This window comes from Typopeltis vanoorti, chromosome 6 (assembly GCF_054136105.1).
Source record: "Typopeltis vanoorti isolate ZY-2024b chromosome 6, IOZ_Tvanoo_1.0, whole genome shotgun sequence".
Classification (NCBI taxonomy): Eukaryota; Metazoa; Arthropoda; class Arachnida; order Uropygi; family Thelyphonidae; genus Typopeltis; species Typopeltis vanoorti.
The window spans coordinates 39,536,444-39,824,801 of record NC_143554.1 but is presented as its reverse complement, the minus strand read 5'-3'; the positions used below and the strand labels follow the sequence as shown (position 1 = coordinate 39,824,801).

The 288,358-nt window shown below is 36.4% G+C and overlaps 1 protein-coding gene across 1 annotated transcript; it reads left to right on the top strand.

Annotated features, from left to right (window-relative positions):
• Positions 1–102,617: 102,617 nt before the first annotated feature.
• Positions 102,618–279,816, top strand: LOC150105397 (integrin-linked kinase-associated serine/threonine phosphatase 2C-like). Its single transcript, XM_090394128.1, has 8 exons — positions 102,618–102,875; positions 115,187–115,375; positions 121,690–121,807; positions 177,600–177,706; positions 192,271–192,452; positions 212,949–213,070; positions 254,571–254,772; positions 278,190–279,816. The coding sequence occupies exons 1-8, from the start codon at positions 102,845–102,847 to the stop codon at positions 278,346–278,348; spliced, it is 1,110 nt and encodes a 369-aa protein (XP_090250254.1). The 5' UTR covers positions 102,618–102,844; the 3' UTR covers positions 278,349–279,816.
• Positions 279,817–288,358: the final 8,542 nt, after the last annotated feature.

Sequence of the window (288,358 nt, the reverse complement as noted above, 5' to 3'; positions counted from 1 at the left end):
TACGCTTCGCAACCATATGCTTGGCGAAGGAGTGTCCCAGATTTGATTCCCTCGACGACGTGAGGAGCTTAAGGATCTGCCATAGCCAAGTCAGGTGGTCTTGGGTGTGGACAGCAGGGTTTTTCTCCCAGTTTATTTGGAGTTTTTCATCCCACAAGCAGGTAAACCGGCCCCGTGAACACATACGGATACAGTCAGGAATACTTAAGACTGAATTAAGACCATAGGTCTGAATTGTCAGCTATGCCGGTCCCGAGCTAAAATAGGGGGGATTGAGGTGGTGCCGTACTTCCCTGTAAAAGGAGTTCACGGCCGTTGAATCACTGTATGAAATGAACGAAATGAATGAATGAACCAGAAAAAAATTATAAATATTTGCAAACAAATTTCTAATTAGAAAATTTTGAATATATCCTTGTCCTTCAATTCCTAAAAAATGACAATCGGGATTTCTTAACTCCTATAACATCTTTCAGTTCTGTGATGTCCAGTGCCGATATTCCTTCATTTCAAGCTTTGAAAACAGCTAGTTTTACTTAGGTGGACATTTTCACTAGTTCTCATCTTATACATAGTTTGAAATTGCGTCCAAAGCAAGGCAGAACATTCAGGATTCGTAAACTCTCAATGAGATATACTCGTTGAGAGTTCACGATTGTACTTTCTTGTCATTTACCAGTTAGAGCATGTCTTTTGAACTCTTGATCCTGTTACAATCCTACGTTTAAATGATATTCTAACTGTATATCAAACATTGTATGATCAAGTACGAAGATATTTTTATATCATATATTTGTATTTTATCATCATATCCCTGTCCTTCCACCCATAAAATAATGAAAACCAAGATCTCTTAACTATTTTGACCTTTTTTCCAGTACTGTGGTGCCCAAGACTCTCTGCTATACTTAGCTTCCAGCATTAGCAATGATTTTTGAGATACTTTATTAGTCTTTTATTCTACCATCGCCTGTTTGAAGACACTTAGGTCGTGAACGTTGTCTGTTATCACAAACAGTATCCAGAAGGTAATATACACTGCTTGAAAAGAAGTCAACGGACACCTCATTGGAAAGGTGCATTGCGACATGTAACGAATCACGTGTTTGTAGGCTGTATAAATCGAAGGAATATGATGCTTCCAAGTCAGCGTCACTGTGTAGAGGCGAAATGGTTGCGTGAAGAGAACTGACGGAATCTGAAACAGGTGTTGTGATGGGATGCCATGTTGCAGACCGCTATGTTCAGCAAATGGTTGATAAATTGGGTCATCCCAGGTCAACAGTCCGTGAAATCATACTGAGATGGAGGCACAGGGATTTAACTGCAAGTGCTACCCTCAGTGGACGACCCACCACAATTACCGAATTGGACTGTAGAGTGCTACGATGGATAATATGTAAAAACTGCCATTTGCAGGCCGATACGTTCTCAGGATTTCTGGGCATGGACTGAAACACTAATCTGCACAAATACCTTCTGAAAGAGTCACAACATCGGTTTTCATGGTAGGATCGCAATATGAAAGCCCCATATTATCCGAAACCATCCTGCAGCATCGGCTTCAGTGGTATGGTACAAAGAGCGGGACGTATAAGCTTGAAAGGCTAAGCAACGAATCACGCTACTACACCCCTACTCAGCAAATAGATGGGTATGGGTGCTGCGGATGCCGGGTGAGCGGTATGGATTAATACAAATTCACTTTGTATGCGATCTGTACAGAGAAAAGAAACAGCATAACTATAATTAGAAGCATAAAATCTCAGATCTCTGGGTAAAGTTCTATCCCAAGACAGCCAGTTTTAAGACACGTTCACCAGCATCTGCCACACTCTCGGATCTCTGTAGTGCCAGAAAAATAGAACTACGAGAAGTTATCTGAATATTCTGGACATTGCAATGCTTTCTACTTTGTGGCGTTTCTAGGGAACTGATCATTGTCAGTTCAGTATAACAATAAACGGTAGCTGCTGTTACTTCGTGGACATGAACATCACAACTTGACTGGCCTCCACTCAGCCCTGATCTCAATCATATTGAACATTTGTGGGATGAAGTGAAGCGTCGGGTGAGGTTAATGGGGATCCGCCCTACAACAGTTGAAGACATCATTACATGCCTTCAGAAAGAATTCAGAAATTCCCATTTATCGCTATCTACACTTGTGAAAAGTATGACCCGTATGATTGCAGCAGTCTCGCAGAGAGAGAATGTCCTACATCTTTCTAAGGTGGGAGCCATGGATATTTGTGCCTAACGCTACGGTGTCCGTTGACTTTTTCCCAAGCAGTGTATATATACATCGTGACTAATTCTCCCAAACAGAAAACAGGATACAAATTAACATGAAAACTAAAATTAAATACATAGTAGAAATCGTGCATCAGATTTAAACTATGTTGACAAAAGTATTTGTCAACATAGTGTAAGTGTCATGAACATTTCAGATCCCACCACATGCAAATATTCAGGGAGTGTCTGGATAGTTCTGGCAATAAAAGATGGCGGTGCTACACATTTTGAATTGTACTCAATATCAAGATAACACGTTCAGCTGAGTTGACAGACTTCTAACGTAAGAAGACAGTTCGCTGCATATCCGTTTATGACATTCCTACCTGTCTTAGTATGTACTGAAATCCGCCTTTGCTTATATCTTTTGTAGACGGAACGTTGATGGTGTAATCACAGCAGGAAAACGCCCTGGGAATCAACACATTCTCTGATCTAGATCGACAAGTTCTTTCACGGAATTTTTGAACATCTGGATCATCATCAGCCGCAGACCTCACAGTCAACATGGAAAATGCTATATAGATATTGTTAGCACTAGAACGAGCTGCAGAGAGATGCATGCCGCAGGTTATCATGGCAAGGCTGCTGCAAACAAGCCACACATCACCCTTTCAATGCCAAACGTATTTGAACTAGTGTCTTTCACACCGTTCCTGGACTGCAGATGATAGGTAACTGGTTCTGCACAGCGACAAATCACTCTTTCAAATGTTTCACTCTGATCAGTGCCGTAACGAGGGCGTGGCGAAAGAGGCGTCTGTCACGGGTGCAACTAGGTTTGGGGGAAAAACGTAAAAAATGTAAAAATTAAAAATAAATAAATAGATATAAAAGTCCGCTATTTTATATTGTATTTTTAAATTTCGGCAATACGCAGCTTTAGACACAAATTCTGCAACACACTGCAACTCATTTTGATGGGGGTTAATAGTAAGTATTTAACATATTGCATTTAGTAAAATTTAACTTGTTACATTTAACTTTTTCAAAATTTTTGTCATTTTTGGGTTGGGGCACAAGTTAGATACTTGCGTTGGGTTAGAGATTTTGGATCTGCAGTCTAGCTGAAACCGAGGGAACGGTTCCAGCTGGACTGCATCATTCCACTGTCAAGTTTGGTGGAGACTCGGTAATGGTATGGGGAAGTTTTAGTTGGATGGGGCATCCACCAAAGAACTTCGTTCATTGGTGGATGCTCAGAACCATGATGTCTGATGGCTACCTATAAAACTTCATTCTTGCTATTCTGTGGAAGTTCTTTGGCAGTGACCCTTGCATGTTTCACCACGACAATGTCCAGTAAAATTCTGCACTGCATGTTCAAGTTTGATTTCCATAAAACAATGTTGAAGTGTTGGACTGGCCAGCTCAGAGTTCACACTTCAACCCCCACTTAACATGTTTGGGATGAATTAGAACGCCGAATTTGCTCTAGATCACATCGGCCATTATCAGCATTAGCAATGGGTGAAGCTTTGCAGGAGGACCAGAAGAATATTCCTGTTGTGACATATCAAAAACTGATTGAAATCATGCCACGCTGGTGTTACTGTCATTCAGGCCAAAGGTTTTATTATTCGGTTTTAGAAATGTAATTAAAATGCCTTGTTTTTTTGACCACAACTAGGTGTCTAAATACTTTTGCCAACTATTTGATGAAGGTTATATTGTAAATGGTCGGTGTAAATTAGCACTCGTGTAAAATTGGTCATTTTTATCTGGTTTATGGTGTTTCCCTTTGAAAATTAGTATTTCATAGTATATTAAAGTACATTTTCTGGTTTTTAGAGTATTCAGTGTCTTTATATTATACGTTTATTGCGATATTTTAATATTAAATACAGCTGTAAAATGGCGCCAAAAACGCAGAATAAACGGTTGGTAACAAGAACAGCGAAGCAGCGAACAAGACGGTTTTGTCTACTAAAGATGATATTAAAGAGGATGTCGAGAATAATTTAACCTCTGAGATCGCTAGGTTAAAGAAGATTATTAGACAGACGAAGAGGGAACTACAGAAATTCGAGCGGCGTTTAGAGGAACATAGGAAGAATAAAAATGTTCATCAGCAAAATGAAAAACAAAGCACGGAATCAGGTAACTTAGTGCGAATTAACAAAAATCTTGTAAGTGAAGTTGATTATAAAAAGAAGAATGTTATTTGATATGGTGACTATCATAAAACATGCCATTGATGAGTTGGTTATAACGTCAATAACTTCAATTTTTCCGTACAAATATTAAAATATAACGCAAGCGATTGAAAAACAGAAAAGAAAAGCAAAAGAGGTCGTAATTCTGGTAGGTACCATGATTTACGAGAGATAAATTAACTAGCTCATAACTAGCGATAAATTCAGTTGAGAAAGGACATGTAAAGGTTGTCGGAGAAGCGAGAGTGAAGATTGAGAAAGTAAAAATCGTTAGTATAATATATTACCAATAGATAAGGGAAATGAATTACGAAGAATGGCTATGATGGCAAAAGACCTTATGCGTAGACTGCAGAAGGAATGGGTGGAAGTTTTCGGATGCGTGGAGTGAGTTTGAGGGATGATTTGATTTGTATACGAGGAAAGGCCTACAGGTGAATGCATTTGGCATCGGAGTCTTAAAAATTATAGATTGATATGCCCTAACATTAGGGTCATGGAAACTGAATTCTAATGGGAGGAATTGTGAAAATCTGTGTGTAAGGACAACATTGTTAGATCACTATATTCATGATGGGAAAGGTTATTATCGCAATGATTGTGAAGAGAGAGAGATTTCGTGTTCGTCCAGTTCGGACCAATCAAGCATGTGAAACAATGTCTGCATAACTAAATAAGAACTGCAAGATGTTCAACTGTGTCATGCAGAGCACAAACAAGTTTATATAAAAAAAAGAGCATGCAGGTAATTTATTATGACTGTACACGAATGCTAGGAGTATAAGAAACAAAGGAGTGCAGTTTGTTGCCTTGATTAATATATTGGGATGTCATACTGTAGGCCAGCGTTTCACAAGCCATGTTCCACGGAACCTTGACTAAGCCACTGGCTGACAGCCGCCCGCGGTAGTCGACACCTCCGAGCGCGAGTGAAGTACAGAGGTAACTATTCTATAAAACGTGCGGTCACAAGCAAGGTCAGTGCGATGCGATACAGCCTGCTGCAGAGATAGAGTGCGCTTAGCTTTACATTGAATACGAGACTGTGATATCGACTCAAACTAAGGTGTTGCGTTAAAATCCCAGGATTTATGAAGTTCCGTTGTAGAAAAAGTGTGAGAAACGCTGCTGTAGTCATTAGTGACAGCTGGCTATCAGAAGCAGACGTACTAACTGGTATCGAGTGCAAAGAGGTTAGTATTTTTAGGAAGGATAGACAGGATAGGAGATGAGGGGCCATGCTGCTAATGATATCAGATGACTTGAATCCAGTTAGAGTTCAGACTTATGACTGCACTACTAGTAACAGTTTTTCATGCCGCAGTGAGTTTGAAGCCATCTGGTGTGAGGTTGAGTCTAGTAAGATTAAATACATTGTGAGATGTTGTTACAGAACTGGTGGATCGGTTACTAGTGACGAAGAAATGCATCCCCAAATAAACACGATGGATGCGAAAAGAGTGTAACTGAAGGAACTCGTCGTCAAAGAATGTTAAATTTGATTATAGTGTCAGAGAAGGTTGCAATTAAAGACGTAATTATATGTAATGCATTCGGTTGATGACAATGAACATGAGAATTCACTTAGGAAGTGGCTAAAGTTAATGAATCTTCCAATCAGGAAAGGTTACATGCTAATCTACAAAGCAAGAAACTGTGACCACCTCATTGGGTATACTGGGTTCTGTAATATGGTATCAGTTATTGAATAATAAGGATATTGAAAGTGAGTGGGAAAAGATATTGCTCTGCTGCAATAAGACTTCTGCGCATCGCGATGCGCAGCAGACCGAAATTCGACTTCTGCGCCTCGCGATGTGCAGTAGGCCGGAACTCGAGTTCTGTTCATCGCGATGTGCAATAGGCAGAAACTCGACTTCTGCGCATTGTGATGTGCAGTAAAGACGTAATTACGTAAAAACCAAAACAAGATTTCTGCACATCACGATGTCCTGTAGGCAGAAACTCGCATTCTGCACATCACGATGCGCAGTAGGCCGAAACTCGCCTTCTGCGCATCGCGATGCACAGTAGGCCGAGACTCGCCTATTGGGCATTGCGTGGCGCAGTAGGCCGAAACTCGACTTCTGCGCATCACAATACACAGTAGGCCGAAATTCGAGTTCTGTGCATAACAATGCGCAGTAGGCCGAAACTCGAGTTCTGCGCATCACAATGCAGTAGGCCGAAACTCGAGTTCTGTTCATCGTGATGAGCAGTATGCCGAAACTCGACTTCTGCAAATTGCGATGTGCAGTAAACCAAAACAAGATTTCTGCACATCACGATGTGCTGTAGGCAGAACTCGCATTCTGCGCATCGCGATACGCAGTAGGCCGAACCTTGACTTCTGAGCATCGCGATGCCCAGTAGGCCGAACCTCGAATTCTGCGCATCGCGATGCGCAGTAGGCAGAAACACAACCTCTGTGCATCGCGATGCACAATAGGCCGAAACTCGAGTTCTACACATCGCGATGCGCAGTAGGCCGAAACTCGACTTCTGCGCATCGGGATGTGCAGTACGCCAAGCCTCGACTGCTGCACAACAAGATTCGCATTATGCCAAAACTCGACTTCTGCCCATCGCGATGCGAAGTAGGACAAAACTCGACCTATAGGGGAAAAATTAAAAACACTATGGCTCTTTTTGATGTAAAAATTTCATTTCAACATTCTACAATGTTATTTTTCATGCTTTTTTGTTAGCAAAGTCGTCGATGACAATCGCGAAGTCAATTTCATGGTAACGTAGAAAATTCATCAACTTTTATTTAGAAAAACTTTTCTCACAACTAGCAACACTTAGAGCAGTTGTGAGGAAAATTCGCAGTAGTATTACAATATTTGGAACTGAGTTCTCGAGACTATTTCATTATTAACTGCAAATGTTCAAAAACATGCAAAGATTCATCAATGGGAAAAATCGAACTTATGAGATATTGCTCTGCTGCAATAAGACTTCAGCACATCGCGATGCGCAATACCCGAAACTCGACTTCAATTTCAGACACAGTTGTCTGAAATTCGCCTTCTGGGCATCGCGATGCGAGTAGGCCGAAACTCGCCTTCTGCACATCGCAATACACATTAGGCCGAAACTCGCCTTCCTATAGAATTTTCGACGTAATGCGCATCGCGATGCGCATTACGTCGAAAATTCTATAGGAAGTCTATGGGAAAAATCATTCGTCTATGAGAAAAATCAAACACGAGATATTGCTCTGCTGCAATAAGACTTCTCCGCATCGCGATGCGCAGTAGGCCGAGACTCGACTTCTGCGCATCGCGATGCGCGGTAGGCCGAAACTCGACTTCTGCACATCGCGATGCGCGGTAGGCCGAAACTCGACTTCTGCACATTGCAATGTGCAGTAGGCCGAAACTCGACTTTTCAATACACTTCAAAAATACTACAAAGAGTTGAATCGAAGTATAGGGAAATAAATTAACACAATATGGCTCTTTTTAATGTAAAAATTTCATTTCAACATTCTATAATGTTATTTTTTGCTTTTCTGTTAGCAAAATCGTCGATGACTATGACAAAGTCTATTTCATAGTAATGTAGGGAATTCTTAAATAAAAACTTCTTTCACAACCAGCAACACTTAGAGCAGTTGTGCATTAGGCCGAAACACGACTTCTGCGCATCGCGATGTGCAGTAGGTGGAAACTCGACTTCTGCGGATCGCAGTACATCGAAACTCGACTTTCGCCCATCGTGTTACACCGAAACTCGACTTTCGCGCATCGTAGTAGATCGAAACTCGACTTTCGCGCATCGCGCTGCGTAGTCACCGAAACACGATTTCTGCACATCGCGATTAAATGAAGATTACTGTGGCCAGTTTGATGCCAAGGCGTGAGATGTGCAGTGAAAAACAGGCTCACCTGTCCCACAAATTACAATTTATTTATTCAAAATATGTATTTATTTTATACTTTTACATATTTTTTTTTTATTTGAAATTCGTGCTTCATTTATTTTTGTAACTTAACCAACCTAATCGCCCCAGTTGCACACTGCAACTGGGGAACACCGCAACTGTTACATAGCCCATATGTTCTGACTTTGGGTGCCGTGAACCAAAAAATTTGCAAACCACTACTGTATCTTATATTAACCTATATCAATATCATTTTTAAAGTAGCTTCCGAAACTGTGGGCCGTGAAATAATGTTGTTGAGGGGGGCCGTGAAATAATGAAAACAAATTTAAAATGTTTTAAGACTGAGTAGATTTTTTTTATTTTAAAAGAAACGTATTTAACTTTTATTATTTATTATTTCTTTTTTGTTATTTTTTATATTTTAATGGAAAAAATCACAGATCGGTTCACAAATTTTGCTTCCTGCGTATTTCAGCGCTTAATGAATATTAGTAAATATTGCTTATTCATATAAGTTTCATTTCAATGCAGTGGTTAATTGTATTAGAATGCTCTCCAGGAGAGCTCCAAATCTTCCTGTCCCTTTCATCACACGTTCGTAATCAGTGACTTTTGATATTGACTTTATATACATATCAAAACTCGTTTTATATTATCACTGTCATCCGAGCTAGTTTTCTGTTACCAATAAAAGTTTCACATATACTTCACACATGAAAAAAAGCTTAAACAAGTCCATGTGGTGAGATAGTAACTCGCTTGCAGTGGTAAACAACATGCCCTCCCTAACAGCCACTATATTGCAGAAGCAATAAAAACAAGTACTTTTATTATGCAAGTGAATAAGTATCTGGAGTCTGTGTAATATATTTCTCAACAAGTAGTGCAATTAGAGACAACTGGGATAAAAACACACTAATTATTGAATCACATGTCCCCTAATACAGAAACTATGCTGTATAGACTGCAACAAAACCACATGTTGCATGAACAAACACAGTATCTAACTAAAAACTATTGTTATTAATTAGATGTGTGTGCGTTCGATTTCCCAAGGCAGCAATAAAATTCAAACGAATATATATATATATATATATATATATATATTATTATTATTATTAACTGCAAATGTTCAAAAACATGCAAAGATTCATCAATGGGAAAAATCGAATATATATATATATATATATATATATATATATATATATATATATATATATATATATATATATATATATATATATATATATATATATATATATATATATATATATATATATATATATATATATATATATAATGAATGTTATGGCAGTTTCACATATGGAATTCGGTTGAAGAGAGTTAGCATTTCAACTCAATTGCCAGCTATGCCAGCTATATCTTTCGTTGCGCGATCTTTTATTAATACCGAACCAATCATATACACGTTTTAATAACCTGCTTTTGCTGTGTGTTTCGCGTTACCGTAAAGGGACAAAAGTCACAAAAGAGAAAAATGTTCCTGGTCTGGGGATTCCCTTATTCAGGTAATATTCACTAATTTCATGTTATCCGTCTGTGGTGTGCCAGTATCGGTAAGTGGTGATATTATTTGATCTATTCTACGTTAAAATGTTTAACCCTGAGATGGATAAGTGGCTGATAAAAAATAAAAAAAATCCCACGAACAATCAGAAGAAGCAGGAACACTCAAAAAAAAAAATGACAGTATTTCATATTTTACCAGAACAGCCCGCATCGTCTTCAGAACCAAACGGTAAGAAGCAAAAAATGTAATATATGTATTTGATTTTTGCCATATTCGCTGTGTATGTTTTGTATTTATATTGAATATAAATACAATAAATATAATAATAATATATCTCTCTCTTACGATTTTTTTTTCGAGGGGAGCCATGAAATATTTTAATTTTTGCAAAGGGTGCCCTGACATCCAGAAGTTTGGGAAGCACTGCACTAGATTACAAGAGCACTTCAGGGATTGCAATATTCCCATTCCGGAATATCTGAACACAAAAAAACATCGCAACATCAAAAAGAAAAATAAAACACAGAGTACAGGGAAGACTGAGATTGCAACTCACGCCCTTGAACTAAAACATACCCCCCAAATCGACAAGGCCATAATCATAGACAAACAATACAACGAAACAATGCTAAGAATATCCGAAAGTATTGCCATAAAATGCGAATATCCGAAAGTATTTCCATGAAAACTCTATCAACGTCCACCGCCCCTACCTAATTTCCGAATGTTGGACGATCCAGAACCTACAATTCTAGCCACGCCTCCAACCATGCAGCGACAACTAAAGCTCTTAATTGGCAGTTGCAACTTGGCCCTGACATAGCCCTACACTCATTTCCGACGATGGTCGGTCACACGACCGAAATGGTTCTACACCCTGTTAACCTTGCCCCAGTTGCCACAATAGTTTTACCCTTTCTCCCCTCCCCCCCCCACAAAAATGCGCCCTAATTCAAAATAATATATGTATACATTTATATATATATTATTAATATTAACTCGGGTTATCCAAACTTATTTTCCCGCATCTAAACACACCCCCAAGCTACCTCCCTCCTCCCCTGCTTGTAAACAACCTTCAGCGAGATCATGGAAGTGGAAGATATCGTAGAATCAATAAAGGTATGTACCAAATTTTTCCTTAATTGCCTTCTATACTCACCAATAATGCCATAAATGCATATGCCCCTCTTGAGTATTGATAGCCAATGTACTTAAATAAGGGACACTACTAAACAAAAACACTATGGCTCTTTTAGATGTAAAATTTCATTTCAACATTCTACAATGTAATTATTCATGCTTTTCTGTTAGCAAAATCGTCGGTGACAATGGCGAAGTCTATTTCATAGTAATGTAGGGAATTCTTAATCAACTTTTATTTAGAAAAACCCCTCTCACAACTAGCAACACTTAGAGCAGTTGTGAGGAAAATTTGCAGTAGTATTACAATATTTTGAACTGATTTCGAGACTGTATATTTTAAATTAACTGCAAAAGTTCAAAAAGATTCGTCTATGGGAAAAATCAAACTTACGAGAAATCGCAATGCGCAGTAGGCCGAAACACGACTTCTGCACATCGCGATGCGCAGTAGGCCGAAACTCGACTTCTGCGCATCAAGATGCACAGTGGGCCGAAACTCGACTTCTGCGCATCGAGATGCGCAGTAGGCTGAAACTCGACTTCTGCACAACAAGATTCGCATTATGCCAAAATTCGACTTCTGCCCATCGCGATGCGAAGTAGGCCAAAACTCGACTTATAGGGGAAAAATTGAAAACACTATGGCTCTTTTTGATGTAAAAATTTCATATTAACATTCTACAATGTTATTTTTCATGCTTTTTTGGTAGCAAAATCATCGATGACAATCGCGAAGTCAATTTCATGGTAACGTAGAAAATTCATCAACTTTTATTTAGAAAAACTTTTCTCACAACTAGCAACACTTAGAGCAGTTGTGAGGAAAATTCGCAGTAGTATTACAATATTTGGAATTGTGTTCTCGAGACTGTATTTCATTATTAACTGCAAATGTTCAAAAACATGAAAAGATTCATCAACGGGAAAAATCGAACTTACGAGATATTGCTCTGCTGCAATAAGACTTCTGTGCATCGCGATGCGCAATACCCGAAACTCGACTTCAATTTCAGACACAGTAGTCTGAAATTCGCCTTCTGGGCATCGCGATGTGATTAGGCCGAAACTCGCCTTCTGCACATCGCAATACACATTAGGCTGAAACTAGCCTTCTGCGCATCGCGATGCGCATTACATCGAAAATTCTATAGGAAGTCTATGGGAAAAATCAAACACGAGATATTGCTCTGCTGCAATAAGACTTCTCCGCATCGCGATGCGCAGTAGGCCGAAACTCCTCTTCTGCGCATCGCGATGTGCAGTAGGTCGTAACTCGACTTCTGCACATCGCAATGTGCACTAGGCCGAAACTCGACTTTTCAATACACTTCAAAAATACTACAAAGAGATAAATCGACGTATAGGGATATAAATTAACACAATATGGCTCTTTTTGATGTAAAAATTTCATTTCAACATTCTATAATGTTATTTTCATGCTTTTCTGTTAGCAAAATCGTCAATGACAATGGGAAAGTCTATTTCATAGAAATGTAGGGAATTCTTAAACAAAAACTTCTTTCACAACTAGCAACACTTAGAGCAGTTGTGAATTAGGCCGAAACACGACTTCTGCGCATCGCATTGTGCAGTAGGCCGAAACTCGACTTCTGCGCATCGCGATGTGCAGTAGGTGGAAACTCGACTTCTGCGAATCGCAGTACATCGAAACTCGACTTTCGTCCATCGTGTTACGCCAAAACTCGACTTTCACGCATCGTAGTAGATCGAAATTCGACTTTCACGGATCCGACTTTCGCGCATTGCTCTGCGTAGTGCACCGAAACACGATTTCTGCGCTTCGCGATTAAATGAAGATTACTGTGGCCAGTTTGATGCTAAGGCGTGAGATGTGCAGTGAAAAACAGGCTCACCTGTCCCACAAATTACAATTTATTTATTCAAAATATGTATTTATTTTATACTTTTACATATTTTTTTTTAATTTGAAATTCGTGTTTCATTTATTTTTGTAACTTAACCAACCTAATCACCCCAATTGCACACTGCAACTGTTACATGGGCCTGACTCTGTTCTGACTTTGGGTGCCGTGAACCAAAAAATTTGCAAACCACTACTGTATCCTATATCAACTTATATCATCATCATTTTTAAAGTAGAAAATAAAAAAGGATGGTTTTTTGGTTTATTTTATGTTGCCAATAAAAATTTTAGATTTTCAACATTAAATCTTAACATGTGAAAAATTGCAAGGCTGCCAGATCATCTTTATCATGTGTGGGCAAGTGGATATAGAAAAACATGAAACTTTTTGATATATCAGAAGTTGGGAATCACAGCTTTTGAGGAAGAAAACTAGATGTTTTGAACTTTATACCTAGATTAACTTCATGAATACACACACAAGTTACATCAAAAAACAACATAACTGCTCTGCTCAACTGTTAATCCTCGCCTGAACTCTGATGAGGAAAAGCAAGAGAGAGAGAAAGAGCAAAAATAAAACATGGAAGTAAAAATTAAAAAATAATTAAATAATTATTTTTATTCGTGAAATGTTGGTTTTAACAACCTATATTATCATTATTATATAATATCGTTCACCTATGTTGTCGTTTATTATTAACACCAGACCTTCATGGAGTCAAGCTTCTCCTCATTACATCATTCAATGTATCTGCATTCACCAGAATGTCAGGACATTGTGGGGAATGCAGTTTTTTCCCTTCCAGTTTCTGGGAGAAAAAAATAAGCTTGATCATGCTTGAACTGAACTAGTTGAAGAAACAGTTAGTAAACGTTCCTTTAGTCTGTGACTAAATTTTGAACTGAGAATGACCTTCTTCAAGCAGCCTAGCACTAAGGGTGCAAATCTTACTTCCACAGAGGTACACCGGCCTCGTTATTGATGGTTTTGTAAATATTACGGATATATGGAAATTTTGTAATGAACTAAGATTCGTATAAGATGTTTTTATGTGATTTCTTGGTTTAAAGCAATAATTAAATAAGCAATAATTAAATAATAAAGAAGAGTATTTGTAAGTGTTAATGAACTGTGCTAAAATAACTGAACCTTTACTATTGCAAGGTTACTGATAGCAGGAGAAATGTAAGACGTTTCCAAGGTTGGGAGATTTATATGATATATCTTAGTACTAATAAAATGTCAAAATCTGGTGAGAGCCAATTTAGAAAATTAATAGATTTATCTTCTTTGCATTTGATGAAGAATTTTATTCTAAGGTATTGAAAGGTGTTCATACAGGCATTAAACAATGCATTAAACACACTTTGTAAATACACAAGAAATGCTATACAAGACAAACACTGATATATATACTGTAACATGAAATCTGAGTGGGGGAAGCTTATAAGATAGTTTGATTCATTTGCATGAAGATATCAGTATTTTTCAATCAGGTTTTTTAGCAGTGTATTTATCTAATGTTTTTTAAGACAAGCTTTATAAACTCAAAGAGCTATGCAGGCTCATCTACAGCAGGTTTCTCAAACATCCAAGTCCAAGGCAGAATTTGAACCCACAACCTGTTGATTGGAGAGCAGTTATGCTACCTGCTCGGCAAATCAGGCCACCTAATTTTTCATCAACTTTAAACTGATGGGAAAAGTTTAGATTTTGTTTTATGATTATGTTAATAGGGTCTTCTGTAATTATTTTATAAGAATTGGTATAAATGGTTAATATCTTGAATTTTGTTAAGGCAATAAGTTGAAGGAAGGATGTATTTTTCATTTTAGGGGATTTTAATACAAAGATGGGAAAAGGTATGACATTTAGGCCCAAGTTTGGCATATTTGAATGTAGTACCCGTGGTGAAAGACTGGTAAAATTTGCACTTGATAACAGAGTAGTTACTACCAATACTATTTCGAGAACCACCCATGATGGACATATTTGGACACCTAACATTGATAGGTGAAGGCCCAAGACTCATCCCATCCTAGCTCTAAAATGGTGGAGCAGATTGTGGTACTGACTATCAATTAGCCAAAGTAAGACTGAAAGTTTGAAATCTTACCAGTCAGGCCCATCCAACTAGACTGGATGTCAGAGTTAATCCCTAGTGAGTTCACAGTAGACACATCAACATTGTTGAATGATGTTTTCGACACTAGTGGTTAGAACTCACCTGAACTGCTCTGGGAAAGATTCAAGGTTAAAACAGAGGATTCAGCCAAGAAACATCAAGACAAATTATCAAGCAAGACCGCCGGCCTGGTTGGCCGAGTGGTTAGTGTATCCGCTGTCCAGCAAATGGCTGTGAGTTCGAATCCTACCGTGGGCATGGATGTTTGTGATTGTCTATCGAGATACTAGTGGTGGAGGCGGGTGGTAGATGGAGTTGGTGTAGTTGGTGGATTGAGTGGAGGGATGTAGAATAGGTATCCTCCCTCGATGAATCTTTGGACTCCCTGGAGATGTCATGTAATCATAATAATTAGAAAGATAAGAGACCTATGGATATCTGATTCAATATGGGATCTGATCAAAATGAGATGCCTGGAGGAACATAAAGAGACACATGGACTGAAGAATAAGAGATTTCATAGAAAATTCAGATATGCCATCAGACAGGACAATGTTAAATGTCCTGTATATAGTGATGCATTCCCAAGTGAAAAATATTGAAAGTTTCATATAAATTTTTTAAACATTTATATTACTAATATGGTAAATTTTCTTTTAAGATTACAGCATTCATAGTGAAGAATTGATGGATGCGTGTTAACACTCTTGTCAAACGTCTTCGCTAAGGCTGCCTCCCCTTCAATCTAATGCAAACCTACACCCAATACGTGAATAAAAATTCATGCCACCCTCCAACACAGAGGGCCCTAACACTTTCCTTTTATGAACAAAATCTGAATCAAAAATTTTAAATTATTAACCAAACGAGTGTAAAAAAAAGGTAGCTACAATAAAAAAACATTTCACAGATAAAAATGCCATTAAAAGAAAAAAGGCTTACAAGAATGCCGTTGCTATTCCATACACTAGGGCAGCATTTCCGAAACTTTTCCTAGGATGGAACACTTCACAAATCCTAAAATTTGCACTGAATACCTTGGTTATTTTGTAATGTATTAATTAATAATTATTAATTAATTAAACATAAACACATTCAATTACTTTGTGCTGATTTTCATTGACATCCCATTCTGATCACTAAGAATTTATAATATTATTATAAGTGCATACAAGTGAATGCAGACTTTTGCTCCTGTGAGCTGGTGATCGCTTGTAGGCTTGTGGTGGATGACTCACTATCTGTTGCATCACAAACACCTTCAATAAGAGATTTCTTAATAACAGAAATAAACAAAGTCCCTTGTCTCTTATTCATATTAAAATTTAAATCTGCAGGCCTATTACTTTTAAAAAATCATGGCACTACGGTTTCGAAACTTTCACTTTACAATACGAACTTACGAAAAAAGTATTCTGTATTACTAAATTGGGAACCGGATATAGACTACTAAATTTTCACTGAAATTGAAGATCATGATCTTCAATTTCAGTGGAAAAATTTTCTTTATACTTCCTTGCTGATTGGTCACTGACATTTGCAACACAGATGTTATTTCTTTCAGTTTTGAAAACAGAGGATACGCTGCCCATTGTTGTAATCGCCTTGCATTCAATTTTTAAGATCGGTCTTAAACACCGATATTCCTTTTCCCAAATGGTGAAAGGTTTCAATGTGTGAATATTAATGATACACAGATGTCATTAGGCATTCTAGGTCTGAGCTTTTCGACATATTCACGAATATTATTCTCCTGAGAAGAATGACCTGGTTTGAAAGAATTTCAAACATGGTTTGGTGCAAAACTGCATCTAAACCTGGCTTGAATCCTATGAAAATGCTGAAACATCACACAAATCTGAACAAAAATGATCGATACCATCCAGAAGAGAAGGAAATCTTAATAAGAGAGGAATTTAGGAATTGATTAATGTAGTTTGGTGTTTTTGCCAGAGTCCAGATTAGAATAAATAAATAATATTTAGATTTCGGTCTACTTTTTTATATCTTGCATTTTTATATGTAGTGTCATGTAACTTATCCTCTACATATATTTTCTGGACAATTTCAATATCCAGATGGAAACGTCGAATGTTACTTTCTTAATGATAAAGTAATTATTCATGAAGACAACACATGTTGTCTTCATGAATTCTGCACAATGATCATCATCCTTTTTCAGTGGCGTAGCTAGAGCTGTGCTGCCTGAGGCAGTCCCTAAGTTTGTTGCCCCTCTCAATACACATCAAAAATACTACAAAGATTCAAAATGACGAAAAGGGAAATAAATTAAAACACTATGGTTCTTTTTGATGTAAAAATTTAATTTCAACATTCTGAAATGTTATTTTTCATGCTTTTCTGATAGCAAATTCGTCGATGACATTGGCGAAGTCGATTTCATAGTAATGTAGGTAATTTTAATCAACTTTTATTTAGAAAAAATCCTCTCACAACTAGTAACACTTAGAGCAATTGTGAGGTAAATTCGCAGTAGTGTTACAATATTTGAAACTGAGTTCTCGAGACTGTATTTTAGAATTAACTGCAAAAGTTTAAAAAGATTCAAAGTGCTGCCCGGGGTGGACTACCCCCTCCGCACTTCCCAGCTACGTTACTGTCCTTTTTGGTATGGTAAATTATTCATCCCATTGCCAGGAGTGATAGATTGTCTACTTTCAGTCTACTAAAAACTCATGCTCACGGAATCTGTGAACGTGTATGTTTTTGGGAAAAATCAAACTTATGAGATATTGCTCTGCTGCAATGAGACTTCTGGGCACCGTGATGTGTAGTAGGCCGAAACTCGACTTCTGCGCATCGAGATGCGCAGTACACCGAAATGTGACTTCTCAATACACATCAAAAACACTACAAAGAGTCAAATTGATGTATAGGGAAATAAATTAAAACACTATTAAGTATAGTCTCTGGGTTAGTCCCATGTTACTCCTCTTAAACACTATTATTATAATTACAGCTATTATAGCCTGAAACTACCTCCATTTCAATTCATACCACCCATATTCCATCAAAAAATCAGTCATCCTATCACAATTTTTCAATGCTTACAAATTCTCAACCAACAGCAATTATCTTAACACAGAATTAAAGTATTTAATACAGGCTTTCAAAAATCGCAACTATCCTACTCATCTAATAAATTACGCGAACAATATGGCAAAATCCCGTCATAACGATAATAAAACCAAAACAGACTTCCCGACACGTATGGTCATCAAATTGCCATACATCCAAAACACATTCAAATCCTACAAATACATTTTCAAAAACAAGGATTATGAGCTAGTATTCACCACGAACCAAAAATTAGCAACTCTCCTAAAACCTAAAAATATCTCTCACACACAAAGAAATATTCGAACTCCACAACGTTGTCTACAAATTTCCTTGTCAAGAGAACTGTGACGTCAACTACACCTGCTCCATAGATCCTTATGGACTAGATCAGTGCTTCCCAAACATGGCCCCCTTGGGGACCTTAGGTTTTGTTGAGGGGGCATGAAATAATGAAAACAAAGTTTAAATGTTTTAAGACTAAGTAGATTTTTTATTATAAAAGAAACGTATTTAACTTTTATTATTTATTATTTCTTTTTTGTTATTTTTTATATTTTAATGGAAAAAATCCGATTGTTTCACAAACTTTGCTTCCTGCATATTTCGGCGCTTAATGAATATTAGTAAATATTGCTTATTCATATAAGTTTCATTTCAAAGCAGTGGTTAATTGTATTTACTTCGAATACTCTCCAGGGAAGCTTTGAGAGAAGAGGATTTGTTTTCAAATCTTCCTTCCATCACACGTTCGTAATCAGTGACTGTTGATATTGATTTATATACATCTCAAAACTCGTTTTATATTATCACTGTGATCTGAGCTAGTTTTCTGTTACCAATAAAAGTTTCGCATTTATATATATATATATATATATATATAATGAATGTTATGGCAGTTTCACATATGGAATTCGGTTGAAGAGAGTTAGCATTTCACCTCAATTGCCAGCTATGCTTTTATCTTTCAGTTGCGTGATCTTTTATTAATATCGCACCAATCATATACACGTTTTAATAACCTGCCTTTGCTGTCTGTTTCGCGTTAGGCTTAATTACCTTAAAGGGAAATAAGTGACAAAAGAGAAAAATGTTCTTGGTCTGGAGATTCCCTGGAGATGCGCAGTAGGCTGAAAATTGACTTGTGCACATCGAGATGCGCAGTAGGCTGAAAATCGACTTCTGCGCATCGAGATGCGCAGTAGGCTGAAAGTCGACTTCTGCGCATCGAAATGCACAGTGGTCCGAAAATCAACTTCTTCGCATCGACATGCGCAGTAGGACGAAATTCGACTTATGCGCATCGATATGCGCAGTAGGCCGAAATTCGACTTATGCGCATCGACATGAGCAGTACGCCGAAATTCGACTTCTGCGCATCGAGATGCACAGTAGGCCGAAAATCAACTTCTGAACATCGAAATGCGCAGTTCGCCGAAAATCGACTTCTCCGCATCGAGATGCACAGTATGCCGAAAATCGACATCTGCGCATCGAAATGCGCAGTGGGCCGAAAATCAACTTCTGCGCATCGACATGCGCAGTAGCCCGAAATTCGACTTATGCGCAGTAGGCCAAAATTCGACTTCTGCGCATCGAGATGCGCAGTAGGCTGAAAATCGACTTCTGCGCATCGAGATGCGCAGTAGGCTGAAAGTCGACTTCTGCGCATCGAAATGCACAGTGGTCCGAAAATCAACTTCTTCGCATCGACATGCGCAGTAGGACGAAATTCGACTTATGCGCATCGATATGCGCAGTAGGCCGAAATTCGACTTATGCGCATCGAGATGCACAGTAGGCCGAAAATCAACTTCTGAACATCGAAATGCGCAGTTCGCCGAAAATCGACTTCTCCGCATCGAGATGCACAGTATGCCGAAAATCGACTTCTGCGCATCGAGATGCGCAGTAGGCTGAAAATCGACTTCTGTGCATCGAGATGCGCAGTAGGCTGAAAGTCGACTTCTGCGCATCGAAATGCACAGTGGTCCGAAAATCAACTTCTTCGCATCGACATGCGCAGTAGGACGAAATTCGACTTATGCGCATCGATATGCGCAGTAGGCCGAAATTCGACTTATGCGCATCGACATGAGCAGTACGCCGAAATTCGACTTCTGCGCATCGAGATGCACAGTAGGCCGAAAATCAACTTCTGAACATCGAAATGCGCAGTTCGCCGAAAATCGACTTCTCCGCATCGAGATGCACAGTATGCCGAAAATCGACTTCTGCGCATCGAGATCCGCAGTAGGCTGAAAATCGACTTCTGCGCATCGAAATGCGCAGTGGGCCGAAAATCAACTTCTGCGCATCGACATGCGCAGTAGCCCGAAATTCGACTTATGCGCATCGGTAAGCGCAGTATGCCAAAATTCGACTTCTGCGCATCGAGATGCGCAGTATGCCGAAAATCGACTTCTGCGCATCGAGATGGGCAGTAGGCTGAAAATCGAATTCTGCGAATCTAAATGCGCAGTGGGCCGAAAAGCAACTTCTGCGCATCGACATGCGCAGTAGGCCCAAATTCGACTTCTGCGCATCGATATGCGCAGTAGGCCGAAAATCGACTTCTGCGCATCGAAATGCGCAGTGGGCCGAAAATCAACTTCTGCGCATCGACATGCGCAGTAGGCCGAAATTCGACTTATGCGCATCGAGATGCGCAGTAGGCTGAAAATCGACTTCTGCGGATCCAAATATTCAGTGGGCCGAAAATCGACTTCTGCGCATCGACATGTGCAGTAAGGCCAAAATTCGACTTATGCGCATCGATATGCCCAGTAGGCCGAAATTCCACTTCTGCGCATCGAGATGCGCAGTATGCCGATAATCGACTTCTGCGCATCGAGATGCGCAGTAGGCTGAAAATCAACTTCTGTGCATCGAAATGCGCAGTGGGCCGAAAATCGACTTCTGCACATCGAAATATACAGTGGGCAGAAAATGAACTTCTGCGCATCGACATGCGCAGTAGGCCGAAATTCGACTTATGCGCATCGAGATGCGCAGTAGACCAAAAATCGACTTCTGCACATCGAAATGTGCAGTTGGCCAAAAATCGACTTCTGCGCAACTGGAGACGCAGTATGCCAAAAATCGACTTCTGCGCATCGAGATACGCAGTAGGCTGAAAATCGACTTCTGCGCATCGAAATGCGCAGTGCGACGAAAATCAACTTCTGCACATCGATATCCGCAGTAGGCCGAAATTCGACTTATGCGCATCGATATGCGCAGTAGGACAAAAGTCGACTTCTGCGCATCGAAATGCACAGTGGTCCGAAAATCAACTTCTTCGCATCGACATGCGCAGTAGGACGAAATTCGACTTATGCGCATCGATATGCGCAGTAGGCCGAAATTCGACTTATGCGCATCGACATGAGCAGTACGCCGAAATTCGACTTCTGCGCATCGAGATGCACAGTAGGCCGAAAATCAACTTCTGAACATCGAAATGCGCAGTTCGCCGAAAATCGACTTCTCCGCATCGAGATGCACAGTAGGCCGAAATTCGACTTCTGCGCATCGAGATGCGCAGTAGGCCGAAATTCGACTTCTGCACATCGAAATGCTCAGTTGGCCGAAAATCCCCTTCTGTGCAACTTGAGGCGCAGTATGCCAAATTCGACTTCTGCGCATCGAAATGCCCAGTGGGCCGAAAATCAACTTCTGCGCATCGACATACGCAGTAGGCTGAAATTCGACTTATGCGCATCGATATGCGCAGTAGGCCAAAATACGAATTCTGCGCATCGAGATGCGCAGTATGCCGAAAATCGACTTCTGCGCATCAAGATGTGCAGTAGGCCGAAATTCGACTTCTGCGCATCGAGATGCGCAGTATTCTGAAAATCAACATCTGTGCATCAAAATGCGCAGGAGACGAAAATCAACTTCTGTGCGTCGACATGCGCAGTAGGCCGAAATTCGACTTATGTGCATCGATATGCGCAGTAGCCGAAATTCGACTTCTGCTCATCGAGATGCGGAGTAGGCCGAAAATCGACTTCTGCGCATCGAGATGCGCAGTAGACCAAAAATCGACTTCTGCGCATCGACATGCGCAGTAGGCCGAAATTCGACTTCTGCGCATCGAGATGCGCAGTATGCCCAAAATCGACTTCTAGGTATCGAGAGGCGCCATAGGCCGAAAATCGACTTCTGTGCATCGAAATGCGAAGTGAGCTTAAAATCGAATTCTGTGCGTCAAGATGAGCAGTGGGCCGAAAATTGAATTCTGCACGTCGAGAATCGCAGTGGGCCGAAAATCGACCTCTGCGCAACTCGATGCGCAGTAGGCCGAAAATCGACTTCTGCGCATCATGATGCGCAGTAGGCCGAAAATCGATTTCTGCGCATCGAGATACACAGTAGGCCGAAATTCGACTATTGTGCATCGGGATGCGCAGTAGACCGAAAATCGAATTCTGCGCATCGAGATGCGCAGCGGGCAGAAAATCGACTTCTGCGCATCGAGATGCGCAGCGGGCAGAAAATCGACTTCTGCGCATCGAGATGGGCAATTGGCCGAAAACCGACTTCTACGCATCGAGATGCGCAATTTGCTGGAAATCGGCTTCTGCACATCGACATGCGCAGTAGGCTGAAAATCGACTTCTGCGCAGTAGGCCGAAATTCGACTTATGCGGATCCAAATGCGCAGTGGGCCGAAAATCGACTTCTGCGCATCGACATGCGTAGTAGGCCGAAATTCGAGTTCTGCGATCGAGATGCGCAGTATGCAGAAAATCGACTTCTGCGTATCGAGATGCACAGTAGGCTGAAAATCGACTTCTGCGCATCGAAATGCGCAGTGGGCCGAAAATCAACTTCTGCGCATCGACATGCGCGGTAGACCGAAATTCGACATATGCGGATCGATATGAGAAGTAGGCCGAAATTCGACTTCTAAGCATCGAGATGTGCAGTAGGCTGAAAATCTACTTCTGTGCATCGAAATGCGCAGTGGGCCGAAAATCAACGTCTGCGCATCGAGATGCGCAGTAGGCCGAAATTCGACTTATGCGCATCGAGATGTGCAGTAGGCCGAAATTCGACTTCTGCGAATCGAGATGCGCAGTAGGCCGAAAATCGACTTCTGCACATCGAAATGCGCAGTTGGCCGAAAATCGACTTATGCGCGTCGATATGCGCAGTAGGCCGAAATTCCACTTCTGCGCATCGAGATGCGCAGTAGGCCGAAATTCGACTTCTGCGCATCGAGATGCGCAGTGGGCCGAAAATCGATTTCTGCACATCGAAATGCGCAGTGGGCCGAAAATCGACTTCTGCGCATCGAGATGCGCAGTAGGCCGAAATTCGACTTATGCGCATCGAGATGTGCAGTAGGCCGAAATTCGACTTCTGCGAATCGAGATGCGCAGTAGGCCGAAAATCGACTTCTGCACATCGAAATGCGCAGTTGGCCGAAAATCGACTTATGCGCAATGATATGCGCAGTATGCCGAAAATCGACTTCTGTGCATCGAGAAGCGCAGTAGGCTGAAAATCGACATCTGCGCATCGAAATGCGCAGTGGGCCGAAAATCAACTTCTGCGCATCGACATGCGCAGTAGCCCGAAATTCGACTTATGCGCAGTAGGCCAAAATTCGACTTCTGCGCATCGAGATGCGCAGTAGGCTGAAAATCGACTTCTGCGCATCGAGATGCGCAGTAGGCTGAAAGTCGACTTCTGCGCATCGAAATGCGCAGTGCGCCGAAAATCAACTTCTGCGCACCGACATGCGCAGAAGGCCGAAATTCGACTTCTGCGCATCGAGATGCGCAGTAGGCCGAAAATCGACTTCTGCGTAACTCGATGCGCAGTATGCCAAAAATCGACTTCTGCGCATCGAGATGCGCAGTAGGCCGAAAATCGTCTTCTGCGCATCGTGTTGCGCAATGGGCTGAAAATCGACATCTGGTCATTGAGATGCGCAGTAGCCGAAAATCGACTTCTGCTCATCGAGATGCGCAGTAGGCTGAAAATTGACTTCTGCACATCGAGATGCGCAGTAGGCCGAAATTCGTCTTCTGCGCATCGATATGCGCAGTAGGACGAAAATCGAATTCTGCGCATCGAGATGCGCAGTAGACCAAAAACCGACTTCTGCGCATCGAGATGCGCAGTAGGCCGAAATTCGACTTCTGGGCATCGAGATGCGCAGTAGGCCGAAATTCGACTTCTGCGCATCGAGATGCACAGTTGGCCGAAAATCGACTTCTGCGCAACTCGAGGTGCAGTATGCCGAAAATCGACTTCTGCGCATCGAGATCCGCAGTAGGCTGAAAATCGACTTCTGCGCATCGAAATGCGCAGTGGGCCGAAAATCAACTTCTGCGCATCGACATGCGCAGTAGCCCGAAATTCGACTTATGCGCATCGGTAAGCGCAGTATGCCAAAATTCGACTTCTGCGCATCGAGATGCGCAGTATGCCGAAAATCGACTTCTGCGCATCGAGATGGGCAGTAGGCTGAAAATCGAATTCTGCGAATCTAAATGCGCAGTGGGCCGAAAAGCAACTTCTGCGCATCGACATGCGCAGTAGGCCCAAATTCGACTTCTGCGCATCGATATGCGCAGTAGGCCGAAAATCGACTTCTGCGCATCGAAATGCGCAGTGGGCCGAAAATCAACTTCTGCGCATCGACATGCGCAGTAGGCCGAAATTCGACTTATGCGCATCGAGATGCGCTGTAGGCCGAAAATAGACTTCTGCGCATCGAGATGCGCAGTAGGCTGAAAATCGACTTCTGCGGATCCAAATATTCAGTGGGCCGAAAATCGACTTCTGCGCATCGACATGTGCAGTAAGGCCAAAATTCGACTTATGCGCATCGATATGCCCAGTAGGCCGAAATTCCACTTCTGCGCATCGAGATGCGCAGTATGCCGATAATCGACTTCTGCGCATCGAGATGCGCAGTAGGCTGAAAATCAACTTCTGTGCATCGAAATGCGCAGTGGGCCGAAAATCGACTTCTGCACATCGAAATATACAGTGGGCAGAAAATGAACTTCTGCGCATCGACATGCGCAGTAGGCCGAAATTCGACTTATGAGCATCGAGATGCGCAGTAGACCAAAAATCGACTTCTGCACATCGAAATGCGCAGTTGGCCAAAAATCGACTTCTGCGCAACTGGAGACGCAGTATGCCAAAAATCGACTTCTGCGCATCGAGATACGCAGTAGGCTGAAAATCGACTTCTGCGCATCGAAATGCGCAGTGCGACGAAAATCAACTTCTGCACATCGATATCCGCAGTAGGCCGAAATTCGACTTATGCGCATCGATATGCGCAGTAGGACAAAAGTCGACTTCTGCGCATCGAAATGCACAGTGGTCCGAAAATCAACTTCTTCGCATCGACATGCGCAGTAGGACGAAATTCGACTTATGCGCATCGATATGCGCAGTAGGCCGAAATTCGACTTATGCGCATCGACATGAGCAGTACGCCGAAATTCGACTTCTGCGCATCGAGATGCACAGTAGGCCGAAAATCAACTTCTGAACATTGAAATGCGCAGTTCGCCGAAAATCGACTTCTCCGCATCGAGATGCACAGTAGGCCAAAATTCGACTTCTGCGCATCGAGATGCGCAGTAGGCCGAAATTCGACTTCTGCACATCGAAATGCTCAGTTGGCCGAAAATCCCCTTCTGTGCAACTTGAGGCGCAGTATGCCAAATTCGACTTCTGCGCATCGAAATGCCCAGTGGGCCGAAAATCAACTTCTGCGCATCGACATACACAGTAGGCTGAAATTCGACTTATGCGCATCGATATGCGCAGTAGGCCAAAATTCGAATTCTGCGCATCGAGATGCGCAGTATGCCGAAAATCGACTTCTGCGCATCAAGATGTGCAGTAGGCCGAAATTCGACTTCTGCGCATCGAGATGCGCAGTATTCTGAAAATCAACGTCTGTGCATCAAAATGCGCAGGAGACGAAAATCAACTTCTGTGCATCGACATGCGCAGTAGGCCGAAATTCGACTTATGCGCATCGATATGCGCAGTAGCCGAAATTCGACTTCTGCTCATCGAGATGCGGAGTAGGCCGAAAATCGACTTCTGCGCATCGAGATGCGCAGTAGACCAAAAATCGACTTCTGCGCATCGAGATACGCAGTAGGCCGAAATTCGACTTCTGCGCATCGATATGCGCACTAGGCCGAAATTCGACTTCTGCGCCTCGAAATGCGCACTAGGCTGAAAATCGATTTCTGCACATCGAAATGCGCAGTTGGCCGAAAATCGACTTCTGCGCAACTCGATGCGCAGTATGCCGAAATTCGACTGATGCGCATCGAGATGCACAGTATGCCGAAAATCAACTTCTGCACATCGAAATGCGCAGTTTGCCAAAAATCGACTACTGCGCAACTCGATGCGCAATATGCCGAAAATCGTCTTCTGCGCATCGAAATGCGCAGTGGGCCGAAAATCAACTTCTGCGCAACGACATGCCCAGTAGGCCGAAATTCGACTTATGTGCATCGATATGCGCAGTAGGCCGAAATTCGACTTTTGCGCATCGAGATGCGCAGTAGGCTGAAAATCGACTTCTGCGCAACGAAATGCGCAGTGGGCCGAAAATCAACTTCTGCGCATCGATATGCGCAGTAGGCCGAAATTCCACTTCTGCGCATCGAGATGCGCAGTATGCCGATAATCGACTTATGCGCATCGAGATGCGCAGTAAGCCGAAATTCGATTTCTGCGCATCGAGATGCGCAGTAGGCCGAAATTCGACTTATGCGCATCGAGATGCGCAGTAAGCCGAAATTCGACTTCTGCGCATCGAGATGCGCAGTAGGCCAAAAATCGACTTCTGCACATCGAAATGCGCAGTGTGCCGAAAATCGACTTCTGCGCATCGAGATGCGCAGTAGGCCGAAATTCGACTTATGCGGATCGATAGGCGCAGTAGGCTGAAATTCGAATTCTGCGCATCGAGATGCGCAATAGGCCGAAATTCGACTTGTGCGCATCGAGATGTACAGTGGGCAGAAAATCAACTTCTGCGCATCGATATGCGCAGTAGACCGAAATACGACTTATGCGCATCGACATGCGCATTAGGCCGAAATTCGACTTATGCGCATCGATATGCGCAGTAGGCCGAAAATCGACGTCTGCACATCGAAATGCGCAGTTTGCCGAAAATCGACTTCTGCGCATCGAGATATGCAGTAGGCCGAAAATCGACTTCTGCGCATCGAGATGCGCAGTAGACCAAAAATCGACTTCTGTGCATCGAGATGCGCAGTGGCCGAAATCGACTTCTGCGCATCGACATGCGCAGTAGGCTGAAAATCGACTTCTGCGCATCGGAATGCGCAGTGGGCCGAAAATCAACTTCTGAGCATCGTCATGCACAGTAGGCCGAAATTCGACTTATGAGCAACGATATGCATAATAGGCCAAAATTCGACTTCTGCGCATCAAGATGCGCAGTATGCCGAAAATCGACTTCTGCGCATCGAAATGCGCAGTAGGCCGAAAATCGACTTCTGCAATTCGAGATGCGCAGTATGCCGATAATGGACTTCTGCATATCGAGATGCGCAGTAGGCTGAAAATCGACTTCTGCGCATCGAAATGCACAGTGGGCCGAAAATCAACTTCTGCGCATCGACATTCGCAATAGGCAGAAATTCGACTTATGCGCATCGATATATGCAGTAGCCCGAAATTCGACTTCTGCGCATCGAGATGCGCAGTAGGCTGATAAGCGACTTCTGTGCATCGAGATGCGCAGTGGGCCGAAAATCAACTTCTGCGCATCGACATGCGCAGTAGGCCGAAATTCGACTTCTGCGCATCGATATGCGCAGTAGGCCGAAATTTGATTTCTGCGCATCGAGATGCGCAGTAGGCTGAAAATCGACTTCTGCACATCGAAATGGCAGTTGGCCGAAAATCGACTTCTGCGCAACTCAATGCGCAGTATGCCGAAAATCGACTTCTGCGCAACTCAATGCGCAGTATGCCGAAAATCGACTTCTGCGCATCGAGATGCACAGTAGGCTCAAAATCGTCTTCTGCGCATCGAGATGCGCAGTAGGCCGAAATTCGACTTCTGCGCATCGAGATGTGCAGTATGCCGAAAATCGACTTCTGCGCATCGAAATGCGCAGTGGGCCGAAAATCAACTTCTGCGAACGACATGCACAGTAGGCCGAAATTCGACTTCTGCGCATCGAGATGCACAGTAGGCTGAAAATCGACGTCTGCGCATCGAAATTCGCAGTGGGCCGAAAATCAACTTCTGCGCATCGACATGCGCAGTAGGCCGAAATTCGACTTATGCGCATCGATATGCGCAGTAGGCCGAAATTCGACTTCTGCGCATCGAGATGCGCAGTGGGCTGAAAATCGACTTCTGTGCATCGAAATGCGCAGTTGGCCGAAAATCGACTTCTGCGCAACTCGCTGAGCAGTATGCCGAAAATCGACTTCTGCGCATCGAGATGCGCAGTAGGCTGAAAATCGACTTCTGCGCATCGAAATGCGCAGTTGGCCGAAAATCGACTTCTGCGCATCGAGATGCGCAGTAGGCTGAAAATCGACTTCTGCGCATCGAGATGCTCAGTAGGCCGAAAATCGACTTCTGCGTATCGAGATGCCCAGTAGGCCGAAATTCGACTTCTGCGCATCGAGGTGTGCAGTAGGCCGAAAATCGACTTCTGCACATCGAAATTCGCAGTTGGCCGAAAATCGACTTCTGCGCAACTCGCTGAGCAGTATGCCGAAAATCGACTTCTGCGCATCGAGATGCGCAGTAGGCTGAAAATCGACTTCTGCGCATCGAAATGCGCAGTTGGCCGAAAATCGACTTCTGCGCATCGAGATGCGCAGTAGGCTGAAAATCGACTTCTGCGCATCGAGATGCTCAGTAGGCCGAAAATCGACTTCTGCGTATCGAGATGCCCAGTAGGCCGAAATTCGACTTCTGCGCATCGAGGTGTGCAGTAGGCCGAAAATCGACTTCTGCACATCGAAATTCGCAGTTGGCCGAAAATCGACTTCTGCGCAACTCGCTGAGCAGTATGCCGAAAATCGACTTCTGCGCATCGAGATGCGCAGTAGGCTGAAAATCGACTTCTGCGCATCGAAATGCGCAGTGGGCCGAAAATCAACTTCTGCGCATCGAAATGCGCAGTGGGCCGAAAATCAACTTCTGCGCATCGACATGCGCAGTAGGTCGAAATTCGACTTATGCGCATCGATATGCGCAGTAGGCCGAAATTCGACTTCTGCTCATCGAGATGCGCAGTAGGCCGAAAATCGACTTCTGCACATCGAAATGCGCAGTTGGCCGAAAATCGACTTCTGCGCATCGAAATGCGCAGTGGGCCGAAAATCAACTTCTTCGCATCGACATGCGCAGTAGGCCGAAATTCGACTTCTGCGCATAGAGATGCGCAGTAGGCCGAAAATCGACTTCTGCACATCGAAATGCGCAGTTGGCCGAAATTCGACTTCTGCGCAACTCGATGCGCAGTATGCCGAAAATCGACTTCTGCGCATCGAGAATATATATAAAGTTTATTCATTATATATATATATTTATAATGAATATTATGGCAGTTTCACATATGGAATTCGGTTGAAGAGAGTTAGCATTTCAACTCAATTGCCAGCTATGCTGTTATCTTTCGGTTGCGCGATCTTTTATTAATACCGCACCAATCATATACACGTTTTAATAACCTGCCTTTGCTGTCTGTTTCGCGTTAGGCTTAATTACTTTAAAGGGAGAAAAGTCACAAAAGAGAAAAATGTTCCTGGTCTGGGGATTCCCTTATTCAGGTAATATTCACTAATTTCATGTTATCAGTCTGTGTTGTGCCAGTATCGGTAAGTGGTGATATTATTTCTTCTATTCTACGTTAAAAAATTTAACCCTGAGATTGATAAGTGTAAGATAATAAATAAAAAAAATCCCACGAACAATCAGAAGAAGCAGAAACAGACTCAAAAAAAAAAAAACAGTATTTCATATTTTACCAGAACAGCCCACATCGTCTTCAGAACCAAACGGTAAGAGGCAAAAAAATGTAATATATGCGTTTGATTTTTGCAATATTCGCTGTGTATGTTTTGTATTTATATTGAATATAAATACAATAAATATTATAATAATATATCTCTCTATTACAATTTGTTTCGAGGGGGGCCGTGAGATATTTTCATTTTTGCAAAGGGGGCCCTGACATCCAGAAGTTTGGGAAGCACTGATTACAAGAGCACTTCAGGGATTGTAATATTCCCATTCCGGAATATCTGAACACAAAAAAACATCGCAACATCAAAAAGAAAAATTAAACACAGAGTACAAGGAAGACTGAGATTGTAGCTCATGCGCTTGAACTAAAACATACCCCCCAAATCGACAAGGCCATAATCATAGACAAACAAGACAACGAAACAATGCTAAGAATATCCGAAAGTATTGCCATAAAATGCGAATATCCGAAAGTATTGCCATGAAACTCTATCAACGTCCACCGCCCCTACCTAATTTCCGAATGTTGGACGATCCTGAACCTACAATTTAAGCCATGCCTCCAGCCATGCAGCGACAACTAATGCCCTTAATTGGCATTGGCCCTGACATAGCCCTACACTCAGTTCCGACAAATTTCCGAGGATGGTCACACGACCGAAATGGTTCCACACCCTGTTAACCCTGCCCCAGTTGCCACAATAATTTTACCCTTCCTCCCACACACAAAAATGCGGCCTAATTCAAAATAATATATGTATACATTTATATATATATATATATATTATTAATATTAACCCGGGTTATCCAAACTTATTTTCCCGCATCTAAACACACCCCCAAACTCCTTCCCTCTCTCCTACTCCGCTTGTAAACAACCTTCAGCGAGATCACGGAAGAAAAGACATCGTAGAATCAATAAAGGTATGTACCAAATTTTTCCTTAATTGCCTTCTATACTCACCAATAATGCCATAAATGCATATGCCCCTCTTGAGTATTGATAGCCAATGTACTTAAATAAGGGACACTGCTAAACAAAAACACTATGGCTCTTTTAGATGTAAAAATTTCATTTCAACATTCTACAATGTTATTTTTCATGCTTTTCTGTTAGCAAAATCGTCGGTGACAATGGCGAAGTCTATTTCATAGTAATGTAGGGAATTCTTAATCAACTTTTATTTAGAAAAACCCCTCTCACAACTAGCAACACTTAGAGCAGTTGTGAGGAAAATTTGCAGTAGTATTATAATATTTCGAACTGATTTCGAGACTGTATTTTTTAAATTAACTGCAAAAGATCAAAAAGATTCATCTATGGGAAAAATCAAACTTACGACAAATCGCGATGGGCAGTAGGCCGAAACTCGACTTCTGCGCATCGCGAGGCGCAGTAGGCCGAAACTCGACTTGTGCGCATTGTGATGCGCAGTACCGAAACTCGACTTTCCGCCTACTTCGGTGTAATACGCATCGCGGTACACCGAAACTCAAATTTCATGCATCGCAGTACACTAAAACACGATTTCTGAGCATCGCAATTAAATGACAATGGCTGTGGCCAGTTTGATGTTAAGGTGCAAGATGTGCAGTGAAAAACAGGCTCACATGTCCCACAAATTACGATTTATTTATTCAAATTATGTACTTATTTATTACTTTTACATAATTTTTTTAATTTGAAATTCGTGTTTCATTTATTTTTGTAACTTAACCAACCTAATCGCCCATATTGCACACTGCAACTGTTAAATAGGCCTATCTTGTGACTTTTGGTGCCGTGAACCAAAAATATTTGCAAACCACTTCTTTATCCTATATCAACCTATATCATGATCATTTTTAGAGTAGAAAATAAAAGAGGATGGTTCTTTGGTTTACTTTATGTGGCCAATAAAAACTTTAGATTTTCAACATTAAATCTTAACATGCGAAAAACTGCAAGGCTGACAGATCATCTTTGTCATGTGTGGGCAAGTGGATATAGAAAAATATGAAACTTTTTGATATATCAGAAGTTGGGAATCACAGCTTTTGAGGAAGAAAACTAGATATTTTGACCTTTATACCTAAGTTTTCATCATGAATACATACAAGTTACATTAATAAACAACATAACTGCTCTGGTCAACTGTTAATCCTAGCCTGAACTCTTATGAGGAAAAGCAAGAGAGAGAGAGAAAGAGCAAAAATAAAACATTGGAAGTAAAAATATAAAATAATTAAATAAGTATTTTATCCAGGAAAGGTGGGTTTGGACAACCTATATTATCATTATTATATAATATCGTTAGATAGTCGTTATTATTAACACCAGACCTTCATGGAGTCATGATTCTCCTCATTACATCATTCAATGTATCTGCATTTCCCACAATGTCAGGACATTGTGGGGAATGCAGTTTTTTCCCTTCCAGTTTCTGGGAGAAAAAAATAAGCTTGATCATGCTTGAACTGAACTAGTTGAAGAAACAGAAATCGTTCATCTAGTCTGACTAAATTTTGAACTGAGAATGACCTTCTTCAAGCAGCCTAGCACTATGGGTGCAAACCTCACTTCCACAGAGGTATACCGGCCTCGTTTTTGATGGTTTTGTAAATATTACGGATATATGGAAATTTTAGAATGAACTAAGATTCGTATAATATGTTTTTTATGTGATTTCTTGGTTTAAAGCAGTGGATAAAAAAGAGTATTTGTAAGTGTTAATGAACTGCGCTAAAATGACTGATCCTTTGTATTTGTAAGGGTGATAAGAGGAGAAATGTAAGACGTTTCCTAGGTTGGGAATTTTATATGATATATCTTAGTACTAATAAAATGTTTAAATCTGGTGGGAGTCAATTTTAAATGTTAATAGGTTTATCCTCTTTGCATTTTATGCAGAAATTTATTCTATGGTATTGAAAATTGTTCATACGGGCAATGCATTAAACACACTATCTCCTCTCCCCGCAAAGAACCTGTTCTGTATACCTCTGTCAGCTAAATATTTAAAGAAACAATTAGTTTTTGTATAGCCTTTTGTGAATACACAAGGCATCACTGATATATATACAGTAAGATGAAATGCTGAAGGGGTTATAAGATAGTTTGTTTTATTTGGATGAAGAGATCAGTATTTTTAATCATGAACTGAGAATTTTTAGTAATCATTTAATAAGTTGGCAAATAAATTTGGATAAGTAAGTTGTGGTGTGTTTGATGGTTTATGTACTTCAACTTGTCCAAAGATAGTAAGGAGGTTTCTTGTATGTGGACTAAGTTTTTTAGGAAAGTATTTATCTAATGTTTTTTTCAGACATGCTTCATAAACTCATAGAACTATGCATGCTCATCTAGAGCAGATTTCTGCAAACAACCATATCCAAGGCAGAATTTGAACCCACGACCTGTTGATTGGAGAGCAGTTATGCTACCTGCTCGGCAAATCAGGCCACCTAATTTTTCATCAACTTTAAACTGATAGAAAATGTTTAGATTTGTTTTATGATTATGTTAATAGGGTCTTCTGTAAATATTTTATAAGCATTGGTAAAAGTGATAATGTCTTGAAATTTGTTATGGCAATCAATTGAAGGAGGGGTGCATTTTTCATTTTAGGGGATTTTAATGCAAAAGTGGGAAAAAGTATGACAGTTAAGCCCAAGTTTCGCATGTTTGAATGTAATACCCTTGGTGAAAGACTTAAAATTTGCAGATGGTAACAGATTAGTTATTACCAATACCATTTCAAGAAGAACCACCCATGATGGACTTGTATTTGGACACCTAACATTGATAGGTGAAGGCGCCATACTGATTCCATCCTAGCTCTAATGGTGGATCAGATTGTGGTACTGACCATCAATTAGCCAAAGTAAGATCGTCACCTTACAACTCAGGCCCATTCGAATTCAAATTCAGAGTAATGCCTAGTGGGTTCACAGTAGACACATCAACATGGTTGAATGATCTTTTGGAGACTAGTGATTAGAACTCACCTGAAATGCTCTGGAAAAGAAAGGTTAAAGCAGAGGATACAGCCAAGAAGTATCAAGACCAATTATCAATGAAGACCACCGGCCTGGTTGGCGTATCCGCTGTGCAGCCAAAAGGCTGCCGGTTCAAATCCCGCCGTGGGCATGGATGCTTGCGATTGTCTGTGGAGATACTAGTGGTGGTGGCGAGAGGTATAGTTCGCCCACCGATTAGAGATCCTTCGACTTCTGCGCATCTCAGAAAAAGGAGAATCCATTCCGATAATAGGGTAATCAATCCGTATTGTGGGATGAGTTATTTATTATTACACGTAGGAAAATTAACTTCTATTTTATGATTATTGTAGATAACTATGTTGCTTGTATAAAAGTTGGAAAATTTTACCTATAAAGCACGTGATTTCGCGTGTTGGCGACCAATTCGGACGTCCTTCATCTCTTTCTCCCCTTCAGCATGAATCGACTATTCTTGGAAAGACGCGAAGCAGGGAACTACAAACGGTGGGCGAACTATAGATGGCGTTGATGTAGTTGGTGGATTGAGTGGTGGAGACGGAGAGATGTAAAGTAGGTGTCCTCCTTCGATGAGTCGTTGGACTCCCTGGAGGTGTAATGTAATAATAATAACTAGAAAGATAAGAGATCTATGGATATCTGATTCTATATGGGAGATCAAAAAGAGATCCCTGGAGAAACAAAGAGACACATGGACTGAAAAATATGAGATTACATAGAAAATTTAGAAATGCCATCAGACAGGACAAAGAAAAATTGTATGCTAATAAATGTGAAGAGATGGAGTATTACTAAGAGAAGAACTGGAAATCGAAACAGATGGATAGAGTAGTGTGAGGAACTGTACATCAGAGTGGATAAACAAATTGCAAGAGTCCTCTTACTGAAAAACTTTGATATAGAATCCCCTTCATTGCTGTTCTTTCTTGCCCTTATACACTTCGAAGAAGTCAGACATCATAGTGAGGAAAAAATAGTCAAAAGAGGTCCTACATATTATCCCTGCGATGGCTGCAGCATCCCTAAACAGGAAGAACAGTCATGGGAAGACTGTTCTTCCTGTAGGCTTGTAATGAGGGCCTGGATTATACCTACCGATTGTTGTGGGATGGACATCCCTTGATCTCGATCAATGATCCAGTTCATCCCACAGATGTTCAATAGGATTGAGATCAGGGCTCTGTGGAGGCCAGTCAAGTGTGGCGATGGTCATGTTAAAAGCCATGCAGTTACAGCAGTTGCTTTATAACAAAGTGCATTTTCTTGTTAAAGATAATGGTCACTTCCGTAGATATGCCACAAAGTAGGAAGTGTTGCATTGTCCAGTATGTTCAGATACCACTGGGAATTCACTGTTCATGGGACCACAAGCGGAGGTCCAATGCCAAATCAGAAAAATCATGACCATACCATCCCATCACCACCTCCGAATTTTATTATACGAAACTGTATAAAATTATAGTTTGGTATAATTCAGAAATGTTCGTTTACATAAAAAAGGTTCGACTGTAAAATGAAAGCTTCATTCATAGAGATACATTGTCAATATAATATGATGGCTCTCAATCATCATAGGAGACCCTGCTGTGAGATGTACTTCGAAGTTCAGGATAAAGAGGCGAGACTATTGAATTGAATTATAAATCAACTACAGGTGTGTGTATATATATATATATATATATATATACACACACACACACACACACACACACACACAGTAAGGTACTTCTCTCGGATGAGTATTGAAATAATCAGACCCACTCACGGAACTACACAACCCGGCCACTGAATTAAAAACCTTTATACGTAAACATCGCAGCATATATGCAAAATAGTTGGTCTGAGGCATCACCACGTATTCTGGGTAACTGCCTAAGGATGCTGCTGGTTACTGATTGTCCACAGTGTTAGTGCAAAGGGAAGAGAAGTAAAACGACGAATTTTGCGTTTAATTAAGTTGCTCTATTACTTTAGATGTTACTTTCATATAATGCTTGAAATAAAAATTGACCAATAATATTTAAAATTAATCGGAGTTACAGCAAGTTGAATTTTGACCCTAATGATTCGTATGATGAGTTTTGTCAGTAACGTAAATCGCTACAGTGATTTGGTCACTGATGATTTGCATCACTAACTACATAATTATCTTCACAGAGATAGCGGTATGACTTGTGTCGTCTTTTCTCTAAAATTACCTTTCGTAACTCTCAATAACCCTTGGCCGCATCTCTGACAAGAATGAAGCTGAGGTCTTGTGAGACAAAGAATTGCAAATGGCGGATGCCAATTTCTTTGTCTCAACTCTGGCTCTATCTCCCTTTTCAAACTCAAAGAAATTTATTTGTTTTAGCTGCGCCACTCTGAATCCTAGGATATACTGAAAAATATAACCAGGGAGTTAGAAACCAGTCAGCGTTCACTCTTCTCAGCAAAATTTTATAACTTGCAATCGTGACCTTAACTTAAACTGTTCCCCGCCTTTATGTGGTTCGTTTTACTTTATGAGCAAGTGCAGTAGTTCTAGACACAGGGAAGACAAATTTCATACTAATAACAAAGCAATTTAATTTCACTGAATATATCATACAAATGCATTTATATAAGCTTAGTTAATCATTCAAATAAAATACACATATATATATCATCACACTCTCGTGCACAAAGTTAGATAAAACACTCTTGAAAATTCATGTTTCAGAATACTAAATCTAAATTATATATCACAGAATACTAAATGTTAAAGCTTATATCACAGAATACTAAATCTTAAAGTTTAGTTACTTAGTTTCATCCCTCTATTAATTACACAAGAATTCATTCAAAACTTTCCTTAACATTCTTATCCAATTAACACAGTTATCTCATTCCTAAACCTTAACAAAACTCAAATTATTCTCTTTCAAACACATATTCCTAGTCTACTGACATATTTTCTCTCATTATAATCGGCCACAGTTCTAGGAATGTTTTTCATCACACAATTCAGATCTTCACATTTAATTCACTAAATAGTAGACATAAAGTTCACTTTACCGGTTTTACAGCATTTTCTCTCTGCGCCACTTCAGATCATATATCGGACTACTACCTTGAATTTCCCTCTCGTACTTCGATTGGAATTCCTCACTCTTGTTTTCCACCATTAAGTCTGCTGGGCTTTCTTTTGTCTCCGACTGGTAGTTCCTCTTTGTCACACGACCATACTTTCCACTAACAAAGGGAACCACGTGGAAGCTTACTACCCGCCGAACAATCCATGGCACGGGTGAAAGTAAAGGGGGAAACTCATCATTGGCCTACGAAAAAGGCGGTGTCAGAGTGCCCCAGTAGAAAAGAGAAAGAAGGGAAGGGAAGTGACACTGAGGTTGAGGTGGGAAATAAGGTGGGAAGGGGAAGGGGAAAAGGAGAGGAGAGGGAATAGGATGGGAAGGGAGGGTGGGGAGGTGAGAAGTAGGAAAAGGAAGTGTAGGCCTCAGCTCATATCTCACATCTTTCTAGCTCCATGCTATCAGATGATACTCTTTCACCCCACCTTGCCACCTGGCTCACAAGATCGTAAAGACCACGGAGGTAGCCGGTGCCCAGGTGACCCGCCCTTTCAGGGCAGCCCGCCTCGAGTAGGCCTGCGCTGCCTGGGTTTTTCCACCGAACCACCCCGGTGGGAGACCAGGGAACAAAACAGACCTTAGGGGTGAACGCAGAGACCAAGGAAATGACTAGAAGTGGAGCTGCTGCTGCAGATGGATATCTTAAAGCAGCAGCAGGCAGAACTTGATGGTGTTGTGTCTGACATTGCACAGGATTAGAGGTAAACACCACTTGATCTTAAATGTGGTGTCACCCAGTGCCACCTTTTCGAGATGTAGAAATCTCCTTAAGGAACCGTAGAACATGTAAAGAACGATCCGAGAGAGATCCAACAGATTGGGAGGATTAGTAGGATTAGAAAATTTCTTTCTTACCATCTAGATGTGGTATTTTAGCTCATTAATAATGAATACCACTAACTTCTGCTTGTTGTTAGCTGGGGGAGCGACTGCAGGAAGATGACTTGCTGCTGCAGTAGGAGGGGGATGCGGAGCTTTACGCTAACTTCCTCCAGATGTAGATGGAAATGGGACACCGGTAGAAGGCGTGCTCCACGGTGTCCAGGCTCCCACAGAAGTCACAAAAGGCAGTTCCGGGTGGTGTTGAACCACCAGATGGTGATGTTGACTGGAAGGTGTCTGTACGCAATCCTCCATGCCAGGTCTTTTCTCGACGGGTAGCCTCGATGTCTGGAGAGGTGGCAGAAGAGGATCTCGTTGTTGTTGATCCCCAGATCCGGAACATCGGTACAAAGGATGTTGAGGAAATGTTCGTGCCATGTATAACTGTTCCGGATCGCGGCGATGTTCACACCCGACGAGCGGAGTTGTTGCATTAGCTGGCACAGTCAGTTGTAGTCCTCTGGAACAATGTCCGCCTTGCGACCCTGGTGGACTGGGATCCCGAAAAGGGGAAGCTTGTGACCTAAGAAATACCGCACAGGATAGCTGCAGGGATGTGTAGTCTGCAGTACCCTGTTTAGATGGAAAGCGGTATTACTTAGGTATCTGATGTTAAAGGAGGGGAGGCCGAAGCCCCTCCGCTTCTTCGGAAGTTGAAGGATCTTTATATCAACTTCGTGACGTAGATTGCCCCAGAAGAACTTCAGGGGGCTTCCTGTAGAGCCGGATTTCCTGATCATCGCTGATGTTAGTAATATTCAGGACGTGCTGAAGCGCAAGGCATACAATGGTCTTGAGGACAGGAGCCCTGGAGGAGAGTGACAGTTGTCCATTTTTTCAGTCCTTGAGTTTCTCGACGGTGTTGTTGTTGTCTAGATATTCGATGTTGAGCACGGGCTGTTCTTCAAATGGGACCCCCAGGATGGTGAGGGGGTCAGCAGTAGGGACGAGGCCTGCAGGGAGGTTGTGCAGGTCCCAGACTCCGTACAACTTCATCTTAGTTTTGTCGGGGTTGGCTGTTAGCCGCGACACTTTAAACCTCTTTAAGATGTTGAAGAAGTTAAGTACGGAGTCGTTGTTCCTAAGAGTGCCCACCACGTCATCCGCGTAGGCGATTACTTTGGAATCAGAAGATCCACTAGTGAAATCTATGGATATAACATGGAAGAGAGAGGCTCAAGATCGAGATCATTGGAGGCATCTTTGTGACCTGCGCTCATGGAGAAATCCTCAGTGAAACATAGGTCCATCAAGAAGAAAACTCAAGAAATTCCTAGAATATTTGTTCAGTGTGCTGAGAGCAGTGATTAAAGTAAGTTGTGTTGAAGCTCGTACCATTTATTTAACTACCTAGTGACTCAGCCCCTCACTGAAATCTCTCACATTCGAAGGTGACAAATATGCACAAACAGTTCGGTGCATTATTTATTCCCTATTTTTTATGAACGTGTTCGATTATATCGCCCCTAAATTGTGCCTCCCGGGTTCTTTGCACCCCTGTATGGAAGAGACCTGTCTGCATCATATGACCATAATCTTAATTCTGCCTCTTTAATTTATTTTTCCGACTGGTATTTGAAACTGGATTTAAACAATGACATTATACATGGTATGCTTGTTTTAGATTCTACATTCTGCTAGTGTTTTAGAGTGTTTGTATTATGAATCAATAGATAAATCAATAGATATTTGCTACAATTAATGCTTATATCACAAAATTTACAATAAGCAGTGTGTCCTTTACTTTTACCTGAATAAATCCAGGATTTAAGAATGGGATCCTCCAACCATTCTTCTTTTAATTTTTGCTTATATGATTTTTTCATCTTTTTAGATGAGCCTTGCAAACCTGAATTTGAATCATAACTAGCATCACTTTCTCTTTTATCTGAATTACCTGTGTGAGAAGCGGTTCCTTGTGAGTGGGAAGGGCTGACATTGAGATCTTCACTTTCAATAGCTCGTTTATGTACTTTACTGACTCATGCACTACACATTTTCCCCTGAGATGTAGAATCAAATTTAAATTTACAAAGTTTTCCTTGTCACTTGTAAAAAATAAAAATCTAAATAGTAATATTTTCGATGAAGAAATAAGCAAATTTTTGTTATAATAAAATTAATAAAAACACTGAACTTCTTATAACGCTCGAGAAGTGTTTGAACAGCAAAGAATATATTTTCATTGGCTAATGCCAGTCGGATTGCGTGACGGGGGGGAGGACTAGCGAACAGTGAGAGGGGTAGGAAAAAAAGAGAAATCATATTCTTGTCACTGAATGTGACATATGAGGAGGTGGGAAAAGAGAAAAATGTTCAACTCATATGTCTAACTCTCATGTTGTTATTCGGAAGGAAAAAAAGTACTAGATCTGTTGGTGAGCGTACTAGAATACTAAAAATTGATAAAACGTACTAGATCTAGTACGTTTTATCAATCTAGAAAGTACTAGATGTGGTCACTCTGGTAGCTACGCCTTTTCCCCTTTGCCGCTCCGTATGCAGGCGTGTTGTTTGACTTTAACGAACACCACCCACAACTAGCACCTCGGTAGCGCAGTCGATAACAAAACTCCTTAGTTGGAAAGGCATACAATAGAATCATGTCTCAAAGAACGTTTCTAAAGCTTATAACAGAAAGTTTATTAGTTTGCCGGCTTCAATACATAATTGAAATTTTATCACCCGAAAATCTCAAATATTTTTCTTCTGCAGAATAGATAAACCGGCTGAATATGACATGCATTTAACATAACATTGCGACTTCATGGACTCGCTACACTGGTGTAATTGCAACTATTCCAACCTACTTTATAAGACTTGTTTGTTTTTAATATTTCGATATGCTATATTCGATTTAACTGATGAGCGATATGGATTATATATCTCATTAGTAATATGGAACTCTTCGATAACTTATGAGAAATATTTTTTTTTCTGCATAGAAACAAAGGAAATGCCTTAATCACTGTCTCATTCTAAGATAAACATATCGTCATTGTAACAGAAGAAGTCGAGACTTCCTATGTTACAGATATTTCCTAAGAATCAGCGCCGCTCACTCTATTGGTTAATTATTGCATATCATGCATACCATTGCTAACAGAATAAGAGGCGCAGGCTATATATCGACTTCGTGAAGAGATTTCCTTTGATTCATCATGATCCACCCATGAGTTTCATCACGAGATATATCAGTCCTGAAGATGACGGAAAACTAGCAAGCATAATTCGATTTCAAGAAAAGGTTAATGACAGAGACATTCGATGTTTACGCGAATTGCTCGAAAATAGACAAGATGCAGCAGAGGTCATGACCAAGCATTTCACCATAGGTTTTTAAGTATCTATTTCAACAAGAACAGCGCATTAAGTTGCCAACTATAAACATGTTATTAAAATATATGAACTTGTTTGGAAACATGGGGGAAACACTTCTCTCGCAACATTTTTAAAGGCCGTCATGAATAGACGGTTGTTCGAAGCATTATATTCTGATAAGCTTCAATGACCTTGAAACCGGCAAGTGTTACCTGTGCAGTTTAAACTAATGGCAACGCTATTTATGCTGATCGAAAAGCCATTTGTGCCAATCCGCTGAATGCGGCATTTCTTCTTTCATTACATGTCTTTCGTAGCACTCTGCGGTCAGTTCGGTGATTAGAAATACTTGGCCCACTGCGGTTACTACTTGCAGTTTACTCCGAGCGCTTTCATCTCAGTAAGATAGCACTGATTGTTTGCCCAATTTCTTTGACCTTTGAACTTAATTGGTTGATGGACTGAGTCCTTGACTCTTTATCCCTTCATCTGGATTTTAGATTGTGGATGATGAGATTATTGTGGGTAATTTACCCGCTCATTGTGAGCATTGAGGCTGTATCAGCTTTCTCTTGAGATGGAGGATTTCGGTTTTTTATGTTTGAAACGATCTGAGGGCCTGTAGTCCGCTGCCTGTCGAACTAGCTGATTTGGGTGATTATCCGTGGTTGTGAAGAATTTCTCCGCAATGCTTGTCATGTAGGTCTTAATATCTGGAAGATTGGCTTCTTAATGTAACTGGATGTTTCTGACGAACCATGGGGCATTAAATGCCATTCTTATGCATTTATTCTGTATTATCTGAAGTCTGTTGATGTTGCTTTTAGTCGTGTGACCCCAGGTTGGAAAGGCGTAAGTTAGTTGCGGTCTGATACCGATTTGAAATATAGCTGTGCTATGGTCTGACTTGCCTTAGTGGCGACACTATCCATATATGACTTGAAGTTTAGACGTCTATCAAGATGAACTCCCAGATATTTGATAGAATTGCGCCAAGGGATGATTTTACCAAACATTTGTATGCTTGTATTCGGTTCCTTTATGTCTGGTGAAAAGTACTGCAGAGCTTTTGTTTGGATTAATTGCGATACGCCACTTGGTGTACCAATCCTCCAATTCATTGACTGCTGTCTGCAGCTTGATTGTGGCCAGGTGTGGACAGAGGGATCTGGGCTATAATGATTGTGTGATCAGCATATAGAGCGTTGATAGCTGGGGACAGTTTGGGGAGATCTGCCATGTATATGGAGAAGAGTAGGGGAGATAGCAGAGAGTCTTGAGGGACTCCGGCTGTGATTCTCCTCTCTCTGTGGATCTGATACCGTTGAGTTTTTTTTTTAATTTTCTGTTATTTAGATATGATTTGATAAGTAAAACTAGTGGCAGTGGAATACCAACTTCGTGTAGTTTAAAAATTAGTCCGTGATGCCACACTCTATTAAATGCCTGAGTGATGTCCAGGAAAACTGCGCCAGCGTGTTGGTACCATTCATACCCTTGGGTTATATGTTCGATAACTCTATAAATTTGTAGCGTTGTGGAGTGATATTTCCTAAAGCCGAATTGTTCATCTTGAATGACATGGTTGATATCTGTTGCCTCTTGAATCCATGTGGGAATAGCACGTTCGGCTATTTTACCTATGCATGAAAGAAGGCTGATTGGTCTGTAATTTTCAGGAAACTGTGTATTTTTTCCAGGTTTGGTAATTAGGAAAACGTCGACAATTTTCCATCGCTCTGGGAAATAATTTAGCTGGAGGATGGCATTAATGATGGCCACTAGATGCATAACCCCTTTGCGGGGAAGTAACTTGGGTACCTTGTTTGTTATTCCATCTGGACCCGGAGCCTTTCTGTTATTTAGTTTTCTTAAAATCTCATATATTTCTGTTGGTGACACGGATTTGTTATTGTATTGGAGTGAGGCATTTTGAGTTATTTTATGCACTTGGGTGTGAATTTTGCTTATGAAATTTATATCTGTATTGATAGGCCCAATTTCTCAATAATTTGATGAAAGAAATAGGCCTGCAGCATAGCATCCTATCACAAAGCCTCTTTCAAACTCCGTTGGTTGCTTTCTCGCAGTGATTTCACCAATTACAGTTGCATTGACTTGGGAGCCCGCAAACACGTGACTCGTTACATGGCACGATGCACCTTGCCCATGGCAGGGGGGGTGTCCGTGACTTTTTTCCAACCAGTGTATGTTTTTTTTAGGCTGTTTATTATGATATAGCCTCATCAACTTTTGAACCAAAATATGCTAGTTTATAGAAATAAACATCAAAAATTTGGATAACTTCACTGTATATTCCAATAAGCAATGTGTTATGAAATTCTTGCTCAGCTTATTTCCTTTCCTGTTAGTTTTGGTTTAATTTCAAGAGGGACGAGTTCCATAGGAAATCTCGTCACGTAATCCGGTGCCGTATTGTAATTAAAATCTCTGCAAGACCGTCAGAATCTAGTTTTAATTCTAAAAATACTATCGTTAGAACTGTTACAAATGCAATATTAGAATAGGGCGATTTATCAGTTGCTTAGAAAAGGTCCGGTTCGGCAGGCCAAGCAAACCGTTTCATTGGTTTCCATTTAAAACACACCACTCACACGCCTGAAGTGATAATAACTGGTTTGTTATCTATTCTTGATAGCTTCAGTCATATGTAGTTTGTGCACCACGTTTGATTTGAAGCTTCTGATTCGGTTTAGACTGCAGTCAGCACTGATTGTTAATTATTGCTTAAGCACCAAGGTTTACATTTTCATCCTAACAGCACATACTGAAGAAAACCTTCATTATCATACGCAGCAATCAGCATCACCTTTGTTCATGCCAAGGTATGGAGTGCGCATCTTTATCATGAGGTGTTATAGTGAGGTAGATTATTATTATTATTATTATTATTATTATTATTATTATTATTATTATTATTATTAATATTATTATTATTATTATTATTATTATCATTATTATTATTATTATTATTACGGGCAACTCCAGGGAGTCATTAGAGTCATCGAGGAAGGCTCCAAATCATATTCATCACAGCTATTCTACATTCATACAGTATCTATCATACCTCGCCTTAAACTCATTCACTGTCACAGCATCCACCACAGACTCTGGGAGCGCATTCCACTCATTCACCACTCTACAAGTAAAGAACCCAGCTCTAACACCTTTACTAACCACACTTTTGCCCAGTTTCCATGGATGTCCCCTAGTCCTCCCACAACCAACCCTGTTCTCAAAAATATCTTCTGAATTAATTTTATAGAAACCCTTCAGTAATTTGAATGGCTCAATCATACTCCCCTCCTCTGCCTATCAACCAATTTTTGCAACCCACAAATCCTCAACCTGTTCTCATAAGGTTCATTCCACAGAACTGCTATCATCTTTGTCACTCGCCTCTGGATCCTCTCCACCTCCTCCCCATCAAGAAGGAACCTAGGTGACCAAATCTAGGCACAGTAGTCGAGATGAGGTCTTATCAAGGCTCGATACAGAGGAACAATAACCTGCTTGTCTCTGCTTGTCAACGTATTCTTCAGCAACCAAGTGATTTGATGAGTGGATTTGGCCACTTTTGCAATGTGCCCCCTAAACTTCAACTCCTTATCCACCAACACGCCTAAATCTCGTGCCTCATCAATTTCCTGGAGTACAGTTCCACCAGTGTAGTAATCTGATGCTAATCTTTTCATCCCAAAATGTATAACCTTACATTTTGCCACATTAAATTGACATCCATTCACCTTAGCCCAGACCTCCAATTTATCCAAATCATCTTGCAAAATTTTGACGTCATTTGCATTCACTATTGCCCTACCCAACTTTGCATCATCCGCAAACAAATGAACTGTTCCTCTCAAATCCTTTCCTATATCATTAATGAACAAATTAAACAGCAGTGGTCCAAGAACAGATCCTTGTGGCACACCACTAGTCACAGGCCGTCATGTGGATTCTACTCCTGAATAAACCACTCTCTGATATCTCTCTGTCAACCACCCTCCTATCCATCTAACCAACCCTATATCCATCCCCATATGCTGCAATTTACTGATTAGAATTCCATGTGGTATCCTGTCAAAGGCCTTAGCAAGGTCCAGTAGAATCACTGTAAACCCATTACCCTTATCCAGTTCAGCCGTCACTGTGTTATAATATATGAGCAAGTTACTGAGGCATGACCTACCCTTCACAAAACCATGCTGTCCACGATACAGTATCCCATTTTCTTCTATACAATCTTGTATTTGCCTCTTGACTATTTTCTCCAAGACCTTGATAATGATTCCTGTTATGCTGATTGGCCGGTAATTTTCAACAGCAGCCTTGGAACCACCTTTATGCAGCGGAACTATTTTCCCTCTTTCCACCCCCTTAGGACCGACCCCGACCAGAGGCTCAAATTAAACAAAATGGTCAAGGGCACTGACAATTCTTTAGCCGCTTCACGTACGACACGAGCTGGTATACCATCCAATCCCACAGATGTATTGACATTGAGGTTCTGTAATAGACTAGTTACCTCTACTTCATTCATCACAATTCCAGTATAAGCTGTTGGCTCTTCCATTCCTGCAATGTCACCACTTGGATGATATACTCTTGCAAAGTGCTCACTCAGTAATTCCACTATATCGACTGATTCTGTTACCTCTCTACCCTCATCATTTTTTAAGATCATTCTACCATGAACATTTTTCCTATTACTTGCAACATATTGAAAAAACTGTTTAGGATTCTCTTTAGCTTGCATGGCCAATTTTCTTTCGTAATCCGCTTTTGCTTTTCTTATCACCCTTGTTACCATCCTGGCCTGAGCTTTATACTGTTCCTGCGCCTGCTGGTCACCTTTCTCCTTAAATTCCCTCCACAATTGTTTCTTTTTTTGCAGCTCAAGCTTAATAGTGTTATTCATCCATTTAACCCCTACTTGATTTATTATTCGGACTCTTGGTATACAGTCAACCATTGCCTCCTGCAAACACTTCTTAACTACCTCCCATGCACTATCATCATCCAGCCCTTGCAGTTTTACATGCCATGGCACTGAACCAAGCACACATCTAAGCTTGTCATACTTACCAGCCTTGTAATTCCACATGTACCCTGTCTTAATTGTAAATTCCACTCCTTTAGCCACCTCCCAAGTCATGACCTTATGGTCACTCTCACCAATTGGTGGCAACATGGTCATGTTCGTTACAGCCACATTCTCAGTTGCAATTACTAGGTGAAGCACTCTCTGCCCCCTGGTATTTTCCACTACATGCTGCCGCAGATAGTTGTCCCTTAATAACTGCATAAAATCCAATTCCTTCCTCCCATGTGCCCTCTCCTCTTTCCAGTCAATGTTACCATAATTGAAATCACCCATAATAATTACCCTTCTTCTACTCATTTCTTCTATTTGCCTATGCATACTATCCCCACCATCGATTCCATCACCTGGTCTATAGCAGCACCCAATTGTATATTTTGTTCTGCTAGACTCTATCTCACATCAAATAGCCTCAAATGTGCTCTTTTCTCTATCCTACAGTTCAACTTCTATACTCCTTGGCTACAACTCATCAGCTATCATCAATAACACTCCTCCCCCCTTTTTATTCACCCTGTCACTCCTGAACACGCTATACCCATCACATTCAATCCCACTAGCTTTATCATCTTCTGTCAGCCATGTTTCACTAATACCAACAACCTGTGGTCTGGAAGTGCCAACCAAGGCCAAAAACTCTTCCTTCTTGTTCCTAATACTCCTGGCATTAGTGTACATGAATTGCAGAAGCCCATTTGTCCCAACCCTACTTTGATGCCTTATACTAACTATCCCATTCTGATTTGTTGTCCTTCGTACTTGCTCGGGCATAATATACTCATTCATACACTCAACTGCCTCCCTAAAGTCTGCATATCCACTCCCCCCTCTTAATAAATCTAGTTTCCCTGAGTCTGTACATTCACTTCCACATCATTCATCAACACTTTTTCAAGCCTCCGTACACCAACTCCATTCAAATGTAACCCATCCATCTTATATAAGTCCTTTCGCCCATCGAACTCATTCCACACTTCCACAAATTCCACACCACTCTCCATGCATAATCCATGCATAAAGTCATTGGCAATTATGGCCCTCCTTCTAAACACTTCACTGTCATACCGCGGTAAAATACTCACTATCCTACTCTCTCACTCTTCTCTTTTGCTACCTCAAGTAATTCCCTCACATCCTCTATCATTTCCATTTTGTCCTCTTTCAAATCATTTGTTCCTGCCACGATTATCATCTCTTTCACCCTCTGTTTTTGCACTCAAATACATTCGCTGACGTCCTTTATGTTCGCACCCGGCTGGTACGACTTCGTTAAACTCTCAACCATCACACCTCTTAATAGCGAATCCCCATACAGCACTCGCTTCTTCATTTTATTGACGTTTACGAACATTCTATTATTTGTCGTCACAGACTTACGCCGGTTATTAGTCGGTACGTTCAGCACACATTTTTCCATGTAATATAAAAATCCTGCATCACTAAATAAGAGAAGATTTAGTTCCTCGTACATTTTCCATGTACGATGAACCACTTGAGTCATGAATATCTCAGAACTTCCACTTTCGACGCTTTTTTTTTTTTTTTGCAATTATTTGCACTAGAAAATGCATGCAATTATCTCAAAGAGGGAATGTCATGGGAAGCAGTGTTCCTCCAAAAACCAGGTTAGATCACAAATAATTGAAAATCAGGTTAGATCACGAGTTCGATTTAATGCGAAATCGCATTAAATCGAACTCGTAGGTCGATTTAATGCGATTTCGATATTCTATAGTAATGAAGACACATTAATGCATTTTAATTTATGAACGACATTGGATGCATTGAAGACAATTTTATTTTGTAAGTTTTATATTCTAATACAAAATTTTGGCAATCATACGTGTAACCTAAGAGCAGCAACACGTCCAGGTTACGATATGCATAAAGTTACTAAAAGTTATGTAATGCAGTATCATTATATACACTGGCGTATATCTATATGTATATTATAAATATACATATTTTTAATATAATAACATAAAATCACAGGAAACATGCTAATATGTACATATCAGCATGTACATGTTAGCACATTATGTCGACCACATGATCTTCCTGATAAAGAAACTCATGTGATATTGCTCTGGACATAACTTGTCCTCCTTAAGCTCCCTTTATGGTCTTTATTACATTAAGCTTTAATATCATTTAGATATAATACCTGATCCTTGAAGTTCCTTAGGAAATACTCACGTCCTTAGGAACCTCCCCCCCACACACACACACAATGTAGACCTTAGGCGAAATCCGCGGTCGTCGCAGCACTTGAGGTCGGATGATTATATGGCGTCAGCTACGGCCTTTGTTATGCTGCTGCAGCTAAAGAACATGGATATAGAAATGTTTGAAACTGTCTGCGCGGTTAGTCTAGTAGCTTTGCGCTTCGCAATCTGGGGAAGGAGTGTCCCAGGTTCGATTCCCGTCGAAGACGTGAGGAATTTGAAGATCTGCCATAGCCAAGTTAGCCAGTCTTGGGCGCGGGCAGTAGAGTTTTTTCCGCCAGTTTATCTGGCGTTTTTCATCCCGTAAACATCTATGCAGCCAAAAATATCTCCCCCAGCAGCAGACTAGGCGACAGGTCGGTTGGGAGTGGTACTAACAAGTAGTCGCATCTAAGTAACACGCGGACCCTCCAGATGAAGCGGGAATAACGCGTAGTGAAAGAAGAAGATATAGAAATTTTTGAAACTCTAGTTTTTCAGGAACCAATGGATCGATACGTGTATCTTTTCTTTCTGATTGTAATCTGTTTGAAAAACTCACAATGATCCTTTTTTTCCCCATTTTGGGCAAAACTATTCACGATTAGACAAGCAGCATTCTGCCTGGAACACGTGGTGACGCATGTGATCAAGTGTTTTGCATATACGCTGCGCGAGGTTTACGTATATTTCCATAAAGATTCAGTGGCCGGTATGTGTACTATGTTGGTTAGTTTTAATTTCTTTTGCATTTGTGGTTTAATTCAAGAACTTCGCTTTATTCATATTTTAAGTCTCCAACTTGTTCCGTTTCGATTGGAGACGTTTTTTAAAGTTAAGGTAAAACGAGGTTCTAAATTCTATACTTTGTTCAGTGACATGTATTACAATAAAAATGTGGTATAGAATACTTCTATATGGTTTCAAATGAACGTCATATCTTTTCTGTTTCATTTGACTATCGGAAAGGAAATTTACTTGTGTCAGTTATATGCGTAACATGAAACGGAAGTGAATACTTAATTTTTTCAGACAAGCTTTTGGTATACGATATCTGATAAGGTGCACAGAAACGTTGTCCATATCCGAAACTGGTACATCCACGTTTTAAAACAACGTTTTTCCATACTGCAGCCTGAAGACAGTGAATCAGAAAAAACTGATTTAGCAATCAATAACTTTATTGTGGAAACCTGATTAAATGCACCTTCATTGCTAAGATTGTTTAAGCCTAATCTAAAACATCATTATTAATCCACAGGGTATATATACATAGTGATTTCCCAAGTTTTCACATGGGAATGCATCACTAATGGATAATATTGAACGGTTCGTATAAATTTTGTAAACATTTATATTACTAATATGGTAAATTTTCTTTTAAGGTTAAACGGTGGTCAGCATTCATAGTGAAGAATTTATGGAGACACGTGTTACAATAATTATTTTAGTTATCCTTAAGTAAAATTCGCCACTTCAACCTTTATATTCAGGTTATTAGAAAGACTAATGATGCAAGCTACATGACACTACACTATACAAAAGTAGAATGGATCTAAATGTTTCTTAATCCTAGCCTGGCCTCTGAAAAAAAAAAAAAAAAAAAACAGAGCTACATTAATCAATTTTCAGTTTTAGCATATTAAAATTTTTATGTTTGGAAGTGGTCTGGATGTTATACGAGTTGAAGGTGGGTGCTCCAAATTCTTTGAATAATTAATCTATCATTGTTGTTCAGATATGCATGATGTTTCAGCATTTCACAGGATTCTTTGGATTTCCTTTCAAACCAGGTTTTTTGGGGTGGTGTTGGGACTTGCTGCATTTCCGGTCAATTCTGTGGCATGATTGCAGTGAGTGATACAATAGGCCTCTTTTACCATGGTGGAATTTATTTAATGTGTCATTTGTCTTCATATTTTCTAATTGGGATGGTGCGTCCCGTTTCCCTTATATAAGGTAGGTTACATATACATTGAATTTTGAAAAACCCATGTGTGCAAGGCATTCCAGAGGATCTCTGGAAGATCTAAGTCATTTTTTTTAGCTTTGTAGGGAGTTTGAAGGTTGTGTTATTGTATTTAATTGGTGTTTTTTTTTTTTTTCGAAATGCCCCTAGTGTATGCTTTTAATGGCATTTTTATGTATGATCCTGTGAACCATTTTTTTTATTGGCGATTTTTTTTTTTTTGCAAACGTTTGTAATTTTGTTAATACCTTCAAATTCTTGGTTCAGAGCTGGTTCATTGAAGAAAATTATTAGGCCTCTGTTTGAGGGTGCTACTAATTCCTAGTTTTTATTGTATGGTGGTATGAATTTTTATTTGTGTATTGTGTTGTGCGTGTATTATGCGATAGAGTGTAAAGGAGAGGCAGCCTTTTCTAGACCCACGTGTGACAAGTGGGTCTAGAAAAGGAAGAGAGTTGTTTTCAATCTCGATAGTGAATTGAATACGCTTGTGTTGTTTGTTCAGGAGGCTTAGGAGTGAATTTAGTTTCGCGGCATTGGCGAAAATATCAACAATATTTTCTCCACGGCCAATGTTTCCCCAATAAACAATAAAATACCAAATGACGAAAATATCAACATAATTGAGCCGGACTGTAGGTAAAAATTTTGCCACGCGAAATATCCGAGCGGAATATGTGGGCAAAGAGGACAGTGATATCTGAAGTAATCGATAGACCTAATTAGGAGTTTGGGGGGGGGGGGGTGGGGGGGGGGGGGGGTGGGGGGGGGGGGGGGTGGGGGGGGGGGGGGGTGGGGGGGGGGGGGGGTGGGGGGGGGGGGGGGTGGGGGGGGGGGGGGGTGGGGGGGGGGGGGGGTGGGGGGGGGGGGGGGTGGGGGGGGGGGGGGGTGGGGGGGGGGGGGGGTGGGGGGGGGGGGGGGTGGGGGGGGGGGGGGGTGGGGGGGGGGGGGGGTGGGGGGGGGGGGGGGTGGGGGGGGGGGGGGGTGGGGGGGGGGGGGGGTGGGGGGGGGGGGGGGTGGGGGGGGGGGGGGGTGGGGGGGGGGGGGGGTGGGGGGGGGGGGGGGTGGGGGGGGGGGGGGGTGGGGGGGGGGGGGGGTGGGGGGGGGGGGGGGTGGGGGGGGGGGGGGGTGGGGGGGGGGGGGGGTGGGGGGGGGGGGGGGTGGGGGGGGGGGGGGGTGGGGGGGGGGGGGGGTGGGGGGGGGGGGGGGTGGGGGGGGGGGGGGGTGGGGGGTCTGCTGTAATAAGACTTCTGCGCATCGTGCGCAGTAGACCGAAACTCGACTTCAATTTATTTTATACCGCAAAATAAAAGTATTAAGTATATATTATAATCTTAACTAAGTAATAAAGAGGGCGCTGTGTAGTCATATGAACGGGCGCATGGTGATATCGCTGCTCCCGTTTGTTATAGTTTTAAATTTGTTCTAACTCGTGTTTTTAATTTTAAAGTGTGATCAGACATTCCTAGGATGAATGATGTCATTAATGTGGTACTGTAATGCTCAACTCTATGAAAGTACTGTTCAAGTAGTTTTAAAAATTGCTTATCCAATCTGCTGTTGTTCAACGGTCACCCAGTGGCGACCATTGAACAGCAGCAGATACTATACAAGGTACCTAGAACAAATAGAGTTTAATGCTTAACGTTAAGCCTAACATAATGGGAATTCACTGAAAAGTTTGTGAAGAGACATGTATTGATGTTACAAAATAGATGATTTTCTGCGTATCATTGCTGGCCTAACCCAAGAAGTTAATGAACTAAAAACAAAGAACTATGAACTAGAAAATGCAAATATGGAGCTGCGTAGAAGAGCCGAAAATAATTCATGAAACTGTGGATGACTTGAATCAACAGGCAATTAACTCAAACCTAGAAATTATTGGTGTTCCCCATGAGCCACGTGAAAATGTGCATGAAATAGCGAAGAAAATCGCATGTAAAATCAAAATCAGCTATAATGAAGATGATATTGTGGCTATACAATGTGTTCCTAATGGGCATAGAAACAGACCAATGCCTATCATTATATAATTTAAAAGTAAAACGATCAGAGACAAATAGCTGGACGGAAACAAAAGTATCAAATATAGACTAAGTACAACTGATATATGTGACAGTTTTAAGGATAGTAAAATATATTTAAACGAACTTTACTGGAAACCTAAAACACCTATTATTTATTGCCAAGAAATGTAAAGAAGTTTACTACAAATATCTCTGGGTCAAACAGGGCAAACTTTTCATGAGAAGAGACGATACATCTAAAACATGGCGAATCAGATGCGAAGAAGACTTATCAAAACTCCGAGAAAACAGCGAGAGTAATAACTAATTACGAACAACAATGACAGATGAGAAGAATAACTGTGGTGTCCCTTTTCATAAATGTGTGATTTGTCATGATTCAGTAGAAATAAGAAACTTTTTATCCTCAGACACTGAAGTGCCTTGAAAATTTTTCATATAAATATAAGTATTCGAAATAAATTAGAGCACATTGAATTACTACTACACAATTTAAATTATCGGCTAGATACTTAAATATATAAAGAACCAATAGGCTTCATTTCGGCGATATAAACATTATTTAAATTAAAGGGATATTAACTCCCGCGTTGTTTTAAAACCGAATAAGAAACTCAAAAATTGGAATCAGAGAGTTTCATGCCGAATATAGTAAACTATAAAAATATCGGCGATTACTAGCGTGAGCTAATGCAAGTAGTCCTAGTACGTAGTACAATATACCAGGCAACTCGCAGCAAAGGCGGTAAAGTTCTGATCGCTATTCTTGGTATTTTCCATAATGTCAAAACACATTTCCTAGGAAATGTATGCTGTTATTACATTATGGCGGAAGGTCACTACCCAGACCGGTTTCAGCATTTTTTAAGGCTTCATCAGTGAGTAGCTAGACCAAATTATTACCAAAGGGTATAGCGAAAAGAACTTATATACTCTGCTATACGAGTTGTCAAACAGGTGCACCCATTAAGTTACTTAAATATATAAAGAGCCAATAAGCTTCATTTCGGCGATATAAACATTATTTAAATTAAGGGGTTATTAAATCCCGGATTGATTTAAAACCGAATAAGAAACTCAAAGATTGGAATCGGAGAGTTTCATGCCAAATATAGTAAACTATAAAAATATCGGCAATTACTAGCGTGAGCTAATGCAAGTAGTCCTAGTACGTAGTACAAGACCGGTTTCAACCTTTTTTGAGGTCTCCTCAGTGAGTGGCTAGGTCTGGGTAGTGACCCCACCCATAATGTATTGCAGTATATATCTCTTAGTGAGATGTGCTTTACATTATGGAAAATACTAAGAATAGTGATCAGAGCTTTACCCACCTTTACAATGAGTTGCCCTGATATTGCACCACCTTTAGACTTGAACTACGTTCAGGCGCAAACTTAACTGTTTGCTTACTTGGGATTAGGAGTAAAAAAAAAAGTTCATGAAATTACTTGGTAACCCTAATAAAAAAAAAAAAAAAATCAGCTAACGCCTTTTTATTCCCGTATACGGGAGTAGGCGAGGCCATTTAGCCCTATCTAACTTTTGGAGACTGAGTGGGCAGTTCAATCTCCACTGGTACCCAATCAGAGACAGATGGCCCAAAGCTATCACTAATTAAGCGGTACGCAGTGAAGAGAGACGGCTCAAATGTGCCGCCATCTCGTGGTCCCTAACCCTAACACAATATATTTAATGTCTGAAATAATGTGGGTTCTACGGTCGATTTTCTTGAGTTTACAGGACGAAAAACCCGAGTTTCCGGGAGGAAAAACCTGCTTGCCCGTGCCAGAGATCGACTAACTCGGGAACCGGTCGAAAAAAGGCTTAGAAAAATTTCCTCTAGTCGCCGACTAGATATATATATATATATATATATATATATATATATATATATATATAAGGGGAGCCTGTGTAGCTCAGTGGATATGGCGTTTGCACATGAAAGAATGATTATTAACTCGGTTAACATACATATTTTTATTTTTATGAAGAATTGAATGATTAGAACCTTTTTCACTTAAATCTCGGTTCTAGTCATTCAATTCTTCATAAAATACACACACACACACACACATATATATATATATATGGCTGTTTATAGGGCGCATTGTTACACAGAGTCCAACTTTATTTATACAAGAACTCGAGTGTAGTCTAGATGAGATCAGAAGTGACAATGTTCTCATAATTGGGGATATAAATATTGACTTGCTGAGGAATAGCGGATCCTCTCAAGATTATCTAGATCTACTTGCCATGCATGGACTCGAACAATATATTAATGTCCCCACGAGAGAATTCAATAGCGAACGTGTCTAGATCATATATTCGGGAGAACATTAAGTGGAAACAAATTCCAAGCAGCAGTTCTGCGCCAACCTCTCGCGGATCACTTTCCAATCGGTATTAAAGTGCATTTGCAAGTACAACACAAAGAGAGTACAACCGAAAACATTCCCTACACAACAACTGACTCCAGAGTTTTGAAACTTAACTTAAGCACTATCTCCTGGGAAGATATTATTATTATTCCCGATACCTCCAAGGAGTCCGAAGACTCATCGCCGGAGGACACCTACAACTGTCTCAACCACTACACCGAACCTCTACTACGAATCATCTCCATCAACTCCATCTACCGCCCACCTCCACCGTGACACCTCCAAGGAGTCTTGGGACTCCTTGGAGGTGTCACGAATAATAATAATAATAATAATAATCATTAAAAACGACAACGAATACGTAAATATCAAACAAGATGCTTTCCTTAGTAGATATATGAGCCTAAAATATTTAGTTTCAAAAGCAAATAAAGAAGCAATACGCAAACATTTAGCGCCAAAAGTATTCAACAATAAGAAATGAAACCAACCCAAACAAATCAAAACTCAAATCAAAGAGTATTTATTTTCCCACAGAAATGAGGGAGCTCTGTTTAAAATAATTGTATAAATTATTGGTTTTTAGCATATTTGTATTCAAAGATCCAGTCTTACGTGTAAAACGTAAAATTTAAATGCTATTTAACTGCTTTGTTTTATTTTGTTCCTAATTAATTGTTATGCAACTTTCTCTGTATGATGAAATTTTATTTTATCTGCGATTTTATTATGTAATTATATTATAATAATATGTAATATGTATATTATATGAATGTACATCTGTATATAATGAAAATGCATTACATACATTTTTGTAACTTTATGCATATCGTAACCTGGATCAGCTGTTGCTCTTAGGTTACACATGATTGTTCAACATATTGTACTATTATAGGAAGCTTATAAATAAAATGGGTAATAATAATAATAATAATAATAATCTAAAAAAACTTACATTAATAGTTTCCTATCTGGATAGGAAAAGCTATCTGAACAGCAGGATAATGTTCTATGAAACCAGCACTTTGTTATAAATTCACATAGAGAAAATAGGATCCACAAGAACTTCAAAGTGGCACACAACCGCCTGAAAAAAAGTGTTAATGGATAAATTTCTATTTTCACACCACGACGCTTGATTGCATGAAGGAAGACTTCTTGGTTTCGAATCCAGTCGAAAACTAGAAGACATTTTTCTAAGCCTTTTTTCGACACCTGTTCCAGAATTAGTCGATCTCTGGCACTGGCAATAGGGTTTTTTTCTCCCAGAAACTCCGGTTTTTCGTCCCGTGAACTCAAGAAAATCGACCGTAGAACCCATATTATTTCAGACATTAAATACGAGTGTTAGGGACCACGAGATGGCGGCACTTGTTCAGCCGTCTCTCTTCACTGCATGGCGCTTAATTAGTGATTGCCTTGGGCCAGCTATCTCTGATTGGGTACCAGTGGATGAATTGCCCACTCAGTCTTCATAAGTTGGATTAGGGCTAAACGGCCTCGCCTACTCCCTATATACGGGAATAAAAAGGAGTTAGCTGGGGGTTTTTTTGGATTTAAAATTATTGGGATCTGTATCCACGAATGCAATTTTGGATTTTCATGCATTACAAACTGGAATAAACTGTAATAACCAGAATAATTACAAATCCCACCGGAGCTAATGTTTGATCGAAGATGAAGATCCACGTACTTAATCAAAAAGAACTCAAAGTTTATAATAAAATAATCTTAACGTCAAGTCAACTGCTATGCTATTAACAGTTATGATCTACTAGCTTTATGAAGATACCTAATTACGTGTACGACAATAAGCAATTATATTGAGAATGGCAGTGTATTTCGGCAACCCTGCTAGGGCAACATGCAACAGTTGCTTGGGTGTATCGAGAATATCGATAATTATTCGCACATTAGTATACAATTGAACGTTTAAATGTAATGAAATTCAAGAAAATATTTCGGATGAGTAGCACAAGTCTTATGAAGCTTTGGAAAGAATACTGCTATTCACTAAATTTTAAAATTGTAAATTTGGCTTTGAATTACTTTGCTAAAAAAAAAAAAAAAAAAAAAGATTAATTGTTCAAGTTTTTAAAAATTAAATTCGGAGTAAAACATGTAGGACAGAAGTTAACTTTATCCCAAATCCTATTTACTACGTTATATTCCTGTAGTTACATTTTCACAAAAATGAGTTTAACATCCCAATCCTGTTGCTTTCTTCCCTTTCATATTGGTCAATAAACTTAAATCATCGCTTGCATGGAGTGACTATGGTTGTCAACAGCTCCTTATATTAAGACCACCCATTAGTATTCCCCACACACTGAGTAAATGTTGCATAATATCCCCAGATTCTCTGCTGTGCAGAAGGCAAACTGAATTTATGATCACCTTAACTATGCTTTCTCAGACCCGCCGTGATATGAATTTAATTAAAGGCAAATTTTGTACTTTAATATCACAAGCATTTATTTATGATTACAACCAAAACGGCTTAGGCTTATGAGAATGTTTCCTGGTTAGCCAGACGAAAAACCATAGAAAAATCCCTCTCCCCCTCTTGAATAGTTAAAACGCTGCCTCAATTGTAAAAGACCTTATAAAAAAAGGTTTCTCACATCCTCGGAGGGACCAACTTTGGTCTATTCAAACAAAGGACCTTATGAAGGATAATTCCTTTATTTATTCGGTCTGGCAATGCTGTCCATGTACTTAATGAACCAGACTATTGAAAAAAATAGTTTGAGAAACTTATATACAGATAAATATCTCCAAATTTAACACACTTGAACTACAGCTGCTTATTTCTTGAAAAGTATATATTAAAAAAAAAGTGCCCCTATGGAATAGTTCTCGTTCCAGCATTTTAGTGTTCTTTATACACTCTACATCTCCGTTAGCCTTTATTTTTTTAGTCGGATGCAGCGACTACCATTTCTCTCTCCTGAACTTTAAGAAATGTTACACCCATTTTACTCTTTCTTACATTCAGGATGTTCATCGGCAATGAAACAACTTCTTTTCTTAAGTATATAGATCCTATATTTCAGGATTGTCGGGTTATGCACATAATGTACTTGTATATCCAATTTCACATTCATCGCTATGAGTTCTAGAAAAATTCCAAATCCAAATTTTTTAGTCTCAAAATAAGGGAAAGATTAAGAAATAAATTCGAACTCATTGACACTTCGTCGTTCTATCACCGGACTTCCACAATATATATTTACTTTTCCTGGTAGGAAGACCAAGGGCATTGATTCAATGGGCGTAGATAATCTGCTCACATTTGAAATCTAATTGGCAGTGCCAAGAAGTCAATTCACGTTGAAGGGAAGAATGTCCATTTTCGTAACCAACACGAAATCACGCGCTTCATACGTAAAATTTTCAGACCGTTATACAATAAAATGGTTACTACTACAAACTAGAATGTTCATGAGAGAAATGCTAATTTTCTGAAGTAATAATAAACACATATCCTACGAAACCGATTGATTATCCTATTATCGGAAGGATTCGCCTTCTGCCGTGCACAGAAGTGTTGAGGGGTTTTCTCTCATCTGTGGTCGAACTATAAATTCATTTATAGTTAAAACTGATCTAGTATTAATCAGGTAATAACATTCATATGGTTTGATATACGAAAGAATTTCAATACAAATAAGACAAATAAAAACAAAAAAGATTTAAAAGACGATCAATTTTAAGGATGGAAAATATTGAAATATAACTCGTTATGGAACAACAGCTGATGGTACAACGATTGCACAACACTCTAGGGACTAACGTCTCGATGACGTTTACTAATAAAAAATAAACTCATCATCATGCGCATCACCATGCGTATCAAGGATTTAGGCCTAGCATGGCCTGTTCCGGCCTTAGAAGTCATCGTTGAATCGTTTAAGAAGACGTCCTGATTTTATTTTCCCTAATTTCCCTTCAACACTTGTTTTGTTAATCTTTAAACTCACTTTCGGAATTTTCTTAGTGGCTCGTGTAGACAGTGCGAATTTTAGATCCTATACCAGAATGCATCATTATAATTAAACTAGACATGGGCACGTACATCCACGTATTTGCACGCAGTTAGAGAATAATTTAAAAAAAAGTATTGTTTTTATCGAAATTGAGAACAGTTCGTGACAAAGGGCTGCTCATTGCTGTTTGCTAGTGATTTGAATATCCTTAAACAAAAGTATTTTAGCCTAACCTTTCTAGCAACCATCCGTACTTATTTCCCTCTTCTCCATAACCATAATTTGTGATGTAGAAGCTAACCTCTTGTCTACATTTATCTCACCTACGTATAAACTCCATAATACCTTATGATCAAAATTCATTTCCTCCAACTACATTATTTTTGTCCTTCCAAGCCTCTAACAATTTCTTGTATTCTCCAACAACTTATCAAAATTTATATGTCGAAGCCATAACTGTACCTACCAATGAATAACTGTGACGAATAACAAAACAGTTAAGTACGTTCAACAATAAAAAAAATTAAATTAAAACACCCACAAAAAAACACGCCAACTTTTTTGAATGAAAATTTACAATGCCGTACTTAAAAAAAAAAAAAAAAAAACGCATTTCAGTGATTCAAGGAAGCAAACTTGTTTTGAAAAACAAAACAAAACAATATTCATAAATAAGTTAAATGAATATAGTCAAAAAAATTGAATCGATTTTTGTCCAACAAAATTTACTCTATAATATAAAACGATAAGCCTTTCTTTGTAACGTTTTTGTACCACGTTTTTTGTCAAGTTATTTGAAACTCAGGGCTACCCTGAGTGTCCAGTCTTCAAAATTCGAGTCATCAGAATTCAAAGAAAACAGGCCTATCAGTCCGGAACTCAGGGGGTTGGGCGCCGTATGCGCCAGGGGGCGGGTCCCCTTTCGAGTCATCTGAATTCAAAGAAAACTGGCCTACCAGTCCGGAACTCGGGGGGGGGGAGCCGTATGCGCCAGGGGGGGGCCTTTCGAGTCATCAGAATTCAAGGAGAACTGGCCTACCCGTCCGGAACTCGAGGTTGGGCGCCGTGGGCGTCAGGGGGAGGAGCCCCCCCTAGTTAATAATATAATCATCCTCTTTCTCCTCTCCTGCCTCTCATTTCTATCGAAGAATTATATGGATACTAACATGCTAAAATCTTCTGCTAAATTTGAAAAATATATGCAAAAGAAGTCGATTTCGAAGGCATCTGATAATGAATAAACATCATCCTATTGCGAATGATCGTATAACGCAGTGGTTCTTAATTGGGCGGTAGCGTACCTGGAGATGCTGAAAACGCAAAAGGGGAAGGTAAGCGTTAGTGGACGCTGAGGTGGGCAGCAAATGTTAATACCACAAATACAGTCATCCCTCGACTTACGTCTATGTTCCGTTCCATCCGGTAGGACGTAAGTCGATACGTTAAATCAGAGTTATAGGGGGGTTAGAGACTTAAGAGTAATAAACATACTGCCATTTTAATTTTTAAACCTTATTATAAAACTGTACTGTGCGTTACTGCCACTATAAAACAGAAGAATAATCACCCAAATCTTCCTCCACAATCACTTCTTCATTACCTTTCCTGTGTGAAGGGCCAGGCTGCGGCTCTTCTAGTGTAACCTTTGTTTTTTTGATGAAAATATCCAATGTGCTTTCCTCGTTCCGATTCTTTTCATCATTAATTTGTTCATAGCAAGCAAACGCATCATGTACTTTCATTTCTATTATTCAGTATTGTTCATCATTGGGATCCATGTCTTCAGCCATTTTGAGAACATCGCTGACTGCAGAGAATATTTCTGCAAGACCCTTCACTGTAAATTGTTTAATTACCTCTTCCAGTTTCTCAATTCCCTCTTCCTTTTCTCGTTTTTCCTCTTCTGCAACAGTTGTTCCTCCATTTCGATCAATTCCTCATTGGTCAACTCTTCATGGGAACTTTCTATGAGTTGAATTATGTCGTAATCATTCATTAAGAGATTCCGATTGTTTGCTAGGCCCACTATCACAAACTTCCAAAATCATTCACAAACCGTTTTAACAGAGACGCCGTGAGGAATTTTGGCGCCTATGGCCAGGAAAGAAAATTGCGCCGTTCTAAAAAAAAAAAAAAACTTTAAAAATCTCAACTATTGCGCCTATGTAAAATTAGCGCCTATGACCGGGGCCACATTGGCTATAGCCTTACTACGCCTCTGCGCTTTAATGTTTTTTTCCATATGCCACTCATACATTGAGAGGTCACTTCGTCCCAAGCCACAGTAATATTTTTAATAGCATGATAAATATTGAATGTTTTCCAGAATTCCATGAGAGTCTGGTCGTTTCCTTCACCAGAAGAAATGGCTTGTGGAAAAAAGTTCTCCATAGATAATAAGCTTTAAACACTGCAAGAACTCCCTGATCCATCAGTTGGATCAATGAAGCAGTGTTTGCAGGGCGAAAATGACCTTGAACTTGATGAAGATCACTGATATAAGACGGATGACCTGGAGTATTATCTAGAATTAATAAAATTTTAAATTCGGCATTTTCTATCACACAATAGCTTTTTATTTCACTCGCATAACAGTTGATTAAGGCATCCTCAAACACTTTTTGAGTCATTCACGATTTCTTATTGCTACGATAATGAACTGGAAGAGTATGCTTCCTAATGTATTTGTAGATTCGTGGATTTTCACTGTGCCATATCACAAATGCTTTCAGTTTATATCCAGCCACATTACCCGTAACAGAATCGTAACAGGGGAATTAAGAGCTTTGAAAGTAGGTATAGATTTTTGCTTTATGTGGATGATTGTCCACTGGGGCATTTGTTTCGGAAACAAGGACGTTTTATCCATGTTAAATATTTGCTATCATATAATTTTCCTCCGTAATAATTTGATCCAATTTTTCCACAAACTCCTTGGCAGCCTTCTCAGCACTTACAGATTCCCATACATTTTCACATTATGCAGTGCAAAACGCTGCTTGAATCTCATGAAACAACCGGAGGCAGCGCTGAATTCGTAGTCATAATCGGGTTCTGCTTTTTCCTTCAACATGTTGAAGAGACCCAATGCCTTAGCTGTCATGGTCACGGTGCCAAGGGGTATCCGCTTTTGGCTCTGGTCCGCTATCCATGATGCAAGTAGCTTTTCCATATCACCGATAGGACCTTGTCGATAACGATTTTTTCCTTATTTTTCAAAATGGTCGTCACTACAGAATTATACAATCCGAAGCCATGTGCAATCACAGACGGGCTTACCAGTTTCATGTTGCCTTACAACTTGCAACTTCGTTTCAAGATCAATTGCTCGCCTCTTTTTCTGCGATTCTTCGCTGTGTTTTTTGATTATAAGTGTAGGGGCCATGTTGCACAAAACATCGCGAAATATCTAATGATAAATACACAAATAATCCATTTCTCAAACACAAAATCAGAGGAACTGTTGAAGACACATGCCGAATGAAGTTGCCGCTGAAAGCGCTGTTGCCACTGTGCATGCTTTACCTTACTCTCGCTTGCATCTTGTTCGAAAGTATAGCCGACAAATATTATTTATTCCCTTATGGGATCACGGATGTATCTTCGAGAAGACGTAAGTCGAGGGATGACTGTATAATAAAAGCAAAAAATTCCGTATTTAATCATCCCTATTTATCCATAAGCATCTCTATTTATATGGCATTGTTAAATTTGTGATCTTTGTAAGTTCATAAGAGAATTTACTTGATTACAATTTAACAAGTAGAAACCTTAATAAGAAAATCGTGCCTGCGTCTAGGTATAAAATGAAATAAATATATTGAAAAGAATAATTGTTAACTCGTATGAGAACTTGTATAATATTAGAAAAATGAGATAATTACAATATTTAGTTATAAGAATTTTGCATGCAAAAGGCTTGCTTGTTTTGAAACAAGAGATTGTAAGTTGTGCTAATTCTTAGAAAAAATAGGTGAGCTCATAGAGTTTGATAAAGCTGACTCATAGGGTTACCTAGAACCGAAGTAAAGTCCAATGTTACGGTTCCCGATTTAGACACTGTCACGGGTCAGTCGCGTGCACACGGCCCACCAAAGATGGAAAGTTCAGCAGGGAGATGCCACCCTAACAGGTTACGAGGAACGTATCCTAATGTCGGGGGGGGGAGGAGAAAAAATTAATTGCAGGAGGTGCCGGTAGGGTCATAATATAAAAGGGTTAGGAACTCCCCCCCCCACGAGGTCTTTTGCCAGTTTTCGTTTGGAGGTTACCTTATGAAGTGTCCTCAGTGACGGTCAGGAGTCCCCTCTGTCCGCCACAACATGCAATATTAGTAAGTGAGATTTAGGTCCCGTTTTTCCTACCATCGAGAACGAAGGCCGACACCTGGTCGGGAAGAAATGTATTTACTGTATACTAAGTCAACCCTGATCTAAAAGAAGGAGACTATCAATAGAAATTGTGGATATCCTCATGGCGAATCTGATGGCTGCAGAACAGTAGACAGATCGTGTTTCTTTAGAAGCCTGATATGCTGCAACCGAGATGGCCCTTATGATCCGAAGTACCCCAAATATGTCCCCTACAGAAGGAGTTTTTCTTCAGCAATTGCAGACAAGTAACGTCTAGTAGAAGAGCTTCGTCAAACGGTATTGTGAAAGAATTTGTTAATGCTGTTAATTTAATATGGCTGTAATTGTAATTCGTATTATTAAGCAATTGAAGGACTTGAATGAGAGTTGAACTAGGACTTGAGCTCACTTAATAGTATAGAGAAAGTGGGAACTAGTTTATCTGCATTACTGAACGAGTGATAGTGTGTATAGATACTAGTATGTGTAATTTACCCTTAACTGAGAAAGGTCAAAAGAATTGAATGTGGCGTTCATTGTAGCAACGGAATTGCTAAGCCCATATAACTCTTGTAAATTAATGTGTGTAATCCAATTGTGTCTAATTGAATTGTTGTGTCATATTATTGGGATTAAGCGGGTGAAAGATTTAAGCCAACTTAATCATTGATGGGAAAGCCCCTTTATCTTGTGTGTGTAGAGTCCTTTGTGGAGGCATAACAGTTTATCCCACGTGTTAGTGTGAAATTTTCATCTTTTGCTTATCTTATTAACGTTGTATCATCTTAACTGAATTGTAGTTATTAGAATTTAATGTACTGTATTGTATTTATGAGTTTAATTAACTTTTGCTTAACAAATATTCAGTTGACTGAATATTTGTTAAGCCATTCAATGCACCGCTTGTTATAACGTACGAACCTAGGCGCGGGGATGGGGGGGGGGAAGAAGTTAAGTTATGAGATCAAGGTTACGACTGCATTATTATTATTACTTCTAGACTTATTTAGGAAATTGCTTCTTGTTTTAAATTTCTTTATAAACTAAATATCCTAAATGGCGCAGGTCTAAAATACAAATGTTTTAGGATACTAAGAGGAACAAGAGCTTAGATTTATAGTTCGGAGGTGACGATACGCGAAGAAAAGGGTAAGATATATAAAAGAAAGTAAAGTATAAGGGAAATATATAAATAAACAAGAATGGGACACAACAGTATGTTCTGCAACACTGTTCAGATTATTGTATATCTGGCAATACTGTTCTAACTTATTCCCTGCTTATTTTTTAGAATTTTTACAATGAAAGTTAATCGGGTTACTTTTTTGTTCTGAATTATCTACATTGGAAACAATTTGGGCTTTTTTTTTTTTTTTTTACAGAATCACTGCTTTTATAAGCTTTATCTGCTACTATTCCTACCTGTCTTGACAACACTGGTTTGCAGTTTGAATATAGCCCTTGGAATGGTGTGGCTTACTTCGTTGATATTGTGTAGCACTGTAATCCATTAAAATGAGTGAAAACAGAAAGTATCGTCAATATTTAAGTGAGTATTTAAAATATAGAGTTATCCCGTCTATAAACAATGAGCAGTTACCAATCTCAGCACCCCAATGTGTTTAATGTGCGAAAAAACTTTCGCAAACGAGGAATGAAGTCAAGAATGACTGAGCATTTAAGAACAAATTATTCAAATAAAGTAAAAAAAAGGATGTGGAGCAGTTTCGCGAATTAAAGAATAAATCTAAAAATCGTCCTGGACTTAAAAGAGTTGGTTGCAAAACAAACCAACTAACAAGAGAAGGAACTTGTATTTTACTAATCAATTCCTCTCGATTCCATTGGGCTACTTGTTGATCTGAATTTCATACATTGGAAATAATTTTGGCTATTTTTAGTAGAATCCAATACTTTTATAAGCTTTATCTGCTACTTTTCCTAATGCCTATCTTGACAACTCTGGTTATCAGTTTGCATATAGCCCGTGGTGTCGTTTGGCCTACTTCATTATATCAGTATCAACAAGATTGGCGAAATGCAGAGGACAATGAAAAACAAAAACTGATGATTTTAAAACCATACAATTTTCTTTGCAACTCGATGAGATAACTTTACGTGACAATGAAGCTTTGTTAATGGCCTATCTGCGTCATATAAATGCTAATGAGGAGTTTCTATTTCCTGATCAACTGAAAATTGGCATAAAATGTTCTGTAATTTCGTAGGTTGTTAAAGACTTTTTAATTCTAAAATCATTCCTCTCATTAGTATTACTGCATGTGCAACCGATGGATCACCAGGTATGATTGGTCGTGAAAGTGGATTTATAGCACATTTAAAAGAAGCAGTTCCAAACATCTTTACAATTCACTGCATTCTTCACTATCTATGAAGAATGCAGTGACGTTTAATCACGCTACCGGCCATGACACGTCTGACGTCAAGGTTATCATGGATGCGAAGTGCATATTAAAAATTTAATACCATTCGTATTACACTGAAATATATGATGGATTCGAAGCGTATGAGGATGCTTATTTGATCCATAATAGCCGGTAAGGTGGTTAAGATGTTTAGCACTTAACTGCTAAACATCTTAGCGGTAGACTACAAGACTTTGGATAATGTTATTAACCACGCTACCGGCCAAGACGTCTATAGACGTTCACTTTATCATGGATGCGAAGTGGTTATTAAAATTTTAATACCATTGTTGTAACAATGAAATATATGATGGATACGAAGCGTATGCGGATACGTATTTGATCCACAACGGCCGGTAAGGTGGTTAAAGCAGTGAATAAAATAAAAGCAGTCACTGAATACTCGTATCTTTCGGGAACTTTGCCATGAAAAATGAAGAATTTGAGCATATTTTGCTTCACACTGAAGTTAGATGGTTCTTAAATGGAAGCTATCTGCGACGCTTTAGTGATCTCTACGATACTGTTTCGGAATTTAATTCACGTGAGGAGAACATGTGTAATATTCTAAAAAAGGAAAAGGTTGACATCGCATACCCTTTCGATATTTTCAAATTAAATAAGGTTAACATCAAATTGTAGGGAAGCAACATGAATCGTATTAAAGCAAAGGGAATTATAAATGCTTTTATTAGCAAATTAACATTCTACAAGCAGAGCATTTCAAGACGAGATTTTCTGCTCTTCCAACTCTACAAATAACACAGGCCTGCGATGGAAAAGTTGTCTGAGAAGTAATAATTGATTCTTATAGATTTTTAGCTGCCGAGTTCAGAAAAAATAGTAAAAAAAAAAAAAAAAAAAATTTCCATCACCCACAAATTTTAACCAATTTCTAATTTTATCGTTTTTATTAATAGTATTTGGATTTAAATTCAGTGCATTTGTATTTAAATTCAGCGCATTTGTATTTATTTTCATTCTCCTTTATTTACAGCTAATTAGTTGTATAAGTGCTTTTTTGAAGTGCCTTTTTATGGTAAAAATTTCCATGAAACATCTCATTCTTAAGATAGGAAAGGGAGGGAGAAATGCAGATAAAAGTGCAGGTGGCTACTTTAAATCTGGTTCTCCGAGATAACGGATGACTTTTCATTTGTCACAGACATTTTCTTATGTGATTCTTTAGTTGAACTTTAGTCGTTGGCTACTAAGGTTATCATATTTCTGAAAGTTGGCATATATTCTAAGTTAGTGTGAAGATTTAATTTAATGTGTTTGCAGTTTTTTAATGATTTTACGTAGTGTCTTGTAAGTGTTGATGTCATTCGTTAAAATTCGTTTAACTGTGTTTTAAGTCGTGTTTGTAATGACTTCAAGTGGTTGCAAAAATTCACTTAACATTTTCTACTACATATGCGGGGAGTTAGTGGTAAAAAAAACAACGAAGAAACATTACAGATTTCGTGAAAAAAAAGTGTATTATGCGTAGTTTGGGGTGAAACTTGGTGACTTAGATAAGCCATGAGCGCTGCATATAGTATGTTCCATTTGTGTAGAAGAACTTAGGTGGTCGAAGAGAGAACAATAATCTTTCCGTTTCGAAATTCCATCGGTGTGTTTGCTTGGTTCCCGCAACCACACCGATGACTTCTATTCTTTGAATGTTCGAGGTTTTAATGTGAAAAATAATGACATTTCCTATCCTAGTTTACCATGTGCAATACGCCCAGTAAAACATGCTCCTGAAATACCCGTTCCAACACGCACACAAATTTTATATGAGCCACTCAGCAGCATTCACACGAAGCAGTTCAAGTTTTCAATGATGACGAATAAAAATAATCTTTCCGTTTCGAAATTCCATCGGTGTGTTTGCTTGGTTCCCGCAACCACACCGATGACTTCTATTCTTTGAATGTTCGAGGTTTTAATGTGAAAAATAATGACATTTCCTATCCTAGTTTACCATGTGCAATACGCCCAGTAAAACATGCTCCTGAAATACCCGTTCCAACACGCACACAAATTTTATATGAGCCACTCAGCAGCATTCACACGAAGCAGTTCAAGTTTTCAATGATGACGAATACAAAGATAGTGGCCCACTTGGACTCTTACCACAGACCGATTTAAGCGACTTGATCGGAGATTTGCGTGTCTTCCTAAGAAATCTGCAGAACTGCTGGGCTCGAGATTAAACGAAAGAATTTGTTACCCTCCCTGGCACTTTTCTCATGGTTTAAATATAGAGAAAGAGATTTTCTTCTTTACCTTTCAGAGGAAGGTGATTTAGTTTATTGTAGCGATATTCCCGGACTAATAAGCAAATTCAACGTAAAATATGAAGTCATCGATTGGATGCGGTTTATCGATTCCTCAAAAAGAAGCCTCAAACCTGTACTTCTCCATAATTACAATAAGTATGCTTCAGTACCAGTAGCACATTCCGTGCATTTGAAAGAACGATACGAAAATTTAGCCTTCATTGTCAGCAAACTTAAATACAATAATCATGGATGGATAGTTTTTGGTGATCTTCAAGTCATATCCATGATATTGGAAAAAAGAGAATACACCGAATACCCGTGCTTTTTGTGCGAGTGGCACAGCCGAGATCGAGAGCAACATTGGATCAAGAAGGAATTGGATCAAGAAAGAGTCATGTTAGAACCTGGAAGTAAAAATGTGTTAAACGAAACTTTGGTTGGTCACGGAAAAATCCTTGACAATCCCCCGCTTCACATAAAGCTGGGATTGTCAAGGCTTTGTCGAGAGAAGGTGCTTTAAAGTGGCAACCGTTGAAAAAGAAGCATAGAATATGCTACAGAAAGTCAAGGATTTGGAATGCTCCATAAGCTCAAAAGTGCACTTTTTCAACTCTCATTTAGACTACTTTCTTGAGAATCTGGGAACTGTCAGTGAAGAACAATTCCACGAAGACATCGAGTGATGGAAATATGGTACCAGGGCAGGCGGAATGTCAACACAATGGATGTTGCACAGAGACGAGCCGGGAAAAGAAATTCACAGAAAAAGTTTAAAAAGTAGCTTTGAAGGAAAAAAGACACCACAACGAAATATAAAGTATGTATTAAAGATTAATCTTCAATTACTTTAGCATTTTTTTCTAATACTTTCATTCCTAAAATGTTTACGGAAAATTATACTGGTAATTTACTTAATATAAGGAAAGTTATTTTACAGTAATGTTCAGATCTATTTTGTGAAAACTTACGTGATAGAGAAAATAGAGATTTGGATTGTTATTGTTCTGACACTGAAAGAAGACTTTATGATCGTATACAAAGACTGGGTTAAAATACCCGATTGGGTCATAAATCCATTGCTTTTTGATGTCACTTCTGTTCATGCAAATTTGTGTGAAGAATTTGACTTAAATGATTTTGAAGATCAAGTACAGTTTCAACAGCGTGGATACGAAAGATTCTGGAAAAACATGCAATGCAAGTATCCTCAGCTTTGGCAAGAAACAAAATAACTGCTCATTGCTTTTCTTTCTTCATACTTGGTCGAGAAAGGATTCAGCATCGTATTGCAATTGTTAAATAAACTGCGAAATAGACTACAAATAAGTGAAAGAGGAGACTTGAGAATTCGTTTGTTGAACACTGAACGTGATATTGAAAAATTAGCAAGATCTCATCAGGCTCTTGGTAGGTATTCATAATTATTGTCTTATTAAATGCAGTAAATTTACATATTTTTGAGTAAAAATTAATTTGAATCAGTCATTAATTTTTAATTAACTCAGTTAAAATATGTTGATGTTAATTTAGGTTTGCCTAATAATATTAGTTACTTCATTGGGTCACCAACCTAGTGTACTATTGAAAGGGGGCGCTAGGCAAAAACGGTTATGAACCACTGGTATAACGTAACAGGAAGTAGCAGTTGCGCTTTGGATATATTTTGAATACCTTCCCGTACGAAAGATTTGAAACGTTTTTTCAAGTTTTGACTGTCCATTTGCACGGCGCAAGACATTCAACACCAAATGATATTCATATGCCAACTATACATTCATAGATATTCATACCACAGTCGGTCGCGAACTCCAGAGGAAAAGATTTTGGACATACTTTTCTGATTCTTTCAAATGGTAATCCCACATAGAGGTTTGTTATGTATTTAGCTTGGCAGAATGTTGATTAGAAAGGAGAAAGTTGTTAACGTTCCATAGACTTCATTCTCAAAAGTCTCTTGTAGTTGTAAAATTTACATTTCTTCAAAAGGAGCGTCTATTGAATTAATTTTTTTTTTATCTTGTCAATTTTCTCTTAACATTGATGGTAAAATGTATCGAGGAAAGGTTTAAGAATATCTCGCAACGAACCTACCTACCTACTAAATACCCCATAAGTCTAAGAACGATCTTCATTAGCCATGTCTTTTGAAACTAATTCTGTTCTATAGCTCTCCCAACCAGCCATCTTTTAGTTTTAGACAATCACTTTCTCCAATGTTCCTCTTGGAATTTCGTTCCATTCTGAGTACACGTCAAGCCAGCTTCCACCTACCTCTTTATTATAATAGCGATACGTTTTTGTTCTTTTGATATAATTCATTTGTTAAATTTGTTTCCATGTAATCTGATTACATATGATAAATATAACATTGCTATTGAAGAAATTTTAGATATGTGTGGATAATTGGTTGATTTAGGTATATTATATGATCTAAAAGGCATTTGCTTTCAGAATATTTAATAATATTCCTTATCAGTCCCTCTTCCGTATCATATATAAACCACTATTAGCTCTCAAATGTGAAATTCTTATCATACCTTTCACATATAGACATGCCACTGCCAATACAGATCTTAGATTTGTTGCGCATAGTTCCGTGAGGTATACGCCCAGCACAACCCTGAGTAAATTCCTCGGTTTATTGCTGCACACATTCTTTTTATCTGTACAGACCTTCTCAGACAACGGCGATCTCGTTCCCGACAGTGTTTTAGATTCACAGTTATGACTCTTAGCCAAGCAATGTGAGCTATTTTTTCACTGATTAAACACCCTGGATATATCACATTATCTGAATTAATGGGTCCCGCAGAAATTTCTGCTTCGAATCAGACGGGCACCCACGAAAAACCCTTTATCGAACTCCGAATGATCTCATGTTTTCCCATCATGGGCAATAGTAGTGACAATTACTGACCAGCTCTTGAACATATGACCAAGTATATTTCATATACGCTGCGTAAGTGACGTTAAGTTATATTTGCATCAATATTTCTAATTTAGTGGCCAATGTGTATATTATTCGTTGGTGAATTTTAATTTCTTTCGCATTTGTGGTTCAGTTTAAGAACTTTTATTCATATTTAAGTAACTTTTTCGGTCGGAGACTGTCTTACGTTTACCTAAAAGGAGTTCTTAAGTTTATAACTTTGTTCAGTGACATGTATTACAATAAAAAAATATGGTATACAACACTTCCACTTGTTCTAAAATCTACTTGGTCATGCCTTAATATCGACTTCATTTGTCTCTTCGAAAGAAAAGGATTCCTCTTGGTTGGTTAACTTTCAGTGAAGTCCTACATTTACTCGAGTGTTATTTAATTTTGTGCATATACCATAAAACTGAAGTGAATTAGTTTCTCTTACCATAAAAAATCTTCGGATTACGTTTTGGGCCTCCTCCTTTCCAGTAGGCGTACGATATCTTATTAGGCCCACAGAAACGTTATCCATATCCGAAATTCATACATCCACGTTTCCAATCACTACGTTTTTCCATACTGCCAGCCTAAAGACGGGAAGAGAGAAAAAAACCGATTCAGCAAAGAATACCTTGATTGTGGAAACCTGATTAAATCTGATAATTAAATACATCTTCATTGAAAGAAAGTTGTTACATACTTTGATTCATTAACAAAATAAAAAATCTTAATGGCACTTCACAGATGCAAATTATAAAATTAAGTCAATTAACATCCTTCAATCCTCAGAACATTAATATATTACCTATTAGAAAGTAATATATTACCTATTATTGTTTAAGCCTAATCTAAAATATGAGGTTCATATACATAAAAATAAATTTTTAAACATTTATACTAGTTCGTCCCATTGTTACTTGCATGCTTCTGTATCACTCAAAGAAATAGTGATGTGTAAACATCCAACAACAACAACAACAACGTTACTGGCTTGCTGGGTGAAGCATAAAATGCTTTTTATTTTCCCCTTTATCTGTGTGGAGAAGCTTGATGGGGGAGGTTGTGAGACTTATGCTCGCACTTTATGAGCTATGGAGTTAGCTCTGTTCTGCTGAAAGCAGGATTGCCTTGGGTCTTTTGTGTTTTTGATAGTCATGTTCACTATAACTGGAAGCTTGTCTGATTAGTGGATTGGGATGAGAATGTGCCTTGCTGAGGAACTTTTCCGCATGGTCATGAAGGAGAGAACGGATGTCAGGGGTTCCGGTTTCTCTGTGGATCTGCGTGTTTCTGACGAACCATGGGGCGTCTAAGATCATCCGCAGGCATTTGTTTTGTATCCTCTGTAGTTTCTGGATGTTAGATTTGGATGTGTGACTCCATGCCGGGGATGCATATGTGATTACTGGTCGAATTACCATCTTATATAATAACAGCTTGTTGCGTTTATCCAATTTGCTGTTGCGATTGATCAGGGGATAGAGTTGGGCTATGGTTCTGGATGTCTTTGTGCCTATGAGCTTGATATGGCTGTTGAAATTTAGCTTTTTGTCTAGCTGCACTCCAAGGTATTTGGCTTCTGTCTGCCATGGTATCTTTTTTCCGAGAAGTTCAATATCATCTTGGATGAAGGCTTTGCGTCTAGTGAACAGTATAGCTGAGCTTTTGACGGGGTTTACTTGTATCCTCCAGTCGGAGAACCATTTCTCTAGTTTTGTGATAGTATCCTGGAGACGACTGATCGCCAGGTGTGGGCGGAGAGATCTTGTCATTATGGCTGTATCGTCAGCATATAGGGCTGTGATGGTAGTCCTCAGGTTCTGTGGAATGTCAGCCACGTAGATTGTGAAAAGTAAAGGAGCCAAAAGAGATCCCTGAGGTACTCCTGCCAGGATTTTGCGCCTAGTTGAGATGGTGCCATTTATTTTTATCTGCATGGATCTGTCAGTGAGGTATTTTATTAGACGGGTAAGGTTTGTTGGAATGTTGGCCTGAATGAGTTTATTGAGTAATCCTTGATGCCATACCTTATCAAAGGCCTTGGCAATATCCAGAAAAACTGCAGCTGTGTGAAGGTTCCAGTTGTATCCTTGACCAATTATTAATCAGACCAATTTGGAATTATTCCTAATTGGTCTGATTTTTCTTGTAGTCTTGAAAGGATAGTTTTTTCAGCAATCTTTCCCAGGTTGGAGAGCAGGCTTATTGAAGGATAGCTTTGCGGGAGTTGCGGATTGTTTCCTGGCTTTTTTATTGGTATGATGTCTGCTGTTTTCCATGTAGAGGGGAAGTGTTGTATCCTCAATATTGCATTGGTTATGTTAACCAGGTGCATAATAGCCTTTCTAGGAAGTAATTTGATGATTCTGTTAGTAATTCCATCTGGCCCTGGAGTTTTTTTGTTGTTTAGATGCTTTATGATGTTGGTTATTTCAACTGCAGTAGTGGGGGTGATGCTGGTTGGTTTGACTTAGGACTGATTTAAGGTACGCTTGACCTGCTGGTGGACTTTATATATGTGGGTGATGTTTATATTATCATATGACGGGCTGCATTGTTTTTCTAGGTTTTCTGCTATTGCTTCTGCTTTTTCTTTATCAGTGTGCGCCGTTCCATGAGCAGTTTGCATGGGCGGTAGGGGATTGTGTTTAGTGCGCAGAATCTTCAGAAATTTCCATATTGTGTGATCTTCTGGGTTGAGTGATGATAGTTTATTGTCCCAATCCTGATTCCTGTGGATTTGAAGTGCTTTTCTAACTTGGTTGTTCACATTGTTCAGAGTTTTCTTGTCCTGTGGGGCTCTTGTGTTGTGGTATCTTTTCCTGGCTTTGTTTTTTGTTCTGATGAGGTCCATTATGTTTTCTGGGAGCCGACCGGATGGGTGGTTGGTTGTGGTTTTGGTGACTGCTTCTAGTGCTTTTTTAATTTGGCTTGTTAAATTGCTTATTGCTTCATCTATGTCTTCTTTTTTGTGGATGATTGGCACAGGACCAATGTATTCTGGTAGGATTTTAGCTAGCCTATCCCACAATATGAAGGTGGGCCAGTTGATCTTGTGTGCCAAGTTTGATCAGGATTGGGTTGTGATCGGATGATAGTTCATTGAGCGTCTCTAGTTTGTATTGATAACTGATGTTTCTAAGGATAGCTATGTCAAGTACATCTGATCTGCCATGAGGGCTGTAATGAGTGTGCTCAGTGGGTCCTGCTACCACAACTGAGTTAAGTGTTGAATAGTTGTGTAGTATGCGACCACTTCTGTTGTTGGTGGTGCTGAACCATGCTGTGTGTTTGGCGTTCAAGTCACCTACTATGATGGTGGGGTCTGTGGTGCCGAGGACTGCATCCAGGTCTGTTGTCAGTAGAGGATTGCTTGGTGAGTTGTAGGCAGCATATATCTTGAGGCTTCCAGCATTGTTTGTGTGGACTTGTATTCCTGTGGTTTCCAGGTTTGTAGTCTGTGGGTTGGATATGACATTGTGGTGGAGGTATGGTTTGATGTAGATGGCAGTGCATCCCCCTCTGGAGCTGAGTCTATCCGTTCGGTATATTGTGTATCCTCTCACTTTTGGGTTGTTGGCAGGTCTTAGGTGGGTCTCGTTGAACAGGATTATGTCCGGGTTGTGTCTTTGTGCGAATTCCTGTAGTTCTAATGTTTTGTTGGTGAGGCCATTGGCATTCCAGGCTGCAATTAGAAGCGAGTTAGGTTTTACTTTTGTTTTATTCATAGTTGAGTGCTGTGAGTATGGAATGGGTTCCTTGCAGGAATCTCTTTGTGGAGGATGGAGTTGGGTTTGTTCTGCTGAATTCCTGGAGCATAGTGGCTAGCGAAGCAGTCAGTATTGCTGTGATGTTGGAGCCTATTTGATTGCTTTGTATTGTGTCCTTTGGGCGGGCTGCTTCAGCATAGGTCTTGGTGGAAGGTTGAGCCCTTTCCTGACTTTTATGGCTTGGGTTTTGATGGTTTGATGACTGTGCAGCAGAGATGCTTTGATTGGTGGTCCAGATTGGGGGGGGTTGGGCGGGTCTTGTAGTAACGTGATTTCTGGGATGGTGGCTGCATCCTTTGTAGTTTGCTGGGTGGGGACCTCCACAGTTGGCACATTGGGCTGGTGTGGTTCTTGCTTTTGTACATGTAATGGTTTGATGCTTCTCGCCACACTTCAGGCATCTGAACTCGGCTTTACAGAGTCTTTGGGCATGGCCAAACTTTTGGCAACGATGGCATTGCCCTGCTGATGTCCTTTTCCTGAGTGGCTCTGTTGATATTTTAAGTCCACAGACCGCAGTTATGTCATAAATTTGTCTTTGAGTGTTCTGTATCTCAACCAATACTAATGGCATTGGTTGTTTATCGGATCTGTACATCCGGCTGACTTTGATAGGTGTTAGGCCCTGCTGGGTAAGGTCAGCCGCGATCTCCTCGGAGGTAATGCCTTCGGTGACACCTCGCAGTACAACCTTTAGATTTCTTTCGCTGCTTAGTGCGAAGGTGTGGTACTGTAGTTTGTTGTTATCCATCATTTTTGTTATTCCTCTATAATCTGTCACTGTTGTTGGTTGAATTTTTACACCTTCGTCGGTGTTTTTGGCCCAGGAGTATCCAATTTGATGTTCTCTTAGGTTTCTTGCAACTGTGGTCCATTTTTCCTTTTCACGGAGAATTGCCGGGGGGACCTTTTCCCTTTTTTCCGGGACTGTTTGTGAGGGAGTTTCGTTTTCCACCTGATCATCCTCGATTCTACGTCTCTTGCCCGTCTGTTCTCCTGTGAAGACCGTCTGACTGAGGCTCTCGGGCCGGGAGATGGATGTGTCATTGATCTCTTCCACTTCGCCGTCCATATCATCGGATTCTTCCGGCTGTGTGTACAGATTTAAGAAACCTGGCCATTCAGTATCAAATTTTTTAAGCAGTAATTTAAACAATTTTAATGCTTGTTCTTTATTTAGATGCTCTAGCAGATCAGTAATATTATCCATGTCTGTTTTATTTGTTGTTATATCTAGTAGGTAGTGATTGGAAAATTGCTTATGATCGCAATTAGAAATCCCGCAGGTCTTGAGACCTGCCAGCAGAAATTTTGTAGAGGATATTGCAGATGAAAATGATTGCCAGCAATATCGAGCGATTAGCTAAATGCACAAATCAATATCATATGAAATTTCAGAAAATGAAGAACGCTTACCTCTATATATATCATTTATCATTCAAAACTATCGCACTGAACTCTTATTAAACATCCAACGGGGATTCACTTGCCAGGCTTCTTGGATTGCTGATAGAAAACATTTCACTCATTTTTCATAATTTACTTCAGAAGAGTAGTGTTAGCTTTTAATTATATGTTCAAGATAGTCTGTATGCCGTTCGAATTATGTTTGTGTAGTTTCTTAGACCTAAAACAGCCTTTAGTGTGTGTATATATGCATGAAAGATAAGTAAATCTTCTTCAAGCATGCATTAGATCAGTGTTCTCTGAACTGATGTGCAAAACATAAAGTTTTTGAAATAAAACTATGCACTTAACTGTAGTTCTGCTTATTGCTTATCTAATCTGTTCAGTTACTGACTGCAAATCAGGTGCAGGGGTGCTCGTTGTCGGTCAGTAATGAGAATCATAAATGACTACCGAATTCATTTAATTATAGAAATAAATTTTTTCATACGATCTATACTATACTAAGGTTTAATTGGGACCATTGACAGGAAATAAAGTCCCCCATACCAACGCAAGCACTGTATATAAATCAATTTATTTAAAGTTTGCGATAAGTAGAAAATACAGTAAATGTTTGATAACCAAACTAACGATGACCAAAAACAAATATTTCAACTACTAGCGTACGGTAAGTTAGAAAATTGAAGCAGAAATACTACACAGATTATCCACTTACCTGCTATTATAGGTTTGTTTCCCATAATTTTTGGTTTTTAAAATCATCAGTCGAAATGTTTGTTTCAACCAAGTAAATCATGTTTCTGGCGTATCGCAAACACGCGATTAAGTATTATTCGCTCACCATTTTTCTTATTCTTAAAAGGTGTTTTATGCTCTAGTCCATAAACTTATTTTATGCTAATAGCTCCCTTTCCAATTTCATTTGGTAATATGAAAATCAAAGATGTATAGTATTCAAGTGCATAATCAGATGTGGAAATGAATAACTAATTCGCTTGCATGCGTTAAAAATGTGATTCCATCATTTTCATGGTTATATTTGTCAAGAATGTTGGACAAGTATTTGCCTGTAATTATTGTAAGTATCGTATTTGAATACGTTGTGTACTCCATTAAATCGGGTGCATGTGATAGAGACCTCCAGCGAGTCACTCAAACCGCTTGTACAAACATACAATGGCAATCCATTCCAGTCTGAGAAAAATCTAATCCTCATCACCTTAATGGCATTCATTCTCAAATGATACCCTCTTGTTCTTCCCCTTCTATAAAATAAAAAATTCCATGAAACGAAATTGCGTATGATCCTTTCAGAAGTCAATCATATCACCCCCTCTTTCTCCTGTTTGCTAGTGTCTGCAGTCTACAGATTCTCAATCTCTCTTCATAATCAGTATTCCACAATCCTGATATCATTTTAAACACTCCTTTGAACTCTCCATTGTATCCGAATCACAACTGAAACCAGACCTGCATACAAGTCCAAGTGAAGTCTTATCAAGGCCTTGTAAACAGGCAAAATGACATCCTTAATTTTCTTTGGAATGTTCGTTTCAGCAATATCCCCCCTCCTTCATATACCCGAATTTCTTCCTAATAGGTAGCAGCGAATTCAATGTTGCATACCCCAGGTTGATAGCTTTTAACAAAATGGGCACTCATTAATCAAACAACCTCTTCTGCATCGGCCACCCTCACACCATCTAGACTCAAAAGTTATTCTTTCATATTGATTCTTTCTTTTACTTGCAGCATATCGATAGAATTCTCGTGGGTTGTCTTTATCTTGCACAGCCAGTTTTCCACTCGGCTTGCTGTACACCAGTTGACTATTCTGATCTGCTGGTTATAATTTTCATAACGGACATCATCCTTATATTCCTTCCACATCATCCGTTTCTTGCTAATCTCTTGCTTAAGAAGGTTATCCATCTATTTGATTCCTGCCCTATTTATTCCTCGAACTCAACAGATAAATTCTGATATTGCTGCATTTAAGTTTTTTTAAAATAATTTTGGCGCATTTATTATCTTCTCCATCCTTTATCCGCTTCTCGCATCTATCGCATTTCCGGGTTACGTCTGTATAATATGCTTATTACACTATTCTCGGTATACCTTATAAATGATTGCCGAAATACACTGTCATTCATTGTTTCTTCATATTTGCCATTCTCCCACACTCGATAACACAGAAGCAAGACCAAATATGACGCTGCTGCTGTGACGTAAAAACATATCTTTTACAAAATGCATTATCTCAAAATGGGGGCTAGTTTTTAAAAAAAAGTCAAATTTTTGAAATAGTGAATTATTAAAAAAGTTTGCTTAAACCATTAAACTATAATTGTTTAAAATTTAATAGTCGCTTCACTCCAACTAACATGATTTTTTTTAGAATTAGAACAAAAATTATCGGCAGTAGATTTCAAAATTTCTCCCACTATGTTTAAAGGAAAGATCTAGGATTTATTTGCACCGGGAATTTATAAGAGTGAATCAAAATCTCAGTAGATCATTAAATTCTTAATATTAATTACGATATTAATTGCCATATGAAAGGCATCATTTTATTTTTAAAAAAATAAATTATGATGATGTTATTTCAGAAATTTAATGTATGATTAGCTTTCAACGAGAACAGAAAACACAACTCGAATGTCACTCAATCTAGAGTTACTTTATACTGTTAAACATAACAGAATAAGCTTATTAGCTCTTTATACTTAAATAACAGAATAAGTTCAGTAATGTGCTCTACAAAAATTAACATTTTTAGATTTTCCTAGCTGGGAGAAAATAAGCAGGGTACTTATGCTATGAAACCAATACTTTAACCTGAAAATACACCGTGGATATGGTTATTGCTAATGCCTTTAGGTGGAAAAGGAATCTCGCCTGCATCTAATTTAACTTGCATCATCCAGTTAAGCTAACATTTACTTACTGGAGACTTGGAAGTATCTTGGAAAAAAAAAAAAAAATCCATGTTTGGTATCTAGCGCAGCGAGTTAAAAGCGAATTGTCCCACCTTAATTCACCTACGATATAATGTACGATAGGTTTAACCAATGTGGAGATGTACAAGAACTTGTAAGTTTGATTTATGTTGCTAGAAAAGCGAATATCATTTAAGTTTTTAAAAACTGAAATCCGGGTAAGACAAATAACAAGTTAACTTCTTCATCTATCCCAAGTTCAATTTATTATGTTATGTTAATTTATAATATAATTATAATATATTCCTGTAATAATGGACTCAAAATCAGTTTTCTGAAAATTATCTTGTTTCTTTCTTCCATTTCATATCAATGTTATTAAGATTAAATTATCGCTTACATGGAGTGCCTTTTCGGTTGTCAAGAGCGCCGACATTAAGACTTCCCATTAACCCCCCCCCCCCCCCCGCGCGCACTCACACACACTCACACTAAATTGCTAAGTAACGTTTCATATCAGATTCTCTGCTTCGAAAAGGCAAAATATGAATTGTATTATTTGCTTTCATTTATGAAACACCACGCTATCACCCTCCATATTATGAACTGAGTTAGAGGCAAGTTTTTTAGTTTAATGCGAAGAGCATTTATTTAGGATTACTGCCAAAACTACTCGGACGCATTTCCTGTTTTGTCAGATGAAAAACCTGCAATATCCCTTCCTCGCCAGACTGGCTAACTCATCCGTGGTTGTATAGGCCTTATAAAATGTTCCTCACGTGATAACTGGAACTAACTTGGGTCTATCGAATCAAAAGAATCTTATGCACGGTAATTCACTTGTCTGCCTGAAATACTTTTGCTCATGCACATAATGAACCGCACTATTAAGAAAAAATAAAAATCAGAAACAGCTGATATGGATTAATGTCATGAAGTTAAGCAAAAGTACCCCTTCAAGTTTCCTGATGTTCTATATACACTCGACATCTTCGTTAGACTTAATCTTTCTCTTACTCGGATACCGTGACCACATTTCTCGCCTGAACTTCTCTCCACTGAAGGTCGTCATGGTGTATTGATTTCAATACACCATGACGACTTCCACTAACTAAAAATGTTAGTCAACACTGAAACTACCTCTTTCTCCCCATACATTGACACCAGAGATTGCATGATACTTTGTCATGTGCGTAATATACTGAAAATCCAATTTACTTGGTATTCTTTAAAACATTCCTCGCTGTCAGTAATGACTAATCTTAATACAATTTTTTTACTAATTTTGCAACTTTAAATAAAGTGAGAAGGAAAAAACCAGAAATCGTTCATCCCGGTAATTCTATCAAAGGACTTCAGTATTTAATTTTTCTATTAGGAAGAGGCACTGCTTTGAATCAGTGGGACTAGAAAACTTGATGAGCATTTATTAAAACCAAATATTACTGATCAGGTAATTTTCAGTTTGATATAAGAGTATTTTAATACTAATACCAAACAATAAAAGATATTTAAATAATATAATCAATTTAAAGGATGAGAAAGCAGTAAAATGTAACGTGATAGTACAACAAGCAGTTAACTGATCGTACCGCACTTGTACAACACTGGGGACTAACGTCTCGATGATAAGGACCAATAAAAATGAACTGTTATTTCTGGAATTTTCTCAGTGGCTCTAACATCTACCTTAGGTAGATGTTAGTGCAAACTTCGATTCTTGTCCATGCTGCATCATTATGATTAGACAAAGTGTACGCACATTTGCACGTCGTTTTAAGAGTAAAATTTTATGTTGTTTTAAATGAAATCTTGAGTTAGCAGAAATGGCTGCTCTTCGCTGCTTGCTAGCATGGACATCTCGGAATTCTTTCCTTTTAAAAAGGAATATTTTTGACTAAACAAACCTTCTAGTAACGATCCATACTTAATATTCCCCGCTTCTCATCACTGAAGCTCGTTAGCTTTAACATCTAACCTCTTCAATACATTATTTATCCCACCTACTTATAAAATCCGAAATACCGTATTGTCACAATTGATTTCTTACAACTAATAAGATTTTTTTCCCTCCAAGCCGCACCCCCAAGATAGTTTTATATTGTGTCCATATATTTAATTTTCTTCTAATATCCAGCTTTGTCTACCTACGTTACCTTCCCCCTCACCGCTCATACCCAAGGTTTGCAATTCCGACACTACATCCCTCAAAACATCCTTATTATAACACATGCTGTTCATTTTAGTTGCACAATTCCGAAACATTACTTACAGTTTAACTGATTCTAACAACACTTTAATTGGATAACAAGACTAATAATCACCATTTAGCAACTATCACACATCGCTATTCTTTCCCGCCCGATCTGCACCTCTATAGAACTCTACCCTGTCCACGTTAACGCAGAACGCAGAACGATACTGACTTGATGGGTGAAGCTAAATGTTTTTCATATTCCCCTCCATCTGAAAAGGAAAGTTCTTTGGGTGGAGAATTGTTGACTTTAAGCTCTCCCTGAAAGGGCAGTGAGATTAACTGTGTTCAGCTGAGCATAGAATTGACTTGGATCTCTTGTATTTGCAGAAATCTGCTTCATTATAGTATCAAGCTTGCTTGATCAGTGGGTTCGGATGATTAATTGTCTTGATGAAGAACTTTTCAGCTAGGTCGTGAAGGAGAGATGTGATATAGGGAATGTTGACTTCTCTGTGAATTTGGGAGTTTCTGATAAACCACGGGGCATCCAAACTCATTCTCAGACATTTGTTCTATATTCTCTGCAGCTTTTGAATATTTGTGTTCGAAATATGACTCCATGCAGGAGATGCGTAAGCGATGACTGGGCGTATTACCATCTTGTATATGAGTAGTTTGTTCTGAATATCGAATTTACTTTTCTGTTGATCATTGGGTAGAGCTGCGCTATTACTTTGGATGTCTTTGAACTTATGTGTTCTATATGATTGGTGAACTGTAGTTTTTTTATCGAGAATTTCGCCGAGATATTTGACTGTAGTCTGCCATTGGATTTTAACACCTAGTAAATGTATATGTTCCTTGATTTGAGGCTTTTTTCTAGTGAACATTATGGCTTGGATTCTCCACTCCATCAACCATTTCTCTAGAGTATGAATACTGTTTTGGAGTCTTTTGATAGCTAGTTTGGGGCTGAGAGATCTTCCTAATAATGCAGTATCATCAGCATATAATGCAGCGATTGTTGAGCTTGGGTTTTGAAGGATAGCAGCAATATAGATAAAAAACAGCAAGGGGGCCAAGAGTGAGCCCTGCGGCACTACCGCCAGAACCTTGCGTCTGGTTGATACAGTTTCATTTATTTTGACTTGCATGTATCTGTCTCTGAGGTAAGAGTGAATTGTTTTAACTAGATTAGTAAGCATATTGAATGTGATGAGTTTGTAGAGAAGACCCTGATGCCACACCTTATCAAAAGCCTTTGCATCTAAAAAGACTGCACCTGTATGAAGGTTCTGGTTGAAGCCTTCGGAGATGTATTCGATCAGCCTGTGGATCTGCTGAACGGTGGAGTGGTTTTTTCTAAATCCAAATTGCTCATTTGGGATTATACCTAGTTTATCCGTTTGTGATTGAAGCCTAGTAAGGATTACTTTTTCTGCGATCTTTCCAAGGTTAGACAGAAGACTAATAGGTCTGTAGCTTTCAGAGAGTTGGGTATTTTTTCCAATTTTTTTGATTGGTGTGACATCTGCTTTAACATTCCATGTTAAATGGAAATACTTGAGCCTGGGGATGGCATTAATTATGTTGACTAGATGTACAATGGCTTTTCTGGGGAGTAGTTTGATTATTTTGTTTGTAATTACATCTGAACCTGGAGCTTTATTGTTGTTTAGGTGGGTTATAATATTTATAACTTCTGTTGGAGAAGTGGGTGTGAGAGGTTCTCGGTCATCTTTTTGTTGTCTTATGGCCTGCCTGACTCTGCGGTGAATCTTGTAGATGAGATTGATGTTCAAATTTTCATAAGAGGGCTTGGAAACTTGCACTGAGTTTCCAAGCTGTCAGCCAGAGCCGCTGCCTTTTCCTTGTCAGTATGGGCTATTCCTTTCGAGGTCTGAATTGGGGATAAAAGTTGTCTTTTAGTGCGGAAGGTCCTCGGAAACTTCCAAATGGAGTTGTCTTTTGGGTTTAATTTCGTTAGCTTAGATTCCCATTCTTGGTTTCGATGTTTTTGGAGGGCTTCTCGGACTTGTCTGCTTAATTTATTCAAATTTGTTTTATCTTGAGGGGCTCTTGTGTTATGATACCTCTTTCTGGTTTTGTTTTTCAGTCTGATTAAATCCATGATTTCCTCTAGGATCCGACCACTTGGGTGAAAGACTGTAGTTTGGGTAATTGACTTTATTGCATTTTTTATTTGACTGGTAAGGTTGTTTGCAGCCAATTCTATCTCCTCTTTAGTGTGAATAGCAGGGACTGGGCCAATGTGATCAGGTAGGATTCTCTAGAGTTTGTCCCAAGATATGAAAGAGTGGGGAGGGAGAATTGTTCTTGTGTACTGAGTTGAAGTAGAATAGGGTTGTGATCAGACGAAAGTTCATTTATTGTTTCCAGCTGATATTGGTATCTGGTGTTTTTGAGGACGACTATGTCAAGTACATCTGCACTTCCAGTTGAGCTGTGATGAGTGGGCTCTGTGGGTACAGTTACAACAATAGAATGTTGTGCTGAGTAACGGTTTAGAGTTCGACCTTTGTCGTTGATTGTGGAGTGCTGGTTGATTGTGCTGGTGAATTTAACGCCAAACATACAGCCAGGCTGTATGTTTGGCATTAAAGTCACCAGCCATGATGATGGAGTCTGTGAAGCCGAGATGGTGTCCAAGTCAGATACCAGTAATGGAATGCTGGGTGAAGTATATACAGCATAGATTTTGATACTGCCAGCATTGTTGGTATGAACTTCAATGCCTGTTATCTCTAGGTTCCTAGTTTGTGGATTGGTTAGAACATTGTGGCTTAGGTAGTTTTTAATGTATATAGCTGTTCCTCCTCTGCTGCTGGTGAGTCTATCTGTTTTGTACATAATATAGTTCCGTAATTTGGGGTTATTAGCTGGCCTGAGATGTGTTTCATTTACCAGTATTATGTCAGGATTGTGTCTGTGAGAGAACTCTTGTAGTTCTAGGATTTTATTACTAAGTCCATTGGCGTTCCAATGGTGACTCAAAACATCATGGGGTAGCTGTGATACAGAAGACAACTCAGGCAAGAAGCCTTCTTGGTTATAACCCCATTAATGATAGGATACTCTCCATTAGACTTAAGGCTCAGCCTACCAATGTATCAATTGTGGTAGTTTATGCACCCCACACGGATAGGCCCGAAGAAGAGAGTGAAGAATTCTATGAAAACTTACAAACTGTTTTGGACTTCCTACCAAGGAGAGACATACTGTGCATCTTAGGAGACTTAAATGCAAAAGTGGGAAAGAGTATGAGAGTCAGGCTGGAGTGTGGCATGTTTGGTCTGGCGAACGTAACACCCATGGTGAAAGACTGTTGGAATTTGCCCGTGCTAACAGATTAGTTATTACCAATATCTGCTTCCAGAAACATCCACGACGGACCTATACTTGGACATCCAACATTCATAGGCACCAGATTGATTACATCCTGGCTCTCCAGCGGTGGAAGACCTGCATCTCTGATATGCATAGTTGTCCTGGAGCAGATTGTGGTACAGACCATCAGCTGGTAAGGGCAAAAGTAAGACTAAGACTCCGAAAACTTCTAGGTTAGGCACATTCCACTAGATTGGATGTTAGAGTAATTCCCAGTAGATTCACAGAAGAAACATCATCTCGGCTGGATGATTTTTTGAGACCAATGAGGAAATTTCACTAGAAATGCTTTGGGAAGGAGTCAAGATGATAATACAGGATACAGCGAAGACGTATCTCAGCCCAATAAGAAAACGAAGAGACCCATGGATATCAGATTCAACATGGGAACTAATCAAAAGAAGGCGGTTGGAAAAACAAAGAGACACAGGGACCGAAGAATACAAGAGATTACATAGAGAAATCAGAAGAGCAGGATAAGGATAAGTTCTATACTAATCAATGTGAAGAAATAGAGTTCCAGATGAGAAGGCATAATTATAAAAGGATGTTTTATTTAGTTCGTTACTTAAAGCACAAGTTCAAGCCTAAATTGAATGTCATCAAAGACAGGAATGGATCATTACTAACAGAAGAGTTGGAAATCAAAAACAGATGGAAAGAATACTGTGAGGAACTGTACAGCAGAGTGGATAAAGAAAATGTGGAGTCCTCCCACCAAGAAAATTTTGATTTGGAACTTCCTCCACTTAGGCATGAAGTTGAAAGAGCAGTTAAGCAGCTCAACAGCAATAAGGCCCCAGGTGAAGATGAAATCCCAGCAGAGTTAATTAAGGCCACAGGGGATGGAGGGATAAGAGTGTTTCATAGATTGATTACAAGGATATGGGAGACAGGATCATGGCCTAGAGACTGGAAGAAGTCAGTTTTCGTACCACTACACAAGAAAGGTGATATGAAGGCATGCAAGAATTATAGAACTATTAGTTTGATATCTCATGCAAGCAAACTTTTATTTAAGATCATGCTAAATAGGATTGAGGCCAAAGTTGAGGCAGAGATTCCCGAGGAACAAGCAGGTTTTAGGAAAGGTAGGGGCACCAGAGATCAGATCCTTTGCCTTAGACAGATCATAGAAAAATATAAAGAATTCAGACTCCCTCTGGTAATGTGTTTCTTATACTACTCTAAAGCTTTTGACTGTGTTGAGCATGTGAAACTGTGGGAAGTAATGAAAAGAATGAGTTTTCCTCAACACACTATCAGGTTGATAGTCAACTTATATAAGGAGCAAGAAGCCACAGTAAGAACAGGTGTTGGATTGACTGACTGGCTTCAAGTTGGAAAAGGAGTTAGACAAGCATGTTTACTTTCTCCTCACTTGTTTAGTATATGCAGAGGACATCATGAGTGAAGCATTGGATGAGCTCAGAATAGGAATTACGATAGGAGGTAGATTGATCAGCAATCTGAAGTACGCTGATGATACAGTGCTCCTTTGTAATGACATGGAAGAACTAGGACTAATTCTTGACAAAGTTAACAAGATCAGTAATAACAGAGGACTTCAACTCAATTCTAGCAAGACAAAGATCATGGTTCTCAAAGGAAAAACAAACAGAGAAGCTCTTGAGAAACAAATGTATCTTAGTGGAGAAAGAATTAAGGAAGTCAGCAAGTTTGAGTACCTGGGATCCATTATTAATGTGAAGAATTGCTGTTCAGAAGATGACAGAAAAAGGTTAGGAATGGCTAAAACAACAGTCAGAGACCTGTCTAAAATCTGGAAGGATGGATCTATCTCCATGGGAACAAAGTTGAGGATTTTAGATGCAGTTGTTTTTCCAACAGCGACTTATGGATGCGAGACGTGGAACCTAAAGAAGTCAGATAAGAAACGGATATCTGCTTTTGTGATGTGGGTGCTGTTACAGAAGGCTGTTGAGGATATCATATACTGAAAGGCGTACAAATGAATGGGTGTTAGAAAAGATTAGTAGAACTTTAAGGCTCCTTAAGGATATTGACAGAAGAAAGTTAAAATATTTTGGACATATAGAAATTATGGAAGGATGACTTCTCAGAACAGTAATAGAAGGTAAAGTTCCTGGAAAAAGAGGCAGGGGTAGACCATCAATGAGAAGGATTGATGGCGTGTGTGGAGTGACTGATCTTCAGAGAGTTGAGGCTGCCAGAAAAGCAAACAACAGGACTACATGGCGAGGCCTGGTATGAAACATCACCGAGCATCGGAGTGACCATACGGCATCTGTAGATGCCCAGTGAACACAGACAGACGGCGTTCCATGCAGTGATCATGAGAGAGTTGGGATGGAATTATCTTTTATTCATTATTGAGGGCTGTCAGAATTGAGTGGATTCCTTGCAGGAATCTTTTCGTGGAGGACGGCGAAGGATTCCTCATACTGAATTCTTGTAACATGGTAGCTAGTGAGGCAGTTAGTACTGATGTTAGATTTGAGGTTATATGATCATGAGATAGAGCAGCCTTTGTTCGTGCTGCATCTGCATAAGTTTTAGGCATTTGTTTCCTTTCATGAGTTGTCAAGTTGGAGATAATTTGGACTGGGGTGTGACTTGCACGGCTGTCTTGAGCATCGCTGAAATGTGTTGGAAAGGCAGTTTTTGCTGACCCGCGGTTATTTGGGTGTGTAATACATCCCTTGTAGTTGGCGGAGTGAGGTCCTCCACAATTGGCGCATATAGCTGGAGTGGATCTTGGTTTTGTACACATGATGGTCTGGTGCCCCTTGCCACATTTTAAACACTGTAATTTGCTTTGCAAAGTTTTGGGGGCATGGCCAAACCTATGGCACTGCCCAGCTGTCGATTTTTCCTTAGTGATTCAGTTGAAATTCTGAGGCCACAGATCGTTGTCGGTTCATATATCTCTTTATGTGTCGTATCAATTTCTACGAGTACCAGTGGCATTGGCAGTTTATCTGCCCTGAGCATCCTGCTCACTTTCACTGGTGTTAGGCTCGGACTCATAAGGTCAGCAGTGATTTCTTCACAGGTGACACCTTCAGTCACTCTGCAAAGCACCACTTTGAGATTCTTCTCACTGGGTAAAGCAATAGTGTGATATGGAAGGCTTTTGTTATCCATTAATCTTGTCAGCTGTCTGTAGTCAGTGACTGAGGCTGGCTGGATTTTGACTCCTTCATCATGATTTTTAGCCCAGGAATATGAGATTTTGTGTTCCCTGAGGGCTGATGTGACAGTGGTCCATTTGTCCTTGTCCCTTATTATTACTGGTGGAACCTTTTCGGTGTTTCTCGGGACACCTGAAGTTGATATGTCTTCATCCATCTGGTCATCTATAGTTCTTCTTCTTTTGTTAGAGTGCTCTCCTTGAGAGATGTTTTGACAGGGGGATTTTGGTGACAGAGCAGCAATGAGTTCATCTTGTGAGATCTCATTCTCCTCCTCCTCTCCATTCTGATCAGTAGAGTGAATATATTGTTTTATAAATCCTGGCCAGTCAGATTCTAACTTGCCTATTATGAGTTTGATTACCTCTAGGGACTGCTCCTTGTTAAGGAACTGGATCTGTTCTTTGATGTTTTCTATGTCGAATTGGCGATTTCCTACCAGCAGAAATTGGTTAATAACAGTATAATTAATCCCGCAGGGCCAGTGGCCTTCCAGCAAAGTATCTTGTAGACCTAGATGGACTACTAGCAGTGTATAAGTGAAGCCTGCCAGCAAGTGTCCTGTTGACTGAGTTGGTCTACTAGCAAAGTCTTGTTGCAACGTACTAATTGGGGAAAAGGAATATCAATATTCACTTGGCCACAGTTTAGAAACATACCTCCCTATAAAACCTTAATTCCACCACTGGTCCTCATTGCGAGTGGGGCCTGCCGGCTATTTGACCTATTGCACATTTCGTGCAGAGGGGGAGACAGTAGGAATCACACTGGGTTAGCACCAGTGCAATGTGAGATTACTGAGAAACCTTGTGCCGTCCACGTTAAATGCTTCATATCAAAATTTATAGGTTGAAACCTTAACTGAGCTTACCAATAAATAACTGATGAAAAACAACTGAAACGTTAAGCACGTTCAATGCTAAAAAATAACTAAAAACCCGCCACCTGTTTTGATTGGAAATTTACGATACAGTACTTTTCTGTTTGGAAGGTAACTCAGTCATTCAAGGAAGAAAGACTGTTCTTGTTTTGAAATCAAACCTTATCAATGATAAATAAGTGAATGATATTTTTTATTCAATATGAAATTAACGAGATTGTTGCCCTCCTTTCTTTCCTATCGAAGAATGATATGGATACTAACATACAAAGATCTGGTGCTAAATAACTTTGAAAACTATATGCCGAAGAACTCTAATTCAATGGTATCTGATAATGAAAATATAACGATATTGATAATGTATGTATAACAGAAAGTAACATTTTGAGCGTTTTAAATGTATATTTATATAAATACCACCTCCTACGAAAGATTTCGAACCTATTACTGAGCTTAGAGTTAGATAATCTAGTAATTCTGATAGACGAAACATTAATTTTAAAGCTGCCACAACCTATTAGTACGGCGTGAGAATTGCACAAAACGATGATATTCATCTACCCTAAAGACATTCTCAATCTTTCATACAGTTGGTTTCAAACTCAAGAGGAAAAGATATTTTGAACATCACATTAATTAATTAATGACTGTTTCCTGCTTTTCTTTTAAATGGCAATCCTTCACATGAGAGTTTGTTCGTTATGTGGTTACGTAGGCAGAACGTTGAGGAGAAAGAAGAAACTTGTTAGCATAACGTTCCTTAGATTATTTCCTTCCCAAAAGCCAGTTTTAGTTGTAAAATTTAAATTTCTTCCAAAGGGACGTCTATATTGAATTAAGATTTTTTTTAACTTATAAATTTTCACTTACCATTAGATGGAAAAACGTATCATCTTCTCCTGTTAGCCCTCTCTTTTCAAAGCTATTCTGCAGTTCTACCAACCAACCAGCCAGCTTTCTTCTTTTTCTATCATTCTTTTTTCAGTTTTTTACATTCCCTTTTCCTTTCCAGGATTCATGTGAAAGCTCATCCTCTTGGAATTTCTCCTGTCCATTTTTCTTTCACGTTCCACTTACCTCTTTTTATTTCACTGGTGATATGTTTTTGTTCTGTCTGTTTATATAACTCAGCATTTCTTAAAAGTTGTATTAAAATATTTTAATATCTGATTCGAATACTTTGTTCGGAAACCAGTAAATTTGGTTTTTCTCTTTCTTTGTTGTTTTCATTTGATGCGATCCGTATAATAATGTGGGCCTTCACAATGCTATTGAAGACATTTATTTTAGATTTCTATGGGTATGTGGTTGATTTAATTATATTATATAATCTTCTAAAAGCAGTACTTTCTCTCAGAAGATTGAATGATATTCCTTATCAGTCCACCTTCATATATGTAAATAAATCACTATTACCTCCCATATATGTAAAATTCTTAATGTCTTCTACAAAAACCGGCCACTGAATTAGAAACGTTTGTTTAATACCGTGTTTCCGTATAGATATGCGCCTGCTAATATCGATCCTCTTCAGGTTTCTGCGCATAGTTCGATGGAGGGTAGGCTGGAACCATAACATAACCACAACATCACTGGCCAGAAGGGTGAAGCAAGATGCTTTTTTATTCCCCATTGTCTGATAGGGACGAAATGAAGAGGAAAGATGTATGAGCTGTGAGCTCGCCCTGGGGGGGGGGAGGGGGCACGGATATTAATCGTTGTTGCTAGTATTTAGGATTGGTTTTGGCCTATTGTATTTGAAGAGGTCAGTTTCGTCATAGTTTGCTTCCTATTTAACTAGCTCGTTGGGGTGTGTAGAGATCTTTGAGAAGAATTTTTCTGCTGTAGCTTGTAGGAAGGAGTAGATGTAAGGAATGTTTGTATCTCTATGCAGTTGGACGTTTCTTACAAACCACGGTGCATCCAGAATCATGCGCAACACTTATTTTGCACTCTCTATAGCCAGAGGATTTTGGTGTTGGATGTGTGGCTCCAGGCTGGGGATGCATATGTCACTATGGGGCGGATCGTCAGCAGGTAGAGGAGTACTTTGATTCTGGTATTTAGCTTGCTTTTTCTATTTATTAGAGGATAAAGTTGTGTGATGGTTTTTAGATGCTTTAGCGCATAAGGCTTTGATGTATGGTTGAACGTTAATCTTTTGTCTAGAATTACCCCAAGATATTTTGTTTCTGTTTGCCAGGGGATTTTGGTGTTGAATAGATAAAGGTCCCGCTTGGGAGTTGCCAATCTTCTGGTGAAAAGTATCGCTATACTATTTTGGGGATTCACTTGTAATCTCCATTTGGAGAACCATTGTTCTAGTTTCAGTAGATTTTTCTTGCAGTTTTTTAGTGACGATATGTGGTTGTAGAGATCTGGCAAGTACTGCTGTGTCATCCGCATAGAGTGCTAAGATGGGTGACATTGGGTTGTGTGGGATGTCTGCCATATATACCGAGAATAAGATCGGTGCCAGTAGGGAACCTTGGGGAACTCCCGCAGAGATCCTTCACTGACTTGGAACTGTTCCGTTTATTTTGACTTGTATGTGTCTGTCCTGGAGATAAGATTTAATTAGGTGGACGATTCTTGATGGTATGCCTGCTGAGATGAGTTTGTATAGTAATCCGAAGTGATCCTATCATTTCGGATTACTACACAAATTAGTAGTAATTTTTGATAAGATTAGTAGTAATCTTATCAAAAGCTTTTGCTATGTCGAGGAAAACTGCTCCAGTGTGCTGGTGGTGATGTACTCAATTATCCTATGAATTTGTTGAGTAGTACTGTGATGTTGTCGAAAGCCAGATTGTTCCTTTGGAAGGATATTTAACTCGTTTACTGAAGATTGAAGTTTGGAGAGGATGATTTTTTCAGCAATTTTGCCTAAGTTTGAGATTAGGCTGATCGGTCGATAGCTTTCAGGCAGGTGTGTGGATCGTTACCTAGTTTATGCACTGAGACCACATCTGCGACTTTCCAATAGGTGGGGAAATAGTTAAATTTGAACATGGCGTTGATTACGTGGTGAGATGTACGACAGCGCTTCGGGGCAGCACGTTTAATTATTCTATTTGTTATGCCATCTAGGCCAGGGGCTATTTTATTCTTTAGCTTCTTTAGAACTTCATAGATTTTTGCTGGTGAGGTGTTTGCAGGTTTGTTGTTGCAGGTGTCGGTGAGTTTTAGTGCATGTCTGACATGCAGGTGGATTTTATAGACATGCTTGATGTCCAAGTTGTCATATGCAGGGCTACACTGTTTTTCTAGGTTCTTTGCTATCTCTTCTGCTTTTTCTGCATCCGGGTGTACTAGTCCCCCTGTCTGACTTGAGTGGGGGAGAAGAGATTTGTTTTTGTTTCTGAGGCTTCTTAATAAGTTCCAGATGGAGTGTTCGCCCGGGTGATATAGAGGCTAGTTTGGCTTCCCATGTTTCGTTCCTGTGAGCTTTAAGTGCTTCTCTAACTGCATCGTTCAGTTTGTTGAGGATCTATTTGTCTTGAGGTGCATGGGTGTTATGGTACCTTTTCCTTGCTTTGTTTTTGTCCCTAATTAAATCCATGATGTCTTCGGGTAGTTAGTTAGTCTTAAGAGTGGTTTTGATAGAGGTGACAATCTTCATGGCTGTGTTGATTTGCTGGGTCAGGCTTTTGACAGCATTTTCAATTTCTGTTATGGATCTGATGTGAGGGACATGTACAATGTGTTCTGATAGTACTTCTGGTAATTTTTTCCATGAGATGGAGTGGGAGGGAGGCAGCAGTTGTTCTTGCATTCCCAGCTGGAGCAGGATTGGATTGTGATCGGATATCAGCTCGTTTAAAGAGTCTAGGTTATACTCTAGCTTAATATTTTGTAGGATAGCAATGTCAAGTATGTCGGCTGTGCCATACGTACTATGAAGTGTTGGTTCTGTGGGGCCTGCCACTACTGCATAGTTTGAACTGGAGTAGCTGAAGAGGGTGTAGACGTTTCTGTTGGTGGTTTTGTTGTTCCATGCGGGGTGTTTCACATTTAGGTCACCGACAATGATGACTTGCTCTTTATTGCCCAGGACGGCATCCAGATCTGAATGTAGTAGATTCTGATGGAGGATTGTAAGCTGCATAAAGTGTTAGTTTCCCAACTGAGATTGCAGGTACTACTATTCCTATGAGCTCCAGATTTCTGGTTGAGGGACTGGTTACAGTGTGGTGATGATCGATGTGGCCTTTTATGAAAATTGCGGTGCCATCTCCTCTGTAGTTTATTCTGTCATTTCTGTGGAGGAGGTATCCTCTAACTTTGGGGTTGTCTGCTGGTCTTAAGTGAGATTCATTTATTAGGATGATGTCAGGGTTGTATCTCACTGCGAATTCTTGGAGTTCCAGAATCTTGTTTCTAAGTCTGTTCGTGTTCCACGCGATGATCTGTAGGGAAACTGGGGTGCTTTTGTTTTTATGCATTTATGAGAGCTGCTAGGATGAATTGGTTTCTTGTAGAAGTCTTTTTCTGGAGTTCGACGTGGAGTTAGATTTGCTGAAGTCTTGTAGCATATTTGCGAGGGAGTTTGTAATGACGGCTGCTAAATTTGAGTGGTATTGTTCCTGAGTGGCCTTTGTTGAGCGGACTACATCTGCGTAGGTCTTCGTCTGCCGTTTGTGGTTTGCTTCGATCGGGGCTTCTCGTTGTGGCAGTTGGTTCTGTATCGTGTTTTGTCGACCTCTGGTGGGTTGAGGAGCTGGGGTTACTGCTGCTGGTTTTTGTAGATTAGTAGAGGGGGCAGATCGTCTGCTTTTTGGTGTTGTATACATCCTTTGTAGTTTGCTGGATGCGGACCTCCCTGCAGTTTGCACATTTAGCTAGGGTGGATTTTGGCTTGGTGCAGGAGTTTGTGGGGTGGCTCTCATCGCATTTTAAGCACTTGTATTCAGCTTTTCATAATCTCTGGGCATGACCATACTTTTGCAACCTGTGGCACTGTCCTGATGAGATCCTTTTTTTAAGTGGTTCTGGGCTGATTTTTAGCCCGCAAATTGATGTTAGGTCCTATATGTTTTTGTATGCCTAGTGGATCTCTTCTAAGACGAGTGGCATCGGACTTTTGTCTGCTCTGGTCATTCTGCTGACCTTGATGAGTGGTAGGTCTTGGTAGCAGAGATCGGTGGCTACGTCTTCTGTATGTATGTGCTCTGATACTCCACGGAGAACCACCTTCAGGCTCCTCTCAGAATCGAGGGTGAAGGTGTGGTATTGTACACCTTTATTGTCTAGCTCCTTTGTGAGTCTGCGGTAGTCCATGATAGTGGCAGGTTGAAGTTTGATGCCAATGTCTAAATGCTTTGCTGTTGTGTATGCTATCTGTAGACTAGTCATAGTGGCCCCTTAGTTCTGTCCACCTGTTCTTTTCTCTTAAGATAATTGGGGGGAATTTATCTTTAGTGGAGGCAGGGGGGTTGTGTTTGTCTTCTTCCATATCTTCATCCGTGGGTGGTTCTGTCGTCTCTGTTTTGCGTTTTTTCCGCGTGTGGGTCCCTCCTTGTTCCTGGGGGGGGGGGGGAATTGGAGACCACCAAATCCAGTTTTTCCTCTGTATTAGCAGTATCTTCGCTTTCCTCATCGTCCTTCGTTGTGGAGTACCGGTTCAAGTAGCCTGGCAATTCTACTTCAAATTTTTTTCGTAATTTTCTTAGTATGCTTAGCACCAGTCCTTTGTCTAGTGTTTCTATCAGGGCGTCTGTGTCTATTTCGGTCATAATGACGTCTAATAGGTTTTGATAGGGGGATCAATTGGTCCATGTATGCTATCTGTAGACTAGTCATAGTGGCCCCTTAGTTCTGTCCACCTGTTCTTTTCTCTTAAGATAATTGGGGGGAATTTATCTTTAGTGGAGGCAGGGGGGTTGTGTTTGTCTTCTTCCATATCTTCATCCGTGGGTGGTTCTGTCGTCTCTGTTTTGCGTTTTTTCCGCGTGTGGGTCCCTCCTTGTTCCTGGGGGGGGGGGGGGAATTGGAGACCACCAAATCCAGTTTTTCCTCTGTATTAGCAGTATCTTCGCTTTCCTCATCGTCCTTCGTTGTGGAGTACCGGTTCAAGTAGCCTGGCAATTCTACTTCAAATTTTTTTCGTAATTTTCTTAGTATGCTTAGCACCAGTCCTTTGTCTAGTGTTTCTATCAGGGCGTCTGTGTCTATTTCGGTCATAATGACGTCTAATAGGTTTTGATAGGGGGATCAATTGGTTACAGGAAAATTCATCGAAAAACAGTTAATCGAAAGCCAATTCATCGAAAAGGCAATTCGTGGAATAAACAATTCATCGAAAAACAGTTAATCGAAAGACAATTCGTCGAATGCAATTCATCGAACAGCAATTTAACGAATGGCAAATCATCGAACGACAATTCTTCGAAAATGCAATTCATCGAAAAAACAATTCACCGAAAATTTTTCGATGAATTCTTTCATAATTCATCGAAAAGTCATTTTTCTTGCAAAGTATTGTTTAAAAATGTTCAGTAACAATACGGAACGTTACTCATGATACAGACATCATATGGAAGTGGTCATTGAAACGTAAAAGTTATTTTATTTTATTTATTTATTTATTTGCATTTTAGAACATTTAATGTAAGCGTACATACTGCTTCATTGTGCAGATAGCGATTTATCTGTAGAGAAGAAATTTCGTTCTGCCAAAATTTGTCATAATAACTCTAGTCCGACCGAAATTAAATATTTCATTAAATTTCATCCAGCCAGAGCGGAATTGCAAATATAATTTCGGAACTTCTTTACGGAAATGTTATGATAAAAGTGATCCATTTGGAACTAAAACTGAACCGTGCAGAAAGCTTCTTTTAGTGAAAACTTCTGCGAATTCTGCGAAGTCAGCGAGTTATTGTAATACATAATTTCGACACTTTTCTTTGTAGCCTCGAATATATCTGAAAACTAGAACGGTTCGACAATTTTGCTTTTTTGGGAAATTTCCTTTTGAGGAATTGCTTTTTCGATTAACTGTTGTTCGGTGAACTGATTTTCGATGAATTGTTTATTCGGTGAATTGCTTTTTCGATAAATTGTCGTTCGATGAATTGCATTCGATGAATCATCTTTCGGTTAACTGTTTTTCGGTGAACTCTCCGGATACCCATCATCACGGCCGCAATAATTTTATAATAGCTCAGCTACACCAATTTGTTGGTGATGTTTAATTGCGTCTATATCACCGAGTTATTTTATTTTCATTCTTCCGATTAAAATGTTTTCTTATAATTGAACGCAGAGTTTTTTTTTTCTTTTTCTGAGATAAAGGTACCAATTCCTCCAGTAGTGAAAAGTCCAGGAATTGAAATTAAACTGTATGAATAAGCGAGACAAGTAGCTAAGGTTTAAAAAGTGATATTAGAAGCTAGTAGGATTTTATTCTTTCATGCCATAAGACGGAGAGAATTATTTACTTGCAGTCAAAGATATGGAAACAATGATAAGATATTGAAGGGTTTTACATTCCAAGGTAGAACAGATATTCCTTTGATGGAAGCCATGTTAGAAGAGTAAAAATGAAAGACTTCCAATGGAAAATATAGAAACTGCGATAAAATCCTTATCCAGACCTTCATAAATGGATTAAAATAAGACAGGGTAGCTCAAGAGAAGATTCTAACTACTTTCTGGTGAGGTAACCTTCAATATGGATATGAAGAAGCTCGTACTAATTTTGTCAACATGGATACAACTCGAGTTATTGTAAACTTTTCCGGGGTACAGAGACGGTGCCTACATCTGCAGTTCAAACGATCACTTGAGCATACTTAAATGTATAGCTCTAGAGATTAGACATACATCTGATCAGACTTCCAAACAGTTCTTAAACCCTGGGTAAATGCGAAAGTTCTAAACATCGCATTACTACTTCTTCCTTTAGAACTGTAGCCGAAACGCTGGCGTCTACAAGAAAAGCATATACAAACATATACCTCTTAGAACAGCATATACGTTAGAGAAGAATAAAGAAGAGTTGTCGGATATTCCAATTCAGTCTAGAAAAGAGGACACTTTCAAATAATCTATACTTAGTAAAGTCACAAAACTCGTATGTGCGCGAAAATATTGACCAGAAAGTGGCTGAAATATTCCATAACAGGAGCCAATTTCCTTATATAATGCATGTGGAACATCATTAGTTACAAATGCAAACATAATGCAAAACACACATACAAGGACAAATCTCAGAATAGGAAACAGAAAAGTAAGTTACCATCAGGAATAATTTAGTATGATTGCCAGGAAAGATCATCGAAAAGAAATATGAATTAATAAAATAAATTGGGGATGAACAATAGAAATTAAAAGACGATCTAGAAATAGGAAGAACATCTAAAAGGAGAAGAAATGAGGGGGGGAAATGCAAAGTTCGAAAAGGTTGTGGAACATCATATGAAAGCTCCTTGAGCTAAGAGGAATTAATCGGCTATGAGGAACTATCACATGCAAACAAAGGAAAAGACAGGAATATAATTAACGAGAAAAATAATAAATTCACTGATGCAAAACTCCTTTACTATGATTACCACCTACACGACAAGAAAATATGGCAGTTTCAGAATCAAGAACAGTAGATAAGAAATTGGCAACTAACTCAAAAAAGTCAGAAAAGAATTTACAATAAGCAGGCTACACAATTACTCCTTCACAGTTTGAAGTCTTCATCAGATTCACCCAGAATCGGGTTAACGATTTATCATTAATTATATATACTTCTGCTTTGTTTCATTAAATGTATGTAGATTCATCAGTCCAGTTAAATAAGAAACCACATGGAAACTTGTAGTCTGACATAGAATTACGTTGTGGTTTTGGAAGATCTAACAGGGCTGGAGTTGGGATTCTTATTCTTGTCGCCCCTCCTTAGTCAGTGATATCCAAGGAATGCAGAAAGGCAATTCTTGACAATAAACTACAAATACTATGAATGTATAATAAGGTTTACAAATATATATGATCTATCCAGGCAGGAGCGCGCCAAGGGTATTTGCCGCCCGAGTGCAAACTTTTATCGGCCGCCCGTCTGACATCTAAGTGTAATGGTTATTAATATTATATTAGTTAATGTCGTGTTAAAGTCAATGTTTCCGCTCGGGTTGGCGCGGCCCTGTATCCAGGTACAGTTAGATTTTTCCAGGAATTGCACCCATACTTATACTATACCCACTGCATCACAGCAGCTGGAGATCGTAACTGTACTGAAAACTCCACATTACACAAAATAGATGACCAAGAAGAAGGAGGAAACTTGGACATGCATAATTAAAAATATGCTTTACGAAAGCTCTACTAACAGACATATGGAGGATTTACCACCATAATCTATAGGCTTAAACGCATATCAATCCGAGGTATATTCTCATCTTGATCGAATTTATATACAGTTATACCTTGGTTGACGTTAACTGTGGTAACAAAGCCTCGATATAACGAAGTTCACTATTTTAAGCCCCATTTTAAGTAAAAATATTAAAATTTTAAGATCAACGCCCAGCAATCATCCGATTGCGAACAACGGCAACTTGTCACGTACTCCCAAGTTGTGGGTTTGTTTGTTTTAACAGTTTCGCGCGTCATCCGTGTTAATTTAGTCGTTGTTTACAATTCGTAGGGTGTGTTTCAGTGCGGTGCATTTCAATAAGTGACATATGTTCTCTGATAGCATTATTGTAGATTTTGTAAATATTAAATGGACATTTTGTTTTTTCTACCCATTCTGCTAAAATGTCAGAATCAAGGAAAAGAAAAGCAATTTTTTTTAGAAACTAAAATAAACATCGTACAACATGTTGAAAGGTGTGAAAGAAAATCCGATGTGGCACATTCTTTAGGATTAGCGCAGTCAATTTTAGCAACCAGAATTGTACAGATGTTACAGCAGCAAAGGAGTCCAATTTTATTTTTAAAAAAAATGGAGAAATGTTAAGTTTGTGGATAGATGATATGTGATAACGTCATATGCCTTTAACTCAAATGGTGATTCAAGAAAAGCATTATTTTTGTTTAATCACCTGAAATATAAACAAATTGAAGAAATTGCGGAAAATTTTGCGGCTTCTTGTGGTTGGTTTGAGATATTTAAAAAACGGGCCAGAATTCATAGTGTAAAATTATGAGAAGCTGCAAGTACAGATGTTAAAGATGCGAATAAGTTTCTAGAAAAACTAAAGGAAATAATTGAACGTGAAAAATTTTCACCAAATTCAGTGTTCAATGTTGACAAAAGCAGTTTGTTCTGCAAACGGCTACCATCAAAAATCTTCATTTCTATTGAGGAAAAATCAGCAGCTGGGTTCAAAGCAGCCAAAGACGATTTAGCATTATTCTTTGGGTCAAATGCCTCTGGCGATTTTAAATTAAAATTGTTATTAGTTTACCATTCGAAAAATCCGAGGACGTTAATAGGTAACATAAAAATGAATTTACCTGTAATATGGAAAGCTAATAGAAAAGCGTGGATTACCAAGGAGTTATTTACTGATTGGCTTGTTAACCATTTTTGTCCAGAAGTGAAACGGTATTCCCAAAGAAATAATTTTGAAGAAAAATCGGTTTTGTTGTGGGACAACGCTGCAGGACATCCCACTGATCTTAATACGTTAGACACATGCATTCCTGTCAAAGTTGTCTTTCTTCCAGCAAACACAATTTCCTTCCCTGGTTCAACCGATGGATCAGGGAGTAATAACAACATTTAAAGCTTTTTATCTGCGTAGTACATTAAGCAATTTAATTGAACTACAAGATAAAGAGCAAATGTCAATTATAACGTTTTGGAACTAAGAAATGCTTAAATGGAGTTTGAAGCAAATTATGGCCAGAAGTTGTACTAGAAGAAGAAAATAACATTCAAGAGATTAGAAATGAAGTTATCCAAATAGCTCAATCAATAGGTTTCGAAAATATCGACGAAGAGGATGTAAGAAATTTATTAAATGCAGAAGATGATGGTTTTTCAGTGGAAGATTTAGAAAAACTTGATAGCAACTATGCTAAAGAAAATGAAGATGAAATTAAAGAATTTCCTACCGAAAAGGTGTTAGCAACCAAAGATTTAAAAAGGTGCTAGAATAACATTGAAAACGTTTAAATCTTTTCTGTGAAAATCATCCTGATTTGGGAAGAAGTGTTATTGTTAAGCGATTAGTGTTAAATGCAATAAATCTGTATAGGCAATTGTTAAATGAAAGAGAAAAAAAATCATAAACAATCAACTTTAGATTCGTATTTTAAAATGTCGTGATTTTATCTTTGTTTGGTATGTAATATTGATTTTTTATTTAATAAAGCTTTCCTTTTTTCAAAAAAAGTCTTTCATTTTCTTTACGTACGAACGTATCCCTTTATGGCCATAGTATTTTTACCTCTGAGAACGAAGTTTCACTTAACAAAGTAATTTCGTGGAACGTATCCACTTCGTTTATCGAGATATACTCGTATTTTCTACTTCGTTAGAAACAGAATAATTCAGATAATACATCTTGATATCAACATATTCAATCATAATCTGGTCTTACTTTCGTTCCACTGCGTGGAACAAGCAAGATCAGTTCTAGACCATGCAGACATGCTGATTTTCGCATCGATCTTTTCAGTCTAACTCCAGAATCTCCGTTTACACTGGAATAATGTTACCGGAGCATAATACATCGCCGAAATTCAAAGAAGCAGTAAACCAGAATATGATTGAATGGTAAAAGGAACATGCTTTTCTCAAAAAGAAAAGATTAAAAGACCCATATATATATATATATATATATATATATATATATATATAGAGAGAGAGAGAGAGAGAGAGAGAGAGAGAGAGAGAGAGAGAAGCTGGTTCATAGCAAACCAGTAGAATGCAGTAGTATCATTAGAAACATCAACATAGAACTGGAAAGGCAGAAGGAAAAACTGGAAACAAGATAAGAATACAGGCAGCACATAATAGACAGCGCTTCTGCTGCAGTGTTCAAATAGACATCTCACTAAATTCTACAGAGAAAGGACTATCACTCAAATCTGTGGACGATGAAGCCATGTTCACACGTTGATTACTTTCAAAAATACATTGAGCATCTGTTTGAAGGCACTAGAACTATTACTCTTGAAACATTAATGCCTTTCCTGTTCATATCTATGATTTGTTCGACAGACCCATTACAGCAGATGAAGTTACTATAGACTATAGAGAATGGCAGACAAGAAAATCCATGAGAAATGACAGTCAGGATAGAATTTTACCCAGCGGCCTTGGAGTTTATGCTTCTAATTATAAGTATACTCTCCCTACTCTCCCTCCCTCCCTCTCTCTCTCTCTCTCTCTCTCTCTCTCTCTCTCTCTCTCTCTCTCTCTCTCTCTCTCTCTCTCAACAGGTCACACACAAAGTGAATTTGTATTAGGCCATACCGTTTATCCAGCATCCTCACACCCATACCCGTCCATTTGCTCAGTAGAGGGTGTCGTCGCTCCCTAGCACAGCTTTTGAAGCTTCCACGTCCCACTTGCACCACTGAAGAAGGGGCTGCATGTTGGTTTTCGGATAATGTGGGGCTTGCATATTGCGACCTTACCATGGAAGCTTATGTTGTGAGGATCGGTTCTGAGGTTCCAGTCGGTCTGGAATTCCGACGAATGGCAGTGTTTACATATTATCCTTCGGTCAGGTTCGGTGAGTATAGTGGGTCGTCCGCTGTTGGTAGTATTTGCAGTTGACTCCCTGCGCTTCCATCTCAGTATGGTATCACTGATCGTTGACCTGGGATGGCCCAATTTGTTAACAATTTGCCGAACGGATAGGCTCTCAACATTGCATCCTATCACAATGCCTCTTTCAAACTCCCCAAGTTTCCCTATTTATACCGAACTACAAACACATAACTCGTTAAGTGGCACGATGCTTCTTGTCTATGGAGGTGTCCATTTACTTCTTTTTTCCAAGAAGTGTGTGTGTTAAATTGCCCACTCAATCTCTAAAAGCGAGATAGAGTAAAGAGGCCTCGCCTACTCCCTATAAGGGAATAAAGAAGGAGTTAGCTGGTTTTTTTTCTTTTTATTTTATTTTATTTTTTGATACATGGTTTTTTTTTTTTTTTTTTTTTTTTTACTCTCTAATAATTATGGAAAGTTATTGTTGATTTACACTTACGCGTGTAGACATTCGAAACCGAAATCCTACGGAATAGGATGGTTAATCTGAACAGTAGATATTTGTGTTCAAGGAAATGGTTTGCTGTTCAGAAGGACGAGAAACTCGAGTTTCCTTGTGAAAAAACTCCACTCCCGTGTGAGACCAGCTACCTCACCTTTAGTTGGAAGAGACCAGATAAAAGTTCCTCAGGTTATGGAAGGGAATCGAGCCCAAGTCTTCCTGGAAATCAATCAAATAGCTTCGTCTATACCGACTGAACTGTGGAAGCTCATAATTATAGAATGTACTGCCTTGAAAATAACAAATCGCTGGAGCAAGCTAGTAGTTGTAGTTATTAAACGCAGTTATAATTACCATGAGGTTAGTTTGTTTTTGAGATAATTTTCTGTGAAAAAAAAAAAAAAAATGAACACTCCCTATACTGAATTTGTTAAAATTTGCACGTCTGCCATATGACCAAAGGCCGGAACAGCATTTTTTTTTTTTTTTTAAACCACCTATCTGTGGCTTTAGCCTAGCCATTGCTGGTTAATTGTAACGTGTCAGCAAGTGTTGTGGAACAAAATAATCATAACGTGTTAGCACACTATCAGTAGAATGAAATAAGCTTGTGAAACTAAAGTTAAGCTATTTATTTTTCTTTTTAATAAAAAAAAAAACACGCACATTTACACTGAAATAATTGGTGGCCATTTTATTTGCAGATTTCATGTTTTTAACAGTAAAGAGCTGTTAATTCAGACTGAATTTGTGTTATATCCATTCAAAGATATGGATTTGTTTGGGGATTTGCCGGCACCTAGTAAGTACTGTATTTTAATTTTTAAAAAAGCGGTATTGTAGTATGCTACATTATTTTAGAGAATGGTTTCCAAAACGGTTGCATTTCTGATGAAGAAAGTACCGTAGCTTGGATAACTAGAAAAGAATAATTTAGCTGGGTTGTGGTTGTTGGACGTATGGATAAAATTTTAAGATATCTGTGCATATATGGAGAATTTGATTCATACCATTAGTATGTTTCATTTATTTCAATGAATCTGTCGGACCCAGCCCCAACAGTTGATGTGACAGATTTTAATCCTATCACTAAAGGCATACAAAATGGTTTTAACGTGAAGTCAGCGTAGATTTTAAATAATGGAGATTATGGTTACTGGTATGAAAAACTGGAAAAAATAGTTTAATTGTTGTAATTCCGCCCCCCCCCCACACACACACTTTGCTGACATGAGCAACACATATTCATATTACAAACTAAAAATAGAGAAAATATATAAACTTGGGTTAGTCTTGTATTATCACAACTTGAATGATAAAAATCTTTAAAGGCAGTGCAGATGCTATATGTTATTCAGAACTTATTATTACACATGGTATGTGGTGTACTCTATGAAGTGATACTTTAATTCCAGTTAGGATGATGCCCACTATTGTTCTTAGAGTAGGCAAGTCAGGATGAAATTATTATTACAGATAATAGCCTATAAAGTCAGTGGGACATAACAGGAAGTAATTAATGGGTAGGAATACTTATCCATAGTGTAGGATATCCCAGACAGTCACTTTACACCACATTTATTCATGGGAGCCTGGTGGTGGTGTGGGAGGTAGTGCCCAGGTCATTCAATTTAAAAGTACTTCCAGTTAACTTGTCTGTCATTATTGACAGACAAGTTAACTGGAAGTTATCAGTATGGTTAACTCACCATACTGATAACTAAAAAATTTGGTTATCAGTATGGTGAGGAAGAAAAGCTGGAGAGATTAAACCTTCAGAAATGGGACTGCTCAAGATGTGTCTCAGCCAGATTACCATTTGATATGACTGACTGCAAACAGTACTGTATCTTCTATACTGTCTTTACATTTGTTATCTTCTCCACAGTGTTCTGCTAATTGCGTACCATTCTCTGGCATAAAAAAAAATCTACTTCTTGCTCTCTTGATGTACACCTTTTTGTAGTTTTCATGCCCTTATCCTTTTCTTTTCTTTCAATCCTTTGAAAAATATCCCAAATATCTAACAGTTAAGTTCTTAAAAATAATGTTATATATCATTCTTTCTATTTATGAGGCTCTGCAAATTACATTCTCATTATCTACTTTCATAGTTATCATTTCACAGCCACAGTGGCTGAGGAATTACTTTTGTTACTCACCTCTGAACTTTTCCTAAACTTCCTCATCTGCCAGATCTGTACACTGTAGTCCAGATATGAAATATTCAGTTTTACATTTGAAACAACTTCCTTGTTTTCACTTGTCAGTGTTCTTATCAATATTTTTGCACTGTTTTGCACAATATTATATTTTGCACAATATTAGCTACCTTTGCAATATGACCTTTCAACTTCAACTCTCTATCCACCATTATCCCAAGATTCTTTGCCACTTCCATCTCCTGAAGTACAGTACCACCAACACTGTGCCACCTGAAGTACAGTACCACCAACACCAACAAAACCTAACATTAACACCCTCACTTGTCGACTCTTATAGCTGTTGAAATTGTCCAGAAAAGTTACATTAGTATCTTTCCTAAAAGTATCTTCAGTTTTGCATCATTTGCTAAACTGAATAAACGATTGTCAGCAGAACATAACCAAAAACGGATCATTGATTCATAATCCATGCTATCACTTATTGACTTGCTCATTAAATTTTACTATTAAATAGAGTTCGTGGAATATTTTAAATTGGTCATAGCAGAATACTACATCATATGCATACAATGATATATATATGCTGGATTCCCTTGCCCTGGCTACTCTGTCCCAGAAAGTCAGATTTTCTTCTTCCCACAAAACTGGCACACAGAACACATGCAATGGATAGTTCTTGCTATCATAATAGAAATATCAATGATCAAAAATGAATCTAAACAAATTATTATTACAGGAGACTTTCATGGTTTTCAGAACTCATTGCAGGAGGCCACTCTGTGATATACATTGCTACCAGGCTCATTAAATTTTACTAATGGTTTATTAAATGGTCTAAATCCGCTATCTTCACTATACATAACTATGCAGTATTTTTTGTCTATTAATTGCATATGTTCTCTAATTTGTGTGCCAGTTTTGTTGGGAATAGGAAAATATGAGTTTCTGGGATAGAATAGTGGGGGTGCGAGGAAATCCAGCATATATTTCATTGTATGCATATGTTGTAGTATTGATTTTCAACCCTAGGTTCAAGATTGCAAGATTTTTCTTCCTCCTCTTGCTTTTTCTTTTATTTGGCTGTTTTCATTTGCAAAATTTGCCGAAATGAATCAGATTGATGTTAATAATTCCTCTCATTATTGATGCAGTTTAATGAAATTTGGTATTTAGAGTGCTGTTAAAATTTGGTGGATGGAGTAAAGCTAATAATGGCAAGTACCTGCAGGATTTCTGTTCAGGACATGATCTAGTCATTACTAATGCCATGGAGTTTTAGAACTTTGATTTTGGATGGTTTTATTCACATTTTTATGTTGGATAAAGATGTGAACAAATTTACATAGAGAGGAGACATTTAAAAATAAGAATTGAAACAAAAAATCCTCAATGTTATTGTTGATAGTGATATATATATAAGCTGTTTCAGGACACATGAACAATATACGGTAGATTTGAAATAATGATGTTTTGAACAGGATAAAATTAAATATGATATTGAAAAGTATGTAATAATGTTTCAAAAGAAATCAAAGTTTGCCAGCTTTCAGAAGTGAACTGTAGACTTAAATATACAAATATTATTTTTTTTTAAAAATGAGAGACAAGAATTGATCCTTGAGATTCATTTGCAAATTGAAACAAAAATATTGCTATTTTTTGCTTGTTTGTTTTTTCCCCACTAAGAGCAGTATGTAGTGAAGTTATCTTCAAGGATAGAAAAATCAGAACACCATGGGGAACTCAGGAAGTTAAAGAGGCAGTCATGGAAAAGAAGAGAGCTTATAAACAGTTCTTAGCAGTTACTTGCTAAGGATTGACTTATGTTAACATCTATTCTGAAAGAATAGTGTAAGACAAGAACGAAAAGTGTAAGAAAGAATAGCATTATTTAAAAGTAGTAATCTACTAGGTATCCGAACTTTAAAACCCTTCAATTAACTGATCCTTGCATATCAACCAACTTCTCTGTAAGAGCACGACTTAATAGTAGTTCAATTATTTGAACTTGCCGTTCTGATAATTGACTGGTCAAATAAACAGTAGATTACTGGATCTGAACAAAAGTCACTGAAAGACTTTGGTGAGAATACAGAAGATAAATATCAGAAAGGTGGCAGAAAGAATTGTAAAAGGAATCAGAGATGATAAAAGGTAAAATTAAAATGTAGAGGAATTCTGGAAATGATGCAGAGGAACTGACTTGTAGAAGTAAGGGGATTCTTGTTCCATTGTATGAGGCTTTGATTAGGCCACACATTGACTACTGTTCACAGATTTGGTCACCTGGTTTTCAAAAGGATGAAGAGATGTTGGAAAAGGTCAAGAGTGGACTGATTAAGGTAGTTTTGGATCTCTGGAATGTTGAATATAAGGAAAGGTTGAGAAGATGCAATTTGCTGAGTCTAATGGATGAGGGAAGAGGGGTGATACAATATAGACATACAAGTTGGTAAAGGATTGCTATAGGATAAATGTTAAAGAGGTTTTTCATAAAATGGTGGAGATCAGGAGAGAACAAGAGATCATCCCTGGAAGCTATATAAGGAGGGTATGAACAAGGGAGTGAGAAGCAGGGGTTTTTTGCATGCAGAGTTGTGAATGATTGGAATTATTGCTTTCACTTTGAAGACAAACAGTTGAGTAATCATGGGAATATAACAAGGATCTGTATTTAAATTTTGTTCATCTGGAAAAGGCATATGATAAGGTGCCAAGATAACAGTTGTTCAAAATGTTACAATGATATGGCATAAATGCGGCATTATACTAAACAATACATAGTTTATTTTTATTATTATTAAGAGAGACCTCTAGGGAGTCAGAGACTCATTTAGGGAGGCCACACACACCAGCTATCATACTCATTCTTGAATTCATTCATGTTGCTTGCACATACTACATCCAGTGGCAATCAATCACACATCATCCTATGAGAGAAATTCTAGCTCACCCCTTTTTTGTGGAATTCATTCTCAGCTTCCAAAGATGCACTCTTGTCCTTTCCCCCACCTTCCATAAAATGAAGCATTCCATCAACTGAAATCTTGTATGACCCTTTCAGAAGTTTGTATGTCTCAATCATATTATCCTTCTTTCTCCAGTTTGCTAGTGTCTGCAGTCTACAAATTCTCACTCTATCTTCATAATCAGTATTCCATAATCCTGATATAATTTTTAACACTCTCCTTTGCTCTCTCTCTCTCTCTCTCTCTCTCCCCCCATTTTATTGAATCACAATGGAAGCCAGTTGACCAGATCTGCTCAAATAGTCCAAGTTAGGTCTTATCAAGGCCTTATAAAGAGTCGAAATAGCATCATTATCTTAAATGTTAAACTTCGTTTCAGCACTGACTGTAATTATCTTTTGAGTTATATTTGCAATCTTTGCTACATGACCCGTGAACTTCAGCTTGCTATCTACTAACACTCCAAGATCCATAGCCTGATCAGTTTCTTCTAGCATAATCCTACCAATATAATATGACATTGAATATCTAATCATGCAAAGTTCATGACTTTACTGACACTGAATTGACATCCATTTTCCCATGCCCACAATTCCAGCCTATTCAAATCATTCTGCAAGTACTGTATATCAGCAGCATTCCTGATTACTCTATCTATCTTTGCATCATCAGCAAATACCTGTATGCTGCCTATCAAATCCTTCCCAATATCATTAGTGTACAGATTGAATAACAGTGGACCAAGGATCGACCCATAGTACACCACTAGTTACCTTAAAGCTTGCAGACATCTCCCATATGCCACTTTTTGATATCTGTCAGTTAGCCATCCTTTTTAAACTTGCTAATATTTTATAATGCAAACCCATATTCTCCAATTTATGCAAAAAGTCTTCCATGCTGTATTCTGTCAAAAGCATTAGCAAAATTCAAAAGTATCATGGTCTATCCAATATCCCTTGTCTGGTTCAAAGGTAAGATATAGAATTATCTTACCTTTGAACCAGACTTTGTCTGGTTCAAAGGTTAGTATTGAATGTGAGCAAGTTGCTAAAACATGACCTTCACTATCAACCCATTTCTGAATGCGAGCCCTAACCAACTTTTCCAAGGATGTGTTCTGACTTTCAAGTCAGAACACATCCTTTTCTAGATACACTTGTCACATGCCTTCCTTCTGGCAGTCTTTCCTTCACTGTTTACCAGAAGCCTACACATACTGGCCAATATATACACATAAACTCCTACCACCAACACAAAAATTAGGTGTCATTAACACACTGAAAAACAGACTTTGAAAATTTGTTCCAGTGAACAAGTAATTAAAGTTGAATTCAAAGTTATCATCAATATCTTCCTGAAAAAATGGCTACAGCAAAAATACTGTGAACAGAATTCTTCATAAGACATCACTTAAAAACAAAAATAAACTAGATTACAATGAAACTGTACAAATTCCATACAATAAACAGATATCAGACATAATGGCTGGTAAGGTGGTTAAATGCCAGGGGGAAAAAAAATCTATTAGAATTGATCTTGCATTCAGCTCTCTTAAGCAGCAGTTTCTTTCTTTGCAGAAATTCATGTTTTTACTCCCATTAACAGACCTATCAGTGTATACAACCATTTCCTGACAAACGACTAAAAAGTTTTTTTCAGCAAAAAACAACAGGTTGTTTAGCTAAAATCCAGTGCTGTCTCAACTTGGAACAGAGGAATGGAGGATTAATCATCATCATTCATAACATAAAAATAAACAAACTACTGCTTGATGTAGGTAAACATGTGATCCTGTTTAACAAAAGCATGAGTGAAATTACTCATCATAAAGGAGATTTGATTTCTTAAAATCAAGCAAGTGGCATGAAGAAATCAATTATTCACAAAAGTTTTCACATATAGTCAAATGTGAAAACATAAAAACAAAACAAAAATTATTTCATCAGAATGAAAATAATGTGTACGGGAAAGTTATCACTATGTGATGTTTAAAGAATTTTGTTCTAGTTTCATGGCTGATATTTTCACATGGAACTTGTATCCAGTCTGTCAAAATTCATTGTGGATTTGGAGATACAGTTAACAAAGTATGGTTACAGCTTTTAATGACTCTGTTAAGCTTTGCTCTGGTCATATGTCATTGTATATGTCAGTGGTGTTCAACCTTTTTTACTACGCGAGCTACTTTTATATAAAAAGTTATTCGCCGATCTACTCTCTTATATAGATCACATTCCCCCAACCTGATATCTGATTACGCACAAATAAACAACTAAAAAAAATACACAACTAAAAACTTTATTTGTGTATTTAAAAATTTATTTATCACTTTTAATTATTTTAATACAACAAATATTTTAATATAACAAAAAACAAACAAACAAATATATTGAAATAAAATATTTGTTTCTCTATTTTGGAAAACCAAAGTTAGAAAAAACAACAGATTGATTACAAACTCACAAGTTACAGGAAATGCTGATTGATTAAAAAAAAAAAAAAAAGTTAATGTGAAATTTGGCATTGTTTGGACTTCACAATATTTTCATAGTCAAGTTGATATGAAGAAGGCCAATCGCAGACAATCATCCAAATGATCATTTGTAATATGGTTTCTTAATTGATTTTTTATGACGTTCATATTTGAAAAAGCAGATTCTGACAAGTATATTGATCCGAAACACGACAGAATTTTTCGCACAATATCAGTTAATATTGGGAATTTTTCATGTGCATATTTCCAAATGACTTCATTGGGAGGGGGGATTTCCAGGGGGCTAAACCCCCCTTTTGAAGACTCGACACTCGGGTAGTCCCTGAGTGTCGAGTCTTTCAAATCTTCAAAAGGGGTTGGGGGCCATAGGTGCAAGCGGGGCATAGTCCCCCTAGTACAGTGATGGCGAACCTATGACACCCGTGTCAGCACTAACACACTTGAGGGTTTCAGGTGACACACCTTGGATGTTGAAAGATATTGGTATTCTGATGAAAAAACTGCAATAAATTGTGTAAAATTGCTCTCAGTTAAGATGAAGGTAGGTTTTGGTTCATTGAAGGAATTATTTTATAGTTAGCCTATTTCTATTTTATTTTGTAGTTAGCCTATTTCTATTTTATTTTGTAGTTAGCCTATTTCTATTTTATTTTATAGTTAGCTTATTTCTATTTTATTTTGTAACTAGCCTGTAAACAACGAGTGTTTTAAGTTTACGTTTTCTTTCTTAATCATTATAATTTCTGCATAGTCATATGATATTATAAAAATTATCAATATTATACGATTCAAACTTATAAATACATGCTTTATATATTATAAACTTAAAGTTTTCATTTGACTTCTGTGTGAAATTCGTTCATGCATGCATTCCAAGTCTCTCCACTGAGTATATTTAAAACCACTTTAACAGAAAATATATTTTGCAGCATTAAATATTGAATTTATCTGAGTAAATGATGAGAAGATTTTTATAGTTGCAATAAATTCAGTAAATTTTGTTAAATAATGCAAATAGTAACAACTTACAATGACGTTGCAACAAAACCTACTAAATAGCTGCTATTTAGTAGCATGATAGAGAGTAAAACATAACAAGGTTGCTATGAATGTGCCGGTAATAAATCTGGCAACCCTGCTGAAAGAATTAGTGGTAGTCCATGGTCTGCCACTTAAGTAATTTGAGTTGCTGGTGTATAATTCATTTCCAGTAATTGTTAGTTCTTATTAATTATTACTGCTTAATTACCACTGTATATAATTGTGCTCTTTTTTAATTTGTGAACCCTTTTACAATGGCAGCTAGCACTAATAAAAAACTAAAATTATCACAGAAAGGAAGTGGAAGAAATTTCCAAGATGCCTGGAATGGTGTTATTGATAGAGGTGATAAAGTTCTCTGTAAATTGTGTGGTGAGCTATCTGTGAGTAGAACTTGGAATGTAAGAAGACCTTTTGAAACTAAGCACAAATGGCTCCTAGAAAAAACTTTTGAAGAACGCAAAGAATACATATCACAACATCTAAAACTGGCAGAATTGCAATCAGGGACTTGAATTAAATTTGTTTCAGGACCTTCAAATTTAGTAGCTTCAAGTGTCAGTATTTCACATACTATTGTTGAACATGGGAACCCACTTAGTGATGGTGATTATATTGAAGAAGCTTTCGTAAAGTGCACATTTTTATTTGAGGACTTTCATAATAAGGAAGCTATTGTAAAGCGCATGAAAGAGTTACCATTAAGTAGGTAACTCTTTCAATGAATGCTAGTGTAGAAAATCAAATCCATCAAGACTTGAACTCATGCCGTAGTTGTTTTTCAATTTGTCTCGACGAAACGACAGATATTATGTCATCAGCTCGATTGCCTATTATTGCAAGATATGTCACGGTGATTCTATGCATGAGGAATTGATCAAGTTAGAAAATTTACCTCAAAACATGACAGGTAAAGACATATGTGTGTTGTTAAAGTGTTTCGTGAGAAACAGATAGATTTATCTGTTTCATCAGTTCGATTACAACTGATGGCACACCTAATATGGTTGGCCATAATGTCAATTTTATCAAACAATTTACAGAATATGTTGGTCATCCCCTTGTTTGTTTCCATTGTATTATACATCAGGAGACTGTGTGGGCGAAATCAGGCTTAAAGGATTTGGATGATGTGATGAGAATTGTAACAAAGGTAACTAAATTTATTGCTGCCAGGACTTTAAACAAACGAGAATTTAATTCACTTTTAAGCGAAGTTGATATTCGATGGTTGAGTCATGGCCAAGTACTTGAACGGTTTGTTGAATGTTTAAATGAAATTAAATTATATTTAAATACGAAGAGCATGGAGCACGAATTTTCTCAGTTGAACGATTCTGCTTGGCTCAGTAAGCTGATGTTTTTCACAGATTTTTCATAGCACCTGATTGAACTTAATATACAATTTCAAGGTTTCAGAAAATCTGTCGATGTTATGTTTGGCACGATCAAGAGCTTTGAGAATAAACTCAAAATATTTTCAGTGTGATTCAGAAAGTTACAATTTTAAGTATTTCCCAAGAATGAAAATTTTTTTTTTAACGAAACCAGCCCCAAAAATCGTGAACAACACATCAACCAATCTATCGAAGTTCTAAATTCAGTAACTGAGCAGTTTTCTTCTAGATTTGAACAATTTCGAATGTTGGAACAAACAATCCAATTCATAAAGTATCCTGATGAAACAGAATTCATGGATCTTAAATTAGATGGCTTTGAGTGGTTGGATTTAAAAGATCTAGAAATGCAACTAGCCGACTTCCAGTGTAATCCTATCTGGAAAAGAAAGTTTATTGCTCTTAGAAATGAATTAGAACTTGAGCTGGAACATCTGCATGATACCACATGTAAAAATTCATACTGTGAAATTCTAAGCGTGTGGAATAGCCTTCCCGAAAACTTTCATGCTCTTAAAATCTTTGCTAAAGCTCTTCTAACAATTTTCTCTTTTACATACACTTGTGAAACTCTATTTTCTGCCTTAAATAATATCAAATCGAAAGGGAGAAATAGATTGAACAATGATTTGAGTGCTGCCTGTGTAGCATTAAAATGTCCACACTATAGCCCTTCTATATCAAATTGAAAGGAAGAAATAGATTGGGCAATGATTTGAGCGCTGCCTGTGTAGCATTAAAATGTCCACACTATAGCCCTTCTATAAAGCAACTTTCTACCAGTACTCAGCAACAGAAAAGTCATTAAATGTAATGTTTGTAATTTCACTTTATTAAATTAATTGTATAATATGAATTCATAGATTTTATATCAATGTCCTATTAAATAAATAGCCTAATATGATATGTATAAGTCACCATCTATGATTATGTAGTTAAATTTATAATGCACGCATGCAAGTGGCACATCAACAATGTCAATATTTAAAAAAGATCTGGGTAAAAAGGTTCGCCATCACTGCCCTTGTGTGTGTGTGTGTGTGTGTGTAGAAAGTTTTTTAACTTGGTTATATTATGTATTCAAGATACCAAGTAATTTTATATAAACTTGGTTTTTAATCCTATTTCCCAAGTGAGTAAACAGACAAGTAAGTCAAGTTTGCACCTGCACGTAGTGCACGTCTGAAGCAACTCGTGGTAAAGGTGGATTAAGCTCTGATCTCTGCAAGGGGATGTGCTTTGCATTAAGGGAAAAATACTAAGGAAAGTGATCAGAGCTTAATCCACCTTTACCACGAGTTGCTTCAGACGTGCACTACGTGCAGGTGCAAACTTGACTTCAATGATGCTATGCATTGAAGGCAATGCTCACTACCCATACCAGTTTCGACCTTTATTGAGGTCTCGTCAGTGGGAGCCAGACCTGACAATGGTAAGGTTGAAGTAATGCAGAACTTCTTATGAATTTTACCTAAACAAGTTGCCACAAGTTGCTTTGACCTTATTAAATAAAATCTCAGGATGAGAGATAGAAAGTTTTTCAGCTTGAGTGGGAGCCTCAATGAGTTGCCTCAGACTTGCATTATGTGTAGGTGCAAACTTGACTTACTTGTCTGTTTTCTCACTTGGGAAATAGGATTAAAAACCAAGTTTATATAAAATTACTTGGTATCTCGAATATATATATTTATTTATATATATATATATATATATATATATATATATATATATATATATATATATATATATATGGGTCTGGCTCTTGCTGATGAAACCTCAATGAAGGTAAAAACCAGTTTGAGAACTGTTTTTCTAATGTATTGCGATATCATTCTCTGTGTGAAGCAGGTATCCTGTGCATTAAGAAATACAAAGGGTAACATGGTGTAAAGTAAGCTACTTGCTATGTGCAAGTATATTAGCCATAAAGATATTTCATGCACAAAGTTGTGTTTGGTAGAGTTGCATTGTTTGGAATTAAACTACTAATAGCCATATTTACATTGCAATCAATAGATTACACTAGCTTCAGAACTAAGGTTATGAGGCTAGAGTAATATGAGAAGTATATTGCATGTTTTTCAATGGTGGTTTACCTGTTTTGTAGAATTAAAAATCTAGGTTTATTGCAGAGAAAATGTGGTGCCTCTGTGAACTTCCACTGATGTATAGCATGAATTAAAAGAGGAATATATCTTGTCAAGTATAATATACTTTTCAAGCCACCAAAAAGAAAAAAAAAAAGAAAAGAAATCCTTTCAACAGGATAATTAACTAATTGCAGGGAACCTATATGGGAAATTTTTATTATGAATATACCCAGGATTACCTGGCTATTGAGCAGGAGTTGGCAAAGTGGTCGATATCAACTCCTGGGGGGGGGGGTCAATGTAGCTATTCAAGAGGTCGATAATATGTAGGAGTCAAAAGGGGGTTTAAATTTTAATGTTCTTTATAAATTTCTTTAATTATTTCTTATCGAGTAGCAGTAATAAAGTAAAAGAGTGTAGGAATTATTATTTTTAAATTGAGAAATTTATTATTGATAACATTTATTCATTTATTTAACATGATGAGGGTCGATGAGGGATCAAGGATTCCATGAAGGGGTCGATGGACTAAAAAGTTTGTCGACCCCTGCTACAGAGACTCAAGATAGTCTGCACTAGTTAAATATTTGAGATGCTCAATTCTCCTATGGATATATATGCATTGAGGAGAATGTGTGCCTGTAAAAATAACTATCTATATTGGCATTAGTTGTATCTGGTTAATCCATGCACTACTGAATTATCAGACTAATCCTTGCCTTCCGCTGATTAAATTAATCTCACACAATTTCTATGAATCAGCTAGTCTACAAGACATTACTTCAATTATGTATTAATAAGTAATATGTTTATATAATATGTAATATTTAAAGTAGTGTTTAATTTCAGTTTTAGCTGTGATGTTAACATGTGTTTGTAAAGGGATTTGGTTTTAACTGATGAGCAGTTCCTGTGTGCTTAGTAGTGATTTTTATTATTATATTAATATTTTAGCCCAGAGGAGAAGCACATCCCCTCCAAAAAGTAGTCATCCTAATTCAACATGGAATGAAAGGTCTCCTCATGATTTTTTTTCTGATTTACCTCCTCCAACTCATAAAAAAAATGAAAGTGGAAATAAAGGAATCAAAAGAAAGCTGCTAGATGATGCTTTGGAATTTAATCAGGAAAACTCAGTTGAAGGTAAACATCTAAAATAAATTTATATTAGCATTTTAAGAAATATGATAACAATTAAGTAGCTAGCTGCATTCATTTCTGAATTTGAAAGTTTATGCTTTTAATACAGTATGATCCATGTCAAGTGTGAATACCTTGCTAAAGAATAATGCTAAATATTCTGGTTTACGAAACTAATCCCTTTGATTTTCATAGGATTTTGGGAGCTAGACATCACTTGAAAAGGTTGCACTTTTTAGTCTTCATATGTTGTTTCCTTTCCTAAGTTTTTTTGTGGTAGTTCCATATACGAGAGATTGGGCAACAATAGTACCATGGATGGACAAGAAGGAACTTGTTCACATTTAGTTTGAAGAGCTGTGAATTACATTTCTTAGGAAACACATCAGATGGAAGACTGTTCAAGAGGCAGCAGTAGAAAGGATAAACGATTAGGAGAAATTTATTCTTTGGATTTGGAGTTGAACTGTGAAGGAGTGTTGAGGTTGGAAGAATTATTGATGCCTGTACAGATGAAAGTTGGCTATGGAAGTAATTGTAGAATATGCAAGCAGCATGTTATTAACTAATCCTGTTTTTGATCAAGCCATTTAATATAAATATCTTTCCTCCTCTCTAATTAAACAGGTTCTATACCCTCTATATAACTAAAACACTTGAAATTAAGTTTTTAGGCATCTGAATGAATTTCAAACAAATTTTTTTTTAATAATTTATTTGCAAGCGTCAATAAATTATTAAACTTCCCACATAACTCTTTCAAGTAGAGTTATGTGTGAAGTTTTCAAAATGAGGAATTAGACAGTGACAGCTTATTTGTGCCTGTGTTCCCAAGGAAGTGTCTCCTAAGGAGTACGTGGAAAGACCTATAGAACAAGAAAAATATTTTAGTTATCTAGGGGCAATTTTTAGTGAAGATTGCAAATTAAATATGGAAGTTTTCGTTTGGCATAAATATGGCATTTTGATCTTCATGAAAAGTTGCCATATTTTTCTGATAGAGAACATCAAAACACCCAACTATATTGTATAATTAAAGCATAAATTATACAAAACTGGTGATTCATGACCATAATTGACCATGATTTTAGCAACATGCTTCTCAAAATTGATATTTGAGTACTTCTCAAATAATAATCATTTGACGACTACCCAAAAGTACCCAAATGATTTTTGACAATTACTACCATTTGAGAGATGCTGAACACATAACTTCAAATTAACTCATTTTTGTACTAGTCCATTCATCAAGGTTGGGACTAAATCTCTGACTTTACTGCAGTTTTGCTGGAATGATAGTCAATTCTGCTTCCTTGTAAGAATTGTGAATCAACCTTGTCACATCTCATTCAGCCTTAGAAAGCTAATAACTTGACTTTCTTATGCCTTCTCAAATCTAACTTGATTTTGTGATTTTCTCTTATGGATATAATACACTGAGTTAGCTTAGCTTAGCATTAGGAACACCCACCTAATGACACATTGTCAACCTCTGTGTGCAGTCATGGCTTGCAGAGATGCCTAGGAAGAACAAATTCCACAAGGTGTTGAACATCATATCAGGAATTTGATGATTATGATGTATTCTGAAACATTTTATTTTGTATAATTTACAAGTCATTCCCATTCTTATATTAATCGGAGATATCATTAAGCAAAAAAATTTATTTAGCAAGAACTATTTTCATTTGTTCCACTTCCAAGTTTAATTCTCCTATCACCCTCTTAAGTAGGTATGCAGCTGTAATGTAGTATTGACATAGGCTTATTTCTACAATTCATAACTGAATTAACTTAGTGTAATTATATACATTAACATAAATAATGAAAAGGCTTTTTAATAATGTTATTTAAAAAACACAATTATCTTGCAAAGCCAAGTCAGAGACTGGATCACATTATTGACATTAAATTGTGAAAAGTTAGTCTGGTTCCATTTTGCAAGTGATGTTAATTTTATTTGTTCATAGGCATACTTGTCTTTCCTACTGAGATTTTGTCTGGATAATTTATATAAATTCAACTTTCATTATTGATACTAAATGAAAAGAGAGGCAATCTTGTAGTTTGTGAAGTACAAAACTGAAGGTAAAGGATCGGAATTTACTAAAAATACTGGAGAAAAGTGTTCTGTTGTGTCATGAACAATTAAGACATCCTTTACAAGACAAATGGCTCCAGGAATAAAATGTGATGTGCTATGAAGATGAAGGTGCATTCTGTAATTTATTAAAAATATCCTGTACAGCTAACAGAAATTCTAGATTACTACAAAGTTTTTGAAGCACTTTTTAAAGTGGATACTTCATCATCATCATCATCATCAAATTCTTGCCATGTACCCTCAAGGGGTGTACAGGATATGATAGTACTACATGAAAAAAATTACATCATTATTAATTTCCTATCTACAATTTTCCTCCAAATCAGTCTGATACTTGTCAACACTCCAACATTATCAGATCTTATATTTCTATCGTCTAAAGCACTTTGTACCGTATCAATCCACCTATATCTTGGTCTTCTTCTGGGTCGTTTTGCTGCCAACCTGGCAGAGAACACTTGTTTTGCTAATCTTTCCTCGCCCATTCTGTTTAAGTAACCATACCACCTGAGATTAGCTCTGCTAACGCATTCCTGGATGCTGACAATGTCAAGTTCTTTCCTAATATCCTCGTTTTTAATATGATACTGCCATTGACCATCTGTTCATGCCTATAATATTTCTCAGGACTCTCATATCTGTGGTCTCTAGTCTTTGGTCAAGTGTTTTACTTCTGACCCAGCTCTCATATCCATAAGTTAAAACTGGTTTGAACACTGTCTTGTATACAGCTAATTTAGTGTTCTGACTAATTTCTCTGTTATTCCATATGAATTTATTCAATTGAATTTCTACCATACCAGCTTTGCTGATTCTGTTGTCTATTTCTATATTTAATTTACCATCTTCAGTAAAAATCGTGCCTAAATAGCTGAAATGTTTTACTTGTTCCACAGGTTCTCCATTCACAACACAGTTGACATTTTCAATGATTCTGCCTATTTTCATTGTCTTTGTCTTTTTATTGCTGCCCTTCATACCATATCTATTACAATAGCTATTCAATTTAGTCAGAGAATCTTGCAGACTTGTAGCGGATTTATTTAGAAGTATAACATCATCCGCATAAAGCAAAGAGCTGACATTAACATCTCCAATATCATGTTTAATACCACTTTCCTTCATAATGTGATCCAGATAGATAATGAATAACAGAGGGAATAATGTACATCCTTGTCTCACACCAGATTTAACATTAAACCATCTTCCTGTACTTCCTTCAATTCTAACTGCTGATTTACAACTCAAATAAAGACTAAGTATTGCTTGATATAATGCCCCATTGACACCATATAACTGCAGCGTATTGAATAGCTTCTCTCTTGGCACCTTGTCATATGCCTTTTCCAGGTCGACAATACTTAAATACAGATCTTTGTTATATTCCCATGCTTTCTCGACTATTTGTCGTAAAATGAAGATCTCATCCTGACAGCCTCTATTTGGCCTGAATCCAGCTTGTTCTTCACCGAGCTTTTCTTCCACAATTCTTCTCAACCGTTTCTCAAGTATACTTGCATAGATCTTGCCAGGAACACTCAGTAGGGAAATACCTCTGTAATTCTCATATGCAGTTTTATTTCCCTTTTTATATATGGGTACTATGAGAGCTCTACTCCAATCATGGGGAATTCAACCCTCTGTCCAGGCTTTCTGAACTATGCAGTGCAGCCACTGTAAGACTCTTATACCACCATACTTCAGCATTTCTGGTTGAATACCATCTACTCCTGCTGCCTTTCCACATTTCAAGCCTTTGATGGCTTTTTCTACTTCAAGTATGGATATGTATTCCTGACTGCATGCTTGGTCAGTGTTTTTTACCACTGTGCTGTCATCACTGCTTGTTTCATTTAGCAGTTTTTCAAAGTAATTACTCCATATTTCAAGGATATCTTTTTCTCCCGTTTTCATGTCACCTTTATCATCTCTAATTCCTTTTATAGCACTCTTTCCTCCATTCTTAAGCTTCTTCAATAACCTCCAGAATATTTTGCCACCTTCTTGATATTTATTTTCTATATTCTTGCCAAAGTCCTCCCATGACTTTTGTATAGCTAGTTTTACACAGTGTTTAGCATTCTTGCATTTGTCTCTATATTCTCTAAGAGCACAAGCTGACTTATTTGACAGGAACTTTTGATATGCTTTCTTCTTTTCCTTCACTGACTCTTTAACTTCCTGTGTCCACCAGGGAGTTCTGAATTTTTTATCCTTACAGACAACCTCACCACATGCCTCTCTGGCGGAATCAATGTTTTCTTCAGAGTTTGCCACTGAATCTCCAAGGTTTGATTCCTGTTCTCAAACTCTTTCATTTTTTCTTCAATAATCTTTATGTATTTTAGTCTACAGCTCACATCTGAGAGCTGCTCAACTTTTATTCGCTTTAAAACTTTCTTACATGTTATTCTTTTCACTATGAAATTCAATTTTATCCTGCTCAAGACTAAATAGTGATCACTTCCAATTTCAAATCCTCTGTACACTCTGGTGTCCTGCACCAGGGAGAAAACATCACTATCAACAATAACATAGTCAATGAGACTTTTCTTATTCCTAGCCTCTTCTCTCCATGTGAATTTGTGCACATTTTTATGTTGGAACATGGTGTTAGTAATAACCAGTCCATATCCTGAGCAGAAATCCAACAGGTTTTTGCCATTATTATTAGCTTTGCTCTTTTCTCCAAATTTTCCCAAAATATTTTTGTATGTCTCACAATCATTTCCTACTCTGCTATTCAGATCCCCAACAAGGACCAACTTTTCATTTTTCATTGTGTCAGTTGCTTTTTCTAAAGCCTCAAAAAATTCCTCCACTTCTACCTTAGTAGAACCTTCTGTGGGACCATAGGCACAAATAAGTCTCATTGTCCAGTTCCCCATTCTCATATTTGCCCACATTACTCTACTTGAGACTGACTGCCATTCAAGAAGATTAGCCTCGTATTTTGTGTTGAATACTATGGCTACTCCTTCTTTTCCTTGATTGTCATTGCCTGAATATAACATTTTGTATTTATTGCTCAGAAAGATCTCCCCAGTTTTGGTCTTTTTTGTTTCAGTCACCCCTATTATGTCGATCTGGTACTTATCTAATTCCTCATGTTTCAAAAAACTTTGATTCTCTTTCACACACACACACACAAAAAAAGCTATGGCATAGCTTTCACCAGAAATTAGCTGGTGAAATATCCTCTAGCTGCTTTCCACAAAAAAAAAAAAAGTTTGTAACATGTTTGAACACATGAAGTGCCTTTTTAATACAGCCCATTATAAAGTTAAATTCAATAAACCATTTACTGACTTCTACCCACTACCAGAATAAAATCAAAATTACATGAAATGTAAAGAATTTGTATCGGTTACTAATGATGTCATTAAACAAAAATTAGTTAAGAAAATCAAAGATTCCATCAGTGAGTTTCTTGTAGATGCCTTTCTTCAGAAACTCAGCTGTGGTGTGCTTTGATAAATGAGAGAGAGTGAAATGAAGTAGTTCTTGTTGTCATGGAAGACTAGTACAGTTAGCAAGCAGTGGAAGAAAAGTAGTATGCAACATGCTGGCAAAAAAAAAAACAAAAAAAACAATGAACTAGTGGGAAAAATTAAAGAAAGAGACATGCCAAATCTTACAAATTATTTCACACTAATTTCAATTTTCTTGTTTTAAATTCTGTTATTAAACATGTTCTCGTTGCTGCTGAAAATGAAATGGTGATTTAAATATATATATATATATATAAATTTTTGATATTAATTATAAAAATCTAAATGTCTACACTCTGCACATATGTACAGTATTTCCATATGAAAATTTCAAGTAAGTGAAATTATGGCTGTTTAACGTATCATGCACTTAGTGTGAGCTCACTTGGCTTTGTACATGTCCCTTCTGCTTCAGGCAGGCAAACACATTCAGCAATATATATGTCACACCAATTTCAAGTTGTTTTGGTGAAATTTGATGTAATTCTCTATTGAGCATAACATTAAAAACTATATACACTAACTAACATAGTTTTATTGACCGAAGTGCAAACCAAAAACCATTGAGGAAGATTTGAAATGTAATAAATACTGGAACGGCAGCTTCTTTTGAAGGTACTTTTTAATTTTTAATATTTTTAAACTTCCCTTTATTACAGATTCCTGTTATTGGTATTGAGTTTTAAAGATTATAAAATACATTTTTGTCTGTTTTGTGAAAGAGCTGTGCAGCCTACAAGGATTTAGTGCTGAAAGAAAAGGGGAGCGGGAAGAAATGCAGGATGCTTATGTAATACTCAACAACTTTCATAAAGATATTTCCCACCTTCACTCATCTGTGTAAGTATGCAGTTTCTGGAAATGAGTCAGGTTTATTGTGATTTTTCTTGAACATACTAGAATAAATTACATAATACAGGAATACCTTGATTATCGCGATTGTCGATTTATCACGGTTTGTAATTTGATACCAAAATTTCAATTATTGCACTCCAAATTCGAATTATCGTGGCTGCGAGATGTAGCCCACTACATATACAACCAGTTCGAGTCGCCACTCTCCAGGTATCGCTCTCTTGTAGCGCTTCATTTTTATCCGACGCTGCCTGCTCACCAGAAACTGTCCGCCTTTGCCTGATGAACATGTGGATATTTATTTCTCTTCTTATTTACCCCTACAATGAATGTAAAACAAACAAGGATGATATCAAGTCTACAGCTATCAAGAAGAAACGTAGAGTGATCAGCTTAGAAGATAAGTTCATCATCATCATCATAAAATTCCTGCTATGTACCCTTAAGGTGTGTACAGGATATGATAGTACTACATGAAAAATTTACATCATTATTAATTTCCTATCTACAATTTTCCTCCAAATCATCTGTTACTTGTCAAGACTCCAACATTATCAGATCTTATATTTCTATCGTCTAAGGCACTTTGTACCATATCAATCCACCTCTATCTTGGGCTTCCTTTGGGTCGTTTTGCTGCCAACCTGGCAGAGAACACTTGTTTTGCTAATCTTTCCTCGCCCATTCTGTTTAAGTGACCATACCACCTGAGATTAGCTCTGCTAATGCATTCTTGGATGCTGACAATGTCAAGTTCTTCCCTAATATAATCGTTTTTAATATGATATTGCCATTGATGCCATCTGTTCATGCCTATAATATTCCTCAGGACTCTCATATCTGTGGTTTCTAGTCTTTGGTCAAGTGTTTTACTTCTGACCCAGCTCTCAGATCCATAAGTTAAAACTGGTTTGAACACTGTCTTGTATACAGCTAATTTAGTGTTCCGACTAATTTCTCTCTTATTCCATATGAATTTATTTGTAGACGTGAGAAATTTGAGGATCTTCCTCAGGCATAGCCAAGTTAGCCGGTCTTGGGCGCGGTCAGTAGGGTTTTTTCCGCCAGTTTATCTGGCGTTTTTCATCCCACAAACAAGCAAACCAGTCCCGTGAACATACACCTCTACAGTCAAAAATATATCCTCTCCCCCCCCCCAGCGGCAGACCAGGCGACGGGTCGGTTGGGCGTAGTACTAACAAGAAGTCGCATCTAAAAAAATTAACACGCGGACCCTGCATAGGAAGCGGGAATAACGCGTAGAAGAAGAAGAAGATTCCATATGAATTTATTCAATTGACTTCCCACCATACCAGCTTTGCTGTTTATTTCTATATTTAATTTACCATCTTCAGTAAAAATCGTGCCTAAATAGCTGTAATGTTTTACTTGTTCCACAGGTTCTCCATTCACAACACAGTTGACATTTTCAATGATTCTGCCTATTTTCATTGTCTTTGTCTTTTTATTGCTGACCTTCATACCATATCTATTACAACAGCTATTCAATTTAGTCAGAGAATCTTGCAGACTTGTAGCGGATTTATTTAGAAGTATAACATCATCCGCATAAAGCAAAGAGCTGACATTAACATCTCCAATTTTGATATCATGTTTAATACCACTTTCCTTCATAATGTGATCCATATAGATAATGAATAACAGAGGGGATAATGTACATCCTTGTCTCACACCAGATTTAACATTAAACCATCTTCCTGTACTTCCTTCAATTCTAACTGCTGACTTACAACTCAAATAAAGACTAAGTATTGCTTGATATAATGCCCCATTGACACCATATAACTGCAGTGTATTGAATAGCTTCTCTCTTGGCACCTTGTCATATGCCTTTTCCAAATCGACAAAACTTAAATACAGATCTTTGTTATATTCCCATGCTTTCTCGACTATTTGTCGTAAAGTGAAGATCTGATCCTGACAGCCTCTGTTTGGCCTGAATCCAGCTTGTTCTTCACCAAGCTTTGCTTCCACAATTCTTCTCAACCGTTTCTCAAGTATACTTGCATAGATCTTGCCAGGAACACTCAGTAGGGAAATACCTCTGTAATTCTCACATGCAGTTTTATTTCCCTTTTTATATATGGGTACTATGAGAGCTCTAATCCAATCATCGGGAATTCCTCCCTCTGTCCAGGCCTTCTGAATTATGCAGTGGAGCCACTGTAAGACTCTTATACCACCATACTTCAGCATTTCTGGTAGAATATCATCTACTCCTGCTGCCTTTCCACATTTCAAGCCTTTGATGGCTTTTTCTACTTCAAGTATGGATATGTATTCCTGACTGCATGCCTGGTCAGTGTTTTTTAGCACTGTGCTGTCATCACTGCTTGTTTCATTTAGAAGTTTTTCAAAGTAATTACTCCATACTTCAAGGATATCTTTTTCTCCCGTTTTCATGTCACCTTTATCATCTCTAACTCCTTTTACAGCACACTTTCCTCCATTCCTAAGGTTATTCAACAACCTCCAGAATATTTTGCCACCTTCTTGATATTTATTTTCTATATTCTTGCCAAAGTCCTCCCATGACTTTTGTTTAGCTAGTTTTACTGTGTTTAGCATTCTTGCATTTGTCTCTATATTCTCTAAGAGCACAAGCTGACTTATTTGACAGGAACTTTTGATATGCTTTCTTCTTTTCCTTCACTGCCTCTTTAACTTCCTGTGTCCACCAGGGAGTTCTGATTTTTTTATCCTTACAGACAACCTCACCACATGCCTCTCTGCCAGAATCAATCAATGTAGAAGATAAGTTGCATATGATAAATAAGTATGAAGCAGGCATAACCAAAGCCAAAATTGCAAGAGAGTACGGTCTAAATGAATCAACTGTTCGCCATAGTTTAGACCACGCTGCAAACTATAAGCAACTAGGACAAAGTGCATCGACCACCTCATCTGGGTCCCAAACTATGAGAAACAGATGCCACCATATGATTGAAATGCTATTGTCACTGTGGATAGAAGATTATAACCAGAAGAGAATTCCTCTTTGTCAAATGACTATAAAAAGAAAAGCATTGAAACTTTAAAAAGAAAACAATTAGAAAGTGAAAATTATTCGGTGTCAGTAGTGGAAGAAACTTTCTCTGCAAGTTCAGGGTGGTTTGATCAGTTCAAAAAGCAATCGAGCATTCATAGTGTTCGTGTGCAAGGTGAAATTGCAAGTGCCGATGAAAAAGAAGCAGCTAATTTTCCTGGTGAATTGCAACAGATCATTGAAGAAGGAAATTATACCAATGATCAGATATTTAATGCTGACGAAACAGGCTTATTATGGAAAAAATGCCCACTAAAACATTTTACCAAAAAATTAAAAATCGCAGCCTAGCTACAAGGTTTTGAAGGAGCGTGTAACACTTTTACTATGTGGCAATGCTTCTGGAGATTACAAGATGAAGCTTCTCTTTATTTATCATTCACAAAATCCTCGCCCGCTTAGAAGTTTAGATAAAAATTTTCTCCCTGTTCATTGGAGATTCAATAGAAAAGCTTGGATGGCAAAAACTATTTTTGAGGATTGGTTTAAAAACTGTTTTTGTCCTAAAGCTGAAAGGTACTGTAAGTCATTAAATCTTGATTTTAAAATCTTGTTGATATTAGATAATGTACTAGTCATCCAACAGCACTGAATAATTTGTGCAAAAATGTAAAAGTTATTTATTTACCACCTAATACCACTTCCATCATCAAGAAAAGACTAAAGGATATTAAGCTATGACTTTGACAGAATTCTGGAAGGCATTCAGTATCAAAAATTGCATTGAGAATGTCAAGGAAGCATGGAGTGAAATAACGTCTAGCAACCTGAGAGCGGCGTGGTCAAAGATTATTCCTCATTGTGCATATGATTTTAAAGGATTTGAAAATGAAGTAACCCGTATTATCAATGACATAACTAAGCTTGGATACCATCTAGGACTAAAAGAAATTGAAAAAGGTGATGTTCAGAACCTGCTTCAGTCACATGATAAGGAGCTGGATGATGAAGACCTAATTAACCTCGAGAGAGAACGTGTTTACGATGCTCAAATCGATGATAATGACGAACAAATTGACATGGCACCGAAAGAATTTACCCTCGAAGAAATGGACGAAATGTTTAGAATTGCTGAAATTTTTAAAGAAAAAATCTTGAACGGTGATCCTAATCTCAAGCGATCAATGAAAGTTCGTCAGGAAATTAAAAATTCCATCTGTTGCTACCAAGTTTTTATACGAAGAAAAAAGAAAGAAAAAATTCCACCAGACAACTCTACACCAATTTTTATCCAAGTAAGAATAATTGTATGTACTGTATGTACTTCTTATATATAAATAAAGATTAAAGAATAATTTTGTTTTTCTAAATGAACCTTCATTTTTTACTTAACATGTTTAACACATCTCTTTTTTACTTCATATATATATAAAATTTAATTAATAGATTTGAAAAATCCTTGGCAATGATCACCCATTTATTTTGCACACATTATTTATCCCAATTATCGCAGTATTTTTCGTGGCAACAATAGCCGCAATAATCGAGGTATTCCTGTATATAGTTCTCTAAAGACAGATTGGTCATATACAGCAAGAGGAGAGGGACAATGGAAAAGGCATGAGAGACAGAGACTAGCATTTGTTTTTCCTCTAGTAGAATCATAATGCAATTAAAAACCATAAGGTTTTTAATTGCATTATAATTAATTTCACATTACTGATAATAAACTAGTCATCAAATGTAACTGTTACTATAAAGTTATGTTAAAAAAAGGGAAAGGAAAATGTTTTTTGGGTGAATTCCACATCATGGACTTTACTGAATGTAATAGTTTACTACTATTATAGCAAAATCGTATAGATCAAGCGAATAGCTTGTTATGGTGGAAAATTTGCCATAAAGAATTTCTTTTTGAACACCATTGCTAAGGAGTTTGTGTCATGATTTTTGATAGTTATTAATGAATATTATAGTATTATAATAAGAATAGGATTATATTATAATCAGCATTGGCAAGTGATATAATAAGTACTGACAAGTGGTAGACTAATTAGGAGAAAAATTGTAGATAGGAGATAGCAATAATGTTAACTTAATTATGTATTACTCATAGTATCCTGAATTCCCCTTGGGGATGCATATCAGGAAATTGATGATGATTATAGTGAGTCAGTTTTTTTCTGTGGTCAGAGTTGATTGTATCATGATTTCTGTTTGTGAGTATCTGTTTACATAAGGATTTTTCAGTAATATTTTTGTTATGAAGAGATAATAAATTAAAGATATTATTACTTTAAGAATTTAAAATATTCACTAACTGTATATTAATTTCCATGATTATTTTGTTTTAATGTCTCACCTATGTACATAATTTTGGTATATCTAGAATATTATTCACAATGAACAGAATTAATTATTTAGTTATGGAATTGACCATATTGAAAAAAAACATATTGGAATCCCCCTCCTGGTATAGTGAAAAGTGAAGTGAACAAGTTTCACACCTGTTATAACACAATCTATACAGTTTAATATTTTTAGTACTAAGATTATCATGTGTTTCAAATAATGATCTTTCTCAAACAACAAAGAAGGAAAATTACAAGCATGTATTAAAAAGTTAATGGATATAATTAATAATTTTTTAAATAGCTATAATTATAAAACAAATGAATGTAGTGATCCATCTCTAGTTATTTGTCATGAACTGATTAAGGGACTGAATGGTAGTTGTGAAATATTCACTCTGTGACTTATGCAAAGTCAAATTTATTAATACCATGCATTTTTCATTAATAAAGTCTTAAAACTTTTGCAGAATATTACTGTGAAATTTGTTGTTTATTTTTTAAGCCATAAACATTAATTTTATGTAGTCCCACAAAATCTGGCATTTGTCATTCCTCATTGTATCATTTTCTTGCACTGATCATTTCAAACCTTTTGACAAACCAAGTGAACAGTGCAAGAAAATTATTATTATTATATTACCTCCAAGGAACCCTCAAAGGAGAGCACTCTACAACTCTCCATCTCCACCACGTAATCCACCAACCACAGAACTGCTACCACCACCATCATCATCTAAAACAATGCCATCTACTGCCCACAACCACCACTAATATTTTTTGTCTGTAAATTACATGTGCTCTCAAAGCCAATTCACCTGTATGTGGGATTAAAAATGATACACTTTCAACTATTTTTCTTCAACTGCTCATTATATAATGATGTTGAAGAAATCAATGCACCATTGCATAGCAGGACAGTGGGAACTGAGACATCTCAGCTTATCAATATTTTTTATAACTATGTAAGTACTGAATGCAGAGGTGTTTTCAGGTTATATGTAATACACATATAAACCTCATTTTGAGTCATAAATCGCCACAGTACACTAACAGAGTGCTGACATTGATATGTTGCAGGTTTGTTTTTTTGCTTATTCATTCAAATTTCAATGAATTCTTTGCATACTCTTTCAGCAATACAAGATGAAACTACAGGTATGTCATTTATTTATTCTATCATTATAACTATTTTGGTTGAATATCAGTTTAAAATAGCTTATTTAGTTTTAGGGAAACGAAACTAAATTGCATGTTTCTATGCTTTATGCAAAAGTGATTATAATGAACTTGCTCAAGGATGGTAGAATTAAAAATTATAATTTAAATTAATCTCATGTCACCAGTAGGTTGTGATCTCAAGAATGAATCACTCAGCTACTGCAAGGACCTCCTGGGAGTCAGGGCCTCATTGAGGGAGGCCACACTCATACCACCTGTTATACCTTCTCTTGAATTCAATCACACTATGCACTCATCACTTCCAAAGGAAGCCATTCCAGTCATACTTTCTAAAAATAGCTCTCACTCCTTTCTTGACTTCATTTTCTCAACTTCATGGATGTCCTCTCTGCACCCACTATAAATGGGTCATGCAGGATACTGTTGGTATCCTGTATGACCCTTTTAAAAGTTGATAGGCCTCTATCATATCTTCCTTCCTTCTCTTGTTTACTAGTGTCTTCAGTCCACAAATTCTCAATCTGTCCTCATCTGACTTCCACGGTCCGAGTATCATCTTTAACACTCTCCTTTTCACCCTCTCCACTGCATCTGCATTACCTGGAAGCTAGGAGACCAGATCTACACGCAGTAATCTAGATGAGGTCCTATCAAAGCTTCATAAAGAAGCAAAATGACTTTATTATCCTTGCATCTTAATGTTCGTTCCATCATTTTGATTATCCTCGAGTTGTATTTGCATTCTCTGCTATATGGCCCCTGAACTTCAACTTTCTATGTACTAAAATCCAAGATCCCTAACTTGGTCAGTTTATTCTATCATTATCCCTGTCAATATAGTACACCATTGGGTATCTCAACATACGAGAGTGCCTAACTTTACATTTACTAACATTGAACTATCCACATGTCCACCATTTCAGCCTGTTCAAATCATTCTTCAAGTATTGCATGTCAGTTGCATTTCTGATTACTTTGTTTATCTGTGTATCATCATCAAATAATGTCTCCTGTCAAATCCTTCCCACTGTTCACCTTAAGCCTTGCAGACTCGCATCCTCCCCCCACCCTCCACATACACCCCTTCTTGATATCTGTCAGTCAACCATTCTTTTATCCAGGTAAATAATCCAATCCCATATCCTCCAACTTATGTAACAGTCTTCCATACTGTATTTTGTCAAAAGCTTTAGCAAAGTTGAAATGTATTTGTGATGCATCTATTGCTCTTGTCTATCTTAACCTTAATATTGTTATAAAATGTGAGCAAATAACATAACGTGCAGTTAACTGGTCTCATAGCCTTAGTTGTTTCAGCTAATAATTCCAGCCATCTTGTTTTATTCATTCAGTTTTTGATTCATCACTGAATCATTCCCTCATGGATACATTAGGGTCAGAAGTTAAATAAAAAATTTTCTCTTATTTTGGTATCCTGAAATGTTGTAATACAAAGAGAATTCTTACTAGACATCAACAAAATCCTAGGGGGTAAAAAAGCCACTTCGCAAGCAAAAGCCTCTAGATGTACCAGCAGAAAAAATGTATACCCCTGTATTCAGTGAGGAATCCAAACTATCAGAATCTCTCATATCTGGGATGGAGTGCTGTTCAATAACATCTTGGATATTTTTCTGAGAAGTTATGGACACTGACCATTCACAATTCCCCAGAAAAAGGCAAAAGCAGAAATTCACAAAATCATATTCGAAGCTTGATAGATCCACCAAACATAAATAATGAATATATTCCTACAGTGGAATTGTTGTGGATTCTACCAAAACATTGATGACATCAGTTCCTCCTCTTGCAGATACATAAGCCAGTGTTTTTTTAACTACAGAAGACTTATTTGAAACCTTGTGAGGCTCTTACATTATATTATACTACTACTACTACCACCATCATTTGTATGGATAGGGGATGATGAGGACAGGATAGGGGATGATGTCTCCATACTTTTGGGCAACTGTATCCCATTCCAGCAAGTTAAGCATAATACCAGTATAGAGGCAGATGCCATCCACCTCTCAGTAAGATCACTTATCACAGTTTGCTGTATCTCTTTACTACCTTTGCACACATATAGCCCAGGATGACCTTTATTATTATTATTTATATGGGCACTCCATGGTGTCAAAAGACTCATTGTGGGAGATCCACTCTATCTGTTAACACAATACTTATCATACATCTCCTTAAACCTATTCGCTGTTGAGGCACTCACAACTACCTCTGGCAGTTCATTCCACTCATTTACCACTCTCCAAGAAAAGAACCTATTCCACATACCCTTACTAACCTCATTCTTAGACAACTCCCAAGTGTGACCCCTTGTTTTTCCCCTTACTTCTCATGTATTGAAAAATTTATTCTGTGTCAATCTTATAGTATTCCTTTAGTAAGTTATAGGTTTCTATCATATTCTCTGTCTTCTGCCTGTCAGCTAAACTCTGCAATCCACACACCCCTCAATCTATACTCATAGGGAATATTCCACAGACCTGTCACCAGCTTGGTCACTCGTCTCTAAATCTTCTCACCACCACCTAATCAGAGACGATTAGGAGGTGGTGAGAATGTTTGGTCATCCACATTGTAAACAGTAGTGCACAGCGTGGGTGACAAAAGCTCTGCACAGTAGTGCCAAATCATAGCCTTATAAAGAGGGATTATAACCTCCTCATCTTTACTAGTCACTGTGCTCTTCACCATCCAAGTAATCATCTGAGCTATTTTGCCAACTATTGCAGTATGTCATCTGAATTTCAAATCTTTATCCACCATCTCTATCCCCCCCCCCCCAGATCCCTAGCCCATCAGTTTCCTGTAAACTATCAGTGCGATACGAAGTGTAATCTTTTCATTCTGAAGTGCATTACCTTGCATTTTACAACATTGAATTGACAGCCATTATCCTTTGCCCACACTGCCAATTTCTTTAAATCATCTTGTGGGATATCTACACCACCTTTATCAGCTATCACTCTCTCTAGTTTTGCATCATCAGCAAACAACTGAACATCTCCCCCCTTCAAGTCTTCTGCTAGCATTAATTAATACAAATTAAAGAGTAGCGGTCCTAGTTCAGAGCCCTGGGGCACTCCACTAGTCACACTCATTTGCCTTGATTCCATACACCTCCATCTGATCTGTCAGCCACCCCCCTATCCATTTTTGGCCAAGTTGAGCCAACTAATGCTAAAAACTCCCTTATTTCCGATGCTTTGGGCTTACATATACATGCACTTAACATTCTCTTGTGTCCACAGTTACCCTTATATAATGTTATTACCCACCCATTCTGATTTGAAACCTGGAAAACTGCATTTAGCTCTTCATAATAATTCCTGCACTGATACTTATCTATCCCAGGAGGGTGGCTAGACACATACTTGATTGCTCCCCCCTCTAACATCTCTAGTTTCCCTGGTTTTGCACCTGCCTCCGAAATCATTTAAGTGTAGTCCATCAGTCATATACTGGTCCTTACATCCATCAAATTCACTCCACAACTGCACACCATTCCTCCTGCACAATCTTCTCATTGGCAGTTGTGGTCGTTCTTCTCAATTCCATCCTATCATACCGAGGCAAACTCACGGTCTTTACTTTCTTACTCTTTATATTTGCTTCTTCTAGCAACTCTTTCATATCTTCTTTCATTGCATATTTCTCACCTTTCAAATCATTTGTGTCTGCCAAAACAATTATTTCATTTACTTCTTTCTTCAGCAAACTTACATCTTCACTAACATCCTCTTTATCTTTGCACCTGGAAAACATGCTTTCATCACATTCTCATTAAGTATACCTCTTATCATTGAATCCCCATACGTTATTACTATCTCTTTTCTTCCCGTTTTTTGCACTTTATGCTTTACCATTCACTCTTTCTTTCATTATCTGTCCTTCTGTACTACATGCCAATCGTTTCTCCAGTCACTCAAGCTCATGTTTTGTCCTGTGAAGGAGTTTGCATAAGCATGCAATTTCTTTCTGCACTTGCATCTCATCATCCACATTATTACTTTCAACCACATTCTTCACAACACTTTATCAATCCTGCCCTATATCCATAATATTAGTCACTTCATTCTTTTGCTCCCAACATGACTCGCATTTCATATACTCGCTTACAAATATTTTCTCCATTCTTGTTCTCATACCACAAACTATTCCCTCTCAGCAATGCATATATTAAACATATGCTTCATCACGCTAAATCCTGCATATTGATATCAGTCAACATTGATGTCTTGGTGATTGACCTTGATAATCTCATCTTGCAGTTACCATTCCCCACATTCATAACGGAAGACAACTGGATTTAAATGACCAATATACTGTGCAGTGTAGCACACAAACTGATTAAGCTAACATCAGGAGGAAGGCTATGGGGAGCATGCTCACCAACAACATTCTCTCTGAAATACAGGAAGTAACACCTTCCACTTGCCTATTCAAACATTCTTCAGGATTGATTTAACCGCCATTACTTTCTTGTGTTCCAGTGGGAAGAATACATTCTCATCTTTAGCCATCTCCTCCTCTCATCAATGAAGCAGTAGATTACATTACAGAGCATGTGATATAAGCTTCAACAATTGAAATACTTAGATCATTGATTTGCTTTTTGCCTTTTCCTGAACCATGGTGAAATGTTGAATGATACTCTACCCCCCCCCCACACACAACTTAATTGCTTTCAAACAAGTTCATACCCTAATACAATATATTCACCATCAGGACCAAGAGAGCCCTTAGATCTTATTTACATCATATATAACCAGATTGCTGATACCAAAGCAGTCTGGGACAGAATCTGGAAAATGAAGGGCAGATATACTTAACCACTTTCAATCCTATAACATAATGCATGTATAGTTGCTGACCCAAAAACAGTTGCAAGTACTATTGAAGAGATTGTTGTTTTTATGGCTATTTTGCCTGCTTTGTTTAGGAGTGTCCCTTTTTTTAATGTCATTGGCTTTTTACTCAAGAATTTTTAGGGCATTGCAGGTGTATTTTAGAGACAAATATCTATAGCATAATAGAAGAAAATTCGCACATACGTTTTCTTGGATGTTGTTGCCTGTCTTCTTTCTGTAGTGTACATACTTCTGTTATGGTGTTGAAATGGGAGTGGGGGGGGGGTTAGGCAATGTAGGAGAATTAATTTGAAAAACTAGGGTTTTTTTTTATATAATATATACATATATTATTTCTAAGAGTGGGCAGAGCGCTTTTTTTTTGTAGGGTGGGAAGAGATGAAAAAGGGGGTTGAAAAAAGAAACTGTTTTTTAGAGGAAGGGTTTATGGGAAAAGGGGGCAAGGGAGAGGGTTGTCGGGTGCGAGCTGTTTCGACCGTGTGGGTCGTCGTCTGAACTCATGTCGTGTCAGCTTGGTTTCCTGCCTTTGAAGTGTTTGTGTTATCGCCTATTGGTCGGAGTTGTGACCTAATTTTTATGTTGTGGAGCTTCCAACACTCGGAGATTATGTAGGGTCGGTCGACATTGATTGAGTTCTCGTCACATTTTATGGCTATTTATAGCCATAAAATGTGACTAGCATTGTTTAAAATGTGACGATATTCTAAGCATTGTTTCATTGTCTTGTCTGTCTATTATGATGGCCTTGTCGATTTGCAGGGTATGTTTCTGTTCAAGGGTGTGTAAATGTTCTGGAATAGGGATGCTACAGTCATGGAAGTGTTCTTGTAGTCTTGCCCATAAAGACCTGATGGTAAAACCTGTGTAGGTGATATCACAGTCTTTTTGGCAGAAAAATTTGTAGACTATGTTGTGGTGTTCTAATATTTCTTTGTGTGTGTGTGTGGGATTTAGAAGATTTGCCAATTTTTGGTTTGTGGTGAATACCAGTTTGTAGTCAGTATGTTTGAAAATGTATTTGTAGGCTTTGTATGTGTTCTGGATGTATAGCATTTTGATAACTTTTTGTGTTGGGAAGTTTGTTTTGGTTGGTTTTCAAACTGCCATACATCCAGAACACATACAAAGCCTACAAATGCATTTTCAAACATACTGAGTACAAACTGGTATTCACCACAAACCAAAAATTGAGAAATCTTTTAAATCCCACTAAATCTCACACACACAAAGAAATATTAGAACACCACAACGTAGTCTACAAATTTCCCTGCCAAAAAGACTGTGATATCACCTACACAGGTTCTATCATCAGGTCTTTATGGGCAAGACTACACGAACACTTCCGTGACTGTAATCCCTATTCCAGAACATTTACGTGCCCTTGAACAGAAACATACCCTGCAAATCGATATGGCATCGTAATAGACAGACAAAACAACGAAACATTGCTTAGAATGTCGGAAACGATAGCCATAAAATGTGACAAGAACTCGATCAACGTCCACTGACCCTACATAATCTCTGAGTGTTAGAAGCTCCACAACATAAAAATTAGGTCACAACTCCGACCAATAGGCAATAACACAAACACTTCAAAGGCAGAAACACCAAGCCGACACGACATAGCATCCACTTCCTCCATGAGTTCAGACGACAACCCACAAGGTTGAAACAGCTCACACCCCGTCAACCCTCTCCCCAGACCCCTTTTCTCATAAACTCTCCCCTTCCTCTAAAGAACAGTTTCTTTTTTCATCCCCCTTTTTCGTCTTTTCCTGCCCTACAAAAAAAAAGTGCTCTGCCCACCCTTAGAAATAATATATGTATATATTATATAAAAAAACCTGGGTTTTTTCAAATTAATTCTCCCACATTTCCTAAGCCCCCCGACTCCCCTTTCAACACCATAACAGCAGAAGTATGCACACTGCAGAAAGAAGACAGGCAACAACATCCAAGAAAAGATATGTGAGAATTTTCTTCTATTTTGCTACATATATTTGTCTCTAAAATACATCTGCAATGCCCTAAGAATTTTTGAGTAAAAAGCCAGTGACATTAAAAAAAAAGGGCACTCTTAAACAAAAGCAGGCAAAATAAACATAAAAACAATAGTTTTTAAGAGGAGTAATTTGGGAGTTTTGTCAAACATTGGTAACATCTTCTTACCCCCTCAAATTCCTAACTTTATAACACATCTGGTTGTGTTGTCTTTAAATGGTCTGGAATTCTACAACATATCATTCAGTAAAAACTGAAAGCTGCTTTTCTTCAAAACTGAGGGAGTATTTTATGACCAGATGATATCCATTATGAATCAAACATCTGTCAACATCTTCCATGGATCAACTGCTCTACCTCTACAACAAAATTTTCTGTTAAGATGAATTTCAGATTCCTGGTAAAATTTGTGCAATTATTATTGCCTTTCCAAAGCTATGTGAGTATCCAAAAATTCTCAAATTATCATCTAGCAGTTCTCATCAGCTGTTTGGCCACAATTTTAGTGAAAATATTTCTCTCTTGTCTTTTATGTACATGTAGGACTTTGGTGTTGTTGATTAATCATGATAGGTGTTAAATCATTCATTCATTCTGAAGAGCAAAAACCTTTTTTTCCAAGACCAAAACTCTAGAATTTATGAAAATCATTCAGCATTACATCATTTATTTAAATATATTAGAGATGCTTTCCTGAAGCTTCTATGCTTAATATTGGTTTTTCTTTTATGTAGAAAAAATATACTACGCAGCCCACAGATTATGCCTCAAAGGCCTACTCAACTATGTCTTAAGTGTTTCTCAAACTTCAGATATCTATGTACCCCTTCTTAAATTTTCATTATTACCAAGTACCACCTTATCAAAATAATAATAATAAATAAAAAGTATATTTCATTGTAAATGTCTATTTTATTTGAATTTAGATGTACACGTAAACAAAAAATATGATTTATTTTTAATAGAACAAAATTTATTACGATACTATAAATTTTTACTTAATTTAAATAATTATCATCAATGAGAGGGATACAATATCAACTTTTCTTGTTGCTTACAGCTACTTGTATCTGCTATATTGCTCTCTTTTGTGCATTTTATAAATCCAGTCTTTAACCAACGATCCATACGTATGCATTTGAAAGCTAAAAAATTACCGTATTTACTCGAATATAACTCACATTTGCATTTATTTACCAAAATTAAAGCAAAAAAATCATGGGGCAAGATATATGTGGGGATTTTGGAAACTAAAGTTTTCAGAAAAAAACTGAAAATGGGTATGACTTACCAAGATGCTTCTATTCGCCATCACTACTTCCGGCCTCGAGAGCTGTTTCCTTGTGTGCATCATCAAAGTCATCTACCCAAATAGCGTCATCTTCATTCCCATTATTTCAAGCAAAAATTACCAGTAATTTACAAGACTTGAGATACGTAATGAACAATCCTTCACAAATGACTAATGAGAAGTGAAAGCAGAGTGTGAAACAGACAGCAATTGTAGGCCAATAGAGCAAACTATGAAGATGTGCATGTGAAAGCAGAGCGTGAAACAGACAGAAATTGTAGGCCAGTAGAGATAGAGCAGACTATGAAGACGTGCATGTGATTGGTGCAGTATTAACAAAAGATCGTCGATCCAAAGACAAAAGCAAACTGACAATTGAGTTGCCTCTCATTTCAACAATCGAGTTGAAATGCTAATTCTCTTCAACTGAATTCCATAATATCAGAAACACGTTCACTGTATATTTCTTAGTTTTAACACGTTCACGAATGGGGTGGTGTCAAACAAAACAAAAGTTTTGTTTGAGTGTATACAGCAGTTTCTGTGGAATGGGACATGTGATTCATTAATTAGTGCATTTTTATCCCAGTTGTCTCTGATTGCACTATTTGTTGAGAAATATATCACACAGCCTGCAAATGTCTCTTCTGTACCTTATTCAGGGACATAATAAAACTTATTGTTTTTCATGTGTCTGCAGTATAATAGTTGTTGTGGAGGGCGTTATTTACTAATCATTCCTAGGGAACTGATCAGTTATTATGTAACAATTATACTGCTAAGTCTGCATGCCTTCGAACTTATGTTAAATCATAACATCGAAACTTTACCTGAGGTGTATCATTTATGCTGATTTAATAAGTTTTATGTGGTAAGAAGTGAAGTTTTTATGTAACTTCTGCCCATGAATGGCTGTATGAGGTGTGACAATTTAATTCACAGAATGACTTCATTGGGATTTGGTTGGAGACATGTCAGTAATCAGCTTGGTACATGTTTTAACTAATGCATGCGTAAACCTCAAGCTGGTAGAGCCATTTGCTAGTTGGCTATCGCAAAAACAATAGAGATCTGTGCATAAACTTTGGTGTAAAAATGTGTGATCGAAATTTGGAGCAGCATGTCAACATCAAATTTTGTTTGAAAATCGGCAAAACTGCTTCTGAAATGTTGGAGCTGTTGAAAGTGGCATAAGAGATTCAAAGGTGGGGGAGAAGATGTGAATGATGACCCCAGAAGTGGGCAACCAAAAACAAAAATGATGGAAGCAAATGCAAACAGAGTGCAAGATTTGGTATGGTCTGACAGACAATTAAGTGCGCGATTAATGGCTGATGAATTGCAAATGAATCGAGAAACAATCAGAGTAATTTTAACATCAAGAATTGGGTATGCAAAAGATTTCTGTGAAGTTTGTGCCTTGGATCTTGACGGACAACAGAAGCAGTGGCAGCTCCAAGTTGCGACTGATCTTTCTGCAAATAAGCACATGTTTTGGAGAGTAATTACGGGTGACAAAACCTGGTGCTTCCAGTACGATCCCGAAACAAAATGCCAGAGCATGCAGTGGAAAATCCTGAGTTTGCCATGTCTGAAAAAAGCACGTCACATTCACAGTTTAAGACCATGCTGGTGTGTTTCTTTGATCACAAGGGGACAGTACACTACGAATTCATTGAATAGGGACAAACGGTCAACCACAATGCTATTTAGAGGTGCTGAAAAGATTACGAGATTCTGTTCAGAGAAAAAGACCTGAATTGTGGCCTGACAATGGATCGTCCATCACAACAATGATGTCAGTGTGCCAAGCCATAGTGCGCTCATCATGAGAGAGTTTCTGGCCAAAAAAATTGATTACCGAATTAGGTCATCCTGCTTATTCACCCAACTTAGTTCCTTGTGATTTCTGGCTGTTTCCAAAATTAAAGATTGCACTAAAAGGATGAAGATTTTGTGATATCACTGATATCCAGAATAATGTGATAAAGGAATGCAAGAGGATTTCGGAAAAAGAGTTTCAGGCCTGTTTCCAGGTGAAATGGGAACACATGTAAACCAGTGTATAAATGCACAAGGGGACTACTTTGAAGGCGACAGTAGCCACTAATGTATAGTTCTGAATGTAGGTTTTTTTTACAGAGGTGCATTCTGGGAATTAAATTGTTACACCTCGTAAATCTCTAGTATGTTAGTACTGTGGGTGGTCCAATGTTTTTCTGTTTTTATTAATTATATATATATATATATATATATATATATATATATATATATATATATTGTATCGTATTTTTATTTAACTTTTACATAATCCAGAAGCCCTGCTCTAGAGACCGAACATTGAACTTTTTTGAAGCACTTCACAGCATTAAAAAAGTTCCACATATAGAGAAGGGATATTGGTCTCACACACTACACAATGAAATTGATCTCCCATCAAAAGGCAAATAAAAGATATTCATTCGATCTCTAGGATTTTAACCCACATCTAATACTTTCTCTCAGAACTGGACATTTTCCTTTGTCATATCCTGAACCACACTGAGATCAAGGGAAAGAAGCTGTGTTTGGCTTGATCCGCTAGATCATAATTTAAATCAGAGCTAATATTCCATTGACAAACATCATAAGATAGACAAATAACAAACTATTCTTCCAAATAACACAAACTTAAATGACACAAAATTAAATGGCAATCTAATCTATGTAGGGATGAAGTTGTTCTTATAGCAAACTTGACATCAGCTTTTGTTTGCTTACTCATTAGTAAAGGATAAAAACAAGAATATAAATTTTTGTCAAGCATAATTTACTTAAAGCTGTTTTTGCTTGACTGATATCCATTTCATTAATAAATGCAGTCATTAATTTGCTGCTTTTACTTCTGCCTATGCTTTATAGACTAAGGCAGATTTTGTCTGATTCATCATTAACCTCACGTTTTTAAATTACCATAAAAATGTTAACATTTATACGTAAATATAAATTTATGTATGTGTTTTTAACTGGAGTTGTTTTATTGTTTATGCCATTTTTTTTTCATTTATATACTTATTTCTCATAACTGTAGCTTGTTACAGTATATAGCCTAAGTTACTAATGCATCAATAAAAATCAAATCAGCCAACCACTCTCCTTTTCCCATTCTCTCTCTCTCTCACACGCACACATACTTATTCAACGAAATAATTTTTTTTCTTAAATTTTTTAACACCTTTTTTCTCCCAATTCATATCTCTAGCAACATCATAACAACAGCCTATAATGTTATATCAGAGGTTATTGGGCGTATATAGCCTATGAATAACTTGGTTGTGTTTTTGATAGAAGCATATTATCCTTTTATTTTTGATTAAAAACTATTTCTTTAGTTAACAAATCATTTAAGTGAATGCAGTAATGTTTGTCATCATTACTGCATTCATTTAAATGATTTGTTAACTAAAGAAACAATCATCATTTACAACAGTACAACATTTTGAAAGGTGAATGTTGACTGTTTAAATAATGTGTTTTTTATTGATAAATAACGTGGAAAAAAAAAAAACTTCCAACATTATTTAATTTAAGGGGATATCAAATCCCACATTGTTTCAAAACCGAATAAGAAACTCAAAGATCGGAATCAAAGAGTTTCATGCCGAATATAGTAAACTATAAAAGTATCGACGACGACTAGCGTACGCTAAAGCATGTGGTGCAAACTAGGGCAACTCGTATCAAAGGTGGGTAAAGCTCTGATCACTATTCTTAGTACTTCCCATAATGTAAAACATCTCCTAGGAGATGTATGATGTTGTACATTATGGTGGGAGGTCACTACCCAGGCCGGTTTCGACCTTTATTGAGGTCTTATCAGTGAGTAGGCAGACCTAATTAATACTAAGGATATAGCAAAAAGAACTTATTTACTTTGCTATGCGAGTTGTCAAAAAAGGTGCACCCATTAAATTACTTAAATATAAAGAGCCAATAGGCTTCATTTCGGCGAATGTAACATTATTTAAATTAAGGGGATATCAAATCCCACGTTGTTTCAAAACCGAAGAAGAAACTCAAAGATCGGAATCAACTTCCAACATCTTTCTCTAAATCCAGAGTAATTTAATAATAAGCTGAGACACCTTTTTGCAACTCGTATAGGTAAATATAACTTCTCCATTGCTTCCACTTTAGTATCACCACCTCTAGGTCTGGCTCCCACTGATGAGACCTCAATAAAGGTCGAAACCAGTCTGGGTAGTGGATCTTCCCTTAATGCATAGCATTATACATGTCTGCAAGGAGATGTGCTTTGCATTATGGGAGATACTAGGACAAGGAGTGATAAGAGCTTGGTCCACCTTTACCACGAGTTGCCTCAGTCCTGAAGATACTTTGAGCGCAAATTTTTGCTTACACTTGGATAAAGGATTAAACTAAATTTATTATAGTCTAACCAAGTGGGAAAAAAACTTCCAACAGGAGAATATGACATGGATTTGTGTTTTTGTAGTATAGAAAAGGCATAGATGCCAAGAGAAGATACATGGTGTAAATGGACATTATACTGAAACTGAAATATACATCCTGTATATTTAATTTGAGTCAGCAGTTAGAACATTTGATTAAAATGAAGCATATGATGTGGGTGCAAACTGTTTCCACTGTTATTCATCATCTGTCTGTCCTTCACATTATACAGGAAAGTGACATTAAACCTGATATAAAAACTGCAGATAATCATCTGATTTGTTTACTTTTGCATACAATATACTTAGTAATACCTCCTAACCACTGAATCACTTGACGTACAAGCATTCTTTAGTTTTTTTGACAAAAAATTAGAGGGAACTACTAAAAATTTTGATTACTAAATAGTCTTCTGGTCCTGATGGCATCTTTCCTATTGTTCTCAAACATTGTGCTCCAGAATTAACACCCATCCTGCATTGTCTCTATAATCTGCTGTGTGTGTGTGTGTATCTGGTACTTATCCCAATGCATGGAATCAATCTCACATCCATCCTGTTCCAAAAAAATAAAAGGATGATAGAAGTCAACCATCAAACAACTGACCAGTTACCATCACTTCAGTCCTCTCAAAACTAATGGAGAAAATCAATAGCTAATTTCTCCACTACTTAGAGGCCCACCAATTCAGCAAATCAGCAACCACCAGTATGGATTTTGCCATTCAAAGATCCACAGCTGACCTTTGTAGCTTACATCACCCACCACTGGACATATGCCATGGAAAGGTTTCAGAGAAACTTGTGCTGTCACTCTTGATGTTTCCAGTGCCTTCGACCATATGTGACATCGTGGCCTGCTTAACAAATTACCATCTTGTGGTCTCCCTGCGACCCTCTGTAATAGGGTAGCCAGCTTTCTCTCTTGTTGCTCTCTGCAAGTCATAGTAGATGGCTCCCTATCTTCGAGCTTCACCTTCAATTCCGGAGTGCATCAAGGCTCTGTCCTATCACCAATTCTCTTTTTCTTATTCATAAACAACCTACTTGCAATCATCACTAATCCTATCCACAGCTTTGCTGATTATAGTACTCTGACATCCTAGGCTACAAGATCATCTGCAACCAGTAACCTAAACATTGATCTTCATACTATCCTTCAATGGATCAAGGACAACCTTGTCAAATTTGATGCCACCAAAACACAGTCTTGTCTTTTCTCTTGCAAAAGAGATCTCAGTTCACCTACCTTTAGTAACACACAAATCATCAGAAAAGATCAGATCTCTCTGCTTGGACTGATGTTTACCTTCAGTCTCTCCTGGCATAAACACATCACATGTGTTTATGCCAGGATATGTTTTACACCAAGCCAACTGCTAACTATATACAAATCCCAAATCCACCCATGCCTAGAATACTGCTACCATGTTTGTGGCAGTACACCTAAAACTTCCCTTAAAATCCTTGCTCTCCAAAAGTGAGCAATTAGGCTTGTTGATGGTACTCTCTCTTACAGATTCACTTCAGCCTCTACCTCACAGATGCAGTGTTTCAACATTAATATGAGAAATATTACATTAGTGGTTTTTAGTATGTTAAACCCTCAGTGTCACTTAAAATTAAAGCGAAAAATATCTGCAAATTTGTTTAAATTTGAGTGGCTGGACAAATGTAACATAATTTGTTTATAAACTGCACATATATGCAGTATTTAAGTAGCTGAAGAAGTAAGCATTTATGTTGCTCTTATGGAAATATATAGCATGCAGCATACAAAATCTTTTAAAGAAGATGTTGTGACCTGTTTTAGGCATATTAAATTAAGAGTTTGATGTGTGACTTGCTATTGTGAGCACAGACTATCCCATACCATAGCGTCTGAGAGCGGAAACTTGCAGACAAAAATGTTTTTCATGCATACATGGACCAATAAAAATTAGAGAGAATATTGGATATGAAAGTTCTGAGAAAAATTAGGGAGCCTGAACAGATGACATCAATTGCAAAATCATATTAAAAATGAAGCTATTAGGAAGACCTTTATGTTGTTAACATTCAAGAATTATTACTTTGAAAGATTGCTAGATAAAATTAGTAGTGACAGAAAAGTAGTGGAATTATTCAAGAGAAGTACATTCTAGAGTATATATATCAGTACTTGATGTATAAAAATCCATCAGAAACCTGAGATGAGGAAATGCAACTGGTATAGATATTTGTTAATAAATGTTTTATAGTTTCTATAGTGCATAATTCAGAAATTTGAATTTCAGATGATTGGAATAGAACTCTCATAGCACTTATCTATTAAAAAAAATAAAGGAAAATAAAATTTACTGTGATAATTAAAATGAATTTCAACATAAGTGTTCCAGGTAAGATTTGTGCAAGCATACTTGGGAAGAAGTTATGAAAAATTTGGAGAAGAACTTTCTATGTTCAAGTGAAATAATGATTGCCATGATCAATTGTTTGCTTTAAAACAAGTTGTTAGAAATCATGTGAGATGAGAAGGATCTCTATTTGAGTTTTGTAAACCTCTAAAAGTTATAATATATATGTATGATATTACAGGCTTTCTTACAAAAATTCCAATTTTCAGAACAGCTTTCATCCTTAATCACCCTTCAAAACTGTTGGTGCTTAAGGGTCAAAGCCGTATAACTGAGAGGAGACCTCCACATAGCCTTTAAAGGAATGCAGAGAACTGACCAGGGCTTCTGATGTTTTCCAGTTGAGTCATCCACATTTGACCTTTTGCATACATCCTTCATAATGCAGGCCACGAAGTTTTAGAAATTAAATAAAACCCGAGAGCTGTCTTCACCTTTAATCTTTTCTTCTGCACTTAACACAACAAAGGTGGCACACCTTTTGGCAACTCCTATAGGTAAAGATGACTCGCCATTGCTTCTGCCTGGTATCTCCACTTCTGGGCCTGCTCCCACTGAAGAGACCTCAATAAAGGTTGAAACTAGTCTGGGTAGTGGCCCTTCCCTTAATTCATAACATTATACATATCCGCAAGGAGATGTGTTTTGCATTATGGGAGATACTGAGATAGGAGTGATGTTAGCTTGGTCCACCTTTGCTACGAGTTGCCCGGTGTTGTACTACCTTACCCCAGTCCTGAAGATATTTTCAGGCACAAACTTTGTTTGCTTACACTTAGATAAAGGATTAAACTAAATTTATTATAGTCTAACCAAGTGAAAAATAAACTTCCAGCATCTTTCTCTAAATCCAGAGTAATTTAATAAAAAGGTGGCACACCTTTTGGCAACTCCTATAGGTAAAGATGACCTCGCCGTTGCTTCTGCCTGGTATCTCCACCTCTGGGCCGGGCTCCCACTGAAGAGACCTCAATAAAGGTTGAAACTAGTCTGGGTAGTGGCCCTTCCCTTAATGCATAACATTATACATATTCGCAAGGAGATGTGTTTTGCATTATGGAAGATACTGAGATAGGAGTAATGTTAGCTTGGTCCACCTTTGCTACGAGTTGCCTGGTGTTGTACTACCTTACCCCAGTCCAAAAAATATTTTCAGGTGCAAACTTTGTTTGCTCACACTTGGATAAAGGATTAAACTAAATTTATTATATCCAATCCTCATCTTCTCATGGTGTCCCCTGTTAGGTATCTACCTGGATACTGAACAAACGAGGATGGGCTGGTAATTTGGGATTTAGCCGACCAAGTTGTATTTTAATTGGCTTAAACCACAATACAAAATGATGATACAACATGAAAGAATTTCATGCCCTCTAGGGCATTGCCCAATTAAACAAAGGTTCCCGTTGTTTTTGTCAGGGAACTAGGGCGAACAGCAAAAAGTCACTACTGGAACAAATCCTAAAACACACCCCAACTCAATACCACCAGAGTTCAAGATCAGTACTATCAACATAAGAACACTGAATGGCAAAGAAATGGAGCTAGCTGAGGAATTAGATCAATACCAGATCGATATAATAGGGATGACTGAAACAAAAAAGACAAAAACTGGTGAAATCTTTCTAAGCAATAAATACAAAATGCTATATTCGGGCAATTCAAGGAAAAGGAGTGGCCATAGTATTTAACACTAAATACGAAGCTAATCTTCTTGAATGACAGGCAGTACCAAGTAGAGTGATGTGGACAAATATCAGAATTGGGAACTGCAGTGAGACTTATTTGTGCCTACAATCCCATAGAAGGTTCTACAAAGGTGGAAGTGAAGGAAATTTTTGAGGCTCTAGAGAAAGCAACTGACATAATGAAAAAGGAAAAGTTGGTCCTTGTTGGGGATCTAAATAGCAGAGTAGGAAATAATTGTCAGACATACAAAAATATATTGGGAAAATTTGGAGAAAATATGCAAAGCTAATAATAATAGCAAATACCTGTTGGATTTCTGCTCAGGACATGGAATGGTTATTACTAATACAATGTTCCAACATAAAAATATGCACAAATTCACATGGAGAGGTAAAGAATAAGAAAAGTCTCATTATTGAATATTGAAAAGAACTACATATCAGACAGTTTTAAAGTGAATAATGGTTGAACAGCCCTCAGATGTGAACTGTAGACTAAAATACACAAACATTATTGAAGAAAGAATGAAAGAGTTTGAGAACAGTAACCAAACCTTAAAAAATTCAGTGGCAAGCCCTGAAGAAAACACTGGTTGATTCAGCCAGAGGCATATGGTGAGTTGTCTCCAGAGGCATATGGTAAGTGGACACAGGAAGTTAAAAAGGCAGTGAAGGAAAAGAAGAAAGTATATCAAAAGTTCCTTGCAAATAACTCAGCTTATGCTCTTAGAGAATACAGAGACAAATGTAAGAAAGCTAAACACTGTGTAAAATTAGTTAAACAAAAGTCATGGGAATACATACATATTCATACTTGGAGTAGAAAAAGCCATCAAAGGCCTGCAATGTGGAAAGGCAGCAGGAGTAGATGATATTCGACCACAAATGCTCAAGTATGAAAGTCTAGCAGTGGTGCACTGCATAGTTCAGAAGGACAAATAGAAAATAAATATCAAGAAAGTGGCAAGATATTCTGGAAGTTGTTGAAGAAGCTCAAAAATGGAGGAAAAGGTGCTGTAGAAGGAATTAGAGATGACATGAAAACTGGAGAAAAAGATATCTTTGAAGTATGAAGTAATTACTTTGAAAAATTGCTAAATGAATCAAGCAGTGATAGCTTAGTGGATAAAAAAAAACACTTAACAGGCAACAATCAGGAATACATACATAGCCATACTTGAAGTAGAAAAAGCCATCAAAGGCCTTCAATATGGAAAGGCAGTAGGAGTAGATGATATGCAACCAGAAATGCTCAAGTATGAAAGTATTAAAGTCTTGCAGTGGTGCACTGCATAGTTCAGAAGACCTGTACAGAGGGATGAATTCCAGATGATTGGAGTGAAAGTCTCATAGCACCCATATATAAAAAGGGAATTAAAATAATGTAAGAATTACAGAGGTATTTCTCTACTGAGTGTTCCTGGTAAGATTTATTCGACCACAAATGCTCAAGTATGAAAGTCTAGCATATCAAGAAAGTGGCAAGATATTCTGGAAGTTGTTGAAGAAGCTCAAAAATGGAGGAAAAGGTGCTGTAGAAGGAATTAGAGATGACATGAAAACTGGAGAAAAAGATATCTTTGAAGTATGAAGTAATTACTTTGAAAAATTGCTAAATGAATCAAGCAGTGATAGCTTAGTGGATAAAAAAAAACACTTAACAGGCAACAATCAGGAATACATACATAGCCATACTTGAAGTAGAAAAAGCCATCAAAGGCCTTCAATATGGAAAGGCAGTAGGAGTAGATGATATGCAACCAGAAATGCTCAAGTATGAAAGTATTAAAGTCTTGCAGTGGTGCACTGCATAGTTCAGAAGACCTGTACAGAGGGATGAATTCCAGATGATTGGAGTGAAAGTCTCATAGCACCCATATATAAAAAGGGAATTAAAATAATGTAAGAATTACAGAGGTATTTCTCTACTGAGTGTTCCTGGTAAGATTTACGCAAGTATACTTGAGAAATGGTTGAGAAGAATTGTGGAAGAAAAGCTGGTGAAGAACAAGCTGGATTCAGGACCAAATAGATGATGTCTGGATCAGATCTTCACTTTACGACATATAGTTGAGAAATCATGGGAATATAACAAAGATCTGTATTTAAGTTTTATTTTATAGATCTGGAAAAGGCATATGACAAGGTGCCAAGAGAGAAGCTATTCGAAACGCTACAGTTATATGGTGTCAATGGGGCATTATATCAAACAATACTTAGTCTTTATTTGAGTTGTAAGTCAGCAGTTAGAACTGAAGGAAGTATAGGAAGATGGCTTAATGTTAAATCTGGCTTCAGACAAGGATGTACATCATCCCCTCTGTTATTCATTATCTATCTGGATCACATTATGAAGGAAAGTGGTATTAAACTGATATCAAAATTGGAGATGTTAATGTCAGCTCTTTGTTTTATGCAGAAGATGTTATACTTCTAAATAAATCTGCTACAAGTCTGCAAGATTCCTTGATTAAATTGAATTACTGTTGTAATAGATTTGATATGAAGTTCAGCAATAACAAGACCAAGACAATGAAAGTAGTCAGAAGCATTGAAAATATCAACTGCATTGTGAATGGAGAACCTATAGAACAGGTGAAACATTTCAGCTACTTAGGCACGATTTTTAGTGAAGATGGCAAATTAACCTTCAGCCGATGTCGTTGTTTTCGATCAACATAAACCATGTCGGTGTGACTTTTGTGTCCAGGGCTAATTAAATGATGTTTTTATTGAATAATTAAAGTGGCGTTCACAGAGCACATTGTTAATACCTTCCAAAACATGGTACAATCAATAACAATAGCAAAAAAAATTTAATAATTGTTTAAATAAATAAGCGTCAGAAAAGCGCAAAAATGACTGAAAATTTTTTTAAATTCATATCTCCGCTTGTAATAGATCAAAAAAAATTTTTTTTTTAATTTTGTAGATAAATGTATATACATTAACACAGAATTAATGACAAAATCATATCTTTAAATTAAAATAATTATTTTTGCAATTGAAACTTGCTAATTTTACAGCAGTAGTAAAAAGTTAAAAAAAAAATGTTATAAATGCATGATTTATTTAATAAAAATATTCATTCAAAATGTATCATTTATGTTACTCGCAACAGATCGAATGTTTTGATTAGAATGCAAAACCATAATGTTCAAAATATCGTCCATTATAAGCAAGCTCCATGCAGACGCATAGAGCTTGCTTATATGCTTAATGGATAGCGAATATTTAACTCATCTCCTGATGGAGATGAAAAATGCATTCGAATATCTGATGATCGATGACCACATGTTTCCGGAGCATTTGAAGACCACTTGTGACCGTTTCTACCTCAAATATAAAGTCTTCGTTCCACAGTTGGAGTAACTGGCTGCTTGAAGTTCTCTTCGTCTTCTTCATCAGTGGAAAAATTATCGCCACCTTCTTCCGTTTCTAAGTGTTCATCTTCTACTTTATCTTCTTCTTCGAATGCCTCGCTCTCGACATAATTAATGGGCTCACGCTTGCAGAGAGAATAAACAGTCTCTTATGAAGTGCAAAGAGCCATTTGTGGAGCTAAAAATTTTGAAAAATGAACATTTCTCAAAAACTTTTTTTTGGGATAAAATTATTGTAAAAAAATTTTTTAACACTTGCCTCACCCTTCTTGGTAATTTTTGCATAAAAATATCACCAGACACAGTAAAAAAAATGAAAATGAGCACAAACTCAATATTTCATTTGACACCCATTGCTCATGTCGGGAAATTTTTGTCCTTCAGCAACTTTAAGGCCTCTTTACACCTGAAAGGACAAACCGAAACTAACAGACTACCAGCCTACATTGTATTGCTCGGCCTAAAGTTTTTTTACCGTTATCACAGATGGCGCTGCCTGTCCCATCCTAAAAGATATTGCAACCAATAGTTTTTGGCTTTACAAAAAAGTCCCACCAACATGGGCTGAGGGTTAAATATGGAAATAGATATCAGAATCAACAAAGCTGGTATGGTAGAAAGTCAAATGAATAAATTTATATGGAATAAAAGAGAAATTAGTCAAAATACTAAATTAGCTGTATACAAGACAGTGTACAAACCAATTTTAACTTATGGATCTGAGAGCTGGGTCAGAAGTAAAACACTTGACCAAAGACTAGAGATTGCGGATATGAGAGTCATGAGAAGGATTAGGGGCATTAACAGATGGCATTATTGGCAATATCATATTAAAAACAAGATATTAGAAAATAACTTGATATTGTCAGCATCCAGGACTGTGTTAGCAGAGCTAATCCTAGATGGTATGGTCACTTAAACAGAATGGATGAATAAAATAGCAAAACAAGTGTTTTTCTGCCAGGTTGGCAGGAAAAAGACCCAGAGGAAGACCAAGATATAGGTGGATTGATACGGTCAAAAGTGCGTTAGAAGATAGAAATATAAGATCTGATAATGTTGGAGTCTTGGCAGATAATAGACTGATTTGGAGGAAAATTGTAGATAGGAAGTTAGTACTATCATATCCTCTACACACCTTGAGGGTACATGGCAGGAGTTTGATGATGAACAGTTCTGATATTTTTTATTTGAATGCTTGAAACACTTAGAAAAATGTCCCTCTCCTTATCTTAATACTGTTCTACTAATAAATAGGGCTTTTGTAAAATAATGGGTATTGATTCTTTGCTAGCAGATAAAATTAAAAGAATATGAAAAGAAAACTAAAAAAAAAATATTTACTGATAATTTTACTTAATAGTATGATAATGTTTTTGGGATAATAACAGCAAATTAACATGGTTTATTAAACATACATTTATGGTATAAGCATGTAAAGAAATAAGTAAAATGTTTAAGTTAAGGGATGTTACATTCCATATCGTTTCTTAGCCGAATAAGAAACTCAAAGAGTTTCATGCCGAATATGGTAGAAATTATATAAAGTTCGGTGATTCCAAGCGTAAGCAAATACCTGGATACTGCAGCAACTGACCCTAAAGGTAGTGCAAGCTGAGGCAACTCATGTCTATGATATTTACTCATAATGTGAACTTAGCTCCTAGGAGCTGTATTTCTGTTCTACATTATGAGAGAAGGTCACTACCCAGACTGGTTTCAACCTTTATTGTGGTCTCATCAGTGAGTAGGTAGACCTAGTTAATATCAAGTTTGTAGTGAACAGAACTTACAACCCTTCTATGAGTATTGCCGAGAGGTGTCCTAATAAATTATTAGATATATGAAGAGCCAAAGGCTTCAATTCGGCGACATATGACTTGTTTAAGTTAAGGGATATTACATCCCATATCGTTTCTTAGCCGAATAAGAAACTCAAAGAGTTTCATGCCGAATATAGTAGAAACTATATAAAGTTTGGCGATTCCGAGCGTAAGCAAATACCTGGATACTGCAGCAACTGACCCTAAAAGTAGTGCAAGCTGAGGCAATTCATGTCTAAGGTGTCTCTCATGTCTAGCAACTCATGTCTAGACATGAGTTACCTCAGCTTGCACTACCTTTAGGGTCAGTTGCTGCAGTATCCAGGTATTTGCTTACACTTGGAATCGCCGAACTTTATATAGTTTCTACTATATTCGGCATGAAACGATATGGGATGTAATATCCTTTAACTTAAACAAGTCATATGTCGCCAAATTGAAGCCTTTGGCTCTTCATATATATGTAATAAGTAAAATATATATGATAATTTTTAATGCAAATATCTTAATAACCAATGTGAGAAATGTAAATTTCAGTAAATAACCAAGCTTATTTGTCTACCAGGTAAATGTGTAACAGATTACTGAACATTTCAGATATTTAATATTCTGCATATGTATGTCACTGTTAACAAAGGTGCCAGTATGTTGTACCATTGTGTATAGTCCCAAAAAATGCACTGTTACTAAGTATTCTTTCAGTAAAGGAGTCAAAAAAATTGAAAAGCTTTATTTTTCTATCAGAAGGCAGCTTGGATATCTCATTAAAAGAAACTTACTTCTAAATTACTACATAATTTGAAAAACTTGAGTCTTATAAATTGGAGAATATTTAGTTAGGTTTCTGGTAGATGGTGTTGGTATGGTTGCTTATTTTGTGGATTGAGTGGTGAAGACAGAGCTGTAGAGCAGAGGTGCCCTCCCTCGATGAGTCTTTGGACTCCCTGGAGGTGTCTAATAATAATAATTTAATGATAAAATACCTGTTAAGTAACTGCATGAATGGCTGTGTTGAGATTAAGAAATCAGTTCTAAATATAATCTGAAACACATTACTTGATATTATCTCTAGAATTATTAATTCATGTTGTGAAGTTAGTTAAAAATTATGAAATGTGTTGCTGGTGACACCTTGATTCATATGACCTTCAGTTTTACTTCTCTTCCTAAAAGTTTTATATTATGTAGTAATTTATGCTTTACAAATAATTTGAAGTGTCATGTTATAACAAAAACATAGATTCCATTATTGAATGAATCACCAACAAAAGCATTTACCATATTAATGTGTTATTATTATGGACAATAGTAACCAAACACTGTGGATGAGCTGCTGTGAATTGTAAATTTCTGAATGGTATTTATTTAAATTTGTGAATAATAATGAATTGGTTGGAAACAATTTTTTTACTAGAACAATGACAAGAAATATGACTAACTTCTTCACACATCCAAGATTTCAATTTTCAGTTTGTAGCTTCAAAATCTGTTTGAAAAATTTTACAAAGTTAAAAAAAAAAAAAAAAAAAAAAAAAAAAAAAAAAAAAAACTCCTTGTACTAAAGTACAAGAAGGTTTTTTTTTTTTTCCTTGTCTTCATTGTCCAGTTCCCCATTCTGATATTTTTCTGCATCACTCTACTCGATATTCAAGACAACTGTTATTCCAGAAGATTATTCACATATTTAGTGTTGGATACTATAGCTATTGTCTCAATATAACATTTTGTATTTGTTGCTTAGAAAGATATCACCATTTACTTTTGAACAGAATAAAAATCAGTATCATGTTGAAAAATAAGGAAGGAAAATGAAAGGAGGCTGTTGAAAAAAGGTAAGTAATGTAAAAGGAAAAATAACAGAGGAGACATTAAAACTAGAGATAAAAATTAATTTTAAAAATTTTATGGAATTTACAACCGTGTTAAAAAAAATTTTATTATCCCGACGGTTCGATCTTCACATCAAGATCATCATCTGGAGCATACATAAATATACAGGACAAGTTGAGTTACATCATTAACTGTAAGCTAGAGAAAAAATGATTTGATCACATTATTCTACTGGTGTGACCTCTGGTGGAAAAAAAAAAATTATAAATTACATCAAGCTAAATTCTATTTTACGATGACCGGAATAAACATTCTTTCAGATGGTTTTCTTTCAGAAACAATTGGTGTCCTATTTTTAGTATTACAATTCTTATTTTTGATTTTCAATACTGGATTTTCTACAGACCTGTTTGTAGTTGTCCTTAGTGAGGAAGGTTCCATGGGTCGAATATATACCTTCCATATGTTTGGGATTTTTAGACCATCTGGTCTAAAAATATAAATAAACGCATGGTCTAAATCCCAAACATATGGAAGGTATATATTTGACCCACGGAACCTTCCTCACTAAGAATAACTATAAACAGGACTGTAGAAAATCCAGTATTGTAAATCAGCTTGTCCTGTATATTTATGTACGCTCCAGATGATGATCTTGATGTAAAGATCGAAACGTCGGGATAATAAAAAAGTTTTTTAACACGGTTGTAAATTCCATAAAATTTTTAAAATGAATGCTGATCACCGTGTAATCCTAAAAGAAAGAATAGATATAAAAATATCCTGAATGTTTGGAATAATTACTTTCAAAATAATTAAATGAGATAAGCTGTAGCAGAAAATATTCAAGAGGAATGTTGTTCAGTAAGGCATATAATCATAGCTTATGTATTCCTTGAAGACAGTGGGAAAATCTAAAGAAGACAATGAATTTCTGAGAAGCCATTTGATAAACTTGTCTGCAAAGGCAGGAAAATCAAAACTACATGATGGACTCAAGAAGTTTTTTTTTTAAAAAAAAAAAAAAAAAGGAAATCAATAGAAAGTTCTGGGCAAATATCTCAGCAGTTGCTCTGAAAGAATGCAAATAAAATGCAAGATATAAGCTATATGTAAAAAAAAATAGCTAAAGAAATCATGATAAGACAGGTAAGATAACTATCAAGAAACTACTGAATAAAAGTTTTGAAAGAGAAGAAAGAATACTGTAAAAGGAATCGGAGATTGGGGGGGAGGGATGACATAAAAATTGAAGATAAAAAATATTCTGAATGTCCTGAGTAACTACTATTAAATGAAATAAGCATTGACAGAACAGTGGTAGAAAACATTGAAGAAGAATGCAGTCAAGAGAACATTAAACTTGAGGTAGGAAAAAAGCCATCAGAAACAAGAAATGTGGACGGGCAACTGGGATAGTTGACATTTGACCCGAAAAGTTCAAATATGGTAATATAATAGTGGCACGAACAATATTGATAGCTGTATGACTCTAATACTACACAAACATAATAGTTGTATGGCTATATTACATAATTCATACATCCTGGTTAGAAAATCCCATTCAGAATGTTTGGAGCAGAGTTCTCAAAGTGCCCATTTCTGAAAGGGGAAATAAAATTGAATGCAAGAATTATAGAGAAATTTCTTGACTGAATTCTGGTCATGTTTATGCAAACATACTTGAGAAGAGTCTAAGAAAAGTTGTGGAAGGAAACTTCAAGCTAGAATCAGGACAAATATATACAAGACATTATATGCACAGCAATACATATGAGGGTGGTCTGAAAAGTTCTCAGCCTAACAATGAAAAAACGAATTAAGACATAGAAGTTAGAGGGAGTCAAATCTGGGAAATAGGGTGGATGTTCCAACAATTCATAGTGCAGATCCCTTAATTTTTCCATTGCCAAAACACCTTTCTGGGCAGGTGCATTGTCCTGATGAAAGATGATTTTTTTCTTCTGCAAACGGGGTCTTTTCTCACAAATTTTTTCGTCTAGTCTGGTTAAAAGATCGGAATAATATTCCCCAGTTATTGTTTTACCATTTTCAAGATAATAAACAAACTGCCTTTAGCATCCCAAAAAACCAATGCCATGTCCTTTCCTGCTGATGGAACTGAATTTGTCTTCTTTGGCACTGAACAACCGGCTTCTGTCCATTGTTTTGACTGCTGTTTGGATTCTGATGTGTAATGGTGAATCCAGGTCTCATCCATAGTAATAAATTGATGCACAAAATCAGTTTTATTCTTGTTAAAACACTCCAAGTACTGTTCAGAGACTTTCATGCAAGTGCGTTTTTGATCTGCTGTGAGCAAGCACGGCACCCATGTAGCACAAACTTTTTCATTTGCAATTCTTCATGCAAAATATATCCTACAAGTTCTTTTGAAATGCCTATAGTCTCAGCAAATTCACTTTGACTTGTCAGTCATCCAATACCATATCATGCACTTGATCAATGATTTCTGGTGTTACACTTTTTGGACGTCCTTCACATGGATCATCTTCAAGGCTGGTATGGCCACGTTGAAACACAGCAGCCCATAAACTTTTATGACCTTCGAATGTATATCTTTTGGCATTAAACCTTCTTTTACAAAGAATTTTATAACCACACGATGATCAATATTATCTATTTCAAGGGATACATACAGCACTTTTGCTTCAGACAGCTGTATAAAACAAATTACTTGATAGAATGACTTGCAATTTGACATGGATGCTTATGACAGATGTACCAACTTCGAAAAAAAATCTTGCTGATAGTATTGCCATCTATGGTCGAGGCCGAAACTTTTCAGACCATCCTCATAGTCTGTGTTCAGTTTGTAAGTTATCAGTTAGGATAGAAGGAAGAAGATGGGTTGATGTAAAATCAGATCTAAGACTGTGGTGTATGCTGTCTCCACCGTTATTCATCATCTGTATGTATCACATTATTTAAAAAATAAAAGAAAAAAAAGTGACATTAAACCTGGTATCAAAATTGGTGATATTCAACTCAGCGCTATACTCCTAAATAAATACAAGTCTTTAGGATTCTTTAACTAAATTGAGCAACTGTTGGCATTATAATTAGCAGTAAAATGTCAAAGTATTGAAAAATGAACATGGTAAATGCAAAATGTATTCTCAGTGTAGAATCTTTAGAACAAGTAAAATATTTCAGCTGTTTAAACACAATCTTTAATGAAGATGACAAATTAAAAAGGAAATAGTCTACAGAATAAAAAAAGCTAGTATTGTGGTGAGATAGTATTACTAAACTAGCAGCATACAAGGCAGCGTTCAAATCAATTTGAACTTTTGGATCTTGAATTGAGTTGAATTAGAAATAAGAGTCTATAGATGATAGAAATGGGAAAGTGAACAGATATTATCAGTGGCAAAATTATATTAGAAAAGAACCTTGATATCATGAACTTTCAAAATGAAAAATCAAAATGAGTAGATCTATCTGTGGGCAGGAAGATGCACTAAAGGAAGATCTAGGTGAATTGATGCAGTTAGTAGTGTGCTGTAGAAGACCGAAGTATAAAATCTGACAATATTGTAGTCCTGGAAAATAACATAATAAATAATTTGGTTAGGAGTAAACGTAATTATGGTATGATCATAGCATTCTGTACACCTCTTGAGGTTATTTATCAGTGAATCAATAATTGACTCATTACAGGTGAGGTAAGCAACTTATACCAATCAACACTATTTCTAATCTCCTTAGGCCTCCAAAACCTCCCCATCCACCACTTAAGACACGGGCAAGAGGGATACGCATGTCAGAACATTTTCAAGGATGTGGAGAAAAAAAGAAACCCAATTCCGGATTGGCAGTGCACAAAAAAAAAAAAAAAAAAAAAAAAAAAAAAAAAAAAAAAAAAAAAATCCACATAGATAACTGTTTCTACTTGAGCATTTAAAGACTTAGCTGAAAATAAAAAAATAACCAGGGTCTCTCTCATGAAACATCTAGCACATGCATGTATTCCATTGTTACTCTCATTTTTCAAATATTTACATTGGGATCATTTGTTCGTTGGTATTCTCAGATAATGTGAAACACAGTTAATTCATAAAACTTGTGGAGCATATAAATGAATTTTTTTTACTATTATTCTTTCCTTTAATGTTACATGTGATCAGCATTCTTTTGTTAAATTGTGGAGACTACAACCATGTTAAGAATAATTACTTCAATTTTCTGGCATTTTGACCTTTATATCAAGGTCATCATCATCATGTTTACAACACTTTGTAAACAAAATTATGAACATCACACTTCATAAAAGTGATTTATTAATCATTTTTCTCATCTCTGCCCTTTCACAAATGGCCTAATCAATGACACACTCTTCTTTTGTTTCCTGCCCAATATAACGCACCCCCTTTGAACATGTACTATGTTCTGGTTATTTTGTGTGGTAAAATTCTTTTTACTTTTTATTTGCAAAAAGAAGGCACAGCCATGGGCTCACCTTATTCCCCCTTTCCATATAAAAGTTAACAATTGGGAGGGGCCCCTCCCAATTGTTAACTTTTATATGGAAGCTTTTGAGCAATGTGCTCCAGATTCCTTTACTTTAAAACCCAAAGTCTGGCTTAATATGTTAACAGTATTTTTGTTAGCTGATTGCTAGACTTTAGCACCTATCTCAGCCACCTAAACAAACAACACAAACACATGCTCGATCCACAACTGAAAGTCAGAACATACTTCCATTTCTAGATACACTTATCGCACATCTTCCTGCTGGCAGTCTTTCCTTCACTGTTTACCATAAGCTACTCATACCGATCAGCATATAGACATGAACTCTTACTGCATAGAACTACGGTAGCTCAGTCAGTATAGACAAGGCCCTTTGGTTGGAAAGACCTGGGTTCGATTCCTGTCCATTATGTGAGAAATCTTTATCTGGTCTCTTTTGACTAAAGGTGAGTTAGCTGATCTCATAGGGAGTTAGAGGGTTTTTCATCCCTCATAACAGGCAAACTGGCCATGAACACACACTGATCTACAGTCATAAAATATATACTTAATCCCTCACTAGTAGGGCTGAACCAGTCCTAAGGGATGGTCGAGGAACCCTACATGAATAAATAAACTCTTACTGCCACCACCCAACACAAAAACTAGTGTCATTAACACACTAAATGAGCTAAGCAGAAGAGCGGTGATATTAAATGGCATAATAGTGAGAATGTGTCAGAAGAGAGGATTGAAATATGTGGATGCTTGGAGTGCGTTTTTGAGAGCAGAGAGGAATTGTATGCGAGAAACCACTTGCATTTGAATGAGGAAGGACGTAGGCATCTGGAGAGATTGCTGTTCTGAATGAGTCAGTGTGTCCCAGTGTGGATTGTAGCAGGGGTGGCCTCTTGTGGGAATGGGTACTTGGGAGAAGCGGGACGACATCAGGTAACGCTGAGCCCAGTGGGGTCTAGAGGGGATAATGCTGGGTATAGAAACAATGGCATTTTTATGCATTATACTAATGCTGGGAATATTTGAAATAAGGGAGAGGAATTGGTGGCACTGATAGCATCAGCCTGGCCAAAGATTATTGGGATCACCGAGACGTGGTTGAGAGAAGAGGATATAATAACAGGAATAGAAGTTGCTGGGTACAGCATTTTTCGGTAGGATAGGAAGGGAAAGCGTGGTGGTGGAGTACTGCTTGTGATAAGTGACGACCTATGTCCTCTAAGAGTGGAGGCTTTTGAAAGCTGTGACACTAATGATTTTGAAAGCATAAGGTGGAGGCGGGCAAGACAGGATATTTAGTGGGGTGTTGCTGCAGACCAAGGAGCACAGAGGGTGGGGACCAGGAGATGTTGAGCGTGGCAAGTGCAAGAAGAATGATTGTTATGGGAGATTTTAACTACAGCAATATAAATTGGGGAGAGGAAAATGCATTCAGCAATAAATGAATGGAATTTCTTGAGGGACAAATGTCTTAGGCAACATGCAACAGAGGGAACAAGAGGTTCAAGAGTTTTGGATTTGGTTATAGCATCAGAAGAGTTGATAATAACTGAGATGACATCTCTCCCACCAGTTGGAGAGAGTGACCATATGGTTTTGACTTGAAAAATGAATAGACATGCAGGAGTATCAAAGAGATGGGAACTTATGTGGAATTATAAAGCAGGTGATTATAATAGTCTTAGACGTCAACTTGGGGAAGTTTCATGGAAGGAGGAATTGGAAGGCCGAGATATCATTAGTACTTGGGAAATTGTGAAGGAATATTTGTTAGCAGCAATGGTAAGCTATATTCCATGAGTGAAGAAGAGGACACAATTTGGAGTAAAGTGGATGACAAACAATATTAAACAGGAACTGCATGCGAAAAAGAGGCTATGGAACAGATATAAGAAGACAGGTGAAGAGAAGATGCATGAAGAATATAAGACACAGGCCAGGAGAGTGGCTAGTAAGGTAAGGAAGGTGAAACTGGAATATGAGAAAAGATTGGCCCTTAGATCCAAGGAAAATCCTAGGGAATTATTTAGCTATGTGACCAGTAGGAGGAGAAATGACTGTGGAAGAATGACATTGTGGGATAAAAATGGGAATAGAGTGACTGATGTAGAGGACATAGTGGAATTGTTCAATGAACACTTTACTGGAGTATTTCATCCTGGAAGAGTCAATTTGAATACTAGAGGGATAGGGCAGGTTCGAAGTTTAGAGGTGCAGGAGGAGAGTGTGTTTCGCATGCTGAGTACTCTGGATGTTAGTAAAACTGTGGGACTGGATGGTATTTCACCACGAGTTTTGAGACAATGTGCTAAGGAACTGACAATGCCTTTGACCTGGCTTTTCAATGAAAGTCTGGCTGCGGAAAAGGTGCCCATGGAATGGAAGGAAGGTAAGATAGTGCCATTGCATAAGGGCGGTAGCAGACTGGAAGTGTCTAATTATAGGCCAGTTTGTGTGTCATCAGTAGTTAGTAAGATCTTGAAGAAAGTAGTGAGAGACCATATACAGCATTGGGCAGATGAAGGTAATGTTATCTGTGAGAGTCAACATGGATTTGTGAAGGGGTGCTCTTGTTTTAGCAATATGCTAGCCTTTTATGATAAAGTTACAAGAGCATTAGATGAGGGGAAAGGCATATACTGCCATTTTCCTAGACTTAGCAAAGGCATTTGACAGGGTGCGACATGATAAGCTGATATTCAAGTTGCAGCACATGGGTCTGGATGTCAGATGGGTCAACTAGATTCATGATTGTCTGTCCGATAGATATCAGAGAGTTGTGTATGGTGGAGCAATATCAAAGAGGCAGAAGGTTAAAAATGGGGTTCCACAGGGCTCAGTACTGGGACCTATATTGTTTAACCTTTATATCAATGACATTGCCCGTGGATTGCAAGGGGATATTCAGTTGTTTGTGGATGATGCGAAGCTGGTAAGGGTTGTTAGTAATGTGCAGATGTGGTAGCTCTGCAAGAGGATTTGAATAAGCTAGACAGATGGGAAAATGAATGGGGGTATCAGTTTAATGCAGCAAAATGTAAGGTCTTGAGGTTTGGGGGACACATTTAAACTGTTGAGAGGTGGTTACAGGGTTAATACTCGGGAGTTCTTTCGCTTGGTTGAACAGCGGGAAGGAATCATGACAAATGGCCATCCCTGGAAGTTACGAAAGGAAACTGTGAGAAAGAGGGTGAGGAGTGGTTTCTTTGCATGGAGGGTGGTTGAACCATGGAATGCATTGCCTGATAGAGTGGTGAGAGCGGGATCGGTCAATGCGTTTAAGGAGTGGTATGATAGACTTTTTCCTAGGAGGGACCTCCCTTGATGAGTCTAGATAGACTTGTTTTTCTTAGAAAGGACCTTCCACGATGAGTCTTTTGACTCCATGGAGGCCTGAATAATAATAATAATAATAAAAAACATCATTTAATTTGTGCTTGCTCTGGTGAGCAAGCACAAATTAAATGTTATCAACAATATCTTCCTAAAAATGGCTACAACAAAATTCTTCACAAGACTGCACCTAATAATAAAAATAAACTAGATTACAATAAAACTATAGCCATTCCAAACATTAGAAATATACCAGATGAAATAAACAGAATACTACAGAAATACAACCTTAATGCCACCTTTAAACGTCCTGCAAAATTAAAGAACTAATACAGGGTGGGCTAAGGGAGGAAGTGGATCCCTGGAGGTGCTGAATAAGTTCTTTAATTTTGCTCTGTATTAGAGGTGAAATTATAGCTGCACTGTATTCAGTGCACCTGTAATTTGTCTTATATAGCTGAAACTGGATGCACAATTCCTGTCTAAAAAAAAAAAAAAAAAGAACAAATAATGACACATTAGATTTAATAACAATGGTAAATCTGGCCTTTCTGATCTTGCCCTGAGTACTCTACATAGAATTGATTGGAAAGGCATTTGTTCATTACATCATACCAAAACATGAGTGTAAACTTTGTCTGCAAAATTTTGTAACTCAATACTAACATTATTATTTTAGAATGTGAGCAAGTTGCTAAAACATTACCATTTCTTAGTAACCTCATGCTATTCATTGCAAAGAAGAGGTTTTCTGTCAACCCATTTCTGGATCCAAGCCCTAACCAACTTTTTCAAAATCTTCACCACCACTCTTAAGATGCTGATTGGTCAATAAATCAGTCTTTCCACCACCCTTGTGCAATAGGATTACCATACATTCTTTCCATCATGTGGAATCTTCCCTGTTCTGAGACTCAAATTATATAGCCTGGTTCAGCTGAACACTCTTTTAGCATCTGTGCTGATATCCCATCAGTCCCTACTGCTGAATTCTTATTCAGTTTGTGCAACAGCTCTAATACCTTTTCCTCATGCACTTGAGTTTCTTCATCTATTGAAGAGGTAGCAGTGAGCTCAGTGAATGCATACACCAGGTTGATAGCTTTTAGCAAAATGGACACAGTTGAACAACCTCTGCATTCAGTAGAGTTATTCTTTCATATTCATTTTTTCTTTTACTTATAACATATCAATAGAATTCTTTGAGTTGTCTTTAGCTTGCAAAGCTGGTCTCTTTTCATACTCAGACTTAGCTTTGCATACAACAGTTGTGATTCTTCTGGCCTGCTGCTTGTAAATTTCATAACAGACGTCATCCTTATGCACAAGGTATTCCTTCCACATCATCCTTTTCTTGCAAACCTCTTGCTTGGTAAGATTACACACATGCATTTGATGCCTACTCTGTTTATTCTTCAAACTCTCAGGACACATTCTGATATCACTGCATTTAAACATTTTGTAAATGCTACCCATGCACTGTTGATATTCTTCTCATCCAGCAACCAATACCATTGCACTGAACTTAGTACACTCCTCTGTTAGTCATAGTTTCCTAATTTGTAGTTCAGCATGTAACCTTTTCTGAATGGAAAATTCATAAACCTAGCCACTTCCCAAGTGAGTACTGCATGATCATTGTCACCAACCAGAGGCAGAATAGTTACATCTTTAACTGAAACACCGTCTGACAGTATAATCAAATTTAACAATCTTTGACCTCAGTTCCTTCCATGAAATGCTGCTTGAGGAAGTTGTCTCACAACTGCTCGATAAATTCAGTTTCATTCTTCTCATGATATTATACTGCTACTCAATCAATGTTTAGATAATTAAAGTCCCCCCCATTATAATTACTCTTTTCACACCCATTTTCTTTATTTGGTGATGCATTTCTTTGTCACTATCGGCCAATCCACCAATCCATAACAACACCCTGCTATGTATTTAATCTTATTAGATTCCACCTTACATCATGTAGCTTCAAAGTCACTGCAACATGAAAATGTTACTAGTATTATAATCAGAGGTCTCAACAATAACTGGATTCAAGTCATCCAATATCATTAGCAGCATGCTCTCTCCTCTGTCCTTCCTAAAAATACTGTACCGTTTACACTCGATACCAGTTTGTATGTCTAATTCTGATAGCCAGGTCTTATTAATGCCTACAATTTTTGTGTCCGGACAATTCATCATGTGGAAAATGAATTGTGAGAAAATTCTTCGAAAAAAAATTTGAAATCATGTTTCATGTCATTCCAGTATATGAAAAAAAAATATATTTTATGTATGATTTATTATTTATATTATACTTAGTGTTGTGAAATTTTTCATTCTGTATAAAGTTATTAATATTCTTTCTTACTACAGGCTGTGTAGTGGAATATTAATTGCTACAAAACTGGAATAGAATGGTTAGGGAGAAAGAGCACTATATTTAGGGATAATAGTTATATCCAACTAATATTTATGGTTAACTATTTATATATTTTCCTATTATCCATTCTATTAATAGTTAGAATAGTTATTAGAGAGAACAAAATAGTTAAGAATAGTTAGGGAGAAAGGGCAACATATTTAAGAATATGGATTCTTCTAACCGTTCAGAAGGTGACGTGTTCCAGTTTTTTGAATACACGTGCATTTTGAAAATCACTGCACTTTTCCTGCATAGTAAAGACGTCTTGCATGGTGCTATTGTTTGCAGAGCTAGTTTAAGATCACAGGTGCAATTTTGAGTAAAGATATTAAAAAAATTATAATAAAATTACATAAATGCTATCATAATGATGTAAATCTGCTGCTTCAACACTGATCTTTACATTTTCCTCCAATACTAGTATTTTATGACACTAAGAAATTTTAAAATTTATATTTAGTCTTTTTTACAAAATTTTTTTTTACAAAAAAAAAAAAAAATATATATATATATATATATATATATATAATATAGATGGATGCTCCCAGAGTGAAATACGTAATTAATTACTTCTCTTGTGAAACCATTCAAAAGTAAACTGTAATCAGAAATATTGTGTTATTAACAACCGACGCAACCAGCTAACGACCTCAGCTATGCAGATGATATAGTATTAACAGACTAATTTTTAGCCAAGGCGCAACAACACTTTGACAAACTATGCCAAGCTGCAAAAATATTTGAATTGATAGTTAAATGAAATAAAACTAAAATACTCACAAATATACTACAAGGTTCTATCATTACAGAAGACAATCAACCTTTAGAAAAAAGTAGAAGACTTCTAATACTTAGGCTCAAATATAAATAATAGTTAAATGAAATATTATTAAGAAAATATAAACTCTCAATCAACACAGGAATCTAAGAAATATATCAAAATCGCCCCTTGCAATTTATTATCTTGGAAACAAAAATTAGACTTTACACAGCAACCTCTCAGGCTATCTTCTTGTATCATGGAGAAACATGGGATGGTTCCACCCAAAAAGCAGTAAAAACCATTAATAGCTTTAATACATCCTGCTTAAGACTGTTGCTCGGTTACTCTTGGAAGGATCATATTCGTAATTCCAGTATTTTAAAAGAGGCAAACCAAAATCCCTTGATTGAAACCCAATGCAGATTGGCTTGGACATCAACCAAGACATCCTCCTCCATAATTTGACATCTTATTTTATATGCCCCTCAAATGGACAAAGACTGAGAGGAAAACCAACTAAACAATTCTGGCAGTATATTAACCACCTTATCAGCACAGATACACTCTCTCCACGAGAAATAACTCAACTGGCTCAAAACAGATGCCTGAAAAACTATATATAATAATTAACTTTTTCTTATGCCTATTTATTTAGTTCGTTTCCCTATTACAAATTGTAAATAAACCATGATGATGAACAATCGACTAGATAGCATACCCTCTCCCACCGATGAGCTGTGGATTCGAAACTCACAATAGGCATGTATAATAAAATTAGTTTAATCCTTTTTTTTTTAGTTTAATTAGTTTAATCCCGAGTTGCCCTGGTGTGTATCACCTTACCCTAGTCCTGAAGATACTTCAGGCGCAAACTTTGTTTGCTCACACTTGGATAAAGGATTAAACTAATTTTATTATACTCTAACCAAGTGAAAAAATAAACTTTCAACATCTTTCTCTAAATCCAGAGTAATTTATTAAAAAAGGGTGGCACACCATTTGGCAACTCCTATAGGTAGAGATGACCTGCTAATGCTTCTGCCTGGTATTTCCACTAGGGCCTGGCTCCCACTGAAGAGACCTCAATAAAGGTCGAAACTAGTCAGGGTAGTGGCCCTTCCTTTAATGCATAACATTAGACATATCCGCAAGGAGATGTGTTTTGCATTATAGGAGATACTGAGATAGGAGTGTTGGTAGCTTTCTCCACCTTTACAACGAGTTGCCCTGGTGTGTATCACCTTACCCTAGTCCTGAAGATACTTCAGGCGCAAACTTTGTTTGCTCACACTTGGATAAAGGATTAAACTAATTTTATTATACTCTAACCAAGTGAAAAAATAAACTTTCAATAGGCATGTATGTTTGTAATTGTTATTAGGTGAGGGGTGAATTTCTTCATCTGAAAATACTAGCATTAGAGGAAAAGGTAAAAACTAGTATTGCAGCCGCAGGTGACAATTTAGCTAATGCTGATTTACATCAGCATTAGCTAAATTTACATGATAGCATTTACGTAATTTTATTATCATTTTCTTTAATATAATTACTCAAAAGTGCACCTATGATTTTAAATTAGCTCTGTTAATGATAACAGCATACAACAAATCTTTTCTATGTAGGAAAAGTGGAGTTATTTTCAAAATACACATGTATTTAGTAACTGAAACACCTCATCTTCTGAATTAGTTCAGATGAAATGTGCATATACTGTGTGTGTGTATTATATCACATCTGGATGGGTGTGTAAGTGCACAGAAAAACAGTGAACTGTTTGCATAATAAATATTCTTAAATATGGTGCCCTTTCTCCCTAAACCACCCTATTCCAGTTTTGTAAATGGAATATTAATATTCCATCAACAGACCTGTAGTATCAAAGTAAGAAAAAATATTTATACCTTTTTAAGACGAAACAGAAATTAGGAAACTCACCGATCAATAAAATATTACTTTCACTGTATAAGAATAAAAATATTATGAAAATCTAATCTAAATAAATAATACATAAATCATTTCCTCTTTTACCTTTACGGTATTTACCTTTATAACCACAACTGTTATACGAGGATAGGTGGTTGGCCCCATGCCTCCCAGTGTATCCTATGTCTGTAGAAGCATTATTAGTACCCTGGGATGAATTTCCTCCTGCAAGGCTGGTTTGCCTGCTTGCGGGAGGGAAAACTCTGCAGTCCTCACCCAAGACCAGCTAACTTGGCTATATCTGAGAAAGATTCTAAGCTTCCGTGTCAGCAATGGGAATCGAATCCAGGACACTCCTTTCCTAGGCATATGGTTGTGAAGCAACCAGCCACTCGGCTAACTGCACAGACTAATACATCGATACATAATAAAATATTTTGTGAAATTTATCTTGCACTGCATTTACTTTTCATATATCGGTATCAATGCAATATCATTTCACTTTTCAAGTGAATAACATTTTCAGTGAATTTATTCAACGATCAATAGTTTGCGATGAATTTTCCTGTGATGAATTGTCCGTGAACCCTACAATTTGAGGTCCCAGCATGTTAACCAAGGCAACAAACTCTATCCCTTTGTTTCTGATACTCCTAGCATTCATGTATAGACATAGTAAGCTCCCTCCTTGTTCTTTTGTATACTTTTGTCTATTGTTTGCATGACACAATTGGACAATTTGCAGATCACTGTTCTTCTCTAGTACCTTATACATGCAGACATCTTTGCATGCTTGATGGTTCTGAACCGGACAAATACAAAATCGGAATCATTCTTTCCTCGCAATCATTTGCATGATAATGCCCATTCATGTTATTAACACGGTTATATAACATTATCACTCTTACATACAGATTATAATTTGTGTTAAACATCATTATAATTTAGTTTCCCTGACTCTCAGTGTTTGGTCTCATACCTTATTAGTTTTTCTACACTAATGATACCAAATGCATTCTAGTGTAGGCTGTCCCTCTTATACAAACCCAATCTTCCCTCAAGCTCACCTCACACATCCATTCCTTCTAGACAGCCTATGCATCAAATCTTTTCCACCATAGCCCTTCTTCTTAATTTATTTTTATCATATCGAGGTAATATACTTTCAGTTTTCACTTTCTCACTCTTTACCCTCTCTTCTAACAACTCTTTCATATCCTCCCTCATACTGAACTTATTGCTGTTTAAGACATTGGTACCTACTGCAGTTATGATCTCATTTATTTTTCTTTTCTGTTTTTGTATTGCATGTGCTATGGTTTTATTTTTGCTCCAGGAAAACTTGAATTTACAACCCACTCACCAACAGCATGTCTTATGATAGTCACCATACGAAATAATATCCTTCCTTTTACAATCAACGTTACTTACTTGAATTTCATTACTTGCTAACTTATCTGATTCCATGCTTTATTGTTTCTTATTTTGCTGTTTAATTTTCTTTTCCTCAGTTAGCATATTATAAAAATGATATGCTTAAATACAAAATTAAGATCCTGTTTAAAATATATTTTTAAGTCATCTGAAAAACGAATATATTGTACATGTGTGTCATATATTAAGATATTAATTCATTTCATCTTTAGATTTGAATCTATGAATAATTCACCCAACATATATTCCACTTAAACTAATTAATTGGGTTCAAACAATGAATTATTCAGTTACTGTATCCTAACTTACAATGTAATCACATTCCCAGTTACCATATTGATAACAGTTTGAAATTGGATCTATTATGATATCTTTGTTCCTACAGATTAAAAGAATTCTGTTTGATTTATCATGAGATTCAATAAATACAATCAAAAAGAATTTCATTTAAAATGAAAATACAGTTATCTAATTATCAAAGAAAGAGCCACATAGCTTCACTTTATCATTGTAAATTAAATATAAATAAGAGATATTAAAGGTTCAACCTTATTTCAAAGACGAATGCTCACCCCTATTTCACACAGTAAGCTAAATTTATTAATCCATGTCTTGAACAAAAAAGAGAGAATTTTTTGATAGTTTTATAGTTTGTTTCTTTCTTATGTGTTAAAATCACCAGTCATTCTCAGAGAAATATAGAATATTTCTCATACCCTGATTTCTTGATATATTGAAACTGACGAAAGATTCTTACCAGATATCCACAAAATCTAGAATAAATCATCAATTATTTAGTGTATAAGGAGAATGATTTAATCAGTTTGCTTTTTAAATTGATCTGTACTTTCCAAATCTTGTTGAATACAGTAATCCCTCGATTAGTGCGTCATTTTTTTTCGATACCCAAATTCGATTAGTGCGTATATATACATCTTAAAAATAAATGTTACAGATTTTAAAATTTTTCTATCTATACATTTTTATGGCTAACTATTTTAAAAAATCACTCACCAGAATGAAATAATTTAGTTACCGATTTAAAACATTTTACAAAGTTATTTTTAATGGCATACTACACTACTTCCATGTACACTATGTTCCAAATTTTTACTGCCAAAATTTATGTCATCTGCTATAATACGCCCACAGATTCGAGACCCTTTGATACTTCTGCTCATGTCACAAAAAGGAGAATCCATTCCGATAATAGGGTAATCAATCCATCTTCTGGGATGAGTTTTTTTATTATTACACGTTGGAAAATTAACTTCTCCTTTATGATCATTGTCGTTTTTAAAGTGGTAACTATTTTGCTTGTATAACAGTTGGGAAATTTTATCTATAAAGTACGTGATTTTGCATATTAGCGACCAATTTGTATGTCCTTCACTTCTTTCTCCCCTTCAATGATAATGTCCAAGAGTTAATTAAATCTCATTCTGAAGAATCGAGTGATTCCAACCTGCTAAATTTTGATGCACAGTGGGAAGATCCCGAAGAATATGAAGAAAATTTAACCACTGATTGTCAGCCGAAAGAGATTTCACAGAAACAATTTGAAAATATTTTTCGTACAATCGAAGTTTTTAAGCAGCAATGCTTAGAGGCTGACCCTGATGAAGAGAGAAGTAATAAAATTTGCAGAAGAGTAGAAGAGGCAATAGGGCCATGCCGTCGGTTGTATGAAAAAAAGAAACAAAATGCCCACCAAACTACGTTAGCTCAATTCTTTGTTTAAAAGTAGAATAATAAAATTTATCTTCTGAATATGTTTTATTGTCTTTCTGCTTCATGGTTTTCCTCTAACTAGGCCCTGAGACATACCCTAATTCTTTTATAAAAAAATTATGGTTCAAAAAATAAATTTGAGGAATGAATTATACTTTTTCCCATAGGTTATTATATTCGATTAGTGCATTTTCGATTAATGTGCCTGTTTTAAAGAACGCATTAGGCACACTAATCGAGGGATTGCTGTACAAATAAAGTGGCTGTTTGTTGTAAACCAATACATATCAAAATAACTTTCAGTCTCTTTGCTTCTATCCCTGCCACTATCTATATTTGCTACTATTCCTGCTACAGAACATTCCACGCTTGCAGTTCTATTTTACCTGCCCTTACACACTCATTTGTACAGAAAACAGCTGTTTCTCCAAATGCCTACAACCATCTGCTGCATACAGCTCTCGTGATAGCTATCATGAGACAGGTGACATAAAGAAAAGACAAAATTAAATTTTTGTAGGAGACCTGAACAGTAGATTTTCATTGCTCAAAATGGATTTAAGAAGAAAGCTTATTTTTCTGCTAATAACAGTTTGCTTTCAAAAGATTTCTTTGTTTCATAGATCACTTTTAACTTCCTGTATATATACACATATTGCCATAAATACTGTTACAACTTCTGCACATCTTTATGTTGCCCACAGTAATGCATGAGCCCAGTTCTGTTAGTGGTCCTGTGCACAGCCAACATTCTTGTGTTTATCAGTAGAGAGAGAGAGTTGTCTAACTGTATGGGTTGATATGCAGCAGGGAGATTATGAGAACCGTGTAACTGTAACTGCATTTCACAAGATTGGAAATCAACCACTTGTAATTTTCAACACATTAAAAACACGGGATCAATAGGATGTTTGTGTATCAGACTATTAACCATTATGACAATACAGAAGACATATCCAACTGTCAAAGAACATGTTGACTGCTGCATCCTAATGCAGCAGTCGACCTTAATTACCTTCTCTAACCGAAATTACTAAAAAATTACTCTGCTGTCATTCTGTGAGAATACAGAAAGTGATGTCACGAGAGATAAACATTTCACAGAAAACAATGTCACATTTACTAACTGGTGACCTGAGGGATCAGAGCCTATTGTTGTACTGCACATTTTATCACCCTTTGCAGCACAACTTGTGCTGCAAAGGGTGATAAAATCAAAGGCACTTCTCCAGCAGTATGAAGAGGATATATCCTCCTCATAATTAAATGACTCACTATTGAGTCATTTAACTGCCAAAATGATCCGCTATATATGCCCCAGATGGTCACACAGCACTTGCCGTAGCACCCAGGATTCAGAGAGGTCATCACCCCCCCCCCCACACACACACACATCTGTGTTGGTTTGGTGGGAGAGTGACATAACAGGGAGTATCAAAGTTGCATTTCTGTGAGAAAAGGGTCAAAACCTCCACCAAAGTGGAGGTTTTGACAATGTACTAGCTGTGGTATGGCCTCTGAACAACTTGTTTCATGGTAGGCAGTGAACTTTTCAACAGGACTCAGTCCCTGCACACAACAATGGTTGGAGGCATATGTGCCCGATTATATATCACCATCTGATTGACCGTCTGGAAGTCCAATCTGAAAATCCGTTGGACTTCATTTTGTGGTCTGAGCCTGTAAGAAATAACACCCAAGCATCGCCATCCTGAAGGTGGATTTGGAGCAAGCAGTGGCAGCGTTTCCATTAGTGTTGTGTGTGTTGCAATTGATATGGGGTCCTCACAGACTTCGGGTGTGCATGAAGGCAAAGGTGGCGGGGACATTTTGAACATTGAGTGCTGCTATATGCATGGTATACATGTGGTTTCTATGTGCTGAAAGCTGTAAATATACTCATAGATTATGCACTGTTCAAGTTATAACGATATTTTAACTATTCTAAGTACACATCTATTCTCTCTTTGAAGCCTTCGCTACACACTTCCCTGAGTCTCGTTACCAAAATCTTTCACTTTTTTCTTATAATATTTTTATATTTGAATCTACAGTATGCATCTGATATGTACATTTTTTCAGTTTTATACATTTTTCTCCCCAATTGAATAAAAAAATTACTAATTTGCATGATTGGACTTATTTTCTGTTTGTTCCCTCCACATGAAATTATGCACATTTCTATGTGTGGAATTGATTTTCTAATCTACTGTTTAGGTCTCCTACAAAAAATTAATTTTTCTTTTTCAGCTTATGTCAGCTGTCTCATGGTACTTATCTTGAGATTTGTATACAAGAGATGGTTTACATCTGGTTACAGGAGGTTGTAGCCATTTGTAGAGATTGTTGTTTTTTGTACAAATGAGTGTGTTAGGGCAGGTAAAATAGAATTGCAGGTGTGGAATGTTCTGTAGCAGGGATGGGATAGTGGCTTGAGAAATGAAAGGGTGTACTCTATATTGCAGAGTTGAGTGGAGTACAGGAAAACCTCTCTTAATGCAAATTCAATATGCACAATAATCAGTTCGCACAATTGAGTAAAATGATACTCTTTCGTGCTTTAAACAAGTGATTAATCAGTTAACACGATTTTTTTACGTTATTTTTTGTGAAATTTTTAGTCGCCAATCTGCAGTGAGCGAAAAAGCTGCAGGTCATTAAGAGACATGAAAGTGATGCTAGTGATACAATGATTGTGCGAGACCTGGGATATAGTGAGTCTACAGTTTACCAAAAAATAATACCTCTTAGTACAGGGAATATTCAGGGAAAAGCTCTCAATATTTTTACCTCATTGAAAGAAATCAAATTTCAAGAGGAATACGAAAGCTTTGCTGCGATTTAGGATGGTTTGACCGTTTTAAAAATAGAGTTGGGCTGCATAACGTAAGAATAATTGGGGAATCCGCTACTCTTGATAAAAATATTCTGTAGCCAAGTTCCCTATAGAATTGCAAAGGTATAATTCAGGAGGATGAATATGACGATCAGCAAATATTCAACGTCAACGAAACTGGTCTCTTTTGGAAGCATAATGCCAACAAAAACTTTCCTAGCAAAAACTAAAGCATCTCAACCAGGATACAAAGTATTTAAAGATCGTTTTATACTTTTATTAGGAGGCAATGCAGAAGGCGACTTTAAACTCGAGTCTGTGTTAGTTAATCATGCGCAAAATCCAAGATTTAACATAGTTGAAGAAATCAGCACAATTGGAGAAGAACTTGGATTTAATGAAATGGATAATGAAGATTTAAGAAACTTGCTTGATTCCCATTCAGAACAGTTAAGCGAGGATGATATCCTTTAAATAGAAGAACAGTATGCATATGAAGAAGAAGAAGATAAGAAGCACGAACAAGAAGAGAATGTTACTGCAAAAGAACTTGAGCTACTTTTCAATCACTTGACACATGCTAAGGAAATTTTGTTTGATTCTGATATGGAACATAGCTTCGAAGTCCACCGAAATCCTGATTAAGCAATTGCCAGTTATCACAAATTGCATGGCAAGATGACAAAGTCGAGCATGATTCAGTCATCTTCACTTAATTTTTTTGTAAAAAAGTAGGTCAATCAAATGTTTAGACATTAAGTAAAAATGTAAGCAATTGATTTTTATTAACTTTGATGATTTTATCCTCTCATATATAGCTTATACTATAATTTTTTTTCCAAATTTATGCTAACTGATGGATGAATTGTAATTATTCCTTTTGTTTATTGTATTCAATTAATGCCATTTCACTTAGCGTGCATTATTTGATGGGTTAATTAATTATGTTATGCGAGGTTTTCCTGTATGTAGAGAGAGTAATGGCTATAAGAATGCTTGCAGTGCACTGGTTTTTCTGTATTACAAATGCTAAGCATTTGGATTAAATGGACTGAGTTTGTGGCATTTATTGACTCAGTCTCCAGATGTTGGTATCAGTGAAACTTGGTTGACTGAGGAGGAAAAGGAGGAGGTGGTTCTAACAAGGATAGAAATTAAAGGGTATAGCATGTTTTGGCAGGGATAGAGAAAGTAAACTTGGTGTAGTGTTACTCATAAGAGATTGTGAATGAATTGTGCTCTTTTTTGGGTGGAGAATCACAGTGGAAATAACACTTGACTTTGAGAATATACTGGTATGAAATGGACATTTATAAGACAAGATATTTACTGGGGTGTTGCTATAGATCAGGGAATATAGATGGGATGAGCAGGAAATGTTTAAACAAATTAGTTTGGCAAGTGCAAAGCAAATGATCATTATGGGGGACTTCAATAAACTGGACAGAGGAAGCAGCATGTGGTGGAGGGGACACGACAATCAAGAGTTTTGATTTGGTTATAGCATCAGAGGATCTGATTGTGACTGAGATGTCATATTGCCTCCAGTTGATGAGAGTGACCATGTAGTCCTGACTTATAGAATGAATAGGCATGTAAAAATATCAAGCAGGAGGAATTTATATGGAATTATAAGATAGGTAACTATCATGGACTTAGAAAGCAGCTTGCAATCATATAATGGATGAAAGAATTTGAAGGAAGAGAGGTCATAGTACATGGGAGATACTTAAGAAAAAATTGACAGCAATTGCAGATTGTATACCTAAAGTGAAGAAGATGGAAAAGCGGGTAAATGAATGGAGATTTCAGTTTAATGCAGCTAAATATAAGGTTTTGAAATTTGGTATTCACAAATTGAGATGCCTCATACTCACTTGGTGGAGTTATACTGAAAAAATAAGCAAGCAAGGGATCTTGAGATGATTGTAGATAGAAATTTGAAGTTCAGAGGACATGTTACAAGTTATGAAGACATTTTGGAGAATTGCTGCAATATTCAGGAATTTTTTTTTTTTTTTTTTTTTTTTTTTTAAGCTTGGGTTTATTATGTATTCAAGATACCAAGTAATTTTATATAAACTTGGTTTTTAATCCTATTTCCCAAGTGAAATAATAAGCTCTGCATTACTTCAACCTTAGCATTGTCAGGTCTGGCTCCCACTGACGAAACCTCAATAAAGGTCGAAACCAGTATGGGTAGTGGCCCTTGCCTTTAATGCATAGCATCATACAGTTCTGCAAGGGGGTGTGCTTTGCATTAGGGGAAAATACTAATGCAAAGTGATTGGAACTTAATCCACCTTTACCACAAGTTGCCTAGTATGGCACGACCGGTAGTGCAAACTTGATGTGCAACTCAGGTGCAAACTTGTCTTGCTTGTATGTTTGCTCACTTGGGAAATAGGATTAAAAACCAAGTTTATATAAAATTACTTGGTATCTTGAATACATAATAAACCCAATTTAAAAAAAAAAAAATTCTACATCTATCTTTTATCCGGAGATTTTATTTAATAAGGTCAAAGCACCTTGTGGCAACATATTTAGGTAAAATTCATATGCTCTGCATTACTTCAACCTTAGCATTGTCAGGTCTAGCTCCCACTGACAAGACCTCGATAAAGGTCGAAACCGGTATGGGTAGTGGCCCTTGCCTTTAATGCATAGCATCATACATTTCCGCAAGGGGATGTGCTTTGAATTAGGGGAAAATACTAATGCAAAGTGATTGGATCTTAATCCACCTTTACCACAAGTTGCCTAGTATGGCACTACCATGAGTTGCCTAGAGTGGCACTATGTGCAGGCGCAAACTTGACTTATCTGTTTGCTCACTTGGGAAATAGGATTAAAAACCAAGTTTATATAAAATTACTTGGTATCTTGAATATATATATATATATAAAGTATTTCCTATGACAAAAATAGTTCCCTTTATTTTATGCTATTGCTTGGTTTTTTGTTTGTTTCTTTTTTGTGCAATGTGCTACTCTGTTCTCCACATTTTGTTGTTGTTGTTGTTGTTTTATAAGTTAAATTTTGTTATGTATTCAAATTGTTGACCTCATGCTAAGCTTAATCAGTTTAATCCTTTATTAAAATTTGTCATTCTACTATTTCTTGTAATATTAAAACCAGTCACACTCCAGCAAAAAGGTCAATAATCATATAAAATTATGTATGTAGTGTAATTACCTGACAGGGGACTGAAATTAACTTGTTGAAAGCAGTTGATGATTGCTGCTTGTTAAAGTAAGTGATATCATTGAGGAAACTTTAAACCATAACCAAAATTCCTAATATTATTATTATTACTACATGATGTCGCGGGAGTCCAAGTCACCTACTCTGCAACTCTCAAACAATTGCAAGCTTCCATGCCCATGGCAGGTATATGTAACCTTAAAGATAAGCTTACTTTACTACTTCCAATTAAACAATTTTCCTCCAGATTGCCTGTTATCTGTAAGGACTCAAATATTGTTAAGATATGAATGCTCTGCTTCAGTCATCTGGAATTCAACTTCTACCTTCTGAATTATGCAGTGCTTAAAACTTAAAATTTTATACTTCTACTGTATGTTAAACATTATTAATTGCATATCATCTCTATCTGTCTTTCAACATTTGAGATTTCTAATATCTTCTTTCTACCTGAAGTATTGATATATACTCCTGATTTATATCAGTGGAGCATCCCTAGCTCTCTCAGTATTAATGATGCCATTTGGTTGGGAAAGATATGTTTGAGTTCTCTCTAAGATGCAAAGAACTTATAAGATTTTTTTCAACTGATAAGAGAGTTAATCTGTTTGATTTTTCATTCCAGGAAATGGTAAACTGGCCAAAAAAAACATCTCAGGCAGTACACAGGCTGCTTAACCTTAGTTGCTTCATCCATCATTGCAAAATATGACTTTTATTTAGGTACTTTTACACCTAGCTTTACTTTCTTATGTTTCGCTCTGTATTCTCTCAGGGCACATGCTGACTTAACTTTGTACAACTTTCAACGTAGTTTCCTTTTTTTCAGGACTGCCTCTTTAACTTTCAGAGTCTACCATAGGGTCTGATTTTTCTATTTTTGCTCAATATCTTCATCACCCTGGCTAAATTCATTAAGCTTCTAATTTTTTAGGAAATTACAACATAAACTAAATTATTAATTATAAAAACTTTAATTAATTACTACCTAGATTTCAGCAGTGTTATATTGCCATCTTAAGGGATCACAAAACAATGATATGTGCACACAGCCACTCACACTAAGCAAATGAGGCTGAAGAAAGGCAGCTAAAGTCAGTTCTAGAGTCCTAAAAGGTGCTCTCTAGTGGGCTAAATTGGATTGTCTTGGCTGTTGGGCTGACGATTTTAGAATATATGCTTCCAAAATTTGAGGCAGTCGCATGCACCCAAATTTGTTGAGGTTTGGGAAGTTTTTCAGAGCCGAGGCTGATTCAAGGAATAATCTTTCAACTTGTACTTGCTGCAGTGTAATAAAGTGGCCTTCTTCCAGCGTAATCTGTGGTAGGTATCCAATGCATGGTCAGCAAGTCCTGAGTGGCTGTATTAGTGGAATTGAATGTAGTCCTTGTTCGGATATCCTGATATTGGCTGTCCTGCCTGTTTGCCCGTAGGAAGACAGTTTCATTAATTCATTCATAAATTCATTAATGTTTTTTTCAGACTCGAAAACTGAGTTGCCAAGGCTTGTCTCCTGTGTAAAAACTGCTCCACTTTGATTCTTTTTAAAGCATAATTTTCTTTTCAGCATGATATTTATTTATTTGAATCCTACTCAAAACTAAATAGTAACCTTACTTCCTGTTTCAAATTCTCTGTATAACATATCATTGAGATTTATTTCTTGTTTTTTCTCTCCAGGTGAATTTGTGCACACCTTTATCTTGGAACATGGTATTACTAATATCTAATCCATATCTTGAACAGAATAGCAGATACTTACTGTTATTATTGTTAGCTTGTTTTCTCTAAATTTTCCCAAAGAAGCATTTCTGTATGTCTGGTATTTATTTTCTACTTTGTCTTTGGATCTCCAACCAACCAACCAAAGACTGGTGTTTTATTTTTCTTTGTGTCATTTACTTATCTAATAACTTAAAAAATTTAAAACACTATTTTCTGAAAATATTTATTTTAGAAACATTGCATATGCCTCTGAAATAAATTTTTCAGGATCTGACCTTTCCTATGCATGTTTCCTTAATTATTTGGAATAAATTAGTAATGCATAGAAATAAATTCAACAAAGTAATACAATCGTGATTCACATTTTAAACTGATATCTTTTAAGAAATCTGAATTTCAAGTTTTATACTAATTTTGATGCATTGCTAGAATGAAACAAAATTGCCAGAAAAATGGGAGACCTTAGAAAATTTCCTAAAATTTATATTATATTAACAGTATAAAGGACACAAAAAAGTCACTTGGATGAACTTTACTGTGAAATAACAATCCTGTTACTGAATATAAAGGCAAAGTAGCACAGTTTCTAGAAAGATTTGTTACAATTTTAACATTCTTGTTTGTGATGAGTAGGCATCAATTAAGTCATCTCATTCCCATATCTGTTGATATATTGTGTAATACCTTTTTTTCCCTCCCTTTGAAGCCAAGGAATATATTGTTTTAATTTTTATGGCTATTTTGCCTGTTTTTCTTTAGGAGTTCCCCTTTTATGATGTCATTGGCTTTTCACTCAATTTTTAGGGCATGGGAAAAGCTCGTGAGAAACATGGAATTTTTTTCAAACCACTTCAAAGTGGGCAGCATTCCACATTGTGCTATCCTGTACATTCCCTGTGTGTGTGTCAAGAATTGTTGGATGATAATGATAAATGTATTTTTAAAATCTATACTTCAATAAAATTTAGATTTTAAAAATCTAAATTTTATTGAAGCCATGATCACTTGAATTGTCGTTAGGAAGGCTTAGAATTCTGCAGCCTTATGCTGATTGGTGATGTTATCTATAATGTTTGTCTTTGAGTTTTACAGTATAGTTAACAGTTAATGGTGTCAACAGTAGCTTGAGAATCAAAAAGAAACTCCAACGTAACTTTTCTTGTGATTGTCATTGACTGAAACTTCCTGAATGGTGACTGGAATATGCACTTATTTCATGTTTGTTTATTTTGATGCAGTACTGAATGATGCATGCATGTCAAGTTGTTTTATTTCTTCTGTCACTAAGAAACAAATTACTGCATCTGATTCAACTTTGGATTCTTTCACAAAAGGTTCAGTACAAAACACCTGTCACGTGTTTATGTCAGTACTTGTGATTCATTTGATTACTGAGATATGTGAATTGTCCAGTTTTATGAGAATAACCTTTATGCAAACTCACTACCTTTCTGTGTACATTTTTTTTTTTTTTTTTGTTCTGTATAATGAATTCTAATTTTGAGTATCATTTTAATGTTATCAAAATTTATGTCGGTATTAATGTGACATTGTGGTTTTATTAGTTTGCTACTTACTTTTACAGAATTTTCTCATGTGCATTGTATTTTTTAGTGGCCGATTAGCATGTTATGCTGTATTTGATGGACATGGAGGATGCAGAGCTTCAAGATTTAGTGCAACACATCTACCCATCAACTTGGCAGAAAAATTTCCCAAGGGTATCAGCATGAGTTCCAGTCTGAAATTTTTTAACCATTTTGGCACTTTAGAAATAAGGTCAGTTATAAGGGTTGTTAGGGATTTTATGGGTAAAAGGCAGTCTAGCGTTCAGGTTGCATCTCTCTCAGCTTTTTTTTTTTTTATTAAACTTTTTGTTGTTAAGTATAGCAACATATTTAGGCAAGTACCTTTAAGAATACAAGAGTTCAGTATTTAAGCTATACAAATTAGTGCATTGTGGGTAAAAGGTATGTGCTAAATCCTGTAGATTTTGTTTTTAGAGTAATGAATACTAATACATAATAAAATTCATATAAAATGTTAGGCTTAAACATCCTTTAATGACTGAATATTAATAATGTTGTGCAGTTGTTCCAACAAACATCTTGTAATTGCATGCATGTGTGATATGCTTTTGATGTTTCTTAGTCATTTTATTCTTATGGTAATATCCAGATAGCAATTCCATATTGTGGTTTTTAGTCTGCATTACATATGAATATGGTTGATTGACACACTTCCTCCCTCCCTCTCTCTCTCTCTCTATGTGTGTGTGTGTGTGTGTGTGTGTGTGTTAAAGATACCAGGCAATTTTATAAACTTGGTTTTAATCCTTTTTCTCAAGTAAGCAAACAAGCAGGTAAGTCAAGTTTGCGCCTGAAATATTTTCAGGTCTGAGGCAACTCCTGGTAAAGGTGAAGTAAGCTCTGATCACTTTCCTTAGTATCTCCCATAATGCAAAGCACATCTCCTTGCGGACATGTATGATGCTATGCATTAAGGGAAGTGCCACTACCCAGACCAATTTTGACCTTTTTTGAGGTCTCATCAGTGGGAGCCAGACCCTGAGATGCCAAGGTTGAAGTAATGCAGAACTTATAAATTTTACCTATACAAGTTGCCACAAGGTGCATTTTGACCTTATTAAATAAAAATCTATCTATCTATCTATATATATATATATATATATAGCAATCTCATATTGACCACAGAAATCATTTGTTTAAATCAAACTGATCACTTGTATAAAATCAAACTATTAATCAAAAATGGTCTCCATGCTTACTTGTCAAGGTGCCAAATAGCTGGGGACTTTTGATAATAGTTAGGGCATCTGATTAAGACTTGATCCCAAATCTAAGGCTGTCCACAAAATCACCAGTTTCAAATTGAGGTTAGTTGAACTTTTTTTTGGTTTCTAGGAAGAACATTTAGCTTTAGGAACATTATAGAAATTATATTCAGATTGAAACAAGGCTGTTTAACTCAATGATAATCTAAATCAGACAAAAATTGAAACATATCTTGATGGTGACTCATTTTGAGGCCTAAAATAGCATTAAGAACACATCATAGGTAGAAGACACTATCCAAGAGAGGTGAGACTTTTATCATTTGTAGCCCCCCCCCCACCCCTTCTTAGTAAAATCCCAAGTCACATGAATTCTAACCACTGAATTGAAAATACCAAAAGACTGCCTTCTTGGATATTTGAATCTTCACACTGCCAGAGAAATCCATTACTTTCACTATTTATCAAAAACCTATTAAGATGAATTTGTCATTTATGACTTTTTATGCAGTAGAAACATTTCAGATTGTAATTGAAAAATATGCTTAAAATTTGAGCCAGACTAAGCTGTTAAATTGGAGGTTTTTGAGTCTCCCAAAATTTAGATAACCTTGATTCTGCTATACTTGTTGATATTAGAGAAGTGTTTTAAGTTTGATGGTATTGCAATGCAGCAATTTTAAAAGTATAATCACAAAAAAAGTTGAAATTATACTCAATGCAAGCTCTGTTCAATCAGTTGTTCTTTCTAAAAAAAATGAAATGTCACACTTTGAAATAGAACACTGTTGAATGATTTGGATTCAGAATCAGAATATAAAACCCAGTGCTTGGATTGTCTACCCTGCAAAGATATAAATAGAGTTGTCTTGCTACAAACAAATGTAGGAAGAAATTTTTTTAAAAAAGTAAAAAAATTAGTTGCAATGATACATTTCTACTCTCTTTGAATTTCCTTAATGTAATTTATTTCAGAAATGTATTAATAAATGTAATAGTATATCTTATGAAAAAAATTAAGTAATTTGTGAACATAGAGCTTACAACTACACATTTCCAAGAATGAAGTATATTCACAACTAGTCTATTTGTATATAAATATTGTTCACTTCACTTACACTTAGATATAGAACAAGAATATAATTTCTTGTCTAGTATAATATACTTGGTAACCAAACTGAAAAGCCTTCTACAGCTATATCTTGTTCAGAATATTTTAATAATACAGTTGTACACCATTTTACTATGTATATGAAAAATGTATGGCTTTTGCATTGATTTAACCTTAGCAGCTTCCTGGGTCTGACTCCCACCGATGGTGTTTTAATAATGTTTGTCTTTGGGTTTCCTGGGAACTGAGCAGTTATGCTCAGTGGCAAGGATGCAAATTTTTTTCACTGCTGAGTGTCCTGAAGTGTTTTGGACCAGGAGTGATCCAAAAGGGTCACTTAGTGAGGTTTAGAATGATCTTTTAGATCAGAGTTTTTGGAGATGTCCCCCCACTCCCCTCACTTTAATAGGAGGTAAAAATTTGTCTCGTGGTGACCTTCCATAATGTTTTTGAATTATGGGATACTAAGGTAATTGATATGAAATCAGCAGCCTCTATATACAAATAGACTAGTCATGAAGATACCTCATGTGCAATCTTTGTTTACTTGAGTAAAGAATATAATTAGACATATATGTTACAATAATTGCAACAAGTTTGGATCTTGCATCTTCAACATTCCACACAGGTTGAAATGAAAGAAAACAGTTCTTCATAGCAGCTGCATTAAATTACCCTAAATATGGTTTCATCAACTTTATTACTCAAAATGTTGTAAGCTTTAATTTAGGCTAGACTGCATCATATTCAAATCCTAGATGATGTTTATATGCAAACATCTGGGATAAAGTTTGTACTTGTTTTCAGGTATAGATTGAATGTGACTATTGCATACCAGGTCATAGTGCTTACGTATTAGCAAGTGCATTGTTGTACTGAACTCTTATGAATCTAGAAAAAAAAAATTACCTGACTTGATTAACTTGTATAGCTTATTTTATTAAGTCGTGATAGTAGTGTTATTAATTACCTTTAAATCAAAAATGAGCTATCATCATCCATCGTAATAGTATGGAATACTGAAAGTTCTGCATATGCAACTATTTTCCTAAATAAAACTTCATATTTCCCTAAAACAATACACTTTAGGGACTATCAGCAGACACTAAATTTTATTATCTTTTTCATAAATGCCATATCAGAAAATTTTAAAAAAAAATGGTATAACTTAAACTTCATCCAGGTGTGTGTTTGTAAATTAGTTTAATTTATCCAGTTTCTTTCATTTGAAGTAATATACACTATCTCCTTAGTTACTATTTAATTTGAAATAATGAAATAGTGTATAGGAGATTATGCACATGATAGTACTAGATGATGAGTTTGTATTATAACCAGCTTACTATTAACAATTTTCTTCCAAATTATTGTTATCAGATCCCCAGTACAGTCACATCTAACATTTTGGTTATCTTTAAGGCACTTTTAATTGCATCAATCCATCTGAATTGATGCGATTAAATCTGTATCATTCCCTGGTCTTTTCTTGCCATTCAGGCACTAAACACGATTAGATCAACTCTATCTCACACATTCTTGAATGCTAACAATGTGAAGTTCCTAATATTTTCATGTGATTCTATCTGTTTGCTAAGTTTTTGGAGAACTGTTATAACTGTGGTCTCTAGTCTTTGATCTTTTTTTTTTTTTTACTAAATAATTTAAAGAAATTACGTCAACTAGGATATACATTAAAATAAATTTTAATATACTTCAATATTTCAGCAATGTCACGCTGCCATTTTCAAGAACTTAAGAACAAGACACGTGCATGCAGGCTAGGGGGCACCATCAGGACTTTAGGAGAAATAATAGCTTCCTGCTTCTTCCTCACTTACTGTTTGTTGTGCCTGTGTGCACGTGTCTTGTTCTTAAGTTCTTGAAAATGGCAACGTGACATTGCCGAAATATTGAAGTATATTAAAATTACAATTACAATGTCAACTAGGAAATTACTATATCCTAGTTGACATTGTAATTTCCTTAAATTATTTAGTAAAAAATGCATAACCAACGTCCAAGCCTTTCCACGAGAAGTAGTCTTTGATCATTGTCTTATTTCTATCTATCTCCCAAATCCTTGAGTTAAAATTGGATGGGACACTGTCTTGTATACTTTTATTGTTTGGCTAATTTCTCTCTAATTACATAAAATTTTTCCATTGGCTCTTACCATACGGTTTGTTTATTCTATTATTATTTCTAAATTTGTTGAACTTTTTCAAGCTGCATCAGACCTCCAATAAGCAGGATGGTGGTCTCAATCTGGATGATAAAATTCAACTACCACCTAAAGATAATCAGAAATATCTATACCTGTGGCAGGATTCAAACCTGCAGCCTGGTTATTAGAGAGCAGATACACTTACCACTGCCAACCAGACCGGCATTTGTTTTGTAGGTTCTTTATCAATGAACAGTTGATGTTTTCCAGGTTCTTGCTTGTTTTCTTAGTTTTTGTCTTTTATTGCTGATAAAAGTAGTATAATATCATCTGCATTAAAAAAAAAAAAAGCAATCCGGATGAATATTTCCAATTTTGATATCAGATTTAACCACTTTCTTTCATAATGTGATCCACATAGATAATGAATATCAGTGAAAACAATGTGCATCCTTGCCTTCTACCTAATTTTACCTCAGAAAACATCTTCCTTCTAACAGTTCACTTACAGCTAAAAGTATGGGCTATATATTGCTCTGTATAATGTTCCATTAACATGATATAACTGTAGTGTTTGAAACAGCTTTTCTCTTGTCACCTTTTCATATGCAGATTTTGGTTATGTTTCCTTGATTTCTCTGACCTGAACCCAGCTTTCTTTTTCTCAACTTTCACAATTATTCTTAGCTTCTTCTGAAGTATGCTTGAATAAATTTTATCTTATATTTTATAAATTTTAAAAGGAAAATGGAAAATGTAAAAAAAGTAAAATGATCGTAAGATAGCTCTACTCCAGTAATTCAGAATTTGACCTTCTGATTAAATCCTCTGAATTATGTTGTGTCCATAAAGCCTTCATATTTGACTTTCTTGTCGAATATCAATCCACTCAATCTGCCTTTCCCCATTTCAGCTTCCTGATAGCTTTTCTACCTCAAGTATTGATATGCTCATCAGATTACATTCTTCTTGAATGTTTTATATCATTATTTTGTAACTACTTGTCTATTTACAATCTTTCAAAGTAATTACTCTAGGCATCCAAAATATCTTTATCCTTGGTTTTTATGTCATCTTTTTCATCTCTTATTCCTTTACAGTACTCTTTTCATCATTTCTGAACTTTTCCAGTAGCCTCCTATATCAGATTCTTCCCTTGACTTTTGTTGCTACCTTACATTTTGTTGTGTATTCTCCCAGGGCAGCTGCTGACTTATTTACCAAGAACTTTCAATATGAATTTTTCTTTTCCTGAATTGAATCCATCATGAAGTTCTATTTATGCAGACAGCTTCACTACACTTCCTGGCATAACCAATATTTTCTTCAGATTTTGCCATTGTATCTCTTGTTCTTGTTTTCAAATGCTTTCATTTTTGTTTCACTAATATTTGTATGTTTGAGTCTAAAGTTCTTTTCTGTTTAATACTTTCTTACATGTTTTTCTTTTTGATGTTATATTCATTTTTATCATGGTCAAAATTTCATTGTGATTACTGCCTATTAACAAATCTTTTATATATATATATATATATATATATAATATTGTGCCCTAAACAGTTGGGAAGATATCACCATCAGCAATAACATAGTCAGTTCAACTTTCTCTTATTTCTTGTGCATTCTCTCTCCATAGAAATTTGTGCACACCTTCTATGTTGAAACGTGGTGTTTTTAAGGCCTGGTCCACATCTAGAACAGAAATCCAGCAAATACTTATCTTTATTAATATCCTTATCTTTTTTTTTTTCAAAATTTCCCAAAACAATTCTATATGTTTGGTAGTCATTTCCTGCTCTGTGCTCATTTCACAAGTCATTTCCTACTTGTGCTGATGGTGGGACCACCATCAGCACAAGTAAGTCTCATCCTCTAATTTCTCATTTGAAATGACTTTCCATACAAGAAGTTTATCTTCGTGTTTAATGCCAGCCTGGTTGGCTGAGTGGTTAGTGTATCTGCTCTCTAGCCAGAAGGCTGCGGGTTCGAATCCTGCCATGGGCATGGATGTTTGTGGTGGTCTGTGAAAGTGCTAGTGGTGGTGGTGGACGGTAGATGGCGTTAGTGCGGTTGTGGTTCGTTGTAGTTGATGGATTGAGTGGTAGAGACAGAGCTGTATAGTACATGCCCTCCCTCAATAAGTCTTTGGACTCCCTGGAGGTGTCACATGATAATAATAATTCATGGTATCTTACCTCACTTTGTTATCCTCACTTTACCATTTTCCTAATTCAGATGAGTCTGCTGATTTTATCTTTGAAAATTGATTGCATATAGACTAATTACTAACAGCAAGATAATCCTTGGAGGCATCTACATGCATAATTTAAACTGGCTCCCATTCTCTAACTTCACAGCCCAAACTACAGACATAGCTGAACTATTGCTGTCATTAATGATCTGACACAAACTGGTTATCTACAAGGGTGGTCTGAAAAGTTCTCGGCCTCACAATGAAACAATAGATTTATAATTTCAAAATTATTTTTATTTTTCAATATAATCTCCCTTAAGATAAATACATTTATTCCAGCAATGCTCCACCGCCATTATCCCCTCCCTGTAATGGTTCTCAGTAAGATCTGCAAAATATCCCACTGTAGTTGGGTATTTTGCAGATCTTACTGATTCTTACTGATTACTGATTTGCAGATCTTCGAATCAAGAGCTGTAATCACCTCTTGATTCGAAGAAAAACACTGACCAGCGAGGAAGAGTTTTAGTTTTGGGAAGAGACAGAAATCCGAGGGAGCCAAATCTGGGGAATAGGGTGGATGTTTCAACAATTCATAGTGCAGATCCCTTAATTTTTCCATTTCCAAAACACCTTTGTGGGCAGGTGAATTGTCCTGATGAAAGATGATTTTTTTCTTCTGTGAACGGTCTTTTCTCACAAATTTTTTTGTCTAGTCTGGTTAAAAGATTAGAATAATATTCCCCGGTTATTGTTTTACCCTTTTCAAGATAATTAATAAACATCCCAAAACATCAATGCCATGACCTTTCCTGCTGATAGAACTGACTTTGTCTTCTTTGGTGCTGAACAACCAGCTTCTGTCTGCTGTTTTGACACCTGTTTGGATTCTGGTGTGTAACAGTGAATCCAAGTCTCATCCATAGTAATAAATCAGTGCACAAAATCAGTTTTATTCTTGTTAAAATGTTCCAAGCACTGTTCAGAGATTTTCATGTGAGTGCATTTTTAATCTGCTGTGAGCAAGCGTAGCATCCATCTTGTGCAAAGCTTTTTCATTTGCAATTCTTTATGCAAAATATATCCTACATTCTTTTGAAATGCCTATAGTCATAGCAATTTTATGCACTTTGACTCGCCGGTCATCCAGTACCATATTGTGCACTTGATCAATAATTTCTGGTGTTGTTACACTTTTTGGACATCTTTCACGTGGATTATCTTCAAGGCTGGTACGGCTACATTTAAACTCTGTAGCCCATTTCTTAATTGTCGAAACGAAGGAGAAGAGTACCATAATTTCGAATGAATTTCTTTTGGTGTTAAACCTTCTTTTACAAAGAATTTTATAACTGCACGATGCTCAATTTTATCCATTTCAAGGGATACAGACAACTTGCATTTTCACATGGATGCCTATGACCAACTTAGATGTACCAACTTAGAAAGAAAAAAAAAATCTTGCCGATAGTCTTCCCATCTATGGTTGAGCTGAGAACTTTTCAGACCACTCTCGTACCATAACTGTTCTGCCCATTTTCCATGTATTTTCTACATTGTCAAAGGTTATTTTAACTCTGTTTCTATTATGTTTCTGTGTTGTTTTGTATAGTTATATCTTTCAGTTTTGTTATGTTAATAATGTTGCTAAGGATCTTTGGTTTCCTATTTTAAATTTCAACTCAATTTTTGCAGCTACTAATTAATGATCAGAGTCAAAATCTGCTTTCTTTGGTGTTCTTACAGTTTGGATTGAGGATTTCCAGTTATTTTTGATCAGAATGTAATCAGTACAATTTTTAATCATACCATCTGGAGATGTTCACGTGTATTTGCACAATGCTCCATGGAAAAACGTGGTGTTTGAGATGAATAGATTGATATGTTTACAGAATTCCGGCAGTCTTTCACCTATTTCATCACTCTCTCTTCCACTCCAACAATTTGCCCATCACATCTTTCATGTCTGGTGTAAATCTCCCTACCTCAGTGATGAAGTCTCCCATTACTATATTTATTTATTACTTTGCATTAATAATTACATAATCTTGTGAATGAAACTAACAGACATAACATTTAAAACATGTTAATGCACTACCTCATACACATATTATAAACATAGCATTTAACAGGTGAAGGGATTAAATTTGACTTACTTAAAATTCGAGTTACGTAAAGTTTGTGGAAGGCGACCCTTACATAAGTCAGGGACTGTGTGTGTGTGTGTGTGTGTGTGTGTACATACACACACACACACACACACAGAGAGAGAGTCCAAACCGCATGTAATGCTTGCAGAAAAATAATGTTAGAATGGACTACTTACATATAGAAAATATGACTTCTGCATTGATCCTGGCTCCAGCTGATGAGGCCTAATGGTCCTTCCTGTGATATTTTTGCATTATGGAATGCTGAGGCAGTTGATATGAAGTCAGCAGCCTCGATATACAGCTAGACTAGCCTTGAAGATATTTCATGCACAAACACAGTATATCTAAGCAAAAATATTTTTGCTTAGATATACATTTAATTACATTCTGTTAATTACATTCTTTCTTATAAAGAAGAATATAATTTATTGTCAATTTAATATACACCCTCTGTTCAAAAAGAAACCGAACTCTTCAAAAATAGAAGAAACTAGTGGGGCCACCTGTTGTATCTTTTTGTTGTCAAAAGCGGCAACCTGCATTAGTGTTGTCTCAACTGTGTATGACATTTGTTTCATTAGAAGCCGAGTTATAGTGCCAAGAGTGACAGTGTGTTTTGACGAACAGTCGGAAAATGAGTTTCAAACAGAGCTGCTATTGACTTTTGTGTTAAACTTGGTAAAAGTTTTACTGAAATGCATCAAATGCTTGAAAAAGCATGTGGTGATGAATGCTTATCCTGCACTCAAGTTTACGAGTGGTTTAAGCGATTTCAAAGTGGTCGTGAAACGCTTGAGGATGAAGAAAAGGACATCCATCCAAAAACTGGACTGAGTGAATTTAACATCCAAAAAGTGCATGATTTCATCAAAGAAAACCCGAAATTGTCCTTGAGATTGATTGAAGATGAATTGGGGATTCCAAAATCAACTGTGCACAACATTTTGACCGAGAGTTTGGGCCTTCAGAAATTGAAATTGCGATTTGTTCCCCACAAGTTGACTGCCGACCAAAAAATGTATCGAATTGAACACTGCAAGGACCTCATTAAAACTGCTTGTAAGGACTCAAACATCCTTGAAACAAATCGTTACTGTTGATGAAACGTGTTTTGAGTATAAGCCCGAAACAACCGCCAGAGTGTTGAGTGGAGACCACCAGAAGAGGGGCATCCGAAAAAAAAAAGTCGCTTGGAGAAGTCAAAAGTAAAGACAATGCTGATTTGTTTCTACAATTCCAAGGGCATTATCCACAAAAGAATTTGTTCCACCTGGACAAACGGTCAATGGCGAGTTTTATCTCGAAGTTTTGAAACGATTGATAGAGAGAGAATTCGTCACATATGGCATGAATATCATGATGACTGACTGCTCGTCAAAACACACTGTCACTCTTGGCACTATAATTTGGCTTCTAATGAAACAAATGTCATAAACAGTTGACACAACACTAAAGAAGGTTGCTACTTTAGACAACAAAAAAGATACAACAGGTGGTGCCACTAGTTTTTTCTATTTTCAAAAAGTTCAGTTTCTTTTTGGACAGAGGGTGTACTTTATAACCCAACGGTAAAACCTTTCTACATAACTGCAATCATAATAAATTACGTTAACTAGGACAGTTTCAGAATAATACATTGCATTGTTTCATGTTGACTTTAATTGTACAGCAGTTGGTGTTGCATTTGTGCTAAGCAACTTAGTTGATAAAGCTGTATCCAGTCATATCAGAAACCAAATGGGAAAAATATCTAAGATTCTTTTGTTACAACAAAAAAAAAAAAAATCTACGATTTCGCAGTATTACTTTGTGCACTCATACTTTATATTAGGCTGTTCTTGTTACATTGTCTTACTTAATGTGTCAGTCTCAGCTTATTGGCATATCACAAAGCATGACTTCATGGTCTCTCGCTATCAAACATCAGTATAGTGACCTCACTTTTTATAGCAAACTGCTGAGAAGCTTCCTTACACCATTATTGTACTTAGCATTTTATTGCAGCATTGATGCTGTACAATTCACTAAAGCAAACCATTTGTTCTGCTTTTACAAGTTTTTTATAGTGAGAATTCATCATCATCATCATAATGCTAATTATGAATATAGGCCATATTGATCTGTTCCGGTCTCATTATCCATCTAATATCCTTTTTTGATGTCTATATGGCCTTCTCTTTCCAGTTGGTTTATATTTTATTATTTCTTTAGGATATTGGGTGTTGGCCATTTGGCTTACATGTTCTATCCATTTTTGTTTATAATTGTTTAGTTTTGCTTCTGTTGATTTTGTTTTTAGTTCTTTTAAAATATCTATGTTCCTTTTTTGGTCTAATAATGTGCATTTTGCAGTTCTTCTCATAAATCTCATATCACTTGTTTTTATTCTTTGTTTATCTTGTTTGTTTATTGCCCAAATTTCACTGCCATATAATAATGTGGGCACTGCTAAAGTATTGTATATTTTCAAGCATGTTTCTCTTTGTACTATATTTGGATTGAGTGTTATATTTATCAGGCCTATTATCTGTAAAAATTTTGAAGTTTTTAATTTTGTCTTTTTCTTCTTCATATGATATTTTACATCCTAGATAACTGAAAGTATTTATCTGTTCTATCATTTTATTATTTTTTATAGTGAGAATTTACAATACTAACTGGCCAGAAAACGTATGAAAATATAACTTGGTATCAGAGCTCCCTTGGTATTCTTCTTCTTCTCCCTTCTATATTAGGCCTACTGTTACAGAGCTCCCTTGGTATTGCACTACTTAAAGGACACAAATTCTTGTTCACAATTTATTAATCACAAAAAAGAAAACATCAATTCAGTTGAAAGTACTTGATGTCATATGCACTATCAGCCATAGGAGAATAACTCCATCTGTATTAATAGATTAAGTATTAAGTATTTGGACTTAATATATTAAGTCCAAAAATAAATGACAATTTATAGAACACATTAATGGTAAGTATTAGTCAGTATAACTTCCCAAAACTGAGAAAGTTTAAGGTATTTGTTTTTAGTTAATTTTTGGATTGTAAATGTGTGCTTCACAACTTTGTATACAATCTTTCCAGAAGAAAATAAATTGCATGTAATACTTTGGTCTTGTTCCAAAGAATCCTGTGTTTTGTAGATAATGCATTGCTTGCTAAACTGAATTTATTGGGTTCTCTAAGGGAAATATATTCTTGTAGTTCTTCTGGACGAAGTCTGGTAACAACCAGCCTGTCAATAATAACATAAGCTACAAGTGCAGGGGATTCTGTAAACTCTAGGATAAGAAAGAGGAGAATATTTGTCTTTAGGAGAGATATGCTGGTTGCTGGTTTTCCCTTTTCAGTTGTTTTCGACCATAGGTGAAGGAAGGTGTTAAGTCTATGAATTGGATGGAAAGACTTGTAAGTCAATCTGTTGAAGTATTGCTATTTTTTCTGTAAGTCCTTTAACATATGGAATACAAATTCTGGTAACTTCTTGAAGTAGGTTAAGGTGATAACTATAATTATTGATTATTTTATTGATAGTTTTTGTATTATAACCATTAGAAACAAAGGTAGCTCTGATAATAGATAGTTCTTTGTTTAGAAGAGAATCTGCAGAACATATTTTATGAGCTCTGTCTACTAGCGATTTGATTACACCATATTTCTGACAAGGGTGGTGATATGAGTTAGAATCAATGTATTTAGTAGCATGAGTTGGTTTTGTATATACTGAGAACTGTATATTCCCGTTTGATTGATGTAGAATAAGAACATTCAAAAAAGGAAGACAATTGTTATCTTATACTTCCAAGATATATTTGATTCCTGGGTTTATTGAATTAATTTTTTCAAGAAATCCATGAATCCAAACCTTAACAAAAACGATTGCCTTATTAATTTTATTTAACTTTTTCAGTTTTGAGAAATTATACTAATACTCACTATTCATGTGATCTGTAAATTGTAATTAATTTTATATTTAAAAAATTTTATTAACTAATTTATTTTATTGTAAAATATTTTTCGGTATCTATTAATACAGATACAGATGGTGTATTGCTATGATAATACACCGTAGCAAGTTCAAATTTGAAAGACTATTCATGGAATCAGCCTCAGCCCTAAGAAACATGCCAAACCCTCAACAAATTTGGTTGCATGAGACTGCCCCAAATTTGGAAGGCTTACATCAGGAGACCTTCAGCCCAATGGCCAAGAATACCTACATAGCCCGCTAGGGGGCACCATCAGGACTTTTAGGAAAACCATAGCTGCCTCGCTTTGTTTCTCATTTACTGTGTTTAGTGCCTGCGTGCACGTGTCTTTATTGTAAGTTCCTTTGAAGATGACAAGGTGATGTTGCCAAAATATTGAAAATATATTAAAGTTTAATTTAATGTATATTCTATTGTACGTTATAATTTCCTTAAGTTATTTAGTAAGCATCTATAACCAACGTTTAAGCCTTTCTCTGAGAAATAGTAGAGTATAGTGAGTATTAATTTTGGTGGAATGAAAATTCATTTCCTTATATAATAACATATTTTAAATGTTTATTCCTTTGTAGCATTTCTCACTCTACCAAAGGCAAAAATATCTAAAGGATATTATTAAGAGGTAAACTTATTCACTTAATCTCATGTATCCATAAATTATTTCTCTGGCCAATGTTCTAAAAATTCGGCTGAGATTAGGGAAGAGGGCACATCATAGGAGGTTGTAAAATTGTACATAATCTAAATTAGATGATCTTCATAATAATGTGTAGTTCTAGCTTTCTTGAGAAGATTGCTGTAAAATGGTTATTTTATTTTTTTATCTAATGTTCTTCAGAAATAACAGAAAACAAGATTGAAGAACAAGGTCCACTTATATGGAGGGCGTGTTAAATGAATGCCAACATCAGCTGCTTTAGAGTGAATGAAATTTAATGTTTTTCAAATATGTAATAAAAAAAAATGTATATGGAAGTTTATGGTAAGGAACTGTGGGCATGTGTTCCAAAAGCTGCAAACTGCATGATAAATCTCTTGTTTTTCAATGATTTTTGTCATCTAAGATCGCAGAATCACAAAATTCTGGTTTGTCATTTGTTTCAGAAGTTTGGATGACAATGTCTAGTTGCTTTTTCTTTGATGCTTGAATAAACAACTGAGAAAACATCCACTTCTAAGAATAACAAATTTCTACCATATTTTGGAAAGAAAGTGGCTGATTTTTACTGTGGTAGCCTATCATATTTATATTTTCCTTACAACATTTTGTTTTCTCTGGAAATATAGTCATAAGGATGTATGTGTGTAAGATCAAGAAAGCCAAAAACCAAAAATACAAACTTTGGTTTTAGTTGATGCAATTCTTTTTAAAATTTGTTTTGTCTTGAAACAAAGCAAATGTGATTTTTATCCATTTGTTTCTAATCATGCATAAAACAAACTTAATATCATACATGGAATTTTTTTAGAATCCTTTTTGATATTATCGTGTTCTATATGCCAGAATTTTTTTTTTTTACCAATTCATATATTTAGTTTTATTTCTTTGCATATGAAAAGTATTTTGCCCTCCATTTTTATTCTAATAAATTAAAGTTCATTTTTTTAAACTGTATTGTTCATTTGAGGCTTCATTGTATCTCTAGTTGCATATATTTTTTCAGTTTTTCATTCCCATAATCCCTTGCATGTTAGGGTCAATGACCTGTCACAGCCAGATAACTTGACCATGACAAAGCATTAAACCACTTTTTCATTCTAACAAAAATTGCATTTTGATGCCACAATATATTTACAAGTTGGAACAATTGCATAACAATTGTTAATGTCCGGTTGGCAATATCATTACTCTAGGATTCATTCATTTTTGTAATTTTTGCTAGGTGATGTGGCTCAGATGGAGAAAGAGATAAAAAAGACACTAATTGAAGCTTTCAAAAAGACTGATGAAGATTTTCTAAAACAAGCTACCAGAACTAAACCATCATGGAAAGATGGAACCACTGCTGTTTTAGTGTTAGCCATCAATAATACCCTGTATATTGCAAATTTAGGTGACAGTAAGGTAAGAAATGTATGATTATTTTTTGGTAAAGTTTCCTCATTTCATGGGAAACTAAGATATTTTTCTAAGCATAAAAAAACAAGTTTTTTATGCTTAACTTTCAAATGACCAAATATGTTTAATTTGAAGATATTTTTCTATGAGAATTTTGTTAAAAATGTTAATATTTAAACTTGTGGTTATTTTTTGTCATGTTGTACCATCATTTGAAATTTTGATTTAAGCCAATAAGAATACAATTTGGTCGGCTAAATCCCAAATTGCCAGCCCATCTTCGTCTGTTCAGTATCCAGGTAGATATCTAACAGAGTGCACCACGAGAAGGTGAGGATTGGACATTAGGTCAGAAGCCCTGGTCGGTTCTCTGCATTCCTCTGAAGGCTATGTAGAGATTTCCTCTCAGTTATATAACTTTGACCCTTAAGCACCCCTATATAATAATGGCAAATACCTGTTGAATTTCTGCTCAGGACATGGGCTGGTTATTACTAACATCATGTTCCAACATAAAAATGTGCACAAATTCACATGGAGAGAAGAGGCAAGGAATAAGAAAAGTCTCGTTGACTATGTTATTGTTGATAGTAACGTTTTCCCACTTCTGCAGGACACCAGAGTGTACAGAGGATTTGAAATTGGAAGTAATCACCATTTAGTCTTGATCAGAATAATTTTATGTTCCAACATAAAAATGTGCACAAATTCACATGGAGAGAAGAGGCAAGGAATAAGAAAAGTCTCGTTGACTATGTTATTGTTGATAGTAACGTTTTCCCACTTGTGCAGGACACCAGAGTGTACAGAGGATTTGAAATTGGAAGTAATCACCATTTAGTCTTGATCAGAATAAAATTGAATTTCATATTGAAAACAAGAACATGTAAGAAAGTTTTAAGAGAATAAAAGTTGAGCAGCTCTCAGATGTTAATTGTAGACTAAAATACACAAATATTATTCAAGAAAAAATGAAAGAGTTTGAGAGCAGGAGTTTGAATCTCCAAACCTTGGAGATTCAGTGGCACATCCTGAAGAAAACACTGTTTGACTCAGCCAGATAGGCATGGTGAGGCTGTGTGCAAGGATAGAAAAATCAGAACTCTATGGTGGACACAGGAAGTTAAAGAGGCAGTGAAGGAAAAGAAGAAAGCATATCAAAAGTTCCTGGCAAATAAGTTGGCTTGTGCTCTTAGAGAATACAGATAAAAATGTAAGATAACTAAACACTGTGTAAAACTGGCTAAACTCAAGTCATGGGAGGACTTTGGCAAGAACATAGAAAATAAATATCAAGAAGGTGGCAAGATATTCTGGAGGTTGTTGAAGAAGCTTAGAAATGGAGGAAAGAGTGCTGTAAAAGGAATTAGAGATGATAAAGGTGACATGAAAACAGGAGAAAAAAGATATCCTTGAAGTATGGAGTAATTACTTTGAAAAACTGCTAAATGAAACAAGCAGTGATGACAGCACAATGGTAAAAAACACTGACCAGGCATGCAGTCAGGAATATATATATATCCATACTTGAAGTAGAAAAAGCCATCAAAAGCCTGAAATGTGGAAAGGCAGCAGCAGTAGATGATATTCGACCAGAAATGCTCAAGTATGGAGGTATGAAAGTCATACAGGGGCTGCACTGCATAGTTCAGAAGGCCTGGACAGAGGGACAAATTCCAGATGATTGGAGTAGAGCTCTCATTACTGAGTGTTCCTGGTAAGATATATGCAAGCATACTTGAGAAACGGTTGAGAAGGATTGTGGAAGAGAAACTTGGTGAAGAACAAGCTGGATTCAGGCCAAATAGAGGCTGTCAGGATGAGATTTTCACTTTACGACAGATAGTTGAGAAATCATGGGAATAGTTCAGAAGGCCTGGACAGAGGGACAAATTCCAGATGATTGGAGTAGAGCTCTCATTACTGAGTGCTCCTGGTAAGATATATGCAAGTATACTTGAGAAATGTGGAAAGGCAGCAGCAGTAGATGATATTCGACCAGAAATGCTCAAGTATGGAGGTATAAAAGTCATACAGTGGCTGCACTGCATAGTTCAGAAGGCCTGGACAGAGGGACAAATTCCAGATGATTGGAGTAGAGCTCTCATTACTGAGTGTTCCTGGTAAGATATATGCAAGTATACTTGAGAAACGGTTGAGAAGGATTGTGGAAGATAAGCTTGGTGAAGAACAAGCTGGATTCAGGCCAAATACAGGCTGTCAGGATGAGATTTTCACTTTACGACAGATAGTTGAGAAATCATGGGAATATAACAAAGATCTGTATTTAAGTTTTGTAGATCTGGAAAAGGCATATGACAAGGTGCCAAGAGAGAAGCTATTCGAAACCCTACAGTTATATGGTGTTAATGGGGCATTATATCAACCAATACTTATTCTTTATTTGAGTTGTAAGTCAGCAGTTAGATTTGAAGGAAGTACAGGAAGATGATTTAGTGTTAAATCTGGTGTCAGACAAGGATGTACATTATCCCCTCTCTTATTTATTATCTATATGGATCACATTATGAAGGAAAGTGATATTAAACCTGATATCAAAATTGGAAGTGTTAATTTGAGCTCTTTGCTTTATGCAGATGATGTTACACTTCTAAATAAATCCGCTACAAGTTGCAAGATTCCCTGACTAAATTGAATAACTGCAGTAATAGATATGGTATGAAGGTCAGCATTAAAAAGTTAAAGACAATGAAAATAGGCAGAAACATTGAAAATATCAACTGCATTGTGAATGGAGAACTTATAGAACATTTCAGCTACTTAGGCACAATTTTTAGTGAAGATGGTAAGTTAAATATGGAAATAGACAACAGAATCAACAAAGCTGGTATGGTAGGCAGTGAACTGAATAAATTTATATTCCATATAAATTTATTCAGATAATATTGGAGAGAAATTAGCCAAAACACTAAATTAGCTGTGTACAAGACAGTGTTTAAACCAATTTTAACTAAGTTAAAATTGGTTTAAACCTTAAAGTTTAAAATTGGATCTGAGTGCTGGGTTTGAAGTAAAACACTTGACCAAAGACTAGAGACTGCAGATATGAGGGTCCTGAGAAAGATTAGGAACATGAACAGATGGCATCAATGGCAATATCATATTACAAACGAGGATAGAACTTGATTTTGTCAGCATCCAGGAATGCATTAGCAGAGTTAATCTCAGGTGGTATGGTCACTTAGCAGAATGGGAGAGGAAAGATTAGTGTTCTCTGCCAGGTTTGCAGGAAAAAGACTGAGAGAAAGACCAAGATATAGGTGGATTGATACAGTAAAAAGTGCCTCAGAAGACAAAAATATAAGACCTGATAATATTGGAGTCTTGACATTTAACAGACTGATTTGGAGGAAAATTGTAGATAGGAAGTTAGTAATAATGTAAATTTTTTCTGTAGTACTATCATACCCTGTATACTCCTTGAAGGTATATATATCAGGAATTTGATGATGATGATGATGATGATGGTTATTTTTTTTTTTTTTTAATAATGCTTTGATATGAACTTTTATACCACTTTAAAATTAAGGGGAGAAAAATATTTTCCATTGCATTCTGACTTGAGATTTGTCTTTCAAAATGCAGTCTTTAAAGACAGCATTTTAAATTTTAAAGACAGAGCGTGGGCTATTTGCCCCAAAGATATCATATTCTGTAAGGAATTACAGTACATCTTTCTTATGACAATGAGGGATACTCTCCTACAAAACTAAAAAAAAAAAAAAGTTATTGCTTCCCTCCTCTCCTGGTGACATACAGACTAACAGGGAATGTATGGACCACTCCAAAATTGTAGTAGTTCCTTACATCATGGAAGCCATCTGTAACATAACAAATACCAAGCGCAAACTATCTATAAACTAGCCTCCCTTGTTTGCTTTCCTAAAAGAATATGTACATCCATTTTCATTATATTGGCTATATTACCAATGTAAACTTGCCTATTATGGACTGTAAGAAATCTACAGCTAATGGAAGAGAATATCAACAAAACCATAAAGATAATGTGCATACTAGTCTCACATTTGATTTAACATCAAACCATTTTCCTGTATTTCCTTCAATTCTAACTGCTGACTTTCAACTATGTATTGCCTATAATGTCTTATTTACACCATATTATTGTAGCATTTCGAACAACTTTTCTCTTGGCACCTTGTCTTATGCCTTTTCCAGATCCATAAAACTTTGATAGTTCTTTGGTGTGTGACTTGAACTCAGCTTGTTCTTCTTCTCCAATCTTCTTGTCCACAATTTTTCTTAGCCTTTCCTCAAGTATGCTTGCAAAATCTTACCAGGAACACCAAATAGAGAGATTCATCTGTAATTCTCACATGCAGTGTTCTTTCCCCTTTTTATTGATGGATATTATGAGAACTACTCTAATTATCTAGAATTTGGCCCTCTGACCAAGTCTTGTGGATTAGGCAGTACAGCCACTGAAACTTTTATACATCCATATTTGAACATTTCTGTTCGAATAACATCTACACCAGCTTCCTTTCAAGTTTTGATCTCTTTTTCATCATCATCATCATCATCATCAATTTCCTGCCATGTACCCTCAAGGGGTGTACAGGATATGAAAAAACTACATCATTACTAACTTCCTATCTACAATTTTCCTCCAAATCAGTCTGTTACTTGTCAAGATTCCAACATTATCAGATCTTATATTTCTATCGTCTAAGGCACTTTGTACCATATCAATCCACCTATATCTTGGTCTTCCTCTGGGTCGTTTTCCTGCCAACCTGGCAGAAAACACTTGTTTTGCTAATCTTTTCTCTCCCATCTCTTTTTCTACGATATATATTTCTGATTGCATTCCTTTTGTATCAGTGACCACAGACCCATAATAACAACACTAAACTTCAAGATTGATCAAAAACAGCAAATCAAAAGGACATGGAACTTCAGAAAAGCCGACTGGACAAGGTTTACTCAAATCCTGGAGAGCCTCTGTCAAGATGATCCTGTCTCTGGAAACCCTGACAGAAAATTACAAATCCTTACTTCACATATCAATAAAGCTGCCAAAGCAACGATACCAAGAGGCAAACAGAAATATACCTGGATACCATACTGGAAAGATCACAATATTGATTCAGTGATTACAGAAAGAGACAATATCAATGAACAATTCAGAATTAATAAAACTGATGAATCCAGAAAGAATTTAATGGACATAACACACAAAATAGAGCAGGAAATTTTGAAGTGCGAACAAGAGAAATGGGCAGAGCTTTGCAGTAACCTGGGCCCAAGAAAAGACAGCCAACACTGGAACATTATTAGAATCCAAGACAACAATATCAAAGAAGAGAACCAGCAGAAAACAAACTTCATAAATGCTGGGAAACAAGCTATTACAGATCAAGAAATTGCAAACACTGGCAAAAACCTATTCAAATAACTCCAAACTTCATTATAACAGAGAGGACAAGACCCTCATTAAACTTGCAAGTAAAATACTAAAAAGCAAGAACATACCAAACTAATGACATTTTATCTGAAGAATTTACACTAAGTGAACTAAATTCATCAATCGAGAAAACTGCATCTAATAAATCTCCTGGTAATGATCTTATCTTTGGTCATATGGTCAAACACCTTGGCAAAACGCCAAAGAACAACTTCTGGACATTCTCAATACCTCTTGGTGAACGGGCAAACTTCTAAAAGAATGGAAAAAATCAGTTATTGTACCCATCCTGAAACCTGACAAAAATGCTGCAGAATGTCAAAGCATAGACCTATCCCATTAACTAGCATACTCTGTAAAATGACTGAAAGAATCATACACTCCAGGCTCATGCACTGGCTGACAAAAAATAAGAAAATTAACTACTACCAAACTGCCTATAGAGCCCATCATTCAACAACAGATTTAATTATTCCACTTCTGCCAAACAATAATAGACTCATTTCGGTAAAAAACAACAAAAAGACAACTGCCATATTCCTTGATATGACTGCTGCTTTTGATCGTGTTTGGATCAAAAAATTAATACAAACAGTACATGATATTGGAATTAGAGGAAATGCTTTAATCTGGATTGCTGATTTCATTAGAGGAAGAAAGATCAAGGTTAGAATCAATGCAGCAATATCAAGAGAGCGGAGAACCTGGGCTTGTGTTCCCCAGGGCTCAGTATTCAGTCCCTTACTATTCCTTTTATATGTCAATAACATTCATCCCTACCTTACAGAAGACACAAAAAGTAGCTTGCTACGCAGATAATATAGCCATCTGGTACACTAGTACTAAAATCAAAGAATCAGAGGAGATTCTAAACAAATCCATGAGAAGATTAGAAAAATGGTCAGATGAACTTAAACTCAAAATCAACCCAAACAAAACAAAACTAAGCACCTTTAGTACAAAAAGGGAAAATAGACATTCCTGCAAACCCAAAGTCATGATCAACAACAAGCTAATTGAAAAAGTTGCAAATCCAAAATACCTTGGTATTACACTTGACCAGGAATTACGTTTTGCACAACACTTTCAACAGAGCTCTAAAAAAATTAAATATACTGAAAAGGCTTTGTGGAACAAATTGGAGTGCAAAGCCAAAAAATCCTCAAAACTACTTACACTACACTAATAAGGCCAATAATGGAATATGCAGCACCTATCTGGTCACCTTCGGCCTCATCAGTAAAGGAAAAATTAGACAAAATAAAAGCAAAAGCATCCAAGATTATCATTGGTGCAGTCTCATCCACTAACAACATCAGAGCCCAACAGGAATGTGGGCTCGACCTGCTGGAGGACAGATGAAAATTTGCCATCATAAAATTTGTATATAATATCAGAAGCTACCAAAGCGATCATATCTTCCTAAAAACTTATGAACATTGGAATCAAAAATGCATACTTCACAGAACATCAACTTTACAAATATAATGACACTATCAGGAAGGAAATAGGTCTTGATCAGCTAAATGCCCACGTAAACAAAGAACCTCTATTTTCCAGTCCTTTACCTCCAAATACCTCCATAAATCTAAATCTTACCAAACTCTGTACAAAAAAAAGAATCAAAAGAAATGCTCTAAGAAAAAGACCTAAATATTATCAACCTTCTTTCATCCTCCAAACAGGTTATTTGTTATACCGATGGATCGTCAGACACCAATATGATTAATGGAGGTGCTGGTGTTCTCCTACTCCCGAAAGGTGAAAAACTTTCAATAAAAGTTGGATCTGGGAGAATTGTTTCCAATTTTACCAGCGAACTTTACGCAATAAATAAAGCACTCGAAACCTACTTAAAATTATCATCATCTCAACAATCCGAGGGAATTATAATTTACAGTTACTCAAGATCATCTATGGAGGCAATCAAAAATGGCAATACCAAGCTCACACAAGACATCCATAAACTCTTAAATCAGCTAAAGTGTTTAGGAAAAAGTTGCATTTTACAATGGATTCCTGCTCATGTAGGCATTGATTTCAATGAAGCAGCTGGTAAATTAGCAAAACAGGCCAGAGAATTCAACCAAGAAACTCACATGATAACTCTTGCCGATTGTAATGTGCCAGCAAAAGCTAAACTAATTCCACTGAAATCAGTGATACAACATCAAATTCCCGAAATCAATGCTGACAGAAAGACTTCCAACAGGACATTATAGAGGAATGAAGATCAATACAGATGATATGAGAACATATAGAAACTGCAACAACTGCCCCAATACTGAACTGACACCCACTCACATCTTTACCTGTCCAGCAATTACAGCAACCTTGCAAGAAATAGATCCTAATCCTGAACAACAGCTCTATACAAACAAACTCATCGACATAGCCAAAGCAGTTCAAGGAGCACATGAAAACATCTAAGACTTCAAAGGACAAGACAACAACAATACCTTTTGTATCTCGAATGTTTTCAACCACTGCATTGTACTTTCATTGCTTATTTCATTTAGCAGTCTTTCAAAGTAATTATTTTGGACATCTAAAATATCTTCACTTTTCATGTCACCTTTATCATCTCTAATTCCTTTTACAATATTCTTTCCTCCATTTTTTAGTCTTCCTATGGCTTTTGTTTAGCTAGTTTTACACAGTGCTTTGCTTTCTTTCTTTTCTTTCTTACTTGCCAGGAACTTTTGATACATTTTCTTCTTTTCCTTGATTGCCTCTTCCCATATCCATTATAGAATTCTGATTTTACTATCCTTACAGACAACCTCTCCACATGTTTTGCTGAATCAATCAGTGTTTTCATCAGGGTCTTCCACTTGAATCTCTAAGAGCCAATTCATGTTTTCAAACTAATTTTTTTTTCTTGATTAATATTTGTGTATTTAAATATGTGCTTCGCCTTTGAAAGATGCTCTGTTTTGATTCTTATTAAAACGTTCTTAAACACTTTTTTTTTTTTTTCAGTATGAAGTTCAATTTTATCTTGCTTATTACTATGGAGGGGGGGGGGGAATGTTCTGATAAACACCTAGAACAAAAATTAATTAATTTTGTCTTCTTATATATATCCTAAAAGAAAAAGAATAAATCATTACAATTTGATGAAACATTGGCGCTAAAGGGTTTTAAGATGTGTTCTTTTTTGTGGTTATATCAGTTGCTTTAATATCATTTTTGTTCTAGGTGTTTATCACAACATTCCGGAACCCCCCCCCCATCATAAATGGTGATCTCTTACAATTTCAAATCCTCTGTATACTCTTGTGTCCTGAATCAGTGTGAAAATATTGCCATCAACATTAAATAGTCAGTGAGACACAAGAAATAAGAAAAGTCTTACTGACTATTCACTTCTGTGAATTTGTGCACATATTATTGTTCCAACACAATAATATGTGCACATACACACTATCAAAACATTTTAATAGTGTGTATGTGTTGAATAAAAATCCAGTAAATACTTACATTACTCTTAGCCTTTCTCTTTTCTTCAGATTTTCCCAAAACATTTCTGTACGTCTGGTAATAGTTTCTTACTCTGCTGTTCAGATCTACAAGGACCAAATCTTCTTTTTTCTTTGTGTCAGCTGCCTTCTCTAACGTCCTGAGAAATTTCTCCACTATTTTTCTAGTAGAACTGTCTACGGGATTATATACAAATAAGTCTTATTGTCCAATTCTCCATCTGGTATTTATATCACTGTACTTATTATCATGCTAATGATGCATTCATCTTAAACAACAGTACTAATCAAATGTCATCAGTGCTTATGACATTAAATACATTTTTATTCCTTCCAGATTTATGACATGGTGATCTAGAAGCCTTATAAACCTTATAGCTTTATATAACATAAAATTCTTCAGTAGCAATTTTGAGTAGTTTTTTCTCTCCCTTATTCTTCTGTATTCACAGCTGTACCCATCCAGGGTAAAGTGAATGTATACTTTACATTTAGAAATTATTTAAAAAAATTTAGCAGAAATTAAAATTTCTTTCATTTATATGTTCTTCACAAAAAAAAAGATTGGTGATAACCCATCTTTAACATTAAGTGTAGTTGTGCATACTCATCAGTTCTGTGAGTAATACACTAAAACAACAATTGCAATTTCTTTTTTTAAAACATGTACTTAATAATTTTTGATATCTTATTCTTATCTTAATCTTATTCTGATTATCACTTTTTTGTATAATATAGCTTTTCATGATTAATTTGATGAGTGATGAAGTGATGTATGCAGTAAAAAGGTTTTCTGCACATCACTTTTCCATTCTAGGACTAAAGAAATTACTGCCTACCAATTCATATGAACTTAACTGAACTGCTGGATATGTATCTTCTTATGTTTATGGCCACTGCTCCATTGAACTAGCATTTCTCCACTTTTCAATTAGCCTGTTAAAAAATAAGCAGCAGCTATTTTTTTACAAGTATAGCACAGAGATATACAGTCTATGTTTAGTCCTTATTTAGCAACAATTAGTAATTAGATACAAGTGGAATGAAAATAATCCTATATAATGGATAAACACCTCCCTCAGGCACTATACTGCATACATGCAAGCAAAACAAAGTTATATTGTAACACCAAACACATTCTTTTAACATCCTCTTTCAAAAGTAAATAAAGGTATGTGTGTGTAAGATAATCATTCTCATCAATTTCCTGATGAGAATGATTATCTTACACACACATACCTTTATGTGTGTGTGTGTAAGAAAGTAAACAGTGCAAAGTTCCTTCCTAATGTCTTCATTTTTAACATGTTCGCTGCCACGCTCCTTGGGCATAGTTTGTTCCCGCACGCCAAGCGCTTTCGCGTCTTCAAGGTCACTACGAGTAATCTTGTAGCTGGCTTATCAGACAGCATTTTGTTTCATACGGTAACTACGAGTGATCTCGTATCACCCCCACCTATATATTACATGCGCTGATGACTGTGTTTATTGCGTCTAGTCTCCAAAAACCTTCAGTTTCACCATGACCAGTAAAAGAAAACTTACTGATAAAGAATTAGAAGCTTACACTAATATGAGCGATGAAGAATTTAATGAATTCATCATCGCAAATGGAAGGATAAGAGGGAAGTTCTTTCCATTTCAAATATTCACAAATTTGAAATTTTTGAAGCGAAAAATCGGAATGGTAAAATTCAATTAAAACCAAATATCGTTAGGGACTATAATTTGGGTATGTCAGGCATCGATCTTTCTGATCAAATGGTTTCTTACTAGTCCGCCTTACGAAAGACAATTAGATGGCCAAAGAAATTGGCAATACGCATTTTTCATATACACATTCAAGATGCACATAAATTTTATAATATAATTACTGGAAATGCAATGACTGCGTTAAAATTTAGAGATCAATTTATCTTAGTTTTCGTTGGAATGGATCACAGAATATCATTACTTGGAAATTTTACCACCTACAGAAAAAAAGAATCACCCAACGAAGCCATTCCGAGTATGTACATAAAACAAACAACGACACGAAACACATTATTATTGTCCTGTTTGCCAGGAAAAACCACCATTGTGCAGAGAAAATTGTTTTAAAGTGTATCATTCGTAATTTGAATAAATTGGTTTTTATTTTATTGATTTCATTTTATTATTTTTATTCATGTTATTAGTTTTAATTTGATTTACAAATTATGGGTTAACTCGTGCTTGGCATAGGAGGTCGGTAATCGACATACAAGTATATTCGTAGTTGGCTTTTGAGGCACATATATAATATACTATATTTTAGCTGAAATTATTTCCCTTCTACCAAGCCCCCCCCCATACATGCTCTCCGCTTTATTCACAAGCGAAGGGTCCAAATTAAGGTACTTATTCTAAGAGTTAACTCGTGCTTGGTATAGGAGGTCGGTAATGACATATGAGTATATTCGTAGTTGGCAGCGAATGTGTTAATATGATTCTGCCATTGATACCATCTATTCAGTTTCCTAATTTTTCTCAGAACTCTCATATCTGTGGTTCCTAATCTTTCATCAAGTGCTTAATTTCTAACCAAACTCTCAGAATCAGACCCATAACTTAAAACTTGTTTGAACACTGTCAGTTTGGTGGTTTAGCTAATTTCTCACTTATTCCATATAAATTGATTCAGTTGGCTGCCCATCATATAAGCTTTCCTTATTCTATTACCTATTTCCAAAATTAAATTGCCAGCATTCAGTTCATCATTTGCCACTAAAAACTATGCCTAAATAGCTGAAATATTTCACTTGTTCCATAAATTTTCCATTGAGAATGCAACTGGTTTTCTGTTCCACCAATTTTCATAGTTTTTGACATTTTATTTCTGATTTTCATATCAAATTATTTACAGCTGTAATTCAGTTTAGTTAGAGAATCCTGGACACTTAACACTAGATGATTTCGGAGTAAATTACTCCAAAATCATCTAGTGTTAAATCCTTTAAATTACATCATGTATGTAATTTAAAGAGCTAAATTTGACATCAGATAATAAAACCAGCTTTGATGCCACTTTCTTTCATAATATGATCCACATACATGATGAATAAGAGTGGAGATAACGTACATCTTTGTCTTTTCTCTGATTTTGCATCAAACAATTTTGGGGAATTTATTTCTTTCATTGTTCTAACTGCTGCTGACTTACAACTTAAATATAGACTTTGAAAGTTTATTTTTCACTTGTTAGACTATAATAAATTTAGTTTAATCCTTTATCCAAGTGTGAGCAAACAAAGTTTGCGCCTGAAAGTATCTTCAGGACTGGGGTAAGGTGATACAACACCAGGCAACTCATTGCAAAGGTGGAGCAAGCTAACATCACTCCTATCTCAGTATCTCCCATAATGCAAAACACATCTCCTTGCGGATATGTATAATGTTATGCATTTAGGGAAAGGGCCACTACCCAGACTAGTTTCGACCTTTAATGAGGTCTCTTCAGTGGGAGCCAGGCCCAAGTGGAGATACTAGGCAGAAGCATTAGCAAGATCATCTCTACCTATAGGAGTTGGCAAACGGTGTGCCACCTTTTTATTAAATTACTCTGGATTTAGAGAGTTGAATGCTGAAAATTTATTTTTCACTTGGTAAGACTAATAAATTTAGTCATCATCATCATCAAATTCCTGCCATGTACCCTCAAGGGGGTGTACAGGATATGATAGTACTACATGAAAAAAATTGCATCGTTACTAACTTCCTATCTACAATTTTCCTCCAAATTAGTCTGTTACTTGTCAAGACTCCAACATTATCAGATCTTATATTTCTATCATGTAAGGCACTTTGTACTGTATCAATCCACCTATATCTTGGTCTTCCTCTGGGTCGTTTTGCTGCCAATCTGGCAGAGAACACTTGTTTTGCTAATCTTTCTTCTCCCATTCTGCTTAAGTGACCATACCACCTGAGATTAGCTCTGCTAATGCATTCCTGGATGCTGACAATATCAAGTTCTTTCCTAATATCCTTGTTTTTAATATGATATTGCCATTGATGCTATCTGTTCACACCTATAATCTTTCTCAGGACTCTCATATCTGCAGTCTCTAGTTTTTGGTCAAGTGTTTTACTTCTGACTCAGCTCTCAGATCCATAAGTTAAAGTTGGTTTGAACACTGTCTTGTATACAGCTAATTTAGTGTTCCGACTAATTTCTCTCTTATTCCATCTGAATTTATTCAATTGACTTCCCACCATACCAGCTTTGCTGATTCTGTTGTCTATTTGTATATTGAATTTACCATCTTAACTAAAAATCGTGCCTAAGTAGCTGAAATGTTTTACTTGTTGCACAGGTTCTCCATTCACAACACAGTTGACATTTTCAATGATTTGCCTATTTTCATTGTCTTTGTCTTTTTATTGCTGCCCTTCATACCATATCTATTACAACAGTTATTCAATTTAGTCAGAGAATATTGCAGACTTGTAGCGGATATATTTAGAAGTATAACATCATCGGCATAAAGCGAAGAGCTGATATTAACATCTCCAATTTTGATATCGTGTTTAATACCACTTTCCTTTATAATGTGATCCATATAGATAATGAATAACAGAGGGGATAATGTACATCCTTGTCTGATGTCATATTTAACATTAAACCATCTTCCTGTACTTCCTTCAATTCTAACTGCTGACTTACAACTCAAATAAAGACTAAATATTGGTTCATATAATGGTTGATATAAAACATTTTTATTCCATATAAATGTAGCTTATTGAATAGCTTCTCTCTTGCCACCTTGTCATATGCCTTTTCCGAATCGACAAAACTTAAATACAGATCTTTGTTATATTCCCATGCTTAATCGACTATTTGTCGTAAAGTGAAGATCTGAACCTGACAACCTCTATTTGGCCTGAATCCAGCTTGTTATTTCACCCAGCTTTTCTTCCACAATTCTTCTTAATCGTTTCTCAAGTATACTTGCATAGATCTTGATAGGAACACTTAGTAAGGAAATACCTCTGTAATTCTCACATTCAGTTTTATTTTCCTTTTTATATATGGGTACTATGAAAGCTCTACTCCGATCATCAGGAATTCGTCCCACTATCCAGTCTTTCTGAACTATGCAGTGCAGCCACCTGTAAGACTTTTATACCACCATACTTGAGCATTTCTGGTCGAATATCATCTACTCCTGCTGCCTTTCCACATTTTAAGCCTTTGATGGCTTTTTCTACTTTAAGTATGGATATGTATTCCTGACTGCATGCCTGGTGAGTGTTTTTTACCACAGTGCTGTCATCACTGCTTGTTTCATTTAGCAGTTTTTCAAAGTAATTACTCCATACTTCAAGGATATCTTTTTCTCCTGTTTTCATTTCACCTTTATCATCTCTAATTCCTTTTACAGCACTCTTTCCTCCATTCCTAAGCTTCTTCAACAACCTCCAGAATATTTTGCCATCTTCTTGATATTTATTTTCTATATTCTTGCCAAAGTCCTCCCGTGACTTTTGTTTAGCTAGTTTTACACAGTGTTTAGCATTCTTGCATTTGTCTCTGTATTCTCTAAGAGCACAAGCTGACTTATTTGCCAGGAACTTTTGATATGCTTTCTTCTTTTCCTTCACTGCTTCTTTAACTTCCTGTGTTGGAGTTCTAATTTTTCCATCCTTGCAGACAACTTCACCACATGCCTCTCTAGCTGAATCAATCAGGGCTTTCTTCAAGGCTTGCCACTGAATCTCCAAGGTTTGATTCCTGTTCTCAAGCTGTTTCATTTTTTCTTCAATAATCTTCGTGTATTTTAGTCTACAGTTCACATCTGAGAGCTGCTCAACTTTTATTCGCTTTAAAACTTTCTTACATGTTATTCTTTCCAATAGTTTAATCCTTTATCCAAGTGGGAGCAAACAAAGTTTGCGCCTGAAAGTATCTTCAGGACTGCGTGGTACAACACCGGGCAACTCGTAACAAAGGTGGACCAAGCTAACATCACTCCTATCTCAGTATCTCCCATAATGCAATACACATCTCCTTGTGGATATGTGTAATGTTATGCATTAAGGGAAGGGCCACTACCCAAACTAGTTTCAACCTTTATTCAGGTCCCTTCAGTGGGAGCCAGGCCCAAGTAGAGATACCAGGCAGAAGCATTAGCAAGGTCATCTCTACCTATAGGAGTTGCCAAACGGTATGCCAGCTTTTATTAAATTACTCTGGATTTAGAGAAAGATGTTGAAATTTTATTTTTCACTTGGTTAGACTATAATAAATTTAGTTTAATCCTTTATCCAAGTGTGAGCAAACAAAGTTTGCACCTGAAAATATCTTCAGGACTGGGGTAAGGTGGTACAACTGGGCAACTCGTTGCAAAGGTGGAGCATGCTAACATCACTCCTATCTCAGTATCTCCGATAATGCAAAACACATCTGTACCACCTTACCCCAGTCCTGAAGATACTTTCAGGTGCAAAGTTTGTTTGCTCACACTTGGATAAAGGATTAAACTAAATTTATTATAGTCTAACCAAGTGAAAAATAAACTTTCAACATCTTTCTCTAAATCCAGAGTAATTTAATAAAAAGGTGGTACACCGTTTGGCAACTCCTATAGGTAGAGATGACCTTGCTAATGCTTCTGACTGGTATCTCCACTTGGTCCTGGCTCCCACTGAAGAGACCTCAATAAAGGTCGAAACTAGTCTGGGTAGTGCACTTCCCTCAATGCATAACATTATACATATCTGCAAGGAGATGTGTTTTGCATTATGGGAGATACTGAGATAGCAGTGATTTTGGCTTGCTCCACCTTACCTTGGTCCTGAAGATACTTTCAGGCACAAACTTTGTTTGCTCACACTTGGATAAAGGATTAAACTAAATTTATTAAATATAGACTATTAAATATATGCTATATGGGATGATGTTAGAATAAGTACAAATCCTCCATATATGCCCATGATTTCTTAACTATTGTCATAAAGTGAAAATCTAATCTTGACAATCTCTCTTTGGTCTGAATCCAGCTTCTTGTTCTCCAAGTTTCTATTCCACAATTTTTCTCAGCCTCTTCAAGTGTCGCATAAATCTTACCCAGAACACACAATAGAGAAATTCATCTTAATTTTCACATTCAGCTTTATTTCCTTTTTTATAGATGAGAAATATAAGAACAGTTCTCCAATCTTCTGACCTCTGAATTATGCAGTGTAGAGATGGTAAATTTTATCTCCATATTTGAGCATTTCTGGTTGAATATGATCTCGTGTTTGCATTTCTCTTGAAAATTTTCTACTGCTGTTTTGAAACTGCTTGGTCGTTTAACAATCTTTCAAAGTAATTACTCCAGATTACTCTACTACGTTTTTTTTCAATAGTTTCCAGAACATTTTGCTACGATTCTGATATTTACCATCTATATTCCTACGGAAGTCTTCCAATGATTTGTTTAGATGTTTTTACACATAGCTTAGCTCTCTTCCATTTTTTTTCTGTATTTGTTTTGTTTAGAGCATCTGCTATCTTATTTGTTAAGAACTTCAGTATGCTCTCTTCATTTCCAGGACTGCTTCTTTAACATTTTGTGTCAATCAATGTTTTCTTCAGTGTCACTGAGAATCTAAGATTTGGTTATTGTGTTTGAATTTGTTTTTTTTTATGTAATTCTTGTATAATTCAGTCTACAGTTTATCTGTAAAAGCTGCTCAAATTTAATTATTTTGAAAACTTTTTATGTATACTTTTCTTTTCAATGTAATGTTCATTTTTGATCTGCTGTGAGCAAGCGTGGCACCCATCTTGCACAAAGCTTTTTCATTTGCAATTCTTCATGCAAAATATATCCTACACGTTCTTTTTAAATGCCTATAGTCTCAGCAATTTCACTCACTTTGACTCACCAGTCATCCAAATCGTGCACTTGATCAGTGATTTCTGGTGTTGCTACACTTTTTGGACGTCCTTCATGTGGATCATCTTCACGGCTGGTATGGCCACATTTAAACTCGGCAGCCCATTTCTTAATTGTTGAAAATGAAAGAGAAGAGTGACCATAAACTTTTATGAGCTTCGAATGAATTTCTTTTGGCATTAAACTTTTTTTTTTACAAAGAATTTTATAACCGCACAATACTCAGTTTTGTCCATTTCAAGCTATACAGACAACACTTTTGCTTCAGGCAGCTATATAAAACAAACTATGTGATAGAATGACTTGTAAATTTACATGGATGCTTATGACAGATGTACAAACTTAGAAAAAAAAATCTTGCCAATAGTGTTGCCATCTATGGTCGAAGCCAAGAACTTTTCAGACCACCCTCGTAATGTAGCTTGTCGCTGTATATATATATATATGTGTATGCTTCAGGTGTTGACCTTAATATGAAGTTCAGAATGTCAGGAAATTAAAGTAATTGTTGTTAACACATTAGTAGTCTTCATAATTTATCAAAATGGGCATAGTCAATGAGGCTTTTCTTATTTCTTCTTTCCACGTAAACTTGTGGACATCTTTATGTCAGAACATGGTGTTAGTAATGACTAGCATATCCTGAGCAGGAATCCAACAGATACTTACCATTATTACTAGGCTTGCCCTTTTCTCCAAACTTCCCCAAACATTTCTATGTCTTGTTGGATTCATTTCCTGCTGTTTAGATCTCCAACAACGACTATTTTTTTACCCATTTTCTTTGTTAGATGCCTGCTCTAAGGCAAATGACAAGAAAACTGCTCCATTTCTTCCTTAGGAGTATCTTCTGTGGGATAATAGGCACAAATAAGTTTCATTGTCCATTTCCCCATTTTGAAGTCTGACTACACCAGATTGCCTTCCAGTCTAGAAGTTTATCTTTGTGTTGGTGCTGAATGCTATTGGTACTCCATCCTTTCTTTAATCATTATTGCCCAAATATATACATCGTATACTTATTTAGTAAGATCTCGCCTGTTTTTGTCTTCTTTGTCTCAATAATGCCAAGTATGTCCACGTGGTACTTTTCCAGTTCTTCTATAAGTTTGATACCTTTACATTGATGGTTCCTATCTTCATTTCTTCTGACATTGGGTTGGGTTTTTTTCTTCTTCTTCTAGATGTTGAGTTTGTGTTTGTTCCAGTAGCTGACTTTTCACTGTTCACCCCCAGTTCCCTCACGATAATGGGGGGGGGGGGGACTTTGTTGAACTGAGTAATATCCCAGGCCACATGAAATTTCATCATGTTGCACTATTATTTGTTGTTTAAGTCAATAGAGAGTACAGTTTTGTTTGGCTAAGTTCCAAATTGCCAGCCCATCCTTGTTTGTTCAGTAACCAGCAGATACCTACTAATAGGTATCCAATCCTCACCTTTACAAGACGTAAAGTGAGGATTGGACATTAAGTCAGAAACTCTAATCAGTTCTCTGCATTCTTTAAAGGTGATGTGGAGGTTTCCTCCCACTTATTTGGTTTTGACCCTCAAGTGATCCCATATATGCACTGACTTCTTGGAAAGAAGTCATTGTGCATCATGCCATGTGTTTGTAGTCGGTATAAATTAGAGGAATATGATGCACATCTGTGTCTGGGTGAAATGGCTGCGAGAAGGCAACTAATGAAGTTTGAAAGAGGTGTTGTGATAGGATGCCATGTGCAGTAAGATGGTGAAGCTTAGAAAGCTGCTGTGTTATGAAGCAGTGAATCATGCTACATCCTCTACTGAGCAGATGGACAGCTCTGGCTGGTGTCTGGTGAAATGTCTCTTACCAGAGTAAGAGACATTTCACATCAATAATCATCAATAATCCTAACCCCAACTATGAAATTTGGAGGTGGCAGTGTGATGATATGGTCCAGTTTTTCAGAATTTGGCCTCAGACCTGTTTGTGGTGCCACAAACACTGAACTCTGAGAGTTCAGTGATTTCACCACAAACAGAACTGACCATTATCTCTTTCAGCAAGACAGTGCACCATGTCATAAGGCTGCTCTAGTTACCGCATGGTTTGCGGACATGAACATCACCACACAAGACTGCCCTCCACAGTGCCCTGATCTCAATCCTATTAAAGAACTGGAGCATTGGGTGAGATCAAGAGATGTCTGCCCCACAATAGCCTTCACCTCATTACATGGCTACTACAAGCATTATCATATGCTTGTGTGCAATCATCACAAAAGGAGGTCTTACATCTTATTAACATGGGCAGTATGGCCGTTTTATTCCTCACAGTTGTGTCCATTGACTGCTTTTCAACCAGCATATATATACAGGGTGTTCGGGATAAATTTGACATATTTATAATTAATTATATTTTTCCGTAAGTTACATGTATTAACACACACTTCTCTTCATTTAAAAGTTTGGACCCTTCTTCATTCATATACAAGATGTCAGAAAGGATGGATAGCTGGAACCCACCTGAATCATGGAAGAGAATAACTTGTATCATGATGATTCGTGCCCGCCATCAAAATAAGGATATTACGACTGCTGCCCAATGCTCCCTGAATACAGTAAAAACAATCAGGCATGAACTAGAGAACTTGCAATGGTGACTACGAGGATGTAGCAAGAAGAAAGATCCCTAGCAGACGATCTGATTGCGTTCGTACAGCAGAATTCCTCGCAAATCTGCAGGAACAGGTGTTGAAGAACCCTGGCATTGGAATTCGGGCTTTGTTCGTGGAGTTGCTAACTGTAGTCAAGCCCTGGATAACAAGGGTAGCCAATGGTAGGCCGTATGTATGGCAGCAGGATTCGACTCCTTGCCACACCTCTGGGAAAAGTCAAAAATGGTTGTCTGAAAATTTCTACGACTTCACCAGTCCAAATGTTTGGCCTCCAAACTCCCCAGACCTTAACCCCATGGATTATTTTGTATGGGGCGCAGTTGAAAAAGACACCAATCGCACTTCCAGTAATACAAAAGCCCAGTTAATGGATAAAATTAAAACAGTTTTTGCGGCCCTTCCCAGGGAAACTGTAGCATCAGCTTGTTCGAGGTTCCGAAGCAGAATTGAAGCTGTGATCGATGCTAATGGTGGTTATTTTGAGTAAATCTTGTTGATAGTATTGTAATTAACTCTGCCTGTAATGTTTTTTTGTCAATTCATTAAATTTAATAGATACAAAGAAGATTTTCTTTTTCCTTACGAAACTGTCAAATTTATCCCGAACACCCTGTATATATATATATAAAAAACTTGAAAATCTCAAATACAATTTGAACAGATTTCTAATCAGTTCGAATTGTATTTCATATTTTCGATATTATTGAGACAGTTTTTGTAAATACTAATTTTGCAAATAAAATTTTTATTTTATTTATTATGCCATATGTATGGAAAACTAAAAATGCATCTGCCCAATACAGAAGGGGCATATGTGAGAACTTGATAAAACAAGTTCCCACATGAAGTAAAACATGCAGGAAACACCATCCAGTGAAGGTGAGTTAAGATATGGATATAAGAGTGTACAAAATTAAAATTTTTATTTCTGCCATATAATAATTTCATATTGATTTTGCTCTTATACATGTGCCTTTATTTATTTATTCATTCCTTTTTTGCTTTACTATATGTAATTTATATAGGCAATTCTTTGTCGATATCAACCAGAAACACAGAAGCATGTTGCAATACCTTTGAGCAAAGATCACTCCCCAACAGATTATCAGGAAAGGATGCGTATCCAAAAGTTAGGTGGTCATGTGAGGTAAAGGTTTTTCCCTTTCCTTTTCTTTTTCCCTTTATTTTTGTTGATCCATCTCTGAAAGTTCTGACTAATAGCACATTTACTACACATGGTACTGAATGTGCTAAAGCACATTTAGTAATATGTGTAAGCTGAAGGTTAAAGATTTTTCCTTTCCTTTTCTTTTTTCCTTTATTTTATGCCAATCCCACTGTGAAAGTTCTAACTTAGAGCACATTTAGTACTATGTGTAAGCTAAGAGTTAAATAACTCAAAAATTCAGCTCTAGGAATGAAACATAGTACTTTTTCAAGCCACTTCAGGCCTCCAATAAGCAGAGTGGTCACATTAGACCAGACAATATGTTATGCTAGCTGGTAATTAATGAAAATTGATTACCAGCTAGCATACAGTTATACAGTATGCTAGCTGGTAATCAATGAAAATTGATTACCAGCTATCATACCTTTATGTATATAAATATTACTCATAAAAGATAATCCTACACGTTATCTTTGCACTATCATTTCATCTATAGAAAGTACCATTGTTATGAGTGACTACAATAAAGAATTAGAGCAGGCTTGATTAGCCATTGAATTATGCCATAATGGACTTCACTTTGAAATATGCATCTACTGTAGTTTTTACCTAGGGATCATTGAAATCATCCAAAAGTTGTCCTTATATTGAATCTTAACAGTGGTACAAAAAATCACAACCCACTCTGGAAATGCAAATATACCTGCCATATCTCTCGATTTGTGTCTGTGGTCCCCACAGAAAGTTCTATTAAGGGAAATGTGAAATTTTTCAAGTCATTACAAACTTGACACTAACAAACAAGAAAAACTAGTCCTTGTTGGAAATCTAAACAAGAGAGTCAGAAATTAATAACTGATATATAGAAAAGTTTGGAGGAAAAGAGCAAAGCTAATAATAATGGTAAGTACCAACTGTATTTTATTTATTTTGTATGGGGTTTTCCTCTTTCCTCCCCCATTCCTTAAGATGGGCTGAGCCCTCCTAAGTATTAAGTATATTTTATGACTGTAGATCCGTGTGTGTGTGTTCACAGGGCTGGTTTGCCTGTTCTGAGGGATGGAAAAACTTGAGTTTCTGGGAGAAAAAATCCTCTCCCTCTGTATGAGACCAGCTAACTCACCTTTAGTCAAAAGAGACGATAAAGGTTCCTCACATCATGGTTGGGAATCGAACCCAGATCTTCCTGACCAAAGGTTTTCATCTATACCGACTGAGCTACTGAGGCTCTACCTACAGTATTATTTCTGCTCGTGGATTAGTTATTACTGATGCCATGTTCCAATGCAAGGTTGTACATAAATTTACATGGAAAGAAGCCAAAACTACTAGTCTTATTGACTATGTTATGGTTGATAATGCTAGCTTTAGGAATAGAGTGATCACCATGTAGTTTTAAATAGGATGAATATCATATCAAAAAGAAAATATGTCCAAAAGTTTTAAAAAGAATCAAAGTTAAGCAGTATTTGGAGGTGAACTGTAGACTCTTGCAAATATTATTGAAAAATAAAAATGAAAACGTTTTATGAAAACTAACTATCAGGTTTCAAAATCTGAAGAAAACATTGATCATTGTACTTGACAAAAAATTGTATTCTTGTTTTAATCCTTGACCCAAGCATAATCAAAGAGAAGTATCTACATAACTAGGCTACTTTTATATAGAAGCTATTAGAATACTTCAGTATCTTTACTGGTGTAGCTCTCACTATTATGATGATGATATCATAATTGTCTGAGGAGTGATCATTCTCATAATGCATGTCAATCTACATGTCCTGAAGGGGATGTATATTAGAATGCACCTTATTTTCAAAGATTAGTTTTTTCTGTGAGTCACCCTTTCATTTTGTTCTATATAATAAGTAAAAAAATTCAGTGAACATTTTAACAAATGTTTAAGGATCACGACATCATATCAAAGTTGCATATTGTTGTATTGTTGTTGCATATTGTTGCATATAGTGTCAAAGTTTGCATATTGAAATAGCATAATAAGCAAACTGCAATGAATTAAACACTGATCACTTTAAACTAAAATGACTAAAAATAAATGAAGTGAAAAATAACTGTCAACCGAGTTACAAATTTCTTCATTGTAAGATTCTCTTATTAATCAACAATTTCAGAAATGCACTGATTTAAAAACGAAATGAATACATAAATCAAATGACATAGAAGAGGAAAATCCGAAACAAATCCTGATAAAAGCAGCAACAGAAAACTTGTGAATAAAGAGTAAATGAATAGAAAAGAGGACTATGAAACTGGGACAAGGAAATAGAAAAGATAATTTTTTTTAAAAAAATTAAAAAAAAGAGTTAACAGAAATGGCTCAACTCCAAGACAATAGAAGTAAAAATAGAGTACATAAGAAACATTACAATTGCAAAATGAGAAGTAAGGGAAAAACAGAGAGAGGGAGAGAGATGGAACAGTTTTGTAACAGAACTAGAAAAGGATATAACTAAGCCACAACTTAAAAACCTATAAAATAATAAAATACCTGAACAAAGAAATAAAAGATAAAAATACAACCAATAGATTTAGAAAAATGGGTAACTTTTCAAAATCTCTGGACTGATGATCATAAAGAAATAAAGTTTTATACAACAATGAATGATCTAACATAAAATATGTCAGAATTAAAAAAAAAAAAAAAAATGCAAGAAAACTAGGAAGCCACCAGAAGAAGACAATATAAACATGGAACTGTACAAAAATGCAGGTGAAAATTTTATTGAAAGACTTCTGACATGATCTGGATTTCTGAGAAAACTCTAAACTCTGGCAAAAAGCACTGCTTATCCTAATGTATAAAAAAAATAAATAAATAAACATCACTGCAGGTAACTATAGAGGAATTATTCTGCTAAATGCAGGGTGCAAAACATATGCAGGAATATTAAAAGAGAAACTAAACAGTATTGTAGAGGACAAACTACTAGAAGAACTAAATGGATTCCAAAAAGACTGATGTTGAATAGACTCAATTTATACAAAGAATATTAATTTAAAGTTAAGAGAATTTTAAAAATAAGCACATGTGGCAGCCTTCATTGATTATTAAAAGGCTTTGAGAAAATCTAAATATACCAAACCAGATCTTACAGTTTATTCAAGAAATATATACAGGAAATAAAATAGCAGTCAAATTAGAACAAATATCAGAATGGAAAGACATATCAAGAGGAGTACGGTTTGGATGTATCCTATCGATTCTGTTTTTTAATATACGAGGGTGGTCTGAAATGTTCTGGGCCTAACAATGAAAAAACGAATTTACAATTTCAAAATTATTTTTATTTTTCAACATAATCTTCCTTAAAACTAATACATTTATTCAAGCGCAATTATCCCGTCCCTGTAGTGGTTCTCAGTAAGATCTGCAAAATACCCCTCTACAGCTGCAATCATCTCTTGATTCAAAGAAAAATGCTGACCAGTGAGGAAGAGTTTTAGTTTTGGGAAGAGATAGAAGTCAGAGGGAGCCAAATCTGGGGAATATGGTGGATGTTCCAACGTCTTATAGTGCAGATCCCTTAATTTTCCCATTTCCAAAAGCACCTTTGTGGGCAGGTGCATTGTCCTGATGAAAGATGATTTTTTTCTTCTACAAACTGGGTCTTTTCTCATGAATTTTTTGTCTAGTCTGGTTAAAAGATCAGAATAATATTCCCCGGTTATTGTTTTACCCTTTTCAAGATAATTAATAAACAAAATGCCTTTAGCATCCCAAAATACCAATGCCATGACCTTTCCTGCTGATAGAACAGACTTTGTCTTTGGTGCTGAACAACCGGCTTCTGTCCACTGTTTTGACTGCTGTTTGGATTCTAATGTGTATTGGTGAATCCAAGTCTCATCCATAGTAATAAATCAACGCACAAAATCAGTTTTATTCTTGTTAAAATGCTCCGAGCACTGTTCAGAGATTTTCATGCAGTGTGTTTTTGATCTCTTGTGAGCAAGCGCGGCTCCGATCATGTGCAAAGCTTTTTCATTTGCAATTCTTCATGCAAAATATATCCTACACATTCTTTTGAAATGCTTATAGCAATTTCACCCACTTTGACTCGCCGGTCATCCAATACCATATCATGCACTTGCTAAATGATTTCTGGTGTTGTTACACTTTTTGGACGTCCTTCACATGGATCATCTTCAAGGCTAGTACGGCCATGTTTAAACTCGGCAGTCCATTTCTTAATTGTCATAAACAAAGGAGAAGAGTGCCCATAAACTTTTATGAACTTTGAATGAATTTCTTTTGGCGTTAAACCTTCTTTTACAAAGAATTTTATAACCGCACTGTACTCATTTTTATCTGTTTCAAGGGATACAGACAGCACTTTTGCTTCAGACAGATGTACCAATTTAGAAAAAAAAAACTTGCCGATAGTGTTGCCATCTATGGTCGAGGCTGAGAACTTGCAGACTACCCTTTATATATATAACAATCTGGAAACCGCATAACCCCTTTGGTATACAAATAATCCCACAAATAAAAATACACTAATATTTGCAGATGATCAAATTATATTGGATAATCAGAAAATGATCTACAGAGATTAGTGAAATCATTAAATGCAATTTCAGAACAATATAATGTGAGAATAACAAACGTAAAGACAAAAATAATGCTTGTCAAAGGAGAAAATCCTATAAGAAGTAAAATAGTGATAGAGAATAAAATATTGAAACAAATAAGTACAAATACCTTAGATGCATAATAATAAATTTAGTTTAATCCTTTATCCAAGTGTGAGCAAACAAATCTTGCACCTGAAAATATCTTCAGGGCTGGGGTAAGGTAGTACAACACTGGGAAACTCGCAGCAAAGGTGGAGCAAGCTAACATCACTCCTATCTTAGTATCTTCCATAATGCAAAACACATCTCCTTGTGGATGTGTATAATGTTATGCATTAAGGGAAGGGCCACTACCCAGACTAGTTTCAACCTTTATTGAGGTCTCTTCAGTGGGAGCCCAGCCGAGAGGTGGAGATACCAGGCAGAAGCAATGGCAGATCATCTTTACCTATAGGAGTCCCACTAAAGAGACTTCAATAAAGGTCGAAACTAGTCTGGGTAGTGGCCCTTCCCTTAATGTATAACATTATACATATCTGCAAGGAGATGTTTTGCATTATGGAAGATACTGAGATAGGAGTGATGTTAGCTTGCTCCACCTTTGCTGCGAGTTTCCCAGTGTTGTACTACCTTACCCCAGTCCTGGAGATATTTTCAGACGCAAACTTTGTTTGCTCGCACTTGGATAAAGGATTAAATTAAATTTATTATAGTCTAACGAAGTGAAAAATAAACTTTCAATAACCTTAGATGCAACTTATCATATGAAGTTGAAAAAGATATAGACATTAAAATATCATTTGATAAAGTAAATAATAAATAGTATATTTAGGTCATCCCTGTTACAAAAACACTCCAGAATCAAACTATGTAATGTCCTATCTAAACCAGTTTTATTATATGGAAGTGAAACATGGACCAAAAGACAGATTCAAACAGCAGAAATGAAATTTCTCAGAAAAAACAGCTTGATATACCAAGTGGGACCATAAAACAAATGAAGAAATTTTACAATCTCTGAATATAAAACTAGTCAACCACTATATACTGTAAGTAAAGATAAACAAAAATGACTAGAACGTCTAAATTGAATATTAAACTGTCAAAAATGTCATATGGATGTAAAGTAAATGAAAAAAGAAGAATTGGATGATAAGAAAGCAATAGCATGAGACCAGAACACGCCACTTGGCCTAAAATCCATGATAGAAAGAAGAAACAAACCAATGTACATATTCACAACCCAAACATGTTTTTAACAAGGCCACTCTTGAATTTTCTTGCTGCTGATCTCTGCATATATTCATATAATCATAACTGAGCATCATCAGTTATGTCATAAAAATGGTAACCCCATTGATGGGCAGCATTGCTATCCGAAAGACAATGGAAATATGACTTATTGGATAGATGTTAACCATGTTGCCACTCTTAATACTCTCTTCACAAAAGAAGTTATGGCATTGTTTATTTATTACCAAAAGCAGTTAAACAAATGACAAGGAAGGCAGTCCATTCTACAGCCTAGAAAAAGACAAGAATACCAATGAAGTAGAAAAACCATGTTGTACTAAGTCAAAGACATATTTAGTGAATGAAAAATCTTTGAAAGAACAAGGCAAAAAATTTGGAGGTGTTAATGAAGATGGGAAATGAGTGGAAAGAAAGGCCCAAAGATTTCTTTGATATTGTCAATGCCTTGGGCATGATAAAAATTCCAGAAACCAAGGAATTCCTGTTGGCACAGAGAGAAAATGGGAAGTATAGGCAGGACACTTGAAAAGAAAGAGACTGCAGTAGGAAAGCATGAATAAAATTTTAGAATGAGAAAATGAAGAGAAAGTTAACCACTTTCAACAAGCCATTTTGACCCTTCATCGTCTGAAAATTAAGGAAAAGATTCTTATAATGAACAAATCAAGCCATTAACTTTGGGATCACACTCAAAATATGGGGGGGGGGATATTGTTGATGATAGCTTGGTAGTTAGCCTTGACATTGCCAAAAGTGATCAGAATGCAGCGAATAATATTAATTTAATAAGTTAAAAATCTAGGCCACAATCCTACAGAGTACAACATCAATCCCTCTTCCTCTGCATAAAAAGTGGAAAGAAATTGCTGAAGGCTTAAAATCAGAATTTAAAACAGATATCCTTTTTACCAAAGCTGGAGGATCAAGGAAATAAATTGTTGACTGCCTTCTAATTCTCATTTCTGGTGAAGGAGTTAATCAACTGCTTGGTGTTCCAGAACTCCCAGCTGAAACAGGCAAACAGAGTGAATAGCTTTTGATGCAGCACCTGAATGGGAAATATCCGTGACAGTTAAATGGATGTGCTTCAAATCTACCAATAATGGGTCGATAAATGGAACCTGCATCCCTTTCGAGTGTAATACAAAGACCTGTTGTGGTTGCCTCGCTGTCACCATATTTCAAGAATATGATGACAGCAATCCCATAAAGAAAAATAAAAAAGCCACAGCAGCTTTTTCCTTATTCACATTTTATTTGGAGAGATATTAAAAACTAATTGTTCTGACTCCTAAATATACTCTACATCATTTCAAATTTTCAGTTTTTTTTTTTTTTTTTCTTCTTATTGCAAAAACAATTAATAGGCACCTCACAAAATTCAAAAGATTTAAATTTGCTGTTTTTAAGAAGAGAATGCAATTTAATGTGAAGTCAGCAGCCCCTCTGTATACAGTTAGCCTAGTTGTTGAAGATACTTCATTTGCAAACATTTGTTTGATTCTGATGGAGTAAAGAATTAAAACAAGAATATTCATGTAAGTATAATGTACTTTCTAATAAATAAATAAATAAAAAATTCCTACAGAAAACATTGATCACTTCAATCAGGGAGATGTGGGGGAAGTTGTCCGAAGATGTAGAAAAATGAGAACTTCATGGTCGACTCAAGATGTTAGAGACACATTCCTGGAAAACAAGGAAGCAACAAAAATACTTAGAATTCCTACACAGTGCAACAAAAAAAAACCAAGGTTTGATATTACACCAAGTGTGGTCGGCATTCATAAAAAATCTAACTTCCTCAGATCTTGGACATAACACATGTGAAGCACAGAACATGACAACAAATAACAATGTTCCAACAAACATTCAGTAACGAATGTTTAAATTTTTTCAATGTTACAGTTAGAAACATCTAATGGACTATGAATTTAATGTTTTTTAGTTGTGTTTAAATTTTTTTATACACCAATGCCCCTGATGATGTAAGTCATACAACTTACGAAACTTGTCGGGTTTTCACGTATCCTGTTTGTATTTAATAAACATGTCCCAATACTGGAATCAATCTCTCGAACTAATGAACCACAGAAACCTTCGCACACAACAAGAAATTATGTCTTAAGTTTCACTGGTAAGTCAGCAGGTTGCCTCAGAGAATACAAAAAAATGTAGAAAGCTAAGTGTAGAAATAGCTAAACAAAATTCATGGAAAGACCTTGGGAAGAATGTGGAAGATAAAGATCTGGAGTAATTGCATTAACAGATTCATTTCATCTCTCTGATCACTTTGTCCACACTCGCTATTGGGAGACCTATAAACACAAGGTCCCCCAATTTCTCATGTGTGGAATTGATATTTAAAAGAAAAGTTACAGAAAAGTTAAAGAAAAGTTTAGGGGTGCTTAAGGGTCAAAGCTGTATAACTGAGAGGAGACTTTCACTTAGCCTTTAAAGGAATGCGGAAAACCAACCAGGGCTTCTGACCTAATGTCAAATCCTCACCTTCTCGTGATGCACCCTGTTGAGTATCTACTTGGATACTGAACGAACGAGCATGGGCTGGCAATTTGGGATTTAGCCGACCAAATTGTATTCTTATTGGTTAAACCAAAATAAATAATGATGGTACGAGCATGACAAAATTTCATGCCGGCTGGGGCGTCGCCTGGTTAAACAAGGCCCTCGTTGTGTTCGCCAGAGAACCAGGGCGAACAGCGATAAGTCAGCTACTGGAACAAATCTGAAAACAAACATAAGAAGCCTGAATGGCAAAGAAATGGAGCTAGCTGTGGAATTAGATGAGTACCAGATCGACATAATAGGGGTGACTGAAACAAAAAAGACCAAAACTGGTGAGATCTTTCTGAGCAATAAATACAAAATGTTATATTCAGGCAATGACAATCAAGGAAAAGAAGGAGTAGCCATAGTATTCAACACAAAATACGAGGCTAATCTTGAATGGCAGTCAGTCTCAAGTAGAGTAACATGGGCAAATATGAGAATGGGGAACTGGACAATGAGACTTATTAGTGCCTATGGTCCCACATAAGGTTCTACTAAGGTAGAAGTGGAGGAATTTTTTGAGGCTTTAGAAAAAGCAACTGACACAATGAAAAAGGAAAAGTTGGTCCTTGTTGGGGATCTAAATAGCAGAGTAGGAAATGATTGTGAGACATACAAAAATATTTTGGGAATATTTGGAGAAAAGAGCAAAGCTAATAATAATGGCAAATATCTGTTTGATTTCTGCTCAGGACATGGACTGGTTATTACTAACACCATGTTCCAACATAAAAATGTGCACAAATTCACACGGAGAGAAGAGGCAAGGAATAAGAGAAGTCTGATTGACTATGTTATTGTGGATAGTGATGTTTTCTCCCTGGAGCAGGACACCAGAGTGTACAGAGGATTTCAAATTGGAAGTGATCACTATTTAGTCTTCAGCAGGATAAACTAGAATTTGATATTGAAAAGAATAACATGTAAGAAAGTTTTAAAGCGAATGAAAGTTGAGCAGCTCTCAGATGTGAACTGTATACTAAAATACACAAAGATTATTGAAGAAAAAATGAAAGAGTTTGAGAACAGGAATCAAACCTTGCAGATTCAGTGGCAAAATCTGAAGAAAACATTGATTGATTCTGCCAGAGAGGCATGTGGTGAAGTTGTCTGCAAGGATAAAAAAATCAGAACTCCGTGGTGGACACAGGAAATTAAAGAGGCAGTGAAGGAAAAAGAAGAAAGCATATCAAAAGTTCCTATCAAATAAGTCAGCTTTTACTCTTACAGAATACAGAGACAAATGTGCAAGAATGCTAAACACTGTGTAAAACTAGCTAAACAAAAGTCATGGGAGGCCTTTGGCAAGAATATAGAAAATAAATATCAAGAAGGTGGCAAAATATTCTGGAGGTTGTTGAAGAAGCTTAGGAATGGAGGAAAGAGTGCTATAAAAGGAGTTAAAGATGATAAAGGTGACATGAAAACGGGAGAAAAAGATATCCTTGAAGCATGGTGTAATTACTTTGAAAAACTGCTAAATGAAACAGTGATGACAGCACAGTGGTAAAAAACACTGACCAGGCATGCACTCAGGAATACATATCCATACTTGAAGTAGAAAAAGCCATCAAAGGCTTGAAATGTGGAAAGGCAGCAGGAGTAGATGATATTCGACCAGAAATGCTGAAGTATGGTGGTATAAGAGTCTTACAGTGGCTGCACTACATAGTTCAGAAAGCCTGGACAGAGGGACGAAATCCCGATGATTGGAGTAGAGCTCTCCTAGTACCCATATATTAAAAGGGAAATAAAACTGAATGTGAGAATTACACAGGTATTTCCCTACTGATTGTTCCTGGCAAAGTCTATGCAGGTATACTTGAGAAACTGTTGAGAAGAATTGTGGAAGAAAAGCTTGGTGAAGAACAAGCTGGATTCAGGCCAAATAGAGGCTGTCAGGATCAGATCTTCACTTTACGACAAATAGTCGAGAAAGCAATGGAATATAACAGAGATCTGTATTTAAGTTTTGTCAATTTGGAAAAGGCATATGACAAGGTGGCAAGATAGAAGCTATTCAATTCTCTACATTTATATGGTGTCAATGGGGCATTATATCAAGCAATACTTAGTCTTTATTTGAGTTGTAAGTCAGCAGTTAGAATTGAAGGAAGTACAGGAAGATGGTTTAATGTTAAATCTTTTGTGAGACAAGGATGTACATTATCCCCTCTGTTATTCATTATCTATATGGATCACATTATGAAGGAAAGTGGTATTAAACATGATATCGAAATTGGAGATGTTAATGTCAGCTCTATGCTTTGTGCAGATGATGTTATACTTTTAAATAAATCCGCTACAAGTCTGCAAGATTCTCTGACTAAATTGAATAGTTGTTGTAATTGATATGGTATGAAGGTCAGCAATAAAAAGACAAAGACAATGAAAATAGGCAGAATCATTGAAAATGTCAACTGTGTTGTGAATGGAGAACCTGAGCAACAAGTGAAACATTTCAGCTACTTAGGCACAATTTTTACTGAAGATGGTAAATTAAATATAGAAATAGACAACAGAATCAGCATAGCTGGTATCATGGGAAGTCAATTGAATAAATTCATATGGAATAACAGAGAAATTAGTCAGAACACTAAATTAGCTGTATACAAGACAGTGTTCAAACCAGTTTTAACTTATGGATATGAGAGCTGGGTCAGAAGTAAAACACTTGACCAAAGACTAGAGACCACAGATATGAGAGTCCTGAGAAATATTATAGGCATGAACAGATGGTCAATGGCAGTATCATATTAAAAACGAGGATATTAGGAAAGAACTTGACATTGTCAGCATCCAGGAATGCGTTAGCAGAGCTAATCTCAGGTGGTATGGTCACTTAAACAGAATGGGCAAAGAAAGATTAGCAAAACGACCCAGAGGGAGACCAAGATGTAGGTGGATTGATACGGTACAAAGTGCCTTAGACGATAGAAATATAATATCTGATAATGTTGGAGTCTTGATAAGTAACAGACTGATTTAGAGGAAAATTGTAGATAGGAAGTTAGTAATGATGTCATTTTTTTTTTCATGTAGTACTATCATATCCTGTGTACAACCCTTGAGGGTATGTGGCAGGAATTTGATGATGATAATGAAGAAAAGTTACAAAATATTGGTAGAAACTGCTTAAAGGAATTCAATCTACAGTACATATCAAAAAAACTTAAGAGGAAAATTTACTATCATAAACCCAAAATGTGAAAAGTCAGATGGAATACATGATATTCAGTGAAATACTCACATATGGAGGGGTGTGGGGGAGTATAATGATTGAATTTAGAATTCAAATGGTGAAATTCTTCATGATTTGATTAGACTCATACTACTCATCTGTTTAAAAAAAAACAGGAAATAAAATGGAATATAAGAATTTAAACTGGGTTCAGGGCAAATAGGAGTTCTTTGGACTAGATTTTTATTTTTGTTTTATAGATCTAGAAAAAGCATATCAAATGATAAGATGTCAAGAGCAGAGCTGCTCAAAACACTATTTGTAAATGGGATAGAATTGAGGGATGTATTTGAAAGATGGTTTGATATAAAAATAAGTGTGATGAAACATGCACGTGTATATCATCTTTGCTATTATTAATCGCATATGAAGGAAACTATTGAATAATTGCTGTAACAAATTTAGTATAAGAGATCAGCAACAAAAAATTCAATAACTGTTGATAAGCAGACATGGAAAATATCAGCTATATTCTCAGTTGAAAATTATGAAATGAGTAAGATACTTCAGATATTTAGAAAAACTTCATAATGATATCAGACTGAATGTCAAAATAGACAACAGAATAGGTAAAATTGCTAAAGCAGTAGTACACAAGACAGTGTTCATACAAGTTTTAACTTGTGGATCTGAGAGTTGGGCTAGAAATACAACAGTTTTGATCAAAGATAGACAACATAGACATGCACCTTGTTTGAGAGCAAATAGAAGTCATCATTGGTAGAATAATATTAAAATTAAAGATTAAAAGAAATGTGACATTAATATTCAAGGATTTATTAGCAGAATTAATCTAATGTACCTTAAACAATGGCAGAGTGATGCCCAACAAAAGAGGTATTTGATGGCAGAATAAGATACAGACACACCTCAGTCATGTGATACATTAGGTTCCAGGCCACTGTCACATAGCAGATCACTGCCTTTTTTGTAGATGCATGCATATAGGTCAGTAACTGATAAATAAAGCATTTATTTAAATGAAAAGCTAGAAATGAAAAATCATTAATGGAAGAATGAAGAAAATGGCATAACTTCTGGATCTTCATCAAATGCTAAATGCTTTCTTGCTGAAGATGAACAGACTTCTTGTAGTGGCTGATGATTAAGTAGGACTCCGAGTGGATATTGAAGGTTGTGGCAGGATTTGGGAAGATGCTGTTCTTTTAAGGAAATATACATTTAAAGAATGTTGAGTGGTAGATCATCTTTTCTTTTCTTTGTAGATTTCACTGAAACAGGCATGATCTAAAATGCCAGAATTTTCTTTAGAGCTTTCAGAATTGGAATACACCTTTTCAAAAATGAACACAGCAATTTCTAAATGATAAAAAGCTTCTGAAAGTTCTTTTCAAGTTATTTACTTAAGCAGAGGATTCAATATATATTCAGAATGGGTCTAACCTCCTACACTCTTCAGAAAGATCTTCATTAGTTATGGTTAGAAATGAGATTCAAGCAGATCGTAACATCTTCAGGTTACACTTCTAGTTCTTACTGTCTTGATATATCTACAGTATTTGCATTAACTTCCTCAAGAGGATTTTCAAATCCTTCAAAATCAATAAATTGGGAACACATCTGTTTCCAGGCACCTTTAAGTACTTCATTCAATTCTTCAACCTCTTTTACTTCATTCATGCATCTCTAATAGTCTTGATGCCATCCAAGATTGTGAAGCCTTTCCAGAATTCTTTAATTTTATTTGGTCTACCTTCAGATTCACCGTCTATTGCTACTATATCCTTTGCAAATGCAGCATTGACTTGGTAGTATTAGCAGAGAGGACAACCAACTACATGAATATGAGGGTTAAGATCATCTGATGATCTAGGTTGGCCAGGTGCATTATCCGAAGTAAGTAAAATTTTGAAGAGAATTTTCTTTTTTTGTGCAGTAAACCTTAACTGCAGGCACAATGTAGTTGAAAGCCATTTTTCAAAAAAAAGGGATGCAGTTAGCCATGCTTTCGAATTTGATTTCCAATAAACTAGAATTGTAGACTTTGCATAATTCTTGAGGATTCTTGGATTTTCTGAATGATAAATTAGCATAGGCTTGAATGTAAAATCTCCAGAAGCATTAGAACCTAACAAAAGGGATAGCCTGTCTACAAGTACTGGAAAAAGGGACTGTGTCTGGTGAACAATATTACAATAAGTTCTTCTATATTCGATTGTTCTGTGGTGCTGTAGGCAAAAAATTCATTTTTATGGATGACAATGTCACACCACATTGTACACGAGCAGTAGAGATACTTCTAGAGACCAAGGAAACTAATCAAATTGAGTAGTCAACATGCTCCCCAGACCTCAACCCCCATAGAACACATTTGGGATGCAATAGGGAAATGCATTGCTGCTAAAAATTCCCCTCCAGAAAACAAAGCCTTATCCCTTGCTCTGAAGGAGGAATGAGCCAGTTTGCTTCAAGAACTCCTGAATCACTTGATGCAAAGCATGGTATGGTGTTGTGAGAGCTGTATCACAGTTCAGGTGGATATATTATATTCCATACTGAAATGTCTCTCCACTTAGTTTTCTGTAAGCACTGTATGTTAATTCTTTAACTACGTCCTTAGGAAATTTGTATGAAATTTATAACACATTTTTTGTGTAATATAATTTATTAGTATGCTGGCAATAAATTTATGTCCACATGTGGCTGTAGTCACGAAAATATTTTCATCTACAGGTAAAAATGTAGTTCGTCCTTAGCTTTTGGAAATTAGTGTAGCATAGTGAAAACATTCAGCATTATTATTATTATTATTATCTGAGAACTCCACAGAGTCCAAAGACTCATTGAGGAAGGGCACCTACTCTATAGCTCTCTTTCTCCACCACTCAATCCACCAACAAACTGCAACTGCACTGATGCCATCTACCACCCACCACTAGTATTTTCAGACAATTACAAACATCCATGTACACAGTGGGATTCAAACCCACAGCCACAGCCTTTTGGCTGGACAGTAGATATGCAAACCACTTGGCCAACCAGATTAGCAATTATAACAATTAAACCTAGAACACCAAGGTGATGGGGAGGGAGGGGGGTGCATCTATTGTTTTTGCCAAGAAACGTTATTACTTATTATCAAATGAAAATGGGTTTACAAAAAAAAAATCTTACTGCATATGCAATGCCTAACGATTTTGACTTCTGCACTATAGATATAATAATTTTGACATTTCGAATGGTCCTGAATATCAACCTGGTTGTCTGAGTGGCCAATATACTTGCTCTCCAACCCACAAGTTATCTGTTTGAATCCCACCATGAGTATGGATGTTTGTAGTTGCTTTAAATGAGATTTGAATTTCATTGTCCAAATTACAATGTGAGACCACCATTTGGATGCCTGCAGTGGCTTGATAAAGTTCCATGTTTGATTTCTAGAGCAAAGTTAGTAGATTATATAAACAAATAAATTAAAAATGCAAGAAAAACTAAAAACCACAAAAAAAATGAAAACAAAGAATACAAAAAAATTAAAAATTAAAAATCATCCCAGCTAGCATGGAATCAGTTTGAATCATTTCTCCAATAAAAATAATTATTTTGAAACCAACCTAAAACTCAACTTTTGTTAAATTTCATCCAGCCAGAGCCAAGTTATTGTAATATATAATTTTGATACACTTCAGTGTGTTGTGTTCATGCAGATTTTCTGAGTGAAATAAATTAGAAGGCTTGACAGATTTTTGTAAGAATTCCAAATCCCAAATTTCAATAAAAAAAAACATCCAGCTGGAGTCTATGCTCATGTATTTTGCCTGAAAGCAATATAAAAAGTTAGAAAGGAATTGGGAGGGGGGGGGGGGGAAATAAAGATAAAAATTAAAATGTTCAATGTTTAATACAAAATAAATTCATTTAAAATATAATCTATTAATATAATAATTCATTTCAAATCAAATCCACTCTGCAAAAAAAAAAGTACACTAAACACATTTAAAAAAAAACACTTTTCATTTGCTCTTAGAGACATCATTTGTAAGCATTAAATAAAGCTTGCAATTCATAGCCCATTTCATAATAAATCTTGTTACTCAAGTGTCTGGAACTATGTTGCATAGGAGATAACATCTGTATCCTCACACACACACACACACACACGCGCGTTACTCTCAAGCAAGAAAGAGGAAAAATGCTCACTAATATAAATGATTTCAATTCACATAATTAAAATGTAAATTGAAGTAGTTATCATCAAAAGATAACTCAAAAAGAAATAAAAATGAGAAAAACATATACATTATATTTAAAAATATGCATTAATTACTAGCATTCTTCCAACTGTTGATTGTTAAAAAATGCTATTACTAATAGGCATAATACAGCATAAGATGGTGTGGAGCAGCATAATGCAGTAAGGGTCACAGCTAGTTAACTTGGAGGAGGCCTCTATATTGCCTTAAATTTGAGGACTGCAGAGAACTGATCAGAGCTTCTGACCGAATTTCCAGTTCTTGCCATGGTGTGTCCCATTATTAGGTGTCAAATTATATACTGAAAGAATGAGGATGGGTTAATCAGGTTGTTCATAACTGATTAAACTGTATTGGCTTAAAACACAAGCATTGATAGTATCCATCCATCTATTCATTGGACATCATCAGATGCTGTATGGTCACTCCGATGCTCGGTGATATGCCAACTAGTCCTTGCAAAGTGGTCCAGTTTCATGCTTTTCTGGAGGCTTCAACTCTGAAGATCAGTCACTCCAGACTCGCATCCATCCATCAATGCACCTCATTTACACCGTCTTCTTTTTTCAGGAACTTTACTTTCTGTTACTGTTTTTAGAAGTCCTCTTTCCATCCTTTCAGTGTGTCCAATGAATTTCAACTTTCTTCTGTCAGTATCCTTAAGAAGCTTTAAAGTTCTTCTGATCCTTTCTAGCAACCATCCATTTGTCTGCCTTTCTTTATATGGTATCCCCAACAGCCTCCTGTAGCACCACATCCAAAAGCAGCTAACCCTTTTCCTATCAGACTTCTTTAGGTTCCATCTCATATCCATAAGTTGTTGTCGGAAAAACAGCTGCATCCAAAATGCTCAAGTTTGTTCCTGTGAGATAGATCCATTCTTCCAGATTTTAGACAGGTCTCTGAGTGTTTTTAGCAATTCCTAATCTGACGTCTTCTGAACAGCAATTCTTCACAATAATAATGGATCCCAGGTACTTGCTGACTTCCTCAATTATTTCTCCATTCTTATTTCTCAGGAGCCTCCATCTGTATTTCCTTTGAGAACCATAATCTTGTCTTGTTAGGATTGAGCTGAAATCCTCTATTCTTATGTGATTAACCTTGTCAAGAATTTGGCCTAGTTCTTCCTTTTCATTATCAGCATACCTCAGATCACTTGATCAACTTACCACCTATCCTAATTCCTGTCTTAAGCTCATCCATTGCTACATGCCTGATGTTCTCAGCATCCTTGCCTAACTCCTTTTCTAACCAGAACCCAATCAGTTAATCAAACACCTGTTTTTACTGTGACTTCTTGCTAATTGTACAAGCTGATTGCATGTTGAGGATAACCCATTATTTTCATTACTTTCCACAGTTTCTCTTGCTGAACATATGCAAAAGTTTTAGAGTAGTCTATGAAACAGATTACTATAGGGAGTCTAAATTCTTTATACTTTTCTATGATCTATCTGAAACAAAGGATCTGATCTCTGGCACTTTACCTTTCCTAAAACCTGCTTGTTACTCAGGCATCTCTGCCTGAACTTTAGCTTCAATCCTATTTAGAATGATCTTTAATAAAATCTTGTTTGTGTCAGAGATTAAGCTAATAGTTGTATAGTTCTTGCAATCCTTCATATCTTTCTTCTTATGTAGTGTATGAAAACCAACTTCAAGTCTGCTGTGCTCCTGTCTCCCATATCCTTGTAATCAATCTATGAAACACTCTTATCCCTCCATTCCCTGTGGCCTTAATTAACTATACTGGGATTCCATCTACACCCAGGGCCTTATTGTTGTTAAGCTATTTAACTACTCTCTTTTTCAACCTCATGCCTAAGTGGAGGAGGTTCCAAATCAGAATTTTCCCGGTGAAAGGGTTCTTTCAAATTTTCCTTATCCTCTCTGCTATATAGTTCTTCACAGTCTTCTTTCCATCTGTTTTTTTTTTTTTTATTTCCAGTTCTCCTGTTAGTACTGTTCCATTCCTTTCTTTGATGACATTCAATTTAGGCTTAAACTTGTGCTTTAGGTCATGAACTAAATGAAACATCCTTTCATTTAGTTTGTGACTTGAAGCAGACCATGGTCTGCTTCCAGACCAGTATGCACATCAGAGATGCTTGTCTTCCACCATTGGAAAGCCAAGATGTAATCAGTCTAGTGCCTTGACCTGTCAACATTAGATGTCCAAGTATAGGTCAGCTGTGGGTGTTTCTGGAAACAGGTATTGGTAATAATAGCATGGGCAAATATTCCAACAGTCTTTCACCACAGATGTTATGTTCACCCATAACCAAACATTCCACACTAAGGCCTAACTCTCATACTCTTTCCCACTTTTGCATGTAAAGTACATCATCTCTCCTTGGTAGGCAATCCAAAACAGTCTGATTTTCATAGAATTCCTCACTCTCTTCATTAGGCCTATCTATGTGGGGTGCATAAACTATCATGATTGACATTGGAATAGACCTAAGACCATTCTACCAAAGTATCCTGTCATTAACAAAATTATAACCAAGAAGGGCTCTTGCCTGAACTATCAGTATCACAGCTACCCCATGATGCTTTGAGTCACCTCCTGAATAAACATCTAACTTACCATCCTATCTTTTGAAGTGACCTTCTCCATCTCTTTACAAACAATATCAAGCGTACCCATCTGTAGGCCCTGTACATTCCATGTGCCTATGTAAAGTCCCCCCCCCCCCTCTAAGATTAATCCCAAACCTTCTGAATTCCTCATTCACAATATCACTAACTTTTGTTGGAGACTGTAATATACTTCTCGAACAGGACCCTCTGCCTCAGCCCTGAATACAGCTCTGATTATTCTGCATAACAACCAATACAGCATGAGCTGTATTATAAGGCACTACCATATTAGCATTTTTGGAGTGAAGTCACTGCAAGAAAAAAGAGTGATAGGGTTGTAAAGGCCCTTTCTTGCATATCTGGGAGGCTTTAGTCTCAACACATCCCACCTATTTAGAATGATCGATAGATTATCTAACATGGGATCTGTCTAACATTGGGGTTCGATAGATTATCTAACATGGAATCTGTCAACTTAGCACCGGAGATTGCAAATAACATCAGGCTTGATGTCGCCAACATCCTCGCCCAGTCTTCACCTCCAAAAAAAGTAATTTATCGTCCGGCCAACGCACTGCTCTCAGGAAATTAGAGAAAGAAAATAAAGTATCGTCACCACCAGAGTGAATAAGGGTAATGCCATGGAATACAATCGGAAAATGGAGATTATCCTCCAAAATTGCTCTGCCTACATCCCACTAGCACACGACCCCACAAGAACACAAGTTAAAAAAATTAAAACTTACTTAAAAAAAGTATCTTCCTGGCCTCTGGACATTACGAAAAAACTCAACCCCCCCCCCTGAACGTACGGTTTACCAAAAATCCACAAACCCAATTCCCCCACTAAGACCTATAGTAGATGCCACTAACGCACCTTGCTACAAACTGTCAAAACAGTTGGCCAACTCTCTGACCCCCCCCCCACACACACACACTGGACTTTTTACATCCTATATAAAAAACTACCCATTTTAAAACCCTAATAAGAAATCTAACCTTAAGTAATACAGACATATTCGTAAGCTTTGACATCTCCTCACTGTTTACCAATATTCCCTTAATTGATACCTTAATACTCTTAGAAAATGTTTTTCCTTCTGACATCTTAGATCTCTTTTCCTTTGCCATCAATTCTGGTTATTTTTCTTGGAAGAACAAAATCTACAAGCAGATAGAGGGAACCTCTATGAGTCTCCCCCTTGCCAATTTTTATATGGAAAGTTTTGAAAAATGAGCCATAGATTCAGCCCCTCTCAAACCTATTTGGCCTCATGGCCCAGACACATTAGACTCCTTCCTCAGTCACCTCAACAGCCTACATCCAAGAATCTAGTTTATGATGGAAAAGAACAATTGTTTACCCTTCCTAGATACCTTGACGGTACACTTTCCTTCACTGTATATAGAAAACCTACGCACACAGGCAGATACATTCACAAACTCTCCCACCACCACCCTCTCTCAACAATATGGCATTATTAAAACTCTAACCAAGAGAGCCCACAATCTTTGTTCCAGTGGAACCGTCCTTACAACTGAGCTCGACCACATACACAACACTTTCCTCTTCAATGGCTACAGCGATCACAGTATTAAAAAAAAATCAGTTCCTCCCCCCTTCCCCGGTCTTCTTTGCAGAAAGAGTTTAGAAATGCCATCACCATACCTTACATCTGTGGCACATTGGAAAAAATAGCCAATATTTTAAAAAAGTACAACCTACACACAGCATTCAAGCCCCACCGCAAACTTGCTACCCTTATCCGTTCCACAAAAGATCAGCTCTCTCAGTGCCTGGAGTTTATAAAGTACCCTGTTCCTGTAAGCTGGCGTACTTTGGACAGAACAGGCAGATCAGCAACCAACCACCTAGAGGAATACAAGTCATACATCTGCAACCACGACTATGGTCAGTCAGGCCTGGCTGACCATGTCTTGGATACAACCCACAGGATCTCATGGAAAAAAACCATGCTACACCACAGCAAATTCAAAAAAATAGAGACTATTTTTAGAATCAGCATCAGCTCTCAGAAATCGACCAAATCTTAATAAATATGGTTGCATTAAGCTTCCTAAGATTTGGGAAACACTTATCATCAGAGATCCCACCTAGAACTGCCCTTAGAGGGTGCTCCACCTAGATAGGACTTTAGAGTCATCCACGTGGTTGAGCTTAGTATTGTATGGTATTTGCGTATATGTTACATTATTTTTTTGTAATCCCTGAAGATGTCTCGGTGACTGAGACGAAATATAGGAAGTATTAAATTCTGTTTTAATCCTTTCTGAGTGCTGTATACAATTCATTAAACCTCTAACATGATGTCCTCACAGCACTTAAGCCTCTACACACAGACTAAATGCAAGGATGATCTTGAATTACAAGCAGTATCAAATAGAGTAGGGAAAATGAACAGCAAGACTTCTTTTTGAAATCATAAATCACATTTAATAAGAATAGTCTTATTCATTGTGATATTGTTGATAGTGTTTTCTTCTCATGATGGTTCGAGATACTGGATTATACAAAAGATATTGTATATGGTCAACATTTAGTTTTGAGCAGGATTAAAATGAATTTAATGTTGAAAAATATGCACAAAAGTTTTAAAAAGAAAAATAATCAGGCACCTTTCAGAAGTGGTTTGTATGCTTAAATATACAAATACTGTTCATGTAAAAAAAATAAGTGTTTGAAACCAAGAACGAAACCTTGGAGACTCTGTTCAACTGAAGAAAACATTGATGGACTCAAAAAGGTTCATGATGAAGTGGTTTGCATGGAGAGTAAAATCCAGACAAGAAATTAGAGACAACCTTGGAAAAAGAATAAAACAATAAAAGTTCTGAACAAGTAAGTAGACTTTCTAAGATAATAAAGAGAAAAATGTAAGAAATTGAAGTAGTGTTTGCATAAAAGTAGCTAAACAAAAGTCATGCTAAAAATAAAAAGAATGGCAAAATGTTCTAGTCACTTGAATCTTAGGAATGGACGAAAAATAACTGTAAACAGAATCAGAGATGATAAAGGTGGCATAAAAAATGAAGGCAATAAGTAACGGAAGGGGAAAAAAAACTACTTTGGAAGATTTTAAACAAAAGAAGTGAAAGAACAGTGGTTAAATAATTCATGTTAAAAGTTTAATGAAGTGAAACAGCACAAGGAAAGGATTAAAAATAGCATTTCATTTTTCTAATATTTCATCTGTTACACATGCTAGTATTCTGTAATTTTTGAGCATAATTAAGCCAAGGTTGTGTGATCACTTAAACAAATGGAAAGGGAATGGTTTGAAAAACAAGCATTTTATGGCAGGAAGAAGCACAGTCAAACACAAAGATGTAGGTGAATTAATACAGTTAGAATTGCCAGAGAACACCAAAATATGAGATCTGATGATAATGAAATCTCGACAGATAACAGAAGATTGTTTTGGAAGAAACTTTTTTGATGGGATAGATGAAGATGGAGCAGAGCTTTTCATACTACTCATATATAAAAAAGGGAGAAATAAGACAATATGAGTATTAGAGAGAATTTCCTTACTGAGTGTTCCAGGTAAAATTTATGCAGTCATACCTTGTTGGTTGAGGGGGTTAGTATGTTCACTCTCCAACCAACAGCTTGCTGGTTCAAATTCTGCCTTGATTATGGATTTTTATATTTGCAATTTAGGTGAGAGATGAATTTTATTGTCCTCTGCAAGATTTATTGGAGCCTGAAATAGCTTGAAAAAGTTCCATATTTGATCTCTAGAGCAAGATTTTCAAATTAATATAAAAAATAAAATAAAAATACAAAAAATTATAATAAAAAAAGAAATCAAGTAAAGGGGATAAAAATCCCTTATTGTTTTTCAGCCAGTATGCGAAACTCTAAGCCGACGAACTTGGATCCGCCAACAGTTCGTCGGCATGAAACGTTTAGATCATAGTTTTCGATCTTAGAGTTTCGCATACTGGCTGAAAAACAATAAGGGATTTTTATCCCCTTTACTTATCAACCTCGTCAGAAAAAATAGCCGTTTGGCTTTTCATCTTAAAAAAAGAAATCCTTAGCCCATCTGCAGTACTAATACCATGCACACACTGCTTGGAAAGAAGTTAATGGACACCATAATGTGAGAAATAAATTGCCATGGTACCCACCTTAATAAAATGTACAACTTCATTTCGCTGCAATGACAATGGTCAGTTCTGTAGAAATGCCACAAAGTAGGAAGCATTGCATTGTCCAGAATGTTCAAACTCTCTGAGTTCAGTGTTCGTGGCACCACAGAGGTCCAAGGCCAAACCAGGAAAAAAAAAACAGGACCATCATAGTTGGAGTTATGCACTTCGATTAACAGATTTTCACTGGATGTCTGCCCCACCCAAACCAGTCTCTGTTCGGTAGAGAATGTGTAGTCACTTCATAACATGTCTTTCCAAGTTTCCATGTCCCACTGTAAATGCTGTTTGCACTACTGAGACGACTCTGCATGTTGGTGCTGGTAATGTGAAGTTTTCATATTGCAGTCCTACCATGTAAACCCATGTTGTGAGCCTCACGTCTGAATATTTTTGTGCAGATTCGTGTTCTAGTCGATGCTCAAACCCCACATTCGATGTGCTGGCTGATGACTGGTGGCTTTTACATATTATCTTCCATAACACAGCACCCTATGGTCATGTTTGGTGTGAGTGGTGGTGGTTCGTCCAGTGTGGGTAGCACTTACAGTTGATTCCCTGCATTTCCATCTCAGTATGGTATCACTGACAATATGGGGTTGCCCAAACTGTCATTCATTTGCCGAACAGATATGCCTGCAACGTGGCATCTCTTTCAAACTCCATCAGTTTCTTTCTTGCAGCCATTTTACCCATATGCAATTGCACTGACTTAGGAGCATCATATTCCTCCAATTTATAACCTCTACAAACATGTGACTCATCACATGGCAAGATGCAATTTGCCCATGAGGATGTCCTTTGACTTCCTTCCAAATATATATAAGGTTTTTGCAACCCATCATTGTGGGATCATGTAAAAATAAAATAATTACTTGAGTAGAGATAAGAAACATTGTGTTAGAGAAAACTTAAAAAGAACAACAAGCCAAATTGGAGTTCACAGGATCATACTTTCACTTTATGACAAATAGTTGAGAAATCATGGAATTATAACAAGGTGTGGCAATTAAATTCCCAGAATGGCCTCACTGACAAGCTGTGGTAGAGGTTGCACATATGTGTTTGTTGCTTTCAGTGCATAAATGAGTGAACAGAATTTAAAGTAGCACATTAACATCAAGTTTCGTGCAAAGTTGGCCAAAGCGCAAGTGATATTCACAACCAATGTGCCCTCTAATTTTTGCTGGCCATTGTGTGATTTGTTTCCTTACACTTGGATAATGGATTAAACCAACAATATAATTTCTTGGCATCTTTAATTTATAGTATATCCAAGTGAAAAAAACTTTCAGCATCTATCTTTGTTTATTATATGTAGTTATTTAGTAGTTGCTGCAGTTTAGTTCAGTGTATTCATAATGTGTCATATCTTTCCTGTGAGAAGTGACCACATACTATCTACTGTTTTTCCTCAATAATACCTGGTATGTCATAAGTTATTTTGAGGTAATCTGTAGCTCAAGCAGTCTTAATAAATATGGAAAGGAGAATACTTAAAATTTTGCATTTAAAAATTTGCAGTGTCTTTTATTGCAGAAAAAAAAGGATTTTTTTTTATCTACATTAAGCAACATGAGTCACTGTATGTTTTCCAGAAGAAAATTGTTTTATAGTTTTTGTTTTAGCTATTACATAATTAAAATGTAAGTTCAGAGCTTCACAGTGGAATTATTTTGATAAGGAAGTTTTCATTTAAAACTATAATTGATTTTTTCTATTCTGTAGGGAAATATGCAAAAAGGAGATGTTTGATTTGAAAGTTGCTCTATGTGAAAATATATTTGAAGTGCGGGAGTTTGCAGTTGATAGAAAAGCTAAAGAAATGTTTTCACAGAAATGATTTCCTTTCTTTCTTATCAAAGAATTTCTTGAATTTCTTTCTGTAATTGAGTAAAAGGAAATTAAATAGTGTTTAAAACTTGCAGTGATTTTGCACTTTGGACTCGAACCTTAATAGAAAACATTTCAGCATTAAACATTCATTGCTACATGATGGAAAGGAGAGAAATATAGCATGTGAAACTGAAATGTGTGTTTACAGTTTGCAGTGCTTAACTGTTTGTCAAGTATCAGAAAACAGCAGTATTTTCAAGAAGTTTATTTATTACAAGTTTGTTCAATTTACCTGTGATCAAGCTAGTGTAAAAATCATTCATCTAGTATTACATGTTTGTTCACAGTTTGAGATGAAGTAACTCAAATGTGTTACATATTATTCTTAAGTAATGTCCAAGTCAGGATGTTTTCTCATAAAATTAAGAACTTTTCAGATAGAAACATGGCAACTAAATTTTTTAAAACTAATAAAGGTTGTTTAAAAAAAAAACAATTAAAACCTGTTAAACCCCAAAAGAGTATACTGAATTAACTGAAATAATTTAATTATAATTAATTATAAGTCATAACCCATTTTTATTTTTGTAAGTGTTAAAGGAAAAACATGAGGTATTTAATTTATGATGTGACACTTGAGGAAGGGGAGAGGTGATCCAAAAGTCTAACAAAAAATGGGGCACTTGAAGGATTATCGCTAGTTAATTCTAATTCATTCTGGAAATATCAAAGGATCCCAAAAGAATGGGAAACTGGAGCAATAATAAATATTCACAAAAAAGGTCCCATGGACAAATGTGGAAATTACAGAGGCATTACTCTCTTAATAACAGCATCTAACCTATATGCAAACATTTTAAAGAACAGAGTAATTAAATATACAGAAAATTAGAAGAATTTAATCTGGCCACTTTTCTTCTATTTATTGACTGCGAAAAGGTTTATGATAACTTGAACAGAAATCTACTCTGGAAAATATTACAAGATGAGAAAATACCTCCTCATTTCATTAACAAATTCCTGCCATGTACCCTCAAGGGGGGTGTACAGGATATGATAGTACTACATGAAAAATTTACATCGTTACTAACTTCCTATATACAATTTTCTTCCAAATCTGTCTGTTACTTGTCAAGACTCCAACGTTATCAGATCTTATATTTCTATCTTCTAAGGCACTTTTTACTGTATCAATCTACCTATATCTCGGTCTTCCTCTGAGTCATTTCCTGCCAACCTGGCAGAGAACACTTGTTTTGGTAATCTTTAATCACCCATTCTGTTTAAGTGACCATACCACCTGAGATTAGCTCTGCTAATGCATTCGTGGATGCTGACAAGGTCAAGTTCTTTCATAATATGCTTGTTTTTAATATGCTATTGCCATTGATGCCATCTGTTCGTGCCCCTAATCTTTCTCAGGACTCTCATATCTGCTGTCTCTAGTCTTTGGCGAAGTGTTTTACTTCTCACTAAGATCCATAAGTTAAAACTGGTTTGAACACTGTCTTGTATACAGCTAATTTAGTGTTCCGACTAATTTCTCTCTTATTCCATATGAATTTATTTAATTGACTTTCTACCATGCCAGCTTTGCTGATTCTGTTGTCTATTTCCATATTTACTTTACCATCTTCACTACAAATCGTGCCTAAGTAGCTGAAATGTTTTACTTGTTCCACAGGTTTTCCATTCACATTGCAGTTGACATTTTCAAAACTTCTGCCTATTTTCTTTGTCTTGTTGTTGCTGACCTTCATACCATATCTATTACAACAGTTATTTAATTTGGTCAGGGAATCTTGCAGACTTGTAGCAGATTTATTTAGAAGTATAACGTCCTCTGCATCAAGCAAAGAGATGACATTAACATCTCCAATTTTGATAACATGTTTAATACTACTTTCCTTCATAATGTGATCCATATAGATAATAAATAACAGAGGGGATAATGTACATCCTTGTTTGACACCAGATTTAAAAAATCTGGTGTCAAACCATCTTCTTGTACTTCCTACAATTCTGACTGCTGACTTACAACTCAAATAAAAATGCCCCATTAACACCAAATAACTGTAGCGTTTGGAATAGCTTCTCTCTTGGCACCTTATCATATGCCTTTCCCAGATCTACAAAACTTAAATACAGATCTTTGTTATATTCCCAGCCAATGACAATCAAGGAAAAGAAGGAGTAGCCATAGTATTCAACACTAAATACGAGGCTAATCTTCTTGAATGGCAAGATGTCTCAAGTAGAGTGATATGGGCAAATATCAGAATGGGGAACTGGACAATGAGACTGATGTGTGCTTATGGTCCCGCAGAAGGCTCTACTAAGATAGAAGTGGAAGAATTTTTTGTAGCTCTAGAGAAAGCTACTGACACAATGAAAAAGGAAAAGTTTTTGGTCCTTGTTGGGGATCTAAATAGCAGAGTAGAAAGTGATTGTGAGACATACAAAAATATTTTGGGAAAATTTGGAGAAAAGAGCAAAGCTAATAATAATGGCAAATACCTGGATTTCTGATCAGGACATGGACTGGTTATTACTAATGCCATTTTCCAACATAAAAAGGTGCACAAATTCACATGGAGAGAAGAGGCAAGGAATAAGAAAAGTCTCATTGACTATGTTATTGTTGATAGTGATGTTTTCTCCCTGGTGCAGGACACCAGAGTGTACAGAGGATTTGAAATTGGAAGTGATCACTATTTAGTCTTGAGCAGGATAAAATTGAATTTCATAGTGAAAAGAATAACATGTAAGAAAGTTTTAAAGCGAATAAAAGTTGAGCAGCTCTCAGATGTGAACTGTAGACTAAAATACACAAAGATTATTGAAGAAAAAATGAAAGAGTTTGAGAACAGGAACTAAACCTTGGAGATTCAGTGGCAAGCCTGGAAGAAAACCCTGATTGATTCAGCCAGAGAGGCATCTGGTGAGTTGTCTGCAAGGATAGAAAAATCAGAACTCTATGTTGGACACACAAAGTTAAAGAGGCAGTGAAGGAAAAGAAGAAAGCATATCAAAAGTTCCTGGCAAATAAGTCAGCTAGTGCTCTTAGAGAATACAGATACAAATGTATTCTCTAAGAGCATGAGAGCTAAACAAAAGTCATGGGAAGACTTTGGCAACAACATAGAAAATAAATATCAAAAAGTGGCAAAATATTCTGGAGGTTGTTGAAGAAGCTCAGAAATGGAGGAAAGTGTGCTGTAAAAGGAATTAGATATGCTAAAGGTGACATGAAAACAGGAGAAAAAGATATCCTTGAAGTATGGAGTAATTACTTCGAAAAATTGCAAAATAAAACAAGCAGTGATAGCACAGTGGTAAAAAATACTCAACAGACAAACAGTCAGGAATACATATCCATACTTGAAATAGAAAAAGCCATCAAAGGCTTGAAATGTGGAAAGGCAGCAGGAGTAGATGATATTCGACCAGAAATGCTGAAGTATGGCGGATAAAAGTCTTACAGTGGCTGCACTGCATAGTTCAGAATGTCCTGGACAGAAGGACGAATTCCTGATGACTGGAGTAGAGCTCTCATAGTACCCATATATAAAAAGGGAAATAAAATTTAATGTGAAAATTACAGAGGTATTTCTCTACTGAGCGTTCCTGGTAAGATATATGCAAGTATACTTGAGAAAAGGTTGAGAAGAATTCTGGAAGAAAAGCTTGGTGAAGAACAAGCTGGATTTAGCCCAAATAGAGGCTGTCAGGATCAGATCTTCACTTTACTACAAATAGACGAGAAATCATGGGAATATAACAAAGATCTGTATTTAAGTTTTGTCGATCTGGAAAAGGCATATGATAATGTGCCAAGAGAGAAGTTATTCAATATGCTACAGTTATATGGTCAATGGGGCATTATATCAAGCAATATTTAGTCTTTATTTGAGTTGTAAATCAGCAGTTAAGATTGAAGGAAGTACAGAAAGATGGTTTAATGTTAAATCTGGTGTGAGACAAGGATGTTCATTATCTTCTCTTTTATCCATTATCCATATAGATATGGATCTATATGGATAATGAATTTTTATTTCATTTATATAACGAAATCAAATTTTATCCATATAGATATGGATCATATTATGAAGGAAAGTGGTATGAAACTGGTATCAAAATTGCAGATGTTAATGTCAGCTCTTTGCTTTATGCAAACGATGTTATACTTCTAAATAAATCTGCTACAAGTCTGCAAGATTCTCTGACTAAATTGAATAACTGTTGTAATAGCTATGGTATGAAGGTCAGCATTAAAAAGACAAAGACAATGAAAATAGGCAGAATCATTGAAAATGTCAACTGTGTTGTGAATGGAGAACCTGTGGAACAAGTAAAAAATTTCAGTTACTTAGGCACGATTTTTAGTGAAGATGGTAAATTAAATATGGAAATAGACAACAGAATCAGCAAAGCTGGTATCATGGGAAGTCAATTGAATAAATTCATATGGAATAAGAGAGAAATTAGTCAGAACACTAAATTAGCTGTATACAAGACTGTGTTCAAACCAGTTTTAACTTATGGATCTGAGAGCTGAGTCAGAAGTAAAACACTTGACCAAAGACTAGAGACCGCAGATATGAGAGTCCTGAGAAAGATTAGAGGCATGAACAGATGGCATCAATGGCAATATCATAATGAAAACGAGGATATTAGGAAAGAACTTGACATTGTCAGCATCCAGGAATACCTTAACAGAGCTAATTTAAGATGGTATGGATACTTAAACAGAATGGGCGAGGAAAGATTAGTAAAACAAGTGTTCTTTGCCAGGTTGGCAGAAAAACGACCCAGAGGAAGACCATGATATAGATGGATTGATATGTTACAAAGTGCCTTAGACGATAGAAATATAAGATCTGATAATGTTGGAGTCTTGACAAGTAACAGACTGATTTGGAGGAAAATTGTAGATAGGAAGTTTCTACAATTTTCTAGATTTTTCATGTGGTACTATTATATCCTGTACACCCCTTGAGGGTACATGGCAGGAATTTGATGATGATGATGTTATATTCCCATGATTTCTCAACTATTTGTCGTAAAGTGAAGATCTGATCCTGACAGCTTCTATTTGGCCTGAATCCAGCTTGTTCTTCCCCAAGTTTTTTTCCACAATTCTTCTCATCCGTTTCTCAAGTATACTTGCATAAATCTTACCAGGAACACTCAATAGGGAAATATCTCTGTAATTTTCACATTCAGTTTTATTTCCATTTTATATATATATATATGGATACTATGAGTGCAATACTCCAATCACCTGGAATTTGTCCCTCTGTCCAGGCCTTTTGAACTATGCAGTGCAGCCACTGTAAGACTTTTATACTTCCATACTTCAGCATTTCTGGTCAAATATCATCTACTTGCTGCCTTTCCACATTTCAAGCCTTTGATATCTTTTTCTACTTCAAGTGCGTATTGAGTGTTTTTTAATCACTGTGCTAACACTGCTTGTTTCATTTAGCAATTTTTTGAAGTAATTACTGAATACTTCAAGGATATCTTTTTCTTCAGTTTTCACGTCACCTTTATCATCTCTAATTCCTTTTACAACACTGTTTCCTCCATTTCTGAGCTTCTTCAACAACCTCCAGAATATCTTGCCACTTCCTGATATTTATTTGCTATGTTCCTACCGAAGTCTTCTCACAACTTTTGTTTAGCTAATTTTACACAGTATTTAGCTTTCTTACATTTGTCTCCGTATTCTCCAAGAACACTAGCTGCTTTATTTGCCAGGAAGTTTTGATATGCTTTCTTCTTTTCCTTCACTGCCTTTTTAACTTTGTGTGTACACCGTAGAGTTCTGATTTTTCTATCCTTGCAGGCAACTCACCACATGCCTCTCTGGCTGATTCAATCAGGGTTTTCTTCAAGTCTTGCCACCGAATCTCCAAGGTTTAGTTTCTGTTCTGAAACTTTTATTTTTTCTTCAATAATGTTTCTGTATTTTAGTCTACAGTTCACATCTGAGAGCTGCTCAACTTTTATTCACTTTAAAACTTTCTTACATATTATTCTTTTCAATATGAAATTCTAGTTTATCCTGCTGAAGACCAAATAGCGATCACTTCCAATTTCAAATCCTCTGTACGCTCCGATATCCTGCACTAGGGAGAAAGCATTGCTATCGACAATACCATAGTCAGTGAGACTTTTCTTATTCCTTCCCTCTTCTCTCCATGTGAATTTGTGCACATTTTTATGTCGCAACATGTGTTAGTAATAACCAGTCCATTTCCTGAGCAGAAATCCAACAGGTATTTGCCATTATTATTAGCTTTGCTCTTTTCTCCAAATTTTCCCAAAATATTTTTGTATGTCTGACAATCATTTTCTACTCTGCTGTTTAGGTCCCCAACAAGGACCAACTTTTCCTTTTTCATTGTGTCAGTTGCTTTCTCTAAAGCCTCAAAAAATTCCTCAACTTCTACGTTAGTAGAATCTTCTGTGGGGAATTGGATGTGAGACTTATATGCACAAATAAGTCTCATTTCCAGTTCCCCATTCTCATATTTGCCCACGTTACTCTACTTGAGACTGCCTGCCATTCAAGAAGATTAGCCTCGTATTTAGTGTTGAATGCTATAGCTCCTCCTTCTTTTCCTTGATTGTCCTTGCCTGAATATAACATTTTGTATTTATTGCTGAGAAAGATCTCACCAGTTTTTGTCTTTTTTATTTCAATCACTAATTGTGTCGATCTGGTACTTTTCTAATTCCTCAGCTTGCTCCATTTCTTTGCCATTCAGGCTTCTTATGTTGATGGTACCGATCTTGAATTCTGGTAATGTTGAGTTGGGGTAAGTTTTAGGATTTGTTCCAATAGCTGACTTTTCGCTGTTTGCCCTGATTCCTTGTCAAAAACAACGGGGGTCTTGTTTAACCAAACAACGCCCCGGCTGGCATGAAATTCTCTCAATGTTGTACCATGATTTGAAATTTTGGTTTTAGCCTATAAGAATACAATTTGGTCGGCTAAATCCCAAATTGCCAGCCCATCCTCATTCGTTCAGTATCCAGGTAAATACCTAACAGAGTATACCACAAGAAGGTGAGGATTGGACATTAAGTCAGAATCCCTGGTCGGTTCTCCACATTCCTTTAAAGGCTTTGTGGAGGTCTCTCAGTTATACAGCTTTGACCCTTAAACACCCCACCTCCTCAATTAATTAGTGCAATAAAAAGTCTATACAGAGAAACAAAAATTTGCATCAAATTTGAATGGAACATTATTAGAACCTATAACTATAAATAAAAGAGTAAGAAAAGGTTGTGGCTTATCCCCAATCCTATTCAACATTTATATAAACAAAATCCTAAAAGAATAGTAAACAACTGTCAAAATGAGTTAAACTAACAAATAATATACAGCTAAATGCAATACTTTATGCAGATGATCAAGTGCTAATTTCAAATTCAGAAGATAAACTCCATTTTTCAACTAACCATCTAAATGAAAATCTCTGAAACAAAAACAAAAGCTATGGCAATGTGTGGAAACATCCATTCAAAAAGTCAAAACTGATTGTGTGCATCGATTTATTATTATGGATGAGACTTGGATTCACCATTACACACCAAAATCCAAACAGCAGTCAAAACAGTGGACAGAAGCCGGTTGTTCAGCGCCGAAGAAAACAAAATTATGCTTAACAATAAAATAATAGAACACGTTACAGAATTCAAATACTTGGGAAATATAATCTCACAAAACAGTACTGATTCACAGTTGGAAGCAAGACTACAAGTTTACGATAGAATGAATGGCATAATTAAAAGAAATTTTGGAAAACTAATGACTAAAGAAACTCAAGATTACATAATATGACCTCTAAACCATCTCTCATATTTGGAAGTGGAACTTGGATTCTAAAACAAAGAAACAAAGACTGGAAGCAGCACAGATGAAGTTTCTAAGACCTCTCCTGGGACTCACTAGGCTAGATAAAAAGAAAAAAACAGCAATAAGAGAACGATTAGATACAAAAAAACATCATGCAAGAAATAGAAGAATATCAGCAAAATTGGCTACACCACAGAAAGGATGAATAACAATAGGATTCCAAAATTAGCATATAAATATAAACCTACAGGAGGAAGAGACCATGGATGTCCAAGATTAAGATGGAAAGATCAACTTCATCTGCAGAGCATAAACAGGGCATAAAAGCTTATACCTGAATTGCTCAGACAACGACAAATTCTAATTCATTATAATCTGATTTGTTTATAAACCAATGTGCATATGTGTGTGTTATTTGTCACCTGAATGATCTTGATTTTGACAAATGATCAAAAAGTATTATTATCTGAGACCTCCACGGAATAGGGACTCCTCAAGGGAGGCTGTTATTCTTGAATTAAATGGATTATTTAAAATATTCTATATATAAATGTATTGCCCAAGTTTTATTTAAGTGGAAATTGTTTCATTTATATATATATATATGTACTGTATATTAGTAAATCTGTACTGCACCTTGACAGAGACTATCTTTAGAATTAAGGAATAACCCACACTATCTTTAAGTGTATCAATTCATATCGGTTATTGATACAATAGACAGTTTCTCCATCTAAAACAGAATGCTTACAGCCAGTCACTGATTATAATACCTACAAGCAAATTGGGGGAGATATTGGTAGTGGTGCCAGCCACTTATCACAGACCCATTTCAGTTACTGTCTGTTGCACAAGCAATATGTTTTTTGTTTTTTTTTATCTGCTAATGCCTTTTATTCTCCTATAGAGAGTAGGTGAGGCTGTTTTAGCCCTATCTCACTTTTGGAAACAGGGGCAGTTCAATCTCCACTGGTAGTCAGTCAGAGATAGCTGGCCCAAGACTATCACTAATTATATATGGCATCTGGTGAAGAGAAGTGGGTGACAAGTGCCACCATCTTGTGGTCCCTAATCCTAACACTATGTTTACTGTCTGAAATGGTGTGGGCTCTACAGTTGATTTTCTTGAGTTTACTGGATAAAAAACCAGAGTTTCCAGGAGAAAAAACTCACTTGCCTGTGCCAGAGATCAAATAACTCAGGAACTGGTCGAAAAAAGGCTTAGAAAAATTTCCTCTAGTCAGTGACTAGAATTGAATTTACAAGGGTGGTCTGAAAAATTCTCAGCCTCGACCATAGATGGCAACACTATCGGCAAGATTTTTTTTTTTAAGTTGGTACATCTGTCATAAATATCCATGCGAAATTGCAAATCATTCTATCAAGTAATTTGTTTTATACAGCTGTCTGAAGCAAAAGCATTGTCTGTATCCCTTGAAATGGATAAAATTGAGTATCGTGTGATTATAAAATTCTTTGTAAAAGAAGGTTTAACGGCAAAAGAAATTCATTCAAAGTTCATAAAAGTTTATGGGCACTCTTCTCCTTCATTTTCGACAATTAAAAAATGGGCTGGCAAGTTTAAACGTGGCCATACCAGCCTTGAGGATGATTCACGTGAAGGACATCCCAAAAAGTGTAACAACACCAGAAATCATTGATCAAGTGCACGATATGGTATTGGATGACCTGCGAGTCAAAGTGCATGAAATTGCTGAGACTATAGGCATTTCAAAAGAACGTGTTGGATATACGTGTTTTGCATGAAGAATTAAACAATTAAACATGAACAATTAAAAAATGGGCTGGCAAGTTTAAACGTGGCCATACCAGCCTTGAGGATGATTCACGTGAAGGACATCCCAAAAAGTGTAACAACACCAGAAATCATTGATCAAGTGCACGATATGGTATTGGATGACCTGCGAGTCAAAGTGCATGAAATTGCTGAGACTATAGGCATTTCAAAAGAACGTGTTGGATATACGTGTTTTGCATGAAGAATTGCAAATGAAAAAGCTTTGCGCAAGATGGGCCGCGTTTGCTCACAGCAGATCAAAATTGCACTTGCATGAAAATCTCTGAACAGTGCTCTTGGAGCATTTTAACAAGAATAAAACTGATTTTGTGCATCGATTTATTATTATGGATGAGACTTGGATTCACCATTACACACCAGAATCCAAACAGCAGTCAAAACAGTGGACTGAAGCCAGTTGTTCAGCGCCAAAGAAGACAAAGTCAGTTCCATCAGCAGGAAAGGTCATGGCATCGGTGTTTTGGGATGCTAAAGGTATTTTGTTTATTGATTATCTTGAAAAGGGTAAAACAAATAACCGGGGAATATTATTCTGATCTTTTAACCAGGCTAGACGAAAAAATTCGTGAGAAAAGACCCAGTTTGCAGAAGAAAAAAAAAATCATCTTTCATCAGGACAATGCACCTGCCCACAGAGATGTTTTGGCAATGGGAAAATTAAGGGATCTGCACTATGAATTGTTGGGACATCCACCCTATTTCCCAGTTTTGGCTCCCTCTGAATTCTGTCTCTTCCCAAAACTAAAACTCTTCCTCACTGGTCAGCATTTTTCTTCGAATCAAGAGGTAATTGCAGCTCTAAAAGAGTATTTTGCAGATCTTACTGAGATCCACTACAAGGACGGGATAATGGTGCTAGAGCATCGCTGGAATAATTGTATTAGTCTTAAAGGAGAAAGTAATTTTGAAATTATAAATTCGTTTTTTCATTGTTAGACCGAGAACTTTTCAGACCACGCTCGTATGATTCTCTTTCTTCATGCAGCCTAATGCCGTGGATGCACTTCCACTGAGCTTGGGAGAGTGTTAATCCTGACAAAGTGATCATTTAAGTAAGCACACTTTCAAGAAAAGATCACTGATCTGTGATCTTTTCATAAATTCTGTTTTATTTTATTTTTTAAATGGGGAGGTACCTTTTTCTTCAAAATTGAGAAGGAATGATGAAGTGAATAAGCTTTATAGAAGTATTCCTATTATTGAAATTTACTTAAATCAAGCTGATAATTTTCAGTCACTGAACTTCAAATTAAACTGAAGTTTATTCAGGAAAATTGGGCTGAGCCTTCATACTTTCTTTTGATGATACTTTTAGCTTCGACTCAGTTCATTCCAATTCAAAGCAAAACTGAAATGAAAGGTTCAGCAGTCATTGACTTCCTGAACTACTCATTTCAGATAGTATACAGGGCATAAGGAATAATTGGATGGGAATTTTGAGGCTTCGGTGGAGGAAAAGAATGAGTATATGAATCTAGATTTGAATTTTTTAACATATGTGACAGGGCTAGAACATCAACGACAAATGATGAATCATCCATGTTTCATCTCTTTTGTACAAGCTGCAAAAAATGGAGTAATGATGTGGAAAATATTCACATGGCACAAATTGGACCAATGCTTTTTCTAAAGGGACAATAAAATGCTACCACCCACACACACATATATAATATAGATGAGAGGTCTCAAGACTATGACAGGACCATGTATAGGGCAAGTGGTTAGAGAGAAGAAAGGAATTTCTTGATATGTTTCTTGAAGAGTGAGGATTGTAATCATTGGAGAAAACTATACATGAATGAAAAAAGTTGGTTTGATGAATTTAGAGTTGAACTGGTATATGGGTTGACCATCAGCTGCTCATGTTCATACATGATTAGAGATAAGTGTAAGAATGTTAGTGCCAGTTCATTGGAACATGGAACAACATCCATGAAAATACATATAGAAAAGATATATAGCAACAGAGTATGTATGAGAAAGTGACTGAAGGGAGTCAGTGTGAGAGGGATCATCTGTTAAGCACATAACTCTCTTTTGCATACAATCTGCTATTCTGAGGGATGTTTTATGGGCACCCCAAATGCAAGCACAATGTTCTAAGATTAGATGGATGTGAGATTTATGAAGTGTTAAGAGTTAAGCATAAGTATCATAACAAAAAACAAATAATAATACCAAACTGTTTGGATGCTGAAGGGATTATAGATATAATGTGTTTGTGCTGGAATAAGCTAGAGGTAAATATTTCTGTGTTCTGAAGAGGAGAATGTGAAACACGCATCTTTTCTGTCCACTCCATTTCCTATGTCATTATTCAAGTGGTATTCAGGATTGAAGTATCACTGCCTTGAAAGATCTAGAGATCATTTTATTGCAATAGATTTGACTTCAAATTATTTCCCTTTCTTTCACATTATAATGAATAAATAAAACTATTTGATCCATATCCACATTTTTTTTATGAAATGAGAGAAAACCTAAAATGTTAGTATATAATATAACATTCAAATCAATTTTAACATATGATTCTGAGAGTTGGCTGCGTGACAGAATCATATTAAAAACCAATAATTTTAATAAATCATATTATAACCAATGAGCAAGCTGCATGACAGAATCATATTAAAAATGATTGTTAAAAAGAAATGGATATTATTAGTATCCAGGAATGCGTGAGTAGATCTATTTTAAAATGGTATGATCTCTTGAATGAGTGAGAGATGAACGATTAGCACACAGGTTTCTGAAGCAAAAATAGCTTATCAGAAAAGGATCAAGGTTTAGATGGACATTAAAAGCATATGAGCTGCCCATGGAGATCTCACAAGTACTAGACCAGTTTAAAAGAAAATGGTCGACAGGCAAATTGTGAGGAAACCTGATTTTCGACCATCACGGTATCCATTTCTCTGTATAGTAAGGAATGCAGATAACTGGCTATGCTGTCAATCCTATATCCATTCTTCACCTTCTCATGATATGTTTCATTAATAAATATCCACTTGAATGCTGAAAATAGTAGGGATGGAATAGCTATTTAGGATTTAGCCAATCAAATTGTATTCTGTACTGACTGAAACCAAAACATGCACTATGAGTGGAATTTGTCTTGTCAAATACAATCCCTTACTAAGATACACACTCAGTTCTACACAGTACTGAATGCTTCTAATTCTGTGTCCAGATATTTTATTTGCACAAAACATGTAGATCTGCATGTTGGTTTTAAATATACACCATCCAGGGCTAGATAAATTATGCAAAATCCTACTTGCAGTGAAAATAAAATACTCGCCGATGACTCTTCCCCCAATTTTTTAGTGATATGTCCTAATAAGGAGTTCCATAAAGTGATTAATGAAGTTCTGTTGTTGTCTGAAGACCATTCCCTTTATGTGAAAAGCATTCCAAGAAGGAGGAGTCACTAAATAAGAATAGGAATAGCAGCAAAAACAACATTGAATGTTTAGAAAATATAATTTGCTACATTACTTTTTTTTGGAGTGGAATGGCCTTTTCCTATGCATTTACTTCTGTGTTTTATTATAGTTACAAAAGAAAAAAAAAAAGGATTTTGTTTAGTTATTTTTTATTAAATAAAAAATGCTCTATTTTGCTAGTGGCCTGAGATCACTATCAGGCATTCTCTGTTACTTCAAAAAAACAGATTTTCTGATAGTTGGATGAAATTTGGCATGGGGGGGGGACACTTATTAATTCATTAATAAAACGATGTAAGAGTCATAAGTCATGTCTATTTGTGTCCATGAGTCTGTTGATTACCCAAGCATGTTCTAAAACATTTGATGAATTTTTTATATGGTGTACTAAAATTCTTTATAGTATTAGAATGTTTGCATTATAGTTTGTTTCCAGTCTTTCCACTCATCAGTGACCTGTTTATCAAGGACTCAAAATGTACTAAAAATGTTATTATGATAATATGGGGTTATAATTGTATATTTGGGGCTGTTTGTCTGTTGCACCTAAACTAATAAGTTCAAAAATCAAAGACAAAATTTTGTGGAAACAGAAGGCATTATAGGTAATTTATTTAATTAAATAATTAATTAGCTATTAGTTAATTCTTATTATATCAAACTACCAACGAGTGCTATCCGGAATGCCCCGTTTTATTTTATTTTTCATTTGTTTCAGTGTTTAAAGAGAAACCAATAAGATAAAGCACCAAAGGAATTGGTCTCCACTTTCTTTCACAAAGCTGAGTTCAAACCCTATATATATATATTGGTTTGGTGGGCAGCAGGTGATTTATAGAAGAGAATTATAGTTTTCTTCATACAAAAGAAACAACCTGTAAAACTAAACTAACAGCACAGTCAGAAAATGATTTTTAATGACAAAAAAAAAAAAAAAAATGGCTTGTCACAGATTTAATGCATCATGTAGAACAGTGCTTCCCAAACTGTGGGCTGTTGCCCCCTTGGGAGCCATAGGTTTTGTTGAGGGGCGCTGTGAAATAATGAAAACAAATTTAAAATCTTTTAAGACTAAGTAGATTTTTTTTATCTTAAAAGAAACGTATTTAATTTTTATTATTTATTATTTCTTTTTTGTTATTTTTTATATTTTAATGGAAAAAAATCACACATTGGTGTGGGTTCACAAATTTTGCTTCCTGCGTGTTTCTGTGCTTAATGAATATTAGTAAATATATGCTTATTCATATAAGTTTCATTTCAAAGCAGAAATCTAAGAATTGCAGTTTCAAATATTTCATATGATATTGGTGTAGCAATATTGAAACACATCCATCACATTAAATTGTTATTAAACTTGTTTTATGTTTTTAATTCTTTCTTTATTACTAATCGTTTTACATTTCATGTGCTTGTACTGCAAATGTACAATAACAGTATATCTATCTGTATAAAAATATGAGATAATGTGCCATGTTAAATGTGTATGTAAGATGCTAAAAATGTAATATTTGCATTTGATATTTACAATATTTGCTGTGTATGTTTTGTATTGAATGTATATACAATAAATATTATAATAATATATGTCTGTATTACGAATTTTTTTCGAGGGAGGCCATGAAATATTTTAATTTTTCCAAAGGGGGGCCCTGACATCCAGAAGTTTGGGAAGTACTGATGTAGAAGCTTAATTACAGGAAGAGGTGGTCTAAAATCATATGTAATCTAATCCATAATTCTTTGTGTTTGTATTATCAGTGGTACAAAAATAGGCCCGGGGCTAAGCTTCCCACTATAAAATAATAATAAAAAATAATTCACTACATGTCGATTAAATGAGTGTTTATATATATATATAATTTAATTTTTTATAAATCAGCAACATTTTAATATGCTTCCTGAATCTGAATTCCATACTTACTGATATAGCAATTGTTGGTGTTGAACCTAAATGAAAATTAGCATCATGTAATTTTACACATTTTTGTCTGTGTAATAGTAATAAGTTTACTGAAATAAGAGCCAACAGGCTTCACTTCAGCGAAGTAAAATTATTCAAAATTAAGTGGTTATTGAATACCACATTATTTCTTAGCTGAATAAGAAACTCAAAGATAGGAAATCTAATCTAAGAGTTTCATGCCGAATATAGAAAACTAATATAAATAAAGATCGGCGAGTCCAAGCATAAGCTAACACCTGGTAGTGCAATGCTAGGGGGACTCATAGTAAAGGTGGAGTAAGCTCCGATCACTGTCCTTAGTATTTTCCCATAATGTAAAATACAGCTCCTAGGAGATGTATTACTCTTCTACATTATGAGAGAAGGTCACTACCCAGACTGGTTTTGACCTTTTTTCAGGTCTCATCAGTGAGTAGGTAGACCTAGATGTAATACTAAGGTTTCAATGGTCAGAACTTATATCTTTACTGTATGAGTTGCCAAAAAAAAGTGCACAAATACATTTACTGAAATAAGAGCCAACAGGCTTCACTTTGGCAAAGTAAAATTATTCAAAATTAAGTGGATATTGAATACCACATTATTTCTTAACTGAATAAGAAACTCAAAGATAGGAAATCTAATTAAGAATTTCATGCCGAATATAGAAAACTATATATAAAGATTGGCGAGTCCAAGCATAAGCCAACATCTGGTAGTGCAATTCTATGGTGACTCGTTTACTACGAGTAGTAAAAGAGTCATTTATTACTCATTTACTACGAGTAGTAAACGAGTCGTTTATTACTCATTTACTATGAGTAGTAAACGAGTCGCCCTAGAATTGCACTACCAGGTGTTGGCTTACGCTTGGACTCACCGATCTTTATATAGAGTTTTCTATAGTCGGCATGAAATTCGATTAGATTTCCTATCGTTGAGTTTCTTATTCGGCTAAGAAATAATGTCGTATTCAATATCCACTTAATTTTGAATAATTTTACTTTGCCGAAGTGAAGCCTGTTGGCTCTTATTTCAGTAAATGTATTTGTGCACCTTTTTTGGCAACTCCTACAGTAAAGATATAAGTTCTGACCATTGAAACCTTAGTATTACATCTAGGTCTACCTACTCACTGATGAGACCTGAAAAAAGGTCAAAACCAGTCTGTGTAGTGACCTTCTCTCATAATGTAGAACAGTAATACATCTCCTAGGAGCTGTGTTTTACATTATGGGAAAATACTAAGAACAGTGATCGGAGCTTACTCCACCTTTACTACAAGTCACTCTAGCATTGCACTACCAGATGTTGGCTTACGCTTGGACTCGCCGATCTTTATATTTATATATAGTTTTCTATATTAGGCATGAAACTCTTAGATTAGATTTCCTATCTTTGAGTTTCTTATTCAGCTAAGAAATAATGTGGTATTCAATATCCACTTAATTTTGAGTAATAAGTTTAGTTTTCTACAAACAGGCAGTTGTGATGCACTGTTTTCATAAATAAGTTTTGCTTCTAGTAGCTAAGTAGAAAGACAAATACCACCTTACAACATTCTGCATTTCAGGCTCACTTATACCACAAAATTTCTTGAGACTTGAGGGGGTGATTGATAATTTTGCATTCTCCATACACTAAGGGCTGATTACATTAAAAAAAAAAAACTTAAGCTAATTCATTCATCATATTTAGATTGCCTTTAGTAGGTAGATAGAATATTTCATATCTCTTTTTTTTCTCTCGTTAAGTTATTTGAATTATCATTGTCGACATATATCTTAAAGGAATGTATAATATACTATGATAGTATTACATAATTAAATCTGCATTATTATTTGGATTATTTCACAACAGGTTGAGCTAAAAATATAAATAGTGTTTATTTCTGCATCAGATAAGAATTAGGTATGCTTTCTATACAGAGATGGGAGAGTAATGGGAGTACTAGAAGTCTCGAGGTCAATTGGTGATGGTCAGTTCAAAGCATTTGGAGTTATATCTGTTCCTGATATTCGACGATGTCAGCTTGGAAGCAATGATCGATTTTTTTTAATTGCTTGTGATGGGCTTTGGAAAGTATTTACCTCAGATGAAGTAATCAGAATTGTACTTTCAATTGTGGAGGTAAGGTCATAAAATATTAATGTGATTATACTATCTTTTTTTAAAGTATATTGTAGAAAAAATGTATATATTTCAGTCTTTTTATATGTTCAGTATTCACTGAAAGAGAGTGTATTCAAAAATATACAGAGCATTAACTACATGTAAAAATCATAGTTTTTGATATAATAAAGTCTGCTTATTAATGCCTTTAATGTAAATGTTACTGTTTATCTTTCCCTTTGCGTGAAAAAAACAAACCCTATTTGTGTCCTTTTTAACATATATCTATTCAGATTTCTTCTGAGTGGCTTTTCTGGCCTACAGAATAAATTCTACAAGCTATATACATCTTGTAATTCCCTGGCTTCTTTAATGATGGAGATCAAATCCACATTTCTGGCCAGTCATTTATCTTCCAATTTCTCTCTGTTATACTGCTTATGTTACTTTGTTCTGACTCTGACTTCCAAAAATGGAAGAATTATGTTGTCTTCTATTTCAAGTGTGAAACAGATTCTAGAGATATAAACTGTTTAAATAGGAATAAATTCACCAAGTTCTTCCTTAGATCCTGGCTATATCAGTTAAATGTCATCAGCATATCTAATCCACTATTTTTTTTTGGTAACCATCCATACATATCTGTTGGTCAAAGAAACAATGTTAGCAAGTAGTAGTGAGATTTATGAACCTTTTATTGAACTTTTTTCTGTTCGTTTATTTTATCATTATCTAAGAAGAAAATGCTGTTGAAACATTGCTGGAAGAATCAAATGTTTGGTGAGAAAAGTTTATGTAATGATGATGTGGTTTCATATTTGTATGTGTTTATGAATTAATAGACCACATTCATATTAGCTAATAAGTCTAGGTTCAAGGATCATGTCTTTGATGTTTTAAATAAAATCTCCAGTGTTTTTTTATTATTTATTTATTTTTTTTTTTTTATAAGAAACGTTCTTTCCAATAATGTGGGAAAAACTAATAGAATGGATGAGTTGTATGCTGGGGAATGCCAACAGCTGTATTTCTGGTTTGTGACCTTTAGATGCCTGCAGATACTTAGTATGACTGGATGTTTTATAACTGATCTTTAATTTCTTGGGGCCACTTGCAGATATCTTTGATAACGTTGATGGTTTTGTTTCATTTGCCCATGATCAGTCAATATTCAAAATCTTGTAATAGAGTTTCCTGTTTGATCATGAAAGCATTTGTCTAAAATATTTTGTATCATTCTCACACACAGGCAAGGCAAAGAACCTATAACATTTTAGGGCCATGTGTGGGGTATCTATTCTTTAAGGAATATGACAAGCTTCTTATGTACACTCTCTGTCCAAAAAGAAACCAAACTTTTCGAAAATATAAGAAAATAGTGGCACCACTTGTATCTTTTTTGTTGTCGAAAGCGGCAACCTTTATTAGTGTTGTGTCAAATGTTTATAACATTTGTTTCATTAGAAGCTGAGTTATAGTACCAAGAGTGACAGTGTGTTTTGACGAACAGTCGGTGGTCACGATATTCATGCCGTACGCAACGAATTCTCGCTATCAATTGCTTCAAAACTTTGAGATAAAAGTTGTTCACTGCCTACAAATCAGCATTGTTTTTACTTTTGACTTCTCCAAGCGACTTTTTTTTTTTGGATGCCCCTCTTCTGGTGGTCTCCACTCAGCACTCTGGTGCTTTGTTTTGGGCTCATACTCAAAATACCACATTTCTTCACCAGTAACGATGGTTTCAAGGAAGCTTGAATCCTTACAAGCAGTTTTAATGAGGTCCTTGCAGTGTTCAATTCGATACATTTTTTGGTCGTTGGTCAACTTGTGGGGAACAAATCGGTAATTCAATTTACAAAGACCCCAAACTCTCAGTCAAAATGTTCTGCACAGTTGATTTTGGAATCTCCGATTCATCTTCAATCATTCTCACGGACGATTTCGGGTTTTCTTTGATGAAATCACACACTTTTTGGATGTTAAATTCACTCAGTCCAGTTTTTGGATGGATGTCCTTTTCTTCGTCCTCAAGCGTCTCATGACCACTTTGAAATCGCTTAAACCACTTGTAAACTTGGGTGCAGGATAAGCATTCATCACCATATGCTTTTTCAAGCATCTGATGCATTTTGGTAAAACTTTTACCAAGTTTAACACAAAAGTCAATCGCAGCTCTGTTTGAAACTCATTTTCTGACCGTTCGTCAAAACACAGTGTCACTCTTGGCACTATAATTCAGCTTCTAATGAAACAAATATAATAAACAGTCAACACAATACTAATGAAGGTTGCCGCTTTCGACTACAGAAAGATATTACAGGTGGCTCCGTTAGTTTCTTCTATTTCCAAAAAGTTCGGTTTCTTTTTGAACAGTGAGTGTATATTCTTTATTGATATCTCATCATCATCAAATTCCTGATATATACCCTCAAGGGTGTACAGGATATGATAGTACTGCATTAAAAATTTACATCGTTACTAACTTCCTATCTACAATTTTCCCCCAAATCAGTCTGTTAAATGTCAAGATTCCAATATTATCAGGTCTTATATTTCTGTCTTCTGAGGCACTTTTTACTGTATCAATCCACCTATATCTTGATCTTCCTCTCAGTCTTTTTCCTGCCAACCTGGCAGAGAACACTTGTTTTTCTAATCTTTCCTCTCCCATTCTACTTAAGTGACCATTCCACCTGAGATTAGCTCTGCTAATGCATTTCTGGATGCTGACAATATCAAGTTCATTACTAATATCCTTGTTTATAATATGATATTTCCATCTGTTCATGCCCTAATCTTTCTTAGGACTCTCATATCTGCGGTCTCTAGTCTTTGGTCAATTGTTTTACTTCTAACCTGGCTCTCAGATCCATATAAAATTGGTTTAAACACTGTCTTGTATGCAGCTAATTTAGTGTTTTGGCTAATTTCTCTCTTATTCCATATAAATTTATCCAGTTGACTGCCTACCATACCAGCTTAGTTGATTCTGTTGTCTATTTCCATATTTAACTTACCATCTTCACTAAAAATCGTGCCTAAGTAGCTGAAATGTTCTAAAAGTTCTCCATTCACAATGCAGTTGATATTTTCAATGTTTCTGCCTATTTTCGTTGTCTTTGTCTTTTTAATGCTGACCTTTATACCATATCTATTACAACAGTTATTCAGTTTAGTCAGGGAATCTTGCAGAATTATAGCAGATTTATTTACAAGTATAACATCATCTGCATAAAACAAAGAACTGAGATGAACATCACCAATTTTGATATCAGGTTTAATACCACTTTCCTTCGTAATGTGATCCATATAGATAATGAATAAGAGAAGGGATAATCATACATCCTTGTATGACACCAGATTTAACATTAAACCATCTTCCTGTACTTCCTTCAATTTTAACTGTTGACTTACAACTCAAATGAAGACTGAGTATTGCTTGATATAATGGCCCATTATCACCATATAACTGTAGCATTTGGAATACCTTCTCTCTTGGCACCGTGTCATATGCCTTTTCCAGTTCTACAAAACTTAAATACAGATCTTTTTTATATTCCCATAATTCCTTAACTATCTGTCGTCAAGTGAAAATCTGATCTTGACGGCCTCTATTTGACTTGAATCCAGCTTGTTTTTCACCAAGCTTCTCTTCCACAATTCTTCTCAATCGTTTCTCAATTATACTTGCATATATCTTACCAGGAACACTCAGTAATGAAATGCCTCTGTAATTCTCACATTCAGTTTTATTTCCCTTTTTATATATAGGTACATTGAGAGCTCTGCTCCAATCATCTGGAATTCATCCCTCTGTTTAGGCCTTCTGAACTATGCATTGCAGCCACTGTACAATGTTTATATCTCTATACTTGAACATTACTGGTCGAATATCATCAACTCCTGCTGCCTTTCCTCATTTTAGGCTTTTACTACTTCAAGTATGGATATGTATTCCTGACTGCATGCCTGGTCAGTGTTTTTTACCACTGTGCTGTCATCACTGCTTGTTTCATTTAGCAATTTTTCGATTTAATTAGTCCATACTTCAAGAATATCTTTTTTCTCCTGTTTTCATGTCACCTTTATCATCTCTAACTCCTTTTACAACACTCTTTCCTCCATTTCTAAGCTTCTTCAACAATCTCCAGAATATCTTACCACCTTCTTGATATTTATTTTCTATGTTCTTGCCAAAGTCCTCCCATGACTTTTGTTTAGTTTGTGTTACACAGTGTTTAGCTTTCTTACATTTGTCTCTGTATTCTCTAAGAGCACAAGCTGACTTATTTACCAGGAACTTTTGATATGCTTTCTTCTTTTCCTTCACTGCCTCTTTAACTTCCTGTGTCCACCATGGAGCTCTGATTTTTCTATCCTTGCAGACAACCTCACCACATGCCTCTCTGGCTGAATCAATCAGTGTTTTCTTGAAGACTTGCCACTGAATCTCCAAGGTTTGGTTGCTGTTCTCAAGCTCTTTCATTCCCCCCCCCCCCCCCAATAATTTTTGTGTAATTTATTCTACAGTTCACATCTGAGAACTGCTCAACTTTTATTAGCTTTAAAACTTTCTAACATGTTATTATTTTCAATATGAAATTCTATTTTATCTGCTCAAGACTAGATAATGATCACTTCCAATTTCAAATCTTCTATACACTCTGGTGTCCTGCACCATGGAGAAAACATCACTATCAACAATAACATAGTCAATCAGACTTTTCTTATTCCATGCCTCTTCTCTCCATGTGAATTTGTGCACATTTTTATGTTGGAACATGGTGTTAATAATAACCATTTGTGTCCTGAGCTGAAATCCAACAGGTTTTTGCCATTATTATTAGCTTTGCTCTTTTCTCCAAATTTTCCCAAAATATTTTTGTATGTCTGACAATCATTTTCTACTCTGCTGTTTAGGTCCCCAACAAGGACCAACTTTTCCTTTTTCATTGTGTCAGTTGCTTTCTCTAAAGCCTCAAAAAATTCCTCAACTTCTACGTTAGTAGAATCTTCTGTGGGGAATTGGATGTGAGACTTATATGCACAAATAAGTCTCATTTCCAGTTCCCCATTCTCATATTTGCCCATGTTACTCTACTTGAGACTGCCTGCCATTCAAGAAGATTAGCCTCGTATTTAGTGTTGAATGCTATAGCTCCTCCTTCTTTTCCTTGATTGTCCTTGCCTGAATATAACATTTTGTATTTATTGCTGAGAAAGATCTCACCAGTTTTTGTCTTTTTTATTTCAATCACTAATTGTGTCGATCTGGTACTTTTCTAATTCCTCAGCTTGCTCCATTTCTTTGCCATTCAGGCTTCTTATGTTGATGGTACCGATCTTGAATTCTGGTAATGTTGAGTTGGGGTAAGTTTTAGGATTTGTTCCAATAGCTGACTTTTCGCTGTTTGCCCTGATTCCTTGTCAAAAACAACGGGGGTCTTGTTTAACCAAACAACGCCCCGGCTGGCATGAAATTCTCTCAATTTTTGTATGTCTGAAAATCATTTCCTGCTCTGCTATTTAGATCTCCAACAAGGACCAACTTTTGGTTTTTCATTGTGTCAGTTGCTTTCTCTAAAGCATGAAAAAATTCCTCCACTTTTACCTTAGTAGAACTTTCTGTGGGACCATAGGTACAAATAAGTCTCATTGTCCAGTTCCCCATTCTCATATTTGCCCACATCACTCTACTTGAGACTGCCTGCCATTCAAGAAGATTAGCCTCGTATTTAGTGTTGAATACTATGGCTACTCCTTCTTTTCCTTGATTGTCCCTGAATATAACATTTTGTATTTATTTCTCAGAAAGACCTCACCAATTTTTATGTCGATCTGGTACTTATCTAATTCCTCAGCTAGCTCCATTTCTTTGCCATTCAGGCTTCTTATGTTGATAGTACTGAGCTTTAACTCTGGTGATGTTGAGTTGGGGTGTGTTTTCAGATTTTCCAAAATACAAAATGATGGTACAACATGACAAAATATTTTTGTATATCTGACAATCATTTCCTACTCTGCTATTTAGATCTGCAACAAGGACCAACTTTTCATTTTTTATTGTGTCAGTTGCTTTCTGTAAAGCCTCAAAAATTCCTCTACTTCTACCTTAGTGGAACCTTCTGTGGGACGATATGCACAAATAAGTCTCATTGTCCAGTTCCCCATTCTCATATTTGCCCACATCACTCTAGTTGAGACTGCCTGCCATTCAAGAAAATTAGCATCGTATTTAGTGTTGAATAGATTTTTTGCACAACGTTCCAGCCGGCATATAATTCTGTCAATGTTGTACCATCGTTTGAAATTTTGGTTTAAGCCAATAAGAATACAATTTGGTCGGCTAAATCCCAAATTGGCAGCTCATCCATGTCTCTTCAGTATCCAGGTAGATAACTAACAGGGTGCACCATGAGAAGGTGAGGATTGGACATTAGGTCAGAAGTTCTGGTCGGTTCTCTGCATTCCTTTGAAGGCTATGTGGAGCTCTCCTCTCAGTTATATAGCTTCGACCCTCAAGCACCCCTTATTGATATCTAAAAACTTATATTGTCTGATATTATAAAAAGAAATATAGTTAATATATTTATTGCAGTCATTAAATACATGTAATGTATTTAATGACTGCATAAAGATAGTAAACCTATATAAAATAAAAAATATAGAAATATAAAAAAAAAGAAAAAGAAAAACAATATATATATATATATATATGTGTGTGTGTGTGTGTGTGTGTGTGTGTGTGTGTGTGTTAAAAATACCAAGCAATTTATACCTGGTTTTACTCATATATATATATATAGAGAGAGAGAGAGAGAGAAAGAGAAAGAGAAAATATGCTGGATCAGGTGTAAATATAGTAGTCTCCAGTTAAATATGTTTTCATCAGTACTCTTCTAAAGCTAAATGCTCACATAAACAAAGAATCTCTATTTTCCAGTCCTTTACCTTCAAAATACCTCCATAAATCTAAATCTTACCAAAAAACGCTAAAAGAAAAAGTCCTAAATACTATCAACCTTCTTTCATCCTCCAAACAAGTTATTTGTTATACCGATGGATCTTCAGACACCAGTATGATTAATGGAGGCGCTGGTACTCTCCTTCTACTCCCGAAAGTTGAAAACTTTCAATATAAGTTGGATCTGGGAGAATTGCTTCTAATTTTACCAGCAAACTTTATGCAATAAATAAAGCACTCGAAGCTTGCTTAAAATTATCATCATCATCTCAACAATCCGAGGGAACTATAATTTACAGTGACTCAAGATCAGTTATGGAGGCAATCAAAAATGGCAACACCAAGCTCACAGGAGACATCCATAAACTCTTAAACCAACTAAAGTGTTTGGGAAAAAGTTGCATTTTACAATATGGATTCCTGCTCATGTAGACATTGATTACAATGAAGCAGTTGATAAATTAGCAAAAGAGGCCAGAGAATTCAACCAAGAAACTGACATAACTCTTGCTGATGCTAATGCACTAGCAAAATCTAAACTAATTCCACTAAAATCAGGGATACAACACCAAATTCCCCAAATCAATGTTGACAGAAAGACCACCACCATGATAGCAAGACTCTGAACAGGACATTTTAGAGGAATGAAGATCAATACGGATGATACAAGAACATATAGAAACTGCAATAACTGCCCTAATACTGAATTGACACCCACTCACATTTTTACCTGTCCAGCAATTTCAGGAGCCTTGCAAGCAATAGCTTCCAAGCAACCTAAACGAACAAAATCATCGACATAGCCAAAGCAGTTCAAGGAGCACATGGAAATATCTAAGACTCTTCAAAGGACAAGACAACAGCAACAACAATATCAGTACTCTTTTTAAATGACATAAATTAATTCATCAATACAAATGTTGATTTCTGCAATTGAAACTGTTTTCTAGTATAAATTGTCATGTGCTGTTATGAGAGTAGCAACATATCTACCTGGAGCATCCCAGACATGCCCAATAGGGTTAAGATCAGGAGACCTGACTAGTCATTCCATTCATACTATTGGCTCTTCTTGAAGTCCATGAGCTTTGCTTGATGAGGACAAAGCATTATCATCTTTAAAAAAAATTATATGTTGCAGCATCCATGGTTCCTCTAGGAAACACATACAGGTCAGTACATCTACCCAACTAGATGTCTCCTCAAACCATTACACTATCTCCACTTTAAGTATCCCTTTCACACATATTAGAGAGATGATAATGTGTGTCTCTGGTTCTCTCCAGATCAGAGAGAAACAGGGACAATATCACCTGGTATTGCTTTGTAAAAAAAAAATCAGTACTGTAAACAGTACCAACCACATTCATCTTGGGTCCATAGCATACCAAATATCCAATACCAATGTTCCTGTATTTGATGCAAGATCAGATCATAGCTGATTTGGGGTAGCACTCCTGTTTCAGCAGGCAGATAATCGGAGATATGTCACCCACTGCAGTTGTAACCTTCCTTCACTGTATTTCCAGGATGCTGTCTGCTTTTAGAATTTGTTTCACAGTCTGTGAACCACAGAAAGACTTGCATGCATTTCAGGCTACATCTGCCTGATTTTGCCTGGTCTCTTGTTTTACAATGGCTCACCACCTGAATTCATCAGTTAGATGCCTTGCAGCCATATCGAAGAATTTTGCTATCACGAAACGTCTCATTCAGACTCCAGACACAAAATGGAAAACAACTCCAAAACTCTGTGGCTCATTTACATATGCAGTTGACATTGCCACTCATTTGTATATGGTGAGGAAAAAAAAAAGAAACAGTACTGAGCTTCGACATTCCCTTCAGTACACGTGCTATGAGATATGCTGTTCAACTGAATGCATTTTAATAGAAGAATATGTATAGAGTCTACACCATTACATTTAGCTGTAGCAATGGTGTTGACATTGGAAGAAAAGACATTTATTGTTGAGCATTATTTTCATTCATACAGAGTTGATAGAGTAAATGGTCCAAGCCTAAAACATATTTGTGAGCAGTTTGGGATATGTTGAAGGATTGGGTCTATACCGGGTCCAACCCTTGTTCTCCAAGATAACAGAGAACATTCGCATGTGCTATAAAACCTGTCTTGAAAGGCAGTGCCCATTCCAGCATGTAATCTACCCTTGTTAATGCTTTATTTGACCAAGATTCCACCGATAGTTGTGGACATACATATCATCATGTAAACGTATATTTCTTTGGTAATAAACCCACTTACTCCATAACATGTATTGTTGTAGTTATTCAGTACTTTTTTGTTCCTTACTTTACGGCAACCAAATGGTTTCCATATTAATTGCAAAAATGCAAAACTGAAACGTTCAAACCTTGTATACAGTTTTTGATTTAGTTGTAAATTATTCATGGTTCATGAAACTCAACATCATCAAATTCCTGATATGTACCCTGTATGGGGTGTACAGGATATGATAGGACTACATGAAAAAACTTGCATCATTATTAACTTCCTATCTACAATTTTCCTTCAAATCAATCTGTTACCTGTCAAGACTTCAACATTATTAGATCTTATACTTCTATCTTCTAAGGCACTTTTTACCATATCAATCCACCCATAATCTTGGTCTTCTTCTGGATCTTTTTTCCTGCCAACCTGGCAGAGAACACTTGCTTTGCTAATCTTTCCTTTCAAATTCTGTTTAATATGAGTGAGATTAGCTCTACTAACACATTTCTGGATGCTAGCAATGTTAAGTTCTTTCCTAATATCCTTGTTTTTAATATGATATTGCTTCTGATGCCATCTGTTCATGCCTCTAATAATTCTCAGGATTCTCATATCTGTGGTCTCTAGTCTTTGGTCAAATGTTTTATTTCTAATCCAGCTCTCAGATCCATAAGTTAAAATTGGTTTGAACACTGGCTTGTATACAGCTAATGTAGTGTTCTGACTAAGTTTTCTCTTATTCCATATAAATTTATTCACTTGACCACCTACCATATCATCTTTATTGATTCTGTTGTCTATTTCCATATTTAATTTACCATTTTCACTAAAAATTGGACCTAAGTAGCTGAAATGTTTTACTTGTTCTGTAGGTTCTCCATTCACAATGCAGTTGATATTTTCAATGCTTCTGCCAATGAAAGTAGTTTCATTGTCTTTGTCTTGTTATTGCTGACCTTCATACCAAATATATTACAACAGTAATGCAATTTAGTCAGGGAATCTTGCAGACTTGTACTGGATTTATTTAGAAGTATAACATCATCCACATAAAGTAAAGAGCTGAGATTAACATCTCCAATTTTGATATCAGGTTTAAGACCACTTCATAATGTGATCCATATAGATAATGAATAACAAAGGGGATAATGTACATCCTTTTCTGACACCAGATTTAACACAAAACCATCTTTCTATACTTCATTCAATTCTAACTGCTGACTTACAACTCAAAGAACTACATATTGCTTGATATAATGCTCCACTGACACCATACAGCTGTAGCATTTTAACTCTGGTGGTGATTCCTTTTTTTTTCTTCTTTATAGCAGACTTATAATAATTATAAGAAGAGCTATAAAGTCATGACAATCATCACAGAAAATCACTTAACTGCAAAGTTTGTCGTACCAACCCTTCAAATCATTCACTTGTCTGCACTCTCACCACTCTCCATGCACAACCTATTTCTCACTTCTTTGTGCAGCTTCCAGAAGGGGAACAGCCTCTAGTTCTTTCCACTTGCTCTTCCCTTTAAAAAATCTCTCCAGTATCTCTCTGATAAATACCCTTTAACATTTTGTCTTGATTCACTCCTACCATCCACCAAACTCTCTACATGCATTTCCTCATTCTATCCTCTAGCTCAGGGTTTCCCAAACTTCTTGCTAAAGTGGAACCCTAAAGCAAGCAATTTTTTTTTTTGCTGAGCCTTTTGTGTGTATGCACTTTGTTTTTGGACCTTTAACAGGATGTTTAAAAATTGACTATTTAGACTTGCATGCTGGTTTGAACTCATAATTATCATTTAATGGAATAATTATAGCACATATAAATAATTAAACATAAGTTTAATCAATCTTGTATTTTGTGTCAGTCACTGAGACATTGGCAGGAAAACAATAGTAAAATTGCAAAAACACACACACAAAAATGCACAAAATAAGTAGAAAAAAAATTAAACTGAAAGCCTAAAATCGTATTGGGGGTGCCCTCTGTGGATGCCGTTGGTGAAGTAGGCCTAAGAATTGAGTTTTCCCCATTCTGTGACCATATATTTAAGATTAGGTTAGTTTTAAATCTGTTGCTGATTGTTAAAAAAAAAGTCTTCCACGTTTGTACTTGTTGTGCTGAAGCATAGTATTTTTTCATTTGATTCTGTGCAAGGTATCCATGGCATGGTCAGCTAGACCTGACTGATCATACTTATGGCAGCAGATGTATTTCTTATGTTCTTCTAGGCAGATGTTTGAAGATCTCTAAGTTTTAACATAATGTGATCAGTTGCAAGAACAAGGAACTTTGTAAACACCTACAACAGAGAAAGGAGGTAGAGGATTCTTGGGAGAGCAGATGAGGGGTATCCAGATGAGGTTTAAATGCAGTGCAGAGATTGTTACTTTTTTAGAGTTCTGGCTATTTTACCAAAGTGCTTCAGATATAAGAAACAATGATAGCATTACTATAGTCAGCATATTGAGAGGGATGTGAGGAACAATTCATTTGTTGATCATTTCAGCATTGTAACCACTGGACAAGAAGGTCGGAAGAATAAAGGAGAGTTCAGCTGTAAGTTCAGCCTGGTTAGAACAAGGTTGGAGGCTCTATTAACAAAGGTTTTGATAACACCATATTGTTGAGGGGACAGTGATGGGAAATTTTGTGTATGTATCTACCCGTGTGGGTGGGTTTTCTGTAAACTAAAAAAGAATGGGTGCTGTTGGGAAGACATGATTAGAATATCTAGAAAAGGCAGGCTATTATTGTTTTCTTTTTCTACAGTGAACTGTATTCTGAGTGCTGTCTGTTGAGATGGAAGAAGAAGGAGTCTAATGTGAATATTTTTACTGTTAGGTTGAGCCATGTGGCCAAATACTGAACACATGATCAATATAATGTATCCTGATAGAAGGCTAAGATACAGTATATTGATCATGTGCTCAGTATCTGGGAATTGAGAATAGTAATATCAAGAGTGTAACATGCTCTTGATACTGATACCAATATCCTTCTTTTCGACACTCTAAATTTACTAAAAACTGTTTTTCCCCTGATATAAGAAACTAATGATGTAAATTTTTCGTGTAGTACTATCATATCCCGTACACCCCTTGAGGGTGGGTACATGGCAGGAATTTGATGATGATGATGATAAATAATAAACAGTTAGCAAATTTAAAAATTACTGTCTCCCATAAGGGAGATAAAAGTAGACTATCAGATCTCTTTAAGTTTGGACAATGCAACTTTTCACAAGTTTCCTTATAAAGATGTTCCTTAAGGAATCTGCTCTTATGCAGGATTTTCATCAGGACTCTGTAGTAGAGATAGCATTTTCATCAAGACCAGATTGCTTTAGATATTAGATATATGTTCCTCAAGACAAACAAAGGCAAATCTTCCAAATTGTCCAAAATAAGATAGGCAACAAAAGTAAGTTTTTTTTTTAAATAACGAAACCTGTGGTGAGATCATAATTAAAAGAAACATACGTATTAACCACAGTGAAAATTATTTAATGTAAATATTTCATCCTAAGTATCTTAGGACATCATCAGTACAGTAGTTTAAACAATAATAGGAATAACATACAGTTAGGGCGCATGATTACAATAGAATCTCATTAAACGTGCATAACGTGTTACACAAGTAAAAAAAAAAAAAATTATTTTACACAATTTTGTATGACAATTTCCCATACTTTAGGAATAGTAAGAATGTCGTTGCGGTTTAAATTTGGTCTGTGTAGTAGGGCTTCAGAACTTTCTTTATATAAACGTTCATGATTATATATAGATCTGTGTAAAAGTTTAGACTTTTCCCAATGGATCCTATGGCTTGGATTTCCAATTACGTGTTGAGAGAGGCCAGATTTTTGCAGTTTAAAAAGACGAATGTGGTGTTGATGTTTCTAGATGTGTTTCTGAACAGACCTACCTGTCTGTCCAAAGTAAGACAATTTGCATGAGCATGGAATCTCATAAACACCAGGCAACATCAAAGGTGAGAGATAAAGATGTTCCTTAAGGAATCTGCTCTTATGCAGGATTTTCATCAGGACTCTATACTAGAGATAGCATTTTCATCAAGGCCAGATTGCTTTAGATATTAGATATATGTTCCTCAAGACAAACAAAGGCAGATCAAAACATTGTCTCCCTCTTCACGAACATTCCCCATAAAGAAACAATAGAATTATTAACTCAAAAATTTCCGTCTGATATAGTTGAATTATTCAAGTTTGTTATTGCATCAGGTTACTTCACCTGGAAAGGTCAAATTTACAAGCAAGAAGAAGGATCAGCAATGGGATCTCCTTTATCACCAAACCTAGCAAACTTGTTTCTAGAACACCCTGAGGAAAAAATATTCACTTTTAAACCCAAACCAAAAATTTGGTTAAGATATGTCGACGACGTATTTGCAGTCTGGGATCATCCCTAATATGAATTACAACTGTTTCTAGATAAAATTAACCTTCTTAATCATCGCATCAACTTTACATTAGAAAAAGAATCTCCACAGGGTATCTCCTTTTTGGATTTACACATTCAAAGAAAAGAAGGGGTGCTTAAGGGTCAAAGCTGTATAACTGAGAGGAGACCTCCACATAGCCTTTAAAGGAATGCGGAGAACCGATCAGGGCTTCTGACCTAATGTCCAATCCTCACCTTCTCGTGGTGCACCCTGTTGGGTATCTACTTTGATACTGAACAAACGAGGATGGGCTGGCAATTTGGGATTTAGCCGACCAAATTGTATTCTTATTGATTAAACCAAAATAAAAAATGATGGTACACCATGACAAAATTTCATGCCGGCTGGGGCGTCGCCCGGTTAAACAAGGCCCCCGTTGTTTTCGCCAGGGAACCAGGGCAAACAGCGAAAAGTCAGCTACTGGAACAAATCTGGAAACAAACCCCAACTCAACATCACCAGAGTTAAAGATCGGTACTATCAACGAAGAAGCCTGAATGGCAAAGAAATGGAGCTAGCTGAGGAATTAGATAAGTACCAGATCGACATAATAGGGGTGACTGAAACAAAAAAGACCAAAACTGGTGAGATCTTTCTGAGCAATAAATACAAAATGTTATATTCAGGCAATGACAATCAAGGAAAAGAAGGAGTAGCCATAGTATTCAACACAAATACGAGGCTAATCTTCTTGAATGGCAGTCTCAAGTAGAGTAATGTGGGCAAATATGAGAATGGGGAATTGGACAATGAGACTTATTTGTGCCTATGGTCCCACAGAAGGTTCTACTAAGGTAGAAGTGGAGGAATTTTTTGACGCTCTAGAAAAAGCAACTGACACAATGAAAAAGGAAAAGTTGGTCCTTGTTGGGGATCTAAATAGCAGAGTAGGAAATGATTGTGAGACATACAAAAATATTTTGGGAAAATTTGGAGAAAAGAGCAAAGCTAATAATAATGGCAAATATCTGTTGGATTTCTGCTCAGGACATGGACTGGTTATTACTAACACCATGTTTCAACATGAAAATGTGCACATATTCACATGGAGAGAAGAGGCTAGGAATAAGAAAAGTCTCATTGACTATGTTATTGTTTGATAGTGATGTTTTCTCCCTGGTGCAGGACACCAGAGTGTACAGAGGATTTGAAATTGGAAGTGATCACTATTCAGTCTTGAGCAGGATAAAATTGAATTTCATATTGAAAAGAATAACATGTAAGAAAGTTTTAAAGCGAATGAAAGTTGAGCAGCTCTCAGATGTTAACTGTAGACTAAAATACAGAAAGATTATTGAAAAGAAAATGAAAAAGTTTGAGAACAGGAATCAAACCTTGGAGATTCAGTGGCAAACTCTGAAGAAAACATTGATTGATTCTGCCAGAGAGGCATGTAGTGAGGTTGTGTGCAAGGATAAAAAAATCAGAACTCCCTGGTGGACACAGGAAGTTAAAGAGGCAGTGAAGGAAAAGAAGAAAGCATATCAAAAGTTCCTGGCAAATAAGTCAGCTTGTGCTCGCGGAGAATACAGAGACAGATGTAAGAAAGCTAAACAGTGTGTAAAACTAGCTAAACAAAAGTCACGGGAGGACTTTGGCAAGAATATAGAAAATAAATATCAAGAAGGTGGCAAAATATTCTGGAGGTTGTTGAAGAAGCTTAGGAATGGAGGAAAGAGTGCTGTAAAAGGAGGTAGAGATGAAAAATTGACATGAAAATGGAAGAAAAAAATATCCCAAATCTTCGGAAGTTTAATGCAATCATATGGTTGCATTAAGCTTCGGAAGATTTGGGAAACACTCATCACCAGAGGTCCCACCTTACATTCCAGGCCACCTACTACCGCCCTTAGAGGGCGCTCCACCTAGATAGGACTTTAGTGTCACCCACGTGGTTGGGCTTAGTGTTGTAAGTTTTTGTGTGCATGTTACATTAATTGTTTTTGTAATCCCCGTAGATGTCCTAGTGACTAGGACAAAATATAGGAATTATTAAATTCTATTTTAATTCTTTTTGAGTGTTGTAAAAAAATCCATTAAACCTCCAGCATAATGTCCTCACAGCACTTAAGCCTCTACACAAGAAAGGTAGGTAGATACATAAACTTTCCCATCATCCCCCCCCCCAACAATATGGTGTTATCAAAACCCTTGTTAATAGAGCCTCCAATGTTTTCTACCCAGACTGAACTTACATCTGAACTTTCCTTTATTCTCCAGACCTTGTCCAATGGTTACAGTGCTAAAAAGATCAACAAATTGTTACTTCCATTTATTAAAACTTCCTCAACATGCTGACTATAGTAATGCTGTCATTATTCCTTATATCTGGGGCACTTCAGAAAAAATAGCGAGAACTCTAAAGTACAATGTGCACTGCATTCAAAACTGGCTGCCCCTCATCCACTCTCCCAAGAATCCTCTACCTCCTCTCTCTGTTCCAGATGTTTACAAAAGTTCCTTGTTCTGGTAACTTATCATATTATGGTAAAACTTGGAGATCTTCAAACATCTGCCTAGAAGAACATAAGAAATACATCTGCTGCCATACGGTCAATCAAGTCTAGCTGACCATACCTTGCACAGAATCAAATGGAACAAAACTACTATGCTCACCACAACAAATAACAGATTTGAAAGACTTTTTTTTAGAATCAACAGCAGTAAATTAAAAAAAATAATAATAATAATAAAAAAAGAAAATCTAGTCTTAATAAATATGGTTACATTAAACTTCCCAATATTTGGATAACTGTAATTCATAACCCTCTTGCCCTCTAAGGCTAGCCAACAGCACCTACAGAGGGTACCCCTCATAGAACTTTAAGCTTTCAGCCTAATTTTTCCCAGTTATTGTTTTGTGTGTGTCTTTGCATTTTAACATTGCTTCCCTGATGATGTCTCCTTGACTGAGACGAAATATATCATTGATTAAACTTGTGTTAAATTATTTATATATGCTGTATTTATTCCATTAAATATTATAATGCATTCAAGCTAGCACATAAGTTTGAATAGTAAATTGTATTATATGGAGATTCAGTGACATAATGTATACTTAATGAGAAAGTTATTGATGTATGTTTACCAAGGTCAAAGATCAAGGAAATTTGTGAAGTTATTGTTTTGCAGATGAAAAAAGTGAATGAATTGATTGATTTGGTAGGTCGAGATGATTTGGAAGATGAGAAATATACAGAAGATATTAAAGAGTATCTGATGGAAGTGAAAAAGAAGAGTGAGCAAGTAAAGATTGTCTGCTGCTTCAGTTTAATAGGACTGAATTGAGAAATAGGAGAGTCATATTTGCTAATCAGTCAATGTGGAGTTTTGCATAAGGAATGGTATGCGGTTTATAGTTGCATGGACTTGACTTTTATATGCCTGATGGACTTCATTTGAATGGTTTTGGAATTAGATTTTTTTGGGGTAGTATTGTTCATTGAGAGGTTGGAAGTGCAAAATAAAGTTGTTGTTTTTTATATTGACCCTATTCATTAAGGTTAAAGGGGACCTATGAGCACACCAGTGTCATGTGTGGGTTCAGGTGAAGACTGAGATAAAAGTTTGACTTTTTGGAAGAGTTACAGGTTGTAGTTGTTTGGGAATGATGGATGCAGTTTCAGAAGACAGATAGATGGATTAAAAAAGTAAGAAATGAAGCAGGTTCAGGGTGTTTGCAGTTGCACAGTAAAGTTATGCTGAGCATTTGCTGCTCTTGTATTAATGGGTACAACAGAAAGTGGAGAAAATGGCAATTTAGTAGATCAGTGACCATTGAAGTACCTATAGAATGGACACAGTACTGAAATATCGCATAATGTCCACAGAAGAGCTATTCTGCTCATAGATGAATCTGTGAGAGAGGGATCATTTATGAGCAGAATTGCTCTTCTCTGGACAGTATCTAGAATTTTTAGAGAAGTTTTAGGTGCATCACTACCAAACATGAGCAGTATATTAAGAATGTGGCAAATTTGGGATTTGTATAAAATTAAGATATTTTGGGGTGTAAAATAACATTTTAATCAAAAAAGAATACCTAGGTTTTTTTTTTCTGCATGTTTATACCAAGAGAGACTAGAAGTAAATGTTAGTCCAATCAGAGTTCTCATGTGATTTTTGTATTACTGAGTCTTAGGGTAGGTCATCTGAGATTTTTTGTGAAAGAAAAGAAAAGACAAGAGTACATTTTGGTGGCATTGAAGGTGACCAGACTGTTCTTTCCCCATTGAAAGATGGTATGTAAATCAATGTCAAAGCCATTGGTTGTAGATGATCTTAAAGCTTGGAATGTCAAAGTACTGCATGGTTTGCTGAATGAATAGGATGAATTGAGAGTATTATCATCTGCAAAGGTTTTGATAGTATTAGTGGTGATTTGAGAGTAGGTTATTTATTTAGAGAAGAGAGAGTAGGTGATAGTACAGAATCCTGAGGCACTCCTGCATAGGTGATGGTGGATGAGCTCAAAGTAAGGGAGCCATCTATTACAACATGCAATGAATGAGAGAACCAGAGAGAGAGAGAGAGAGAGAAAGGATAGCAGTTTGTTTAGCAGACCTCATTTTTAACTTCCAAACATAGTTTAAAAGCTCTGGAAATGTCAGGAGTAACACACAAGTTTCTCCACACCTTTCCATGGTGCATGTTCAGTGGTAAATGATGTGTGCCAAGAGGTCAGCTGTGGAATTTGCATGAAAGAATTCATATTGATGATCACTGATTAATTATAGTGTGCTGATATGTAATGGAGAAGTTGGCTATTAATGCCTTTCTCCATTATTTTAAAGAGTATGGAGGTGATGGTGATTTGTCATTAATTTGATAGCTAGCTTCCATCTCCCCCTTTTTTTTTTTTTTTTGAAAAAGGCTGCATATCTGATTGCTTCCATACATTAGGATAAGTACCAGCTTTGTGTAATAGATTGTAGAGATGATGTTGGACACTGGTGTTAGCTCTGGAGCACAATCCTTGTCATTCGATGTCCACAAATGCCAGAAGTATCAGAAATAAAGTAAAGGAGTTTTGGCATTGGTCAGCTCAACTTTACCAAAGATGGCATTAGCAAGACCTAGTTCACAGAAAATTATATAGTTACAGGGATGGGATGTAACAGGGTTTTGTATTTTCAGGGAGAATAAAGAGAATATGTGACAGCTGAAGAACTTCAACCAACAGAAATAGAAGTTAAGGAACAGTTTAGGTTTGAAGGAGGTGGTTGATGGTTCTGATGGGGAGATGTTTGCTGCTATAGATTAGGAGATCCATAGGAAGACATGGCTGCCATACAGATTGGCACAGTGAGTGCAGCCCAAAGATTATTTACCTGATTATGACCTGCCTCCAATCAGTGAAAGCAACCTTGCAATCTTGTTCTGGGAGGTTTCTGAAAATGTGGAATTCTCTGTCAAGAAAAGGTTTATGTTGAATTATAAAGCTGGGTAATTATAACAGGCTTGGAGCAGTGCAATGGCTTAATCTACAAGGGAAGAATGTTAGTAGTGCATGAGAGGTGGTCAGGAATTGCTGAGAGAAGCATTATAAGACTCTGCCTACCTACTCTCAGGAGCATAAGCCAAGTGAAGGTTAAGTGGATGAGTAGAGATATAAAGCTGGAGCTGGAAAAAATTCTAGAGGAAATATAAAGAATAATGGAATCAGCATATTCATGAGCAGTACAAAGTGCAGGCAAGAAGGTTAACTAGTGTGGTAAAAAGGCCAAATCAGATTATGAGAGAAAATTAGAAAACTTTTATCATCCTATAATATCATCCTAAATATTTCTCTTTTGCTCAAGACATTATTTCTCCTTTGAACAGTTGTTAACCTTATACAAATCACAAATCTACCCAGCTATTAAATACTGCTCTCACATTTGGAGTGGGGCTCTAAGAGCTCTCTCAAAATGCTTGACTCAATACAGAGAAGGACAATTAGATTGATTAATAACCCATCTCTTACCATCTCACTCCTCCCACTTTCACACAGGCATTTGGTTTCTGCAATATGTGTATTCTATAAATATTTTCATGGCAAATGTTCATATAAAATAGCATCAATAATTCCCCCACTCAGTACTAAGTCTGTTGGAATACATGCAGCTGCCACCCAACATCCCTTCACAGTACACCCTGAAACCCCCAGAACAAGTTTTTTTTTTCCTCCTTCTACTGCTGTATTGTGGAACAGTCTTCCCCTTATGTGTTTCCCAAGGAATACAATATACAGGCTTTTAAATCAAATGTAAACAAGTTTCTCCTTTCCCAACCCACTACCCATACATGGTACTAATGTACTATAGGTTGATTAACCAACCCCCCATGTATAGGCTCAACACAAAATAAAGTAGGGAAAAGTAAATTCAAAAAAATTTTTTGCTATATAGTAAGAGGAAGAATAATTATAGGATGACTTTTATCAATGTTGGTGGCAGAAAAGTAACAGAAGCAGGAGAAATACTTTAATTGCTGAGTGTCAATTTGCAAGGGTACACCATCCAGGTAGAGATTTTGCACTTTTTTTTTTATAATAACAAATGGGAAGGGGTATGAAACTAGTGGCATGGATCTAACAGACACTAGAGAGTATGTGGTGGAGTTGAATATAGAAAAATGAGGGTGACTAGTGGCTCAAGACTGTACTAGGTCCACCACTCTTTACTTTATATATTAATGATACATGGAGTGATTTAAAGGAGAGTATTCAGTTGTTTGCTGATGATTCAAAACTGGGGAGGGCTGTAGTTGGGAAAGGTGATGTAGATATCCTGCTGGATGGTTTATTAACCTAACTTTTTGTTGTGGTTAATTTTAATTTTTAGTTGCTCAGTTTATTAACTGGGCAACTCTTATACACAGGCTAATGACTTCACATCACTTGCCTTAGTATCCCATGATGCAAAGCACATATCCTTATGGGCATGTATAATGCTATGCATTATGGAAACGGTCACTACCCAGACCAGTACATGTCCTTAAGGATATGTTGCCCATTTGTGATTTTACTTCACCCACAAACTTTGTTTGCTTACACTGGGAGAAAGGATTAAACCAAGAATATAATTTCTTGGTATCTTTAATTTATAACAGCAAATATTTCAACTAGATACTAACTGGTCATTATCAGTGCATCAACATAATCACATGGTGAAGCTAGAACAAAGAATGTTAATCCCATTTACAAGAGCTTATCCATGTGCTCTTGGCAATGAGCTTGTAAGAGTTCAAGATGCATTTAAACTTCCTTGAGGTGAAACGTTTTGTAGTAAGATGGATTGGATGATGCTCAGTTCTTGTTGGAAAGATTGGGAATAGGAGCATATAACGTGCTCTGTTGAGCAAAGATTTGAAGATGCCTATATTTTTAGATGGATGATGTGCTGAATTTTGCTGTATGTAGAAGCCTGTGAAAGTAGGTTTATGGTGAACAGAGGTAGCAAGTGTTCCAGAAAAAAAAAAAAAAAAAGGGGGGGGGGGGTAATGAGAAAGGAGGATGTCCAGGAAGTCTAATTTTCAATCCTTTTCTTTTTCCATAGCAAAGGTGATGCGTGGATGTTGACTGTTGATTTTGATTGAAAATGAAGTGGTGATTCTTCTGAGTCTTCTGAGATGTTAAACACATCATCTACATATTGAACCCAAAAGGGCAGTTAGGGTTGCATTGAAGAGAATAGGAATTCTTCAATCTGTTTGTAGAATTAGCTTCTGCAGATGAAATAGCCTGAGGGCATGACAAAGTTGAATAGTTCAACTATGTCTGGAGGGAACTCATCAGATAACAGTTGGAAAGTGTCTGCTAGAGGTACACTAGTGAATAGGGACTGGATGTCAAAGCTAATCATGAAGCCTATAGGCTGAAAGATTAAGTTTGTTTGTTTGTTTTTTGTTTAAAAAAATTATGAATTCTTCACAGAGGCTTATGTGGCCAATATGGCAGCTTAAAGATGAGCTAGGAATTTGAATAATTTAAAATTGACATTGCACAAATGATGATGTTTATCAGTTTAATTTTCAAAATGTAAAATAAGATTGAAAACATTACATACTGTGTATCACAGGGATTGTACTGGGTTGCAGGAAATTGATGAGACTAGGAATTTGGTGATAATGGTAAACAGTTAAGTTTTAATGGTGTAGTGTTAAAGTTGGCAAAATAACTCAAAAGATTCCTTGGTCTTAAAAAACACACTAACAAGCAAAGATGGGTGGTTATTATTCTGTATAATGCTATGATTTGGCTGCATATTGACTACTTTGCACAGATTTGGTCATTGAGTTTTAAGAATCAGGAGGGTGGAGAAGATCCTTATATGAATGACCAAGCTAATGACAGGTCTGTGGAATGCTCTCTCTATTAGGATAGATTGAATATATGTGGGTTGCAAATTTAGTTAATAGCCAGAAAAGAGAGGACAAACATATAAGTCACTAAAGAGGTTCTATAATAAGATTGACACAAATGAAATTTTTCAGTATATGAGGAATAGAGAGAAAGAGAAAACCTGGGATCATCCCTATGAAGTTTTGTAAGAGTGTAATTAATAAGAGTGTGAAGACTAGATTTTTTTTATGTGGAAAGTGGTGATTGAGTGGATTAGATTGTCAAAAGTAGTTGTGCGTGTCCTGAGAGTGAATGAATTTAAGGAGAGCTATGATAGGTATTATGTGGTTATGATAGATATTAATAATGGTTAGTGTTGGTCTCCTGACTCCATGGAGATACCCCTATAATAATAAGACACTGTTCAAATCAGTTTGAACTTCTGGATCCAAGAGCTGGGTTAGAAATAAAACAGTTGATCAAAGAATAGAGATCAATATGAGTGTTCTGAGGAAAAACTAGGAATGTGTGAGAAAGCTACTCTATGGTGATATGGTAAATTTAACAAGAATGGAAGTGAAAAGGTTAGAAAAACAGTATTTGATGCCAATATGTCAGGAAAAAATCTAAAGGAAGACCAAGGTCTAACTGGATTGATGTAGTCAGAAATGGCTCTCAAAGACAGAAATATAATATGACAGTATTGGAGTGCTGACAAGTGGCAGACTCATTCGAAGTTGAAATTGTTGATAAGAGATTAGTAATAATGTAAACCACAGTATCCTGTACACCCCCCCCCTCTCATAGGGGCACATATCAGGAATCTGATGCTGATTATCATGGTAGGTAGACATCCCTTGTATTTAATGTCTTGAAGGTATGCACCAGTCATTTACTACCTCAGTTAGAAGCTTCAGATTTTTTGTGACTTCACTAGTTCATTGGAATTGGGAATTTATATAATAGCTATTTATTCAAAGAACTGTGTCTGTGTTTTGATGAATTGCCTCAGTGAACATATTTTTATTTACTCAGCAGTATGTTTTAATGCCAAATGGCTTTTAATGATGTTAATGATACAGACTGCATTTCAAGATAAGATAGATATTACTCCATTAAAACATACAGCTGAGTAAATAAAAATATTTTCAGAAATTATCTCTTTCTTCTCACATATATTATTTGAAAAGTGAGGTAATTTAAATCAGAATGCAAGTTGTTTATTTTTTTCTCAATTATTTGCCCATACACTGAATTAAAACTACTACACTATCTTGAAGCAATCTTTCTTGTTTAAAATTGTCATTTGAAAAAAAAAAAAAAAATTACTAGTGAAGATTTTCTGTTCCTTCTTTAAAAACAAATTGGTGTCTTTGTAAAAGTATTAATTAAATTACTGATTTCTATAATATCAGATTTTTTTTTCTTTTAAGGACAAAAGCATAGTAGCTGTAGAGAATAAAACAGAAGAAGAAGTAAGATATGAAGTTGCTTGCAATAGATTAGCCAATGAAGCAGTACGTAAACTGAGTGGTGACAACGTTACTGTAGTGATTGTTTCTGTTCAGAATGTGAGTCCTTTTAACCCCTGATTTATTTGCTAATCAACAACTCAGCAACTCTTCTAATTCCACAGTATAATTATTAATCAGCTCTCTCTGTTAACTTGGAGTGCTATTAAGCCTGGTGCTATAATTCTGCTGATGAAAAACATGAAATGATTATTTATGAAATCTTGGATATGTAACAGTGCTGACAAAATGATTTTGGATAAGCAACTGAAATAGTGATCATCTCAGTCTGAAAAATGACTGATTTTTACATGTAATATGAATTCAGTGGTGTATATCAATTGTAAAGCATCTCATGCACACACATGCACATACAAAATAACTGTCTCAGGCACAAATTGCAGAGTTTTTTTAATAATTTAAGTGCTTCCTCACAAAATATATAAACCATCCAATTAGCACAATTCACAGATAATGTATTCCCCTCATAGTCTTGGCTGCCTTCATATAATCAACATTTCTCTCTCACACACACACACACACAGCACTATATTTAAATGGCATATTTGAGTTTTAACAATAAACAAATTGCTGCTTATTCCACGTCATACAAATGGAAGTTATCTTTTTTTGTACCAAATGCAAATATATAGGTAATCTTTAAAAAAAACGATAATAATTAAAGAGCATATTTCAGTAAGTAACAGACCAAGATACTTTTTAACATAAAAATGATGTTTCAATCAGTTAATACTAAAAGGTTAATTACATTATTTTTTAAAGGTCCCGAGATTATGTTTTATTGCAGCTAATGTAATTTTATTTTGTGAATATTTCTGGTGGGGGGGGGGGGTTCGTCTGAAGAAGTTTTGGTTATAATTTTCTTTGTACAGCGGATTGTATCATCATATGAAAAATAATGGAATAATTTGTCTTATTCTGTCCACTGATCAGAAATTCTTAATTCCACAATTTATTAGAAGAAAATTGTATTAAGGTTTAAAAAGAAAAAAGTGCCAGTTAAATTGTATGGCATTAATCATATTATTAAAAAAAAAATTAATCTTTGCTTTTCAGTCTGATATTACATATTCTGTTGTTTCAGTTATAATATAACCTATTGAAATAATGTCACACTCGAACAGAATTCAATATAGGTAAATTTGAAAAGTTAAAAATAACAATTAAATTATATTTGATGTTAAATATTATAATTACTGGATTTGAGCTCGGTTTTGGCTTATGAGACTATAAAAACTGTTTTATTATTATTTTATTTTAAAGGAATGTAATAAAGTCTTAAAATAGGAAGCTTCACAAAAGTGCATAATTTTAATTCCAAGCAATGGCTGCTGTCTTAAATGTTTACTGGAGTTACCACTCCTGATGTAATAAATGGATGTTATGGATCCATTAATTTCAGATTATTGTTAAATCACTGAAACTAAGATGAAAGCATTAAAGTGTTCGTTACATTCAAAATTACTTTATGGTATAAAGTAACTTAATGTTGATCTGATGAACCTAATAAAAGATAATAAATAATTCATTATTTTTTTTATAACTGTAACTTGACAAACATGTTATATTCACACATACATTGACAATAAGAAACTTGATAAATAGAGATGTTTGCTTGGCAAATAGTTACTTAATGGTACCAACCCAAACAAACAAATTTGCATACTTTTTTTTAATAAATATATAATAACATATATGTATATAAAGTAACACTGTCTAAAAATTTGTTATTAATGATTCAGCAATCTTTAAAATATTTAATGTCTCCTAAACATTATCAGTTGATTATAGCACACAACACTGTGTACTATAATCTGATATTATTTATATCAAGAGCACACTTGTGACTAGTTCAGTTATTTGTCCTACTAGATTCAAAGCCAGATAAATGGAAGGAGTCCTTTACATGAAATACAGAGAACAACTGGAGCTTGTAATCCGATCAGAACTCGATACTAAATTAATGAGGATGGACTAGGAAATTTGGGAACATAGCTGAGAAAATTTTATTCTGTATTCTTAAACCACACACACACACACACATTCTCTCTATATAATGGTACAATAGAATGAGATATTACACATGTAGAAGGATTTCTGGGTAAACAGGCTGTTTCCAATTTTGTCAGAGAATCAAAACAAAAAGTAAAAAATTAACCTACTGAAATAATGTCGCACTCAAACAGAATTGAATATGGGAAGAAAGCTTCAGCAGAAAAGAAGTGACTAGTAGAGAAAATTCTTTGTTGACATAATTGACAATAGAGAGAGAGAAAGATGAAGATAAATTAAACCAGTGAAGCACCTCTAAATTTACAAATATAATAGTATATATATATATATATATATATATATAAGTAAAGTGGATATTAAATCCAACATTATTTTAGTAAATAATAGTATATATTTAGGCAAAAATGATATGTGAAAAGGAGATAGAAGCTATAGCTGTTGTTATACTGCAATCCCTCGATTAATGTGCCTCCGATTAGTGCACCATTTTTTTTTCTATACCCAAATTCAATTAGTGCACTTATATACATCTTAAAAATAAATGTTACAGATTTTAAAAATGTTCTACCTATACATTTTTAATCGCTAACTATTTTAAAAAATCACTCACCAGGATAAAATAATTTAGTTACTGATTTAAAACATTTTACAAAGTTATTTTTCAATGGTATACTATACTATTTCCATGTACACTATTTTCCAAATTTATTGCCAAAATTTATATCCAAAATGTATGCTATTTACATAGCATTTTGATGATCATATCTCATGCCTCCTTTGCAGTTGTTTTCCTTACTTTTTTTTTTTATTATTATTTTAAAGTATTTTCCCAACCTTTCAGCATGAGTAAAAGAAATAGTGAGCAAAAAAGTGGAATTGTGAAAATGATTTGAAAAAGTAATATCATTGGAAGAAAAACTTGAAATAATAAAGAAAAATGAACAAGGCAAGTCCAGAGCAAAGATATGACAAAAACACTTAAATGGGTGAATCAGCTATAAGCAATTTTAAGCAAAGCTGCTGAATACAAAGAGAAAGCTAAGGCTGCTTCAAGTTCGTCGTGCATGCACTCGAAATCAAAGTACCGTATATTATCGCGTATAATGCGAACTAGAAATTTTGTTTGAAAACTAGCCCTAAAATGCCATGTCCACGTATAATGCGATCTGTTAATCTTGTTCCATAACATTATAAATAATACAATACAAATTAACAAAAGAAATATTTCTTTTAAAACAAAATGTCAAAATACAATACGAATTAATGAAAGAAATATTTATTTTAAAACAAAATGTCAAAATCCTTTAAATTCTTCTTCATCTTTTGAGTCATCAAACATTTCATTTATAAATTCATCTGTTGGAATTGCATCATCAGTGTAGCAGTTGTCGTCATCGTCTTCATGCTCTCCATTTTGTTGTGCATCATCCTCACTTTTGTATATGATGTGATCTTCGGATCCATCCATTGAATTACTTATTCCACATTTAAGAAATGAGCGTTGAATCATTTCAGATGGTATCGAATCCCATGCTTCTTTAACCCAGCTGGTGACTAGGGTGATCTCAGGCTTCTGAAAATTCTCACCCTTTGTCATCTTCACCAAACCAGATGACATCCATTCTCTCCATTTTTCATGTAAGTGATCTTTAAATGGCTTATTCAAGCTGACATCAAGTGGCTGCAAAACAGAAGTTAGACCACCCGGTATGACTGCTAGGTCTGTACGTAGCTCATGTGCTTTTTCTTTGCTTGCCTCTGTTAAATGCGCCCGGAACGTATCCCAGACTAGCATGCTTTGTTGACGTAACAAGCTACCTGGACGTATGTTCCATACTTGATCCAGCCACAATTGTACACCTTCTTCATCCATCCAACCTTTCTGATTGGTGCGAACAATTACACCTGGTGGAAATTTCATATGCTTTGGAATTTTCTTCCTTTTAAATATCACTGTTGGCTTTAATTTGATTCCATCTGCCATGCATGCTAGAACAACAGTAAAATGCTTTTTTTCATATCCCGTTGTTTTTATGAAGACACCCTTTTCACCAACTGAGTTTACTGTTCGATTCCCAGGCATATCAAAGTACATGGCCATCATCCATATTGCCAATTTGGGAAAGTTCATATCCTTGACACTTCCTTAATTTTATGATAAATTTATGGGAGGACTGCACTTTTTCTTCAAGCTGCTTTGGTAACTTCTGCACAATTTTTGTTCGGTGTCGTAATGTTAATGTTTTGCATTCCATAAATCTGCACCACCCAGGCGAAGCAAGAAAAGATGAAATACCTGGTGTGTCCTTGAATTTACCATTCTTGAGTGGTAGAGCTCGAAAACGAATTGCATTTCTATAATGCCATCTTGTCGTTGCCTCAAAATCCATTCATTTAGCTCTTCGAGTTCTGGAAAGGATGCTACATCTCCACGACGGGTACGTTTTGTTTTGGCGATTTTTCAAGACTGTCTTTTTTTGCTTACGCCAAAGTCTAATATTACTCTCTGCTACACCAAATTCTCTTAATAGCAACAGTGTTCATATGTTCTTCTGCAAACTGCACGACACGCAATTTAAATCCTGCTTCAAAAGATGAATGTTTACGTCTCTGTTGGCTCATTTTCAGGCTAGGTTTGCTTAACGAATAATATTTAAAATGAACTGTGGTTAAACCGATATACCTAACTGTGCTCTATCATTCGGCGACAGAGCACGCATCGTATCTGCACATAAAGCCAGTAATGTAAGTAGCTTTATGTGCAGATACGATGCGCGCTCGGTCGCCGAATGCGAGTGGGTCAAGTAGATTTGGTTGCATAGGCATTAGGTAGTATATATTGTGTGTGCAAGTCTAATAAGATGTTATATTTTTTAGGATGCATATAATGTGAACCCCTAACTTTTAGTAGTATTTTTTACCATAAATTGTTCGCATTATACGCGATAATATATGGTACACTCATACCCCAACTTACGCGAATTCAGAGTTACGCGGTTTCTTATATATACGTATTCCCGTCCCACTTCGCGCCTCACCACTAGTCATATCTTTCTGGTGCTGGCCGAATTTGCCAGTGTCGCACATGCTGTGAATGAGCAATAACATGTTTCGCGCAGTCTCCATTCATACACGATTTTTATAGTCTACAAACCTTGCGATTGTTTAATGTAATGTTCTTGATAAAAATTTTATCATATAAAAAATAATAATGTCGTCCAAAAGAAGCAAGTACGATTCTTCTACAGCTAGCAAGATAAGAAAAATATTGACTTTGGAAACAAAACTCAACATTATTAAGGATTTTGAAGGCAGAATGAAAATTTGTGAGCTAGCAAAGAAGTTTGATCTACAGGAATCCACGGTAAGAACAATCATAAAAGAAAAGTTTACAAATTTTGGAGGACATAGATTCTAACGAGGAACGAATTGTAGCCTCAAGGCAAGGAATAAAAAAATCATTAGCTTGCTATGAAGAAATTTTGCGTGACAAGAAAAAGACATTATGCTTTCAGACAAATCTATTAGATTTTATGAAACCATCGACATCGAAATAATTTTCTTTTTTTTATGTAAGAAAAACTACAATTATGATTATATTTCTTAAAAAATATAGGTGTTTTTGTAAACCTTTGGTCCCAATTAACTAATATTTTGTATGTTTGTATATATAAATTACATGCAAATTTATACCCCGAGTTACGCGAATTCGACTTACGCACTTTTTTGTTGGTCCCACCTACCGCGTAACTTCGGGTTATGACTGTATTATGATCATTGAATTAGAGAGTCTTCTTTCTACATGGATCAAAGATTGCAACCAAAAATGGATCCCGCTAAGCACTGACCTTATTAAAACAAAAGCATTAAGTCTCTTTGCAACCTTCAAAGTAAGGGCTATCAATGATGGAAAAGAAGAAGAATTTTATGCTAGTGCTGGGTAGCTAGTGCAAGTGCAGATAAGGAGGTGGTCACAAATTATCAAGAGATTTTGAAGAAAATTGTGGAAGAAGGGAGCTATTGTGACCAACAAATATTTAATGTCGATGGCTTTTTTTGGAAGCAAATGCCTTCCAAGACTTTTCTGGCCAAATTAGAGAAATCTCATCCTAGTTATAAAGTCACAAAGTCGAATGAAATTACTGCTAGCAATATGCGAGCCATTTGGAAGCACATTCTTCCATATTGTGCAAATGATTTTAGAGGCTTTTCAAATTAATCTAAGTTAATTAAATCTCATTCTGAGAAATTGAGTGATTCAGACCTTCTAAATTTAGATGCACAGCAGGAAGATCCTGAAAAATATGAAGAAAATTTAATCACTGACAAGCCCAAAGAGATTTCATAGAAACAATTTGAAAATATTTTTGTACAATTGAAGTTTTTAAACATGCTTAGAGGCTGACCCTAATGAAGAGAGAAGTAGTAGAAGAAGCAATAGGGCCATACAGTCAGTTGTATGGGGGAAAAAAAAACAGAATGCCTACCAAACTACATTAGCTCAATTCTTTGTTAAGTAGGATAATAAATTTATGTTCTGAATATAACAGAGGGGCAGCACACCAAGGCAGTACCTCTAAGCACAGAGGGGAAAGAAATGTGCAACAAAGACCAAATTTGACTAGGCTGAGGAATAATGACATCAACAAGACTGATGACAATCCCAGTCCACAAAATCACCAATCAAATCATCATAAAATAACTCTCAGAAAGACCTTCAAGATAGGAACATGGAACATCAGAGGACTCCTACAACCTGGGAAACTAGACATAATACAGAATGAAATATAAGACAATAAGATACTAATCTTAGGGTTGGCTGAAACTCGTTGGAAAGAATGTGGTCATTTTACAACACATAAGGGAAACAAGGTGTTTTTCTCTGGTCCAGACTATAACAGTGAAAAGGGAGTTGCCATCTTTGTTAATAAAAACATAAGTAAAGCAGTAAAATGATACAACCCGGTCAGTGACAGAATCGTAACAGTAAGATTAAACACCAACACAATTCCAATAACGCTGATATAAGTTTATGCACCCACATGAAATGCAGAAGATGAAGTAAGTGAGAAATTCCACAAAGACCTAAATGAAACTATGGATACAATACCAAGAAAGGATATTCGAATAGTTCTAGGAGACTTCAATGCTAAGATGGGATTCAATACACATGATGATCACTTAAATGGAATCATTAAAAAGTATGGACTGGAAATTAGAAACGAACGAGGAGAAAAACTATTGCAGTTCTGCACTGAAAGGGAATTAGCAATCACTAACACTAAGTATAAACAGCACAAGGGGAGACTTTACACACAGGTAGCACCTGGGAATCGATGCAAGAATCGAATCAAATCGACTACATTTTAATCGACAGAAGATGGAGGACACTAATCAATAACACCAAAACACTGCCAGGTGCAGACTGTAGATCTGACCATCAATTATTAATCTCTAATTTAAAGATCTATCTGAAAGCAAGCAAGAATAACAGCAACAAAAGATATGACTTCTCACAAATGGACAAGAAATTTACAATGGACATTGAAGCTCAAGAAACAAAAAAGCACACCTCAGGAACAAAGCATTGAATCACATTTGACACACCTAAAACAAACCATTGCAAAACCTGCAGCCAAAAACATCCCAATAAAAAAAGAATGGTAGTATCATGGATTACAAAAGAAACCTAGTACTAATTGGAAAAAAGGAAACAATTTAAAACAACAGATTGGCAAAACCCAAATTACCTGAACCTGAATAAAGCTATTAAGAAATCTTGTCAAAAAGATAAAAATAGCTATATCCAAAACATTTGTAAAGAAATAGAAAGGCACTCTGACTAATGAAACAACAGATTTATTCAAGAAGGTTAAGGATATAACCAAAAAATTAAACCAAAACTTAATATAATTGCAAAGAGGAAAATGGCAAGATCTTAAATGATACTAATGGACATAGCCAGAAGATGGAAAGAGTATTGCGCAGAGCTTTACAAGGATCCAGCTATTCAACAAGAAGACGAAGGATCTATGGAAACGGAACCAGAATCCTCAAAAGTGAAGGCAACGATATATGAGTTGGCAACAAAATCTGGAAGACTGGAAGATGGCCGAATGACTAGACTAGTTCCACCATTATTCCAATCTACAAAAAAAGGCAATCACAACAAATGTGAAACTACTTCACCATTGATACCAGCAAGATTCGACTACACATTATTAAGGAAGGTATCCGGAGATTTCATCGAACGACAATTTGTCGCAAATGCAATTCATCGAAAAAACAGTTCACCGAAAATTTAAAATGTTCGAAAATGTTATGAGAAAATTGATCCATTTGGAACAAAACCTGAACTGTGAATAAGGAGATTACAATGCTACTTTCATAGGGAAAAATTATAGAAGAATATGGTTTTTATAGTCTTTCTTGTCCAATAACTGTTTCATGTCTGTTCACGGGACTGATTTGCCTGTTTCCGGAAGAAAAGCCCAGCCGTATCTAAATTATGCCTGCTAACCTACCTTTAGCAGAACAGGACTGATAAAAATTATGCGAAAATGGGATCCAACTACCCAGGTCTTTCTAACTAAACAGCTTCGTTTTTACCAACTGAACTATACAGGCTTCATTATTATTATTGTTGCTAATAGTAATATGCGACTTCAATACAGCAAATATTATGGGATGTATTTTACTCAGATTCGCTATTTGAAACTTTTACAAGAAAATGTCGAACCGTTCCAGTTTTCAGTTCAGCTATATTCGGGGCGACAAAGAAATAATGTGTCCAAATTATGTACTGTATTACAAAAACTCTCTGACTTAAATGACTTAGCAGAAGTTGTTGGTACACGAAGCTGTCTGCATGGTTCAGTTTTTGTTCTAAATGGATTACTTTTACCATAACATTATCGAAAATTTAAAATTTTCGGTGAATTGTTTTTCGATGAATTGCATTTTCGACGAATTGTCTTTCGATGAATTGCCTTTTCAATAAATTGTCTTTCGACGAATTGCCTTTTCGATGAATTGTCTTTCGATGAATTTGCTTTTCGATGAATTTTCCTGTAACCAGTAAGGAAAGATTACAAAGTTTTGTAGACCATCAGATCTCAGAAGAACAAGGAGGTTTCAGAAAAGGTCGAGGAACTAGAGATCATATATCTAACATCAGACAGATAATAGAAAAAGCAAGGGAATTCAACTTAAGCCTTTATCTATGCTTTATAGATTACTCCAAGGCCTTTGATTGTATGAGGTGGGATATTTCATGGGATATCATGCAAGAATCAGAAATATCAAGCCATCTAGTAACCCTCATAAAGAACTTATATCAAGGAAATCAAGCAACAGTAAGAATTGAAAACTCAGTGTCCCCTGCATTCCAATTTGAAAAAGGATGAAGACAAGGATGCATACTCTCACCATTACTATTCAACCTTTACAGCAGAACTATAATGAAAAGATCTCTAGAAAAGTTGGAGGCATTAAATTAGGTGGCCGAACAATCAATCACTAACCTACGACACACAGATGACACAGTGATAATAGCACCAAACAAACAGGAATTAAAATCCATTCTAAATCAATTAGAATGGGAAAGTTTAAGCCATGGTTTTACAAATAAATCAAGATAAAACCAAAATAATGATTTTAAACAATGCAAAAGAGATAGATATAGAAGGAATTGAAATTGCAGACAATTTCATCTACCGTGGAGTGATAATAACAAAAAAAGTTTTTTTTTTTTTTTACAAATGTTTTGGGAAAATTTAAAAAAAAAGGGTCAAGCTAATAATAATAGTGGCTAGATTTCTGTTTAGGATATGCTAGTCACCAGCTCCATGCATTAAAATGTGCATAACTCATGTGAAGAGTACATTTGGAGATAATGAGAAAAGTCATATTACTGATAATATTGTTGAAACAGATATATTCCAATTAGTTCAGGATACAAGTATATACAGGGATTTGAAATAGAAAATGACACTATTTAATTTTGTAATTGTACAAGAGTTTTTTAAAAAAATTAAAGTTCTGCAACTTTCAGGGAA

Bases quoted from the DNA above. Each gene is read 5' to 3' on its own strand.
- LOC150105397 (XM_090394128.1), top strand. From the start codon at position 102,845: ATGGATTTGTTTGGGGATTTGCCGGCACCTA. The intron at 102,876-115,186 runs GTAAGTACTGTA...TTAATATTTTAG, and splicing joins TGGGGATTTGCCGGCACCTA to CCCAGAGGAGAAGCACATCC. The intron at 177,707-192,270 runs GTATCAGCATGA...AATTTTTGCTAG, and splicing joins GGCAGAAAAATTTCCCAAGG to GTGATGTGGCTCAGATGGAG.